Source organism: Stegodyphus dumicola, chromosome 7 (genome assembly GCF_044657685.1).
Source record: "Stegodyphus dumicola isolate Sdum_Otavi_A_Nest chromosome 7, ASM4465768v1".
Taxonomy (NCBI): Eukaryota; Metazoa; Arthropoda; class Arachnida; order Araneae; family Eresidae; genus Stegodyphus; species Stegodyphus dumicola.
The window spans coordinates 13,157,833-13,446,190 of record NC_140774.1 but is presented as its reverse complement, the minus strand read 5'-3'; the positions used below and the strand labels follow the sequence as shown (position 1 = coordinate 13,446,190).

General features: G+C 33.3%; 3 protein-coding genes across 4 annotated transcripts in view; 1 reads left to right on the top strand and 2 right to left on the bottom strand.

Moving 5' to 3' along the window:
- The window catches only part of LOC118196353 (SEC14-like protein 2), a 79,379-nt gene extending 56 nt beyond the window's left edge, over positions 1-79,323 (top strand). Inside the window, exons 1-12 of the mRNA XM_035367789.2 lie at positions 1-222; positions 3,289-3,358; positions 21,963-22,006; positions 28,157-28,219; positions 36,201-36,294; positions 36,418-36,512; positions 42,620-42,698; positions 51,692-51,772; positions 53,929-54,015; positions 61,808-61,902; positions 65,791-66,091; positions 73,124-79,323. The exon at positions 1-222 is cut by the window's left edge and continues 56 nt beyond it. Coding sequence (XP_035223680.1) covers positions 166-222; positions 3,289-3,358; positions 21,963-22,006; positions 28,157-28,219; positions 36,201-36,294; positions 36,418-36,512; positions 42,620-42,698; positions 51,692-51,772; positions 53,929-54,015; positions 61,808-61,902; positions 65,791-66,091; positions 73,124-73,230 — 1,173 coding nt within the window. The 5' untranslated portion in view covers positions 1-165 and the 3' untranslated portion in view covers positions 73,231-79,323. The remainder of the gene's footprint in view (positions 223-3,288; positions 3,359-21,962; positions 22,007-28,156; positions 28,220-36,200; positions 36,295-36,417; positions 36,513-42,619; positions 42,699-51,691; positions 51,773-53,928; positions 54,016-61,807; positions 61,903-65,790; positions 66,092-73,123) is intronic.
- Positions 79,324-87,943: 8,620 nt separating this feature from the next.
- LOC118196355 (14 kDa phosphohistidine phosphatase-like) lies at positions 87,944-105,106 on the bottom strand. The gene is made up of 3 exons (XM_035367790.1): positions 104,792-105,106; positions 104,188-104,312; positions 87,944-88,374 (listed from the first exon to the last, which is right to left on the bottom strand). The coding sequence occupies exons 1-3, from the start codon at positions 104,934-104,936 to the stop codon at positions 88,279-88,281; spliced, it is 366 nt and encodes a 121-aa protein (XP_035223681.1). The 5' UTR covers positions 104,937-105,106; the 3' UTR covers positions 87,944-88,278.
- Positions 105,107-125,513: 20,407 nt separating this feature from the next.
- LOC118196356 (pancreatic lipase-related protein 2-like) lies at positions 125,514-236,327 on the bottom strand. 2 transcript variants are annotated; one of them, XM_085819889.1, is made up of 8 exons: positions 236,174-236,327; positions 198,523-198,959; positions 165,122-165,368; positions 158,442-158,666; positions 151,184-151,411; positions 141,781-141,895; positions 135,184-135,363; positions 125,514-125,764 (listed from the first exon to the last, which is right to left on the bottom strand). In XM_085819889.1, exons 1-8 carry the CDS (start codon positions 236,202-236,204, stop codon positions 125,686-125,688), a joined length of 1,542 nt encoding a protein of 513 aa, XP_085676015.1. In that variant the 5' UTR covers positions 236,205-236,327; the 3' UTR covers positions 125,514-125,685. The 2 variants fall into 2 exon arrangements, with proteins under 2 accessions (XP_085676015.1, XP_085676016.1); XM_085819890.1 differs by lacking the exon at positions 236,174-236,327 and adding an exon at positions 235,911-236,044.
- Positions 236,328-288,358: the final 52,031 nt, after the last annotated feature.

Genomic DNA, 288,358 nt, shown 5'->3' with positions numbered 1-288,358 from the left:
TTTAAGGTCATTCCTCGAACGGTGTTGGTAAAAAGATAAGGTTATGTTTGTGATTTTGCAGATTAGTCGTAAAAATACATAGGTTTAAATTCGTGTTTTATAAATCCACTATTACACTGTTAATATTAGCTGAATTACTATTTTCGAAACAAATAATTTTCCAAAATGGCCAGTGGAAGAGTGGGCGATTTGAGTGAAGAACAATTAAATGCGCTTGATAGTGTGAGTATAACCATATAATTCATAACATACTCTTTAATTTGTAAAATACTCTTTAATTTTGTAAAATACTCTTTAATTTTGTAAAATACTATTTAATTTCTGTATGTGTGATATACGGTATCTGCAAATTTGTTCAAATCTCATTTTTATAGAATCCATTACGTAAATTATAAACTGCGTTTTCGTAGCAGTTACTTTCCAAAAATTTGTTTTCATACTTCTCTATAGTATCCCCAAAACTTTTAAATTATTTATATTAAGGATTTTTCTAATAAAAGTGTTCTGTTATTAAATTGGTCAGTTACAATATAAGTTGCTCAATGCTTATGCATGCATTCATTTTTAATAAAAATTAGAACTGTAATTTTTATGCGATTTCACAACTTTTAATAAATATACCAATATCTTTCGTTTAATGATCAGGACCTGAGGTTGGCTAAAGTGCAGAATCGCCCACTTATTTGTTTGGCACTTTTTCCAAGAGTAAGAATTGGATTTTTTGTCAATTTCTTTGACTTTTTAAGTGAAATTGGTCAGTGTGTACATGGATAAAGTCAAGGGAGTGCAAAATGCCATTTTTGTGCAATTCTCGGATATTTTTTTAAGTGAAAATAGGTCGATGTGTACATGGATACCGAGTATGTGCAATTCTTAAAAACGTGCCAAGCAGTGGGCGATTCTGCACTTTTCCCCTGAGGTTTTAGGGGCTCCAGCATCGTTTCTGTAGTACCCCATAATCCTGTTTTTCTCCTTATAAAGGAAAGGAAGGGAGCACTGGGATTCCCTAAAAGAAGGCTGGGTAAAATGGGTGCAGTCTCCAGATAAAATTAATTGGCTCAGCAGATGAACTGAATGTTTTGAAGCATTTAGTTGATTTTAAATTCAAGGAAAATGCTGTGAAGTGCTACATTCATTTCCGGTTAGTCTTTGGATTATGGTAACTTGGCTATTTTTTGGTGACCAACCCTGCTACAGTAACCTGCTAGTTTTTGTTTGGACGCCATTGTGTTTTCACGAAGTAAAGGCACGTTTTTTTTTTTTTTTTTAACTCGACATTTTTTTCAACAATCTGTTAGCCGAATTACGCTTATGCTAGAACTTTTATGGAAAAGTGCTTAACCCGGCGAAAGTCGCACCAAGAAAAGTTACTAGAGTGGGCGCGTGGGGTATTACATACCTCAATATTTAAAATACAATAAAAATATTATTACTTAGTTTTAAAACTTTTTTTTTATGTTGTGTATTATAAATAAGTGAATAATAATTGGGTTTCAAAAAATTAATTTCCGAAATAATTTTAGAGTTAAAATTAAGATAAATGAAAATAATAAACATTATGCCTCTAAGTTTCATTGCATCTCTAATACACCATGCTTATTTTATTTCTTCACACTTTGAACGAAATACATTCGTGTGTGCTTGGCACAGAATGTTTTCACATTTTAAACATTGCATTCACGTTCTTCTGTCCTTGGCACGAAGGCAAAAAAATTAACACATCTTTCATACTTAGTTGTTTCGAATTTCATGAATTCGTTTTAATTCTTCATCGAAACTTCTGCTTTTGTTTTGCATGCAGTATGTCAATTTCTTGGAAAAGTATTAATCTCTAATCTTTGTTCAATACTTTTTTCATTAATTGTAATGCTAAGTCCTTCAAAAACAGACTTCTGTTTCTTGTTGGTGGATTAGCAGTTGAATGTAATATAATTCAAGCATTTATTACAGCAACATTCAGTGCGGGAAAGAAAATTACCATTGGCCACCTTCTTGTTATTCTGGCAATTGAATAATTGGCTGACATTTCATCTCCCATATCCACTGTTCCTTTAGTCATATTATTAAAACATATAATTCCTGATGTTTTATTTTCTCCAATAGTATCATCTATAAATTGGGGGTATGATCGTTATATAATGTTGAAAGCATAAGAACAGTTTTTCCTTTTTTAGGAACATCAGGAATTGATGTTTTATCTTTTTCGAAACCAAAACATTGTAGAAAATATTCTTAGTTTCATCGTCAGTTTCCGAAATGCAATCTTCATTACTTTCAAATATTTCTAATAAATCTCGCATGTGTTGCATCTCCAGTTCATAGGGACTCATTCCTTTTACCATAATGCAGTTAGAAATTTTTAAGAATTTAATTTCAAGTACTTTAAAATCACTTGCGAGTAGAAATATTTACTGTTACACTCTAGAAATAAATTTCTGAACTAAATATTCAGTCAGAAAAACACTTACACGGACAGGCACGTGGATGTGTCATACCCCAGTTCCAACAAAATACCGATAAATCTTTTTCTGAAACACACAGGCAAAGAAAAAGCGGTTCTGAAAGTCAACCACAACTAGAAACTCAGCTACTGAAAGCAGCACAGAATTTCAGTTTCACAAGTTAGGAATATTCCACTTTTATGTAGGGTTGGGGTATGATACACCCCACGCGCCTTCCCGCGGGTTAATCATGACGAAGATTAGGTGCAAAATTGGGAGAAAGTGCAGAATCGCAAACTGCTTGCTGTGCTTTTAAGAATTGCACATATACGGTATCCATGTACACGTCGACCTATTTTCACTTAAAAAAACACCCCAGAATTGCACAAAAATGGCATTGCGCACACTCTTGACTTTATCCATGTGCACTGCTAAAGTCCTAGCTAGTAACCTTTATTGCCTTACAAAATGTCGCCAAACTACCATATTCCAAAGATTAGCCTCATTTCCTTCCATGTTCTTGTATCCTATTTTCTGACATATTGTAATTACCTTTGAATCAAGATTTTTAATTTTACTTTTTAAAATACTGCTTTTTTCTTTTTAAGATCATAGCATTTTCATAATTATGCTTAATACTTTTGCTCATTTGTAATGAATGAAATTATAGTTCAACATAATACAGAGACTAATTTACTCTCTTGTTTCTTTAGAAAAAATTCATAGGCTATAAGTAGTTAATTATATTAATTTAAAATTAAACATTTTTATTAATTAGAATATTCAGAAAAATGTATCTTTCTGAATACATTGCAAAAGTGTTTTGCTGAATGTCTTTTTGTTATAGTTTCGTTCTTCAATGGAAGATATTTTAAGACCAGAGCATGATGATTACTTCTGTCTAAGGTGGCTTAGAGGTAAGTAAATATAATATTGTTGCATTTTTTTCTAACACCAGTTGTTATGTTATTTTCTTCTGTCACATTCATATGGGGTTTCTAGATTTGGAGTGAATAACGACTACAGCTCTTGATGAAATCCCGAAACACACTTTATTTACCAATATTAATCAGGACAGCTCCAAAACACTTTTACAATAGTCGAAGATCTACTATAAACATGCTGGAACAGCGCAATAAACTGAAAGTTGATCTGTCAGCACTATCCTTATCTTCAGGGCAGATGTTTTTATTTTATTCGTCTTATAATTCCTTACTAAATGTAGTATTTGATCTCTATGTACTCCGTCTTTGATATGATTTAAATTAAATTCCTCGTCATTATAAATATCACGAATACACATCAAATAGTTTTCTGGTTGCAATTTTCTAAATTCGACTATGCGTAATGTATGCTTTACGCATGCGCGCGTTGAAAGAAATGTTTAATAAAGTAAACAAAAAAAATATAAGTTTTTTTTTTTTTTTTTTTGTAAATTTTGATACCCTTAGATCAGAATTGCTCTTTATTTCATAAATTACGTTTTCATATTTTTAATTTAATAATTTCTGCATGCCATTATACCAGATTTAAACATGATCTATAACTGATTCTAAATTTGAGTATGCGTAATGTATGTTTTACGCATGCGCGCGTTGAAAGAAATGTTTAATAAAGTAAACAAATAAATATTAAGCTCTTTTTTTTTTTTTTTTTTTTTTTATTTTGATACACTTTAGATCAGAATTGCTCTTTATTTCATAAATTACGTTTTCATATTTTTAATTTAATAATTTCTGCATGCCATTATACCAGATTTAAACTGATGATCTATAATCCGGGAAAACCGATAATCCGGAATCGCCGAAGTCCCGACGAGTCCGGATTAAAGACCTTTGTCTGTATATATATACTATATGCTTTCCAGCAATTCTGAGGAATGGAAGGTACTGGAAATTTCTTGGCGTAAGCGAAAACTATATAAGACCAGAGAGAGCATTAGTTCTCAGTTTAGTTCAAAGTTTAGCTCAGAGTACTGAGCGATAACTATGTTAGCTTTGCTTTGAGTCTTCTGTTTAATGTTCTTACTAGTTTATAGTGATAACTGATGCTAAAGCAAAGTTTAAAGTTTATAAAATTAAACATTTTTAGCAATAGTAGCAATAGAAGCTCCCTGAGATAATATGTTGTGCATACATTGAAGACAATAAAGAGGTTTCAAACTTAACCAATTTATTAACAATATAAAAAAGAATAAAAGCACAAAAAAAAATAAATTTAAACAATATCAGAGTCTTAGAAAAAGTATATTATAACCATCAATCATTAAATAACATGTTTACCTGGTCTCCAAAAATACTGGCATTCAATACAAACAAAATGTCCTAAACAGTAATTATGCGGTCTCAAATGAAATTGGCTACACATTTAATAAGTCCATGATCAATGGTCAAGAAAGCACCTGAAATTTAAATTAAGTTCTTGAAAGCACTTAAATCCGGCCTAACTCCACTTACATTAGTTGAACACGAGGAATCGCCGCTAACTTATTTTAAATGCCACCTTCATGAAGAACATGGATGCCGCCCATGGCAGTCACTCACATTGTAGCTTCTGGAACCAAGGAACTTATTCTGGAAAGGTCATCTTGTATACAGGAACCAAGGAACTTACTCAGGAACAGTCATCTTGTGGACAGGAACCAAGGAACTTAGTCAGTGGACTGCACAAATCCTTCTAAAGGGGCTGGAAACTGCACACCCAAGTGCCAGGAAAGCAGGAACTAGAAGGGCTGAGCCAGAGTGACGCGGAATACTTATACCAGAAGTAGGCATGACGTCATCTCATGGCAACCAATCAGCTATCGGTACGATTCGCCTTTCCAGATGACGTTACATCACATTTCATTTTTGCATCTTAATTAGGTTGAAACAGTCCGTTCTCAACACAAACAGTGGCAGTAAGAAAAAGAAGTAGAAGTAACTACTATATTACATTAAAATAAGAACTAAACCTAATAAACATTTCAAGGAGGAGAGATGATGCAGTAAAAGGTTTACAATAAGTCATATTTTTCAACAAATGCCCCCTACATCATCATGTCCGACCTGAAATAAAAATGAACGCCAGTATTTTTACAAAAATTCAAAACAAGAATAAATAAATATCACAATTTCATTCAATTCAGAAATTTTTAAGAAAATTTTCGTTTGATAACATCTTATCCCATTATTCAAAATTTTACCATAACAAGAAAGTCCAACATGTTACAAAACAATACAAAGACATATGTATGATCATACACTCAATACTTTTACCCAGGGCCCTGGTCGATCATACAACATTCTACACTATACACTTTTACATTTACCTAATATCCATCATAATATGACTTATAACATATTATTTTCAAATAAACAAAACTCTTAATTTAAATACACACAAAAACAAATTTCATAAGAAAATTGTTCCACAAAATCTTATCGTATTATGCTTAGTCAGCCTTTTTGTCATGGGATCAGCCAGATTATCTTTACTTGGAACATATTTTAACTCAAAAATTTCCCTGTTCAATAGATCACAAATGAAAAATAGTTTCACATCTATATGTTTTGTCCTTGAGTTCTCAATAGGTGATTTTGTAAAACATAAATCAGCCATGTTATCAGCAAACAATATTGGTTTTGAAACATAGTTACTTGCAATCTTAAACTGAATGCATTCATCCAAGATGTTTTTAAACCAAACTAATTCTTTTGCTGATTCAGTCATGGAGATAAATTCAGCCTCCATAGTAGACAAACTCACTCCCCTTTCTTTAAATGTACGCCAAGATACAGGTGATTCTTCCAACAAAGCTATTTGTCCACCAATAGACACCATATCATCCCTGCTTGAAGCAAAATCCAAATCTGAATATATATTGAGCTTCAGTTCCTTGCATACCAGTTTAAGTTTATGCTGTCTGGTATTGGAAATGTATCCTAAAAGTTTAAGTAATTCTTCCCTGTGAAACTTACCAGGATTGCTTTGGAACTGAGAAAATATATTAACAGCATAAGCTATATCCGGATGAGTACGATTGCAAAGAAACGAGAGGCATCCCAAAACATTTCTATAAGGATAATTCATCATTTCAGTCGTTTCTTCTTGTGTACTGGGACTTTGAGTATTTCACTCCTTTAACTATTGGAAGGAAGGTAATTTGTATTTTAAAAGACTTGAATCGATCAACTATGTCTTCTATATATAATTGCTGATGAATTAAAACACTATTGTTCTCATATTCAAATTTCACACCCAAAAGCTTTCTTGTTTTACCTAAAATTTTCAAATCAAAATGTGAATTCAGGACTTTTAATATTCTTTTGGCCTGAACTTCACTTTTTCCAAACACAACTATATCATCAACATAAACCAACAGAATGACAAAATCTTTAAAACGATAGACACAATTACACCACTCAAACTTGATAAACCCTAGGTTACATGGTGTTCTATCCAACTCGTAGTACCATAATTGCCCACTCTGATGCAAACCATACAAGGCTCTATCTAAACGACACACAAAAGTTTCTTTATCTCGCTCTACAAAACCCTGAGGTTGGGACATGTAAATTTCCTCTGATAAAGGAGCGTAGAGATAGGCACTTTTTACGTCACATTGTATATTTGCCCATTCAAGGTGTGCAACTAAAAGGGAGAAAAAGAGCCTTATTACCGAAAAATTAACTACAGGAGAGTAGGTTTCATCATAGTTATCATATTTAATTTGCCGATAACCCTGAGCCACTAAACGAGCCTGGCCTTGGAACAGGTTTACGAAGCCAAGTTACTTGTCTCAATGTAGATTGAGTGTCAGTGCCAATTGTAGAAGAAGGTACATTGGTATCGGTTCTTTCCTCTATTTCAGGAAAATAGGTAACTGGAGTATCAGTAGATTGGAACTCTATCCTCTCTTCAGATTCCAAATCAGGAAGGGTGCCCAGTGCAGCTCCACTGCCACTTTTCTGCATTCCAATTGACTCTTTAAAAGTAGCATTTAAGGTTTCTACTACCTTTTGCTCATTTTCCAACCAAATCTTGTACCCTTTTGTTCGTACACTGTACTCAATCAATCGGCCCTTCTTTGCTTTTGGATCAAGCTTAGAATTTCTTTTAGCCTTTGGAATTCCCACATAGGCAATCATTCCAAATGCCTTAAGGTGACGTACTGATGGTTTCCGCTTAGTGTACAATTCGAATGGGGTTCTATCTTGGCCCTTATGACAAATTCTATTGAATGAATATGCAAAATACATTACTGCATCTGACCAAAATTCAGAACTCATTCCACTATCATGTAAGAATGCACGTACATTGTTGAGAGCTGTTTGATTTAATCTCTCACAAGCTCCATTCTGTTTCGGAGTATATACGTCTGTAAATTCATGCTTTACACCATTTTTATTACAATATGACCTAAATTGTTCATTATCATATTCTTGCCCATTATCAGTCCTAAAGTATCTCAACTTAAGGTTCAAAGATCTTTCAGCACGTGCTATATGCCTTTCAAATACTTCAAACACCTGACTTTTCTCCACAGTGGGGTACACTACTACATAACGAGAATATTCGTTAATAAAGGAAACAAAATAACGTTCACTATTCCTACCTGGAATGTTAATAGGTCCCTATACATCAGAAAAAACCCTTTCAAGCGGCCTCTTTACTTGAATACCTTCTAAGGGTCTATAGGAGATTCATCTTTGCTTATTGATTTGGCAATGTTCACAAAACAAATTAGGTGAGTGCTTTAACACAGGAAGACCTCGAACTGAATGTCTCTTACTAGTCCTGACAATAGCACCATAATTTATATGACCAAACCGACCATGCCATAATTCACTATTGTTATGCTGAACTGTGGATGCCTCAAATTTTACAGATTTGCCCCCTTTTTCACTATTTTCGGGAATACATGATATTTACTTCCTATCAACTTAGCTTTGTACAAGGTTTCATTTTCATCATCAGTAACTTTAATTTGCCCATTTTTACCATAAAATCTTGCTCCATTGATATCCAGCCTAGGTCCAGATATTAAATTTCGTCTCAATTCAGGTGAGTATAAAGCATCTTTAAGCAAAATAACTGTATCCCCAAATTTCATTTTAACAGTACCCTTCCCATGAATTGGAAAAGTTACCCCATCAATAGCTACTAGCATATTCTCATTTTTCACAGGAGAAAAAGTATCGAACAATTCACGATTTTTACAAAAATGATGAGATGCAGCAGTATCAAAAATCCAACTACAGTCAAAAGTCGTTAATCCGGACTCGTCGGGACTTTGGCGATTCCGGATTATCGATTTTTCCGGATTATAGATCATCAGTTTAAATCTCGTAAGATGGCATGCAGAAATTCTAAAATTAAAAGTATGAAACTGTAATTTATGAAATAAAGAACAATTGTGATCTAAAGGGTATCAAAATTTGCAAAAAGAAAAAGCTTAATATTTATTTGTTTACTTTATTAAACATTTCTTTCAATGTAAGTTGTTTAAGTTTTGCTTCGTTTCATGTGATAATACTTTCTCTTTAATTCTATTAAACAGACATAATTTCTTGTTCAGTTACAAAGTTCCGCTGTTCAAGTCCTATAATTGCTGTGTCGAGAATACTGACTAATTTGTCAATCGAAATTTTTTCGTTTTCAATAACCTCTGTCACTTTCTTCGCTATCGGAAGCGAATTATAATGACGAGGAACTTGTTTTAAATCATATCAAAGACGGAGCACATCGAGATGAAATACTACATTTGATAAGGAATTATAAGCCAAATAAAATAAAAACATCTGCTCTGAAGATAAGGATAGTGTTGACAGATCAACTTCCAATTCATTAGGCGCACGCCGCTCGAAAATTAAGGAACAACGCAATCAACAACATTAACTGAAATAGATAATTATTTAGTTTATACGTCCATTATACATAAAACGCGCATGCGAAAACGTATTCTGCACTTGCCCACACTCATATGCGCGGTCGTAAAAGGTCTTACGCGCATGTGTCAACGCGGCGCATGCGCAGAAAGTTTTCAGTTTTGAGGTCCGGATTATAGATCATTCCGAATTATGGGTGTCCGAATTAACGACTTTTGACTGTATCATCATTTTCCTCCAAATTGTTAACATTAGCTTCAGCTATAAAATGGGACTGAGCATGGGAATTATTTTTACCTTTACTCAACTTGGATTTATTCTTACACTTAGGAGATGTTTTATTACTACTAGATACAGCTGAGGAAACAGAAGAAGCAGGCGAGGGTGATCTGGAAAAATTTTCATTCTACAGTATTTTTGAATATGACCTGGACGGCCACATTTATAACACATGAGCCCTTTAATCTGCTTAAATTTGTGTTTACAGTGAGTACTTTGGACTTCTATAGTCTTATTGGAATTTTCCCTATCTATCTCTCTTAAACCAAGATGCGTTTCCTCTGCTAATATTTCAAGTTCAACATTTTTAAATATGAACTTTTCATCTGGCCACCTTAAAACATTCTGAACTACTTGATCATATTTATCTGGAAGGAACCTAAGAAACTGAAAACCTATGTATACATCTCTTACAGCCTGATTAATATCAGCTAATTGTTCAGTTAACCGTTTTAATCTAGAAGAAAAAAAACTAATACTTTCATTTGGCTTAATTTTACAATTTAAGAACTCTGAAAACAAGGACATATGTCTAGATCGATAATCTGGCTGGAAGTATTTGGCAAGCGTATTCCATGCCACTACCGGGTCATCAATTTCACTTATCAAGTTTCTATATTCAGGGCTTACATTCATATAAATTAAAGATTATGCCAAACGACTTCTTATTTTGATGGTCGGCAACAATTTCTTTTGTAATACCCTTAACATCATTTAAATCAGGACATTTTTCAATACCTTTGACCAAAAGCCATGCATGTTTTTCATTTAAAACAAACTTCATATCTTTAGACCATGTAAAGTAATTACATGCCTCAAGTTTAGCAATATTATGCATAACATTAACAGTAGCCATATTTGAATTTCAACAAAAACCGCCCACCAATCTCTTAAGTCCTAAATTAACTTTAAACTTCAAAAGTCTGCACTAAAAATAACTCAAGGGTTGGGCCCATAACCAAAATGATGCTAAAGCAAAGTTTAAAGTTTATAAAATTAAACATTTTTAGCAATAGTAGCAATAAAAGCTCCCTGAGATATGTTGTGCAGACATTGAAGACAATAAAGAGGTTTCAAACTTAACCAATTTATTAACAATATAAAAAAGAATAAAAACACACACAAAAAAAATTTAAACAATATCACAGTCTTAGAAAAAATATATTATAACCATCATTCATCAAATAATATTTTTACCTGGTCTCCAAAAATACTGGCATTCAATACAAACAAAATGTCCTAAACAGTAATTATGCAGTCTCAAATGAAATTGGCTACACATTCAGTAAGTCCATGATCAATGGTCAAGAAAGCACCTGAAATTTAAATTAAGTTCTTGAAAGCACTTAAATCCGGCCTAACTCCACTTACATTAGTTGAACACGAGGAATCGCCGCTAACTTATTTTAAATGCCACCTTCTTCAAGAACATGGATGCCGCCCATGGCAGTCACTCACATTGTAGCTTACAATAGTCGAAGATCTACTATAAACATGCTGGAACAGCGCAATAAACTGAAAGTTGATCTGTCAGCACTATCCTTATCTTCAGGGCAGATGTTTTTATTTTATTCGTCTTATAATTCCTTACTAAATGTAGTATTTGATCTCTATGTACTCCGTCTTTGATATGATTTAAATTAAATTCCTCGTCATTATAAATATCACGAATACACATCAAATAGTTTTCTGGTTGCAATTTTCTAAATTCGACTATGCGTAATGTATGCTTTACGCATGCGCGCGTTGAAAGAAATGTTTAATAAAGTAAACAAAAAAAATATAGTTTTTTTTTTTTTTTTTTTTTTTTTTTTTTTTTTTTTTTGTAAATTTTGATACTTTTAGATCAGAATTGCTCTTTATTTCATAAATTACGTTTTCATATTTTTAATTTAATAATTTCTGCATGCCATTATACCAGATTTAAACTGATGATCTATAATCCGGAAAAACCGATAATCCGGAATCGCCGAAGTCCCGACGAGTCCGGATTAAAGACCTTTGTCTGTATATATATACTATATGCTTTCTAGCAATTCTGAGGAATGGAAGGTACTGGAAATTTCTTGGCGTAAGCGAAAACTATATAAGACCAGAGAGAGCATTAGTTCTCAGTTTAGTTCAAAGTTTAGCTCAGAGTACTGAGCGATAACTATGTTAGCTTTGCTTTGAGGCTTTTTATATTGTCTTCTGTTTAATGTTCTTACTAGTTTATAGTGATAACTGATGCTAAAGCAAAGTTTAAAGTTTATAAAATTAAACATTTTTAGCAATAGTAGCAATAGAAGCTCCCTGAGATAATATGTTGTGTAGACATTGAAGACAATAAAGAGGTTTCAAACTTAACCAATTTATTAACAATATAAAAAAGAATAAAAGCACAAAAAAAAATAAATTTAAACAATATCAGAGTCTTAGAAAAAGTATATTATAACCATCATTCATCAAATAATATGTTTACCTGGTCTCCAAAAATACTGGCATTCAATACAAACAAAATGTCCTAAACAGTAATTATGTGGTCTCAAATGAAATTGGCTACACATTCAATAAGTCCATGGTCAATGGTCAAGAAAGCACCTGAAATTTAAATTAAGTTCTTGAAAGCACTTAAATCCGGCCTAACTCCACTTATATTAGTTGAACACGAGGAATCGCCGCTAACTTATTTTAAATGCCACCTTCATGAAGAACATGGATGCCGCCCATGGCAGTCAGTCACATTGTAGCTTCTGGAACCAAGGAACTTATTCTGGAAAGGTCATCTTGTATACAGGAACCAAGGAACTTATTCAGGAACAGTCATCTTGTGGACAGGAACCAAGGAACTTAGTCAGCGGACTGCATAAATCCTTCTAAAGGGGCTGGAAACTGCCAGGAAAGCAGGAACTAGAAGGGCTGAGCCAGAGTGACGCGAGATACTTATACCAGAAGTAGGCATGACGTCATCTCACGGCAACCAATCAGCTATCAGCACGATTCGCCTTTCCAGATGACGTTACATCACATTTCATTTTTGCATCTTAATTAGGTTGAAACAGTCCGTTCTCAACACAAACAGTGGCAGTAAGAAAAAGAAGTAGAAGTAACTACTATATTACATTAAAATAAGAACTAAACCTAATAAACATTTCAAGGAGGAGAGATGATGCAGTAAAAGCTTTACAATAAGTCATATTTTCCAACAATAACTACTGATTGTACTATCTTCAGTACTAAGAAGTGCTGTAAGAGTACTTTTGTGAAGTTTCAGAACTGTGCTTCTTTTGGGAAAATAAATTTTATCAAGCCATCATCAGTTATGTGTGCATTTAATCCATTATGAAGCCATGTGCATGCACATTATTTTTTGCTTTGATCATCACTTGACTGTTGGCATATATGGGCGCTTGAGATATGAATAACGTAGCAACGTCTAAACTTTTTTTTTTTTTTAAAACATTAGTAATTGAATATCTAAGCACACTTAACCTTATGTTGGCAACCTGCCAATTATTATAGACTTCAACTAACTGTACTGCAAAATGTCGGGTGTTGATGAGGAGAAATTTAATAGAAATTTCTTTCCACATGCACGGAATCAATTTTGTTAATCAGTCTCGTATTTCATAAGATTAGATTTCATGCTTTTTTGAATTGAGAATAATTGATTTATTATTCAGTCTAGGAACAGTACCAGAGCTGGCACATCAAAATTTAAAAAAGGCAGTATTTTTAGAATTTAGAGAAGTATTAAGCAACTAAATTAAGAGATTCTAAAAAAATCTTAAGAATTCAGAGAAGGCATTGGGAGGCAAAATTTTTAAATTTTAAGGAGGCACATGGGAGCAGAATTTTGGACCCGCAGAAATTGCACCAAGCCGCCCGAGATAAACCTTAAGTATATGGTGAAATTTATTCATTGAGGACTCGGCTAAGCCTTAAAAGTATGTGCTGGAAATAGGCATAAATATAATAAAGAACTAATGTAATTCAGGCTTAACTTCATGAGCATGCAATAGAAACAAGACAAAATTTAATGGAACATATCTTTAGTCGCCAATCTCAGTACTTTTCCATTACGCTGGCACAAATCTCGCTAAGCAGATTGGCGACAACATACAGCATACACATAAAAAATGTTAAGAAATGATAGTTCTTAGAATTTTGAAGGCATAAACATTTTAATATTGTTTAAAGTTTTGTGAAAAGCCAATAAATTTGTAAAGTAACATTAGTTTAAGACTTTAATATGCTTTCATAGTTCAACATCCTAATTCACCATTTTGTATCACGCGACCCCAAGTGTTCTCATCTCGCATAAACTATGTTACAAAAAATCTAATTCTCTCAGTAATTATGTACTTTAATTTGGAATACAAGTTTAAATGCTAGAATTACTTTAATTCGTAGGAATAGCTTATGTAAAACCACAGTGCTTTATTTCACTAGTACATTCTCATTAGAATTGATGAATTTAATTCTTGACTATGGCTTTTCTGTATTTTCGCCTTTGGGTGAGTAGTGTGATGACATCTTAATTAACTTAATTACTGCAAGTGGCCTTAGGGCATAAAATTGAACTATCTGGTAAAAATTCTATGTAATTGTATGCCAGTATTGAAAGAAACAATCAATCTGATAAGAAATGGCTGCAACTTGTTTTGAAAATGAGGTGTAAAAGGTTACCAGCAATGATATTCCGTTTGGCATCAATTGTACCATTATTGGCGACTTTATCACCTGCGCTGGCAAAACGGAAAAGTACCCCAAATTTTTTAATTTTAAGGAGGCACATGGGAGCAGAATTTTTGACCCGCAAAGATTGCACCAAGCCGCCCTAGTCAAACCTTAAGTATATGGTGAAATTTATTTATTGAGGACTCAGCTAAGCCTTAAAAGTGTGTGCTGGAAATAGGTATAAATATAATAAAGAACTAATGTAATTCAGGCTTAACTTCATCAGCATGCAATAGAAGCAAGACAAAATTTAGTGAAACGTATCTTTAGTCGCCAATCTCATGATATATTGCCAGTAATGTCTAGGGAACTCTAGATGAGGTTTATGATGATTTCTGCAAATTTTAATGTGTTGAGGTATTGCAAAAAAAAGTCAAATTTTTTAATTAAAAAATTTTTTTAAGAAATGTGGAGGATAAATGAAGATGCTATAATAGATTTTTTTTACTGTGATAACTGTGGCACTTTCATCAATTATCTAATGGATGGCAAAATCTGTGTTGTGGTTTTAAATGCAGAAAATATCACTAGCTGTAGTGAAGATAGTTATAGAGATGTTATTAAAACTAAAAAATTCTGGTAAAAGAATAGTTTAGGGTATCCCTTGGCGAAACGGCGATTTTTGCGCGAAAAATTGCCACTACACAAAGCCAAAATAACAAGACAAACAATTGCACAAACTCGGTATCCATGTACACATCCACTTATTTTCACTTAACCCCCCCCCAAATTGCAAAAAAATGGCATTGCGCACTCCTTTGACTTTATCCATGTACACGTCGACCTATTTTCACTTAAAAAAATCCCCGAATTGCACAAAAATGGCATTGCGCACTCTTTTAACTTTATCCGTGTACACGTCGACCTATTTTCACTTTGAAAAAAATCCCAGAATTGCACAAACTTGCATTGCGCACTCCCTTTACTTTGTCCATGTACACATCGATATATTTTCACTTAAAAAGTCGAAGGAACACCAAATTCTACAATATAGGCAAACAAAAAGTACATAATCTCAATAAAATACATTTTAAACCAAACAATAAAATAACATAAAAAAGGAAAAACATGTTATACATTTAAGCACTACCAAAAGCAAATATTCACTTACAATGATTTTCGAGTACGCTTCATACACCCAGAACCACGTAAAAATCAAAATATCAATCATACTCAAATGACTTTTTTCAAACCAAACTCAATGACTTCTTTCTGATCGAACGCTTCACATAGTGACCATCTGAACCTTTCTTCCTACAAACCCATTCAAATCCATCTAAACGGTTTTAACAGAAACTACAAAAATGCTTACAAAACATCCCATGATTCAAAATTTCCCAGAATCATGCACCCGATTACGTCGCAATAGGGTTTCCATAACATTCAACTACTCAGGCTACCATAAATGAAACAACAACTTCGCCGTAATACAAGGGTACCTTAAAGTCTACTCTACCCAAAATTCTGATCGACAGTTTAGTGGAAATTCTTGACATACTAATTACAGAACTTAAAAAGTGGAACTTGTAACTAGATATGAAATTATGTCTATCTATAGAATTAAAGAAAAAGAATAAAAACAAAGTGAATTAAACAATTTACATTGACGTAAATGTTTAAGTAGCAAATGTGTAAAGCAAATAAATAGAGCTTTTTTTGTACATTTTCGATTTCTTAAAGTCATAAATGCTTCATTATTTGATAAACCATTAATTCATATTTTTAGTTTTATAATTTCTACATGTTATGTTACTGCGTTTAAACTGATGATCTAATATACAGAAAAATCCCAAATCCAGAATCGCTAATGTCCTGACCACTCTGGATTTTGCACTTTGTACTGTATAAGTAAGAAAACTGTGAAATTTAATTATTTTACATTTTTTGAATTCATTAGTAATTGATTTAATTTTCAAATTAATATGCCAGGTAATATGGAAGTTATTGTTTAAACTAGTGAAAACTTCATTACTTTTTGATGGTCAGCATCCCTGTAAAAAAGCCATAAAGAGGTACTGAGACAATACACCTTGTCACCAAAAAGTATATGTCAACCCAGATATACAGGTAGCTTAGGTGTGTTTGAGTACATGTGGGTTTGTGTTTTGGAAATTGAAAGTATTTTTCTGATTAGTCTTTCATTTTGTATTGAGTAACATTTTTGTTTGTTATTATGAATTGTAATGGAACTGGGGAGTTTGCCTTCTTTTATTTTGATTATATTTGATCAAAATACCGTAAGTAATTTATGGAGTGTGTTTTCAAATTTCTACTGTTCTTGTGTGATCATGATTGTAGCTAATGTGCATTGTGAAGTTTATGCATGAATCGCAACACTCTGTTTATGCAACACTCTGGTGTTTATTTTAGCAAAAACAAATCTCTGTGTACATGGAAAGAATTGCAGTACCCCCCGCCCCCCAAAAAGTGTGTCTTCTGTGGAAAAAGACATTGTATCATTGAAATAGGTATAAACAGGGCTTAATTTCTAGAATTAGAAGGCCATGGAGAAAGAAGAAAAAATAAGTAAAATAATTAATAATTAAATTATTTCAATATTTAAATTAAAGTTAAAATTCAATAAAATGTAAATAAAAATTTAATAAATTATTAAATTAATGATAAATAGTTAAATAATATAATATATCAGTCGTTATCTTATTTAAAGCTATGGCGGGATTTACATTTTCACTCAAAAACTAATAAGTAGCTTGTGGCACAATGTAACAATTGCAACAGTAGTAAAGACATCGACGCCATGCATGAAGATCTTATGCAAACACTGCTCTCAGTGTGCGAAAAAGTCTAGAAAAGGAAACATTACACAGCCCCGAAACGCACTCCTTGGTGGAGCACCACGCTGACTGCTGAATGCAGCAAAGTCCGTGCCCTAAGCCGCAAAATGCAAGCATGCAAGGATCCCTTAGAAAGAGAGACACACTCGCTAATTTTTCGAAAGCACAGAGCTGCTTACAAAAGACAGATTGCCAAAGCGAAGTTTTCATCCTGGAAAGAGTACTGTACCGACACTGCGAATAAGTTCGGAACTGTCTTCCGTATTGCACATGACAAGATGTTTACACCTACTAATCTTACTGCCACAATAAGCCACGGAGCAGCAACTAGCACAGAAGTAGTTGCGCACATTCTGGACAATATCTTTAGACCTGATAACGCAGACACAGATAATCCCGCACAAAGAAATATCAGAGCCAGCGTTGAGCAATATTACAATACCAAGAAAACAGATTTTGAACCACTGCCTAACGCCAAAGAAATAAGCGACATTGTTAAAGCGTTAAACACCAATAAAGCACCAGGTCCTGATGGGATAGATAATGGCATTCTGCAAGCCATTAACAGTATGCATCCGGAGTTACTGCATGCCTACATCACTGCGTGTTGGCGCAACAGATATTTCCCAGCCGGCACGAAACTTGGTGAGGTGGTGCTCTTCCTCAAAGCGAAAAAAGACCCTAATGTACCAACGTCTTACCGGCCTATTTGCCTTCTTCCTGCCTTGGGTAAAGTATTAGAAAGAGTCGTCCTTCAAAGACTTAAACACTATATCCTGTCTGGACAAAGCATAAATGACAAACGATACGGCTTCATTCCTGGCAGATCGGTGGATCACGCGCTGCAGCACCTACGAAAATTAATAGCAAATAACAGAATAAATAACCAACATAGTCTCATTATCTCTGTGGATATACAGGGCGCTATCGACTCGTTGTGGTGGCCCGATGTACTGAAGAGATCACAGGACATGGGTAGCCCTAAGATTCTCTTTGACCTTATTTACAGCTACCTAAGTGATCGCCGCTTACAAGCCACTACGGACGCAGGAGTGCACTCATGTTCCATCAATAGAGGCTGTCCTCAAGGATCCTGTCTGGGTCCACTGCTCTGGAATCTTGTAGCGGACACAGCGCTGACTCTCTTTAACACAGATCCTCACACGGAAATACTGGCTTATGCCGATGACTTTTTGCTGGTAACCAAAGGGCACAGCCGCAACGCATATGAGACTAGGGCACAACAAGCAATGGACAAGATGGCCAAATGGGCCAATGACCATAAGTTAACTATTGCCAACTCAAAAACCCAAGGTATGCTTATCTGTCCAGGTAAGTGCCATCGAAGAACCCCGTGCATCAACCTTCATGGGAAAAATATTAAAATAGTCAGAAACTTGAGGTACCTTGGAGTTATAATTGACGACACATTGACTTGGATGCCACATTTAAAGGAGGTCAAGGCACGACTTCACAGGATATTTCATTCCATGCTCAGAACAGCAGCACCAACATGGGGAGTTTCTTCGAGGATGCTTAAGACGTGGTACTCTATAATTGCTGAACGTATTGCACTATATGGAGCCTCCATGTGGAGCATAACGATCACTACTAAAATGGAGAATCTGCTACGCTCAGCACAAAGACCATTCCTCCTGAGCATTACCCGAGGATATAAAACCTCGCCCACTAATGCTCTAAACGTGATTTCAGGACTACTGCCTCTGCATCTCTTAGCTCAGCGCGAGAGTGCAATAGTGCAAGTGCTCCAACTCAAAGAGACAATAAGTTTATGGGATAGAACTTATGTTTATACTGACTATGAGCAAAGCATTCCCGAGCCACCTTGCCACCCGGCCGAATTCAATATCTCGATTAACTGCAGGTCACCAACGTGGTTCAACGCCACTGCAATCTACACCGATGGTTCCAAAGGAGAATGTGGCACTGGTAGCGGATACTGTGTTCTACTTGGGAACCAGATCTTAAAGACCTGGGAAAGAAAGCTTAAGCACCACAACTCAGTTTTTCAGGCTGAACTGATTGCATTAAAAGCTGCACTTGTCTACGCACTGGAAAATAACTATTCCAGTATATATTCAGACTCAGCCTCTAGCCTCCAGGCAATCCAAGGCAAATGTAGTAAAAATCCACTCATCAGGGCCATACAAAAACTCTTACTAAGAACACCTAAATACTATAGGCCTGAACTCCAGTGGGTACCTGCCCACACTGGAATACTGGGTAATGAAATTGCAGATGCAATAGCCAAAAGAGCAGCAACTGACCCCCACGTTCGCACACTTGACGTGCCTCTCCCGGATTCGTTCTTAAAAGCTGAGCTCGAGAGAGAATTACTCAAACTTTGGCAACATCTGTGGGAGACAGAAACCACTGGCAGAAGAGTTTACAGATTTTTTCCAAAAGTCTGCCGGCTTCTAAAATCTGGCTCGTCTCACTTCACTCAGTATCTAACAGGACATGGTCCCTTCATGACTTACCTGCATCGCTTCAGATGACGCGAAAACGAGCATTGCTCATGCGGGATGGTAGGAGATCCGGACCACTATCTGTTCGCTTGCAGAGAGACCGCTAAATATCATCTTAGGCAACCAGTAGCAAACCACATCCATGCATGGGCCGAAGCTACTTCAAAAAATCGCAATGCATTGAAACGCATATGCGATTGCATAAACATTGCACGCACAATCTCAGACAGGCTGGAGTAATTCTCAGCCACCATCCTCGTCACCAGCACAGCCCCTGTATGCTCTGTACCTGTAGCGAACTAATTTTACCTTAAGTTAGCTTATTCGGCTTTTCTTATTCCCTGTATATATTTATCTTCTTGAACTGTAAACCTTGAATTATGAACCTTGAACTATGTATTTTGCCTTATTTTATGTATTGTTTCCACTGTTTTGCCTTTTTTTTTATTTTATGCATTGTTTTACTTTCTAGTATTTTACTTCTTATTACTTTTAGTATTTGTAACCACCTATCCTTTACTCTGTAAATATGTAACTGGAATTGTTCTTCACGCCCGCAATGCACCCTTCTTCCATCATGCACTATCGTCTTCGTCCAGCATTTGTTTGCACTGCCCCCAGCAGTCGTCTTGAGCACAATATGTATTTATAAGTGTGTCTTTTGTTCAAGTTATTTCCGTCAGCCGGGCTACCTGGCCGATATACTAACTACCCAGTGGACCGGACTCTGTGGAAAGAAAGAAAGTATCAAGTGATGATAGAAACAGACAATATGACATATAGACAGCAAAGAATGATAGAAAAAGGACTCTTCTTTTTCCAACATGCCAATGAAAAAAGGTAAAACTGTTGAAGCATCGTAATGAAAATAGAATACTAGAAACACTATGAGAGTATGGACGGAAATTTTAACAGAGAAGTGTGTCGAAAACAAAAGAGAAGAGTTCAACGCTGTCTGACCACAATCCCCAGTCGATATAATTCTTGTCAAGCAGAGTGACAAGGAAAAGAACTTGCCCTGAATCCAACTCCATAACAACATAAAAAATATTAAGCTCTATACAAGTGTGCACGTACAAGTGTTGTACGTGCATGACCAGGTTTTACTTTTGAGGACAAAAACTTTACCCAATCTCATAAATTTAATGCATTTCCTGCAGAATAAGCCTTAGACATGTAGGTAGAAGACGTTTCTTTCCTTAAACGTCTTAACCTAAGTCGTCAAAGTGTTTATTTCTCAGAAAAAGATAGGCATGCATTCAGAAGTTAGAATCGATTTTTAAAGCTTATTTGTTGATAAATTTAAAATTTTCTGCTAAAATTATGGTTAATTTGCATAAAAAAAAGTACCAGAGCCCTTTTATTTAAGGTTTCGGGGCCCTCTGGCTAGAATTACGGCTTACTTCAAAAACTGAGAAGTACTGAAGCCCAGCTTTGGTGGACTCCAACAAAATTTAAGCTCTGGGTATAAAGATGCCCAAACAGCAAGTTCGCTATATTAATAGTGCGGGTGCAGATAATCAGAAACTGCAATTTAAACATGAATATCTGAGTGCAGAATTTTAATGAATTTAAAAAAGTGCTATATGTTTTGTTTACTTTGTGTGATTCACACAGCCTACTATTATTTATCTTTATTGAGAACATTTCAAAATGATGTACAATAGAATAGACTTCAATGTGTAATACATAGCTGCTAACATTTTTAATTTTACCAAAAGACTTGAAGTGTTTCAACATGCTTTCCTGGTAGATCACTGGTTCTCCATTTTCTATTTTTAGCCTTTACCAAGAAAAATATTTCACAGTTGTAACTAAAATTTATCAAAGTAATGAAACTTAAAATGGGCAAATTTCATTCCCCCTACCCTTAGTGATTTTTAATTTAATCTTTTTTTATTAAAAAAAGATTAAATTAAAATTGTCTGTATCTATTGTAAACATTTATAGAATTATTTATGAGAAATCAACCAATATTTAGTCAATTAAAATTTTTATTTTGTATTAATATATATTAGACTAATAGTTTTATCTGTGCAATAGTATGTACATTAGTTATTAATTTTATTTTCAGCATAAAAGTGTAAGAAAATTACAAAATGAAATTAGCCCATGAACATAAAATTAAATATGAATATATTTTTCATCAGAAACATCTTATAAATAGTTGAATAACCCAAATCGTGTACTATTATAAAGCAAGCTTAAATCAATCTGGAGTTCTTTGCAAATGGCATCGCTGCATAGTTCAAACTTCCAGATTTCAGGTTTTGGTACATGAACTTTCAGGTTTTCAAGGTTAGTTTATGGTAATGTAAATTTTTATGATTTTAATACAAGTTCTTGAACAACTGTTTGTTCTTTTTCTAGCCAGAAAATTCAATTCAACTGATGCAGTTCAGATGCTTCGTACTGTAAGTCTAATATTATCTGACCTTTTTATATAATTTTAGATGGCAAAAGTTTACAATTGGGTGCCCCTTGTTTATTGGCGATTCTTTCTTGACACCAAGATTGGCCCAGGAAGTCACAATTTCAAGATGGCCGCTACACAAAACCAAAATAAGAAGTCGAAGAATTGCATAAGATCTGTGTCCATGTACACATCGATCTGTTTTTACTTAAAAAAAATCCTAGAATTGCACAAACTAGGCATTGCGCACTGCCTTAAATATGTCCATGTACACATCAATCTCTTTTCATTTAAATAAAATCGGGAAGCTAAAACAAATTTAAAATTGTCGTGGTAACCAGAAGTGAAGTTTCATCGCCAAAATTTTAAAAAAATGTCGCCAATCGAAGGGGCACCCAATTCTACACTAAGGCTTTTTAAACCAAATATAAAAGATATGCAAAAATTAGTTATGGCATTTTAAAGGAAAATTTAAGTTATATATACAGTCTGACAATTAAAAAATATGCTAATTCTTTCACTACAATTTTTTTAAACTTTTGTTATCATTGTTGTTATAGTTAGTTATTTAGGAACCTATATATTATCCCATTGATCATGAAACTGTCATCAAGCAGTATGATTTAATTCCAGTTATGGACAAGGGTGATGTAACAATGCACTTTTGACATTTGTACTTTCGTTTCATGTGACCCAGATTGATTCTTGATAAGTTTAATTTTGTTTTTATGAAAAAAGATGTAAATTAATTACTGTTGCTGTATTTTTCCTTCCATTTTGAAAGAAAAATTATAACAATTTGAGACTTGCTTTCTACAGAACAACTAACAGTGGAGTTTTTCCTAACGGTGGAGAACTACAACCAAATTATGGAATCTTACCATAGAAGAAAGTATGCTAATGGACACAATATGTGTAGCTAAATATAGCTGACATAACAGTAATAGATTGCAATAAATATCTGCAGGAAGTTTGTGCTCATAAAAGTTCTAAACAGACCTTCCAATAAAATTGGAGGGCTCAACAAAATAGCAGAAGCTGACAGAAACGTTTTTAGGAAGGAAAAAAAAAAAAAAAAAAAGGATAAAATATTTCATGCTCATTTTTATTAAATAAATATGCATGCAGGAACTATTGCCACAACTTTGGGGGGGGGGGTCTCTGCCAAATTTCATGGAAAGCAGGATGATACACAAGTACCATTATTTATTTCTTAGATGGCACAACTAAAACATTATTTTTAAATATGAAACTAAATGCAAATAATTAAGAATACATAATTGAAAATGATTCCATTAATTTTTAAAATGTATTAAGTTTTTAATTCTATTAAATTTTAATTTCAAAAGCTTCATAAAATAAGAAATTCAGTAGTTTTCATATTCAAATGGGTGATAAACTAGAATGATGAAGAAATCATTAGAACTAAACCAATTTAATGATGCTATCTAAAAAATGATTAACTAAAAGCAGTAGTCGCATACTTACCATGCTAATTTTATGTAGTGCAGATTTAATGAAATCTGATGGTTTTAATTAAGGATAGTTTCTCGGAGTATAATGGGATAGAGGTGTCTCAATTTTTATATATATCTCAGCAGGCCATGAATTTGCTGAGATGCATATAACCCACTTGTAGTGAAAGCGTTAAATATTGTGTGAGCCAAAAAGTATAAAACTGCCTGGTAACCAGACCCTGCAGGAATTAATCAAAAGCCATAGCTATTCCAGAAAGGTTAATATGTTAAATATAAATGAGTTAGAAGAAATCAAATTAGTATAGCTTTAGGTAGGTGAAGGTGAAAAAAAATTTGTGAAAAAATATATTTGAAGCGAAAAAGGCACGAAGATAGTTCTGAACCATAAACTTCAGTTTGTTTCAAAACTATGATTAACTGTTTATTTTCATGGTGAAATCTGCTGCATAGTATCATATATTTTTTCTTAAAACTGACAACATAAAATTGATTCATGGAAAGAAAAAAAAAAAATTCTTGACGAAACATGACCATTTGAAATGAAATTGGATAAAAAGGGAGTCTAGTTTGACATCGGTGTTTTGTATTTAGACAGTTGAATTATCTTATAGAAAATCTTTAATGTAGCAAGCTCACAATCAAAAACTGCTGCCCCCCTTTTTTTGTTGTTGTTTGTTTGTTTTGGTTTCTTTTCTATGTATAGCACTTGAAAAAATCTAGCATTCTTTTATACATGAAAACATTTCATTAAGAGAGGATGAATTGTTATTCTGACTAAATTAACATTAAAAGGGATAAACTGTATTTGGGGGGCAAAGGTATGTTTATGAAAAGCTCTGTTGTCATTGTCTTTTGCTTGAACAAAGCTTGTATGCTCCTTAAAAGTCCTTGGATATTTTTTAATGATTTTTTGGTCCTTAATTTATGCCCAAATTTATAAATGATCCTTAATTTTGCTCATCTGTCATTTCTATACCTTTTCTGTGACTACCATTTTGAGTGTGAAGCTATACTAATGTAATTATACTTTTATGACATTCAGTAGTATCACCATCATTACCCTCAAATGTATCCCTTCCATATGAGGGCTGCAGTACAGTAGTCTTTCTGCATATTGCAATTATACTACTGATTTGCATAGTGAGAGTTAGCATTTATGTTAAGTTTCTAAATAACAAATTGTTCAGTCCTAAAAACAAAAATGTTACAAAAGAAGACGATCAGAAAATAAGGTTTTCTTGATTATAATTTTAAAAATCCTGTGCCATTTTGTGCCTGGATATTTTTCTACCAATGTACTGCCTTAATGATTTGGATGTATTTCACAAGAATATGTATGTAAAACTTACGTATCCTGATATATTTTCTCTCTTTTTTGTTACTAACTTTTTCACACCAAAATTGAGAATGCGAGTAATTAAATTTATGAAATGAATGAAAAGTATTCATGGATAAACTAATGGTAACTGTCATAAAGAATGTTTAGTATTAATGTTGCACTGTCTGATAAGATATCTTCATTTCTACTCCCCTATACCTTGAATTTTGTCTGCACTGATTGTTGGCGCTGGAAGTGCTGTCTGTCATCTACTACTACAGATTGCAAGTCACCATAAATGACTTCATCAACATTCAGTCTGTTGTCCCAAGTGCGGTGATCTTTAGAACCATCAACAATATTAGATATCTTTGATTACTTGAATATCTTCACTGTTATTGCTTCAGACCTAAATTCCACTAGCAAATCAGATATAAACAGTCACTTAATTGGTGAATCTATTTTAAAGTTTTGGGGAGCTTGCTATCTGAACATCATGAGGAAGAGGAAAATGATATGATTACTTAAAAAATTTTCAAAACCTTGTGCAGAGCTAAGGGGGAAAATATGCAAGCGAATATGGTATGGCTCATCCACTTTATGAGTTAAATAAACTGTTGCCCCCCCCATAAGATCAGAACCTTCTTTATGAAAGTAAATTTTAATCTACTTTCTTTTCTGTAGTTGACCATTTCATGGATGTATAATCTGTAATCTTCCAGGCTTATTTTAAAATATTTGCAATTTTTTCAGCTTGTTTTGTTATTGCTGTATAATGTAATATTTTTCAGCATTTTTAAATATTTTTTTTCCTTCAAGTCTTTTTATCTTTTGGCTGTTATCTCCATTTTGTGTAGAACCATTTGAATAATGCTTGAAAAAGTTTTTAAATGTATTTATAATATATCTGGGAAGATTTTTCTTAGCATACTATTTACATGAGGTGATTTTGTTATCTCTATTTGGATGGAATATGTGTCAATATAGTGGTTTTCTTAATGGAATTCTTTGCTCAAAATTCTCACTGAAATGAAATTCCTTGTATTGACTTAACTGTATTCATTTATTAATTTATCATTAGTAATATATCTGGTTGATTTTTTAAAGATTACAGTGGTGGCCAAAATTGTGGACACTTTTGGAAATTTTTATGTTTTTGAACTTTGTATGCTTATAGAAAATGTTATGTTTCGCAAAATGCAAACTTGTATATATCATTTTAAAGAGAATTTACTACTGACTTCAATACAACACATAAAATTCAATTATTTGCAATAAAAAAAGTTATATGTACTTTAATATAAATAAAAAATACAGTTATGAAGTGGTTTGTAATGTCTAGCTTTCCTGGCCGATCACTGTTCTTGTTCTGAGAACCAATCAAATGTTAGTAACTGCCAGTAGAAGCTGACATCATGTTTACACTTGAAACAATTCATTATTTTGCTTTGTTCTGTAGAATTAGGACCTGTTTCTTAAACACTGCAATTACAAGTAGGAATTTTTGTAAAAATTTTTAATATTTAGTCAAGAAGCAATGATATCAAATAAAAGAGTAGATTGGACACCTAGAAAGAGATGTAATATTATTGTGTTACGAGAAAGTGGTCTTTCCTATGCTGAAATTGCAAGACAGGTTTGTGGTTCAGTGACTACATCTGGAGTCCGAAAGTTTTGTTTACGATATCAGGAGACAAATTCAATAAAAAACAAAGAAGGAAAAGGCCGAAAAAGGTGCACCACATCTATTGATGACAGGGACTTGGGACTATGTCTCCAAGATAGAAAAATGTCACCAGCGGCCATCAGAAGTGATCTGAATGATGCTGGTGTTTCTGTCAGTTCAAGAACAATCAGGACAAGATTAACAGATGCTGGACTGAGAGGTAGAATTCCACGAAAAAAGCCTTATCTTAATTTTCAGCAATGAAAAAAAAAAAGACTACAATGGGCAAAGGAACACATTAATTGGACAGATGATCAGTGGTCACAAGTTATATGGAGTGATGAAACTAAGATATCGTTATTCGGTAATGATGGGTGAAAATATGTAAGACGTAGAATAGGAGAAGAGCTACATCCTGACTGCATTCAAAAAACTGTGAAGAACCCAGTTAGTTCAGAAGCCAAACAACAAAAATCAGCGTTAATGTACAAAATTTTCACAGGACTAGTTTCGATGGTTTTACCGAACCATCATCTTCAGCTGCAAAACCGCAAATTTGGATGGAATATGCGGTTTTGCAGCTGAAGATGATGGTTCGGTAAAACCATCGAAACTAGTCCTGTGAAAATTTTGTAAATTAACGCTGATTTTTGTTGTTTGACTTCTGAATTAGTATTTATTCGGCGTGTTATTGTGTCTTAACCCAGTTCGTGTTATGATTTGGTCATGCATGTCAGCAGATGGTATTGGTCACCTTCATGTCATCGATGGGACACTGAATGCCAGAAAATACATTGACACTATTCTAGAACCAAAACTTCTACCTTCCATCAAAGATCTCTTTCCCAACAATGCTTCGTTTATTTTTCAGCAGGATTCTGCTCCTTGCCACATGGCCAAAATATCGAAAGAGTGGTTTCGTACAAAGAGCATTAAATTGTTGTCATGGCCAGGAAACAGTCCTGACCTCAATCCTATCGAAAATTTGTGGCACCATTTGAAAACTCTTGAATGAGGCGCTCATCAAATAGAAGAGAACTGATTGATGCTATAATTGTTTCCTGGCATTATGTAATAACGAAAGAGCTTAAAACTCTTGTCAGCTCAATGAAACGTCGATGTGAAGCTGTAATCAAAAATAAAGGGTACCCTACTAAGTACTGATAACTCGCTGCAATCATCACTATCTAATGTATATCGATAACTATTATCGTTTAACTTTTTTGTATTGCAAATAATTGAATTTTGTATTTTATATTGAATTCAGTAATAAATTATCTTTAAAATGATATATACAAGTTTGCATTTTGCGAAGCAATGTTTTCTATAAGCATACAAAGTTCAAAAACATAAAAATTTCCAAAAGTGTCCACAATTTTGGCCACCACTGTATATAATATGCCATTTGCTAACTCATTCTTAAGTTAAAAAACAGTATCTGATGAACTTCACATGAATGAAAAAACGTCTGTGTATTTTGTAAGAAGAAATGTTATGTATTATGTGAAGGAGGAAAGTATTAATATTCATACTACTTAAATACCAGAAAGTTTATCATGATTAGTTTGTTTCACAGTCATTTTTTTATTTATTTTGAATATATTCTATATATTACAAAACTGTTTACAATTATTAATAAATCTGTAATCTTTATAATGAAATATTTGTGAAAATCTGTGTATGTTTCAGAGTTTGCAGTGGCGAAAACAGATTGGAGCTGAATCATTAATTGATGACTACGAACCACATGAGGTAAGCACTTACTCATTCATATTATGCTTTTGTGTTCAGAAAATTTGCAAAAAATGTTTATGGGACAGTTCTATTCTGGAGATGGGGGAAAAACTTACCTGGTCACCTTCAAAGTGACACGCATACTTGCATTATATTATAGCTTCTAGCATTCTTAAAAGCGTTTGTTGAAAGACTTTTTGGGGGGGAGGTATGTCATAAACTGGACATTGCATCACTGGATAGCTTGAATTGTCAGAAAGCTACAGAACCAGTTCAATAGAGAGGTTAAAGATTGAGAAATCTGACAAATAAGGGTTTGAGGCATAACAGGTATCTATTTTTGATGAACGACACCCAAGCTTCTTTCCTCAAATCTGCTTTGCTGATTTTGGATTAAGTGAAAGATACTTTAATTCTGTTTATGTACCCTAGAAACGTTGCTTTGTACATTTCTTTTGTAGACAGTATTTTAACCGTTTGACATGCAAAGCTATCTCAAATGCATCATTTATTAGTAATATAAAACAATTTTTAATTTTTTTCAGACATCATAAGCAAAATTGTTATTAGTTTCAAATAAAATTTTCTTTATTTTTTTCCTTCATGTTTTTAAATGTATAAACTTGGAATTTTATGCTTAGGGTTAATTGCCTCTAATAGTTTAAACTTGCATACATATGTGCTATATTAATGGTATTCGTCAGTAACTAAGACCTTTCACTTTTGGTGTTCAACGGGCTAGGTGCCACCATCACTTCATTATAGGACTCTGATATACCTGAATAGCCAAAGTGAGGTTATAAGGCTATTCAGGTATATCAGAGTCCCACCTTCTTGGCATGCCTTTGTGGTGTGGTGGTCTGCACGCTGGGCACGTATTGAAGAGAATTCTCGTTGAAGGCGTTGCATATTTTTCATCTTTCCTGCTTCCAAAATACCTAATGTCTCTACAAGTGGCGCCTGAACTAAAAGGGTAGTGGATGATGACTCTCCACACCCAAGATTTGGCAGTTGGGTCCCCTAGAAACCCTAGTCACCCTTTAAAAGTGAAAGTATATAAGGTATTTCTCCTACCTTCTTGGCATGCCTTCGTGGTGGTGGTCTGCATGCTGGGCGCATATTTTAGAGGTCCATGATTCGATTCCTGATGAAAGCATTGCATATTTTTTATCTTTCCTGCTTCCAAAATACCTAATGTCTCTACAAAGTTAAACAAAATATGCATATTTCTGGTAAGGAGATTGCATGACATTAATTCTATCCTTGTGTTGCTAAGAGTTTTTGAAGGAAAAGTTGGATGTTTCTAAGTGAGAGGCAGTATGATGATAATGTAGTTTTTTTGGTAAAGATGAAACCAATTCATTTTTTAGTTATGGCCAAGAACTCCTGCTTAAATCTGACTGGAGTGAAAATCACAGCTGGCTGGATGGTCAAAACATCATTTTTATTTGGAACAAGAACAATGATCTAGAAATACCTTTTAGCTGAAACTGATACAATATTAGGGCTGCTAAATGCACCCTACAATTTCTACAAGGAGAGACCGAAAAGTAAGGTGACTGAGGTCATATTAATAACTGTATTATATATTTACATATAAATACATCACTGTCCTTCAAAGTAGTTCCTGCCATCTACAGTACACTTCTGACAACATTCATACAAGTTTTGGAAACTTTTCAAAAAATCTTTGTTTGAGACTGGGTTAAGCTCCTTGGTAACAGAAGCTTGAATTTCTGAGATGCTTGAAAATCAGTGTCCCTTTAGTGCCAATTTCAGTCATGGAAAGAGGAAAAAGTCTGCTGGCGCAAGGTCAGGGGAATAAGGAGGGTGAAATAACTCCGTAACTTTTGCTGCGCGAGGAACCATCTAACACACATTGCAGTGTGAGGGCGTGCATTATCATGCAACAGAAACCACTTGCCTGATGCATCGAGATGGGGCCGAACATGGCGAATGCAAGCCAAGAGGCACTTCATAACATGGCAATAAAATTCACCATTAACTGTTTGACCTTTCGGGACGTATTCTTTATGGATAATAGGTAATCACCATTGACTTAGCCTTTGATTTTGCAGAACGAAACGTCTCAAAGGATCGATTTCGACGATGAGGGATCGCGCCACTCCATGCTTTGGCGTTTCGTTTGTGGATCATACGCAAACACCATAGTTCACCTCCTGTGATGATTAACTGTAAAAATGTGTCATTTTTGTCTGCTGCATTGATGAAGTTGCCACAAGAGTCCATTTGCTGCTTTTTTTGTTCATCGCATAAGTAATGAGGGGCAAACATTGCACAAAGATTCCATTTACCCAAATCCTGCTTCAATTTTGTTCGGACGATTTCACGAGAAAGATTAAATTCGTTGGCCATTATTCGGAATATAAACAATAAGCAATAACTTCCTAACTCTTTCAATAATTGACGTTTTCTGCTCATCAGTGGTCTTCCACTGCGGTGCTCATGCTCCACGCTTTCTTGACCTTCACGGAAAAGTTGAACCACTGAAATACTGCCTTGTGAGATAAAGTTTCTTCTCCATACACACTTCGAAGCATTTCCAAGGTTTCCGTAGCAGTTTTACTCACTTTAAAACAGAATTTCAGATTCGTTTTCTGCTCCATTACGCAATGCACTAACACCTTTCACATTTAAGCGATTGCACAAACAAACACGAAATAAGAAACTTTGCAAATAATCCTGAACTTCAATGTTGCATACTGAAGATCGTAATGCACATGTGTCAGGTGGTCGGGCTGTTCTCATTTTCGAAACGAAGGGTGAGTCACCTTACGTTTCAGTCTCGCCTTGTATATACACAGTTTACCTTTTAGGTAATAGAAAAAAAAAAAGTTTAGCGAAGAGTTGTGATATTCCTTGGCAGAGCAAGCAGTAAAAGAGTGATGTGTAATAACTGCAGTAGTATTTATTCGCTCAGAAGATCTTTGTTTTAATCCTGAATAAGGACTGAGCAAAAGACTGCAGGGAAAACATGACATAACATGGTGCAGTATGGAGCCTTGAAGAGGGTATGAATGCAATTAAAATTAAGAATTTAAAAGGACCGTTTCTATTAAGTTTAATATTGTAATGAATTTTTCTTCATATTTTGATATCTTACATATATGTATATAAATATGGAATAGTTGCCTATTCAATAACAGTGCAGTTACTTGTCAAAAACAAGCTTATATAAAATATGTATTTGAGCCACGCATTTTGCAAGTTATCAGAAATTATATAACAATGTAGGAATGGAAATGCAATCCTTGTGTGTTAGTGTGCAGAGAAGAAAACAAGAAATAAAAGAGCAATTTGAATATTAATATTTTAATCAGGTATAGATAGAAGTGGATGGGACGCTGGAAATTCATCATTGGTCATTCAGGTATAGTCCTGCTGCACTAACTGTGCAATTCCATCTGAGGTAGAACATCCCTGGAGGGCAGTCCAACAGTCTCCCACTATTTTTCCCCTACCACCAACCTCTCAAGAGGCTAGTCATGTATTTTTAATGCCCCCTTGCCACACAGATACTATACTATTACAAACATCCATGCCTTCTCTGAAATTTGAACCTATGCCATTTGGTATGGCAGTCAGCATCAGTAATTGCTATACTGATTGGGTGGCAATTTTTTAGCACATTCTAACAGTTGCAATATTCAGAGGTCAGACTAAGTATTTAAAGTTATAGCTGCCAGCTATGATACAAGCATAAACCAGCATGGTCTCATGGATTTTTTGGAATATATGAGAATCTCATGAAAGACATGCATACTAGCTACGCTAATGCGCATGACAAAATCCTTCTCATTGGCCATAAGGGTTTTGTACAGCAGTCTTTTCAAGTAACCCCAGAGAAAGAAATCAAGTCCGGTAGTCAGGTAAGGTAGATCCAGCAAAGATGCAAGACAGTGACCACAACAAATCCATCTTCGACGAAATGTTCAATTCATGTGTTGTCAAATGGGGGTAGTAAAATAAGGTAGAGCGCAATCATGCTAGTATCAAATGTTGTTGCACCACAGCTGCAGAATGCATTGCTCATCTAACAATCCAGGCAAGATTCTTCTAAGAAAATCTTACAAGACCATCCATTCTGATGAATGATATGTGGACATAAATTGAACACCAATAGTGCCCCCACCACAAACATTTATAGAAATCCAATGCTGTGCTGCATGTGTTTGGGTACTCTTGGGATTGTCCCGTGTCCATACATATGCGGTATGTGCGCTGTAGTAGCCTTCTCTGCTAAAGTATGCCTTGTTTATGAACAGGATTGCAGCTGGAAATGGGGCTCCATTGCACACTTATGCTTGTACCATTACGTACAGCAGTTGTTGTACGTGTAATTGTAAGTGGTTCAAGTACAGGATTCTTCAGATGATGGTTTCTGACAGTCACTCGTGTGCTCACATGGGGATTTCTATCTGCATAACAGAGCACCATCTCTTCTACATCAGGTGTTCATGTCATTCTTTTTTCTTTCCTTTGACTTATCCTGAAAGATCCCATGTCTATGTGCATATATGTGTGCATGTATAAAACATACGCACATGCTTATTAACATGCATACTTGAACACATAAGTCCTGTTCACATGCAATGCTCTTTCTTACATTTGTATTAGTGAGAAAAAGAGGTATGAAGTAATTTCGCCCTCAAGACCATTTCAATTGCACATCGTCTTCCTAATTCGTAAGCCACTCCGAGCAAAGATGTCACAAAAGTAAATCTGATTGACAGATTTCTAATGTTTGTTTACTAATGCTATAGAATGCTATCGGAATATAACACTTTAATTAATTGAAATACAGATAAATTAATTTAAAATGCAATTTATATACTAGACCAAATGGTTAAAAGAAAAGAAGAAATCACATATGTTGCTGAACGGTTTTAAATGAAATACTTTGTCTGTTGAAATTTCAAACTTTACTTTTTGAAAAAATGAATAAAAAGACAGTATTATTCATATTAATTATAAATGTTTTAATATTGAATTTAAAATGCTTTACAAAATATATTATGATTAATTCATGTATTAAAATTGTTTTGAAGGTGTGTTTTACAAAGATTTTAAATAAAAGCTTGTAGTTTATGTTAACCAATTGAATAGCACTATGTTTTTGTTAAATATACAATATGTATTGAAATTCAGTAGTAAAATTTTTATGGAATTTGAAATGATTTAATGACCATTTAGATAGTTTACTTCTTTAAACTGCATTTTCTCAATTAGGATTTTTTCGATAAGTCCTTTCACTTGAAGTCCTAAAACTTATACAGATATGAACTAAATTATTTAATATTTTTACTGCTTATTTGAAATTATGTTCATTATAGAAACAAGGATGGGCTTTGCAAAATACGAATAAGAAAAAAATCATTTGAAGTGAAAATGTGATCGAGATCATATTTGTTTCAAAGTTTTTACATAAAATGTGTTTTATTTTTTCCTCAGAAACTAATTCATTAATTGCAAATTCGATCCTTAAAGTTATTAAGAACACTCTAATAAATACAATAAAAAATTTGAGTATGAAACATTGAAAATTGTGGGAGAAGAAAGACATTTTAATTGTTAAATTTATCTTCAAAAAATTTAAGTTAGAGAAAAAATTACCGACTTTTTTTTTTTTTTTTTTTTTTTAGGTTAAAATCATTTTGTCTTACAAAACCATTTAATAATATTCATAAAGAGTAGATGAAAGCTCATAAATAAAAAAAAAAATATTCAAAATGTATCGAGTCCCCTTGTCACATTGAAGCCAATATGCATGACTAATTGCCTTTATTTAGGTTTAATCTGAACAGTATTTCTGGAATACCCAGCATCAGATAACCTTGTCTATACTTATTTATAAATTTCCATATCTCGTATGGTTGAATCTAATTTTTTTGGATGATTGTTTTGCTGACAGTGCAGCAATCAGCCATGTTGTTTTACTAAAATTAAGTGAATCACACAGTGCAGTATGGGAAATCTCCCCATTTGCGATGCTCCAGAGAGGTAGGAGTATTCTAGCTCCAATTCTGAGAGGCAGTTAATGCTTGTTTGCTGTGTGAATGAGATATGTTGGAAGAACCGGTTTTCGCCACCGGTCGAATTTGCTCTTTTGAGCAGTACATCCATATATACACTGCTCGACATTGAAAATGCAACACGAAGAAGGAGTGGTCAGAAATTTATGCAAATTTTAGAGTAGACGCACATCACTGAGTTATGCGAATGATGGGAAATGCTCAGCATCCGACACACGTGAAGTAAGATATAAGGTAAGGAACGTGCAGAATGGGCAATATTCGTGTCATTATTTCTACCAGATGAATTATCGAAGAAAGTTGGTTTTTGTCACGGAGGATACGTGTAATAGGAGAGAATGCCAGGCCGCGGTCAACGAAGGCACTTCCAGCAGATAGACGATTTTACGAGGGGTATGGTGATCGGACTGAGAAGGGCGGGTTGGTCCTTACGTCAAATTGCAGCTGATACCCACATGGATGCGAGCGCGGTTCATCGGATATGGCGAACATGGTTGAAAGAAGGACGGGGTGCATACAAAATATAAATATTTTGTATGTATGACAGGTTGCAGCCTGAGTGACGTCAGCACGCATGGATTGACGCATCCGCCGACAAGCTGTGGTGGTCCCGCAAGTCACTTGTACCGCAATTCTGCAGCATGTGAAAAATACCCTGGATGTTCCCGTATTGACCAGGACCATTTCCCGTCGATTGTTTGAACGTGGCCTGCACTCACAGCGTTCGTTAAGAAGACTGCCATTGACCTCACAGCATAGACGCCTACATTTAGAATGGTGCCGGAATGGGGCGATGTGGATGACAAAATGGCGAAACGTTGTGTTCTCAGATGAGTCACGCTTCTGTTTATTTAGTGACAGTCGGCGCATACGTATGTGGCGTCGACGTGGAGACCTAATCCAGCAGTAAGTGTGGAATGCCCCACTGCGCGACAACTTGGCATAATGGTTTGGGGCGCTATTGCCTATGATTCCAGGTCACCTCTAGTTCGTATTCAGGGCACTATGACGGCCCAACGATACTTGGATAATGTACTGCGGCCGGTGGCAATCCCCTACCTTCAGGGGGTGCCTAATGCAATTTTTCAGCAGGATAACATCCGACCACACAGTGCTCGCATCTGCCAAGATGCTCTGCAAGGTATATACAGATGCTTCCCTGGCCACCGTACTTTCCTGACCTGTCACCAGTCGACCATCTGTGGGATTTGATTGGACCCCGTTTGCAGACTCTGCCTCTGCCTCGTTCAGAAGACGAACTGCGGCAAATGGTTGAAAGGGAATGGAGATCCATGCCTCAGGACACCATCCGCACTCTTATTAACTATATGCCCAGGCGTGTTTCTTCGTGCATCGCTGTCCGCGGTGGTGATGCTGTGCCGACTCCGTTCTCGCTATGTATTCTGACTATCATTTTGAAATAAAGATCACTTATTGCTGCTTGCTGTCTCTTTTTTCCAAATTTCGTCACTTTCTGACCAATCTTTCTTGGAGTTGCATTTGTCGAGCAGTGTATACGCATACATACATTTCTGAAGCCGGTTCCGATAATATAAGAGAACCAGAAATAAATTGTGCTCAATATTCAAGCTGTTGGAAACCTTACGGTAGAAAATATAAATATTTTGTATGTATGAGCAACTGTATTCTGAATGATGGATTTGGAGTAAAATTATTTCTTTGTTGCTGATGTAATAAGTTATTTAGCCATAAATATTTTTCAATCTTGTAATGCTTCTTTTCACAAACTCAATTAATACAATATTACACAATCTATTTGTTAGATAAGCATCTTCGATAATTTGGAAGTTTTGTTTGCCTAATTGAATTCATCTTATCTAGAATTCATCATATGCATAACTCTCATGTGTCATCCATCTGATTACTGAATGCAAAAACGTGTCCATTTAATCAGACACCACATTTATATGGTATTTTTGTTTTAGGTATTGAAAAAGTACTTTCCTGGTGGATTAGTTGGACATGATAAAGAAGGCTGTCCTGTATGGATTATACCTTTTGGTCATATGGATATCAAAGGTATTCTAATTCATTATAAAAATATGCATTATGTTATTCATCTTTTATTTATATATTGTTTTCAGCATTATACTTTCATGCTTAATAATTTTTTTTTATCTTTATTCTAATTGTTATTTTCAGGAATGTTTTATTCTGTTAAGAAATCTGAATTTATAAAATATGTTGTTAAGCTCATGGAGATAAGTGAACAAGATATGAAAGATCAAACTGAAGAAGTAAGCATTTTTCGTTAATTTTAACTAGGTTCCAAAAATAATATCTTCTTCCCTTCCCAAAAAAATCAATACAAACATTTTAACAATATTCTGGGGAGGGGGGAAACATGCTCACTGAGAAAAGTTTTTGATGCATGTCAAATAGTATAATTATTTATGTAGTAATTACAGTTTTGTATTCAATTGGATATAATTATGTAATTACTTCAATAGAATATAGTTAAATTTAATTTTAAATAATTATCTCTAGAAAAGTAATAGGAAACACATTTTATAGAATAATCAGAATAAAAAATATATGTACTGAAATAGAAGATTTAAAGGAAGAAATAATAAAGCTAATTAATGTTCAAGTTAATCACCATATCCCAACCCAATTTATTAATTTATATATTAAAAAGACAGGCCATAACTTTTCTTTATAATTTTTTGACTCTTTATGGTATGATAACATTACCTTAAACCTTAACTGGAGGGTAATGGAGGATTTTGAAGAATTAAGGGATTATCTTATAAATATTGTAAAAATTAATTTGTGAATATGTATATATAATCAATACTGGATACTTTCCTTTTACTAATGAAGGGCCAACTCTTTTCAAAAGTCTCAATTATAGCCTGAATTGAGTGAAGATTTTTATCTTTTTCTAATTTTCCTTACTTTTGGCCAGTATTTAGTGAAGTTTTAATTAAACCACTTGAAATCTGATTTTAATAATTTAGAATATTACAATAAATTCTTTCTTTAATTAACATTAAAAAAAATTTTATCAAAAATTTTTCAAAATCTAAATTAAAATTAAATTTTACTTCAAAATTTTATTAGTACACTTTTTCAATTTTCACATCCTTTAAATTTTACATTCCTTAATATTTTGCAACATTTTTTCACACACGTTTCAGTTTGCATTTTACAATTTTTTTACACAATTTTACAACAGAACACACATTTTACAAAAAATTTTACAGAATAGGGTTTTTTAAAATTGATCACAGATAGCAACTGTACACTCAACTTAAACTTACATTGGCACTAATGTAAGGTTAAATTAATAAAACACTAGTGACATCACTTAGTTTGGCAATGATTCTGCCCTGAAATTAAAACTGACTATTTATTTGTCTTTTTAGTACTTTTTAAGTATAATTTATGTATTGTTTTTTATAGATAATGTCTAATGTATATGCATAATTCGTGTAGAGGAAGTTTCTGTGGGCAAGAGTTCCAAAATTTGGTTTTCTACTCTTATTTTTTTAATTTTTTATAATTTTTAAATTTTAATACTTGTCTTTTAATTGCTAATTTCTCAAAATTCCACTTGTTTAAATTTCTTTTTGGTAATTTACCACATTTGGTATTACTTTTGGTTTTGACTTTTACCCTTGTCTAAATGAATGACGAAACACGAATAGAATGATTGAAGAGTTAGGTTTGGATGCAACTTTCTCTTGATAAGTCTGTCTCCTGCCTGCTCAACAATCATTTATTTATGAATTATTCTAAAAAAATTTTGTAGGATTAAATAAATTTTGGAATTTTAATTTTATATTTATACATGGATTTTGATACTTGCACTTGATTTACATATGCTCTCAGAATTTAAATGGTATTGTAGATTAGTTCGCAACAATAATTAATTATTCATTTGTTTGTATTAAATTTCATTTAAATTAACTTGATTAAAGATTGTTTGTGGAGCTGTGGTTTTAAGAACTCCAGTTTATATTCAGTTTCCATCTTCTTTAGGTAGCAGGCATAAGTTAAACTAATAGTGTGATGTCTAAGAGAATGTTTTTAATTCAAATTGTGACCATGAGTGACTATTTTGACACAAAAAACTGTAGATTTAAATGAGAATAGCGATTTTCATATAAAATTTTCTCAGGGACGAAAGTTTGTTTTCTTTCACCTCACATTCCAGCAGATTAGTGACTACTCTGTCACAAACTCTGTTAAGTAATTGAAGCCTCAGGAATTTAGGGCAATTGCAGAAGTAAACTTATTTCAAAGTTATGAAAATGAAATTGATTTTTTCACCATTTTTTCGATAATCTAATGAATATAATAGTTGAAATTAGTAATTTCTGTGAACAAAAGAAGAGTGAAAATTCATTGTCATCCAAAATCAACATATTCCTCTAGATGTGTCTAAAATGAGGGGATTCCTAGAATTGGTTATTTTGCTGGGATGGAATAATTAAAAAGTTCAACCTGAAAATGTATTTCATAACTAATGAAATGATAGCGTTTAAATTATCACACACTGTTTCCTTTCAGAATCATTTATGCTATAATATTTTATCATACATTTTGTTATTTTTCACGTATGTTTAGATAAGAGATTTAAGTAAGTTTTTTACATTTTATGAAGAGTCAAATATTTTATTTTGAATTTCTCTCGATATTCTGTATTTATGATTATATTAGTGTTAGATACCATCACAGAAAAAATCAAAACAATTGGTAAAAAAAGTATTTTTAATGAATGGAATGCCATCTCGTAAGAAGATTAACTGCTGATGCATATATGATATACACGTCCTGAGGGAGTTTACGTTTTTTAACTGTTAATAATTACACTAAAGTTGTTGAATGTTGCTTGAAGATTAACTAAAGGCATAAAAACCATAACTGAAATATAAGAACATAATTCATCACTTGAAAAAAATTCACAATTTACCAATATATGCAAATAAAAAAATCTGATGTAGATACCACATGACTTCCTTGTATAATCTATTAAATTTTACTTATTTTTTTGGCTGCATTTCATTTAAATTTATTTCCTCAAATTTTATTAAATGCTTTTTTCTCATTCAATTAATTCAGTTCTCACTTCATGGCAAAGCAAAAATACATAAAACATCAAAACATCTTCACTAAAAATTGTAAAATAGAGAAAATGGTAAAGCATGAAATACAATTTTAAAGAAAAATTGCAATTAAAGTTAGTTTCTATGCAAAAAAAAGCAGTTCGGCAAGAAGGCAGATTCTTTTGGTCCTGCTTGGCAAAACGACATTGAAGGTGCAGAAACTGACTTAATTCACTATTCTAGTGAGTTTCAGATGTAAACAAATGGTGTTCATTAGGCTTAACTAGACACTTGAGTTTTAAAATTGTTGATATTTCTACAACTATTGCATGGAGATTAACTAAAGGCATAAAAATCTTAACTGGAACATAAAAATTGCGTAATTCAGTCACTTTTAAAGCAAGAAATGCACAATTTACTAACATATAAGAATAAAAACTAAGCTCACTGAGCCAGGTAACAGAGTGGGAATATATATATACATGTACATAATTGGTACAGTCAATTGCAGCAGAAAAGGGTGATGCACGATTACGTGTTAAAGTCCTTTATTTTGTTCATACATACAGATGTCATGCAAAAACATCATTCAGTTGGTTTCAAGAGTCGTTGAAATGAATATTTTCATTGAAATATACCTGAATTTGTTTGCAATTACAATACCTCCTTCCCTTCGTACAAATAGTAAAATAAAAATAAAAAATAAAAAAACAGCTTGCCAAGACGAGTAATGAAGTGAGTATATTCTTATTCTGTTACCGGGCTTGATAAGCTCAGTTTTATATATGTATATATATATATATGTCATATTAAAAGCACAAGGAAAGGAAAAAGCTTGGCAGTCGAGGCAGTTTTAATTCCATTTTTATTTCCAATTGATATTTGTGACCACAATCACTTGGCACTCTAGTCGTGCCTTTCCACAGAGGATTTACATTTTTGATATTGCTGAGATAGAAAGCAAGCCAGCGAAATTACATCTTAGCAAAGTAGAGAGCAAAAGCTGAAGTGCGTAGTTATGCAAGATGGAAGCACGTGAAGAGAAAAGTTTTGGTTTACAATTCGGTGATTGGTTGTCAAGAGGCATCTGGTATTAACGGTTACGTAAGATCGCATGATTAATTTGAATGACGCAATGCAGATAAGTTATTACGATTTTAGAATAGCGAGGAAGAATTAATGTTTATAGTTATATTATAATTCTGATTCATACATTGTTATCTTACATATTCCCCCCTTCAAAAAGAAAAAGGCGTAGCGACAGAGAAGCTTTTTAAAGAGAAAGAGTTACAACACTAGCAAATTAAAAAAAAAAACATAAATCATGAAGTGCGTAGTTATGCAAGATGGAAGCACGCGAAGAGAAAAGTTTTGGTTTACAATTCGGTGATTGGTTGTCAAGAGGCATCTGGTATTAACGGTTACGTAAGATCGCATGATTAATTTGAATGACGCAATGCAGATAAGTTATTACGATTTTAGAATAGCGAGGAAGAATTAATGTTTATAGTTATATTATAATTCTGATTCATACATTGTTATCTTACATATTCCCCCCTTCAAAAAGAAAAAGGCGTAGCGACAGAGAAGCTTTTTAAAGAGAAAGAGTTACAACACTAGCAAATTAAAAAAAAAACATAAATCATGAAGTGCGTAGTTATGCAAGATGGAAGCACGCGAAGAGAAAAGTTTTGGTTTACAATTCGGTGATTGGTTGTCAAGAGGCATCTGGTATTAACGGTTACGTAAGATCGCATGATTAATTTGAATGACGCAATGCAGATAAGTTATTACGATTTTAGAATAGCGAGGAAGAATTAATGTTTATAGTTATATTATAATTCTGATTCATACATTGTTATCTTACATATTCCCCCCTTCAAAAAGAAAAAGGCGTAGCGACAGAGAAGCTTTTTAAAGAGAAAGAGTTACAACACTAGCAAATTAAAAAAAAAAACATAAATCATGAAGTGCGTAGTTATGCAAGATGGAAGCACGCGAAGAGAAAAGTTTTGGTTTACAATTCGGTGATTGGTTGTCAAGAGGCATCTGGTATTAACGGTTACGTAAGATCGCATGATTAATTTGAATGACGCAATGCAGATAAGTTATTACGATTTTAGAATAGCGAGGAAGAATTAATGTTTATAGTTATATTATAATTCTGATTCATACATTGTTATCTTACATATATATATATATATATATATATGGACAGCAATGAAAGAGAGAGGTATACAACTACAAGTTATAGTAGTGTCAGATACAAAATTTCAACATTCTATGGCTTCTCATTATTGAGTTATGCATATGTACAAATGTTACAAGAAAATCTCTTGTCTGAATCCATTTTACAATCTTTTTTTTGGGGGGGAAAGGAGTCCTTTATTCTGTTTATATCTATAGATATCGCACAAAAATATCGCAGTGAAATATGATGCCCAAAATTTTTCATAATTACAATACTTCCTTTACCTTGTATATGGAAGTAAAAATATAAAGGATAATTTAAAAATATAGAGAAAAATAAGTAGATTTTCCAATGGAATGTGTGTACGCAAATGGCATTTTAAGGTGGAGCAGGGCAATTGAGGAGTAGGTACAAGCATTTTTCTGGTGTCACTCGTTGTTCCCTGTGCAGATCTCAAGTAATATATGTTGCTGTATAAACACAGACTTTGCCAGCATGCATTTGATCTATGTGGCTTTGTTTAAAACTGAGAAGTTACTCAAAGAACAGAGAATGGTTTTACTACCTCTTTTGAATTGCTGCTATGTTTCCATCCATAGTTCTATACGAAAAATGCATGTCTGTGAACTCTGCATTCATTTAATGATGCACACCACTTGAAATCCATACGAAATTTATGCAAATCCATATGCAATTAACACCAACAGAATGCTGTCAGTTCAACTTACTATTTCCACATACTCGCAAAATGTTCGTATTTTGGTCTTGTATATCTAGCTCTGCTTTTGTCAAACATTATTTAATCATCTGTAAGTGTGCAGTGTGTGAACTGTTTGAAATGTCAGATATACAAATATTTTTGTATGTACTATTCATTAATTTTTTTAGGCTGCTGATAGTGTCGGAAGGTATTGATTGAATAAAAAGTTTTAATTTCTGTAAATTGTTTTATTTTAAGTATTATTATTACTGTAAAGTGATAAGATGTACTCATTGCAAGACTGTAGGAATGAATACATCATTACATTCTACTTATAATGTAATAGTTAAACTGTATGCTTCTTTTATAATATATTAATGTGTTCATTTTCAATACTTCCAGCTTGGGAAGAAAATTGAGACACATAGTGTTATATTTGATATGGATAATTTCACGATGAAACAGATTGCATGGAAACCAGGTATTTTATTTTTATTTATATAGGGGGGATATTTATTTGATGCTGCTAAACATATTAACATATTGTTGTTAAAGTTCATAACCATTCGTCATATGTAATATAATTAATTATTTTATATCATCATGACACAATTGTTTAATAACTTTGCTCCTATATTTTGCAATATCAAGGATTATAAACACGTGAGTGTGTACACTAGGCTCCTGATTAACCAGGTTCATACTGGTGTGACATCCACAATTAACGCAAAATCGGCGTTAATTTGCCACAATTATGCCACATATTAAAGAAAGTACAGGAAAGAAAAATAACCTGTATTATAATTAACAGAAAATACTATTTACAATTTACTGCATTTTTAAGGTGTTTTGGGAATAAATTCATTTGGTTATGTAACACATCGTTCAGTAAGTCCCGGGACTAACTGACAGATGGTGTATTAATATCAACTTGACTTCGTTGTTCGAGAGAACTAACCTTCGAATGACACATGTATGATTTTCATGGCATTCGGACCGGAAGAAATAGTGAAGCTATTGTGGTGAAAGGGGCACTACTTGTGCATTTGTGGACAAAATGGAGAAAACGAATTTCGAATGTTGATCAAACATTGCTATTTAATGGGCAAAAATACCGTCCAAGCTCAACAATGGCTTGAAAAATGTTATCCAGGCTCTGCTCCATCAAAAACAACCATTGCCGTTGGTATGCTGATTTCAAGCACGGTCGCACAGATACAAATGATGCCGCACGCTCGAGTAGGCCAAATGAAGCAGTCACTCCAGAAAATGTGAAACAAGTGTTTAAAATCATATTGAATGACCCCAAAGTGAAAGTTCGTGAGGTTGCTGAGATGGTAAACTTATCAACTGGAAGTGTGTGTACGATTTTACATGAAAAGTTGGGCATGTTCCAAATGGGTTCTGCGTGTTCTCGCAATTGAACAAAAGCAACAGCAAGTCGACGATTCACAGAGCTGTTTGTTACTGTTTACTCGAAATAAACAGGATTTCTTGCATCTGTATGTGACAATGTACGAAACATGGATGCTTTATTTCACTCCGAAGTCGAAGCGGCAGTCAGCTGAGTGGTGTGCATCCGGTGAAAGCCGTCCGAAGCGTCCAAAAACACAACAGTCAGCTGGCAAAGTCATGGCATCAGTGTTTTGGGATGCGCGAAGTATAATTTAGTCAACTACCTTGAAAAGAGAAAATCTATCAATAGCACCTATTACAATGAGTTATTGGTGCGTCTGAAGGATGAAATCGGGGAGAAAAAAAAAAAAAAAAGACCACACATGAAGAAGGAAAAAAATCATCTTCCATGAAGACTATGCCCAGCGCCACAAGTTAATGCAAACACTTGTTACATTGAACCAGTTGGGCTTCACTCTGCTTCCCCACCCACCATACTCCCCAGATCTAGCCCCAACGACTACTGGCTGTTTGCTGATCTCAAAAATATGCTCCAGGGAAAAAGATTATGCTTGAATGAGGAAGTCATCGCTGCCACTGAAGCTTATTTTGTGGACAAGGACAGATCGTTTTACAAGCATAGTATCGAAAAGTTAGAAAAGCATTGAAATGATTGCATAGCTCTTGATGGTGATTATATTGATGAATAAACATGAATTTTGTGAAATGGGTGTTGTTTTTTAGCTAGTCTTGGGACTTATTGAATGATGTGTTAAATTAAATCTGCATTCAAAATAAGAGCAAAACACTTTAAAACAAAAAAAGAAATTCTGTTTATGTTAATCTTGTATTTTGATAATATTTAATAAGAAATAAAAGATGAATAGTTGTACATTTAATTTATTTTTGTGTTTTAACAATTTACGTTTAACCCTTTCAAGACGGGCGTCCCATATACGCATTCCCTAAGAACATCTAAGGCCCGTCTACACGAAGCGATTTTCTCGGCCAACTTTCACATAGAGCAACAATTTTAAGGATCTGCGCATGCGCCAAAAATCGGTCATGTTCTCTGCCGCAATTTCAGAACTGGTGTTCACTGCTCACTAGCGTACGATAAAATCGGAGTCTCTAGCCAATTAGATTGCTTTGAGTGATCACGTGCTTTTCTCCTCATTTGGAATAATAAACACGGCTGCATTTCAATGGAGCGAAATTCAACTAATAGCTTTCTATAGAGAAAATGTTATGTTGTGGGACACGAGTAATGTAAATTTTAAAAATAAAAAAATAAGGAATTCTCTTATTTTGATAAGATTTGTCTTCCCCATTGCTTTATATATTCCACGATTTTAACTCCCCCAAGAAAAGTTCCAAAAACTATTAATGATGCCATGTCATGGGTACTAGATAAAAATATTCAGAAACTCCTTGAAACTGTGGTCGCACTCATTGAAAAAATTCAAAAAGCAAAATCTCCAGTCGAGAATAAAGCAGCGCAGAGACTCAATTGCCAAAAATGGGAGTTAATCAGGTGACGAAGTACATAGCTTTTCCAACACCTCCTACACGAGCGATCGTAGCCTAGTGGTAAAGAGTAGACTAGGTTTTCTCCATACGTTGAGATCGTGTGTTCGATCCCCCACCTTAATTTTGGACTTTCTGCGCCTGGAAGAACTTTTTAATTTAGTTTCTCCCTCACTAAATTAGAACTGGTTGACTTAAAAGTCGGGTTTTTTTTTCGCCTACGGGTGGGGTGTTTATTGAATTTTAACATCCATCTTTTTATTTTTCGAATGGTCATTGGCACGTGTTTTAGATCTACTGGTCAAAAGAAAATCAAAAGTCACAAACTCAATTTTGTGTTAATTGAATTTTGCAAAAAAATTTGCAAATTGCAGCCCAATTTAATTCAATATTGCTAAATTTTATTCGCTGATTAACTGATAGAGTCATTTTCAGACTGTATTAGTTATTTAATTATACTGGTATTAGTTTTTTAACGTTCAATAAATATACTACTTAAGACTTTGCACCTTTATGATATTTCTTATTTAAAATTTTTGCACTGAAATTACACTGTTGCTTTGTAATGTAGTAATCTTTATTCTTTATTAGAACTTTTTACTCATATTGGTTTGATATTCATGATATTATTGTCTATTTATTCATTAAGAAAGGTTTTGATTTAAAGCACAGTAGTTACTTATTTTTTCTGAAACATGGTTATTTTATCATTTCAAGATTTAAATGAACAAATAGGAGTGCCAGAAAGTGAAATTTAAAAATAAATAAACTTAAAAAGGAGTAATCTGCGTACTCAGTACACAAAAGAAAAGATTTTTTTTAAAAAAATAAATTTCCTGCAAACTAAATTTAGCAAAAAATCAAAATCACGCTTCATCATCCGTAAATACTTTCAGAATTGTACTGTGTCTTCAATACGCAGCTCCTGGAGCAGGGAATTACGAAGGCACTAGGAATTTCTCGTCGTTTGACACAATTTCTGGTCCAAATGCTTTTTTTCTCCTTCTGTAGCAGTAGCTAAGTTCAAAATTGTAGCTGTATCTATAGTAGCAATTTAAAATAGTCATCCATTATTTTGACTATTTGACAATACTGTAAGCTTTGTTTACAAATCGTAGACAGTGTGACACTGTAGAGGGCGAGAACACTTCCTTTCATAGTGATTGGCTGAGTGAATTCCTGTACTAACGAGAAAATCGTTCCGTGTGGGCAGGCAAGCTATCTCAGATATTGTCGGCCGAGAAAATCGCTACGTGTAGACGGGTCTTTACAGGTGTCTGGGTGTCCCATCCACACATCACTAGAGATTGCATTCAGAGGATGAGGATGCGTATACACATTTTAAGCTGGAACAATATTCTGAAGGCCACTAGATGGCATCCTATGTCCATTACTTTTGAAATGAACACAGTTTTAAGTTCCTGACCTTGAGTTTGATATATATTGCCTGACTTTGGTATTTTACTCATCAGCTGTTGCGAGGGTGGGGAGGAAGGGAAAGCATAAACAGAGGTGGGCTCTTTAAATCTCTGCTTCCTAATGAAAACGTTCTCTGATTTATATCCAATTCCTTTTTTTATTCTATTTTTTTTCCCCTCTACAATGTACGGTCTTTTAGGGCTACTGTGTGGAGTTCTTTTACGTTTTGCATTGCCTTCAGATATATTACCGTTTCTTCTCTTTTTATTTAGGAAAGCTTCACCTCCAGTCTATTATGGTGGGAAGGCGCTATTTATCAGAGGAAGAATACCCTCGTATGGTTAGTGAACCATTTACTAACGCAAATAAGAGTGATGATTCATTTTCTAAAGAGTTAGAAAGTGATACTTTTTCTAAGAGTTAGAAAGTGATACTTCTCCATGCTTTGAGATTTACCACACTCAGTCTTCATTTTAAATTTTATTACTTCTTACTGTAAATAGTCTTTATTGTGTTGTTTTATTTAATTTAAACTTTATTGATGGATTTTTATTAATTAAAACTTTGGAATAATTTGAATAGTGCTTCCAAGAATTATTTTACAAGATAAGCAGTTTTTAAAGTATATTTTCATGTAAAATAAAGAAAAAACATTATTAAGTAATTTTAACATATATAAGAGCTCAAGTAATAATCTAAAATGATACTAAAAATTACGATGCTAGAAGTGAAACTTTTTTTTTTTTTTTTTTTCTGATTTTTTTATAAAATTAGATTTAGCGATGCAAAACCTCCGTCCTGTATGGCAACTGCTTTCGATTTTCTTCCGTCCCGCAGGAGGAGCGTCTTAAACAAAGGTGCGCCGTCGCAAAAAGGTTAATGGATGGTTTAACAATGTTTATATATTCCAGGTACACTGTAATCAGTTTTAAAAAAAATCTTAATATCATCATCTGCTATTGCTGCTATTATCTTGTGAATTTTTTTCTTTTTACATATAAGGTAGAAATTTTGCTGCATATCCTTATTATTATAGTCTCCATATTTTGTAAATACCAAATTGGTGCTAGGATTATTGTTGTTTATTTCTCACATGCATTTTGTGGCTGCCATCTTTCCGTGATTCTTTTCATAATTTTCTCATTCCAAGGGTTTGCATCACATGAACGTGGTGAGACTCATGATAATGGCAAACCATACCTTGTTGATTTTTATTGCACCATTTAGCATACACACCACTCAGTCTTTCAATGTTTTTTGTACGAGCAGCTGTTGTTGGGTCAGCAGAATAAAATTTACGGTTCATAGTAAAATGTCTCTAATTTACTCTTTCCACTTCTGTTTTATATGTTCTCTAGCTGTCAATAAATCATTAATCGCTTTTGAACACAGTCTATAATTTTTGCTATGAGTCTGGATGCCTCTCTATTTGGAATCTGAGGAAGATGAAATCACTAGTTTCTCGATATAACCTGCTAAATATCCAATATTGTGGAAGAACCCTATCAGTTTTGTTTTTCATAGCCACCTTTTCCCTTTTTGGTTGTTAGATTAGATGTAGAGAATACACCACTCTCATGAAACTGTTACTAGTTATAATTTTGTAAAGGCTGATTTGCTTTTGCCACATCTGCAGTGTTAGTTCTCTGCCCAACAGTAAATAAATTGATTCGCTGTTATAAAGAATATTCTAAAACTAGTGAACCAGCGGTCAAAACATATGTTTTTCCTTTCTCACGTATCGCCTACGAATGCTTTGCACATTTGAATTTTCCCCCTAAGTAAATACATTAGCACATGAAATATTCTTTGTTATTCTTATGATGAGAGGATTATTAGCGATTGTGAATTGTTAATATTTGTATATTTAAAAAAAGGGAGGCAAAGGCAATTGTATAAATGTAGCTCTTCTTGTCAAGAGAAAACCCTAAATTATCGTCTTTAGGACGGCCAGCCAATTGAAAATGGGTTGTGTTGGTGATTAATCAGTAATCTTTACACTGTTTACAAAATGGAGGCCATAGTAATTAGGAAGTACCATTTTGCTTTATTTTGATGGTTTATAATAGTAATTTTCCCATTCTGCAATAAACAAACTTAACCTTTTTTTTTTTTGGCCGAGATCTGGTTAATCAGGAGCTGGCTTGTATATATTAATTGTAATTGAAAATTCACTACCATTGAAGAATAATATAATTTTCCTGCAATTCATGGTCATGAATATTTTGATAACAAATATAACTCGATAAATTTGTTGGAGGGAAAATAAATGTATTACCTGAAAAAAATATGTCTGTCACTGTATTAGTGGAAAGTGGCTAGACAACATTTTACTACTCACTGGGACACTGATGCATATATAATGTCCCTAGATCAGGGATTCCCAACATTTTCTTGCATCGACCTCTTTTAAAGAAATGGTTTTCTTCATCAACCCATTATGTTTTTCTCTGTGATGTACAGTATACAACATAATCATGACAATAATTGTAACTTAAAGATGAAAATTAGTTAAAGAATATGTACAAAAATTTTGAAAAAATGGTTTATAAAATTTATGTTTAATTGTTTTTTTGTATTATTGTAATTTTACAAATATAAACAAATTTTCAGGAAAAAAAAAATTACAGATTCTAATTAGCCTAATCAATGGTTATTCTGGCTTTATTGATGAATTTTTGTTTTTAGTATTTGGCATAAAATTGCTTCATTGAATTTTTTTTAATCACTTCATTCAAAAATATTCAGTTGGTTTCTTGTTTTCTGGTCTAATTTTGTGTTCTTTAAATTGTGTTTTCTTGTTTTACTTTTTTAAATTGCACTTATACTAAATTTATATATTTATAAAAGCATTGATTTTAAAAATATGTTAAATATTAGAAGCAATTTCAAGTGTCAATCTTGTTATGTAGTGGTGCCTTTTTGGTAACAGAATAGAACCATATTGTCCTATTCTGAAACTAACAAAAACAAAAATGACAAAAGACAAATCATTAAGTGATTAATACATCTATATAGCATTGTGTTTTGACGAGGTTTACGCCTGTTGAATGGCTAGACATGCATTTGGAATAGACGTTCAAATGCGATAGCTAAGCACTGTGTCAAGCTTAGTGAATAAATTCTTCATAAAAATTAATAATAATAAGCTAAAAAATCTTACAGAGTCAGATTTAAGATTCATTTTCTCGGTTTATTCAAAACATTTTTTCTCTCGGTTAAGCAAGATACAACAATCATTCCTGGGATATGAAACAATTCATAGTTAAAGCCAATAACGTGTTTTAGACTGCCAGATAAACACAAATTCAGATATATATATATATGTTTCTAATGGCAGATTGTGAACAATTACAAATGTAACCCAGTCCATTAATCTATACAAGGCCGGATGTGTTGGTCTCTTTATTATGGAGGCACCTAATAGGTGGGCCACCATCGCCTTTCCTTTGAAGGGACGGACAGTTACAACCATGCTTTCTCCGGGATTCGAATCCAGGCCCTTCGGCATCGCAGTCAGCTTCCCTGACCACCATACTGACTGGGCGGCAAACAATTCAGACATACAATTCTCATTTCCTACACATTTCATACAATCTTAAACCTACACATGAAAATTTCAATTTCCGGTACGGGCATACCCCTTTCTCCAGAAATAACCAAAATTATAGAGTTACAAATTAAGTGAATATTGAATTAACCTAATGTAAATATATCTTTTTAATCATTTCAGTTAAATGCTAACAATCGCTAAGTCTCATGGAAAAAAAAATGGAAAAACCGTCAGAGCCTCAGCTTGAAGCAGGCGAAGGAGGATACTCAGTTAACATTGCTCCTTACATTTAATACATTAATAGAATGACAAGAATTTAACCAGTATGCAACTGGCACACATTAATAGAATGACAAGAATATAATTATGCTTAAGAAATTAAACAGGGATGCTTAACCATTTCATGCTAATTTAGAGACCCATTATTTCTAAATTTTTTGTTTAAGCACGAGGGCAAAAATATGATCTTTCATCTAATTAGAAACTAATAAAAAAAAAAGAGTCCATTACTGTCAATCCTACTAATGAAAGAAGGAAAGAAAAGAAAATAAACTTATCTTTAGTTCTAGCACAGTAGAAATTTCTGGCTGAAGCAGGGACTCGGGCATCTTCCAGTGGAAACTATTCCTGTCAGACGAATTTTCCTTTGAAGACTTTACACATAGAAGAAACACAAGAATTATATATCGGCCGCCAGGCCAGGAACTCTATTTTCCATGTTCACGTACTTTTCCCTGTTCAGAATCTACAACTATCTTAATTTCGATGCATAGTCCCAAAAAACGTGTGTCCCGAAGGAACTCTCATGCAAGGGGACTCTGTGGAAAACTCATTTTTCTTCTGTAGTACCACTGCCTAGAAGCATTTCACTCCTAGCACCTCCACATCTAAAACTGAAGTCAGTCTCTTCCTCAAAATTTTTAGCGGAACAAAAAAAAAAAAAAAAAAAAATGTCCTGGTTGCCAAAATCCCAAAATTTTACTCTCATTCATACAGCAATTTATGTGTACTGCCAAAGCCTGTCCAAAACAATCTGCACGCAAGTCAAATGAAAGCAAAGCAGAATTCAGCCACGGCAAAAAACCTGCAACCTCTGAAAGTATCCCATCCATTCTTTAATCAACAAACCCTCAAATTACATTGCCACCCTGCAGGGAACCAGTGCTCTAGATATTATGCACTAAATTTTTGCTAAATTCCACTGAAACTGAATGATCAGTGATTTTGTGTATCAGCTATCAATAATTTAATAGCTTTGCTTTAAGTATTTCTTTACTGAACTGTATGAATTTAATTGAACATGAGAGGATTTTTGCTGAATATCTGAAGGTATGGATAGCCTTTTTGTTTGTATCAAAATGATGTGGTTCTTTTTATTTGTTCTTTCAAATATATATAGAGAGAGAGCTAGAGAGATGTGTGTACCATTTCTTGCTATTAGCTTGTAAATAGGAAATCATATGGAAAAGTAAAGAACTACTTATGATTGTTTATTTGCCTTTATTGTAATTATTTTAGACAGAATCATTATTATTCTGCTCCTCCCCATTTATGTGAAATTTTTTTTCAACTTTTTTCAGCTGTTGATATGATAACTCAGCTCGTAAAAGTCTTTGAAGATAATTATCCAGAACGTTTAAAGAAAGCTTATGTTATCAATGGTAAATAAAACATCATATTATTGTCATATCATTAATATGTTACTTTTATTAATACATACTTTCATTGCAATATTATTTTTATTGATACATACTTTTTCTGATAATTTTGTTCTTATTAATTAAATTTTATTTGTGTAATGACTTTGGGTACTATTAGTAAGAAGCAAAAGAATCATTTTAAAATTAAAAAGCTTCTGACAATTTTCTTAATTTGTGAAAATTTATATATAGATACGTAGTACGATATCTTGAATTGTGGAAAGAAATTTCTCAGTATTACTGTATGATTTTAAAATTAAGGATAAACTATTTGGATTAAGTTTCATGGAGTTTTTCTAAATAGCTATATATTCTGTGGTGAATTATTATATACAAAAACAAAAATGTTGTAATATTGTCTTTCAGTTATATTAACACACATAAGTGGCTTAAAATAAAAATATTAAGCAGAGATTCTAATAAACTGCTAACTATATCACATATTAGAAGCTAATGCAGTAGTTCTTTTTTTAAATTTTGGCCGAGTGCTATTTTTTCATTTCTGGCCTGTTGGGGTTGGGAAATTAATGTACAGTTTTATTTATTTTTCCTGATTAAACTTTTTCAAATATTAATTCATTTTCTGAAACATACATTAGCTAAGAAATCTCAGAAGCAGGCTATTTTTGTTTTATATTTCTTAGAACACCAAGCCCTAATGGGAATAAATATCACAGAAAATACAAACTAATTTAATTTTTCTTTTTAAATATATATATATATATATATATTAAACTTTTCTCGTATTTATGGAATAATTGCTTGCACTGATTTGATCGAGTTTCGTTTTTGTTCTGCTTTGTTGTATCTGAATACTTTTTTTTTAAATTGTCAGTTTTAACTTTGAAATTATTTTTTAAAAATTTGTTCACTTATGTAATTTTGTAGTGACACTATTTTTAATGACTTTTGTTTTTGTTCTTTTTTGCTGTTTATGAATGTGATTTTTGAATTTGCTTTTAATTTTAATTTTAAATGCACATATGTATACTTAGTAGTCAGAATTACTAATAGATTTGCTTATGAAATATAAATGCATGAAGTAATTCTATGGAAAGAAATATGTTTTAACTGTATTAAAGTTGTGTTGTGCCATCACATTGAACATACAAAGAATCCATTCATATGTGACATAACTGGAGTCATGTTCATCATTCTGTAAAGAAAATTCACAAATGTATTGCTCCAATCTAGTGTAACTGACATTATCATAAAGCAGTAAAGTCGGGCTAAACACACACACAAAAAAAAAAGGCAGATCAAGATTAGTGAAAGCTGGAAGCATATTGTCAAACAAAATGGTCTTAGTTACTATTTCAAGTGGTTTCTCCATCCTAGTTCAGTATCATAGAAGTTACTATTCGATTCAAGCTCATTGATAGAAAGTTACATATTGGATTCAAGATCAGTACCAAAGAAATATTTTTCATATTACTGATCTTATCTACCAGTATGTAGTATGAATTATTTGAAATGTGGTGCAAGTAACACTGTGAATCAGTGGAAGAGAGATACTCCTATGGAATAATAAGACACAGTGTATTATTAGCATTCAGATATAACTGGATCTTGTGATCACCTGATGAATACCATATGCAGGAATACATTATGTCAAGAGTAAAATGTTATAGAGAGGTACCATAATAGGGTTGTTTTTCTTTGTTTGGACTTTTACCCTTTAATTTCAGTCTGTATGTTCTTGAAATTTAATTACTGCTAAGATATTTTTGGATTAGAATGGCCTTTTCACATTGTAGCAATAACTGATATCTGTGCTGCAAAAGGAACAGCAGAAAACAAATTCACACAGCAATGTACCAGAATTTAAAGTATATCTTGAAAAATAACAGCAGTGTTCTGGTCTTACTAATAACACATTTTAGTATCAAGAAACTTCAGTAGTATGTATTTGATGGCTGTGTTAAATATAGTATGTGTAGTTGTTATTGTTCTTTTAATATTTTTAAGTTAATAATTTGATGAAAATTAAAGAAGAATGGTTTAACTCATCACTATTATAAATGAAAGATAGTTTAACTCTAAGTTTACTCTTTTTTTTTTTTTTTTTTTTTTTCCCCATGTGAAATGATATCAGATGCATTTTTTCCTCCTTCTAGCACCTGCTTTTTTCCATATGGCTTATGCAATGATAAAACCATTCCTGAGTGAAGAAACGGCTAAAAAAATACATGTATATGTTAAAGGTAATTTTAGTATTCACGTACCTTCTCAAATTTCATACATATTATTAATTACTTTTCTTTATTTTATCAAAGCATCACAGGACATTTAATACATATGAAATAAAAGAATAAGTATTAAATATTCTGGCAAACTCTCCGTTAATTAATGTAATTATTTGTGTGATATTATGAAAACATAAAATGTAAAATATATTGTACACTAGAGTAAAATGTATATGAAGAATACATTTTACTCTAATTCTGAAGATTACATGAGAAATAAGAATTCTCACGTAATCTTCAGAATGCAAGTAAAAGTGCAGTTCTTATACTATACAGCACAACATACCATTTCAAAGGATAGTAGAAATAAAAATCATTCATTTTTGTAAGACTACTAGAATAGTAGTAATTTTCAACACTTTGAGCATTCTTGTGCATTGGGATCTGTGCTGTGATATAAAATAAGGAACTGTAAGAGCAAACAGTTGCCATAACATGTTGCAAATAAGTATAGATTGGAAGCAAATTTGTATGGATATGGAAATATATGTGTATAATTTGACCAGGCTAGTCAAGATTCAGTACCAGTATATTTATAACCTGTGAATCAGAATGCAAACTCAAGAGTTTGAGTGGTTTCCTGCAACTTGAAAATACACAAGGTTTTGTAATCAATGTTCCTTCTCTGCATATCTAGTTGCATTGTCCTAGAGCAAACATTTGGGTACCTGGGTAGGAGGGTACTAGTCATGTCTAAAGTACTGTATTTTAGGAGACTTTGTCATTTCACTTGCATTCAAAAATTTTCAATTTATAAAGCTCTTTTTTTGTATGGGGGGGTAGGATTATTTGTTTTTAACAACGTATTCTTCTATGGAAAACTTTTGAAAGAACAATGAAAACAAAATTATTTGAATTTTCTGCTTTTCATTCTAGAAGTCTTGCTTTTAACATGTTTTAACTTCCCTTTATTTTCTCATCTTTTCACTAGATACAAGCATGGAAAATTCCAAAAATGGTTCTAATATTAATCACATGGACAGACATTTGTAGGAAGGAATTTTTCTATTAGTAAAGAAATTGAAAAATTTAAAAGATTAATTTTATATGTCTATCTGCACCGTACACAGGACATTTTCCACCTGGTGCAATCTCTATGGGTCTTGCATTATGCTGCCCAGTGTCTATCCAAAATTCTAAAAATTTTGCCATCTATAAATTTTGCTGCTTATTGCTTCACTAACTTCTAAAAATTCTGCCACACTGGCTTTGGTGTCGCAGCTGACCTTATATCATTTCATATTTATTCCCAATACTCGTATTATTAAAAAAGTAAAATATTATTAAAGAAATATCTGTTTTGCTCAGTGTTGTCTTTCTCTCAGCAAACAGCAACAGAGGCAACAGCCATGCTAGTGTTAAGAATTATGCTGTTTATGATTTTACTTTTGACTTTTAACGTATGCTGCTTTGTATAAACCTGTGGACTGAGAAAGTACATGATGAAACGAGACATAAAAGAAAGAATTAACTAAACTTAAATGTCTATAATCTTCTTTAACATATTTAGGACTTATTATAAGTGTAAAATATAAATAATGCAAGTGTAAATTTTGCAGGAACTGTGTAATTTAATGCTAATTATCTGATAAATTTTACAAAGTTGATTTTATTCTCGAATTTTTTTTATAGTTAAGTATTAGATTCTGTTTAATAATAATGTATCACATATAGATTTATTTTATTCCTTGAAAGGTATTACAAAAATGAAGTTCGGAATTTGCTTTCCTGGTAGGCGCTTAATTTTTTTCATTAATGGTCATTAAAAGTACTTAATTTGTGCAGAAAGGGTATGTGCCCTCAAGGTAAAAGTTAATTATTGGGTGCTTCGTGACCTTTTTAAAAAAGATTTCCAAACTTAATATTTATCATAAATTGACAGACATTATCAACATGAGAAAACCAAACATAATTTAGCAAATTTGTAATTATTAAATAAGCATTAAGTGATACATTGATTCTTCTCCAAATCTTTCTGTAATTTTTCTGCACTATTGCTCTCACCAAGTACACAGAAATTTGTGTTCTCTTTAAAAAAATCGGAAAATTGCAGAGACTTTGTCTATATATCAAATGCATCTCCTTATTGTTTCATTTGGAGATTTTGTAGCAAAATTCTGTATTCCTGCTGAAATTTTACCCCAGTTTCTTCCATTGCTGGCAAATTCAACAAGTTCATTTTTAAAATTCATTTTAGGGCTAAACAATATCACAGTTTGTTGATGAAACCTGTGGAATGCAACAAAAAAACACATACGAATATGGCGACATTCCTTTAACTGAAGAAGAGTATGGTTGCTTAAAGAATGGATATGCGCATGATATGCCTTGTGATTGATTTTCTTATGTGTATGGATGGTTACCAGAGTTATGCACATTCTGAAAATTTGGCAACTTCTACTAAGGTGGTTGTGATAACACTTGTACCTTCTCCCCTCTTTAAACTGTGGGTATGGGACATAACTACTATATTTACTCAAAAACAAGGTTCCCCCCCTTTTTAGACCGAAGGGTATCAACCCAGAAGGGCTATTAATTTCTTTTTGGCATTTTGCATTGAAAACTTAAGTGTAGGTTCACTTTTCAAACTGTTGCTTACCAAATATTACAGCCTATTTAAAGACATTAAATAATGAAGAAGCTGCATAAATGTATGTAAGTTTCTCGACAGAAACGACAGAACCTAGGGCCAACAAATTTTGAATAAGGTAAGTTTCCATCCTAATATGGGCATCTGGAAGCAACCATTAATGAATTTTTTATTAACAAAGTGAAAGATTTCAAAGCGAGCAATGACAACAATGTATGGGGAAAAAAATTTTTATCTCAAGTGCGTGAGACTGTGTATCGGAAATTCTAAAGATATGCCCATTTTAAAATTATATTGCAATATTGCTGTTGAAGTGAATTGTATGGTTTAAGTATAAAGAACATGATATTTAATAAATAAAGATAACACACAAAACATAAAAAAGCCACTTTGGTCATAATGTAAAATCTGAAAGCTTTCAGATTTTATTTTGCTACATATTTGTTCCAAATTTGGCACGGTCTTGTAATTGTGTATTTTGTTATATAAAATTGCAGAATGGGAAGAATGTTTTATGCAAAATAACTACACTTCTTAAATATTAAATAAATGACTTGTACTAGATATATATAAACTGCATTAACTACCACTAATTTGAAAGTTGATTAGTTTAGCTAGTTTAGATATGCATCAACTACACTGCCCACTAGTCTGCTTGAAAACAAATAAATAACAACATATCCTCCTATATTTATAGTAAAATATTGTTTTTAATTAAGTAGCTTAACTTTCATCCCAATCAGAAACACTGCTGCTCTTATCAAATATTCACTTATAGTTTTGTTTCTTAAAATGTATCTAAAAATGTAAGGTATTCTTATTTTCGAGTAAGTATGAAATGTGTTTTTTTTACATTGCTCCTTTAAGTAATATGTTCTAATTTGAGAAATGAATAAAAGATCTTATGTCACATAGAATGGCAACATCTCCCAGAAGTGACTTCCTTGTAAGCTGCGTAGATGATAAAGCAATTGTGGTAATATGTCATACTTCTGTAATGTAATGTAACAGTTACAGAAAGTGAAACACTAAAGAATGTTTCTAATGTCAAAAGCATTAAAACTTATTTAATTTTATTGTTGGCATACGTTGCTGCTTTTGTTTGTTTATTTATAATCCTTTTCTTGAATTTATTTTGTAATGTAAATGACTTAAAATATTAAAAATTATTATTTAAATTGTTTTTGTTAAAAATTATCTTTATTTTCCCTTTATAATCATTTTAAAAATCAGGTTTTTGATAATTTGTTATTAATTTCTCTTCATTTTTGTTATAGCTTTTTATGATTTTGTTTGCTTTCATTTGTGGGAATATTTTTCACAGAAAATTCCTAAGACATCTTCCACTTTAAAATGATAAAGAAATTCTTTAAAGGTAAGATATTTCTGTGCATACAATCTTATGTGTGCAAACATTAAAAAATGATCAATTTGTAAGAAATTTCAAATTTCTGAAGTGAGTAATTGAAGTTGTTTTGTAATAAAAAATTAGTATAATTTGATTTTTTTCAATTAACTTTTTGTCCAAAAAATGCTGTTGAATAGGTATGAATCAAACATTTTAATAAGAATTTATTTTAACCAAAGGTGTCTGTAACAGTCATTTTATCACAAGTGAGCAATATTAAATTAGCAGTCAAGAAGCATTTTCAAGATTTTTAACATCTGATTGCCTTATTTGTGTGGAGATTTTAAACATTGTTTGGAGACATAAGTCAATTTATATTCACCCATTTCCAAAATTATGTTTTATAATTTATATTTATTTCATTAGTTGGCTCCTACAAAAGGCCAGACATATTATATGCATGCCTTCTCCAGGAGTGAACCCTGGCCCTTCAGTATGGCAGCCTGAGTCTCTAACCACTTTCCCATCTAGGCGTTTCCCACCAGCGGCCGAGCGTTAAAGTCGCTGAACATTGGTAGTTCGGCCCGAGGTTCGAATCCCACGAATGGGCTGGCTGCATGGGTGTTCTCGTGATTTTCCAGATGTGTGATGTGTATATGAGCCGGTTCCCGTAGAAAGTCCTCCACGAAGGCATCACTCCCCTTAAGCAAATAGCCCTAGTATGCTTTGTCATAATTAAATACACCACACCACACCCATCTAGGTGGCACAGTGTTTTATTTTATTTAAGGGTTTTGTTTATTATGGCAAAGCATACTAGGGCTATCTGCCCAAGGGGAGGGATGCCTTTGTGGAGAACTTTCGAAGCGAAACTAGCTCCTATGCACATTACATATGCGGGAAAACCCATGAAAACGTCCATGCAGCTATCTTGTGTGCCTGTAGTCGAACCCAGATCAAAACTGTAAGTGATGAATCATTTTACTGTCAATTGCTGGTGGGTGTGTTTTATTTCAACGTCAAATCAGACACATAATTAAGTTGAATTTAGTTAAATTAACTTTTATTATTCTGCAGTAGTTGCTTTGCATATATATATATATATATATATATATATATATACTATATTTACTTCTCTAGAAATTGGAAAAATTAAATGTTTAGTATTATGTTAAAAAATATATGATGTTTTGTGGCTAAAAATAGTCATTTTGTAGTTTGAAAATTTCAAAAGACTAAAATATATTATTAAAAATGTACTGTATTTATAGTTTGAAAGGAAGTGTATTCAAAAATAGAGAAAGCTTAAAAAGTTATTGTTTTTTAGCCTCACTTGTGATTATATGAGAACAGATCAAGAAATATTATTCATAATGTAACTGACATAGAACTTCATCTAAAAAAAAAGTTTCAATAAATGACTGTGCAGAATAATTTACAAGGAAGATACATCAAATTTATGAAATCATGAGAATAAATTAGTCATAATTTATTCATCATTGCCAAATCATATAGTTTGTCATTCTATATAAGTTAATATATAAGTCTAAGTTAAATATCAAGACAGAAACATACTAAAGTAAAACATAAAATTAGCAGAGCAACAGTACTGTATTTGCCATAGATTTAAGTAAAGATTCTATCAATTTCAAGTGCAAACAGTTAAGGTCACCCCACATCAGGAGCAAAAAAATCTGTAAGAAAAGGAAAACCACAGCTGCATTTATACCAAACAGGAGTAAGGCAAACAAGAAAGTAGTGCCTGCAATCTGTTGGCATAAATGGTAGCAAAAATTAAAAAATTAATAGAATTTTTAAAAAGCATTAGAAAGGACTGGATTTGAATTAAAGTTAACTCTGTCATTTAGTCTGTGAAAAGCTCCAAGAAAACCCAGTTCACTAATGGAAGAAACTTTTTGAATAATTTCTGCAGATCCAAAGTCAAAATTAAGATTAAATTTCCAATTATGATTAGCAATCCAAGATTTTGTGAATTTTATCTTTTCAGACATAAGATTCGCATTTCTCGATGTAAATCTTTAACATTCTTTTTAATTTAGCAGTGGTATCTCAAACCACACTGACAAGATATGCTATAAATTCTCCAAGATTTAAAGCCAGAAGTGGAATTTTTAAGAATCATTTTATGGATAGACGAGAAAATGACTTAAAAATTGAACTTTGGAGAATCCGTGCAGTTTTGTAATTGACAGAAGGATTGGAAACACGAAAAGGTTATTAGTGTTATTTCTAACAGTAGAATGTCTTCTCTGATGGCAAGATGAAACATTTTTAAAAGCTTAACCACAGGAGGAAATCCTCAGTCAATGGCAATTTGCTATGTAGACAGCGCTGACTTTTTGATGTTAATAAAAGAAAGTTTATTCCAGATTTTATCTATTATAAATTCGATTATTCCAGCCATCTGGTTCATTAATGAAACTGAATCTGACAGTACCCTTATATTTCTTGATATTATAATCTGCAATGAATCTGACTTCAGCACTAATGTTTACCACAACCCCCCCCCTTTTTTTTTAACCTTACCATGCTACTTGTCCTACACATCACCTGGCCTAGCAGAAAGTGACTTCTTTTTGCTATTATGCATATTGTGCTCTTCAAGTATTATAAAGAATTATTTTCCATGGTTATAAAGCCTTTAAACAATTTTCATCTTGTCGTTAGCGAAGACATTCCACTGTTAGAAATAGCATTAATGACCTTGTCGTGTTTCCATTTCATCCTTTTGTCAGTTGCAAAATTGCGCTGATTCTTCAGAAGCTATATTGTCATTTTCTTACCTATCACTCTTATCTCTCAGTTCTTAAAGATTTTAGTTCTTGAAGATTTTATAGTATAACATGTCAGTGTGGTTAGAGATATATCGGCGAGACTAAAATAGTCAACAGCTAATTGTAGTTGGTAATTTAATCATAATTTTGAACTTGTGTCTGCAGAAATTATCTAGAAAGTTTCTTCCATTGGCAAACTGAATTTCCTTTCACATTCACAAAGATTATCTTATTTAGTTATAGACTGTAATTCCAATTCACCTCTTCTTAATAATTTAAAAATTCTATTAACTTAATTATTTTCAATTTTCATTTCTATTTCTGTTTTGAATCTGTTCTTTCTAAACAGATTGCACTTCCTTCTTTTTTGCTTTACTCCTTTTGAGTATGAATCCAACCGTGGCTTTCCCTTCCTTGCAGATTTCTTTGTACCTGATGGAAAGGAGCATGTACCCTTTTGCCTTCGAAATTGTTAGAGTCTTGACTAAAGTCTGTGCCATACACTTTGTTATTGCTAAATATATTAAAATATAAAAGTTAAATATTTCAACGTAAAATTAAGATGTAATTAAGTGAAGAACTTCATGCTTATTAAATATATTTAAGAAAAAATTTTCAAGTTTCTATTGAAAATCTCGGATTATTTTGTTTGTTTGGGAAGGGAGACACAGAGCATTTTAAACTGCACATATATTTTAGAAATGCTTCATCAAAAGTATTGCTGATAAATTCTCACATCAAGTCTAAAATTATAGTTTAGAAATACATACTGTTTTAATGATAAATTACCTTATAACATACAAGGAAATTAAAAATACTGACAGTTTGAAATTCTCATTTTTATTGGACTGATATGATTATAATGTCATTAGACTAATCTGAATTTTACTGACATTGGATTCATTTGTTCTCATTATTGTCATTGCTTGTTTGTGCTCATTACATACTGAGATTATATGCAGTTCCTTTTATAAATAGTTCTGTACTTGCAAAGCATAATTTACTGATACTTTTTAGAAACATGGAAAAGTGCTGTTTTTGAAGATATTGATCCAAGTGAGCTGCCTTCTCAATGGGGAGGAACTAAACCTGACCCTGAAGATCGACCATTGGTATGTTGTTCATCTTGGCATTCATTTATTGTATACATAGTTGCCAACTCTCCCGATTTAGGCAGGAGACTCGCGATTTTCGACCGCTCTCCCGCCAACCCCACAATTTTTATGGAACTTGGCTTATATGAATAAAAAGAAAGTGATTTTGGACATCTGAAAGCAATTGAATTTTCTCTAGATTATATCTAAAACAAAACCTTGCGAATCAGATGAGAATTTCTGCTTTGCGAGTGAGAGCATACGTATCCAGAAACTTCGTTCTCCAGTTCTCCAATGGGCATCGAGCTCCACTGCGTGTCATCTGGTATATATTAGCCAATGAACACAAAGCAAGCTCTAGGCTGTTGTTTGAATTTTCTTTAGTTATTTCGTTCATCTTGTCCTGAGTTGTGTAAATGCATTTTCTGATTACTGTAAGTTTATCTTGTGAAGAACGAATATTTATGTTTTTTCTTCAAACCTTAACAAAGCTTTTTGCTTTTTTTTACTATTCATTTTGCCATCATTTGATGTTCTTAACATGGTTCTACAAAGCAGAATTCCATTAATTCATGTTTTGCAATCAATGATTTATGGTCTTTTTAAAGACATTTTATCAAAGTTTGTAAAACCAGTCTGTGTTTTGTCTTTTAATTCTATGTATGATGTGATTTATGGTGAAATAGAAAATCAGAAGAAAGATGAAGATTTGGTAATAGGAGCTGCAACTACAAAAGTAGTGGAAGAACTTTCAGAAGAAGACAAAAGTAAGTTTTATCTTCATGTTCGAAGTTACTTCTGTCGAGTATGTGATTACATACTACATAAAATTTCCAGTCAACGATGAAGTGATTTTACATGCTAAAGTTGCGAATGTGTCTTCTCTAGCAAAAGCATCTTTTTCTGATATAAGGTACTTTTTGAACAGATTTCCTGTGTTACTTCATTTAGTCATAAAAGATGATGATATTGATGTAGCCACTGTTATATTGCAGTCGCAATTTTGCAGTTTACAATTAGAAAACTTGGAAAGTTTTAAAATCAGCTAGGATTGACACTTAGTGGAGTTTAATTGGAAAACTGAGAGGTGCTGATGGAATTTTAAAATATAGTGAACTGTCTAGAATTATGTTGGCCATCTTGACAGTTGCCCATAGTAATGCAGAGTGTGAGAGGATTTTTAGTGTTGTTGCAAAAACGAGGACTAAATTTAGATCTAGTATTAGTGATGACACATTAGAAAAACTTTTATTAGCGAAAGCAGGCCTACATTGCAATTGCTATGAATAAAATTATGAAGTTTCTTTTTTAACGAAAGCAAAATCTGCCACTGTTCATATCATTTGTACAAAAACTGATTAAAGTGTCTCTCTTTTTTTCCCCCCCAACCTTAACCGATGCAAGTAATAAAAATATTTTTTATGCGTAAAGTATTTTTGTGTTGCTTGCATTTAAGAATTAGTAACTATTTAAAGTTCATTCATTATTAAAAATTATATTTTTATCATTTAAACAGTCTTTTTAACATTGTGAAAATTCTCCTGATTTTTGAGTGTCATAGGTTGGCAGGTATGCATATAGTGTCATATATTGAAAAGTTTTTGTTTTCTATTAGTAATCTACATTTTTCCCTTCAAAATAAGACATATTTGAGACTAAGCCCTAGAAATTTTTGGGGGATTCGGGGGAAATGTTTATAGGTAGCCCTCGCTATACCAAACAACCAATCAGAATGTTTATAATATAAGCCCTATCCTTAAGACACAATAACACGCCGAATAAATACTAATTCAGAAGTCAAACAACAAAAATCAGCATTAATTTACAAAATTTTCACAGGACTAGTTTCGATGGTTTTACCGAACCATCATCTTCAGCTGCAAAACCGCATTTGTGGTTTTGCAGCTGAAGATGATGGTTCGGTAAAACCATCGAAACTAGTCCTGTGAAAATTTTGTAAATTAATGCTGATTTTTGTTGTTTGACTTCTGAATTAGTATAAGCCCTATCCCCAAAATTGACCAGTCCAAAAACTAATGAGGGTGTCTAGTCAATCTGTATTCCTAATTCTGTTCTAATATCAAGTCTCTGATGGGTTTTCTGTTGATGAAACTATGATTTTTATGGGTCAAGTTCTCAAAGGAGAATTGATCAGAGGCATGCTTAGTCAATCTATATTCCTTCCCACCTGTAATCATCACTAGAGGCAAGAAAGATTAGAATAAGCTTGTTTCAGCATTCATGTTCTTAAAACAGGAGGGAAAAAATGTTGCACAAATGCAGCTATAAGGATACTAGTATATTTAGTGCTACCACTTTTTTACGAAATAGCCAAAAATGCATTTAAGTCTGGAATTCAGCCAGCATTCGGTGCATTAAAGAAGTGTTGAATTTCTTTGTAGAAAGAACAATAGATTAAATAATGATTTCCAGAGGACTGATAGTCTATCTCCAGACTCTTTAGATTGCAGTTAACACGTCATTCAAGAACCATTTGCGCATGGAAATAAATAACTGTATTGAACATAAAATGGAAAGAATTCTTCATGGACAGTTTAGGTTGTGACTTAGATGAAAAAGTAATGGGATAAAATCACTAACAGCTATGTTTTCAATGCAATATGAAGATGCACCAGCAGCCAGGCAGTAAAATTGATAAACATTGGTAGTTCATTGATAAACATTGGTGGATTTCTTACATGGACATTAACACAACCTACTACTGCGGTCTCTTGGATCAAGTTACGCTTCAGTATTGACACAAAAGACGAAATTGTCCCCTCCATGACAACAAAAGGTCCAACACAGGAGGCGTAATGCAACAGAAACTGATGGAAATGCACTGGAAAATGCTTGCTCATCCACCTTACAGCCTAGATTTATCTCCATGCAATTTTCACATGTTTGGAACATCAAAAAGGCACTTGGAGACAAGCAATTTGAGTCCAAACATCAAATGGAAACATTTGTGCACAACTGATTAGATACCCATCCAACTTCATTCTATGAGAATGGAATGAAAAAAATTACCAAAACGCTGTGGAAAATATATCATAAAAGGAGGAGATTATGTAGAAAAATAATTTGGAGAAATGTAGATGTGAACAGGCTGGCTGCATGGCCGTCTTCTTGGTTTCTTGTGTTTATATCCTCCACAAAGGCATCCTCTCTCTTAGGCAGATAGCCCTTGCATTCATTATCATAATCAATGAACCCAAAACACAGTATGGTACAAGCTGTTTACAGGAACAAGCAGTGTTCATTTAAGGAGAGATATATTGCCAGACTAAAAGATAACGACCAATGCAAGAAATGGGATTAAAAAAATAATTGAGGCTGAGATATGATTTTGGATTATATTTAAAAAGAAGACATAACTGTATTTGAGTAAATGTAATTTTTATATGGATAAATGAATAAAAATAAATTATTGAGTATACAAAGAAATGTGGATTTTCACATATGTTTAATTATGCATGAAAAAATAAGATGCCCTCTGAAAATAAAGCCCTAATAAAAGACCCAATCCTTATTTTTGGAGTGATATGTTTATGATGTTAAAATGTGTCTGAGCTCATAATCGGTCTTATTCATTAGGTATGGTTGTGTAAAAATTTATATAATTTTGTTGTGGAAACTAAAAATTTATTTTCTTCCTTAAAAAAAATGCTAATTTTGAAATATATAATTTTTGGATAAAAAAATTTAATTATTCTTGTTGGCAGTCTTGTCTATCTGGAAATTCTAGCCTTTTAATTTGTAGTTATATATTTGAGTACAAAAAAATAAAATTCTAATAATATGCATATTTAAATTTTTGAAAAAATTTGATGAAGAAAATCCTGTTTTTGAATATATGTCTTGAATTGTTAATTCAATATTTAATTTTTGAAATCATCATTTTAGGTCAATATGGGTGGTCAAGTCCCATGTTCATATTATACTGCTCCTAGTCGACGTTTATCCACAGATACAGATTTGACTAAGATTACAGTTGACAAGAAGTCTGTTTATCCTGTTGAATTGACAGTAACTGAAGTTGGCTCCACATTACAATGGGAATTTCAAACTGAAAATTATGATATAGGATTCAGTGTTTGGTTCAGACCTGAAGGTGGGATTGCAGAAGAGTTAGTACCTTTGCAACGAGTAAACTGCCATTTGGTACCTGAAGATGGCATGCTTGTTTGTGACAAACCAGGAAAATGTAAGTAAACAATGAAAATAAGTTATAAACTGTATCTGAAATTTGTTTACTTATTCAAAAAAAAAAAAAAAAAATGTGTCCAGCAATTTATGTAGGGTGATCAAATATGAATGAGCCTTAATTGACTGAGTGTTATTTGTATGTATTCTGGCAGATGGGGTTGCCTAGAGTAAGGGAACCACACCAGCTGGCCTGTCCCGTGCTTTATTTAGTAGTCCTTATGATGAGTGTGAGGAGTGTGCCTGTCCCTATTGAGCAACGCATAATCATGAAGTTCTGTCTTCCGTGAAAATGTGTAACCAGCCGAAGTTTACCATAGACTGCACGTCCACTTTGGGGTAGTTACCCTTTCTTAATCAAGAGTGAAGGTTTAGTACAACGAATGCAAACCCGGCCACGAACTTGTTGCGAATCAAGGTCATCCCCTCCCTCCCCGCACTAGTACGATTATTGAAAACATTGCATGTGTTTATGAGGATATCAAACGAGATCTACGCTACACAGTGCTTCAAATTTCAGAATAACTTGGTGTCAGCTATGAAAGTGTTCAGTCAGAAAGCAGTTGGTCTTCAGAAAAATCTCAGCTCGTTGGTTTCCAAAGTTGCTGAATGATGATCAAAAAGCTGCATGAGTTCGCATTTCTCAATTGCTTCAAACTCGTTTTGAAAAAGAAGGGGAAGCTCTTTGCATAAAATTATCATCTCTGACGAGACATGGGTGCATCATTATGCCCCTCAATCAAAGCATGCAAACATTGATTGGAGAAGGAAAAGTGAAAACCAAAACTCGATTGTCTGCTGGGAAAGTGTTGGCCACGGTTTTTTGGGACTGAAGGAGGTGGATTTCTTACATGGACATTAATGCAACCTACTACTGCGGTCTCTTGGATCAAGTTACGTTTCAGTATTGACGCAAAAGACGAGATTGTCCCCTCCATGACAACAAAAGGTCCAACACAGGAGGCATAATGCAACAGAAACTAATGGAAATGCACTGGAAAATGCTTGCTCATCCACCTTACAGCCTAGACTTATCCCCATGTGATTTTCACATGTTTGGAACCTCAAAAAGGCACTTGGAGACAAGCAATTTGAGTCCAAAGATCAAATGGAAACATTCGTGCGCAACTGATTAGATACCCATCCAACTTCATTTTATGAGAATGGAACGAAAAAATTACCAAAACGCTGTGGAAAATATATCATAAAAGGAGGAGATAATGTAGAAAAATAATTTGGAGAAATGTAGATGTTTCTGATAAAATAAATTTTGTTTAAACAAAAGGCCCATTTATTTTTGATTCACCCTCATATTATGTGTGGTTTCCAAGTTTCTGTTTATTTTTACTGTAAGCCAATTATTAAATATGCTGTTTTGATTTATCTGAAAAATTTTGGAAACTCAGGGAAACGAAAAATGCTCTGGAAAAATTGGAGTTAAAAAAGAAGACTTTTTCTTTCAAATAATGAAAGGTTTGTGTTTTAAGAAGTTTTTTGCATAAGCAAAAATTACCTCTATTAAAAAAAAAGGAAATAAAGAATTATTGTAATCTTTGTTTTTTGCAAAAAATGTTTAATTCACCATATATCTAATATAGTTTTATCAAGCCATAACTTTTCTTTTCAAATTCTTACTGAGCTGTTAGAAATAAATATTGTTGTGAAGAAGTCATTACAGTCTATGATTGAATGTTATAATAAATAATTATATTAACACATAATAAAATAAATAAATATATTAACTTTATTTTTGTGTGGTGTAATTTCAAGTTTCTAATTCTCATTGTGAAATATCAGACAAATAGCATTTATTATGAATGATATTCTAGTTTAATTTTCATAGCATGATCAGTAATTCCCCCCCCCTCCCCAGAATTTCGCATCTTTTAAACTAGTTTTGAATGGTTTAGATGCATATTTCCTGTATTTCTTTGATTTGCTTTGCAGTAATAAATAAAATAGGTCTGTATTATCCCATTGATTGTGAAAATTACCAAAGATTCCACAAAATTACACCATTCATTTCAGCAGAACTCTGAAGAATTGATGCCTGTTTAATTAATAATAAACAATCAGTATTGGACCTACTTTGTTTTTGAACTTCATGAAGCATCTTCGATTTTTACTATTTTATTTGGCCCACTGATTTCATCAGAAGCTATGCTTAGAACAGTACAAGTATAAAGTTCCTGCATATAATTGTTCCAATCTGTTGTTGTCTTTCTGGGCAATATTAAGTTCACAATACCATATCCATTAATGCACAACTTTGATGAGAGGTTTCCATAAATCTAAAAATAAACTACTGCTTGTTGTTTTGTATAATGCAGGTTCCAATTTTTAATTACTTTTAAAAAAATGCAAGAAAAATGTATAACAGTAACTGTTAATTTACATATCTATTCATAAAAACAAAATGTGGCTTATCAAGAATCATTCTATGTTACATCAAACAAAACTGTAGATGTTATGAGTGTGTTGTTCTGTCATGTGTATTCATAACTGGTGCTAAATCGCACTGCTTGATAATAGTTTAAGTGTCAGTGGAATAATACACATTTCCATAAAATAAATTAAATCTTATATAATAATAATGAGAATATAATATTCTCATTGTACTTTGCAGTAAATGTATAAAATTATTAAATGCTCGTACTTAGTTTCAAACCTAATTCATTAGGTTTTGCGAGGAAGCTTGTTCTATTTGATCATACGAAAATCTGAAAGATAAAAGTTGGATTTTTGTGAAAACAATGTATAATTGGCTAATAATTCTCATTTATTTCATTTCATTTTACAGTAAACACATGCAGTTTTCAAACAAATTATGGGCAATATAATAACTACAATGTACTTTCGACTATCAGGTTCTTGGATTATCTGTGCATGGCAGTGCCTATACACACACACATTCAATGCTATGCATGAATATGTATAAAAACAAACATATGCAAGTTTGAACATGTTTAATCACTGAATTTCATCTTTAGATTTAGTTATTCATGCATTTGTCATTCATGTCCAAGACATGTTACCAGTTTAATTCAGCTGATGGACCAAGTAATAATATCATCAGTGAAACATTTTACTTTTTCGTTCTTTTCAGAACTGTTATTGGAGAAAATGAAGTTTTCCAAAAAGTTGATTGTATTGGATGCCATACGTGGAGTAGCAAAAACTTGGGCTAAATTAAAACCAATAACACTGATTCGATAATGGACAAATATTCTTCCTAATAAAGAAATCGCAGATTTATCTAACTGTGAAGAAATCAAGGCAATAATTGAAGTTGTATAATGAAAATTTTTTAATTCTTTGAAACTATTGATCAGAAGAACATCAAGGAGTAGTTCAATGGATGATTCGACTAAGCTGGGCTTTCAGTATGTGATTCATGCGGGTATCATTTTAAATGTCACAAGAAAAGAAGAGGCAGAGAGTGTTACTAAAAATAAAAACAAAAAAGACACTGACAATTACCTTAGTCTCAAAACAGCAATGACTTCTGTTGAAACCTTGCTGAATTTTGTCATGCAAAGCAAATTGGAATACAGTGATTAAAAAGCACTTCAAGAAATACATAGCAAAATTCAATTAATTTAAACTTTTTTTTTAGAAATCAACACATACCATATATGCATGAAATTTGATAATTTGGATTATCAGTATTTTTCAATTATCTGTGACCTGCTTCTCCAGCATTAGTCTGAATAATTGAGAGTATGCTGTCGTTCATTATGTTTGGTCAGGAAGATTGTTCTCTATGGTCATAGAAAATCCAGAAATTAAAAGTTTAGTAAGAATCCTGTATTGTTGACTGTTGTGATGAAGTATTGGATTTATCTGGTTGTAACGAAAGCTTTCCATCAAAAGATGTTCTAAATAAAGTTAGAAAAAAACATGAAAGCAGACCTTAGTGTGAGTAGTAATCACCACACAAATCTATGATTTTCTGCCAACATTTTGGTAGTTTTTCGAAGCTTTCGACCAAGAAACTTGGTGGCCACTAGTCAAAAACAGATCAACCTCAATTTCAGACGTCCTGTGCGAAATGGAAAATAGCACCAGCAGGTGTGAAAATAAGGTAGAAGTCCAAGGTAGCGATGTCGGGCTAGATGATGGGTGTGGCAAAAGATTGTATTCAAGTCTGTACAGAGTTTAGCTGGTGAATGTAGACACATGTAGTCTTGCATTATCTTGATGGAGCATTACTTTTTGTGCTGGAACTCAGTTCGACATTTTTCCTTGATTGCAGCATCATGGATTAGCATCTTGCTATAACCTTACTGTTGAGGGTTTATCTTTTTCCAGACACTGTTTGTGGATAATACCGCAGCAGTCCCACCAGGTACAAAGCATGATCTTTTTGTTAGTCAAATTTTTCATTGCGATTCTGCCAACGGACCCAGCGGGCGCAGACCAACCTCTTTTCAGCCTGTGTTGTTGAAGTAAATCCACTTATCATGACAAGTGACAATACCCAGCGATTAAACTTGTACATCAAGTTTGCGTAATGCATAGCACGATAAAGGGATATGGCACTAATGTCTAACTCCTTAGCAAGCTCTTGAGTGGTTGCATACTGATTTTCTTCCACGAGTTCTCGCAGTCAACATTAGTAGGCCTACCAAAGCACTGTGCTTCTTGAATGTCATAGTCCTTGTTTTTTAATTTTGGTACAAAACCTTCACAGTGTCTCATAAAACGACATTAGCACCTAAAGCTATACACATCATTTGGTGACATTCTGTATCTGCCTTTTAGCAAGTAAATGATGGTTCTAATCTGGTAGCATGATAGTTCCATTTCAGATACCTTGTATTTAATGATAGTGATATTTTTTTACAAATTTCACAATAGAGTGTTCTAAAGCAAGTCTCTTTCTTTCAAATGCCAAAAATCGTTTGACAAAATATGATTAAACACGGCAATGCGAACTATTTGCGGTGGCAGGAAACTTTCATTGAATCCCGATATAATTAATATTCCTTAAAAATTTGGATTCAATCCTTTGTACAGTTTTAGTGTATCATTATTTAGTTACAAATTATTGAAAAGAAAATCGGAGACTGTACAATAATTGAGAGCTTGTGCTTTTCTGAAGATAGCACATAACGGTTGAGGCTTTTGTGTGAGTTAATGAAAAAATATACTAAGGAAAATATTTTAACCCTCTGATCAGCACAGCCCAAAACTAGAAGTATTTCTTTTCCTGGAAGCTTATACATGGATTCATATACTTTTAATATATTATATTGGTTTATTTTCTTGAGTATATTTCAAGATGCATGTATATATATACTTAAAGATACACACACACACATATATATATGTAAGAAAAATAAAGAATATGTTAAAGATTAAATTAGATGGCGAAATCCAGAAGATACTGCTATCTATAGAAGAAAATTACAGGAAATTTCAGTTGGCATTTTAAGTGAAAATTCTTGATGTGACAGAAGACTTGAGCAATAGAACTTTGTAATTGAACAAGAAAAAATGTATAGAATTAAAATATTAGCACCAAAAAAAATGGAGCAAATTAAACATCTTACAAAAGAATACTGAGCTTTGTTCTCGCTCTTTTTATTTATTTTATTTTATTAATTTTGACTCTGTTAAGGTCAGAAATCATTATTATTTCATATTTTTAATTGTATAATTTCTACATGTCATCTTACCAAATTTAAACTGTTTATCTAATATCCGAAAAAATCTGGAGTCGCTTAAGTCCGGATCTCAGATTTTGTACTGTAATAAACAGTAGAATTCTGATAAATCATACACATTGAGACCAAGGATCATGCAAATTATAGATTTTGAAAATTATGGATCATATTTTCCAGGGTTTTGTTTATGTGTTTTGCTTTTTAAAAATTGGAAAATTTGTTTAAATTTGGATTAACCAAATCATACCACATAAATTGTTTATTCAGAGTTTATTGGATGTGAAACTATTATATTTTTAATGCATATATATACAAAGAAAGTAATGTCAGTACAAAAGGAAAGGAGTGTAATAGTGGAAAAAATGGGATAAATGATAAATATTTTTTAATAAATAATTAACTGTTTTTGTAAAAAAACAGGAGTATTTGATGTATAAAAATAATTTATGCATTCAGCGGTGAAATTATTTTCAAAATGCTTTTACACTTTAACAAAAGAGGAAAAGATATATAAATACACTTTAAAAAACTCCCAGTTGTATGATTTTTTGTAAACTGAAACTCTACACTAATTACATTCTGTGCATGGACAATTGAATTAACACTACTAGCAGCTAAAAAGCACTAGAATCGAAATTTTGAATTTATCAAGAAGGAATTTTTATTAATTTTATAGGCAAAAAATATTTTGCAAGTGCTATTTTTGAGAATCTGCCCATTTCTTGCCATTATTTGAATATAATATATATATATGAATTTATATATAATATATATTATATATATAATATATATGAATTTATATATAATCTGCCATTATTTCTTGCCAGTGTAAGCAAGCTTGCTCATTACAAGTAATGTAAATAAACCACCAAGTGTGATATCTATTTAATTTGGAACTAAATATTTGAAAAGCTGGAGATAGATGCATTCTCTACTCATGTTAACTTCATAAACACAAATTTAATTGTTGATTAATGTACAAAGAATTTTAAATGGCTTCATTAATGAAATAAAATTCACTTCTTCAATCAAAATTGATGTATTTTTCTTTAAAAGTGTGTTTGTGTTTTTATATCAGTAAGGAAATCCCTGTTAGTTTACGTTAAAAAATGTGCACAACATTTATAGATTCGGTGGTCACAGATTGTTAGAATTTCTGTTGCAATTTTTTTTTTTTTTTTTTTTTAAATTTTTAATTCTTGATGCCATTAAAAGATAACCATGTAAGCTAACAATTGAGTTTTAACTGCATATCTTGCAGTATCTTGATATTTTCTATTCTAGATTGATTTAATTTTACTCATTGATATTTAGGTATTTTTAGTTATTAACTACTTTCTGTAAATAATATATATGTTTTTCAGATATACTGAAGTTTGATAATTCATTTAGTTGGTGTCGCAGCAAGCATATTCTATACCAAGTCCAAGTTATCCCTCCAAATAACAGCAAGAATATGAGCTATCAGTAAACAGAATACTTTATCATTGTATTTGAATTTTTGTTGCCTCTAATTATTGTATATTAATATATGTTATTGTTATTGGGCATGTTCCAACGTTGTAGTTCCTGCACTTATATGATGAGATTTAGGTGCCTTGTGTATTTATCAGTGAGAGTAACAGTTGTATTTTAACAGTTTTTCTGTTACAAATTTAATTTAATTCAAATCTGAAATTATGTCAGTATTTAAATTTTATATTCTTTTTCAAATTTGTTATGTATTAACTATAGTATCTTGGGAGAAAATTAACTTTGTTGAATATTATATCATTTTTAGAGGCAACTTCAGTGAAAATAAAATTTCAATTTTATTTTGAAGTAAGCTTTACAGTGATATATTTATTAACTGGAAAAAACTTCTATATTATTTTTAGGAAATAGCTGGAGTTTTGTATAGATGCTTACAAAATGTTTAAAGGAAGATTTAGAACTGAATTCTAAATCAGAGGTAGAAGTAAAATGAGACAAAATATATATTATGCCAAATTTAGATTGGTAGTCATTTCAAAACTCATTTATACCTGTTTTTATTCTTCTCCTTGTGATGCCTATTATAAATAAATCTTACAAATATGTGTTTTGAGCTGCTGTTTTAACTCAAGAAAAAATTTTAAAAATTGTTAATTTAAATGTATGGTGGTTGTAAGTGTATAGTAGGCAGTAAAAGCTAATGTTGCTGTTTGGCACGAATTTGAGATTGATCAAAATGTAAAAGAAGGCATATCTTTGAGTGCACTTAATACTGTTCTGTTTATAATGTTGTATGGATTATTACTGGTTTTAATATATGTAAATTAGGAAACATTTTAAAATTTTTTTCCAACAGTAAGTATTTTAATCACTTAGCCATTGTTAGTATATACTTAATGAATAGTGACTATAATTAAAAATTATTAATAGTAATTTTAAATTTATTTACCTATTGTTGGTCATTCTCCTTTGTAAATATTTAGATTAAATATATTAAAATAATGTTGTATTTAATTTTCTTTGAGAGCATGTCTTTAGATTAAACCTTTTTCCCTTATATACTTCAAAATTTTTCTGGTTTGTAATATGCACATTTTTCTTTTAATGTAAAAATGTGCTTATATTGGCAAAGCATATATGAAAATGAGAACTTAAGTTTAGAAATCATTTCTTCAGTAATAAAAAATAAAGTGGATTTTTCTGAATTGTCCTAAGTGTAATAAAGACTTAAAAAATGTCTGAGTGTTAGATAAAAGATCTTAATGTGGTCATTTTGTCGGTGTAATTAGAACAGTTTTGCAGTATATTATGTGCTTTGCTGAATGTGTCTTCGTTGTGTGTGTAAATCATCTCAAACTGTGCCAAAGTTATCAAAATAAGTGTATAAACTTTAACTGCATCATTTAAATTTAAAATTCTACACTATTTTTCACTAGTATTAGATTATTCATATCAAAATGATTTTTGTAATGGGTTTTTAATGAATGCTGGAAACCTTTTTCATCCTTTTATATGTTCTGTCTGAATACAGATTGCCTTTTCAAAACTGTTTTTTTTTTTTTGGGGGGGGGGCAATAATCTTACTTGCAGTAATTACAAAAAGGAAGGTAGATGAATGCTAGGGCTATTTCAGAAAGTTTTTATCATGTTCACTAGTTCTTAATTAAATTTCTTAAATCGATAATGTAAATAATAAGACATTAAAAAACTTTGAATAGATATTCTTATGCAAAAACTTGATTGCTTTTTAAACATGCATTACTCAATAAATAAATAAACTGGGGATATATTTGAAAAATGTTTTAAAAATTAAATATACATGAAACATTAGTCTTTAGTTATTTTCCTTCATTTCTGTCAACTATTTTGGGAAATGTAACAATTTTTTAAAAAAGTTGAATATTGAATATTTTATATAAAATAATAATCAGGAGAAATTGATTTTGATTGCTTTAAAACCTATTATTAAAATGTGTAAAAATCGTTTTATCAGTTTATTTTTCTCATTGGATAAACGGATATATGATTTAATTTTATTAAAGATGTATAAAATTCTGAACTATTATCTTAAGTCAGGGATACTGTATATGAAATGTTAATTTTAGAGGATAATATTTTTTTTTTTTTTTTTTTTTTACTATAGTTATTTGCCCGAGTGCAGATTTTCATTTAGAATCAAACTTTTGATATTAATATTAGAACAGTTTTGCAGTATATTATGTTTCGCATTAATTGAAACTCAATATCAATTAACCAAAAATATTTTTTTAAAGAGAAAACTATGGCATTTTAAATTGTTTTAACTATGTACACATATTAAATTCCAGTAATTCAGTGATCACCCTAACAGTAAATAGTGTAGAACATTGATAACTTATTAGAGAAAAAAAAGGAATGAAAATGGCAGTCTCATTTTTGTTAAGTAATATATTCTAAATTTATGAAGTATTACAAAATATTATTTAGTTAAATGCATATTCTTGAGTTTAGACTTTTCATAATTTGCACTATATAAAGATTATTTATTAGCTGGAAGAGAATTATAACCTCTTAATTAATTCAACTATGTTAACTTAGGTACATGGAATTAAATTATTTCCACGCACTTGAGTAAATAACTTTTTCAAGATCCCCCCCTCCAACTACAGTTCTGAGTTAAGGACTAAAAAAAATTGCTGAAAAATACTACTCTGAATTTTTATTGGTGCATGAAGGGGTTAAGTAGATATCCACTGCACATTAAAATTGTTGTGTTGTGTCCATATTGTATGGGAGAATGGTTCCCAGAGTCTACTTCCAAAGAGAGGTTGGACTTATATATATTAAAAATGTCATAAGTAGTTTAAAAGAATGTCTGCAATTTGTATTAATCCACTTTCGGGTGAGGAAAATTTAAAATGAGAAAACATATTTTGATTTTGCATTTATGTATATAAATATAATAATTCACTTATACTAAGTATGAAACTCTGTATTCTCAAATCATTTCCAGCACTTTTAAGTTTCAAAGAGTATTTTTTTTTTTTTTTTTTTTAGTCTTTATCTGGTAATACTAGACACCTAATCATATGCATCCATATGGTTAACAGGAAATATTTATATATGAAGTTATGTACTAATATGCAAATAATGTATTGGAAGAAGGGGGAAGGGGCCTTAGAATGTAATTTATTGTTATTTTCCAAGGTGATTTCTGATTGTTTATGAATGTACTTCCATATACTAAGATATTATTCTTGGTGTAACTTACAAAAATTTGCATAATATAGATATATATTGTATATGTGGCACTTTCATTAATTCTTCGGTGTCTCAAATCTTGAACTGAGCAATATTAAATGAAAATATATACATACTGTGCTAGTGTAAGAATGTTGTTGTGCACATTTACACATGTAAAGTACATTCAGTGCTATGTTTATACATCTACAACTAGGTATTCTTTGACTTAGTGTTTTTAAAATTTTTATTATCAACTTGTAATTGTGTCTGTGCAGTGAAAATGGAATTTTGTTAATTACTCTTATAAATAACGTCATTTTTCTTAAGCAGAAATATATTAGTTTTACTTCCTAATTTTTATGTTTCATGATTATATTAAAATTATATGAATGTGTTTTCATTATAGAATTTTCTAATAAAATGTGTCACATTATTGCAGTATACAGTTTACTGCAGTTAAAACATCTTAATTAGAAAATAACAGCCATTATTATTGAAAGTAGACTTATTTAGTTTACTGTAAAATTAATGGTATTTAATTTGCATAAAAATTAAAATTCTATGACTGATATAAAAAAGGATATTACAAAATAATAGGGACATTATTTTAAAAAATTTAAATATCTATCAAACATTAGTCCTCATTCCCCGCCCTCCCCCCCAATTTCTATTAGATATATTTCTGTGGGGATGTTTAAAAAGCTCTTCTTTTTAATTATATTCCTGTGCTTTATTATTATACCATTCTAAATTTGGGTTTTTGTTTTAAAAAACCTATTTTCAAAACATGTGAAATTGTTTGATCAGTTTATTTTTCTCATTGGATAAATAAATATATAATTTAATTGTATTAAACATGTAAAATTCCAGACTATTTACCTTAATGTAAATGGGGGAAGAGCACTTTTCCTATGAAATATTAAATTCATTTGTTTGAGTCAAGATTTTAGTTTTAGAGTGCCTTACTTTTCTTTTAATTACTCATTACTTTCAATGATAATAACTGATGAACATTCTAATGCATGAATTATCTTGACACTGATGTTTTGATTCCATATTGGAATAACATCTCATTTGTATGCTTCTGGATTATAACAAACAACTTAATAATTAACAAAGAATAAAAATGTAAAAGCTTTTTTTTTTAACTTTGAATTACATACAGTCAACTCTCAATCAACTAAGCTACAAGTATAGTACGGGAAGGAGTAATGTATGGTTAACAGCAATGATTGATACCGTTATAGCATTTTGGGAGTGCGTTTTAGTTACAACAATACGTAATTTGCACATAATCCAGAATAAAAAACTTAAGTATTAAAAGTAAGATGCTCAGTTTTTAAAATAAATTGAATGTGTCTTATGTCTCGTATTAAACCCTATCCAAGTAAAGAATACAGTAAAAATGAATAGCAAGTGCACTATGAAATTAATGGTTATTCTTGAGAGAGTTAGAAATTTTGATTAGTGATTTAGTTCGTCATCTTTTATGTGTAGTTAAAGTAACTACCTCCAGATTGTGATTTAAGTTAACCGACATTGTTTCCAGTATTATTACCACAGTTAATCGGGAGTTGACTGTAATTCATTTAAAAAGCTTTATATAACTTTTTTTTTTTTTTTAATTTTAAAAAGATCTAGTTTTTGGAATCATACTTTCATCACGAATGTGTTTAATATTTTATCTCAGAAGAAACACCCTCTCTGTAACCCTTTTGAACTACTGTCATGCAGACAGACAAATTAATATTGAACTTCTCATGTACTCACTACATATGCAAAAGTAGTCTTTCCATTTTAGAAAAGCACACAAGTTGAAGCTCCTACAAACAGTGCTGGTGCCATTTACTTCTTTTACAAAAATATGTATTTATATTTTTAAAGGTTTTGATTTTTGTATTTACAAAATTGTAAAAAGTTTGTTATTATATGTGTAATAAAATTTTTAATTTCAATAGCCAATGTAACATTTGCAGTCATGTTTAAAACATACTACATTTGCACTCAGTATTGACAGATTTCCTTTCATTATTTGTTATAAATGTGATTCAAGAAGTACCAACAATGTTTTAATAGAATTATGTAATTAAAAAGCTATTTTGCTACATAAATTCTCAATTTACTTTAGAAATTAGGATGAAAAAATGCAAACTTTTGAAATTTTCATCACTTCTTAATTACAAAAATAATGCTGATGTTATTTACATGCAAATTAATGCACAAATTAAGTTATGAAAAAATAATCAAAATACAATTGATAATTTCAATATGCAAAACTGTTAATTTAAATTTGCAAGAAAGCAAAAGTAATATTGGGTTTTTCGTATTGAAATTATATAATTTTCTGTCGTGTGTGTCATACTTTAAATAACAATGTTAAAATATTTGAAATATTCATATGGTAAAGCATTTTTTAGAAATTAATATTTGCTCATTAGAGTGAATAAACAGATATACAAATAATGGCATATACCATTTAACACATTTCAAAATCAGAAAAATACTTGGCACCAGTTCTGCTAATAGTGTGCCACAAATATCCTGGAGAATATATCTACAGGAGCTTGCATCACCTCCAGTGATAAATAACAACGAATATTATTCTACATTTCTAAGACTTTAAATATTGCAGTATTTCATTATATATAACTGTGATGATATACATATATATTATATACATACATCTCTATGTAAAAATATGTGTTTAAACTATTAATCTATAGTAACTAAGCCTTGTATAAATATTTCAGATAGAACTTTATAAAATTGTTTCTTGTTGCATTGTTTGGAAGATTTCTGTAATTGCTGTCATTCTTGTTATGCCATGGGTGATGTGTGGTTATAAGCAATAAATTCTTCCAAAAAATAAGTTACTTTTTATTTTAAAGTTAAAAAACTTGCATCTTTGTTCTAAACATATAATTATCAAAAATTTTGAGCAATACCTGAAATATGAACCCTTGCTTTACTGCTATTTAGAATGCACTTTTTAAAACTCTATATACTAATCATATATACAATGATTCAACTGAACATATACAATTAAGTCATTAATATTTTTACTATTGAATATGCATGAATTAATCAACTATATATGTTGCAATGAGATCTTTATTAACTAACATACCATATGCTGTACCAGATAGTATAATCATGATTAGCACAGCTGGCTGTCATACCAGTGATCTCAGATTTGAATCCTAGAGAAACCTTATTTGTATAATGTTTGTTACATGGGACATGAAAAGTTAATTGAGCAAAATGATCTTTCAGAGTGGCTACAATAGTAGTACAGTATCCTTGAATTCCTCTTTCATCAAAATTCATATACAGCTGGGCAAAATCATTCTCTTGACTTGCAGGACTTGTTCATCTGTTCTATAAACTACCCAATGCTGTTGTTGCTAATAGCAGGTTTGTTCTCATCTCTACCCATGGTTGTCATGAGACTATTCTAGTGATTATATGTGTATAACATATAATCTCATTGCAGATTTTTTTCTCTTCGTTTATACGGCTCTTAGAAGAAAGTACCTATTATGTTGTTTGAGAAATGGTGAGATTTCTTAATTAAAATTATGCATTTTGAGTTTTAAACAGAGGTAGTTCTACACTTTTTAAAGAACTGTACATGCTTTTAGATCGAATAGAATAATTTTAAAATTTTGGGGGAAAAATGTATGTTTATACATTTTGTTCACAGGAATATATTTAAGCAGCTGAAATACAATGCCTCATGCATTTAACCAGAATAAATAAAATATGGAAATATTTGCCACTGTGCCTTTATCATATGAAAAACAGTTTAATGGGAATATTTACTTCAATAACAAAAAAGAATGAAACAATATATAACAGATCTTGGAATATCTCTGTAAGAAAGTATTTTCGAAACCTGTTTTTTTAAGTAATAGAATTCGTAACATCTTGCTACAGATAAGCATCAAGATTTGTAATAGGTTTTATGATAGGAAAATAGACCATTCAGCTCAGCTCAGCTCCAATTATTTGAAGAAAGGTTTTAATCTGTATAGCAAATAATTATATTCATTTTGCTTCTGTGAATTTCATCAGCTAAGGATTTGTGAAAAGACTTTTTGTATTAGCACTTATCTACATAATAACTTCAATTATGCAAAAGAGTAAAATTGAATTTTTTAAAGGCCAGATCTTATCCAAAATATATCTGTTCTTTATCCAAAAATTTACTAATTACAGTTAGGCACTAAAGAGTCCCACTTCTGCATGAAAGTAATAAATGCAGTCCATTTTCTGAATTAAGATATATCTACTAAATCTTTTATTTGAAAATATTTGACTCACTCTGCATAATCTCCCCAAAATAACTCTTTGAGACAATGTTAATAAATCCGCAATTTATTTTTACACAAATTAAATGCTTAAATATCGGACTTTCATTTTGACATTAGAAATAACCTTAGCCATATTTTTTTAAAAATTTCTGGACTTTGAGTTCATTACATTATGTTGAGTAATTAACTGGCATGCACGGTTAAAATGAAATTAGAAACAAGATAAAATATTCTAGGTTGACAAGCTGAAACTATACTTACACATAAAACGCAGCTTTCATAAATGACATGTTTGCTTTTTGTCATCTGGACCTGGAATGAGTGATTTGATTAAGTGTCTTGTTTTATTGCTTTCTGCAGGATTGACATCCAGATGTATAGAAGTTGGACGTCTCTGTTGGAATACAGTTTGATGGAGATTTCAAGTGTTTTACTTTTGAGGCTGTTTTAATGGCAATGATTTTTTTTAAATTTGATTTAATGGGGGGGGGGGATCATCGTCAAAGCCTAGCATAAAAACAGCCTCAAAATTAGAAAAGTCCTTGAAATTACCACCAAACAATATTGAACAGAAATTTTCAATCTTCTGTAACATCTGGACATTGATTCTGAGTACAGAAAGTGATAAACTTTGTCAGACCATCTATTATCGCCTCAGCTGACAAAGCAGTGAGTGATATGTGAAATGCTCCTATTTATGTTTAAACAGTTTTTCATCAAATCAACCTAGATTATTTTAACTCACTTTTACTTAATATGATCATTTAATATTATGTCACACTATTATGCATTTATCATGCATATGACTTGGGAGATGATTTCCCAATTAATCAAAATCTGAAACTTAACAAAATGTTAGAAAAAATTATGATTTTTAACCATTGCTCAACGAAATTAATTATGTAACAAATAACTCTTCACACATTTGAAAATTTTTAACAACAGAATGATGTTTCTAATATTTTACATTAACACTAGCACGTACATTAGAACAATTAATGTATTACATTTTATAAGCCTTTTAATAGTTCTTGAGCTTTTCCTTGCATTTATCCCAGCATGCACTCTAATAATTCTCTCGGGATTTCTTATTTTATGCCTGATTGGGACAGATGAAAAAAAAAAGATCAGATAAACAGAAAACAGCTGTTGCCACTATTGTTTTTGAAAAACTTTTCGTATGAAAATAAATATATGTATATACTACTACTTAATGGGCTTGATTTAGGCCTTGTTTTAGATCTCAATGGTTCTTTAATTAAATAGCTCCCCTAAGCCCTGTTAAGCCTCTAATGACGGTGCAGGAAGTTCGACCAGTCATACATTCTAGATATATAACACGAAATACGTTAAAAAATGCTTCACTTAAAGGTATATAGTTATGATACTACGTTTAAAATTAAGTACCAAATAACTAATCAGTATTGAACGACTTTTCATCTCACTGACTTCTTAATTAGAATTATCATAACCAAATAAAATATTTATTAACACATCAACCTGATGGGTGTGCAAACTGAAATTTGCTAACTTGCAGGAAAAATAGTAAGCTTCTCAATCAAATTAAAAATAAACTTGAGTATTCACAATATAATGCAAAGCTTATTTTACAGTTTGGTTTTCCCTGTCTAATTTTCAATGAAGAATTAAACTAAACGATCTTTATTGGCAGGCTAATGGAAACAGCAGAATCACAAAGTAGAATATAGGTCAACCTAGTTACTAACAATTCTCTACTAAACTCTCTGCTAAATTTAATTACATTTTAAAATAATACGAATTCTGTTGGTGGCTAATGAAAGTAAAAAATAATAAGAGAACTGGTTAACTAAAATAAAATCCTATAGATATAAAAAAATATAATATTTTTAATGTAATAAGTATTAATGTTTACAGTTCAAACTTGCAAAATCCAATATTAGAAATTATGATACTAATTTATATTCCATAATATATAAGTAATATATGAGGATAGGTTATCCATTTTATACAAGCCATGCATTTTCTTTCCTGTTAGTGACACAGAAATTTTTCACCAAAATACCGCATGTGAATACATTTTTTCATGTTACAGGACAGTAATTAATGCAGTATTGTTGTGTTTTTTATGATGGCATACACAATATATTGTACTTATGTAGCTATACACTGCAAATAGTTAATACATAGAAACAACTATTCCAGAAATAAAACTTGAGTCTTCAGTTAGTACAAATTTTTTTAAATACAAACTCTTGATTTTTTGGTCCCTTGAGATTCGTGTTAACAAGGGTTTACTATAATATAAACCCTTTTCATAAATACAGAATGTTAATATGATTCTGATGTTACAAATTATATTTTAGATGAAATATTTCTTTGATGAATCTAAAATAAACAGTCTTAATTAAATTGCAGAATAACTGCAACAACACTATAGCAAAAAAGAAAGATGATAGAACTATAACCAAAAATTTTGTTCAATAGAAATTAAGAAGGAATGATCAAGAGTTACGTGGTTAAAATACTCATCTGTAAACAAGAGTTAGAAAAACTGAGCTACAGTTAAAATAAAAATTTGCAAGTTACCTTTTAAAGTGTAAAAAATAATGTATATTTCAATGTATGTGTTCAAATATATGTAGATACTCAAATTATATGCAGTAGCTAAAACAGAAAATAATAAACTGAGTTACAGTTAAAATAAAAAGCTGCAAGTTATGATTTAAAGTGTAAAAAAGAATGTATATGTAGATTTCAATGTATGTGTTCAAGTATAAGAAGATATTCAAGAAAGTTATGTAATAGCTAAAACAGAAAATAATAAGCCAGTCACTTGCTTCAATAGTGATCATAGCAATTCAACAATCACAAATTTAGCACTTTGAAGGTAAATCATTACTATCATCGAAACTACTTTGTGTAATTTAATCTACAGTTTTAAAAACTATAAAAATTTATATTGTAACTTCAAAGTACTAATTAAATTTAATTAAGATGAAACAACTTAAAATTAAAACATTAATGTAAGTACAAATAAATTACTTACAACTACTGTATCATCCGGCTAAATTTTCAGATCCAAAATAACAGATTTCTTGTCAAGGCCTAAACCTTTTACACTGCAGAAGAGGACTGCTGACCCTACAGCTATAAGATTTGCTTCACAGCATTATTGTCCTCCTTGCAGAAGTAATCTAATGCTGCTGCTCCCCCTCCGTAGGAGGGTCGGCAGAACAGACTGCTACAAACACATGAAGAATAAGAAAATCACAATGCTATTTACAGCAATGTCCTTGCAGGCTACACAATCTTGTCCTAATCACCGACTAAGTGAGATCATTGATGGTCCTGTGTTCAGATACAGATTAAATTTAGGACTTAACAAGCACAGTTACAATATTACAATCTAAGTTACATGAGGCTGCATTACAGATACATGTCTTAACATTTAGAATACTTATACCACTTTCAGGCTAACTTTACAAAATGCTATTGAACAATGCATGGAAGGTGCTATTAAAATTACTTGCTCTGTTGAATGAAGCAATTATGATATTAGAATTGAACAAGGTAACAATCATAATACAGTTGAAACAAAGATTATACATAGATGCAGAGTGTATATAAATGCAGTTACAATTGAACACACGCAAAAAAACAGCATGCATGCAGGTACTATTGAAGGAGGAGGTGTTTATACTACTAATGAAACTATGTAATGAGGCCTATTGTCATGCTTCTGCTTTGCAGAGGGTCATTACATAGTATTACAATCATAGAGACTTATGATGTTCTGAAAAAAAGGTGTACATAGCTATTTAGTTAATTTCTGATCGAGGTTGTCCTGTTGTGCCCAATTACAGCTGATTTCTTTGTTGTACAGTACACAATAAGTTTTCTCAGCTTTACTCTGGCTATGTTATTCTTAATCAAATTTTCTGCCCATTGAGGCTGAAATTGCTGGCTTGGTTTATTTTGATGAAGATGAGCAGTATCGAGGCAAGAGAAGAGATAGTGATCTAGGTCACCCACTTCTCCACAGCCACAGGTATCTGTTTCACTTAGGTGGAAGAGATGTAGATAAGATTCAAAAAGACCATGGCCTGTGAAGTAGTGGGTTAATTCACCAATATTATTGACTCGGAGTGCTTCCCTCAATTTCAGAAAAAATTCATAGGTTCGTCGGCCGTTGTTTGCTGTTTCCCACCTCTGTTGCCACTGTGCAATGACCTGTTGATGTGCGACTCTTAATTTGGGAGATTGGAAGTTTCACTGGACGTTCAAGTAGACCCACATCATTTGCTGCTGACTTCACTGCCGTCTGCTTCTTCATTGCCTTGGATCCCTACATGGGCCGGGACTCAATGAAGACTGGAACGGGCTGCTTGTGATTGCTGAAGGAGCAGACTGCGAATTTCCTGTACTTGTGAACTCCGACTTTTATGGCCTCCAGGCTGGAGGCAGAGTCACTAAAAATGGCTACTTTTCTGTCTGAATTATTTCTCACATATACTAAGGCTGCCTTTCCTACGGCTAATTCAGCCTGATATACTGAGTTGAATTCGTTCAGTTGTCTTCTCCACTCATACAAGATCACTCTATCCTTTATAGCACAAAAGGCACTTCCCATAACTTTTGCGGTCTTGGATCTATCTGTGTATAGCGAGAGTGCTGCCGTACGTGGAGTCAAGTAATTAAAAAAGATGTTAGGATTCAGATCAATGTCCGCAAGGTGACCCAATAACTCCGGCCTGTGTTTTTCATAATTCCTAGCTAAGTAGGTTTTTTTTGCCAAAGTGTACCATCTTCTTCAAGGTAGTGCACTCTTGAAATTAATGACTCTCTTTCTGCAATTAGGTCTAGCAGCGGGAGTCCTGCTAGAATCTGGAGTGCCGTGGTTCTATATCCCTTACAGATCAATAGCAGTTGCATTCTCTGCATGTTAGAAGTGCCTTTCTCATACTTGTTGTGACCTTTTTGCCCCATACTGCAACTCCATACAGAATAATCCTTTCAGTAATAGTTTTGTACCATGCTTTCAGAATTCAGGGTGGTGTGCCCCAGTGTACCCTCATTGTACAGAGCATGGAGTTAGTTAATTGTGCACAATGTTGCTTCAGCTCCTGGATGTGAGGCATCCATGAAAAATTGTTAGTGAGTATGAAACCTAAATACTTTAAAGATGAAACACAGTTTAATGGGACTCCACTTAGCTTGAATGTGGGGTTTCTTTGTGAGATACTCTTACACCCAATGAAAAGTAGTTTGATCTTTGTCTGAGAGATTTCCAATTTATGTTCTTTGGCTCATTCCATGAAGTAATCAATTGCATTTTGGGCTTTGCTCTCTATGTCCGTTCTCCCTGTCACCACTATCAGCAAGTCATCTGCAAATGCCTGGAGCTTGACTCAACATTGTCTTTGTTAACATTCAAAGGCTGTATTTGCTACAAGGTTCCACAGAGTGGGCCCCAGACATGAGCCTTGAGGACACCCTCTTCCAAAATCTAGCTTAATAACTCCCCCATCTGTTGCAATCTGCACTTGTCTTCCCTCAAGATAACTTCTCATAAGTATTACAATTTCTTAACATGTCGAACACCCCTTTGATGTCTATAGAGATAATTAAAGTGTGGAAGCCTTCTCTATTTGCCTAACCTGTAAAACTTACTCATACCTATATATGAAAAACGAATGGGAAACCTTAAAAAATGGAATCGAATAGGTCGTAAAATAAAAGGCAAATTTGCATGCTAATGTTATTCTATCCAACTTAAAAAAAAAAAAAAAAAAAAAAAAAAAAAAAAAAAAAAAAAAAAAAAATTCTAAAATTTAAAAAAAAAAAAAAAAAAAAAAAAACATAAGTGAAAATAAGTAAATGAAGATTCATGCTAATTGCTGAAGTTTCTGTAAGCTATAGTTTATAAACAATAAAGAAATGACATCTTTTTAATAATATTTTTTCGACATTCGAGTCTCGTATAACAACCCAAAGAATTGAAGACTATTGGTGAACATTACTGAAACCTATAGTAGTATGTAATGCTATATAAAGTTGTCAACTTACTATGCACATAATGTACTACAGCTAGATAAAAAATATAATTTTGTTACAATTAAAACCATACAGGAAAGTTTTTACAGTAGTATGATCTTCATAAATTTGCACTTCAACAAAAGTATATATCTGTGAGTGTATTTCGATGCTATATTTCTTGTTAATAATCTGTGTTTTATTTCTATCAAATAAGGATAATGAAATTTTATTCTTCGTAGATATCTCTGCTATCCAACTACCTCAATAACATTACGAATGCCATCAGTAAAAGTGTCATACTCTTCACAAACAAGAAAACATAACTTCCTACCGTGCATATGCAAAGCCCCATACTTATCACTAAATTCCCTGAACTCACTTCACTAGCCGTGCAATGGCTACACGTTTTTAATTAGAGACACACAAGTTTACATGCCATCTAGTCCACTATGACATTTCAGCATTTTGACAATTATTCATTAGTACACACATTACAAATATCATATTAAATATTGAATTTCACAGTAATTTCTCATTATTCACACCTTCACGAAAAGCAGACACACTGGCAACTTTGTAAATTGACAAAAAGTGTTTGTTTAGCTATTTTTAACGCTCTTAAGCAGTGTTTTGTTCATAAATATTATTAAAAAGAAACAAGAAATAAAAAAAAACAGAAGGTTATGTGGCTGTTATTCACATTTTTAGAACCAGTGTTTACAGTTCAGCAAAATGACGTGTATAAATCCATGTGCACTCAAACTTGTATGTGTACACACCCTGCATGAGTTGGCTGTTATGGGATGTATACTCATAAATATGTCAAAAACACAGCATTTCGGCCAAATGTTGAAACCAGGAGTGTGCAGATAATCAAAAATACATTACTTGAAATTACATAATTACACTCTTTGAGAACTTTCATGAATGGCCTCCCCACTAGGTCAGTTAAAATTTAAATCGCTATTAGAAAATTTAATCTCCGTATTTCAGGTGTGACTAAGCCCCACACCAAAATTACACATGTCCCACCTAAAGTAATTTAAGTGCATTTCATTATTTTTAAACATTTCCAGAGATAAAATAGGATACATTGTAATCTTGAAGTATGTTACTGTTCAACTAATTCATGGATATTTAAAAATATTCACACTGAAATGATAATGAAATAATTTAATAAGTAATAGTCTTTTTGTTGTTTTTTTAGCTTCACTTGCACTGTACAGTTTATTTATACACATATAAGCAAATAGTATGCAAAAGACAAACTTTCAAATTTAAACAATTCTGTAATTTTCATAAATAACATCCCACAACATGAAGAATGTACATTTACATTTTGTTAAACAAAATGTTTCGCATCACAGTCACATATCACTCTCCAAGAAAGTACTGAGATAAATACACACATGCATTTTGGCAATAGAGCTATGCGGCTTCATGCAACAAATTGAATATTAGATTGGAAGGAAGGAAGATTGCTCCATGTGCATTCAGTAGCCATCATTGGAAAAGTCTATTTTGGCATAATCGGGATAACGTTCCTTCAGAAGGCGACAGGTCATTAAATGATCTGCTCTCCCATAGCCCTGCAAGTATAAGGTAAATTATCGATATTTGGCTTGAATAAATTACAATATAATTTATAACTGTTGTAAAAATGTTCCAGTTTTTAAACAGGAGTGTGCAAAATAATGATTTTTAACATACAGGCAGCTTGAGATTTTATAGGATATCAAAATATAAGCCAATATTTTTTCAGAGTATAAGGAGTATAAGCCCTTAAGTGCACAAGCCCTAAGTGTGACTTTAAAATTTCTGCTTCTGAAATAAATATAAATGTATACTGTTAGAACTTCTGTTAAACAGTTTTATACACTTTTCAAGACTTCTAACATTCAAGAAATATTTATATTTTAATACCCTCAACTGAAAAAATTATTCTTTTTGATTGTTTTTCTTACAAGCATTAATGGGTTAAAATTCACTTTTGGAAACCATACCTATCACAGTTCGGCATAATTCAATTAACGATGTTAACTGATAATCATTTGAATTACAAGCAGTTGCAAATACATGTAATTCAACTACAATGCAATTTATTACATTGTAATTACTTATACTTGTTATTACAATGTAATTATAATTTATTGCAATAACAAATATCTTAATATTAAAGAATAATTGTAATTACATTGTAACTGTAATTTGAAATCCTTTAATTATAATGTAATTGAAATTATAAATTGAGCAATTACAAAGTAACTGTATTACAAATCCCATAGTGGAATTCTGGGAAAAGAAAAAGCTGATACTTTGGCTAAGAAAGGAACTTTCATAATGCAACGCATTAATCGACCGCTTTCATTTTATACAACTAAATTGTTTGTTAACCTGACTCAAGAAAATTCTTAAGCAGGATATGATTCAACGTGCTATGGATAAAAGGTGGAGGATTCTGGGGGAAGAGACAACTTTCATTCCCGATTTTCCAAGAAAAATAATGGTAGCTCTATTGAGACGTTTGATCGGACACGAGTGTTTGCAAGACCACCTCTGCAGAATTGGATTCCCCAAACTGTATTTTGTGTGACTCCAATCAGCCTACAATTTTTGAGCATTTAAATAATTGTATTGCACTTTCTCAGTATGAGGATATTGTTAAAAAGTACTTGAGAGCCCGCGAATTAATGGCTTGAGCACTAATGTTTGGCATTTGTAAAATAAACAAATCATACAATTGTTTTATATATAATTTGTAGTATTTTATAACATGATACAATTTGTAGCTGATTCAATTACAATGTAATTCTGTTATAAACTGTACAACTACACAACATAACTGTAATTGCAAAATTTATAATTACAGTTAGAACTAGAATAAAATTATACCCACATTTATAATTATACTGTATATGTACATTAATTAGAATTACCATGTAATTATGATTAAATTTATTAGTACTGCCACTGTATTACACCTAGAAGGAGGCATATTATTCATACTTATAATGAAAAATATAGTCCTTAGAAAAGAAATTTTGCAGATATGACCATGCCTCTGAAATTGATGGACAAAATAAGCTTAAATACTCTAGATGGAGCTTACAAGTGCTGTCAGTGTGCAAAATATAAGATTTTCATTAAACATTAATATGCTCTATTGTACAGCAGTTTCTCAACATACTGTCATTCGACAAAGTATAACATCTTTAATTTATCTTTCAATTTTAAGCTATCTTTTGTTAACTGAACAAAACTAGTGATTTAACTTTATCATTGAAACTATTGCTATTCCAGCTATTATAACATAATGACATTTAGAATTACAGTATACGCGCAAACATAATTTAATTTTTAGCTTAGCAGCAACCAAGTATGTAAATTTTTTTTTTTTTTTTTTTTTTTTTTTTTTTTTTAAATAGTGGTAGATCAATTGGGGTTGAAATTCCGGAGCACAATCTAGATGTTTGGGTATTTTCGTGGTTTTCCCACCATGAATGCAGATGAGTTTTCCTTAGAAAGTTCTTCATGAAGGCATCCTTACTCTTATATGCTTTGCTGTGCTCAGTTGAATAAACAATTGGTTATTTAAAGTAAGGGAACCCTTACTTTAAATAACCAATTATTCTAATTTTTATTATCTTTTCTGAAGTCCTTCCCCTCGTAGGATGCAAATTAAAGTGAAGTGAAGAGAGTATAAAGACAGACGAAATTAGAAATTTATTCAGAGCATGATTTTGCTAGCCTAGCGCACGTTGTTACTTTGTCCTTGCTGCTGCTAGGCTGAGTTGTTGATAGGCCTTTTGGCCATTTAATAAGTTCATCGCCCGGTAGGTTGTTGAGTCAGCCTGGTTAGCCTTAAATTAATTCTAAGTCCAACACTACTAATTATCTTTGAATTTATTGTTAAATTATTCTAGCTAGGACTTTAGCACTGTACATGGATAAAGTCAAGAGTGTGCGCAATGCCATTTTTGTGCAATTCTGGGATTTTTTTTAAGTGAAAATAGGTCGACGTGTACATAGATGTGCAAATCTTAAAAACGCGGCAAGCAGTGGGCGATTCTGCACTTTCTCCCAATTTCGCACCTAATCTTAGTCATGATTAAGCACTTTTGTTCCATAAAAGTTCTAGCATAAGCGTAATTCGGCTAGCAGATTGTTGGAAAAAAAATGTTGAGTGTAAAAAAAAAAAAAAAAAAAAAAACATGCCTTTACTTTGTGAAAACAAAATGGCGTCTAAAACAAAACTAGCAGGTTGCTGTAGCAGGGTTGGTCGCCAAACTTTAGCCAAAAAATCACCAAGTTACCATAATCCAAAGATTAACCGTAGTTTCTTTAAATACAGTCAAAAGTCGTTAATTCGGACACCCATAATCCGGAATGATCTATAATCCGGACCTCAAAGCTAAAAACTTTCTGAGCATGCGCCGCGTTGGCACATGTGCACAGGCGTTTTACGCGTGCGCGTAAGACCTTGACTACTGCGCATATGCGTGTGCGCAAGTGCAGAAATAACGGACGGCGTAAGCTAAAATGATCTAATTATCTATTTCAGTTAATGTTAATGATTGCGTTGTTCCTTAAACTTCGAATTGGATCCCGCTTATTATTTTTTGCAGACTGTAAGAGCAATTTTATAAAAGTAAACTTGAACTTTCGATTATGTCAAATAGAATTTCCGATGCTGGAACTTCCAAAGGATCTACAAAATAAAAGTATGTTTCGATGTCCAACAAACAAAAAGTGGAATTACTGCAAAAAATGGATAAAGACATGAAGAATGTGACAGAGAGGTTAGTGAAAACGAAAAAATTTCGATTGACAAGTTAGTCGGTATTCTCGGCACAGCAATTAACGAGACTTGAACAGCGGAACTTTGTAACTGAACAAGAAATTATGTCTTTTTATAGAATTAAAGAGAAAGTATTATCACATAAAATGAAGCAACTTAAACAACTTACACTGAGAGAAATGTTTAATAAAGTAAACAAATAAATATTAAGCTTTTTTTTTTTTTTTTTTTTTTGTAAATTTTGATACCCTTTAGATCATAATTGTTCTTTATTTCATAAATTACGGTTTCATATTTTTAATTTTAGAATTTCTGCATGCCATCTTACGAGATTTAAACTGATGATCTATAATCCGGAAAAATCGATAATCCGGAATCGCCGAAGTCCCGACGAGTCCGGATTAACGACTTTTGACTGTATAACAGAGGGTGATAATATTTGGTGACAACAATCTGAAAAGTGATTCAGATATTTAAGTGATTCAACGAAAAATTCAGTTTCAAAACTAAACAGCAAACTTAAAAGAAACAACAACAACAACAACAACAAAAAAAAAAAAGATTTTGAATATTAACTCACAGGCCAAGAGCTCACTTAATGCCTCAGACTTATAAGTCACTTAGTCGTAGGACACGTGCTGTTTGAACTGAGAATAAATGATTTATTTAACCCTTTGAGGTTTCGTGCATAAAAATATTTTTGGAAAAAATAACTTTACACATAGATAATTAGCTCCTAATACAATGTTATTTCATGCAAAAAAAATAGGTAAACCTTTAAGGTAATTCATGACGTGGTGGGATACCGCTTGTTCCACCGCTCATAGAGCGGTGGCATCTTTGCTAAAATGGCATCTAGCGTAAATTTTCTTAACATGCTTATCTAAAGTTTTAGCAACTAAATGGAAATGCAAGATAAAGAAAAAAAGGTTTTTGAATAATTATCTAGGAAATATTGATCATATTCGCACAATAAATATTTTTTTTCAAAAAAATTTACGTAATTTTTTTTTTAAATTGCTTTTTGTAAGACTTTTTAGATATTTTTTGATGACTTCATAATAGATTTGAAACAGAAAAGATTTTCGCTCCAGTACTTAACTTGCTACAGGTTTGAAAGGGAAGATATTTAGAAGACCATCATGTTTATTTACATTTCACCTCTCTTTCCTCTGCTTAGGATATTTTTCTATGGTGAATCACACATCCATTCAGGGTACTATTCGGTTTTATGGGCTGAAAAAAATCGCCAAACTATTTTTGATGCCAGTGCTGCAAAAAATAATTATGACAACCCTAACGCAAGAAAGGAAGTATAATAGTAAATAACTATCTAAGATTAATGTTTTAATTTAGATGAAAGTTTATTTCATATAGTACTTTTGGTACTTTTCCATTTCGCCGGCGCAATCTCACCAAGCAGACTTTATTGGCGACTACATACAGTATACGCATAAAAAATGCTAACAAATGTTAGTTCTAAGAATTTTGTATTTTGAAGACAAACATTTTAATATCGTTTAAAATTTTAAATGAAATAAATGAAATAAGCCAATAAATGAAGACAATAAATTTGTAAAAAGACATTAATTTAAGAATTTACTATGCTTTAACGGTTCAACCTACTGATTCGCTGGTTCATATTACGTAATTCCAAGTGATCTCATCTCACGTAAACTGCGCTACAAAAATCTAATTTTCTCAGTAATTATCTACATTAAGTTAAATCTTAATTTGGAATACAAGTTTAAATGCAAGAATTATTTCAATTCGTACGAATAGCTTACTCAGATATTATGCAGAACCGCGGTGCTTTACTTCGCTAGTGCATTCTCATTAGAACTGATGACCCTTGATTTTGCCTTTTCCATATTTTTGCCTTCGGGTGAGCGGTGTGATTGCATCCTAGTTGATTTAATTACCGCGAATGGCCTTAGGGCATAAAATTGAACTATCTGGTAAAAATTTATGTAATTTTATGCCAATATTGAAAGAAACAATCAATGTGATAAGAAATGGCTGCGACTTGTTTTAAAAATGAGGCTTAAAAGGTTACCAGCGAGGTTATTCCGTTTGGCATCAGTTGTAGCAATGTTGGCGACTTTATCGCCTGCGCCGGCAAAACGGAAAAGTACCGTACTTTTTTATTATTATAATTTATATAAATAAAAAAATATGATGTGTACACCATGACTTCCTTGTACGGAATATTAAATTATACGCATTTTTTCTTGCATTTCGTTTAAACTTATTGGATTGAATTAAATCTACTTCGCCAACAGCGCATAAACCACAATAGAATAAATGCCTTCTTTAAAATTCACTCTATTTGTTTACCATAGCGACACTCTGGCGCTAGGTTCACTTAAAAGTATTATATTTCGTTCATATTATAACTCAGAATGCACAAAATTTATATCATTTAAAGAATTATCTAATCGTTGCCACATGTTCTATTCAAATACTAATAATATAAAATAAAGCTAGAACGATGTATAAAAGAAATTAAGCAAACAAAACAAAAAAGAAACAGTTTTTCACAGATGATTGAGTATTTCTCATTCAATTAATTCAGATCTCACTTCGTGAGAAGGCAAAAATACATAAAAACTCAAAATATCTATAGTAAAAATTACGAAGTAAATCTTAAACATTTATTTCCTCGAAAAAATTCCAGAAATGATTAAGCATGATTTAATTGGCAATAATAAATGAAGGCGTTATCTTTGTTGTTGGGAAGCAAAGTTTCTCTAGATTGGAAACAAATCCACTAGTCTGCTGTTTCAAATGTAAACAAGCAATGGCCGCCATCAAAAAAATTATTAGGTTTAGCGGCACTTAAACAACTTTAAAATTGTTGATAATTCTAAAAATATTGCATACACATTTACTAAAGGCATAAAAAAACTTAATCAGAAAATAAAAACAACATAATTCAATCATTTTTATAGCAAAAAATGTACAATTTACAAACATATAAGAGTAAAGAAAATGAGATCACTGAGCCGGGTAACAGAGTGTATATATATATAAATACATACGTTTGGTACAGTCGATTTCAACCAAAATACGACGTGCACATCTACATGTTATAGCAGTCCTATGTACAAAATTTCAACGTTCTGAGGTTTTTTGAGTTATGCGAGATACGTACGTACATACGTTCGTGCAGACGACATGAAAAATTCTCTTCAGAATTCATTTTAAACCAGTTTTATAATTTTTTTTGGAGGAAACGAGTCTTTTATTCTGTTCTTACGCACAGATATCACGCAAAAACATCATTAAATTGCATTCGATAGCAGTCAAAATGGATATTTTCGTTGAAATATGCTGCCTGAAACTTTTCGCGATTACAATACTTCCTTTTTACTTCGTACAAGGAAGTAAAAAGGCTAAACATGACTGAATGGAAGCATAAGAGTAAATAACTATTTCAGATCATTATTATAATTTATGTAAAAACTGCTGAACATAACTGAATGGGTGCCTGCATCACTATTTCACTACTGAGTTATTGCTAAAGCATAACTTCATATCGTTGGTTTTACAAACATGATTTTCTACAATGAATGATGCCTTTTCTTTGAAAAAATTCTCTTTAACGTGCAGAATCGCCCACTTATTTTTTTGCCGCTTTTTACAAGGGTAAAAACAATTGGATGTGTACATAGATAAAGGGTGTGTGCAGTGCCATTTTTGTGCACATCTGGGATTTTTTTTAAAGTGAAAATAGGTCGATGTGTACATGGATACCGAGTATGTGCAATTCTTAAAAACGCGTCAAGCTGTGGGTGATTCAGCACTTTACCCAAAATTCTTTTGCTGACTTTTCATCATGAGCAATTCCCAAATTGTTAAATCCATAGGATATCAAAAAAGGATTTAAAAATTAAACTAGTATTTCAATGACATCTTAAGAAATATATATAAACTTGCGCAATCTGAAATCTGCGCATACACGAGATTTGGTGCGATGTTAAATGGGCGCGTTTGCTAGATTTGGCGCTTTTGCGCATACATTTTCGCTGCAATTTTTTTTACGGTCCTCAAAATGGAATATTACCCCATTCAGTATTCAATGACATTTCATGTTACAGGGTTATATTTTTATTTCTTTCGAAAAAATACTAAATATTTTTCATGTTTTAACATTACAGCAATTTATTAAAAAATATAAATTTGCATTATCAATATATAAAATGAACATACTTGAATTTAAAAAAAAAACTGAACGGTGCTGCCATCTAATAGCAATTCCTACATGCGTGGTGGAATGTATTTGTCCCACCCTTTAATTTCAACCATTTTTAATTAATATATATGAATTCAAATAACTTTTATTAGAAAAAAAAAACCCTTTTGATACAAATATTCATTCTATCTAACACCAAAAGTTGTTGTTCAAACGATTTAAATTGCATAAGAAAATAAGAAAAACTGCTTCAAAATTAGACCTGCAAAGAATTTTTATTTTACGTTATTTCCATGAATGAATACTAATGCTGCTATCTGTTAGACATTTAGAAAACTAAAAGGCATAATTGTATGTATTTTAAATGGAATTTTGCAGCTTTCATCTAGAAGATAAAAAAGGTGCCACCTGCCAAAGGGTTTAATTACGATTTGATTATTCAGCTACACTTAGGACTGGTGCAGCGACTATTGGCAGCAAAATTTACGAGGCACAAAATTTTTAGCATTTTGTGAAGCATCAAGCAGTAAAATTAAGGGATGGCACTGGGACATAAAATTTTTAGAATTTAGAGATGCACTTGGCAGGAGAATTTCAGACCCATGAAAGACTGCATCGAGAGTTTCCCATCATAAGCCCACTAAATCAAATGTGATAATGTGCGAAAAGTCACTTACAGCCCACTATATAATTAATATTTAATATGCTGAAATGGAGCATTTTATTTTAAATTACTTACAAAGACTTAATAGTCTTTAAAGTATTAGAACTGCTGTGATGAATGTTCATTATTACTTTATCCTCTGATGAAGGCACATCCATAATTTTGAAATGTATCACACAGTGCAAGAGGATTAAAATTTTGTTGGTAAATATGGCAATATGATATAAACACATATATTTAAATTCTTTAGATTTTTTTACTTCATTTTAGAGAAGTAGTTTAAAATTTGGGATAAAATCATTAATACTAATATTGTACTTTAACCCCTCCGTGCCGGGTAGCGCAAACGCGTGCTTATCGCGGAGGCTGGCAGTGTCTTACGCGAGTGTCTGTCCAGGGCCGGGGGCTATTTTGCTATTAAGTCTAAATCCATGAAATTTACGAAGTATCAACGTATTGTTTAATAATGCTCTATAGAGTATTTAAACGGCTTATGCTTTATAGATATTTTTATATATACTTTAATTACATTAAATTATTTCTTGTTTAAGTGCACATTTTATTTTCATTACTCATCATTTTATGATTTTTAACATTATACATCTGAAAACTAAATATATTACTTAAAATTCTCTTTTCGTATGAAAAATTTGAAAACAGGAATCTACACACAGTCCTACGTTACATTCCTTGCACTCGTAATAACTCATTTGCCGTTTTGGAGGATTTTTCCGGGAATGTGAACAAACAAAGCATCGTCATCTCATTTTCTTATCAGTCTCTTCTGAACAAAGTTTTGGAAAATGTCTTTCAGTTAATCTTTCAGAATCAATATCAGAATATCAGAATTTCAGAATCAATATCTGAGATATTTTGCATCATTTCTGCTATTTCATGTTCTGTTAAACATTTTTGACGCTTCGACATTGCAACGGTAAAAACAGAAAGAATTCACGTCTAACAAGATCTAATTATTTTCTAAAAACTGAACTGCAAACCGAAATACCCAACGCTTTAGCGAAAATAAAACTTCTCTGCTTACAATAAACAACTACCATGTGTGAATTTAAAGAGACGTCATAAATCACGCCATTCGGAAACATTTATTTCCCCTTTTGTTTATATAATCAAAAACACGTGTATGTGAGTCATGCTTCTCTCATTTCCAGTAGAAGGTCTAATATACATGTATCTGAAACCATATGGACATACAGTGCCATCTTGTGGCAGAAATTATAGTTTTTAAAACGTTCCAGGACACTGGCACAAATACATGACAGTTGGGGCTGAACGGGAAAATGCTCTGGCACGCCTGCGTGTCGGCCGGGAAGTGAGTGCGTTCGTTGCTGGCACGTAGACATGACAGTCGGCGCGAAGGGGTTAACTTAATCTCAAGATTTTGTTTATACAGTCAAAAGTCGTTAATTCGGACACCCATAATCTGGACCTCAAAGATACAAACTTTCTGCACATGCGTCTCTTTGACGCATGCGCGTAAGACCTTTACGACTGCGAATATGCTTGTGCGCGTGCGAAAAATACGTTTACGAGTGCGCGTTTAATGTATAACGGACGGTATACGCTAAGCTAAAATGATCTAATTATCTATTTCAGTTAATGTTACAGATTGCGTTGCTCCTTAATCTTCGAATTGGATCCGGCTTATTATTTTTTGCAGACTGTTAGAGCAATTTTATAAAAGTAAGCTTGAACTTTCGATTATGTCAAATAGAATTTCTGATATATATTTATTAATATGTAAAGGATCTACAAAGCGAAAGTATGTTTCAAAGTTCATTAAACAAAAAGTGAAATTGCTGCAAAAAATGGATGAAGGCATATCCTTTGTTTATCTAAACTTTAACGTTTGTTTATCTAAACTTTGTTTATCTTTAACGCTGTGGCGCACAATAAATTGGAACTTGATCTGTCAGCACTATCCTTATCTTCAGGGCAGATATTTTTATTTTATTTGGCTTATAATTCCTTACTAAATGTAGTATTTCATCTCGATGTACTCCGTCTTTGATATAATTTAAATCAAATTCCTCGTCATTATAATTTGCTTCCGATAACGAAGAAAGTAACAGAGGTTATTGAAAACGAAAAAATTTTGATTGACAAATTAGTCGGTAGACACAGTAATTATAGGACTTGAACAGCGGAACTTTGTAACTGAACAAGAAATTATGTCTGTTCATAGAATAAAAGAGAATGTATTATCACATAAAAAACGAAGTAACTTAAACAACTTGCATTGAAAGAAATGTTTAATAAAGTAAACAAATAAATATTAAGCTTTTTTTTTTTTTTTTTTTGTAAATTTTGATACCCTTTCGATCATAATTGTTCTTTATTTCATAAATTATGGTTTCATATTTTTAATTTTATAATTTCTGCATGCCATCTTACCAGATTTAAACTGATGATCTATAATCCGGAATCGACGAAGTCCCGCCGAGTCCGGATTAACGACTTTTGACTGTAATAAATAACTTTTAACATATGCTATAAGGTTCTTTTCCCCTCCTTTCTGCATACCTTCGTGGTGTAAGGGTTAGCACACTCTGTGCGTATTCGAGAGTGCCAGGTTTGAGTCCCGGTGAGGGCACTGCTCATTTTTCACATCTCCTGCTTCAAAACAACCTAAGGATTCTACAGTGGGGCCCAAATTAAAAAAAGTGGTGGATGATAATTCTTCACCACCAGACTTTGCGGTTTGGGTCCCTTAATCCTCAGTCGCCCTTCAAAAAGTATATAGGGTACTTTCTCTTTCCTTTCTGCATGCCTTCGAGGTGTAAGGATTAGCACACTCGGTGCGTATTCTAGAGGTCCAGGTTCGACTCATGTAAATTTTTCACATCTCTTGCTTAAAATAACCTAATGGCTCTACAATGCAAGTGTCCAAATATTTAGATAAAAAGCAGGTTTTACAGGAATTATTTTTACATGTTAGGCTTAATTACAAAATGCACTCAGGCACACATTATGTTCAGTGCTCCAAGGTCATGGGCACATGGAAAGATTTTGTTCACTTGATATTGGAAGTGAAGAGGTTAATCCAAAATTGACTGCATTTCATTTTAAATTAAAGGATTTAAAAATTTTTCACTAAGGACCCTGTACTAAAGAATAAACTGAAGATGGATTTTACTACACATAAATTTAATATTTTTTTCCATCTGTGATACAAAATAGTCATCATAATATATTTACTTTAAAAGCTTGCTCATAAATATAATACAGTACAAAGTCTGAGGTCAGAAATCATCGGGACTTTGGTGATTACAAATTTTAAAAATTTCCGGAATTTTAGATCATCAGTTTAAATCTAGTAATATGACATGTAGGCAAGGCAACATGGGGGTTTTGCTTATTGTTTAGATAAGACAGAAAAAATTCTATTCCCTCACAAACAAAGGCTAAAATTGTGATTGCAGTCAACATGACTCAACATACTGTCATTGGCAATGGTACAATTCCCTAAGCAGCAAGTGTCTGAAAGTGGCATGCTCAGTTTCCCGCCAGAAAAATCACATTTACAGATAGCACAGCAGCTTACTTTTCTTGAGAATTATATTCTCCATTCCTAAATTTTGTAACAGGAAAGGTTTTTTTCAGCACCACAGGTGCTATTGGTCTCAAACCTCACTTTTTGTCTTTATCACTTTTCAAATGTTGCCATCAAATGTTATCGCCATGCATTATTTTTAAAGAAATATATACAAATATTAAAAACAAAATATGATAACACAAATAAAATGATGTTGCTACCAAATGTTATTGCAATACATTATTTTTAAAGAAATGAAATAGCAAATAAATGGGTACATTTAGCATTTTATTGGATATTCTAAAAAAATGTACATAAAATATTTTTAATTTCCATACGCCAGCTTATTGCCATTTGAAGAAGCATTAGATATTTAATTTCTCTTTTAATCTGCCTGTTAGTGATTAACACACTAACACTTAAAAGCAATAAACCACAGTCCTTGTTTACTTTATTATTACTAAAAGCTTTATGTATACGTTTCTTTTTTATAGTAATTACTTTAAGCTGCTGCTTGCACCTGTGGCTAGTTATTTGAAAAGTGAAATGGAAAATAAAAGTGTTTTCACGTCAAATTCGTAAGCTCTTTTAGGTTAAAAATTTATGGCAACACTTAATACTGCCTCGAGAATTCTAAAGAAATGCTTTTTTAAAAACTCTGAGATTTTGCTGTTGAATTTTACGTGGTGCAAATGTGAAGAAAGTGATGTTTAATACTAAAGTGAAAAAACAAAAAAAGTTGGGTTTAATCCTAATACGTGGAACATGGGATTTGGCGACATTATGATGAGTAAATGGGCGATTTTGGCGTTGGCAACAATTTAAAAAATCACAACGAGGCTGTACCATATAAAGTACAAAGTCCATAATCTGGATGTCCATTATCCGGAATGATCTATAATCCGGACCTCAAAGCCACAAACTTTTTTCTCGTATGCTTTACACATACACATCTAATGTAAAAAAGATGATATAAGCTAGGCTAAAATTATCTTTATTGATTCTAAGGCATTTCAGTTAATGTTGCAGATTGCGCTGCTCCTTAATCTTCTAATTGGATCCGGCTTATTATTTTTTGCAGACTGTTAGAGCAATTTTATAAAAATTAAGCTTGAATTTTCGATTATGTCAAAAAGAGTTTCCAATTCTGGAGCTGCCAAAGGATCTACAAAGCAAAAGCATGTTTCGATATCCATCAAACAAAAAGTGGAATTGCTGCAAAAAATGGATAAAGGCATATCTGTCTCAAAATTATGTGAGGAGTACGACATAAGCAAAAAGAAAAAGGAACTTTTTTAATTTTTTGTGGATTTTAATTTTAACCAGAGCTTAAATAACAGAACAAGGGTTCGTTATGCTAAAAGTGATGATCATGACAAAGTGATGATTGAATGAGTCAGACAGCGTCGCAGCGAGGACGTGCCATTGACGGGTCCAATGCTAATGACTCAAGCCAAAAAATATTTCATGAAGAAATGAACTTAAACGCTGAGTGCACATATTTGACAGGTTGGCTAACCAAATTTAAAAATCGCCATGGTATAAGACAATTAAAAATTTCAGGTGAGAAAGCTTAAGCTGATACTGAAGCTGCTGAACAATTTGCAGATGAATTCATTGAATCCAGAATTATCCTCAATTACCTCCAGAACAAATTTAGAACGCTGATGAAACTGGTCTTCTCTGGCAATATGTACCGCGTAATACCTTGGCAACCTCTACAGAAAAGGCTCCAACTGGTGTCAAAGATTCCAAAGCGAGACTAACAATTTTAGCATACGCAAATGCTGCAAGAACACACAAGTGCAAACTTTTCGTAATAGGAAAACATGCACGACCTCCAGCATTTAAAGGAGTAATGATTTTTCCCGTTGCATGGATGACACAAGCGTTGATGAATGATTGGTTTGAAAGTCATTTTATACCCGAGGCTCGGCGACATTTGAATTTGGTTGGTTTACCTGATGACTCAAAAATAGTCCTGATTGTTGACAACCAGAGCTTAAATTGCGGCGGAGCCCGGCTCCGGACTTCTTAGTTTTGGGGATAAATCATAATTCTAGGAGCGCCACGGAGCCCTAAATCGGAAGGCTTCAGCGCTTCATTTATGTAACTGAACAACAATTTCAGTAGAAATTTGATCTCAAAAATGTTATTTTTTTGCAATAAAATTATATTACAAATTGCTTATTAAATTTTAATATATCTCTTTACCTTTTATTTAATTTTAATTATTTAATTACATTAATATTTAATTATTTAACTATTTTTATAATTAATTTTATTTAATTAAATAATAATTGATAATTAATTATTAATATTAATTAAATAATAATTAATTTTGTAATCATTAACTATTTAATTTTTAAATTATTAATGATTTTAATAGTCATTTTATTTATTTCTTTACTTTTGTTCCTCTTTGCTGACGGTCTTCCATAGGGCTCCGGCACTTAATTAAGCCCTGTTGACAACTGTTCGGTGCATACTTCACTTAACCCCTTAAGCAGTTTGCCCGTACGGTGTACGTGCTACCCGAAATTGGCCTCAACCGGTTTGCCCGTACGGTGTACGGGTATAGATATTTTCTCCTTTCCTTTTCCGGTTTGCCCGTATTTTTCAATATTGCAAAGATACTATTTAGTATTAATATTTTTCAACAGATGGCATGTCCATGTAACTGAAATGCTCTGGGATGTTTTTTTAAGTAAAAATAAGTCGGCGTGTACATGGTTTAGTGATATTTTAATTAAATGATAGTTATTTTGTGAATTTTATGTTTCTAGGAATTTGGTATACGTTTCAGTTGAAGTAAACGTGCATGGAAATAATTTAAATATTTGATACTAAGTATTTGTAATGCTTGCGGTATGAATTCGTTGGTGATGTGTATAATGTAATAGATGATTTAGAGGTAAAAGTTTTTGGATATTTTATTTATTTTATATGTGGAAATGTTCATATTTGGAAAGGGTAAATACTTTTTCGCGATCAGGTAATTTCATATATGTTCTTTTTACCGGGTTTAAAGATTGAGAAAATTGTCATGTATTTTCGTGAAATTTTTCTAATTTATGAGAAAAAAGCAGTGTACATGGATATAGTGAAGAGTGTGCGCAATGCCATTTTTTTGCAATTCTGGGGTGTTTTTTTAAGTAAAAATAAGTCGATGTGTACATGGTTTAGTGATATTTTAATTAAATGATAGTTATTTTGTGAATTTTATGTTAGTAGGAATTTGGTATACGTTTCAGTTGAAGTAAACGTGTATGGAAATAATTTAAATATTTGACACTAAGTATTTGTAACTATTTTTAATGTTTGCGTATAAATTCGTTAGTGACGTTTATAACATAATAGATAATTTAGAGGTAAAAGCTTTTGGATATTTTATATGTGGAAATGTTCATCCTTGGAAAGGGTATGTACTTTTTCGCGATCAGGTAATTTCATATATGTGCTTTTTATTGAGTTTAAAGATTAAGAAAATTTTCCAGCATTTCTCTGCAAATTTTTGTAATTTATGAGAAAATAGCAGTGTAGATGGATTAATTTAAGAGTGTGCGCAATGCCATTTTTGTGCAATTCTGGGATGTTTTTTTAAGTAAAAATAAGTCAACGTGTAAATGGTTTATGTGCATGTGCTATTTTGAAAAATGCGCAAGGAGTTTGCGATTCTGCACTTTTTCCCAATTTTGCAGTTAATATTTGTCATGATTAAGCAGTTTTGTTACATAAAATTTCTAGCATCAATGTAATTCGGCTAGTAGATTGTTGGAAAAAGTGTTGAGTAAATAAAAAGAAAAGAAACATGTCTTTACTTCGTGAAGACATAATGGCGGCGAAAAAAAAAATAGAGGGTTGCTGTAGCAGAGTTGGTTGCCAAATTTTCGCCAAGTTACCATAATCCAAAGATCAACCAAATCCAATTCTTTTTACTCTTGTAAAAAGTGCCAAACAAATAAGTGCATTTGTTAAGTAGTATTTGTTTTTATACTGTATGCAAAGAAAATATAAAATGAGCATTTAGCAAACTAATCTTACTCGAACTGCATGATGACACTGTACTGCTCATGCTAAATTTTGACTTTTAAAGAATTGCAAATTTTTCATACCAGTGAATATTGCTAAATTTTTTAATAAATGCTCTGGCCATATTTTAAAATAAAAAAATAGCATATCATCTATCTACCTGTGAGTATCCATACACATGGATGGTTTTATCAACTGGATTATGCTTTATACGGCCTCCTCCCACGCATTCACATTCTAGACCAAGTTTCTCAATATCTGGTGTTGTAACTTCATATATGTCACCTAGTATGAAGAAAATAATTATTAAACCTACATTAATCAGACGTAAGGGATGGGGAAAGTTTATACACAAAACAAAGGTGAATAAAAGCATTTTAGGGGAGCAGATAATTAATGAAATCCCACAATTAAGTTAAAAGGCACATTACTACTAATTATTATTTTGATGTTTAATTACTAAGTTCATGATTAGCTACGTCAGAATTAAAACAAAACCATAATATTTACAAAGTAAAAGATTGTGATAATATAAATATTTTAAATTAGTTCTACATCGAATATTCCAGACTAAAATAGCAACATAATTCCAAAATTATAAGGTACGCAAACACAGCAGCCAATTATAAGTTCTAGATTAGAATAGTAACATAATTCCAAAATTATAATATACACAACCACAGTAGCCAATCAACGAGATCTAAGAATGTATCAGCTGTACGTAAAAAAAAAAAAAAAAAAGTGCTCCAGACAAATGTATTTACCATGATATTCAGCAGTACTCATACCCCTTACAATGTATTTAAACGTTTTTTCTTCATTATCCGGGTCATAAACTTTAACAAGAATATATTTGAATGTCCCATCGTCAATCTTGACCGACTCAACCGAATTTAATTTTTCTTCCATTGTAATTAAACTTTTCGATTTAAGAAAATGAAATATAAGCTTTATTCAAAAGTATTTTGAAATTTAAATGCGAAAATTCCTTAAACAAAAATATTTCGAGTTAAATGCCGACAAATATGCATTGAAAAGACACGCTTCGAATTTCGACTGTACGTTGCCATACGAGCTTTAAAAACAAAAGAAGGCAAATAATTATCTGGGGGGGGAAATGCCTAGTTTATCGATTTCACCACCAGATGACGCTAGTAAACCAAGCTTTGCTAGCAAAATGTAATGAAGAAATTACTTGTTCTCATTTGCTTATTTTTACTTAGACAAGCTTTTACAAATCGAATTTAGTGACAGAAAAGTTCCCTGTAGTGATAACTTATTTTGAAAGCTTGCTAACAATTTGTTTTTCCAGCTTGAAGCACACGAAAAATATAAAAATTTCACTCAAAAAGCTTAAAAAAACTTCTCTCGGTCAAGTTAACACAGATCGTATTTTATTCTCGAGTGTCAAGATGTAGAAACATCTTTTTACTCGACTTCTGATAAGGATCGGAAAGGAGGAGAAAGAGTAAGGTGGAAGGAAGTGTGGGAGGCGGAAAAAAGAGAGTGAGGTCCGCACTAGCGGCGGCGAAAAAAAGGCGGGTGGCAAGTCCAGTGTCGTTATAAGATGTAGCCGGGGGCCGGTAAACTACAGAGTCAGTTTAGCGTGAATGAGTCAATTAAGGTTGTAATTCTTATGTGAGTAGGATGTCACACGGGTACCGATGTTTTTCTCTGCGATGCGAGGAGTTTCTGAGAGTGCTAATGAGGCTATTACTGTGGGTTTGTACTGAATAAAAGAAGTTGACCACTAATCGTTTAATATACTCTTGAATAAGTTCGATTCGAAGGTCTCTGGGAATATAGATGTTTGGAATATACCAAGGAGCATTAATAATTTCTCGTAGAATTTTATTTTGTAGAATTTGTAATTGTTTAATATTGGTTTTAGCTGCATGTCCCCAGATCGGTACTGCATGAAGGAGGGCTGGGCGAAGTATGGAGCGATATAGAATTAATTTGTTTGTAAAAGATAAGTTGCTTTTTCTACCAAGAAGAGGTCGTATAGTAGCTGTGGTGATTTTAAATTTTTGTACTACGGACCGGAAGTGGGTTCTGAAGGTAAGTTTTTGGTCAAGGGTGACTCCAAGGTATTTGGTTTCATTAATCCAGTCTATTTCTTCGTCAAATATTTCAGGGGATGGAGGATAGCATTTCATGTTTCCTTTACGCAAAATTATTGCTTTAGTTTTATCAGTGTTAATTTAAATCCTCCAAAGGATGAGCCATTTTTCCAGTTTTATGAGATAGTTTTGGACTTGGTTTCTTACGGCGATAACTGTGCATGCTCTAGTAAGTATGGCGGTGTCATCGGCAAAGAGTGCAAGATGAACAGAAGGGTCTTTAGGGATGTCTTGTGTATAAATATTAAAAAGGTACGGTGAAAGTGCCGACCCCTGTAGGACACCAGCATTTATTACTCTGGTGGTAGAGTAAGCAGTACCGATTTTGATTCTGAATGTTCTGTTGCTGAGAAAAGAGGCTATTAAGCGAATAAAATGATCTGGAAAATTGAGAGTGATTAGTTTGTAAACAAGGCCTCGATGCCATACCCTGTCAAAAGCTTTCGCGATATCGAGGAATATAGCACCGGTCGGAAGCTTGCAGTTGTAGCCTTCAGTGATAATGTTGATAACTCTAAGAAGTTGGTGGCAAGTGCTATGATGATTGCGAATTGTTCTTCTGGGAAAAAATTCATGGAAGGGTGAATTTTTTGGATGTGGAAAAATAGGATTTTCTCGGTAACTTTAGACAGATGGCTAAGTAAAGTGACAGGGAGTGTTGGAAGTTGGACTGTGGGAAGGTTGGATTTTGTTGCAGTTTAGCAAAAACAATTATTATAGCTTGCTTCCATGAGTTAGGAAAATGAGCGAATTTGATAATGTTGTTGATTATCTTAGTTAGGCAGGTAAGAGCGTTGATAGGAAGATGCTTCAATGCTTTGGTCGAGATGCCATCGTGCCCTGAGGCTTTCTTCGTTTGTAAGGCGCTGATGGTGTTGGCAACGATTGTTGGGGTAGTCAGGAAAGTGAAGTTATTGGCCACCTGGTTGACCCGTTCAATATGGTTATTGTCGTACGGAGTGGGATTAAGAGTGAATGTATCTTCCATATAGTCCGCAAAAGATTTAGCTTTATCTTCTTCTGTATATGAAATTCCACTAGGTCCATGGATAGCTGGAATAGGTTTATAAGGTTTTTTGAATTTGCGGGAAATGTCAAATAGGAAATTGTCCTCTATAGCTAGGTTATTTAGGAAATTGGTCCATTTTTGGTTTTTGAAGTTCTTGATTCTTCTGTTGATTTCTTTTTGCATAGATATTAGTTCGTGTTTGAGTTGTGGATCCCTGGTGGTTTTCCACCTTTTATGGATCCAGTTTTTCTCTTTAATACTATTTCTTATGTCGGAAAGAAGGGAAAGGAAAGGCTTATTCACATAAAAAGTATTGGTGGCTTCCTTTAAAGCAGGATTGATGCAGTTGGTAAATTTTGAGACTTCGTGTTCTAAATCTTCTTTGTTGTTGATGCATGGGTTACTTTGTATGGAGTTATTCAGAATTTCAGAGTATTTGATCCAATTTGTAACTCCTATACTTCTGTCAAGTGAGGGGAGGTATTTATTAATGGGGATTTCAAATACAATGGGGTTGTGGTCGGAAGACAGGGCAGAAATTACAGAGATATTGCAACTGTTAGTAATGTTGTTTGAGATGAAGAAGTCAATTGTGGTGGCGCTATTGTACCCGTAATGGGTGGGCTCGTCTGGAGCATGAATGTTATAATTATTTGATTGAATGAGTTTAAATATGTCATTTCCTTTTTTGTTAGCAGGTCCTCGGTTCCAGCAGGGGTGTTTGGAGTTGAAGTCCCCTCCGATAATGGTAGAAGTATTAGAATTGAGAAGGTGAATCAATTCTTGTACGCTGGGATTATTATTTGGTGGGATTTATATATTAGAAATTTTGAATTTTTTATGTTCTATTACAATTTCTATTGTGTTACTTTCGAAAGTGGTGCTGGGATTAGGAATTTGAGAGTGTTTCATGCTGATTTTAACAAATGTGATGATACCACCACTTCTTCCTGTCTCACGATCTGTACGGTAGGCTATCAAGTTAACAAAACTGGTCTCTTACTCAAAATTCAGACTAAATAGTCACGTTGGAAGTATTATGTTTTTAAGCTTTGAAATAAATCTTTTTGGATTCAGGAGATCTCATACACAATAATAAATTGACATTGCGGTAGCGAATAAATATGGCCACTTTGAGTATTTGTGGGACAGTGCAATCATATCTTTACTGGCCTATGTGATTCAGAAGTTCAAAAATTTGACACTTCTAGATAAGACATGCGAAAACTCAAGATTAGTGCTATTTATATATAGGTCCTTTTCCTCTGAAGTGAGCAGATAGCTGTAACTGCATTTAAGAGATATGTAGTTAAAATAATCCATTTTAAAAGATTCCTTCATCAGCAGAAGGACGCGCAAAAGGCAAATTAAAATTATTCATTCCAAAAAGTATCCAGTTCTTTGAAACAGCTATATTCTTTCTGTATTTAGCTCTCATGACTATGTCTAACTGGAGGCAGTTATTATAGCAATAGACCTTGTACATTTCAAGAATAATGAGGCAGGGGAAAGTTTTATTGCTATTTTGTGCTTAGTGCAGGAATGGGCCAAATCCGGCTCACCGGAAAGTTCTATCCGGTCCGCGGATAAATTTTAACCTTTTCCCGTGGGCTCGAAAAACAGTTGTGTACATTCACTGGGGGGTCTTGGCTCAGCGCTTATGGAAAAGGAGGAAAATTATCGAATCGAGTACTTAACGACTGGGTGATTAGTGCTCTTTTGTCGGCAGGCAGGCAAACGCTCGGGATTTCCTTTCAATCTAGTTCCAACGCTCAAGGCGTTAGAATGCGGTATGTACTCTAATCGCTTTCACACTGCAGGTAGATAGGTGAATACAGTTTTCCCAAGGGAAAAAAAAAGTATTATTTTACCTTCAAATGAAATGCATGCTATAACTAGAAATTTTGTTCTAAAGAGTGTTCCATTTTACGATTAAAATAGTTTTTTAAACTTGCACCTATATTATGTACTAAAAAGCTAGCGAAGTAATCAGTGTTAAATATATTCACTTGTTATCGTATCGAAAATTCAGTGATTTAATATAGTCAAATATTTCCTTCAAAGAATATATGCATTTTCATTTTTAATAATATTATTATTCTGATGTTGAAGAGCAAATTAAATAGAGTTTATTTATTACAAGTGCCATTTAAGAAGCATTTTCGGATTCCAAAATGAGTGTTATACTTTTACACCTCTGGTAATATTCATTCCTGGAGAAATAGAATTTGCTCACTGCATTTATACTGTACTAAATTATTATTGAACAACGCCAGCACTAAGAAAAATTTACAATGCACGAGCCAAGAATTTTTTTTATTATTTTTTTCCCATGTGGCATTGAAAATAGCGGTCCCAGAGTTGATCTGCCTTTACATCAGGGATATAAGATGTTTAATTTATTTAATCGCTTCATAGTTTTTGGTTCAAGAAAGAAATGCAGATGCAAACCCTGGAGCTTTAGAAAATAAAATCTTTATTGAGTTTTAATGTATTCAAAAATTTAGTTTTATCACTTAGAGATATAAAATACTACTTTTACCTTAGAATAGAAAGGGAACAGTTGTTCGATTATTTATATTGCTACTCCATTTTTTCTTTAAATGCAAAATTGCATATACAGGAACGCATTGAAATTTCAAAATGTAAACATCTTTGTCGAATGGCGAAATATTTCTTCAGTTTTTTATGATCTACATTTTCAGAATGCTAAAATCGCCTTTGAGGTATTAAACTGTTATGCGAAATTTTCAGATCTCAAGCTATTTACTGTTGCTTTCTATGGAAGTAATGAAGCTGGGAATGAAGATTCGTACTGAGTAAATGAATATTAATGAAAATTTGCACTGAGGATTAAATTCAGGGAGCTAAAAGTAGTACACATCTGAATTCCTGTATACATGCTTAGTATTCCAATATCTTGTTTGATTCCCTCCAAAACACGATTCTCACGTAAAATTAATTACTTTCTGAACACTACAAGTTACTGAGAGGTTAAGGCCATTGAATGCTGGTAGTTAGACATAGGTTCGACGTCAGGCGATCGAGCTGGCCGCATGGTTGATTTTCGTTGTGTTCCCGATGTGAAACGTGAATACGAGCCAATTCCTCCACGAAGGCATACTTTCCTTTAGGTAGGCAGTCTTCGTGTGCTTTCCCCTATTCAATTAACCTAAATTAACGTATCTAATTTCTGAACAAATTGATACAGATATGACATTATAGACGCAAATCATATAACAAACGATAAATTAATAAGTTTTGAAACTTTTAAATTTTGAATTAGAAAATATTCCATAATAACTGCTTTAATAAAAATGTGTATTTCATTTGTCGCACAATTAAAATTAATTTTGTCATTAAAATGATTCATAAAAGGAAGGGTTTCTAAACATAGTTATGAAAACGCTCATAAGTTTAGCTTTCTTATTTCGAATATAATTTTATTTTTATATGCTGAATTAGATAAAGTGTTATCTACCTAAGCAAAAGGGGCTTTCGTGGAGGGCGTTCAAAGGAAATTGGCTGATATACCCTTTACATATGTAAGAGAACAAGAAACGTTCATGCAGTCAATCCGTTCTTCGGAATTTGAATCGAGGTCAAATTATCAGAGTTAAAGAAATATTATTCGCTCGGCCACTAGTTATCATTTAGAACACATAACAAACCAAAATTTCATTCAAGTAAGCGGTAGTGGTGGAATGCATGTCATTTAGAAATAACATTAAAATTAATTTTTGTTACCTGAAACATTTATATTACTACACTGCCATATACTAAAAATTGAAATAAAGTGATAAAAACACTTATGAGAAGAATGAAACGAAGACAGTTTCAAATTCGAATTGAAACCAAATTAAAAAGAATTTAATTAGAAATAACTAAAAAATTATGCAATTTTAAATGCATTCAAAGTTTTAAAATAATTTCCGAAGAATTTTAGCAGCCGAGCTTCCGGAAATAAAATTTCTTTGATATTTGACCTCCAAGCCGTATTTGTACTTGAAGAAATCTGAAAACGAAAACACGTCAGAATCGAAGTAATCAACTGTTCTTTTTATTTTCCCCTCTCAACAAAATATTTCCTGGGAGATACCGAATTTGCAAACAAGCCATGTGGGTTTAAAACACGGACAATTTTCCCCAATCCATTAGCGAAATCCCACAAAAGAACACACTCTCCCGGGTGTCATAAAATAATTATCAAGCCTCAAGCACTAGAATTCCTACCCCTGCCACGAACCATGGAGGTAGGAAGTAAGAAGGAGTCGCCCTAAACAAGTTTCTCCGTACCCTGCTCTGAAGCACCGGCGATCCCTACGTGGTGGCCAAAACATTGGGTCATTTACCATTGAGTTCTATGGGATTTGACGCGTTCGGGTGTAAATATTTTGTAATTACGTCGCAAATATGCATATAAATGTATATATTTTCTTTTTCTACAACACTTCAGAGTCCTAAGTATGTGAAAACAACATATTTTTAAACAACATTTGATTCTGAACGGAATTAAATGCTATACTTTTCTCAGAATGGTTTAATTTGAATGAAATATTTTCACAAGTTTTCGTTAATTACATTAGAAAAAAAAAATTAAGGTAATTCGATTTTATTCGGTTAAGGTACAAAAATTAAGATCAAAGTTTATTGTATTATTAATATTAAAATTATGCATTATTTCTTTTCTATTTATAGAGCTTCTTCCTAAAATACTTTCTTAAATATGACATGATTTTTTGGCTTCTTTTAAATCGAAAAATGTAAGTCAATTTATAATTAATGCTCTATTCGGTTCATTTTAAATTAGAGAATTATTAGGAAAATAGTATTTGACTTTCTCTGAACATTTCTAAAAGGGAATAAAATATGTTTTTTTTTTTTTTTTTTTTTTTTTAAGTATTATTTAAAACTTGTAACTGAGTTATTATAAAATGTAAAGGGAATAATTCTTTTAATTATGCTTATCAGTTTTTTTTTTTACCCTTCATTTCAACAATACATATTCCAAAACTCTTTATTACGTTCTTAAGTGCGCATCTCATAGCATTTGTTTTACAATACCTTTTAACAGATTGCTTTCCAATACGAACAATTCTTGCTTAAATAGTTTTATAACGTATTAGTCAACAGGATTTCAACTTATGTTTACAATTCAATATTAAGGTTATTATATATTTAGATAACATTTATAATCATTATAAATTAGATACATTTAATCATTAGATTTCTTCACAGTACTATCACAGTTGTTTATAAGTGAATAAATTCTTCATTTCAAATACATTTATAAATAATTTAATGAATATTTAAGTATTTTGTCAAAGGCAGATACATGCTTTTTGCAAGCACATGCATAAATACCCATACATATTTCCTATTTATCATTTCCGGCATGTGCATATCTTTAATTTCTGTGCATTCACTATATTTTTCGTGTAAAGTAATTTACACTAATTTAGCATACACCCGAAAGTTTTACATAAAAAATATATATGAATATAATTTGAATGAAAATTATAAGTATTATTTTTAATACCCACTCAAAGGTCAGTTTTTCTTCAAAATTCCCCCACGATGGCATCTCTCTCTTTAGGCAGATAGCCCTTGCGTGCGTTACTCTATTTAATAAAAACTTAATCTGACCTATGTGCCTAATTACAAATATTTTAACATACATAATTTTATATTTACATTTAGCTATCAAGTTTCAAACTTTTCAAATCTTCTAGAAAATAAATTTTGGCAGATCTCTTTTAGCAATTTTCTTAAAATCTATATTTTTGTAGTGCAACAGCTTAGAATTTTATAAAACAAATTCATAATCAAAATCGCTGTTGTTAGTTATCGAAAAATAACCAAGATGTGATTTTTGCGTAAATGTCAGTAAACTATACAAATTGCTATTATCCATCACACTATGAATGTTTCTTTCATGCGAGAGTGTCCCTTTTTCGATTTCTATGGAACTGTCGTGTGTCGAAATACTATCAGAATTTTGTCAAGCGAGCTTCTGAATGTAAACAAAAAACACCCCGTCTGGTGACCCAAGCTTCAAAGCAGTGCTTCACTTCTAGCGCGGAATGGCCCCTCCTCACTTTCCTACCTCCATGCCACGAACGGCAAACTGTCTCGCGCCCTCAGTTGCTGTATCCTTAGTACAAGACTTAGAAGACTTTATCCCTGTCCTTAGTACGGGACACATATGTCCCAGCCCCCGGAAAAAGGTTAATTTGCCGGACGCGGCAAATTAAAAGAAATATATATTATATATTTATCTAATTTTCTACTTTGTTTAAATATTATTAGTCCAAAGGGATTTGAATCCCGAAGGACTATTAGTTTCGTTTTGGCATTTTGCGTCGGACTCATAAATGTCGGTTCACTTTTCAAACTGTTGCCACAAAATGTTAGAGTCCTGCATTATATTTGAAGAAATTAAATAATGAAAAATCTGCATAAATGTATGTATATTTCTCGTATTGTGATAAAACAACGGTACATAGAGTCATCGAATTTTGAATAATGTAATCCTCCAACGAATATGAGCATGTGGAAGACCAAATTGGAAATTTGAAATTTGTTTTATGATCGATTTCCTATTTTTTAAAACTTTGACGAATTTTTAATTAACAAACTCAAGGATTTCAAAGCGAGCAATGGCAACGTTGTGCAGAAAAAACATTTTTATCTCCAGCGCGTGAGTCTCTGTATCGGAAATTCTAAAGATATGCTCGTTTTAAAACTATTTTGCGATATTGCTGTTGCACTGGATCTTATGGTTTAAGTGCGAGGAACATGATATTTAATAAAGAAAGGTAACACACAAAATGTTAAAAAACGCCCCTTTGGACGTAATTCAAAATCTGAAACATTTCAGATTTTTTTTTTTTTTCGAAAGCACTGATGATCTTTTTATTCTATTTTCGTTCTACAAAACATAAATTGACGGCAATAGCAAGCAGAGAGGACAGCTTTCAATCGGTAAAGCGTTAAGAGCGGAAGTTATAGCTGTAGATTGGCGTCAACAAGCGTTATCTCTTTCTCGGAAAGCAGATATATGGGAATCCAGTATAGATGAATTAGACCTCACATGTGGCAGACTGCGCATTTGTTTATACTCCAGCCAGCGGCTTTTTCTTTTGGCGCGAGTTCTAATATTATTGACTGCGTATGGAATGATTGCGGACATATAGCAACATTCGGAATAGTGGCGAAATTATTAGAAGTATAGCGTAGCTACTGCTTATTTGGATTATTCGTAAAATATTTCAACCCCAAAATGACTACTAAAAAACGTAAAGTTGATTCAGATTGCTGTGCTTTTAATGATGAATGGGCCTGGAAATATTTTTTTTACAGTTGTAAGGGATAAACCAGTGTGGCTCATCTGCAATGAAACTGTAGCAGTTTTCAAAGAATATAACATTTCTCGTCATTTCACGTCTAAGCATAAGCATTCCAATTACGAATCAATATCCGAATATGAAAGAAAACAAAAGGCAGAAAGTCTTTGTAAAAAATTATCATGCCGACAAAATGTTTCGAAGAAGGTAAAACAATATCCAAGAAGCAGCTACACATGCAAGTTACGTTGTAGCATATAATATTGCTAAAAATAATAAAGCTCTCAGTGATGGGGAGTTCGTTAAACAATGCGTGCTCCAATTTGTGATGTTTTATGCCCAGACAAAAAAAAAAAAAAAAAAAAAAAAAAAAGAGACTGTAAGCTTATCTAAAAAAACCGTGACTTTTAGAATCGAAGGCATCGATAAAAATTTGACATCACAATTAGAGTCTAAGACTGACCAGTTTAAATTTTGCTCCATAGCTATGGATGAAAGCACTGATGTTAATGATACTGCTCAATTAGTATTATTTATAACAGGTGTTGATGAGAATTTTGAAATTACCAAGGAACTGCATGCGTTCTTTAAAGGGATGTGATATTTTTTGTGAATTTCAGGAAAGCCTTTTAACTTTGAAAGTGCCTATAACAAATATATATAGCATTACGATCGATGGAGCACCAAATATGACAAGAGAAAAATCTGGATTTCTTCGATTTAATCAAAATTATCCCATTAACAATGTTGTTTTTCTACATTGTGTTATACATCATGATGCTCTGTGTAAATCCGCATTGAATATGAAACCGTGCTTGATACAATCGTGAAGCTTGTAAATATTATTCGATCTCGAGGGCTTACTCACAGGCAATTTCGAGATTTTCTTCAGTCCGTGCAATCTGAATACTCTGATGTATTGTATTACACGAAAGTAAGGTGGCTTAGTGCAGGATGTGTTTTCGAGCGAGTTTGGCAGCTGAAAGACGACATTGTGTCATTCTTCTATAAGAAACAATGTTCTGTGGAATGCGAAATGTTAGAAGATACAGAATGGCTTTCGGGCTTTGCACTTCTCACAGATCTTCTTTATCATATGAGCAACTTAAATTTTAAGATGCAAGGGAAAAGTCAATTTATCGACGATATCTGGAGCCATCTCAAGGCTTTTAAACTAAAATTTAATCTGTTTACTGGGCAGCTAGCTAAGAACGATTTGTCTCATTTCCCGAGGTTAAATTCAATACCCTCGGTAAATGAAGAGCAGTTTAAGAATTATGAAGATGGCTTGAAAAAACTGCATTTTTAGTTCGAACATAGATTTTAAGATTTCAGTGCTATTCAAAGAGAATTGGATATTTTTACCTAGCGTTTAACGTAAACAGAAGCAGTGAGGTCAGATTTACAGCTTGAATTAACTAAATTGCAATCTAACAATCATCTCAAGCAGTTGTTTCTAAATATGCCAAAGTGAGAGTTTTACAAATCATTATCGAAAGTTAAGTTTATAAGGTATTTCTCCCACTACCCTAGCGTGCCTTCGTAGTGTAGCACGCCGGGCCGGTATTCCAGAGGTCCGTGGTTCGATTTCCGGCGAAGGCGGTTGGTAACTTTTCATCTTTTCTGCTGCCAATTAAACTAATGACTCTTCAAGTGGCGCCCGAACTAAAAGGGTTGTGGATGATGATTCTCCGCACCCAGGATTTGGCGACTAGGTCCCCTAAAAAACTCTAGTGGCCCTTTAAAAAGGGGAGTATATAAGGTATTTCTCCCACTTCCCTAGCATGCCTTGGTGGTGTAACGGTAGCACGTTGGGCCGGTATTCCAGAGGTCCGTGGTTCGATTCCCGGCGAAGGCGGTTGCTAATTTTTCATCTCTCTGGCTTCCAAAAAATCCTAATGTTTTTACAAGTGGCGCCCGAACTAAAAGGGTTGTGGATAATGATTCTCCGCACCCAGGATTTAGCGACTAGGTCCCCTAAAACTCTAGTCGCTCTTTAAAAAGGGAGTATATAAGGTATTTCTCCTACTTTCCTAGCATCCTTCGTGGTGTAGTGGTTCTGCACGCTGGGCCGGTATTCCAGAGGTCAGTGGTTCGATTTCCGAAAAAGGCGTTTGTTATTTTTCATCTTGCCTGCATCCAAAAATTAACCTAATGTCTCTACAAGTTTCCTAAATTTAATATCTCACGCCCAGAAAATCAGTGCTATGTTTGATTCATCTTATACATGAGAACAAGTACTTTCAACCGTGAACCTTAGAAAGAATGATTTCAGAAGTAGACTGACAGATGAGCATTTAGATTTGTTCCTTAGAATCAGTACATCTCACTTCGAACCTCAATATAAGGTACTTTTAAAAACGAAATTACAATTTCATTCATCGCATTAACATATTTAAATTGTAATATATATATATTGTTTTTAAAATTTTAGAAAAAATTATCTTGACCTGCGACGGAAAATATAATAGATCTTGTGCAAAATGTTTGCCCATCCTTGGCTTGGTAAATGCTGACAGCTGAATTGCACATATTGTCAATTTGTCATTAAGTACATGAAACGAGCAGACTTAAATGCATTTTCCTAAGGCATTCCTAGGAAGAATTGGTTAAAACTCGTTTTAACTGCAACAGATTATCATAGGCATTCTCTTGAGAGCTGTTCTTAAGATAGATAGCCAATTTGCAATATTAATAGATTACACAATGAAATCAAGGCCGTTTTAACAATACTGAGCTCTTTGGACTAAAAAAAAAAAAAAAAAAAAAAAAAAAGAAGGTATGACGCCTAACTCATACTGGATGAAGCAATATATATGTAATACGTCACACTCATTAAATTCTTTCTTTTGGTACTTTTCCGTTTTGCTGGAGCAGCCAGTAGTGTCGTCAATAATCATGCAACTGATGCCAAAAAGAATATCCTCGCTGGTAACCTTTTACGTCTCATTTTCGAAACAAGTCGCAGCCATTTATTATCAGCTTGATTGGTTCTTTTAATACTGGCATACAATTGCATAGAATTTTTATCAGATAGTTCAATTTTATGCCCTAAGGCCAGTCGCGGTAATTAAAATGCAATCACACCGCTCATCCGAAGGCGAAAATATAAGATTGATTATTAATTGATTATTGATGAGACCTGATGAGACACCTACACCATCTTCAACGTCATGTTTCCACATTATTCTTTCGATATTACATGCCATTTTGTTAGTAATTTTGCATGTAAAAGTTTATTTTAAATATTTCGTCTTGGACAGCTAATCCGACGCCTTGCCGCGTCACACGTGACTATTGATCACGCCCCTTTCACCTCCTAGTTTGTACTCCGGACCCACCCTGAGCATTCAACTCACTGCGTCGCTCGTAGTAGCAACTTATGTGACGACAACCTGAACAAAGGCAGCAAATTTGCAAGCTACTCGCTGCTTAATATTGGAACTGGAACATAACAATCGGGGTATCTGCACGAACAATTCGATGTCGTTTACAATACAATAGACTGTCCGCTAGGCGTCCACTGCTTCGCTTAACTTTAGAACACAGTCTTACACAAAAATACACAATGGTCGAATTAAAGTTTGGGACACCGTGGAGAGAGGCTCCTTGACTGATGCGTTATGCATCGTCATACCTATCCTGCACCCGATGTTATGGTGGAGGATGTTACTGGATTGCACTCCCGCACTCCCCTACTACGCATTATCGGTTAACTCACCAGCTAACTCTATGTCTTTATAGTCTTTATGTCTCTATATGTTTTTATAAAAATTATATTATATATGAGATTTTGCAGCTTATTCTTCTTCCTTACCTTCAAGCTTACTGTGGTAATTACTACCGAATTTGTAATAAAATTTTGTTACAAATTAGGAAAATTTGCTATCGATTCGACCTGTATATGGTGATGCATCGCTATCAAGAACGAAAGGGCCAGAAGCCACAAGTATATGAGTGGTACAACTGCTTTAGATGTGGGTGCGAAAGCGTTGAAGATGAACCAAAGACGGGCGCCCTTCAATTGCAAATGTTAAGCCAATTAACGGTTACTTCCAGCGCCTATATACAGTGTTACCATTACCTAAAGAAACGTCGAAAAAATTGCATAGAAAGAAACCTTTGACATTATTTTGAAGGATGTTTTAGCCCAAAAGGGACGCATGGGATATTAATTTCGAAACAGCATTTTGCGTCGGAACGCTTAAAGGCCTTATACCACTTTTAAAATTGTTGCTACCAAATATTATCGCCATGTGTTATACTTAAAAGAATTAAATAATGAAAAATCTGCATGAATGTATGCATGCTGTTTGCATAGTGAAAAAGAAACGGTACCTAAAAGCCATCAACTTTTGAATAAGTCCTCCCAAGAAGCCCGAATGTTGAATTTCAAATTTGTTCTGTTATCTCTTTCATATTTTATAAAACTTTAACAAATTTTTTATTAACAAACGCAAAGATTTTTATAGTAAGCAGTGGCAATACTGTACGAAATAAAGCATTTTTATCTCCAGGCCGCGAGAGTATCTATGAGAATATTGAAGACATATCTTAAGCATTTGGAAACCTGCAAATTGCGTGAAAATTCTTTCGGCATCTCATATGTAAGAAAAATTATAAGAATACACGCATTAGTAAATCACAAAGGAACATAACTGATTGATAATAGAGGGGGAGAAATTAACTTAAATTTCATTTATTTGTTTATTCAACCTCTTCAAAGGAAAGCGAAAATTACGTTAGAAATGTCAAATTTTGAAATTAAAAATATCTCGGTCAATTATTGGCATTTTGGAGGAAAGCGTTTTGCTTTTTGATTTATGTAATGAGTTTAAGCTTTTATACAATATAAATACAGTGATCGGGGAATCGTACAAAAAGTTACATTTCGCAACCTTTAGAAGATTGGTTTCTTTAAATTAAAAAATGACGAAACATGAAGCTTTATATCATTTAAAATATTTTATTTTTTTAACTGGAAGTATCTCGACTACCAGCAGTTCAGAGCATAAGGATTGCTTAAGGAATTTTGTGGATATGATATAATCTTATATTAGAAAAGGTGAATGCGTGGGCCATGGACGCAGTCAGCTGATCAGTGTTTACGTTTACAAAGCGTTAAATGTTCCAATACTTAGTATTCGCCTTAGTACTGTATACGTCAATGTTTTTTAGTATTCGTTATACTACGATAGTGTGTCAAACTTAAGGAACTTTTCTAATTTGGGGCATAATTCCGCAAAAAATAATTGGAAGACATGAAATTCATTCCCTAGAAGCAAAATGTAGTACTTAAAACGTTGGGCGGGACTTCGGTCTCTGGGACCGACAGAGAATTTTTCGTTTGGCTGTCTAAAGGCCAACAGTATCAAAATTAAAAAATGAAATGTGAAAATTTCAATGAAATTTATTAAAACTTATTTATTTGAATTTATTAAAAATTACTTATTTTATTTGGCTTGGCACTTTAGGCAATCGTAAAAGGCACACTATTTGACTGGTTGTTTTTTGGATCAAACCATTGACTTTGGTCACTGCTTTCTTCAGCACATATACCCCATCTGTCATTGTCAAGATCCACTGCTTTGTCTAATGAATTGTCATCTTCCAACGATGACAAGCATAATACTCGGTAATAATTAAAGTTTGGATGATAAAAAATAATTCACTCGACGTATCGCTGTCTCCTTCTCTTCCGAACATTTTCAGTCTTATGGGCTATGACTACTTTCAAAAACAAACCAAAATTTTCTATTATCAAATTGTCTCTACACTTCCGTGGCTTTTTCTAAGTAATCGTCTCTAGGAGGTCGCATTTTTTCCGTTCGTATACGTATGCATTGGCTGCACCATTGTCCCAGTCCGAACGAAAAAATAAGAAGGGGAAGCAAAACAATCTTCTGTTCATCCCCCCTCAGTGCTCCCTGTTTGCCGGGGAAAATGACGGCAATATCACCACCGCGCTCAACACGTTAAAGAAGGAGGAAAGTATAGTAACATAAAAATGAACAGGAAGCATACAGTATGGAACAAATAGATACAGGCTTTATTGACAGAATGGCGTTGATACAAAAAAACTTTCTATGCTAGAGGCACAGCAACAAACCAAAGAGCCTTAATGAGGGATATGACCACCTCTAACTGCAATGATTGCATTGCACCGTCTGTCGATACTGAACACCAGGTTATCTAACAATTCTTGATGTTGTAGAGACATTAGGATATTCTTTGGAAGCAGGCAAGATGAAAAATGAGCAAACGCCTTCGCCGGGAATCGAACCACGGACCTTTTGGAATACCGGCCTAGAATGCAGAACCACTACACCACGAAGGCACGCTAGGAAAGCGGGAGAAATACCTTATAATGTAAAAGTTCTCTTCCTTGAAACAGCATGTTTTAATGATCAGATGTTCCCCGAAAGGTAAGATCGTGCCGCTAGGCGCATCTTTAAAGTATCTCATACATGTTCAGTGCTGTTTAAATCAGGCAGCACGCTGGCCAGTCCATTTTGTGAATATCCTCATTTTTTAGGAGCTCTTCAACAGCATAAGTACTGAGTGACTGCGCATTGTCATCCATAAATGGACCAATGCCATCCCGGAAAAGATGCATGAGGGAAAGTATAACTTCATCACAGTAAAGATTACCGGTAAGTGTTACTTTGTCGAAAGTGTAGTGGTCCATCTGCCAGTTCATCATAATGCCTCCCCACACAAGGACACCAGGATTACCCCAGCGGTCTTTCCCCTTGATGTTAGTGCGATGAATGCGTGTCTCTACCACTTTCCATATGAACTGGAACAGAGTATCGTTTTTCAGACTGAAACGAGTCTCATTGTTAAAAACAATGTTACTCCAGTGATGAGGTGTTCAGTCTTTTATGCTCTCTACACCGTTGTAAACCAAGGGGCCCATTGGCTGCTGTCAATAGTATGCAGCGTTCAAGACGGCGGGTGAATACGATATATTAATGAAGTCGCCTGGTACAGTAAGCCGGGACATCTACCATCCAGTTGCAACTGCTGAGCAGTGTTGCCCGCTGTACGGTTTCGATATCGGCTATCAGTCACCGTTGTTCTCCTTGGACGAACACCACCAAATTTTCTTACAGCAAAGACTGTCAACTGGAAAGGGTCTGAAACATTTTTTAATAGCCGGGCGCTTTATTTAATAGCCTTAAGCCTTGCGCCGCTACAAGGGCCTGAAGTGGTGGCCATTTTATTACGGAAGCACCTAATGGGTGGCCACTGTTGCCTCTTATGAAGAGACGACAGTTACAACCATGCCTTCTCAGGGATTCGGACCGGGCCCGTCGCAGTCAGGGTCTGTAATCACTACACCGGATGGGCGGAAAGCGTCTAAAAGAACACTTATCAATTCTAAACTCTTATACGGCAGATGTCAAACTATGCCCCTCCTCAAACTTGCCAGTCATTCTACCACATGTAAAAGTGACGTCCACATGACTACGCTAGCGATGTAAATCGAACAACGAAACACACACGTCGCCGGCGGAAAGTCGTACAAACGAACACGCGAATGAAGTCTGCATGTAGCCAATAGAATTACTGAAGAGAAAAAAAAGGGCTTAAAGTTATTTTGGCTTGTGTAGCGGCCGCTACACAAAGCCAAAATAACAAGACATAAAATTGCTCAAACTGGGTATCCATGTACACATCAACCTATTTTCACTTAAAAAAAAAATCAGAGAATTGCACAAACTAGGCATTGTGCACTCCCTTGACTTTGTCCACATACATATTGAACTATATTCACTTAAAAAGTCAAAGGAGCAGCCAACAAAAAATATATAATCTCAATAAACTATATTTTAAACCAAACAATGAAATAACATAAAAAAGGAAATTCATCTTTGCATTACACAAAGGAAATATCCACTTAAGTTATTTACGAATTAACATGTCTTCAGTCAAACAAAATTCCTTAACAGCATCCAAAAACTTCCTAAAATTACCTGAGCTAGAATCTGTATACTGGCGTCGCAACATAAATTCACGGAATAATAATAAAAAATATCCTCTGTAGCGCCGTTATCGTCCGACGTTTGACTATACGCATTTCCTTCCTACAAACAGGACACTTAATAATGGCTACTAAGTAAACCTTCATTTACACACCAGTCAAGTAATGCTCTTTTTCCCCTTTCTTTCCAAATCGTACAGAACAGAAACTTGAAATTAATCTTACCACATTCAGCCATTTTACCGTCACAAAACAAGCACTATACTTCCTAATCTACACACACCACAAGCCCTTACGAATTTACCGCAATCATGCAACCGATTACGCCATAATAGGGTTTCCATAACATTCAACTACTCAGGCTACCATAAATGAAACTACAACTTGGCGATAAATGAAACAGACAATAATGAACAATGATAAATGAAACAATGTTTTGTTAATGCTGTGATATATTATTTTAATATTAATTTCGCTAAAATATTTAAACACTCAATCATTATGTATTACCCTGTAAAAGAACATTGTTTTTTTATTCTCTTAGACAAAAATGTCGCAAGTTGCTTCCTGTGTCCAACATTAAGGTGTGTGTGTGTATTGAGAATACGGCAAAGCACACTAGGGCTATCTGCCTAAGGGGAGGGATGTCTTTCGTGGAGGACTTTCTAAGGGAAACTGGCTCGTATACACGTTACACATGGGGAAAACCACGAAAACGCCCATGCAGCCAGCCCGTTCGCGGGATTCGAACCTCGGACCGAACTACCAGTGTTCAGCGATTTTAACGCTCGGCCGCTTGTGGGCCCCTGTCCCCAACAGATCAGTTATCATGCACAACTTGATAATACAAGGGGTACCCTTTTTCTACTCTAACCGAAGATAGGTTCCGCACAAAACCTCGTAAATCGAAATCTTGAATGTTGCTATGGAAAACCGTGTAAAAGGGAAAACACACTAAATGTGCATAATTTAGCTATTTATTTACATAAAACAAAAGTAAGACATCATAAAATAAATAAAGTTATACTTCGTTCATAAAATAACAAATATATATAGGTAAATAGAAGTTAATTTATTTTACATTAGGAAAATATAAGACTCAAAAATTATTATAAGTTTAATCACTGTCATCACTTTCATGAACTATTAGTTTTTCTTATTAATTGGTATGATGTCACTTTCATCACTTGAGCGTTCTCGAAGAGATTCTGCTTCAGTGATTGACGAATTAGGAAAGATCTCAGATCGACAAGACTTTGTAATGAAATCCGTAAGTAACAATTGCATAGGGTTTTTTTCCCCCTAAACCTTTGTAAACCCCTTCATATTGATTTAAGTACTTATTAAGCTCCCGTTGGAATTGGGAAGCTCGTTCAACATTCGCGTCATATTGTACAAAATGATTACCCAGTCTTCTTCCCAATTTAAGTACTACGCTCATGATTCCTGCTGTGAACGCAAACGGTTCAGATTGCTCTTCATCGTGTTTATTTCTTTCACGAATCATGTTAACTAACTCATCCTCATTTAGTTCTTCATCAACCATTATTTCTTCAATATCTTGCTTGAGCTTAATCCTCAAAATCTTCTCTTCCTATAGTTTAGACCAATTTAGTGATCGGAGAATATTCATGCTGTAATGGTTATCTATCATTCTCATCTTTAGCAGCATTCAGCCATATTGCTTTCCAGCATACGTTGAGCATTGATTGTTAAATCTGCGTATATGACAGTTCAACATGCTTAACCCAACCTAAGATTGTAAATTTCTTCCAAGCATCCATAAGAGTAAGAGATTAATCATTCTCCATTTGTTCTAAAACATATGCCAAAAAATAAAATAAAAATGGCACAAAAATATAAATGTTGAAAACTTACCAGTAAGCATTCAAATATGTAGATAAAAATGATGTAAGCTTTGCTGCTAAAATACTGATACTTCCATTAGTTAACATGAAACATATAGCTTTTATGCTGTGAAATACATATACATACTACGGTGATTGCTGTTTTACAGCACGGGGAACCATCCTTGTTGTTACCACCAGTGTTACCAAAGGAATGAGATTCAAAAATGACTTCAAGTATATGCATTTGCGTATATGCAGCCGAATATACATTTTTACCAAGTTTTTGAAATCCGTTAATTTTTAAACAGTGTAAAACTGAAATCGTGTAAAACGAGTACCGTGTAAATCGAGGGATAGGTATACTCTGTCACAGTCAACTGCTTTATTTAAAAGTTGTTATTTTGTTGAAGTTAGTCGATACTGAGATATTTACATAGCTTTTTGTTACTAATGAAATAGTGAACATTTGTAAGAACGAAATGATACAGTTCAGAGCGATTTATAAAAAGAGGTTACTATTCTTTAGTCAGGAAGAAAAAACCAAATTAAAACACAGATTGCCAGCAAGTTAAAATTAAAATTTTGATTTACATATTTTTAGCTTATATTTATATTTGTCATTTTTTGTGCTTGTTCTTTCAGTTCTAACAAGGTGAGCTAAAAGGCAAATTTGTTCGATACAAAGGTATTCGTTGCTTATTTCTTTAAATGCGTTATGAACTTTTTAACTCATAAAAACTCCTAGTTTCCATTGCAGTTCATTGAATAGATTTAATCAAGTATCACGCATATGATGGAACTGATAACGAAGAAATGAAGATTAAATCCATAAATTCCATTGAAGAACAAGCTGAATAATTTCTTTTGTTTTGTTAATGCTGTGATATATTATTTTAATATTAATTTCACTAAGATATTTAAACACTCAATCATTATGTATTACCCTGTAAAAGAACATTGTTTTTTTATTCTCTTAGACAAAATGTCGCAAGTTGCTTCCTGTCCCCAACAGATCAGTTATCACGCGCACCTGCCCTCGCCCCCCAAAAAAAGTGAAATAAACGATTCTCAAGAATTAAGATATATATGCATCACATGTTTATATATCAGCTACATTAAAAGTTAAGCTTAAATTTCTTTATTGCAGTGAGATAAAGAATTTTATTAAGCAGTCAGTTAAAATATTTTATTTCATTCCTGATTATGAAGTACATCCACTCTACTATTAAGAAGTATAAATACGAGTAGTTTAAAAAAATAAGTTTTATTTACATAAAATTATCATGAACTTTGGCTGGAATTTTTATTTTAATGATAAAAATAATGCTTTCTGTCATTGTTCCTCAGCAGGTTACGTCAGTTTCCTTTAAAGTTTGATATTCACTGTCCTTCAAAATCAAACCATTATTGCAGCTTTTGTAGCTGAAAAAAAAAGGGCAGAATAACATATTAAAGTGGATCAGGCATATATTCAATGTATTTCAGAAATTTCCAGTGCTACTAATTATTTAGAAAAATTATTCATCACCTTGTTTTTTTTCAAAGAATTCTAAAATTAAAAAAATCTGATGAGGACACCAAATGACCTTCTTGATCGGCCTACTAAATTATTTACAGTTCTTGCTACACTTCATTTAAATTTATTTCCTCCAAATATTCTAACTTAATTAATCGATCTCTTAAAAAAGTTGAAAACAACACCAAAAATTGCAAACATTGAAATTAAATATCCCGGGTAGTTTTGTAGTACCGGAGTCAAACTTCTTATAACTTTACTTTTTCATATTTTTTCATAAAATTCTTAGATATACTATCTGGATGTATCTCAGATATACTATATTCACAAAAATGATCGGCCACTATAATTTTTTTTTTTTCATTTTAATAAGTAATAGGAGAAAAGCATAGAACGTTTTTTCTTTCAATACATATTTTCTTAGCTCTCTCTTTGTACTAAATGAATTTGAAAAAATTAAAGAGTAAATATAAGAAATAACGCTTTAGGCAGAAATGAAGGGAAAAAAATTGATGTGTACACCACATGACTTCTTTGCACGGAATATTAAATTATATGCATTTTTTCTTGCATTTCATTTAAACTTACTGGATTGAATTAAATCTACGTATTTCGTCGATAGCGCATAAACCACGATAGAATAAATGTAGTTTTTTAAAATTCACTATATTTGTTTACCATAGCGACACTCTGGTGCTAGGTTCACTTAACAGCGTTACATTTCGTTCATATTATAACTCAGAATGCATATAAATTTATATCATTTGAAGAATTATCTAATCGTTGCCACATGCTCTATTCAAATACTAAAATAAATCTAAAACGATATATAAAAGAAATTAAGCAAACAAAACAAAAAAGAAACAGTTTTTCGCAGACGATTCAGTATTTCTCATTCAATTAATTCAGTTCTCACTTCGCGAGAAGGCAAAAATAGATAAAAACTCAAAATATCTATATTAAAAATTACGAAGTAAATCTTAAACACTTATTTCTTCGAATCAATTCCAGAATAGATTAAGCATGATTTAATTCGCAATAATAAAAGAAGGCGTTATCTTTGTCGTTGGGAAGCTTAGTTTCTCTAGATTGGCAACAAATTCGAAATTCTGCCAAGTTTCAAATGTAAACAAACATGTCCGCCATCACAAAATTAATTAGGCTTAGCTGCACAAACAACCTTTAAATTGTTAATAACTCCACAAATATTGCATGTACTAAAGGCACAAAAACCTTAACCGGAAGATAAGAATAACATAATTCAATCATTTCTAGAGCAAAAAATGCACAACTTACAAACATATAAGAGTAAAGAAACTGAGATCACTGAGCCGGCTAACAAAGTGGATATATATATATATATACATATATTTATATACGTTTACTTCGTACTTCGTTCGTTTACCTTTTTACTTCGTACAAGGAAGTAAAAAAGATACCACAAAATTAATCGGACATTTTTATAATATCTAATTAAAATTGTCTATAATAAATAAATAATGAAATTTTATGGAATAAGATTGGTTAAAGGAGCTAGGCAAGAATATAAAAGTCGTTTGCTTTCATAATTCGAATTCTCTTTTTAGAAAGTATTCGTTAATGTTTTCTTGCAATGGCTCGGTCATGAAAGGAAACATCCTTAGAAACCCTCAGATCAGTTATTGATATGCATACAAAAAGGAAACCTTTTAGAAAAAGTGCTTATTTACATAATTTAAGTAATTCTACAGTGTTTGATATTATTAGGCGTTATAAGATGTGGGCTTCCACCCCTTTTATTTAACAACTAAATGTGAAGGAACCTAGTGAACAGCTAAGCGAATAATCGCTTTACTTCAGTATCAGAAACGTAAACTCGAGAAGGGTTAATTACCGTCCCCCTTTCTCATGGCGTACAGCAAAGCCTCCACATGAGCTTGAACACAAGAAATAAGAATTTCACTAAAGAGACGTAGCCAAAACTACCACAAATCTAACTAGTTGGCCTCTAAATATTAAATAAACTAGCGAAGCTATCAAGAGCCTGTGTACAAATTCTTTGGTAATACGGCCGAACGTCGTAACAGCTTAGAGAGACTTAGCCAAAAGGCAAACGCGCGCTAGTCAGAAACTCTGAGGCTCTTTCTCAAAGTCAGTGAAACTTCGACTACTCTCATTCATTAAAATAACTGTTAAGAACTAAGGACAAACCTTACAAAGAAACAGAATCGTATTCAAACCAAATGAAAACCTGGAATACCATCAATCAGTTACCTGATAAATAATACGCTTCAGTTACCTGATAGAATAATACGCTTTATTCTAAGAAATAATAAAAGAATCCACGAAAGAGTGCTCCTAAACTTGTTGCGGAACTTCGTGAATGGCATGGAATATTATAAGATGTGCAATGAGATCTGTAGGATATCATGGGCAAGCAACAAGGAGAAATTTTATGTTAATTAAAAAATCCGAAAACTTCGAATCGCTTTCGCAAAATCCATGAAACAAAATCGATGACAACTGCAAAAAACCTGATGTGTACACTACATGACTTCCTTGTGCGGAATATTAAATTATGCGAATTTTTTCTTGCATTTCATTTAAACTTATTGGGTTGAATTAAATCTACTTCGTTAATAGCGCATAAACCACAACAGAATAAATACTTTTTTTTTAAATTCGCTACATTTACTATTTACCATAGCGATACTCTGGCGCTAGTTTCACTTAGCAGCGTTACATCTCATTCATCTTATAACTGAGAATGCCCAAAAATTATATCACCTGAAGAATTATCTAATCGTTGTCACATGTTATATTCAAATACTATAATACATCTAAAACAACGTGTAAAAGAAAAACGATTCAGCGCCACTTACCTAATGCGCATGCGCTACTCGTAAACATTCTCCTCTGTCCGAGACAGACTGGCGACAATATTTGCTCTAATAGAAAACACTTTTTGCCTCCAATTTCATTAGAGATATATTTCTCATTCAATTAATTCAGTTCTCCCTTCACGGCAAGGCAAAAATATATAAAAACTCAAAATATCTTTATTAAAAACTGAAAGATCTAGAAAAACACCTGCTAGTTTTAGAGTTATGCGAGATACATACATACGTACTGACGCCACGAAAAACATCTCTTCTGAATCCATTTTAAATCAGTTTTATAATTCGTTGGGGGAAAGAGTCTTCTATTCTATCCTTACGTACGGATGTCACATACAAATATCGTTAAATTGCATTCGATAGCGGTCAAAATGGATATTTTCGATGACATAGGGTACTCGGAATTTTTCGTGATTACAATACTTCCTTTACTTTGAACAAGGAAATAAAAAGTGTTATATGCTGATGAAAGCAAATTTAGCATCTTCTGGACGAATGATGGTGTGGAGAAAACACAAAGAAAAAATTCGGAAGCAAAACTTTGTATCAAGTGTTAAACTCGGAGAAGGAGGAGTTATCATATGGGAATCTATGGCACATTTCGATGCTGGTAATATAGAGCTCATATAGATAGTATGGATTAGTATAAGTACTTTGACATCTTGAAGAGAAATTTGGCATCGTCAGCACAACAACGTAATATAGTTACAATAGTTTTAAATTCTACCAGGGCAAAGATCCAAAGCATACTGCGCACAATGTTAGACTTTTGCTGTTATTTAAATGTCCAGAAGTAACTAAGGTACCACCCCAATCGACAAATCTTCATCCCATTGAACATATTCTGCAGGAAATAGAACCGAGAATTTGAAAACAGAAGCATATCTTCGAGGCAGCAATTGAAACCAGCGATTCAAGAGGAGTGGCATAAAATATGACCAAAAATAGTAACAAACAAAGAAACAAAAAAAAAAAAAAAACCACCATATTGTGAAGTCAATGCCCGAAAGTGTAAAGGTAATCTCACAACATGTTAAGAAGAAAAAACAATGTAGGTTTTTGTCCTTTTTGGCTGTTACTAAAAGCGTTCGATTATTTTTGCGAGAATATTCTTCCTCATTAAACAAAAAATAGTGATTTTTAAATTTAATTTTCATCTTTGCAAAAATGTATTTACTACAAAAAGATGTTGAATTTATATTTAATCAAAATAAAAGCCTTTCTTTTTGCTTTAATTTATTTCAGTTTTTATGTTCGTTAAAGAATACAAAAATTTAAAGTGTCCGATTACTTTTGTGAGCCACTATAAGTATAGGAACTGAGAAACCGCATTAAAATTTGGATTTCGTTACTTATGGAAAATTTTTTTTTAAAATTTTACTTGGCCAATAAATAAATATTTTTGTCATTTAAAACATACATAACTTCCAAAACTATTTCCTACAATACTCAATATCAGCTCGGAAAACAATTTCGATTTCTGAAAATATTTATGCGAATCAGGGACTTTTTAAAAAACCATAACTTAAAATAATAATGATGATAAAAATCTGATACTGACACCACATGATTTCCTTGTACGGCCTATTAAATTATACACATTTTTGCGCTGCACTTCATTTAAACATATTTCCTCGAAATTCATTAGAGATAGATTCATAGATGTATTTCTAATTCAATTAATTCAGATCTCACTTCGCGGCAAGGAAAAAATACTTGACAATTCGAAACATTTTCATTAAAAATTGTAAAATACAGAAAAATCTAAAACACATACAGTTAAAAAATAATTTTTACAATTAAAATTTCAGTTTTACGCCAAAACAAGCAATTCATCCAACGGGCAGGATGACAAAATTCAGTTCACAAGACTGAAAAATAACTTTTGCTCCTACTGGGCAGAAAGAAAAAGGTACTGCATACACCAACGTACTTAATTCCCCATATTCCGTATTCCAATAAGAGTTTCAAATGTAAAAAATGGCGGCTTCGTTAGGCCTAGTGCGACTTTTAAATTGTTGGTAATTTTACAACTCTTGCATGGGGATTAATTATGGGTGTAAGTAACCTTAACCGGAACACAAAAACAACATAATTTAATCAATCAAAGCTTAAAGCGAAAAATGTACAGTCTACCAACATGTAAGAATAAAAATCCAGAGCCTACCAAACCGGCTAAGATGGTAGGTATATAGATAGATATATGTTTGGTGCGAATCCTGAACTTGAGCTAATTGTCCCCATACCGTAAGCAGTGTATGCAAAGCAGTGTATGCAGGTACTCAAGTACTGCAGCCTCATAATTACCACCAGAGAGCTGCCTCTGCTCAACGGTATTTTACCAACTTCAATCTAATTCACAGACGATGCAGACTTCACCACGGGACACTGTTACAGTGTTAATAATTCGCATGCATGGGCGATGGGAAGACCTGTGCATTATGGCCATGCATAGCATAACACCGATTTGCTCTTCGGCCTTGTGGGAAAATACATAATAGGCCCATGTCTCTTGCCTGTTTATTTAGATAAACGATGTTGCAAGCTTTTTTTTTTTTTTTTTTTTTTTAGGAAGCGTTAGTGATTTAAGCAAGAAGTATCTTCCCCTTCATTTAAGCCGTTACATTCGGGAGCATTTTACACTGGTCATCAAACTTAAAGGATAATGGTAGAAATAAAACGTAACTGATGCTTAATGGAAAATTATTAATAGAAATTTGTACACAACCATTTAACATAAGTAACTACTGAATACTGATCACTCTCAGAAACCACATTCATTTTAAGCAACACTACAGACCGGAATTCGAATATGCGTCCATTGCGTACCATATTGTAAACAACCGAATTTTCATACTTCCGTTGCTAAATTATGCGCGGAAGTGCAATTTTGTGTTCAATTGTATTTAATTAACATGAATAATTACAACATTGGGCATTGGTTTTTAACATAAACTTAGTAAGCCTATTTTTTCCAGTATTATTTTTTAATTTTGATGACCAATGTAAATGGCAACTATGCGCGGTGGTTCCCATTCATTTGTCTGAACGATCATCGAAACTATCCTCCTTGGAATTTTTTTTTTTGGGGGGGGAAGAGGGGACGGCATAGAAAGTATGGAGTAGAATACATCCTTGGAAAGTGAGGAAGATCTTGTCGCATTGATCTTCGCATCTGCCATCCGAGAGACGCCCGAAATATTTCTAAACGAATTCACGTTGTGTCGCTGGCAAGGCATGTGTTTTAGGGCATGGCCGAGTTCCTTTGATGACCTCTCTTAATATCGCAGTTGCTATATTGATAAATAAATTGATGTTCCCTTGTGGAACGGTGTTTAAGGTACCCGGGTAACTGGGCGAACCCTACTCCGAATCGAAAAATACAAATCTCCGAAATAGCCACTCAACTAACTAAAGATGGATTATAATAAAATTATATATAAGATTTATACTAATATTTTTAGATTTCTAATAATATAAAAAGTATTAAAATTTGTACTAACTAATGGATAAATGGGGAGAAACTTCAGAAAACTGTCGAGCTGGTACAATGAGAAATGGTGAGCAAGTGCGAAAAGTCATAGCAACAGTAGGAAGAATAAAAATTACCCATAAGAATACACATAGGACAGAAGTAGGAAAAGAAAGCAAAGTAATAATTCATTAATCTTCCATAATATTTCTAGGATTGAAAATATCCATAGGCCGTCTTATGTTTTGTACATCATTATAAACGTATTTGTAAATTCGCAGTTCAGTGTTGTTACTGTTTCTAATACGACAATGAAAACTTTTAGCCAAACGGTAGCAAAATGTTCTGAGATTGACAATTCCAAGCTCTTCACGAATAGTGTACCATGATGCGACCGTAATCTTCCTTGGAACACTGTCCTGGGCAGTTTGCAACTTTTCCCTATACCATTTATATGACTATGCCCAGAGCGGATAAGAATAACAGATTATGGGCTGCAAGATGGACTTATAAGTGAGTAATTTGTCATCAAAAGATAGAACTCTGATTCAGGCAATTAGGGGGGGGGCAGAGTCTAGCCTTACGCACCGGTATAATATATAGTTGTGTACCATATGAGAGAATTTGTGAGGACCCGTATAGTATATAGTTGTGTATCATATGAGAGAATTTGTGATTAATGAGGATCACCCAAGATAAACGACTTGCTTAGTCCAGGAGAGAGTTTCTATATAGAACTGCTATTGCTGATTAATGATCTTCCTGGTAAATAATATTGCAAAAGTTTTGTCAACATTTACCTTGATTTTCCAATTTAGTAGCCAGGCCTCTAATGCACGTATGTGATTTTGGAGATGTTGTATGACTGGACTAAGAACTGAGCAAGGATCGCTGTATCATCAGTGTACATTGCAAGCGTAGTGTTAGGTGTGCGAGGAATGTCGTAAATGTTGAAGAGAATGGGGCTGTCAGGATCTCTGTGGAACACCAGCTGAAATAGCACGGCTAGTAAAGTGTATCTTAGAGACGTGAACAACAAAATGTCTACTTTCTAAGTAGGATTTCATTATGTGTGTAATATAATCTTGGAAGCCCAATTTATGAATCTTGTATATGAGTGCATCCATCCAAACTCGGTCGAACGCTTTGGACATATCTACGAAGAGTCCACCGGTTAATTTTTTATGACGCATTCCTCCTGAGATGTGTTCAACCACTCGGTATAGTTGGAAGGAGGTCGACAGGTTTTTTTTTTTTTCTAAAACCAAACTGATGTGGAATCAGTATATTATCTCTGTCTAGGTGATCTTGCATTCTTCTAAGGATGACTGCTTTTATAATTTTTCTCAGACCGGGGGTAGACAAATCGGCTGGTAGGATCCTGGCTGGCTAGCTGACTTCTTAGGTTTCAGTATAGAAGTGTTGTGGACTGTTTTCCATTCAGAAGGAAAATACTGTCAACGTAGAATAATGCTGAAGATATTAGTGAGTTTAAAAATCCTTTTAAGTGGCAACATCTTGATCATTTTGTTGGTTGTCAGATTAATCTCAGGGCTCTTCTTAGGTTTCAAATTCTTGATATAGCCAATAATCTCTGACGGCCGGATTCGAATAATGTTGTTAGCGAGCGGGATTGCTGTGTGATTGGAGTGAAATTCAGAGACTAAGTGTTCTGCTGTTGGGTCATGAATGTTGTTAGTGCAAAAAGCAGAGTCCAGGTGTTCTGCTAAAAGTTCTGCCTTCTATGCTTCGGTGTAATTGATCTTGTAGTCGCTTTTAAGGGGGAAATCTTATTGTAGCACTATCCGTATCTAGAAATAGCTCTTCAGATGGAATTATCATCAGTAGACAGTGATTTCAGAAAGTTGGTCCAGTCTTCTTGTGGTTGTGAGTTAGTAAGAGACCTGACTTTTTCATTCAGTCTACTAAGTTGCTGTTTATCATACGGATGTCTAGATTTGGAATAGTCTTTTTGCAGCATTGCGTTTTTAATGAGATGTTTTAGGCCCAAGCTTCTTCGAAGTTTGGAATGGTTTAAGGTTCTGCTGGAACATTTCTGAGCATTGAAAAGGGATTCAGTAAAATTTAGTAAACTAATGTTCTTCACTCATTTGGCGCTCTTTCATTTTTCACTAACATTTACACATGTTAATGTGTTCACTAATGTTCTTCACTCATTTGGCGTTGTTCTTCACTCATTTACAAACTAATGTTCTTCACTCATTTGACGCTCTTTCATTTTTCACTAACATTTACACATGTTAATGGCATTCCGACCCTGCACTACCATCTGATCCCGATTCGTCTACTCCTCCCAGAAGTTATGTGTGCGATAGGGAGCCACCCTGTGCACTGAAACAGCTTATGGCTTTTTAATAATTGCAAGACCAACAAATGCAGTGCATAAGAAAGCTTTCTGAAGGGCTGGCTTATTTTGTACAAAAACTAGATTTTTAGTTCTAGATTAGAATTCCAGCATAGTATGATTTTTATAGGCGACATTATATAAAGAGTTTATAAATTTTAAAAATAAATTTAATTTTAGTAGTAGATGAAGTAGTTTCTTAGTGTTTCTATGGTAACGATCCATATGCGTACACGTAAATAAATTTTTAATATATCAAAATTACACAAAAATTATCAATAATTTAATAATTTAAATTTCATTGGCAATTCGTTTTAATTGGCAGTTTTATCAAATTACCAGAAACTGAAAAAGACAATAAACATACTATTCCTAAATGTAATTCATGTGAACTTGTAGAGTCATTAGATTTATTTTGGAAGCAGGAAAGATGAAAAATATGCAACGCCTTCACCGAGAATCGAAACCGCGGACCTCTGGAATACGCGCCCAGCGTGCAGACCAATACACCACGAAGGCATGCCAAGAAGGCGGGAGAAATACCTTATAAACTTACGTACTTTTTGTTCAGTTAATAGGGCTAAATAATCTAAATATATTATAAATACTTACACGTATTCATCTTCGCTATCTTTAATTGTTACCGAATCGATACCGAATGTTTCTTCACCTTTCGTAAACCATCCGTTATATCTCAAATAAAGAGCTTGTATTTCTTTGAGTGGTTTAAAAGGTTCTCCCAGTGTAATAGCCAGCACTTTTACTCCTCCAGGAACAAGTTTCTCGTCTTTTCTGTAAAGAAAAATTTTAACATTTAAACAGCAAATAAAAATAAGTTATAAGTTTGATAATATTTAAAAAGCTAAAAATGACATTTTGACATCTTAATTTAAAAAATAATACATAACATATTTCATAAAGACTACCCGATTACAGCTCTTGGACGGTTGCTTGTAGATCCACGGTTCCAATTTGAGTATTGAAACAAGTGATGCAGACTTTCAACTTAGATTAGGTATTTGAATATGATAAAGTTGGCTGATCGAAAGATGGGACGCCTTGACGGAGGGCTTTCCGAAACAGACACTTATATGCAAAATTAAGAGTATTTCACAATTGTATTCATTTATACAAAAAGTATTGAACCAATGGTACTAATTATGTCGCCGTGAGTTGTATGCTCCTCTGGAACCTGAGTGTCACGATCTACAGTTGCCCGAAGGCTTCATGACGCAAACAGCGGGTCTTCTGGCATGGGCAGAAGACCCGCTGTTTGCTTTCCGCTCCAGAATGCTTATACGCTTCCTGCTCGCTGCAGTACACAAAAAAGCGCGTTTCGCATGGTGCAGACAATAGGTGCCTTCGACCAGACTTCAGCGGAGCACCACGCTTTTTACAGACAGTCGAGATTCAGCTCGGACACTGATTCTCGGCGTACCTGTATCTGGAGACAGCCTGGAACCCAATATCATCCCTCCCTCATCAGGGAAAAGGATTTTGCAATGGTTGAGGTGCAATGGTTTTCGCAGGCATTATGCTGGACGGCCGCATACTCTTAAATGTATTTGAAAAGGGCTCCCTAACTGCTATGAAGTACAAAGAGGAGATCTTAGAGCCTTATGTTCGACTTTTTAGGAGCGCAGTTGCTCCTGGGTTTCTGTTAATGGACAGCGCTCCTCTACAAAGAGCTCAGCTGGTCTTTGATTAACCGGAAAAGTGAGGATATTCACAACATGGCTTGGCCAGACTTTAACCCCAACAGAATGGGACTCTCTTGGAATGACAGTTTCATCTCAAGATCCCCTTCCGATAACCATCCCAGAATTAAAACTGCCTTGCTGTAGGAGTGGGATTGACTGCTACAGGGAATTCTCAACTTCTTCCTGTTCAGTATATCGTCATGCTGCGCGACCTATGTGGCTGTGAGATGGGACCATACCCCATATCAGGCTCATTTTCAGTTCGATATCACAATGTGGATTTTAGACATCCCTTCACTATGACCTTTATTGATAATCCTACGTACATAAAATGATGAACGATACGATATATCTCTTTCTCTTTTATAAATGTATATTCATACCAAATTTCATTAAAGTTTGTCCTTTGCGCTTTTGCAGCTCATTTTGCGCTTTTGCAACTGAAGATGATGGTTAGGTAAAACAGTCGAAACTAGTACTGTGAGAATTTGAAAATATAACGCTGATGTTTGTTGTTTGCCTACCTGGGCTTTATTTTATGTTCTTTATTTTATGTTCAGTGATAGATTACGACTCTTTAAAAGTAGAAAAAGATTGAACGTCATCCTGTAGGCTTTTCCGCAGGCCTGGATCACGAAAAGGCGCAATCACGTAAAAGCTATCTTAATAAATAAAGCAACGAAGGGAAAGTCATGGTTATATTTATACCCTATAGGAGTAAAGCGAACGAACGCTATCTGTCGGCAGAAACAGTAACGAAAATTGAAATTTTAAGTTTTTGGAATTTTAAAAGCGTTAGGAATTAAAATTATTAACTAAAAGAGATAGAGCGTTGTGAATGTGAAAATAGAATAGAATGAACAGTAATTTTTTTTAGAGACATGTCTGCTGAAAATTTTCAAAAAGAAATTGACTAAAAATGAATTTAGTTAAAATCCACCGTAGAAAATGAAAGTACCCATGTTTAAATAATTTATAATAATTAAAACATGCACTACATTATTTGCTTAAACGAGAATTACGGTTAAACAGGATAAACTTTAAAAACGTATTACGATATTCCGTATACAACTGTACTTTCATATATAACAAAAGCATAAAAATGACATCAGTCATTATTAATGCTTCCTACAGTTTGTTATTGGCACTTTGCGCTACCATTATTGAAGCATTTGTCATTACTCATTTTCTCCTTTGATGTCATCAGGCTGTGACTCATCAGCAAGGTCCGTGCTAGACATTTTGACAGCCGGCACTAAACAGCCCGTTGCAATATTCGTGGCTTCTTAATTATGCTGCTCACGGCTTACCTAAATTATAAAAGTTTTGCCGCCCTAAATCACGTCGCATAGGTTGCATTGGCTCTAGGTTATTTAATATGAAAGTTATTTAATATGAAACGTTTATTTCTTCTTCGTCAAGAAAGTCATAACTATCCATACAATTTTTAATCCTTAAAGGCCCATGAGCTAAAAATAAATTAACATGTAGCTGAAAAGTATAAGCAACCTGCAATACAGCTTTCGAACGGGGGAGATACAAAACCCCATATAACACGGCACTAAGATAGCTGGATTTCCCTTTATCACTGTACAACAGCTCTATCAGATAACAGTTTTGAAATATTGAAACAGTACTAGTAAAAAGACAAAAATTTAAATTTCTTAATACATTATTATTAAAGCAAACTCAAATACAGAGAGTTTTATATTGAATGGGATAAAAAGAAAGCATACCTATGAATATTGTAATTATTTTGTTTTAATAAATCAAATTTACAGTGAAACTATAGTTATCTAAGTTTCTATAGATGTTCTGTATGTGCCTATCCGGTGACACGGCAAATATCTATGCGATGTTTCATTTCTTCCCATAGTCGTGATAGAATGTGTTTTATTCGAGCATTTCTGTTATCCACTGCGTTGCTGTAGAGGCATGTCGTTAACACTTTGTCTTTAAAATGCATAGGAAAAAATCACGAGGGTTAGATCTGGAGATCTCGAGGGCCAAAAAAAGCAATGGCATATCGTTTGACCTATTACGGCCACTCCAGTGATGAGGTGGAATATCGTTCAAGTACTGTACTACGTTTTTATGCAAATATGGTGGAGCACCGCCTTGCTGCAGAATGAAGCTTGGAACCGCTTCCTACAACTAAGGGAACAAACCACTCTGATAGCATATTTTGGTAAATGCACCCGGTAATCTATTTTCCACAAAGAAGAAAGTACCAAAAACATTGTTGAAAATGATGCAGAAAATGTTTATGCTTGGAGACTCACGCTCATGTTCCATTACTTAATGAGGATTTTCCATGTCCCAAAATCATAAATTATAACGATTAACTTCGCCAGAAACGTGAAAAGTGGGTTTGTACGTAAGCACAAGTCTGATCGCGAAATCATCTACCTCCAGTTTATCTTGCAAATTCTCACAGAAAGTTTTATGTATCGGTTTTTATCCGTTTGAAAGGTGTATGGCCGGAATTGCGGACTTTTCGTACCACACCGTTACATGAAACACATTGAGTTCAGAACTCGCATGACGCATTGGTTTTGTGGGACTCCATAAAAACGTTTCACGAATTTTTTAAACCACTTTGGTCTTCACTACTGTTCGTCCTGGGTCGGTTTTCTTGCAGCCCGTATCCTGAAACTGTTTCACCCACCGTTCGAAGTTGTGATGATATCAAATTGAAAGCGGAAATATCTTTGAACGACGATAAACGATGATGATTTGGAAAAATATTCCAAAACAGAGTACTCTTTCTCATGCATGGATGGCTCCATTTTGATTAGCAATACCTCTAGCTGAGGTTTCGAAACCGGAAGATTTTTCGTTGTTGCTAAATAAATCTTGTGTAATTGTAGTTTCAAAATTAATTTGTTTCAGTTTGATAAATCAGTTATAGAATTTGTATTATGATATTATTTTTGTCCCATTTAATAAAAATCACTCTGTATTTCGCCCCGTAATTGACAGAAAATAATTTATTGAGGAAAGCCTACAAATAGCAGAGATTCTGACTAAAAAGTAGCTACGCAATAAACGTTGCCAAACAACTTCTTTCTACATTTCCAAAGGCAAAATCGTTTAAACATAAAATAAACTGAATCGAATCGTTTCTCCACATTGCATTGCCATTGACAAACAGTGTGTGTTCAAAATTAGCACTCGATGGGAAGTCAGGTTAGGAAATAGATTAAAAATCGATGAAAAATTCCAACTACAACGAAACACCGTGAGGGAACTCAAAACAGCTTATAATAGTGTCCTAACGGTACAACTTAAACTTTTTATATTTCATTTTTCATGACGAGCGCAAAGTGTTCCCAAAGGAACGTGTAAAAAGTTATATTTTCTTATACATATTTTTTTATTTAAAAGTATGAAAATATGAATCTGAATCATTTAAAATATTTTTGTAAGTGGACTTAATGTCTACGAACGGCGGTTGCGAAAATAAAGGCCATGCAAGGACTTTTATGAACACGGTGCATATTTGTATAAAATCGCATACTTAAGCACTTTCTGTGTAGTTCAGGAAATGTTATATGAGGAATCTATTGAAATGCAAATGCAAACAGCCTAAAAAAAAAAGGTTACTTTTACGATAACTGGTTCTAGAGCGAATATTTACAGGAGTTTTGTTTTAAATATCTTGTAAGGAATCAAATTTGGGAAACAAAATCAAGTTCTTTGTTACTGCTGAATAATCATCGCAATACGTCTGTGTAACGTATATACTCCCCACTTTCCCTTAGAAAATACTCCACGAAGGCATTCCTTTCGTTAAACAGACATTCCTCGTATTCTTTGCGATAAACAAACCGGTTCTTTTCCATTAACAACAATACACACAAAAAGCTTTAGTTAAGTATAAAAAAGACGCTAAATGTAATGTAAAAGCGTTTCTTGCCAACGGCGCGGGTACAAAAATTGAAGCTGCCATTTCTTGAGAAAGACAGTCTTTAATTTTATTCGCACATCAGTGTGATGTCATACATACATATACATCGTAATTAATTTTATGTTTTGGTGATATTTATTTTTAATAAAATATCTGTATGACATAATTTACATTGCATCTAATACATAACTTTTATAAACATTTGAAGTTGCTGAATGAATATTAATAAAAGAATTTACCTTGTATTTTTAAGCTGAGCAACCACTCTCCCCCCAAAAAATCTGCTGTCACTAATAAGAAATTAATTGTTTTTTGTTCGAATAATGTTTATATTTCTACTTGTAACAAATTAAATAATTTTAATCATTAATGTGTTATACTACTCTTTCCCAAATTTAAACTGAAATATTGCTTTATGAAAATATACAAGGCATCTGAATACTTTACTGCCCCCTCTTGGCATTATTGTTTGCCCAAAATGGACTCTAGTCTCGAGTGGGATATTAGTTTCGAAACGGTATTTTACACCGAATCACTAAAAGCGGCGTATTACTTTTTAAATTGTTGCCATTAAATATTATTACCTTGTATTATATTTAAAGAAATTAAAAAATGAAGAATCTGCATGTACGTGTTCTTGTTTCTCGTACAGTGAAAAAAAAAAAAAAAAAAAAAAAAGATACCTGGAACCATCCAATTTTGAATAACGTAGTCCTCCACCCGAACATCGGCACCTAGAAGCCTGAATTTTGAATTTGTTTTATTATCTATTTGATATTTTGTAAAACTTTAACAAATTTTTGATTAACAAAGTCAAAAATTTCAAAGAGAGCAATGGCAACACTGTACAAAAAAAACATTCTTATCTCTAGCACGCGAGAGTGTAAATTGAAAATTCTAAAGATGTATTATCTTTAAATATTTTGTGATTTTGCCGTTGAATCGAATTTTATGTGACGTAAGCGCCAAGAAAGTAATATTTAATAAATAAAGTAAGCACATAAGACGTTAAAGATAAAAAAAGTTTTGTAAAGCCCTCTTAGTAAGAAAACTGAACATTGGCATGATAAACCGAGAAAGGACTGAAAAAATAGAAAAATGCATGCCAACACTTAACGCTGCAATTCTAAACGTATGCTGCTATGCTGCTTTTAAAATTTTTGTAATTTTCGTGTTGAATTGTATATGCGATATATAAGTGCGAAGGAAATGGTGCTTAATACGAATAAAGCTAAAAAGATAGTAAAAGAAGAGGGTCAGTAGAAGTGATTGTAACAGCAGATTTGTAGATTGTGAACTCAGTGAGAGTGTAAAAAATCTTTACAAACCCTTTTGGGAAACCCTTAAAAGCAGAAACATTTGTTTGTTTGTAGGTTATTTTGTTTGTATTTATTTGCTTGTAGGGTTATCTCGCTTTGATTCGCGCCAAGTGGTGAAGCCATTCGGCGACTTTCCGTGTTAGCCAACAAAACATTTCTTAATGTTGTATCTAATGGGAAAATTAAAACAAATGAAATCAATTTGTTTCATTTTTGTGAATCAGATGCTTTTGATAGACCACTGGAATAAGTACAGAACTTCAGTTAATCAGTTACTTACTCTGTCAAAGTAATATTTTCCTTTTGTCCATTTTGTCCAACAAGCGTAAGAATGACAGCGCCGTAAGATTTCTTGAGGCCCTTGGCGAAAGTAGTAGTGAGTTTGACGACATCAGCTGGGAGGAAATGGATGATTTTAGTACTTAATTTGATTCCATCAAAGCGTAACATTACTATACAGAATATACGAACTCCACAAATATCAGACATGATTTTATTCCTATTTGACTTAACTTATTACCTTTGCCTGTGTCGCACACTGAAACTGAGTATAAAATCAAATCAGAATATGAAGCAATGATTTCAGAATAGGTAACTACTTTTGTCTTTTCATATAGCTATCAATAGATTTCCTTCTAGTACAGTTTTTCTTAACTTGTGGTTCATGAACCCCTTGAGGGTCCATGGGTCATATTTTGGGGGTCCGCCGAATGCTCGTAATTTTAAAAATGTTTGCATCCATATTTAAAAAAAAAACTTTTTTTTGTCACGGGCAACCTCTGTAAGCCGTCTGTCTGCCATTTCCCAATAATAGAGACCTCCACTATACGAGGAAAAGAACATTCGCAAACCATATAAAATTTGAAATTTTTAGGAACACAAAGTAGCCTATGAATTTTGCTTCACTTGGAAATAAAGTGACGTTAAAATCAGTTCCGCAAAGTTCTTGCAATTTTTTAAAACAAAATATTTGTTTTACTTTTTCATAAGTTGTAATTAAAGTATTTCTTTTTTCAAGTTTTTTTTGTGTCTTAATAATTGTTCTTAATTTGATTATTTGATATTTTTTTGTATCCAAAATGTGCAAAGAAAAGAAGTGTGATGAAAAGTATGTAAAATATGGATTCTGCTGCGTGAAGGAATCGGACGATGTTGAAAAGCCACAATGCTTTCTGTGTGGAAAAGTTTTGGCAAACGCCAGTATGAAACCGGCAAAATTGATAGAGCATCTCAAATCTCTTCATCCTGAAATTGCATCTAAAGATCTAGAATTTTTTACAAAGAAGAAAGCCCAGTTTTCGAAATCTGGAACATTAACCAAACTTGGATTTGGTATTTCACAAAAACCTTTGGTTGAGGCATCTTTCAGAGTTGCATATTGTATTGCCAAAAGTAAGAAACCGCATACTACTGGAGAGACATTAATTAAGCCATGTGCGCTGGAAATGGTTGAACTAGTTTGTGGACTGGAACAGAGAAAAAAACTTCAGGCTATTCCATTGTCCAAGGATGTGATACATTCAAAAATAGTTGAAATTTCTTGCAATATCTTGAAACAGATCATCGATGAATTGAAAGCATCGCCATTTCCCTTTAGTATGCAACTGGATGAAACTACAGACATCTCGAATTGTAGTCAACTTCTTGTTTTTGTTCGTTACGTGTCTGCTGATACTATCAAAGAAGAATTCTTATTTTGTGAGCCTCTTTTGCAAACTACAAAGACAGTTGATGTTTTAGCGATTTTAAATGTTTTCTTTTTCAAACACGACTTCGACTGGAAACAAAAACTTCATTCACTTTGTACGGATGGAGAACCTGCGATGCTTGGCAATAAATCTGGTTTTGCCCATTTGGTAAAAAAAGAGGCTCCTAATGTTATTGTTACACATTGTTTTTTTACATAGACATGCACTGGCTACAAAAACTCTTCCAACCAGCTTCAAAGAAGTATTGTCAATAGTTATTAAAACTGTGAATTTTATTAGAAGTAGAGCTCTTAATCATCGTCTTTTTAAAACACTGTGTCAAGAAATGAACGCAGAACATGAGGAACTTCTGTACCACACGGAAGTGCGCTGGCTGTCACGAGGGCAGGTTTTGAAACGAATTTTCATGTTGAAGACAGAAGTATCACTTTTTTTAGAAGAAAAAGATTTCGAATATTTCAAGAAAAAAGATTTTATATGTAAATTGGCTTACTTGGCAGACATTTTTAACCACATGAACGATATATGTCTTTCAATTCAAGGGCCTGATACAACAATTATGTTTGTTAGTGAATAACTTGAAAAACGAAATCTGTGAACACCTGGAAGTACTTCAAGTTTCATTTGAAAAATATTTCAATTCGGATGGAATAAATATAAAAGATGAGTTGTGGATTCGTAATCCTTTTCTTTGTGATATTGACTGTATCGATGACATGAACCTTGCAAAGATGAGCTAATTGATTTGAAAACAAAGTCCTTGTTAAAAATGGATTTCGATTCAAAGACTCTTGGAGAGTTTTGGTCTTCTTTAAGAGCAGCCTACCCATTGCTTGTAAAACGAGCTATGGCAGACATTATTCCGTTTGCTACAGTATATCTTTGCGAAGCGGGATTTTCCACACTTGTCACAATAAAAACAAAACATCGAAACAGGCTGAATGTCGAACATGATATGCGCGTTGCTTTGTCGAAAGCCATCCCTCAATTCAATCTGTTAATCAAGGAAAAGCAGCAACAGACTTCTCATTAAAAATTTTAATTTTTTCAAAATTTTTATACTAATGAAATAAAAATATTAAAATAATTAAATAATAAAAGAGATATATTTTGTAATAAATTATGTTTAAGCAATTTTTTTTTTCACAGAAGGGTCCGTGACATATTTAAAATTTTTAAAGTGGTTCATCGTGCCAAAAAAGTTAAGAAACACCGTTCTAGTAGATTAATGTGTATTTCCTGCTTTATATTCGGGCAACATTTAAATAAGATTTAAAATTTCGAGCTTTGCTAAAAATGAACAACATACACTAAAACGCTTGCGTTTTTCATTTTATTTAATATGCGATTCATTATACAAGATCACTTTGACGTTCTTTACGAAGTTTTTTATACAGGCTGATAGAGCTTTACAAAAATTCTTATGGAACTTTATAGATTACTCTTCGTGGAAACGTTTCTCCATAAAATTCTATCCAAATTTTACGAGGCTCTTACAGAAAAGAATTTTATAGAAATGTGACTTTGCAAAATCATACGGGAACTTTAAAACCTTTATAGAATGGTATTTTGTAGGAAAAGACAAAGTTTTCAAGCTTTAATCAAAGAAGTTCGTAGTTTCTAATGTACTATACACGATATATAAAAGCAAAATTAAACACTTTTTCTTTTAAGTATTGAATCTTTTTGAATGGAAATTTTTGCTTGTTTACTTCCTTGTACGAAGCAGAGTTTGTACGGATTAAGTCGTGAAAAATTTATTTAGTCGCGAAAAATTTCGGTTGTCATATTTCAAATGAAATATCCATTTTGACCGTTCTCGAATCAATTTTAACTATTTTGTTGCATGACGTATGTACGTACGTCTGGAATAAAGGACTCATTTTTTCCAAAACAGATTGTAAAATAGATTCAGAAGGAATTTTTACTTGACCTCCGTATACGTACGTATCTGCATAGCAAGCGAATAGACGCTAATTCCAGGAAATAAGTTTAAATGAGGTGTCGTAAAAAATGTGCATAATTTAATACACTGTACAAGGAAGAGATGTCCACATCAGACTTTTAGTTCTAGCCAAACATTTCTTAGCCTTTAAACTTGTGATTTATTTTGTGCCATTTTTTCTACAATATATCTTATATTACATAAAAATTAAGTATTGTAAAAGTATAAAATCACTTTGAATCATATAATTAGCTAAAAGATTGAAGTTTTTTGCTGTTAATTGCAAAATTTTGACACTTGAAATGTATACTTTTAATTATCGTATATGTAATTATAGTATATGTATCGTGTATGTATATCGTATTTGGAAATGAAGATCTAACCCTTGCTACTGTATTCAGATGGTTTACAGAATTTCACAGAGGCTGCAACTCTCTTCAAAATGAAGCCGTTCTCAGCAGTAATCCTGGATAATGTTTCTGCAAACGGAAAATCTTAATCGATGATAATCGCTGTACCTACCAAATGATACAGAAGGAACATAATGTTGGATCAGCCGCCATAAATAAAATCATTCATGAAGAACTACATATGAAAAATGTAGTTTGCCGTTGTGTTTCCCATAATTCAACTGAGCACCAAAAAGAGGAGTGTGTCAGAATCAGTAAAGAAACCCGTAAGTTACTTAAAGATGGTGGTCACCACCAATTGTTTCTAAAATCGTAACTGGTGATGAAATTTACATACCATTTCTTGACGTTCCAACACGTCAAGAAAGTAAAGTATGTTCCAACACGTCAAGAAAGTAAAGTATTGAAGATGATCCCACGCCCACAATGGTGAAAAGATAACGTGCCGTGAAAAAAGTAATGTATGCCGTTTTCTTCAGAAAGTACAGAATTGCGTACCAGTCACAGATAACTGGTACACCACTAAGTGTCTTCCAGAAATTCTTCAAGAAGTGAATGTTAGGAGACTGGTGTTCCACCGTGACAACGAATTGCCTCATTCAGCAAGACTCACAGTTGAGTTTCTTGAATAAAAACACATCAAAGTAAAAGAACATCCACCCTATTTACTCTGTCTAGCTATGTGTGAGTAAACTATCTAAAAACGAACTGACATGGGCGTCGTTTTTAAACTGAAGGTATCAATGATGAGGTTAATAAATGCATTTTTTTTTCATTGATTCCAAGAAATGAAGGGCTTGAGGCATTTAATCTTTGGAAAATCCGCTTACAGACGTGTACTAATGCTTAAGGGAGACTGCTTTGTGAACACTTCTAAAATTTCGTAACCAATGTATATCTCAAAAATTTCAAAGTGAACCTCGCATATGTGATGAAGTAATTTAGTTCGTTGCAGTTAATATGATATTAGATGTGCGCTTCAGTGAAGACTCCAATTAATCTGCACTCGCGAGTGGGCTGAAATTATTAGATCCCTGAAATTTCGATTACGTAATAGAAGATGCCTGGAAGTTTTGAAGAATTACAAAATCACTAGATAATCCAAACATACCTTTATTTCTCATTGATTACCTCTCATGTCACATCACAATGAGGACAATCTGCACTCCACAGTTTTGGTGATAACGCATTACATTTTTAATAGAAGCAGTCGAACAAGAGACATCTTTAGGTAGCAAGCTTAGGCAGAGAAAGAGTAGTTGGATTGCTACGGTATTTAGAGTAAAACCTTTCGTTTGGCTAAGCAATATGCAAAAGGTTAAAATGACATGACACAAAATTAGTTTTCAGATATGAAGCAGTTTCGAAAAAGTTTACTACTCCTTTAAAACAGAGGGGGGGGGGGAGTTCCCAAACCAAAAAGAGGAATTAAGGGGCTATTGCTAATTTAAAGTATACTTCAGAGCTACATATTTTATAAGATAAAAAATATGAAAATGTAAATCAAAATTATAATTTAAACTAGCAATAGCCTCTTGATTCCACCTCTTTATTCTAAAAATAGTGACGCCTTTTTCTGGACTGCGTCATTTCTAGATCAATCAATCTCGTATGATTTGCGTAATTCGGAACTTGAACTCGAAATCTCGAGAATTGAGACCTTTCTCTTAATAAGCAACCTAAACCAAAACCTTCTCTTGGTGAGCTTCAATACTAGATAATTGCGCACTTTAGCTTCTACCTCTCTTCACATTTAAACGCTATTTCGCTCTGCTCTCTTCCTATAGCAACAGTATGAAAAATGTAAATGTTTTCAAAAAGGCACGATTAGAGTGCCAAATAAATTGTGACTCCAAGTGACAGTTGAAGTAAAGATGAATACTTTCCGCCTTGATTGCCAAGTTTGCCGTTCATTATACAGATTCAACAATCTACGTTCTACGCCATCAACATTGCTATGTCTTTTTCGTCATATCCTTTTGATTTTGCAATAAAAAAGAGAGTTTCAAAATTATATGCTACAGTAGTCCCATATACAGCGGAACCTCGAGATATGAGTTTAATTCGTTCCAGCATTGAACTCGTATAGTGAATTTCTCGTATCTAGAAACAAACTTCCCCACTGATTTTAACGGCCATGGCTTCCTCATTTTCCTTTGAAGCACTATCTGAGGCAACAATCTTCTTCGAAGGCATTATAAAATAATTATTTTCACATTAAATGTAATAAACAATTGACTCACATGCGCACAAACACGTAGATCAAGGAACACTGAGCGATCTGTCAACGGAATCCCCGAGTCGAGTCGGATCGGGAAATGGCGCCACCCATACCAACAGCCTGGCTCGTTACTCGAGTCAATGCTCATATTTAGAGACAGATGTTTTTGCTTATATTTTCCTCATATCTTGAATTTCTCATATATAGAGGTGCTCGTATATCGAAGTTCCACTGTACAACGTTCTATGGCTAATCAATTTTTCAGTCATGCGAGATACATACGTACGCACAGCATTACGAAAAAATTATTTTGAATCCATTTTACAACCCCTTTTGAATTAAAGAATCCTTTACTCTGTCCGTACGTACAGACGTCATGCAAAAAATATTCCAAATGGGTTCGAGAACAGTCAGAATTAATATTTCATTTGAAATATGATATCCGAAATTCTTTAAGATTACAATACTTCTTTTACTTCGTGCCAAAAAGTAAAAAGAATCATTTCATTTTTTGTCATGTATGACTAGGAATAACATGAATTTCTTTACGATAGTCAAAAATTCAGCTTGAGGAAATTTATTGACTGCTGCCAAAACGAAAAAGTGTCAGATCAATAAAAGAACGAACTATTTTCTCGTAACATAACATAAATCTATAAATGGAATTCTTATGGGAAGATGTCATTTGCTAGTTTTAAAATTAATAAAACTGTTTTAATAATTAAGATTTCAACTTTGCAAAAAATAATTTAATGCTACTCAGAAATCTTAAAAATATATTTCCTTTCAATTTATTAAGGTTTGTTTTGGCCTATGAAATTATTTTAGAAAAATATAAATAATGAAACTCATTTTCCTTTCTCTATTAAATAAGAAATAATTCAAAAACATTACTGACGAAGTATTTGAAGAATTCATTTGCTTCAGAATTCATGCAACATTATTTTTTTTCAGATTTCAAATTTATATTGCGCTATATCAGCTGCAGCAGAAGGACGAATGGCAGTCTGGGAATTTTCTGATCATTAGGCGATTGCTCGCAGCATATTTTCGGCAGACATCATCAGTGAAATTGCCCTCCAAATTCACCTTCCGAATAAATGGCATCTGTCCGGCAATCAGGTATATTCTTCGATCAGTCTGGCTGCAAGGACGTTTGTAAAGGGCGATCGATAAGAAAACAAAACCATCTCCGAAGAAAAGAAAGGCAGACGTAGAATGAATTTTTCTTTTTGTATGAGATAATTAAATTTGCGCCTGTGAAGATGGATTACTCGGCGTTTATTGTGTTTTACCGATGCCAACAATCAAGATACAGTTTTCAGAATAATTAAAAAAGGAAATTTTACTTGATTAATTATCTGCATTTTGCTTTAGTAGAAAATATCATTAGATAATTATTCGGTAATAAAATTTTTTGTCTTTTGTTTCCTCTAGCCAAAAATTTGTTTTGGCTTTTAAATTTATGTAACCATTTTGTAAAATATTTTGAACAGTATTGCTGACGCGATACCAGTATTAAATCTAATAAAAGCGTAAAATCTATTTTTAAATCACAAAATTAGTTAAAGATTAAAATTATGCTGTTGATTTAAAAATTTTAGTTCATGAAGTGCATGCTTTTAATGATTCTATATGTACGCCTAATAACAGAAAGTATATCTTAATTTTAATTAAACATATTTTATTTCAAATATTTTTACTTTTGTTTAGATGTGATTCGAAATCAAAACGATACAGAAATTTGTTATTGGAAGAAAATTATGTCTATTAAAAAAAAGTTTTTGTTCCTTCCTCCAAGAGATCAGCTGATTTGTATTTAAAAATGAAAATTTTATTCATGCCTTTTCATCCCAAACAATTTTTTTTTTTATTTTTTTTTTATTTTATACTGCTTTTTGATGTTCAAAATCTCGTGCAAAATCGTTTTTAGAAAATTAAGGTAAGGAAACTTGTTTAGAATTCTTTAGAATTGTGACCCAGTTTTCTATAGATTTGATTTGATATTTTCAGTGAAAATCTATGCCTTTCGTATGAGATCTTATACAAAGCTACAAAACCTTTTTTAGAATCTCTGCATAAATCTCTATAGAATCTTTGCACATAACACTACAGAAGCTTTGTCTAGAATTTTATAGAATTCTTTAGACCTCTGACCTAATTTATGGAAAACTAGGTTATTCTAGTAATTTCAAAAGATTTTTAAAACGCCTGTATTGGATTTTTTTATAGAATTCTTCAGAGCATTTTCGTAATGCGTGTGTATTTTGTGTGATCAGAATAGGTGAACAAGATAAGGAGGAAAACATAATACTCAATATATTGTTTTCAAATTTATTTAAATGAAGTAAAAGACGAAATACAGATATAGCTTTAAGAATATAAAGATACTGCCCAGAACCTTTAAAAGAAAAACAAATATCATAAATTCAGATGAAATAAATTCTTGAATCAAACATTAATGATGAAAGAAATGTAGAAGACAAATTGACAGTTGCTGTAGAAGCACCATGACCATTTTGTGAAACAAAAATTTGATATTTTAACTTGTCATAAAAGACGGGGAGAAAAGGAGTTATTATTTTTGTTTAAGCAATTTGCGAATATTTTTTGCATTTTTAAGTTTTTATTGTATTTCGTCTTCTTTTTTATTATTTTATTGTATAAAAATTCAGAGGTAAATATTATGCAAATACCGAGTTGGTAAGACGGTAATTACGAGTTTTTAGTGTGAAGAACCGAGCGCCAGAGTGTCGTTATGGTAAACAAATAGAGTGAACTTTAAAGAATGCATTTATTTTATTGTGGTTTATGCGTTGTCGGCGCAGTAGATTTAATTCAAGTCAATAAGTTTAAATGAAATGCAAGAAAAAATGCGTATAATTTAATATTTCGTACAAGGAAGACATGTGATGTACACAGCAGATTTTTTATATATTTGTAGATGATTTTAATGAATCTAGCTGGTATAATTTCACGCATATACGAGTAGTTAGAGATTAACAATAACTGAAACGAAGCCGCATTTATTGCTTTTAAATCGTTTAGTTTCTTAAAAATACCAGAAAAAATTTGAAAGAAACATTTTACGCTTTAAACAGATAATTACTGTCGTCTGGATGATAAAAATATTTTTATTTGAGTAGTGGCAATATATCTTTTTTTTATGTCACTGAGTTTCTTCGTAAAATTCGAAAGGCAAATCTATTGCGAATGGCAACTAACTTCAGCTATATCGCCGAGTTTTGTGATTAAATCTGAAACATAAATATGTTAAGCTTTCCAGAATGGCAACACAAAGTTTTAACCGATCACCAATGACACACTGCACCTACTATGTTATATTCCGGATATATTATTCTTAACTAATAATCTTAAATTTTAACTAACGTACTCACCACAGAAAGGGACTTTTGCTTTGGTCTTCAAATAGTAAATTCCTGTTCCTTCGGCATGATAACCCATGCGGCCGCACGTCTCTTCACAACTCATGCACTTCGCCAATTCGAAATCCGAATAACTGCTGCATTTATAACCGACGTAATGGCAAGACGTCGGTTTAAGAATGGAATCTGTAAAGAGGTGCACAGCTCGCTCGTGATTGCAGGTTCGTTCCCGTTCGCCCTCTGAAAAGAAATCGCAAATTAACATCAGGAATTAAAAATAAAAATAATAATAATAATAATCTGAAAGAATTCAGATTTTAACGACCACCCGAAAGGTTTTTGTTAAGCTTTTTTATGGTCTTGTTGAGCTCGTATAGTCTACCATTCTGCTATTCGACTCCCTCCTGCTAACCCATTTCTTTTTGTCTTTTCAGTTTTGATGGCTTTACAAAACCTTTTTTTGTCTTTTTAATATTAAAGTTTTGTGTGTTTACTTAATTTATTAAATATCACGTTATTGGCACTTGCGTCACGTAAAACTCGATTCAACAGCAAAATCACAAAATATTTTAAAACAGCATATCTTTTTTGGATAAACAGTCTCGCGCTCTGCAGATTAAAAATATTTTTTCCCGTACAGTATTGCCACTGCTCGCTTTGAAATCGTCGAGTTTGTTAATCGAAAATTCGTTAAGGTTTTACAAAATATGAAATAGATAATAAAACAAATTCGAAATTCAAAATTCGGTCTTCCAGATGCCCATGTTCAGCTGAAGGACTACGTTATTCAAAATATTATTGCTCTAGGTACTATTGTTTTTTTCACAATGTGAGAAACATGCATAAATGAATGCAGATTCTTCCTTATTTAATTTCTTTTAATATAAGATAGGGCGACAATATTTGGTGGCTACAATTTGAAAAGTGATACAACGCATTTAAGTGTTTCGACGCAAAATGTTGTTTCGAGACTAATATTCTTTTCGGGCTAATAATTGTATTTATTGTTCCATATATTGCCATTTACATTTGCCAAGTCTTTCATTTGACACGCATAAAGAATAATTTCTCTATGTCATGTATAATGTAATTTAACAGATGAAAATTTGGCTAATGGAATTAGGATAAAATTATGCATGTAAATATATACAGTGTCTCAAAAAAGTGATGGGACACTTGTGCTTTACAAAAGGAAACTGCAATAAAATAAATTTAAAAAACATGTAAAATTTTTTGTGGGTGTGTTTCATACTTAAATTTAGTAACAATTATTACATAACATACATTTTCTCAAAATATTAAAATATTAATTTATTAAAAATACAATTGTTTAGAACGGAGCAGAAAATGGCTCACTTAAGTGATGGGACACTTACTTTTCCATCAAATATTTATCCAAAAATTTTACTTTTTAAAAGGTTTTAATATTTTGTTGGATTTCCTTTTACTTTTAAAACATGATTTAATCTTCTTGCGATGGATTCGACTAATTTTTTTGTGATTTCAGGAGTGATTTTACCCCATTCTTCTTGAAGCACGGATTTTAATTGTTGTTTTGAAGAAATGGTGTGTTTGCGAATTCTTGATTCCAATTCTTGCCAAATATTCTCTATGGGATTTAATTGGGGAGATTGTGGGGGTGTTTTTATTATTTCAGGACAGTTATACAGCAGCCAGAGTCTAACGTTCAAAGCACTGTGCTTGGGGTCATTGTCCTCGTAGAATTTAAAATCGTTATGAAAGTTCAATTTTTGTGCTGAAGATTTCAAATTTTGATTTAAAATGTCAATATACTTGCACTGATCCATTATACTGTCAATAAAAACAAGATTACCAAACTCCAGCGGACGGCATACACCTCCATACCATAAACTCCTCCTCCACCATGTTTTACTGTTGGCACCAAGTTCTGTTTGCGAAATTCTTCCCTGGGTTTTCTCCACACCAAGATTCTACCGTCAGAACCAAATATATTAAATTTACTCTCATCAGCAAATATAACTTCAATCCAGTAATCAGAATTCTTATTTATGTTGGATTTTGCGAAAGCCAGTCTGAGTTTTCTATTCTTTTCACTTACGAAGAATTTTTTCCTGGCTGCTCTACCGTGATATCCAGTAGATCGAATTACTCTTCTAATAGTCTCAGAATTAACAATTACTCCATATAATGCTTGTAAATCAGCAGCAACTTTAGGAGCACTCATTCTTGGATTTTTTTTTTAATATTTCGAACGATAATTCGCTTTATTCCATTGGATACCTTTGATGGTCGGCCAGGTCTTCTTTTATCCTGAATCATATGATTCTTTTTATATCGTTTAATGATATTGGAAACTGTTGAATGACTGAAGTTAACTGTTTCAGTAGTTTCTCTAATAGATTTTCCACGTTCAATATACAAATTATTAACTAATTTTCGAATTCCAGGCAAAGTTTCTTTTCGTTTAGCATTCATGGCTGCACAGAGCTAAAAAACACAAAATTTCCAAAACAAACTGGAGAGAAATACTGCAGACGATTTTATAAATTAATTAAGAGTAAAAATAAATACCCCAAAAGATATTTTTATTGCTTACTTCAGACGATTTTTGTTGCATAGTACGTAGTGTCTCATCACTTAAGTGAGCCATTTTCTGCTCCGTTCTAAACAATTGTATTTTTATTAAATTAATATTTTAATATTTTGAGAAAATGTGTGTTATGTAATAATTGTTACTAAATTTAAGTATGAAACACACCCACAAAAAATTTTACATGTTTTTTTAAATTTATGTTATTGCAATTTCCTTTTGTAAAGCACAAGTGTCCCATCACTTTTTTGAGACACTGTAAATACAAGAATTAACGCATTATGAAGCTGCCTTTGTGAAATTTATTCATTTATCTTTCGACATTTCAAAAGATAGTATTAAAAACTACTCCTTGGTCAAAGTTTCCAAGTTTATTTGATAACTGAAAGAATCAAAAATGTATTCCTTATAAACGTTTATATACCACTTTGAATGTGTATATTGCAAAACTCTGTATATATGAGATTTAGAGTACAATTTTTAAAGGATCATGTTCTTCCTCTTCTTCTTTTTTACAAAGTTTTATCTATTTCCTTTAAAATTAAAAAAAGAAAAAATACTTTCATTATTTTTTTATAAACTGTAGACATATCTCATGTTTCGCAAAGTCAAAAGCCACAACATTTCATTTGTGATATCATAGTATGTATTTCTATATACGCTTATGCCTGGTCACGCTGATAGGAATCGATATAATACAAGACTGCGAAATAACTGCAATTGTATCTTTTGCAAAGCCGTATTGATATGCATATTTTTGCTTTAGGTTTTTGTTAAATATAGCATGATTAAATTGCTTTAAACTTCATAGTCTGTTTTTTTGACAAAAAATCAACACTAATTAATTAATTAAATGTCACAGTAAGATCTCTTGTTCCTTTTCATTTCCTACCGAGATGAAATTTATCTTTCTCCACGCTGTTGAAAGAAAGTAAAAGCTAGTAAATTTAACAGTTCATCTTTGATTACATTAGTGAATTTTACTTAGACTTTTGAAAGCACACAAAAATAACTAACTCTTCCATCTTAACAAAAACTACTCCTGCAATTGTTTAGATCAAGTCCGTAGAACATTCTTCTGTTGTTGTCATTCTCACAAAACATAATTCTGTTTTCTTTATTTATGGCTCAAGATCTTTATTTTTCTTTTATCGTCTGCGAATGTCCTTTTTATTTTAAATTCGGAGAACTCTACAGTTATGTATGTAAATGTTATACACGTTACTTAGAACAGCGTTTTTACAAGATGCATAATGTTATGTGTGTAATAATGTGTAAAAGGATAAATTTATGGAAAAAATGAAATTTCAAAAATCTTTCAGAGTTGCAGAAAATTTTATGCTTTGCTTTTGTGATTCTAGGAAGTTCATAATAACTCATGAATTCCCTACTGTTGTCTTACATTTATTTCTCAAATTGGCTTTACATCATTCTTCCAATACTTACAGATTTACCATTTTCTGCCTTTCAGCCGAAAACCTGAGCTTGTATTTCTCGAGAATTAAGAAGATAAACAAGTGTCTTGAAAATATAATATATAAGACCATGGCTAGCAACATTTTTTGTTAAATCAGCCATGACCCAGAATTACAGGCATGGTTTTCATTTTTAGTGCTTCATTTTTCAACTAAATTAGGATTGAGTACTTCACCCGTAAATGATTACAATTCCAGTTGAAATATGTTTTTATTTTCAGTAAAAAATGCAATCCATTCAATTATTTACAGTTTATCTAGCTATAAATGAATGCAAAAACAAATAACAAGTGAAATTCAGTCACAAAAAAATCTTTTTCTGGTGATTATTTCTTCCAAAAAGCGGCAGTAGTGAATATTCACAGATCCTCTTAAGTTTTTGCTTAATTCATTGAATGAAAGGCAATAAAGCAATGCAAAAATGCAGTACATTCTCTATTCACAATTACAGTTTACATTTTACTTAACTGCAGTTGGAAACAGAAAATAACAATATGCTGTAATCACAAAAGTAAGTGTAAAAAGAGTAAAGATTATGTTATTGATATTGGCTTCAAGAATAGTGACATTAGTCAGTTTCTCAAGAAAAGGACATAGCATTGCTTTATCGCTAATGGTTTAACTATAGTTTTGACTTAATTTTAATTGGGTAAAAGATTTCAGTTTCCCTTTCGCTGTTGTGTAAGTACGTCATTAGCATTACTTAAGATTCATATGATAGGGATTAATTTTAAACTAAGGCGCTTCAGAAAAATAACATAAACATGTTTCTGTTTTACGGTAAAAAAGGGAAACACCCAAATTAAAAAGTAGATTTAAGGGTTTATTACATATTAAGTTTTACCTTAGAAGTAGATACAGATTTAAGAGAAAAAAGGAGAAAATTAACAATCCAATTCATGAGTGTTAATGACATGAAATACCATAAAATAACATGAGAAGGATGAAAAATAAAATGACTTAATGTAATAATCACGGAGAAGTCAAGATTTCCTCTCAAATCCTGAACAAACGAGTAAAAACATGAAGAGAACAAAACCTATGGTACCAGTTTAGCAACATCGATGAATCCTTGAAACGTGACAGTATGATAAGGCATGATGTTTTCTCTTCGAGATTCCGCAGCAGGTGTTCATATAGAAAGGTAAAGCTGCATCGGAAATGAAATCTGTATGAAGTCTTGATCCTTCGTAAGAAGCTGCAACAGTAGATCCAAGATTGTTTTTGATGAAAGAAAATGTTGTCTGCGGAGAGTATGGCTTACCGATGAGTACTTGGAGAACAAAGATACTGTCCGTATTTAGTAGTTAATTGAACCTCAAGCTTATTAAGTACGCAACAAGTTCAGTACTATTGTTGAACACTAAGCCTTTAGTTGTGAACCTACGATATGGTATTCGCTTTATGATATCGCACCAAACTGTAGTGCTCAAAGGAGGTATTGCTGTGGTGGGACTGTAACCTGCGTCAAGTCTTGAATCCTGTATAAAGACGTTGCAGGATTGAACTCAGAATTTTGTTTGATAGATGACAGGTCTAGTCCACGCAGAGTATGGCCTGAGAACGAATACCTTGAGGATAAAGACATTGCTTCCACAGAAGAAGCCAGCTGACATCAAGCCTGTCAAAAATTTCTGGGACGCCTTTGAAGAATTGTTTCTGTCCATAATACCCTCTAACTGTACTCAGTTGGAATACAAACTACCCTTCTACTGGGGAGAATGTCATTACTATATTGCCTGTGGTAAATCACCTACGAGAAAGAATGAAATATCACGTTGTTGAAGTTAACTTGTGATTGTGGCACAAGATAGCTTGTTTTGGTACATCTCCTGGTACTCTCTTTGGTACGAGCTAACTTGTAATAAAATCAGAAGATATCACATTGAGGCTTGTTTTGCTAGTATAGATTACAAATCTTTTAGTAAACGTATTAGTTATGGAGAATAAAAGAGTTAATATGGAACTTAAATATATTTTTGAGATTTCATTACTGTACCGCAAATACATAACTAACTACCTTTCTGTAAAAATAACATTCTGTGTTACATCGAAGCCTCGCTTTCCAGATCTATGTGTAAAAGACAGTGATATGTGTTACTTGCTTTAGTAAATAAGCCTATTACAGAATGATCTGCCTAATAATAAAAAGCAGTAATCTGCGTGCAATTCTGGGGGCTCCTCGGCTGTTCCAGAACATAAATGAATAAAAACTGAAGGCAATTTAAGAATAAAAAATAAAACATAGAATAAAAAAAAGAAATTTACAAATTACATCCTAAATTTGAAATTTGCCAAGTTGAATTTCTCATCTCCTCTAGTAAACGATGCTTGGCCATCCCTTGGAACACTCCAGAAGCTTCTCAGTAATTCACGATCCTTCGAGATTTCCTGGAATCCACTCGAAGCTTCTAAAAATTTAGCCCCATACGAATACATATGGATAGTTAATTTGGAGTCACTCACTATGAATGTTTATAGCGATAACACTATAATGGCTTCACGATTTTTCAAGAATATTCTGGGCGTTTTATTTCTTTGTGAGGTTTAGTTGTTATTAAGTTAGAATACAGCGGCACCTACTGTAGAGAGAAAGAAATTCTCACTTGGCCACTGGTTTCCGCTAAGACAACATGTGGTAGTACTGACCGCTAACATGTGGTAGTACTGACCGCTAATTAACCGCTAATAATGTTATTAGTCTTCTCTTTTATACAGTCCATTCATTTTGCCTAGAATTATATAAACATAGTACAGCTGCGTAGCTAATAAGTATTCCTCTCATTAATAAATGTGATAATAAAAGTAAAATACTGCATAAAACCGCTATCTCCTTAAAGCAGATTCTATAAACTAATAAGCGAAGAATACAGTGAGTCACCATGAATCTCTCCTGCTGCGCAATAAAATAGGGTGTTTGTTTGAAGAAATCCTCGAAGTTTCCTGATGGTAAACTTCAAAGTTTCTCAAAATGGTGAATTTAAAGTTTTTGAAATATAATTTCATATTATGAGCACTGGAAAATACTTAGATATTTACTCACTGCTTATTATCCCTTACTATCTATACCTTTTTTATACGCTTTCAATGTTATTCTTGAACCTCATTAAAATTGTAAGATACAGCACTTGTAGACGATAAAGCTCAGTTACAGGATTGATCCTAAAAAGGGTTCTGCGAGTTAAAAGGCTTCGGAACCGCTAATATAATTTCTGAAACTTACTAAACATATCTAGGAAAGCTCCTTTAAGAGTGCTACCACAGCCAGGCTGCCGTTTCCCTCCATTTGGGTAGTAATCCACATCCCCAATCGGAATGCCGATTCCGACACCCCCATAAAGAAGCAGATCAGCATTGGTATGAATAACATCCACGAAATCAGCATCGTCTTTAAAGAGATGAACTTCTTCTCCATAATCTTCGAATAGAGGACTTGCTGGATCCAGACCTAAAGAGACAAACAAACATACATTTGGTGAGAATGATTTCAGGTCTGCAAAAATACAAGGTGAAGAAACATCTGAAGATAACTATTCTGTGTTTTATAATGCATTGTATCAGCGTTGAGGCTTACTTGTGTTAATATATACTTTTGAATTAAAAAAATGAACAAATACAAAGTAAAACGCTATTCAATGCCTAATCCAATTGCGCAATGAAAGCAGCCACAATAATGCAAAACAAATTTTAAAATAATGCGTTTAAAACTCATCAAATCTTCGATTCGGAATAAACATATATATAAAAAAAAAGCAATCAACTATTAAAATAAAAAGATCTGAAAGGTTTCAGATTTTAAATTATGACCAAAGCGGCGTTTTTGTGACATTTTGTTTATCTTTATTTGTTAAATATCTTGTTCTTCGCACTTAAACCATAAAATTAAATTCAACAGCAATGTCGCAAAATAATTTTAAAATGAGCATATCTTTAGAATTTCCGATACACAGTTCCGCGCGGTGGAGATAAAAAGATTCCCCCCCCCCGTAGAGTGTTGCCATTGCTCGCCGCTTTTAAACAGTTGAGTTTGTTAATCAAAAATTCGTTAAGGTTTTACAGAATATGAAATCGACAATAAAACAAATTCCAAATTTCAAATTTGGGCTTTCAGATGCCCAGATATGATTACGCACTTAGATTACGTCATTCAAAATTGGATGGCTCTAGGTACCGTTGTTTTATCACAATCGAGAAACTTACATACATTTATGCAAATTCTTCATTATTTAATTTCTTCAAATATAATACAGGGCGATAGTATTTGGTGGCAACGATTTGAAAAGTGATACGCCGTTTATAGGGTTCCGACGGAAAATCGCAAAACGAAAATACTAGTCCTTCAGGAACAAAGCCCCTTTTGAGTTAAAAAAAAAAAAAAAAAAAAAAAAAAAATGGAGCATGCTGTAGGCAGTAAAACAAAAACAAAGTCATTTTTGGAAGGAAAAATTAGGGTTAGTTGACTTCATTTTTTGCATTAGTGGGTGCATCGCCAGCGACTCTAAAAATTTATTACTGACATAATTGGCTATAAAAGTGTCAACAGTAAATCATCCATATTAGATTGTGGCTAAAATAACATGCATTTCTATTCTTAAAACTGCAGCTCGTATTAGGTTCCTAATAAATGACTAAAAAGCATAGAAAAGCGTATGAATGCATAATTTTCTGTGCTTCCATATCACGTTAAATTCCGAAATATACTTAAGTAGGTAAGTATAGGTAAACATGTGTTATTGTTATGACTTATTTCACTTGGCTGACAGTTACAACAGAACAAGCCCGCGAAATTCATCGCGACAAAAAGTGCAAGACTTGCGCCTGTCGTTTGCAACAGCCTACGGTTGACAATGCGACTTTACTCAGTTCCGGTTCGAATTTTCATGGAGAGCAAGCTGGGGGGGGGAGAGTTCGCAAGTCACTTAGCCTCATCATATACGTGCGAGAAAAGATGTTTCCGATTTCTCTATCCAAAATCCAAATACCGAAAAACATTAGCAGTATATCCACCTTTAAGATAAATTGATCAAAACAGAGCCAGAAACTTTATTACTTACAAGCAAGAAACAGGCTCATAGATCTCATTATATTGTTGCGTGCGTACGGGTTCGTAATGGACTCAATGTACAAGTCGATAAAAAGTTAATAAATTTTTTCTTATCCCATGAAATAAAACAAAATACTGAAATATCCTCAGAGATATTCTTACAATATCGCAATATCTCACAGTAGTTCTATTTTGACCTACTAAAATATAAATAGAACTCAGTTCAAAAACACAGAGAAAGCTAATCCGATCTCATCGCGAATTCGCTACAATCAGAAACAACATTAAGTAAACAACTGAATTGAGATGTTTTCTTTCCGCTTTTATAAACTTTTTAATCATGCACGAGAACATTATCGTATTTTCCCGATTTTTCTGGATAGCAAAAAAGTACAATTACAATTATTTATTAAAATGTTAAATGCGCGTGCTCTTGTATTTAATTTTTTCGGTTTAGCTTTCTCTTCAAATAAGTTTTGTGCTGCATTGCACGAGAATATAAAACAATTTTAATTACAAATTCTACTAAAAATAGCTAAATAAATACAAAATCCGTAAGAATATGTTCACCTTTCGTAGTTCCTTAAACTGAATTTTTATTTTAAGTTCTTGCGTGTTATACACGAAGTTTTAATTTAAATTTATAAATGATTAATGCTAGTAGATTTTTCAGCTAAGTATTTGGTAATAACAAAATTTGTTTTCAGTTTTTTGTACTTGCTTGGACACTAATGTTGTTTTGCATGAAATTTTAATATTACCTAGCGCTCATTTTTGAGCCATTATTTCATTGATTGTTTTTACTTTTGGGTAGTATGTTAACCTCGATGTCCCAAGTAAGGTCGCACAGCCAAAAAGTCTGAATTCCACTGCTATAGCTTATAAGATATTTCTCCCGTCTTCTTAGCATACCTTCATAGTGTAATGGTCAGCCCGCTCGACGCGTATCCGAGAAGTCCGTGGTTCGAGTCCCAGCCAGGGCATTGCTCATTTTTCATCTCCCATGCTTTCAAAAAATAACCTAATATCTCTACAAGCTTAACTCTTTTTAGTTTCTGAGCTTATGCAACATTTCGTGCATTTTCCGTTTTTAATTGCTTATTTAACAAAAACCGGCATCTTGTAAAAGAGTAATATCAATTTACAACACAAAATTGCTTAAAATATTTAATTAATACTGTTAATTATAAAATTTTAATTTCTGAAATAAATGCTTTTATTAATTATACATGTACCCGTGGTAACAAAAATGGTTTCTTAATTTTAATTAAACTGAACAATTATTTAAAATGTATTTTTCACATATCCGACAGTTTAAAAATTCTAATCAAAAAGCAAATTTTTATTCATTTTTTTAATTTCAAAAGAAAATTTTGTTCATTTTATGCTATTTTAAATATTGAAAAAGCTTTAGCTGGATCTTTTGCAGGAAATTAAAGTAAGGAAAATTTGCTTAGAGCTCTTTGCTTCTCTTTTCTGTAAACTGAATCTGTTATTTTCGGTAGAATCGTGTCATTTGATTCTGTATGCATTATGTAAAATTCTATAAGTGGGATTTTTAGAAACTGTAAAAATTTTTAAAGAACCTGTGCACAAATATCTACGGAATATCTGTAGAGATGTGTGCTGTACTCTGTGCATACTTTGTAGAAGCTATATCTGAAGTTTTATAGAGTTCTGCAGACGATCTCTGACCTGTTTTAGAGAAAATTGGTGATCATTTTAAAGATTTCTAAAGAAGTTTAACGTTTAATTTTTTTAATAGAAATCTCTAAGATATTTTCCTAAAAGAAAATAGGTCTAAGCAATAAATGAATGACTATGAACTTTGACCCTTTAGTCCACATAGTGTGAAACACAAAATTATCTTAAAGCTGTTAATAATTTTCAATAAATGCACACGTCTTTTGTAGATCTCGATATAGCCTGCCAATTTTCAGACCTGCACAAAACAAAAACTGGGTTTTGAAGATGCCTTTGTGGATAACAACAGTTTTAAAACACATAATACTCAGCAGCAAACGACGGTTTAAAATATTCTCAAATTTTCCAAGTCAGCAGAATTATAATAGCGCGAAGATAGCCATTTCCGTAACAACGACTTGCGATTTCGCAATGCGCTAAAAATAAGGTGTAAAGTGTTCTGGAGGGTTTCCAAATTCTCCTCTTTGTAGATAAATATTCTTTGGAACTTTCTCGATGTTCAGAGCTCACTGCCAATGCTAAACAGGGGATTGTTAAAAGAATAAGATGAATTGCTAAGTAACATTGTGTTACGTAGCTACGCTCGTATCTTACTACTTAAGAAATATAATGGATGACACTTAATTAAATGATACTTGAAGAAACGTAAAACATAAAAAAATCTGAAAGGTTTCAGATTTTAAATTACGTCTAAAGGGGCGTTTTTAGTCCACAGGAGTAATTTGCCCTGAAAGACTATTAATTTCGTTTTGGCATTTTGCGGTTAAAACTTTAATAGGCTGTATCACTTTTCAAATCATTGCCACTATATATTATCGCCCTGTCTTATATTTAAAGAAATTAAATAATAAAGAATCTGCATAAATGTATGTATGTTTCTCGCATTGTGATAAAACAACGGTACCTAGGGCCATCAAAATTTGAATAACGTAATCTTCCATAGAATATGGGCATGTGGAAGCCCTAATTCGAATTTGAAACTTTTTTATTATTGATTTCGGATTTTGTAACACTTCAACGAATTTTTGATTAAAAAAAATAAACGATTTCAAAGCAATGACAACACTGTACGAAAAAAAAAAAAAAAAGCATTTTTATCTCCAGACTCTGTATCGGAAATTCTAAAGATATGCTGATTTTAAAATTAATTTGCGATATTGCTGTTGATTGAATTTTTATGGTTTGAGTGCGAAAAACATGATATGTAATAAATAAAGTAACACACAAAATGTTTAAAAAAAATTTAAAAAAAAAAAAAAAAAAAAAAAAAAAACGCCCTTTTGGACGTAATTTAAAATCTGAAACCTTTCAGAATTTTTGTCTTTTTTTTAGTGTTTTGGGTGTTACCTTTATTTATTAAATATCCTGTTCTTCGCACTTAAACCATAAAATTCAGTTCAACAGCAATATCGCAGAATAATTTTAAAATGAGCATATCTTTAGATTTTCCGATACACAGCTCCGCGCCGCTGGAGATAAAAAGTTTTTTTTTTTTTTTTCCCCTCGTAGAGTATTGCCACTGGTCGCTTTCAAACCGTTGTGTTTCGTTCAAAAATTCGTTAAAGTTTTTTTTAGAAAATATGAAATAGAAAATAAAGCAATTTTCAAATTTGGGCTTCCAGATGCCATATTCGGGTAGAAACGTACGTTATTCAAAACTGAATGGCTCTAGATGGATGGATGCCAAAACGAAAATAATAGTCCTTCAGGGCAAATTGCCCTTTGGACTAATAATGAAATACGCACTTTTGAAAGGGAGATTATGTCTTAAATATCTTATGTCTTTTAATGTTTTAACACAATGGTCTCAAACTGGCCTTCCCCAAAAGAATTTTATGCCGCCCGCGAATAAGTTTCCTGTAAATAAATTACCATTACATGATGAAAGGTGGAAGAAGAAGATTTTAACGATTTAGAGCAAAATTTAACGATTTTCATTACTAGAAACGAACGAGAATAACGCTTCACAAAATCTACAAACAGAGCTAATTAATTCACGCTAAGATATAAATCTTATCCAAAAATTTGAAGATACAGATTTAACTAACTTTTCTTCATAGTTGTCAAAAGATAAATACCCTTGGAGTACATTTAAATGAGAACTTTTTTACCGTAGTTAAAAATTAGTAAGTCTAAAGAAACGAACCAGATTTCTGATGAGCATCTATAAGCCGCGATGAAGATGTTTTCTAGGGATTTTTCGCCAAATTTACAAACTTTATAAAAATGGAAACGCCACGAGGAGTTGTAACCCTGAGCTGCAGTAAAAAATAAAGAAGTTTATAATTACTTACACACAGATATGTGTTTTTTCTGTATGCCCAGTAGAAAACTGCAATAAATAAAAGAAAGAAAGAATGGGTCGTAATTATTTATTCTCAAGTTTTGTCCCTTTTGGGAAGTTTTAGTAATTTTCTTAATTTTATTTCAAGTTAAAATGTAAGCTATTTAGTGGTTACTTCAATACTGTTACAAATTTGTACACATGTCAGTAATTTTATATAAATTATGTGTGAAACTGCAGTATTTTTTGTATCATGAAACATGAAATGCTTAAAAGATACGAAGCTCTTCCGAAAAAATTAGATACAGGGGCAAGTCTATTTAACATTGAGCAAATGGCTATCTCGCTAATTTGGCGAGATATGCCAAGCTGGCAAAGGTTTTAAAAATTACTTTTTGTCGACAAACTTGGACAAAAATTTCCCAAAGTCGCCAAACTTGTTTTGGTTCGGTCCCTGTATAATGTATTTTTTATTGCCAAATCAGGAAACAGAAACTTTTGACACTTCAGGTTAATACGTATGACGTCATAATTTAAATTTAATGTAATATAACAACATTTTCTCAATATCAATAAAAGAATTAAGTGGTTTTAGAACTAAGCAATTTTCTAACGGATTGCTACGGCTCTCTCTCAACAACAAATTGGTTTGCTATTTAAACTCAAGCTAATTTGCATTCTGATGATGGAGGACGAAGAGATAGAAGCTAGGGAAAAGAATTAACATAAAAATACCATGTTGGCTAAAATATATGTTTTGCTGTTTTCAAGTCTGAATAATTTATAAATCCATCAATAGGGAAAGAGACAATTTATTTGACTCCTAACATTTGCAACTCTGTCTAGTTAAATATGAAAGGCTGTATATTACCTGTTATTCTGCCTGGTCTAGTGCCCCTCATCTCCATCATACGCTTCCCGAAGAATCCTGCCACATGTGCTCCTAAGCTGAATCCGACGACATGCAAATCCTTTTCCATGATACCCAAATTATCCTTTATGAAATAGTAAAGGAAAGCACCTTGGGCCCCAACCAGTTCAGAATTAACGGCTGCGGCGATGTAGTACGGTACCCTGGCTCCTAGACTCCAGTCGATTATGATAACGTTCACATCCATCTGCAAAATTATGAAATATACTTTGAATTACTTCCAGTAGTTAAGTTTGTGGGATTCCCCATTGTGTACTTCTAAGTTACAGTTGAATGTGAAGAATCTTAAGAACTAGTAAGCGAATAATCGCTTGAGTTCGTGTACAGGAAACAACAAGTGAAATAACGCTTTATTATTCCAACTAAAGTTTAACAGAACTCCGTCTTTGGAATTTACAATAAAGTCGACACTCGGGCTTGAACTTAGGAAACTAAGAACTAAACTAAACTAAACTAAAAAGATATGGCCGAAGCTATCAAAATTCTAACAGAGTTGGCCCTTTAACGCTAATTGACTGCGAAGCTATCAAAGTACGGCGGAGCGTAATAATAGCTTACGAGAGAGTAGTCTAAAAAGGCGGACGCGTGCTAGCCAGAATATCTGGTATCTCTCTGACTAAGACACTAGAATTTCGCGGTTAAATACCGCTCTTCCTTAATTTACATTCAGACGTGATTTTAAAACTACATTCTGGCCGGAAGTGGTAAATTGAAATTAAGAAGCAACAGGAAAGGAAGTTTAAATCAAAATTTATCTGTTAATAAAATTAACATAATCCTTATAAGTTTATATTTCTCTTTCTATGTTCTCACATCATATATATTCATTCATAGGCTCATACATATTCTTCAATCCCAAAAATATTTTTCCCAAAATATATGCATATATATTCTAATACGAATACTGATTTTAGATTTTGTATACCGTGTGTTAAATATCTTCTAATGATTAATTCTAGCAGTGAATATCCCCAAAATATGTTAACAAAATTCTTAGCGTATGTTTTTTATAATGATCGTTCACCTCGTCTTACACATACTACTACGCAAGGTCAGTAGACAAAGGTGGTTATGCTCTATCCAACGCTAGACTTTAATAGAGTCACTTTTAGAAGCGGGAGAAATGAACTCCCTATTGCATTTAAAGGAGAAGTTCCATTGGAGGAGAGTATGAATCAGTGACGTCACACGCACAATAATTTTTAGTCAGGAAGAGCAAAACCTTATACTACAGTAACCTTATAAGACATTTCTCCCGCCTTCTTAGCATGCCTTCGTGATGCAGTGGTCAGCACGCTTTACGCGTATTTACGCTTTACGAGTTCCGTGGTTCGAGTCCCGGAGAGGGCATTGCTCATTTTTCATCTTTCCTGCTTCCAAAAAATCCTAATGTCTCTACAACCTTGCTAGTGATAATAAAGTATCGGAAATGAATCCTCAAAACACAAAAATTAAAATTATTGATGAATATTCCCTTCAAATTAATTCTTTTGAACTGCAATGTCTTTCTTCCAACTTTTCTTCGAATATTAATTTAGAAGTCAAGTAGCAAAAAATATTTGCAACTTTGAGGTTTGTGAGAAATTAAAATTATATTTTAGAATTCTCTCTTATGCTTCTGATAAACTATCACTAGAAATATTAACTATTGGCTTAATATTTACAATGGGAAGACTTTTTTGAACTACTTAAATTGAAAGACTGTAAAAGAAGTTTTTCGAATTTGAATGCAAGGGTGTTTTTTATGACGGTTAACTACATTCTCAATTCTAGACCAAGACTTTTGTTCAATAGCAGTGAATTTTGGATACGAATTAGCGAGTTTCAGATTCTTCGAATCTTCGAAACATGTTTTAAAGACTTTTTGGGGAAACCTTTTCACAAGTTGCAGCGAATATGTTTTATTGCATCAACAAACTCAATACGAGCGATGACAGTAATCAATCAAATTAACTGAATGTTTGGCCAAAAATTCATAACAAGAGAATTATGGGCAGAGACAATACCGTGGTAGAAAATCGTTAAAAATTGTAGAGTTTAGTGTGGTTTGCAATCATCCAAAGTGCCCAAACTCTTGGTAACTATTAAGCGACTTATCGCTAAGTGACTGAGATAATTATCGCTGAAACACGAGAAAGGTGCAAAAGACTGTTTAAAACTAAATAAAAACAGAATGCGCACTTTGTGCTCACAACTCAACCATTCACTTGTAGGGAGATAATTCAAAGTAATAGTAAGTGTCAAATTTACTTTCAAATAAGCTAGTAGTCGAAAGCTATACAAATCGATTAACGTGAAGTTGGCTCAAAACGTAACTGGTGTGGATATCAACTAACGGGCCATTATAATGCAAGGCCCCAGACTGCAAATCGTGCCTCGAAAGGCAGAACACGCTCTGTCTAACAATCTAAAAAACTTCATCTTAAGTACACGTGAACGACATTTGCATTCTGGTGAGAAAACGGTAAGGAGAAGTGACAATAAAAAATCCCTAACATAAAATAACTGGTTAATTTACATAAAGGAACCTTATAAGGTATTTCGTCCTACTCGCTTACTCGAATAGGACGAAATACCTTAAATTCATCTTCGACATATACTTTGCTTTCTTTAAACATTTACATCATTAAAAAAATATTGTTTTTGATAAAGTATTGCTTTGTAAAGATTCCTGCAGTTTTATTCGTGACAGAAATTTTGTTGCGAAAACAAAATTTATTATATGTTCTTTGTTCAGATACGTTCGCTATTGTGGGAAATCTATAAAGCGAAAATTCTTTGTTCATTGAAAACAAATTTATGTTTATGAATGTGGTACGAGTTAATTTGAAAAAACTGTGTTAGCAATTTGTTATCCGAGCTTTAGTTTAGAATACTCTCTGCATATGCTTTGTGTAAATACTGCTCGAAAATAAACTGCGCCGCTCTTTTCCAAGCTTCCACCTTGCTAATAACTCTTCGCTTTTGCTTGACCGTCTAAACTGCTTACGTCTTAATTTTAAGAATCAATGTACATGGACATTTATCATATTTAATTATGATTGAATAAATTTCTGCCAGATTAATTGGATATGTGTAAAAACAAAGACTGAAAATTCTTGAAGTTCATGTTTTATTGTCTTCATCCGTATGCCTTAACCACAGCCATGACGGACACCGAAAGTTACTGTGCTTAGAAATACAACATATATATGTAAGAAATATAAAGAATACGTAAAAGATTAAATTAGCAGCGTAAATTAATTTCCGTTCTCTATTCTAAAAATAGCAACACCTATTTGCACTGCGTCATTTCGAGAAAAATATATGTCATATGACTCTTACGTAATTATGATAATGTGAATTGAATTACAACTCAAGCAGCCAATAATAATTTTACAGCAATATTAATTATCCAATCAAAATGCTTTGAGAACCAAAACTAAGTCTGACTTGCGATTTCATCGTGAATATTACGCACTTTCTTTACAGGCTTTGCCGTAGCTGAACTTCAGTCTGTCTGCTTCTTCTTTTTTGCTGCAAATATATCAAAAATGTAAGGAACAGTCACAGCAGTCTTTGGTGTCCCGACTTATGTGTAGCAGCTACAGGTTGCTGAAAATAAAACTGAAGATTTAACCTGCATTCGCCTCCAATTTCCTAGTCATTATGGGTATGGGATTCCTAGTCAAAACTTATACGCGATCTAAATTTCTGCTCCTGAAAATATTACATATATAATCTGAACACCAAAAGCGGCGTTTTTTCACAGGACGATTCAAAACGGGATTTGAAAAGTGATACAGACAATAATACCGTTAGACATTGTAACTTTTTTGCACTGCTACGCCACCAACATAATACCAGTAAGAAATATATATATATATATATATATATATAAAAAAACCTTACACATAAAATATCCGTGCTTGAAGATGCACGCGACATTAATGGAACGCTTTGAAATCGTTGAGTTTGTTGATTAAAAATTCTTTCAAGTTTTAATAAATATGAAATAGATAATAAAACAAATTCCTAATTAGGGCTTCCATATTTCCATATTCGAGTGAAGGACTACGTTATTCAAAATTTGATGTCTCTAGGTTTTTTTCACAGTTTCATACATACATTCATACAGTTTCTTCATTATTTAATTTCTTTAAATATAATGCAGGGCTCTAATATTTAGTGGCAACAATTTGAGAAGTGATTCAAACTTTTATAGTGAACCAAAGCAAAATGCCAAAACGAAATTAATAGCCCTTTCTGGGCTAATAATTTGTTTAATTTGTGATCATAGTTGTGTACGTAGTATTTAAAAAAAATGCTGCATTAATTGCCTGCCGAATGATTGGTTGTAGATTCGTGATTCTAATTTAAGAAACTATGAGATATTTTTCAAATCTGCAGAAAAAAATAATTTCGATCACTTTTAATAAAAATATGCAAATTTCATACGACTCCGTGCAAGAAGAAGATTCCCAGAAATAGCTTTTCGATATTAAATTAGTAATGTTGTATAGTCACTGGGAATCTTTGCATTAATATTCTTATTATTTATTTTACCAAACGAGTTAAGCAAAAGTAGGAAATAAATAAGTCATTTAAGATAACATATTGCCTTCTAAATCATGTCTTCACTGTTAAGGACTTTGACAGTAAAAACAATGTTATAAAAGCGTAAACTTTTTAAAATACTATCTTGCGACAAATTACTAATAGCTCATGGTACAATTATAACCAAAGAATCTGTGGAAAGCATAAGACATGAGTCTATTGAAAAGTTCTCACTTAAATTAGTAATAAACTTGACGAACTGCATAACATTTAAAAGAATGTCCTAGATTAAGAATTTCTAGAGAACTATAATTGATCTAGCCAGTGTTACAGATATCACATAATTTCGTAAAGTATTCTCACCTACCTTTCTGCATGCCTTCGTGGTGTAACTGAAAGCATGCTCGATGTGTATTCGGGAAGTTCGGAATTCGAATTCCATGCGAATTTCTTCAGTTTTCTGACATCGAAAAAATTTTAAATGATTCTACAATTTTTTTGCCCACCAGCGGCTGCTAACCACTGATATTTCCCATCTGGATTCGATTCCAGGGGAATGGGCTGACTGTATGGGCGTTTTCGTGGTTTTCCTCCTGTGTAACGTGTATACGAGCCATTTTCGCTTAGAAAGTCCTCCACGAAGGCATCCCTCCACTTAGGCAGATAGTGTGTTTTGTCATAATCAACTAAATCAGTTTACAATTTTTACGTTTATATATTATTTTCTCATCGATACCAATTTTGTTACTCCACATAGGGACATTTTTAAATATAGTTTATTATTACTGTAGGGAAATTTGCATTCTTCCTTGCGACTGCGCAGTGCTGAAGACGCTTAAAGTTCGGCGTTATACAGTCTCGCGGTAGAAGCCAAAAAGTTGCGTATGTGAGAAAAAAGGCTGTATGTCCACCCGACGCCCTGTTTATCGACATGGCTAGTAGCCGTGATTCTTAGCGTGGTGTGACGACGTGATATGGAATCCTGGCATGGAAAGGAGCTATCGAAGTTTAAAATGTAAACAGGAATCTAGCCGAAGGTCCCAGACAGCATTTAAATGAAGTATCGTATGGAATTGTTGCAACCAAGTACCTGCCGACATACCAGTCAGATAAAGCACTCGTTGTCTAACTCCCATGTTCATCATATTAGTATGTTAATTCCTCACATGTCATAGGTTGACTCCTGTTCATCGGTCTTGTTAAGCTCAAGGAAAGCACCGATTAAATTTATGTTTAACGTTATGTTCTTTTGGTAAGGAACCAAGTTTCACATTACGCTAAAATTCTCAACGTAGCCCCAAATTAAAATCCAACAGTTATCGTTTTTGTTTGATACACCAGCAGAAAAGTCTGGGCTGTAAAAGAAAATTATTCAGCACCATTTTCTACAGAACTATATTATATCTAATACAAAGTAGTCTTTTAGCAGATTTTATTTCCAATCAAGAAAAAAATATCTTCGACTTTACTGGGTTTAGCTACAATGATATACGAACGAATATCCGAGAATTATATTTTGACGATGATTTTCGAATACAAATTCGGTTTTTATAAGTACCGAAGCCAAAGTGATGGTCGCCGTGCTGATAGTCCACGCTGTTGCAAACATTGACGCACCGTACGAGCATATACTGGACGTGCTGTAAACATGGTCATTTCCTGACTAATGGTTCGTGATGTGGTTGTACGATTTTGCAAGCCTAACCTCACAATATGTCTGTCCTTTCGGGCGTTAGTCAAGGTAGGGCGTTGAAATCCTGTACGCCGTTCAGTACGTCTGTACGTTCCTGTACGCCCTCAGCAACTTATTGATTCCATATTCTCATGACAGCGGTTGGATGCGACAAGTACAATGGGAGATATCAGGGAATGATAATCCACACTCTCGGTAGACAACTATTCTGCCTCTATCGAATCCCGACACTTGCTGGTAAGCATTTCTTATTATACGATATCTATCACGATATTCTGTGCAAACTCCTAGCTTACAAAGCGCTTTCCGAATGTCAAATCCACTACACAATTTGTCTTTTATGCAATGCTTCAGATGTTGTTTCTCCCTCCTGCGTCGTCTAAATGCCTTGAAATACTAATATCCCAACCTCTTGTTCCTTCCATGCGATTTCGACGTTCGTCAGATAATTCCTTCCTGGTGTTGCAATTTTAATGGCCAGCAGTGCAATATAATTTCTCACTATTAGTGACATATGGAGTAGTACTTGTCGTCGAACTTTATCTTTTTATGAATAAATTAGTCTAAATGTAGATATAAATTCGAAATTTATTCGACTCTGCCCATTTCTTCATGTAATCTCATCCTGATTAGGAATGAAATGTATGTTAGTGATCTCTAAAATAGCATTTAGGTACATATAGAACACTGCAAATACCGTCTCTAACAAAATATGTTGTCATACCTTTGTTGTCCTATTCCAACACCTTCGTGTCATACATAAAGGTAGCACAACAAACGTTAAAAAAAAACGCCCTTTTGAGAGTAACATAAAATCTGAAGGCTTTCAGATTTTTTTAAATATATTGTTGCGTTTTTCTTTTCTTTTCTGACACGAGTTGTTAGGTTATTTTCTTCCTTCACGTTCGTACGGGGTTCGTGTGGATTTGGAGTGAATAACGACGACACTTGATGAAGTATCGAAACACACTTTATTGGTCAGTATTGTCAGGATAGCTTTAAAACACGTTTTTCAGTCGTCAATAAACTACTATAAACATGCTGACACGATCAGCGACACAGTCTTCAGGTTATCAGGCTATCACGGTGGAGACAGCTTCACTGCAAAGCACTAGAGTACAGCTCCCGACTCTGCTTGGTCGTTCTCGGAGCTCCATGTACTCTCGATACTCTCCACGCTACAACTTGCGATGCACTCGACGACACACAGAGCACGGCTCCCGACTCTTCGGTTCAGTCGTTCCCGGAGCTCAACACGCTCTCTCGTCCATGCACTAACCGCGATACACTACGAGACTCTTTCGGTGCACTCGAAGACCCACTCGGCACTCGCTGCCCGGCTGTCAACCCGATCAACTCCGCAGGGATTGACTCGCTAGACGAGACACTCGATACTAACTCTCGCCCTTTCGACGAGGCGCACTCAAAGACACTGACTGCGGACCAGTAGGGTTTATATAGCTTTCGGCTTGTATTCGAGAACATTTTGGGCTAAACCGGTAAGAATTCGTTCCAGAAGGTTCTCCATCCGTCCATGGTATATCGCTTATTTTGTCGCCAAATGGGCGATTTCTCGCCAAATGTGGCAATCCTTCCTTCCCTTGCCATTTTTGGCAACCTTAAAACTGCTTTGCGGGAAAGCTATCTCACCGCGCCTGGACATTTCGTAACAATGTTAATACAGCTGAAACCGTGTTGATAGATATCGTATAAGGTATTTTCTCCCTTCTTTTTGTAAGTGGAAGCCCACTCGATGCGTACGCGGAGTTCGAATCCCAGCGATGGTACTGCACAGTTTTCAGGTTTCAGCATCGATTAATTTAATAATCCTACAATCTAATTTAACGATATTCGCGATTTAGAGCTTATTTTTAATGATCCAGTCTCAAATATGTCAAATATTCTTCGAATTAGCGACAGCTCAGTTAAGTAACAATAAAGTTTATAAAAAAATAATATTTTATAAAGCCACACGCAGCTTACGAAACGTATAAAATTTTCCTCTAACTCTGCTATTTTTAGCATTTGCTAGAAAATGCTTTCATTTTAGCCTCTGCTATTTTTGACCATTTGCTAGAAAATGCTTTCATTTTAGCCCCGCCACCCCATTCCAAGGAGCTTTCAATAGAAACCAGCAAAACAGACAAGTGACAAGGACAAACGTGAAAGCGCATTCTACTGGTTACCTAAATTGCTGGTCAAGTTGCAGTTTTACATAATTGCGGTTTATTAGCTGAAACATGCGAGTCTGTAATGGCTGAAGAAATTTATTATGAAATAGATTACCCGAATTCTGAGAAGTAATTGAAATAAACGTGAAAGCCATCTCTGAAGTTAATGATCCAGAGTATAAACGAAATTTTTGATGAAGTTTGATATACCCAAACCTTTTTAATTCATTATCTTCTATTGATAAAAACATGACGAATATTACTTTAAAATAAGACACCCAAAATGTCTCTTAAAAAAAATCTGAAAGGTTCAGATTTTAAATTACGACCAAAGGGGCGTTTTTTTATCATTTTGTGTGTTACTTTTATTTATTAAATATCATGTTCTTCGCACTTAAACCGTAAAATTCAGTTCAAGAGCAATATCGCAAAATAATTTTAAAATGAGCATATCTTTAGAATTTCCAATACACAGTTTCAAGCGCTGGAGATAAAAATATTTTTTCGCTACAACGTTGCCATTGCTCGCTTTGAAATCTTGAGTTTGTTAATCAAAATTTCGTTAAAGTTTTACAAAATATGAAATCGATAATAAACTAAACACCAGATTTCAAATCTGGGCTTCCAGATGCTCAAATTCGCAGTACGATTACGTCATTCAAAATTGGATGGTTCTAGATTCTTTCATCACAATGCGAGAAACATACATACATTTATGCACATTCTTCATTATTTAATTTCTTCAAATATAATACAGGGCGATAATATTTGACGGCAACAGTTTAAAAAGTGAAACGGACATTCAGAGTGATTCGACGCAAAATCGAAAAACGAAAACAGTAGTCCCTCAGGCACAAAGCCCCTTTGGACTAAAACGTCTGAAAGCTTCCAAAGTTTACATTACGCACAAAGAGGAGGTTCTAACGTTTTGTGTGTTACCTTCGTTTATTAAATGTCATGTTCTTCGCACTTAAACCATAAAATTCAATCAACAGTAATATCGCAAAATAATTTTACAATGAACACAGCTTTAGAATTTCCGATACACAGTCCCGCGCGCTGGAGGTTATTATTTTTTTAATTTTATTTATTTATTTTTATTTTATTTTATTTATTTTTTTTCCCGTACAGTGTTGCCAATGCTCGCTTGAAAATCGTTGATTTTTTTTAGTCAAAAATTCGTTAAAATTTTACAAACTATGAAACAGATACTAAAACAAATTCCAAATTTGGGCTTCCAGATGCCCATATTCGGGTGGAAACGTATGTTATTCAAAATTGGATGGCTCTAGGTATAGTTGTTTTATCACAATTCGAGAAACAAATATACATTTATGCAGATTCTTTATTATTTCATTTCTTTAAATATAATACAGGACTCTAATATTTGGTGGCAACAATCTGAGAAGTGAACTGGCATTTATAGAGAGTCAACGAAAAATACCAAAACGGAATTAATAATCCTTCTGCACTGTAAAAAAAAAGTTCGCTCTTTACAGGCAAAAATTTTGTAAAGTTACAGAAATCAAAAAGTTACAGAAGAATTTCCTGTAATGGTAACAGGTTGAAAGCAAACTGTAGCGGTAACAGCAGATTTGCTTGTAACATTACAGATAATGTTTCAGTAGCCGCGCGGAAGAATCACGTGACTGACTGGAAATTAGCCAATCAGGAGAAAAGTGTTTGAAAGCTAGTTGCAGAAAAAAACATGGCTGAATGCATGTTGGTTGTATAGCGCAGGTAAGTAAGAAAATGTTTACAATTACTACTTGAAATATTTTTTGTTCATTTTATGCAGATTATTCTCATGCACTTTGCACTGTTATATGTAGTGAGTAAGTATTTAAACGTTTAAGCTTTGCGATTAATTAATATCAGTGTTCGTAATGTCTAATGAGTTGAAAGAGTGCAAAATATTTATTCCAAATGCAGATCTAATAGTAGTATTTTGTCATTGTGCATCCGATAAATTACGCCTTCAACTGCCCTTATTATTATTTAAAACTAATTATTCCAAAATTTAATCACTGTTTGTGGTATATAATTGAAATGGTAATGTGGTTGTTAAAAACAAAACTAATCATTTTAGCGTTCTTTTCCAATCGTCTGACCAAAGAACGTTTGACATCTTTTTCCCGGCAGGCTTTGCGAGAAACGTTTATATAAACATTTAGAATTCTGAATGTAATGTATATATTATTTTGCTTACTAGGTTTAGTTTATTCTTTTTCTAGCATAATCTAATTAGTTATACCTGGTTTATAATTCAGTCTAATATGTTTATGTACGAGTGTGTTATGAAGTAAAATTACAAAAACTTGAACAACGCGGTCGAGAATCTCGTTTATTCCTTTAGTGTAATAATATTTTTTTCAGTGGTATTAATTTCTTACGAAAATATTATAATTCCAAAATGAAGTAATTATATTGATTAAAAATATGCCGTATCATACTTTTCGTAATGTTTTGTTTTACTAACTAGATGCAACTTAATTATTCCATATATTTTAATATACCAATATCAACAGGGCAAAAATGGAAATGACCTAAAATATTATTCTAACAATTCGTTAAACTAATTATAAAACAAAACTAAAATTTTGTGCATTATTTCCAAAAATATCATTTCATTAATATTTTATAAATGACAACATATATTATATTGTATATATAACTACCATTGCATACTTATAAGTTTTTAAACATTTAATGTAGAATTTATGTTGATTTTATTTTGCCCAGTTTTAATACAGTTTTGAAGTATGATAGTCTTGTTACTAGGATAGCATGAATCTGCTAATACAAGTTTAATACATTTCTTGACAAATGTTTCTCTTATTCATGTAATATAATATATAAATCATAAAATAAGTTTTCTTAAAACTAAATTATTATTGTTTATTGGAATTTAAAACAATTCTGTATCTGTATGTTGTATTAAAAATAAAATAATAATGAATTTTTAATGAAGCATTGATTTTAGCATTAACAATATAAATATATATATATATATATAAACACATGAATAAATGGAAATGCAAGCTACTTTTCCTTACAAAACCGCCTATGAATATATACTTTCCTTTAGGCTGATAGCCTTTGCATGCTTTGCCATATTCTATCAATCCAAATGATGCAAATATGCAGAAAATTTTACTTTCTTTGAAAGTTAATACCGGAAATAAAATTCAGTGCATTTGTAAACTACATTAGTTCTCTTATAGCTTGGCATTTAATTGCCCAATGATTTACTAGTCCAAACTAAGGCAGAATTCCGATATCGTTCAAATAAAAGAAAATTAATAAGGTCTGATTTTTAGACCTATATATGAAGATTTATTTTTTTTAATATTATTTTAAGTCAACCAAATTAATTTCAAATTTAAGTAAGTATTCATGCCTTTCAGTAGCATTATTTTTGATATCTTAAATTAAATAACTGAATGCAATATTTCTTGTTAATAAAAGAAAAGCAATGTTATGAAAGACTAGCGAAGCAGATTTGCAAGTTCTAATTACGAAAGGTCCCATGCTTTAAGGGGTCATTTTTAAAAATACTTAATTAAAAAAAAATATTTAACGTAAAACTTCCAAACTTCACACATGTGGAATATTAATTCTATATATTTTATCTCATTCTTATTTTATTAATTAATTTCATAGCATTTTGTGTGACACTAGTAGTAATTATTAATTAAATTTTATGCTGTTTCTGATCTATGTTTTGATTTTGTTATTAATTACGTTAGTTTACATAAGATTTAAAATTATGTAAGGTACAAAAACCTTCTGCATCTATTAATATATGCTGAAGTGAATGAAATTATGCCAGTGAAATTTTTTAAAATCAAAAACAAATTTCTGTGGAAAATTAAAGTTATAAATTCTAAATGCAAACAAAGGAGTGAATTTGAAAGTTATCAAATAAGCCAAAGTGTTGGTCATTTTTTCAGTTTTGCAGAAGAATTTTTATACTTTGCAGAATGGGAATATGATGTTTGGTTTTGTTAGTATTAATTATTACAACTGAATTATTGCAACTTACATTGCAACACGTAATTTAGCTTAAAATTTATTTGAACTTAATTTTCTAATTTATTTTGATCATGTATATTTCATGTGTCATAAGTCTTTGAAATGAACTTAATTCTCATCCTATTTATTTACACAATTTTTTTAAAGAAGAAAAAGTCACATTTGTTTTGCTTAGTTGCACACGAAGATACATGTCTATATACAGAGAGAGAAAGAGGAGTTATGTTTACTTGCAGACTTTTTTTCCCTCCTTTTATATTATAGTATGAAAATCAAGGGGGAAATTAAGCAATCAATTTAATTTTGAAGGATGTGATTACAATAAGATCATAACCAATCAAAAATATTCATGAAAGAACTACTGGTAACTATCATAGTATTATTATTTAAAAGAAACCTACATTCCAATAAGAACGCTTAGTAACATAACCATTTAAGTTATCTAATAAAAGTAATTTTTATTCCTACTTCCCTATACATTGAATTTCACTCTTAGTATTGCCCACTGCTACTCCCTAGACCTCAAAGCATTTAATGCATCTGGAACTGCAATTTGTGTCTTTTTCTACAGCATGCAACTTATCAACGTTTAGTTTGTACTGCCATGAGCAATGATTTTCAGAATTATCGTATTGCGTTGCATATTCCACCCCACCCAGCTTTAGAACCAGATTCTGAAAATTAAAAAAATATTTACATAATTTTCCCCCTTTTAATGCATTCAGAAAATGAATATTCCAAGATTTTAAAATGGATTTATCAACATAATGATTGTTTTCGTCATATTAACAAAGGCAAACTTTTGCACACTTAAGGCCCCATTGAATCTTTCTCTTCTAACTGTTGAATATTATGTCAGCCTAATACAAACAATGATCTATGATAGTGAAAGCAAATATCAACTGCCATTCACTGTGCAATTTTGCCATATCAGCTGAATGTTCACCCTAGCAAGCATCGGACCACAACCTTCTCTAATTATTTATGTATGATCTGAGGCCTAAGGATTTGCAAGAACAACAATGAGAATGACAGAAGTTCAAATTATAAAGAAGAAATGAGATAACTTATTAGATGTTGCGATTATGTGTATTCTTATTGAAATAGAGGTTTCTTTTAAATAAATAATATTGTGATAGTAGTAGTTTATCCATGATTACTTTTCATTTGTTATATTCCTACTGTGACTGTGTCCTTTGGAAATTAAATTATTCGTTTAATTTTTCCTCTTAATTTTCGGAAGATAAAATTAGTAAAAATAAGTGGGAATATGGCATCAAGAGCATTAGATATCCCCATTTTCTTGAAGCTGTTCACTATTATTGTTTCATCAATGATAGGCCATGCATCCAAAATCCACTAGCAAATCAGTTAGTAAGATGAAAATGACCACTATGTGGACAAAACATTTAGGGTAACTTGTTTTGTGAGCGCCTTAAGGAAGACAAACATTACCTAAATCTTTAAAACATATTCAGAATCCTGTGCTAAAAGAAAGCTAGGGGGAAAATGTTGTCCGAGTCCCAGTGATTCCTTTGGACGAATATGTAATATTGTTTTAGAAATTTAAGGTAATAAATATAATATTTTTCGAATGCTAAAACAGTTCGAGAAATTTATTCAAGTTCTGCATTCTGAATATAAGTATACTGTATATTATATTTAATAACTATTTTGGCTTCATTTATGAAAATATTTGAATATTGGCTGTTTTTGTACAATGAACCTTCTCTAAGCTACGTGATTCCTGAAAATTTTGATCTTTAAATGATAGTGGGCATCCTAGCGAAGTTATGTTTACTAATTAGTTATTTTATGAGGGATGCTGATTAAATTTAAAAAGTGATTGACTGAGGTAGCTTGTCGTAATGAGACGGTTCACTGTAATCAAATTTTTTAAAGAATTTAAGCTGTTCTTAATTAATTAAGATATTATAAAGAAATATGATTAAAAGTGTTATATAAGCACATGTTTAAAACATCTATTAAAATAATTTTTATAAGCTTTTTAAGAGCATGATTATGATTTTAAAAGAAATGTTTTTTTCTTTATTTAGGAGACAGGGTTTACAAAGAGGAGAAAAACCATTCATTTTTTCCAAGCAGTCGAAACGAATTTTTATGAAATGTTTATTAAATTATGTTATTTTTTAATTAATTCTTTTTTCAGGTTTTATGTAAAGTTTATGAATTAAGTAATAAATTATTTTTACTTCTGTATTTTAATTAGCATATTATTTGCTTCATAGTGTTTCATAATAAAATTATAAATTCAATAAACTTCTTAATTAACATGCTGTAATATAGAGAGAGCATAAAGTTTGTTTTCTGTTGTCACATGTTTATTTCACAATTTTGTATGCGAATCTCGAAATTTATAATATCTAGGAATACTTTTTAGTATCACTTTCGAAATGGTAAATATTAAGCTTAGATTTATTACATATTATGTTTGTAAAAAATTATAGGTAAAATTAAAATGCATTAAATTTTAAGCTAAACTGAAGTATTAATTTTAGAAACAAATTTCTTAAAGGCATAATTGTATTAAGAATTTTAAGGGAAACAAGGCTTTAAAAATTAAGGTCAGTTGGCAAAGTTTTATGCTTATTCAAAAAGCATGACATTAGGTTTTTAATGAAAGACTTCTATTTGTTAATGCAAAGGAAATTATTTGAAGGTAAGTAAAAAATTATGCATTATTTCAAACAATAGCAGACTGTTGACAAACACTGAGTGCAGATAAGAATAAAAAAATTAGTTAGACGTTGTAATTCAAGCGTATGAACAAAATTTGAATTCCTTGTAGTAACAAAATGAAGTTCATTGCTATGTTGAATTCTTTAATTTACTGAAAATGTCATTTTTTAGAAGGAGAGAATATATTTTTGAAATATGAAGAACATTCTGAGTTCTTCATAGAAATATTTCACAAAATGTCTTTTACTGTAATAATATGATCATATCAACATGCAACACGTTTACTCATATAAGTTAAATCTAAAGCAACATGTGTCTATTTTAGCTAAAATTACTAAAAAGAAAGTTCTAGAACATATCTTATTAACTGATACTAACATGCAAATAAAACATACTATTTTTTTCAGCTATTTTACAGGACAAATATAAGGAGTAGCATATCAATTTGAACTTTTAAATTAATCAAAATGATAATATGAAAGGCCTTTCAATAATATCAGACATAAGTTTCTCTTCATAAAACAAAAATACTCTGCAACAGACTAATGTTACTTTTTGAAAAAAGAACATTGCTGTTGAAAGCACATCTTTTAAATTAATGCTATTCTGAGGTCAAATTGACTAATTTAAAAAGCCAAACTATTATGCTTCACTTGCATATATCTGTATAATGATATATACATGAAGATATTGTTTTACTCAAAACATCTTGATTTTAATATATTTTATTATGATAAGCATCATTTTAGACAAAAAAATCTACTACTTTTATAAACATATCCTTTAGTATTATCTATGAAAAATATATTCTACACACATAATTACTTAATGGGATATTAGAAGGAAATAATCTGAAACCTTTACAGATACAACCATTGGAATTTTACGTAAGAAAAGTATCTTCTTCTCACATAATAACTTGCTATAATAATACAAGTAAATAACCTGTAACGGTTACAGATATATCTGTTGAGATTTTACATGAGAAAAACATGTTGTTTCTACATAATTATTTGCTGTAATATTACACGCAAATAATCTGTAACCATTACAGATATCGTTTGGATTTTACATGAGAAAAACATGTTCTTTTTACATAATTATTTGCTGTAATATTACACGCAAATAATCTGTAACCATTACAGATATATCGTTTGGGAATTTACATGAGAAAAAAATATGTTCTACTTACATAACTATATGCTGTGATATTACAAGAAAAAGATCTGTAACCATTACAGGCAAAACTCTTGTAATGTTACAAAGAAAACACCTGTTTCTGTTACTCAAATAACCCATGGCATCCCAGTTTCCATGAGTTTTCTTAGTAACTTTACAGATTTTTTTTTACAGTGTGGGCAAATTGCTCTTTTGGACTAAAAAGAATAGAAAAATGCATCTATAAGCTTTCAAATTTTATATTACGCCCAAAAGGGCGTTTTTTTTTAACGTTTTCTGTGTTACTTTTATTTATTAAATATCATGTTATTCGAACTTAAACCATAAAATTGAATTCAACAGCAATACCGCAAGATAACTTAAAATGAGCGTATCTTTAGAATTTCCGATACACAATCTCCCGCGCTAGTGATATATTTTTTTTTTTTTTTTCCTTCCTCGTACAGTGTTGCCTTTGCTCGCTTTGAAATCGTTGAGTTTGTTAATCAAAAATTATTTAAGGTGTTACAAAATATGAAATCGATAATAAAACAAATTCCAAATTAGGGCTTCCAAACCCCCATATTCGATGAAGGATCACGCTATTTAAAACTCGACGGCTCTAGTTAACGTTGTTTTATTACAATGCGAGAAACATGCACACATTTATGCAGATTCTTCATTATTTAATTTCTTTATACGTATCACAGGGAGGTAATATTTGGCGGCAACAATCTGGATAGTGAAACGGGCATTTAAATTTTTCGACGCAAAATGCCAAAATGAAATAAATAGCCCTTCTGGGCTAACGCTCTTTGGGCTAAAAGAAATCTATATAATTCACAATATATTATAAAGTTTCCATTTTAATTAAACTTCATGGTTAAAATTGAACTAAAGACACTTTGTAATCATATTCGCAGTTTAAGAATAATTTCCTTTAATCCTTTGAGATTCGCAAAGATGCCCAAATACGTTCGTAGCCTTTTTTTCTTTTTCTTTAACTAGCTGCTAGCTCGGCCACATATAAGCATTCTGCACCACACTGCGCGAAAAAAATCCGTCCTCACAACTGGCTATGGATTCCCATGACGTTATTTTGTCTATGTTTAAGAATGCCTTAGCGTTGCTTGGGTTCAAGAGTATGCCTTCAGATCGTGGGGTTTTTTTTTTTTTTTTTCCCCCTTCCACATTTTGATAGCAGCACCGAAAAGACTATTATTAATGAATTGAGTTATACCCACATAGCACAAAAACATCCTTGGGATATCCTGAGGTTATTACTCGTGGGATAATCGCACATTCTCAGGACATTCCGGAATATTCCTTGAACCTCCTAAAACGCACCCTCCAGAGTGCTTAATGTGACATCCCAGTATATCCTCAGGACATCCTAATTAAGTCTCATCGACAGCGTACGAGATGTTGTCATCGTATGTCAAAATTACGAATGTAATGATTCCAGAAATAGCCCGCGTTTTGAGCCAGTTTAACTGCATGTATTTGCTTTAAGTATGTCTGGTTAAATATAAAAACTTTTAACCTGCTATGGCTGCAGCTACATTTTTACACACTAGCTCCATCATCATATTCTATATAAATGCAAAACTTTTCATCACATGTATGCGATGGATTTGTCGATTTCAAACACTGATATTCTCATCTCACTATTTCCCTTTCCACCATATTATTTACAGTGCCTTCCAGGAAGCAGTGACTGTAAACAAAAAATGGTTTATCACTGCGTAATTTAGGGTAATTTACATGGACCTTATAAGAGATAGACTAACCCAGTGGGCGGGGCGCGTGTCACCGACATGTCGGCAAGAAAGAATAGGGACGATCTGGTTTACTTTAACACTGAAACCTATGGCGTTTGTATCACATAACTCTTTTTAATTATTAAATGTGATACGTTGTATAGTGCTGAGATTATGAAAGCCACAGTTGTTTCCAAATAGGATTAAATATATCTCATTAATTTTTACTGCATTTCGCGCATTTTTTCACGCGTAATTCTTGTACAAACATCTTTACTTTGGTAAAACGGTAAAAACGGTAAGCACAAAATTTATGAACTTAATTTTGCGTAAAAACAAAGTAAAATTCAATCAGATTGATAGTACGTGATGCTCTGAAATAAATAAGGTAAAATTGAACAAGATCTGATAATTTTTTTTTTTTTTTTTTTTTTTTTTTTTTAATTTAATGAACATTTTCAGGCAGTGATTTTCCAAACTATAATAACATTACAAAACGATCATATTTATTTGATTATATGCTCATTAAATTACTAACATTAAAGTGGATTAGTTATTTTAATAATTCATAAAATTCGGAGCATAAAATTTTCTGAGCGTAATGAAGGAAAAAAAAGATAAAATAAAATCTAGAAACACTCTTTTTTTAAAGTTTTGTGTGTTACCTATATTTATTGAATATCATGTTCTTCGCCCGTAAACCACATACATTTGAAAACAGCATATCTTTAGAATTTCCGCACTGGAGATAAAACTGTTATTTTCCGTACAGTGCTCGCTCTGAACTCGTTGAGTTTGTTAATCGAAAATTCTTTAGTTTTACAAAATATGAAATAGATTAAAACAAATTCGAAATTCGGCCGTCCAGATGTACATGTTCGGGTGGAGGATTACATTATTCAAAATTTGGTGGCTCTAGATACTGTCGTTTTTGTCACAGTGCCAGAAACATACATGTATTCATGCAGATTCTTCATTACTTAATTTCTTTACATATAATACAGGGCGATAATATTTGGTAAAAACAATTTGCAAGGAGACACGGACATTTATAGTGAAACAGCACAAAATGTCGCTTCGAAACTAACAGCCTTTCTAGGCTACCGCACCTTTGGGCTAATAAATTAAATTAACAGTAAATAAAAAAAAATCTTATGCAGAACTAAAAATAAATTAAAAAAAAATAATCACTATAAAATACAAGCAAAATTAATTATTACGGTTAAACACAATTTTAATAATTAGAATTAAATGTATAACAATTTTTAAGGAGTCAAAAGTGTTTATCACTATTATGTATTATGAAATATAATTGAAATAAAATTCCTTTATAGAAATTGTGCTATAATACTCATCTATAATTTTAAAAAAGCAGCACAATTTATAATTTTAAACAAAACTTTCAAAAATTCGTTTTTAAATATTTTAGTATTTTTTACTTATTTACGCCAATAAAAAGCATAAAAATTGCAAGAGAAAATTGCTTGTTTGAAATTTTCTATTAGTTCAGATTTAAAATATTATTTTCTAAAAGAAGTAGTTACAAATTTCCTTATAACATAGGAAAAGCTAAAAAAATATCCAGTCCTGAAAGCATGCAATAGCTTTATTATTATTTGGAACGTTAATTATGCCTGATAAACATGCTAATTTTTTGAAAATCAATCTCAATTTCAAAAATAAAAATATGTAGAAATTCTAATTTGTGAAATGAGGCGCTACAACCAGCTTTTCCTTGACAATTATACACGCTGCTATAGGCAGCCAATGTTAAATTTCTGCGAGTCGTCCCTACTCCTCCGGATGTGGTCAAGGTGACAGCCGGCAACGCCTCAGACAAGGGAGAAAACCAGTTTGGGTTAGTCTATTTCTTATAAGGTCTATGGTAATTTAGCGATGATGTAACGATCGATTATGATGTCGACAATGAACAGTACTTCCGTATAGCGTACGGAAGTAGAATTAATTTAGAACACTCCACTGCTCTGCTGCCAGATAAAAGATGTAAAGAACTACTATTTTTATATTTATATTTTCAGAAAAATATTTGTTTATGATTTATTACATACACATTCGTGGGCTTTTAAGGTGAATCAATGCAAAATCCCGAAACGAAATTAATAGTTCTTCTGAGCAAATGGCTCTTTTGGATTAAAAAGTATTTATTATTTCTAATCAGACATCTCATGATTTAAATAAATCAATCAGATTAAAAAATATTCTTAAAAACTGTGTTTGTTGCTTTTAAATCCCTTAGTTTGTTAGGCTGCAGCAGACAGATTAAATTTGAAAGCTATTAAATATCTGACTGAATGACAACACGTTTTCACGTGGAAAATAGAAGTATTTTATTTCTGTCAGTTGCCACGCATTGCTTTAAAATAGCCGACTTTGTTGGTTAAAATTGAAACATAAGTATCTTACATTTTACTGAATATGAATAGTCTGGCACATTGGAGATAAAAAATGTGTTATTTCGAGCAGTTTTTGTCGTTGCTTGCTTTTAAAGCGTCAAGTTTGTTAATCAAAACGTAATTAAATTCGTACAAAATAGGAAACAACAAAGATTCGAAATTAAAAATTCTGGCTTCGAAGACTTCATGTTCTGGTGCAGGACTACATGAGTTCAAAATTTGGTAGCTGTAGGCGATGTTGTTTTTCTGAAATGCGAAACGTGCAATTCCTTCATTATTTAATGGTTAGATGCAGAAAAGCAGCTCGAAATGATTCATTGTATCGTGCGTGTTTCATTCGACGCTGACGTCATGCGCAAAACGTCATCATTTTTGGCTAGCTGAGCTGACATACCTTTATTCTTAGCCATACACCTGCGTTTATGCTATTATATTTTCGACATAGGTGAAATTTCATTCTCTGCGAACTGCACATACTCAGCTTGCTGTAAAGAATTTACGCTCGAATATGAAAAATATTTATTTAATCACGATACTAATACTGTAGAAGAGAAAGGATGTTACCCGATGCATATAAACTTGCCTTTCCGTGGCTTGTTTTGTCCGAAACTTGTCTTTATTTTCTAATAGTAGGTTACAATAGCGCTGGATTAATTTCAAATCATTTGGACTGTAAATGTCCAGTTCTGAAAGCTATTGCCCTCTGGTTACATAAGAATCTTTCATTTCTGTTTCAAATTATTATGTTCTAGACGCTGTGCTCAATCAATACATAGGCTAATTTAATAACTCAAATGATAATTCCAGAGCGGATTAAGCATATTTTAATTCACAATAATAAGTGAACTACTTTTTATTTACGTTTTTTCCTGTTGCCAATCTAGACAAACTAAACTTCGCAACAACAAAGATAATATTATACATAGAGGGAGCTGCTACAGTTACAATAGTTCATTGTTTACCAGGCATAAAATAACAAACTGTTATTAATAAATGCAATGTTTCCAAATTGGTCGCATTTCATACTGAAGTAGGAGCCACTTAATTGTGATCACATTTGTCCACAGCTGTTTTGACAGCATTTCTTAATGATAACATTAAACGATGAGAAAAAGCATCCTTCAAAACAGCAATGTAGTTTCACTAATTTCTATAAATGGAAAAAAAAAATCATGTAACTAGACATTTTCGCAGAATTTTATCAGAAGTTTATTTATGAACTCTTCCTAATACCTTTAATGCAAATTTTCATATATGAACTGTTCATAACACTTCTGGAAATTATTTGACCGATGTTGCACCGCCCACCAGCGGCCGAGCGGTAAAGACGCTGAACACTGGTAGTTCGGTCTGAGGTTCAAATCCCGTGAACGGGCTGGCTGCATGGGCGTTTTCGTAGTTTTCCCCATGTGTAACGTGTATACGAGCCAGTTTCCCTTAGAAAGTCCTCCACGAAGGCATCCCTCCCTTTAGGCAGATAGGGCTGGCTGCATGGGCGTTTTCGTGGTTTTCCCCATGTGTAACGTGTATACGAGCCAGTTTCCCTTAGAAAGTCCTCCACGAAGGCATCCCTCCCTTTAGGCAGATAGCCCTCGTGTGCTTTGCTATAACTGAATAATCCACCAATCCGATGTTGCACCCCTAATCTTAACACTAGGCGGGCATCCCTCATTGGAAGAGAACTTACCTAAAGAGAAATATAACATTTTAAATCAGGCAAAAAAAAGTAGCCTTAGTTCGACGCAGATGTTTTCAGAGAATGCTCTTTTTTTTCAGGGGGGGGGGAATTCTGCAGAAATTCTTTTGCTCCTGAAGAAGTGTGTGTCTGATCAGCTTCAAAACAGATTTTGAAAATCTATGTCAAACAAAGATTTTTTTTTCTTTCTTTTTGTTTAATTTTAAATGATTGATTAAAATCGAACTAAGCTGTTAAGCGACATTTCTCTGTATCTTGGAAATTTTAAAATCAGTTTTGAACTTATTTGGCAACTTAACTTCAACTAAAAAAAAACTTTATTCTATAATATTTTGATCATATTAATCGAACTGCTGATCTCAATAATCAATGTATTTTCCACGTTTTCATATATAAACGGGCAAGACTTCGGCAAATCGATAACAATATCTGAGTTATAATATTAACCGCGATCACATTAAGCGGCGTCTGAAAGACAATATCTAAGTAATAATATTAACCGCGATCACATTAAGCGGCGTCTGAAAGAAGAGATACCCCACGGACTATCGACAGCTTCACTTTTCATTCGTAATAGGAACTGAGCGCCGCCTAAGATAACCACTGACCTGACTTTGTTGTAAAAGCCTTACAGTGTTAATAGTCATCCTCGCAGAAAGGATTATTTCTTCCGTATAAAAACATAAATATTACATGGGCATATAAGGCTGTGTATAAGCATAGATATGTTAGTTACAAACATTGTCTTGTACAAGTTACATGTGCTAGATACATAAAATCATAAAAGTTATGTGCACATTTAAACATTATCTGAATCCATATTTTAAATACTTTTACTAAGATAATCAAAGTAAACTTGTAATTCCTTTACACATTGACTGGATTTTCTATACCATTTTTAACTGCTTTACAACATTATTTTTAACAAGTACATACAAAATGGATAGTAATAATAAACAGCAAAATGGGAATGACAATGCTTTAAAAAGTATTTCAGGTGTTACCAAGTAAATATTACGTTTATTCTAGCTTACAGTTTACTTATTTTTGTTTATATGAGGAAGCAATCAAATACGTCTGTCATTCCATTTAAAAAAAAATTCGCATTATGATTTGCTTAATTTGTATTTAATACAGTCAAAAGTCGTTAATCCGGACTCGTCGGGACTTCGGCGATTCCAGATTATCGATTTTTCCGGATTATAGATCATCAGTTTAAATTTCGTAAGATGGCATGCAGAAATTCTAAAATTAAAAATATGAAACCGTAATTTATGAAATAAAGAAAAATTATGATCTAAAGGGTATCAAAATTTACACACACACACACACAAAAAAAAAAAAAAAAAAAAAAAAAAAGCTTAATATTTATTTACTTTATTAAACATTTCTTTCAATGTAAGTTGTTTAAGTTGCTTCGTTTTATGTGATAATACTTTCTCTTTAATTCTATAAACAGACATAATTTCTTGTTCAGTTACAAAGTTCCGCTGTTCAAGTCCCGTTAATTGCTGTTCCGAGAATACCGACTAACTTGCCAAACGAAATTTTTTCGTTTTCACTAACTCTCTGTCACATTCTTCATGTCTTTATCCATTTTTTGCAGCAATTCCACTTTTTGTTTGTTGGACATCGAAACATACTTTCGTTTTGTAGATCCTTTGGAAGTTCCAGCATCGGAAATTCTATTTGACATAATCGAAAGTTCAAGTTTACTTTTATAAAATTGCTCTTACAGTCTGCAAAAAATAATAAGCGCGATCCAATTCGAAAATTAAGGAACAACGCAATCATTAACATTAACTGAAATAGATAATTAGATAATTTTAGCTTACACCGTTCGTTATACATTAAACGCGCAGGCGAAAACGTATTCTGCACTTGCGCACACGCATATGCACAGTAGTCAAGGTCTTACGCGCACGCGCAAAACGCCTGTGCGCACGTGCCAACGCGGCGCATGCGCAGAAAGATTTTAGCTTTGAGGTCCGGATTATAGATCATTCCGGATTATGGGTGTCCGAATTAACGACTTTTGACTGTAATTTGTACTTAGCCTATTAACTTGTATCGTTTAGAATTTAGCGAGTAGTTTGTAGTATGGAAATTTGCTTATATTGATGTTCTTTTCCTTGCCTTTGTTGTTAGAAAACTTCTTTTAAAAAGTTTGGCTGGGGAGTGTGTGGAGATTCTTCTTCCTATAAGAGGACTCTGTCACTACCATCGAGACAGACAACGATGGTGGCTCTGCGACGCTTACAATTCTTTTTGTATTTTGATTCCTAATTTGGCAACAACAGTGAAGCTTGGAACTTCCGATTTGAAATGTGTGCGTTATGCCGCGGAAGATAATGTCCGTTGTTTGCTTATGTTTGATAATTATAATAATTATATTGATATTTGATAATTTTCTTTATATTTGTATATCAATTGATCTTCAGTGATTTTCACGGATTTATATAACTATATGTGTGTCTGCATCATTAAATATAGGTATATATATATCTAGCATGCCTTCCGATTCCCTTTTGAATTAGAACTTTGAAAGAATTTGAAAAATAGACCGATACATAAGATGATGTTTTCGAGCAAGTGTACAAAGACATTTGCAAAATTAACATCAGTTATCCAGTTATAACATCAGTTAAAATTAGGAATCCGATGAGAAATGTGAAGTTATAAAAAAGATGTTACTATAAATATAAGAAACAATTTACATTTTGTTAAACAATTGGAACCAAACCTGAAGCGACCGACTATTGTTTCGTAATTACTCATTGTATAGCTGCCATATGCAAATCTTTCACAGATGGCGAATATATAAAGGACACATTTTTAAACAGTGTTGAAATATTGTTCAGCGATTTTCTAAATCTACGAACAATATTATATAGAATTGAAGAAATATTGAAAAAAATATCTGCGCGAATTATTGAAAGTGAGTAATTTAAATGGCAAAAAATGTAACAACAAATCAGAATTCTGGAGCTGTCGGCATTTAGAGTTGCTCTTGATGAATTTCCTGACGTGAATGATGTTTCGCGCCTTGCAGTAATTACACGATATTGTGAAAAACATCGAGTTTATGAAGAATAGTGCAGCTTTGATTCCTCTGTTTGAGACGGGATAGTCCTTCTTCATATATAAATTATTTCGAAAGTAAAAATATTAATATTGTAAGGTATATCCTAATTTTAAAACAGTTATTTTAAGTTTATACCACTTTCCTATCTCTTCTAGCTTCAGTTTACAATTCTTTACTAGGCTGAGATTTTAGAATTGCGTTAAATGCGAATGGGAAGGAGAAAAGTATCTAAGTCAAAGTTTATGACTTCGAGAGAGAGAGGATTCCTGGATAGAGGCGTTTGCCTTTTGACTACGTCTGTCTAACTGTTACTACGCTCGGCTGTATTACGTGCCTTTTGATAGCTTCGCTGGCTAATTTAATATTACAGGCCAACTAGGTCAGAATTTGTATTAGCTTCGGCTAAATCTCTTTAGTTAGTCATTAGATAGTTCTTATTTCTTACATTTTTAACTTAAGCCCAAGTGAATGTTTTGTTGTACGCCCTGAGAAAAGAGGCCATCTGTGAATCTTAAATAATTCGAGGAAATAAATTTAAATGAAGTGCAGGAAAAAAATGTGTATAATTTAACAGGCCGTGTGTTGTCCAAGTCAGAATTCCTTTATTTATTTACTGCTATTTTATTTATTTAAATGATGTATTTCTGTCAAAAATGGAGCAGAATGCTTTGTTGTTTGAAGAAGAAGGATGGTTGTAGATCGCCCACGAAATACATGGAATTTTTACATTAAATTAATCCTTAACTAAAACTGAATTTCGCTTAAATTTCATAGTCATGTACTTGTTTCGTATATAAATATTAATAATTCTATTTCATCAAAACATAAAACATATTACTAGAATTAAATGTATAAGGTATTTTCTGGTAGCACAATTGCCGTGTATTCGAGAGGTTCAGGGTTCAAGTCCCGATGAGGCACTACACATTTTTCACGTATTGTGCTTAAAAAAAACTTTCAAATATGGACTCTACAAATTTTTTACTGTAGTATTAAACTCGGATGCGCAATTTTTCTTCTTAAACAATCAGAGTAGAAAACCACATGACAAATGTCATTCATATGTTTCTGTTTTTGTCACGGAAGCGAAAATAGCATTTGCTTTAATAATTGCGTTGACCCTGACCGCATTTTATACGTCTGCGCTTAGTAAAATCGATAGCACAGAGAAGGCAAGAACGAAAAGCGCTAATCAGAAAAAGACTTAATTTGCATCCCATATATCATGAGAAACTGACCTTGTACTGCGTTAGTTTAAATTAATCTGTTCTAAAACATAAATATGATATATTGCCCTGATATTTGTTGCACAATCAACTAAATATTAGTTGACATATAGCCTCGAAATTTTACATGTGGGTAGACAATGAATGTGATTAAAATAAAGGCTGTCAAGTATCTTAATGTGCATCCTTAGTCGCGAGAGAAACCCGGATAGACAAAGCTATTTCAAATATGGAGGGGATTTTAATAATCTATAACTTTAAACGAGACATGATCGCCAAAGTGTTTAGAAAGTGAAGACTGAGCAAAAAACACTTTTGGTAACAAGGCCATTTCTGATCGAGAAATGTTAAACTGAAGAGACGAATGGCAGATGGTATGGGCCGTTCGCAGCAATAGAAGAGCAAGAACACTACTAATTACAATTCAAATGCATTAAAAAACATCTCCGAAAGCGTAACATGACGCTCAACGGAAGGATTTCTAGCAGCAAGCGATTGTGAAGGATGCTTATATAATCATTATTCACGGCAGATGTTTTGGCCAGAAGCACCAAAACTAGACTCTTTACGAATGGAAAAAAAATTGCTCAATACGATGAATCTCGTTTCCTGCTCGTTTTCCTTCTCGTTCATGCAAATAACAGGGTCAGAATATGGAAAAAAATAAAACAAATTTATGTAGCTCTCTAGCCTAATGACAACTCTTCGAACAGGTGATTAAAAAGTTTGGAGAATATTTTTCTGAGAAAATATAATTGAAAAGCACTGAGAAACTATCTCAGCATTGCTTACCTAAGTATCACTAGCGATTATGGCTGCAATGTTACTTGAGGCAGATGGTCACTTTCAGTAGGACAATGTACCATGTTACTGAGTACGATTCTTCTCAACTTGGCTTCAAGGAAGTTTAAATTGCTTTTACTACCGATCACTTACACTCATTTGTGGCTGCTATGTTACCGAGTACGATTGGTCTCAAACTTGATTTGAAGGGATTTTAAATTGCTTTGACTGCCGATCACTTACACTTACTTATGGCTGCGATGTTACATGAGGCAGATACTCACTTTCAGCAAGACAGTGTTTCTTGTTTCCGAGTATGATTGGTTTGAACTTGTTTGAAGGGATTTGAAATTGCTTTCACTGCCGATCACTTACACTAGTTTATGGCTGCGATGTTACTTGAGGTAGATGGTCACTTTCAGCAAGACAGTGCAGCTTATTACACAGTACGAATGGTCTGAACTTAGTCTGAGGGGAGTTTAAATTGCTTTCACTGTAGATTACTTTACACTCATTTATGGCTGCGATGTTACTTGAGGCGGATGGTCAGTTTCATTAGAACAATACACCTTGTTACGAGCGCGATTGGTCTCAACTTGGTCTGAAGGGAGTTCAAATGCTTCCATGGTCAGCTCAGGCTCCGATCAGTCAGTTCAATGCTTGGAAACCCCATCATCTAATTCGAATAAAATTAGAGCCGACATAATGCCAACATGGAGTAATATTCTTCGAAAATGATGTCAGCACTTTATTAAAACCACACGCTGATGGCTGGGATCAAAGCGAAAGATGGACCAAGAGTTATTAAGGGTTTTCTCTAATAGTCTGGCTCTTCAATGTATAGTAAGTAATATTCGAAAGTTATGTGATAGGTGGAAAAGGCGAAAACAAATACTTATTTAGAAGAAAAATATGTAATAAAGAGTGTAGTTTTCATATAGTATATCGATACAAAATAGTATTGATATGACTGTGATACACAAAAAGGACTTATTTCGATGCTGATGGCTTCATAAAGCATAAACAAATTCGTTTGGCGACTCAATGAGTTTCTATCATGTAAAATTTCTTCATAGCAAGCTAATAATTTTCACATTTCTTGCCTTGTAGCTAGAACATTTTCCTCCGTAGAGTCTATATTCTCCAAAAAGTTAGAACCCCTTTGTAAAGATCGTGACTTGTAAAGATCATGACTTGTAAAGATCGTGACTTAAAGAGAACGTGAAATATAAATAATAGGACAAGAAATTGCATTTTACGGTGTGGCAACAAGAAGAAGATTCGGAAGATTTTTATATATTTTGTTTAGAGAGTTTAAGATTTTAATATAATAACAGTTGTAAGAGTTTTAACTGTAGTAGTTAAGAGTTTAAAATTTTGATAGTTAAGAGTTGCAGCATTTATTTTTTTTGGTTCTATTTTAAAATTCAAATAAAAGTATTTTGTTCATACTGAAAATTTAGCTTTGTTCTTCCTACAAGGTTCAATATCCATTATATTGAAATAAGGAAAGGATTTTTACTCCCTTTTTCAGTTGAGCTGAGACCTTCTGTCAAGCTTGCAATTGTCGTATACTTTTCTGGTCGACCGGAATCTGAGATCTAGACTTAGAAAATGGGCTCTTGGAAAATGGGTTAAAGCACCAACGAGATTGTGTACAGTGCAATACAAAGTAATTAGAAATTTCGACAAAGACTGAGTTTATCAAAAAGAATTGTACAGACTATAAGGTATTTTATCCCTCCTTTCCGCGTGACTTCGTGGTGTACTTAGAAGCATGCTCGAAGCATATTCGAAAGGTCCAATCCCGAGTTCGAGTCCCTGTGAGGGCATTGTACAGTTTTCACTTTTCTGTCTCAACGTTCTAGTTTCTGCGTTTTGCCTATGAAGCGGCGCTTATAAACGTTTTAGAACACAATTACTATTATTATTACAATTAAAATCGTATAATAATTGTTTCTCTGCTTCCGAAAACGTGATATACTCGTAGTAGTGCCGTTTTATATCCTTTCGAAAAGATGACACAAAACACACGTTATCTCTATAGCATAATGAAAATGTCAACAGAACTTTCTTCTGACCTGTTTTTCGATGGTATAGTTCTCAAGGGCACAATATCAGTTTACCCCTGTGGTAAATTCTTCTGTATAGCAACGTTTCCAATAAGGAGATATCTAAAGGCCTGATCAATTTGGCCACTCCCGACAGATTGGTCAAAAGCAAATATCAAACCTTTAAGGGAGTTTTCGAACTTAACGTCATTTTGCGTCATTTCACTTTCTGCGTTGATTCACTTTTCAAATTGTTGCCATTAAACATTATCGCCATGTATAATATTTAAAGAAACTAAATAATGAAGAATTTGCATGAATGCATGAATGTTTCTCGCATTGTGAAAAAACAACGGTACCTAGATCAATCCAATTTTGAATACCGTAGTCCTCCAACCGAACATAGGCATTCGGAAGCCCGAACTTTGAATACCAAATTTGTTTTATTATTTATTTCAAATTTTGTAAAACTGTAACGAATTTTTGATTAACAAACTCAGCGATTTTAAAGCAAGCAATGGCAACACTGTACGGAAAAGAACTTTATATCTCCAGCGTGCGAGACTGACTGCCTGTCGGAAATTCTAAAGATCTGCTGTTTTTAAATATTTTGTGATGTTGCTGTTGAATTGAATTTTATGTCGTTTAAGTTCAAAGAACATGATATTTAATAAATAAAGGTAACACACACAACGTTAAAAAAAAAGCCCTTTCGGGGCGTAACATAAAATATAATAATAATAGCATAAATAAGTAATAATAATAATAATAATAATAATAATAATAGCATAAATAAGTAATAATAATAATAATAATAATAATAATAATATTTTCTTCACCCCTTTTTTTAAACCAGCCCGATTCAGATAATACAAATTATTCAGATATTGAGAAGATAGCTTGAAGTAGTCTGAAAATCATTTGGACTGAATGCACGATCTAAAAACAGCTGACGAGCCAGAATACATATATATATATTTCCAAAGCGAAAGCTTTTATCAACAAAATAAAAAAATACTTTAACTAAATTTTAAATTTTGCTTATGTAATATTCATCAAAATATTATCTAAAAATCTGATGTGTACACCACATGACTTCCTTGTACGGAATATTAAACTATACGCATTTTTTCTTGAATTTCATTTAAATTGATTGGATTGAATTAAATCTACTTCGTCGACAGCGCATAAACCACAAAAGAATAAATGCACTCTTTAAAATTCACTATATTTGTTTACTATAACGACACTCTGAATGCACAAAATTTATATCATTTGAAGAATTATCGTTGCCACATGTTCTATTCAAATACCATAATAAAGCTAAAACGATGTATGAAAGAAATTAAGCAAACAAAACAGAAAAGAAACAGTTTTTCACAGACGATTTAGTATTTCTCATTTAATTAATTCAGCTCTCACTTCGCGACAAAACAAAAATACATAAAAACTCAAAATATCTGCATTAAAAATTACGAAGTAAATCTTAAACACTTATTTCCTCGAAAAAATTCCAGAAAGGATTAAGCATGACTTAATTCGCAACAATAAATGAAGGCGTTATTTTTGTGTTGCGAAGCTTAGTCTCTCTAGATTGGCAAAAAAAACTACAATTCTGCTGTTTCAAATGTAAACAAATATGTCCGCCATGTTATTTAAAACGTAACCGCACTTAAACAGCTTTTAAATTGTTGATAATTCTACAAATATTGCTTCCAGAATTACGAAAGGCATAAAAACCTTAACCGGAAGATAAAAACAACATAATTCAATCATTTTTAAAGCAAAAAATATACAATTTACAAACATATAAGAGTAAAGAAACTGAGATCACTGAGCCGGGTAACAGAATGGATATATATATAAATATATTTATATACGTTTGGTGTGGCCGATTGCAACCAAAATACGAGGTGCACATCTACATGTTATGCAGTCCTATATACAAAATTTCAACGTTCTGAGACTACTCGTTTTTGAATTATGCGAGATACGTACGTACGTACGCACGTACGTACATACGTTCGTACAGACGCCACGAAAAATTCTCTTCAGAATTAATTTTAAAGCAGTTTTATAATTTTTTTGGAGGAAAGGTGTCTTTTATTCTGTCCTTACGCACAGATATCAAGCAAAAACATCGTTAAATTGCATTCGATAGCGGTCAAAATGGATATTTTCGTTGAAATATGTTGCGTGAAACTTTTCGCGATTACAATACTTCCTTTTTACTTCGTACAAGGAAGTAATAAACGGTAATAATAATGTAAAAGAAAACAATTCAAATTTATATTTATTTTCTATCTGAAATCTAAGGTTTGGTACCAGCAAAACATTTTTGTTGGTTACACTTTGTAATTCAAGTATAGTGACAGCTAAATATGAAATTTTGAGACTGACGTTATTTCAAATAATTCTAATTAATTCGTTAATTTACTTAACTAAAATAGGTAAATTATGAAAATCTTCTAAACTTTCACAGAAAACTTTCCAGGAGGGAATAAATAATGGCGATCTAGTTTCTTTCTCTTATTTATTAAATTTTTCTTTGACACGTTAACTAAAAATACATTTTATGTATGTTTGTATGTAAATAATGATAAACTTCTTTATTTCTTATTACGGCTTGATACTTGATGGCGTTTCGATTCTGACAAAGTTTGTAGCTTTGGAGAAAAATTTCTATAAATTATCTTCATCACGAATTGTAGATACTCATCTTTTAATTCGGTTATTAATTTTCAACTATTGAAGAAAGATTGTCCACATTTAAATGTATTCCAAACAAAGCAATTATTCTTAGTGTAAACGATTCGTAACTGACCTTATTTAATTTTTAACAAGTGCGAATAAAAGTTAATAAAATATCTACCTTCAAAGCTTTGAATAATATTTATGTAACATTTTTAATTAATTAGCACTATTTATAGATTTTCTGTAGCGTTAATTCACGTTTGTTTTTAGTAATAACGAAAATAATGTAAATTTGAAATTCAAATCTGTAAAATCTTGGATTCTTTGCAGCATTGTATTTGCAACAAATACTTTATAAGGCATTTTTTCCCTTCTTTCAGCATGCCTTCGTTATCTAAAGGTAGCACACTCGGTGCGTATTCAAGACGTCCAGGTTCGAGTCTCGGCGATTGCATTGCTCATTTTTCACGTCTCCTACTTCAAAATAACTTAATGTCTCTACAGTGGCGCCCGAACTACAAAAAAAGGTGGTGGATGAAGATTCTCCATCGCCAAGACTTGGCGATTGGGTCTCATAATTCTCAGTCGCCCTTTAAAAGGGGGAGCATATAAGGTATTTTCTCCCTCCTTTCGGCATGGCTTCGTGATGTAACGCTAGCACACTCGGTGCGTATTTCAGAGGTCCAGGTTCGAATCTTGGCGCGGGCATTGCTCATTTTTCACAACTCCTGCTTCAAAATAACATCATAACTCTACAACTTAATTGAAATGTATTCGAGGGCAGCATAAAATTGTTTAAGGGACCGGCAGTTTGAAACCACTGAAGCATTAAATTAAAAATACATTTTAGAATGGTTTTAGTTAAATCGAGATACGACCCCCCCCCCCCAATCCGAGCTTGTTTTTACTTTGCTATAACTTTCTGCAAAAAAACTGTAACTTTGTCAACGTCTCCTAATTGGTAGGTCCGCTTAAATTACCTTTGTAAAAAAAAATTGCTCTAGTGCAAGACTAATTTGAATGTTGTTTTCTATCCTGCATTAATTAAATATATAAGGTTATTTGAATGGATTGATAGATTTTTTTCATCAATTCAGTAAAGGATAAGCAATATTTTACTCACTATAGTTTTTACTCTACAGAAAAACCTATAAAACCTTCGAATATATTTTGCCAGAACCCTTCCATTCACAGTAAACCTGTTTTGATAAGATTATTTCATTTTACTAGCCATACTTTGCTTTAAAATTCCTAACTGAAATTATATATCAGGAACTAATATTTCATTAAACAAATCCTGTAAATTTCCAAGTACACGGTATATTTATAAATAACTTACCTTCTTCAGAAAGGCATTTTTCATTGCCCAGACCCATGTCAAGTTGTTCTTCCCTCCAAACCCATGAGTGATGAATTTTAATGGCAAAGCAGGATTAATATTGCTGTTGAGAATGGTTTCTGGTTTTTTGTAATCGAGCATCTGAGGCTTGAGCTGGTTTTTTCTTGTATAGAGCAAAAACTGAGTATTTACTGACTCGGGAGGTTCAGGAAGTTGCTTGAGGTGCTTGAAAGTGCCATTCTTGTCGAAGCATCCTAGTTCATCGTAGCAAACGCTGGATGCACGTTGTATATTATTTTGTGCATAATGAACACCTGCTTTTTCAGCCAGTTTTCGAACTTTCAGCTCTTGCAAGGAATTAACTACAGCTGCATAAATGTTACCATCGCCATGTAAGTCTTCTTGAAAAGCGAAACAGGAAGTGGTTAACAAAAGAACTGAAAGAAGAAAAGAAAAGTGAAAATTACCATCTGTGTTAGTCTATGTTAAAAAGCTGTGGTCTTCAAACTTTGTCGACTCTTGAAACCCTTAAAATAATAAGGTTTTTTTGGGGGGAACCTCATTCTACCCTTAGAAAAACATATGTTGAAATAGTATTTAGAATAGATCAGTATGTTTTAATAATTATTTTATGCGAAAACAATTAAAGAAAAGAATTAAATTTTTTATTAAAAATTTTTAACACAAAAGTAAAGTAATTTGCTCATTACTAGCATTAACTCGTGCTCTAGGTGTCACCTACCCTTGCATTATATTTAGTGACAGGTCTGTGCTTGCATTTTTTTAGCACAAACTATGGAAGTGTATCTCTGTTGGTAATGTTGCGTTTCTACGGGCTCATGGAGTTGGAGCAATAGACGACAACACTTGACGAAGAATGAAAATACAATTTATTAGCCAGTGTTACTCAGGACAGCTCCAAAAATACGTTTACAGTCGTCGAAAAACTATGACAAACACGCTGAAGCAATCAGCAACACAGCCTTCAGGCTATAAACGCTGAAGACAGCTTCACGGCAAAGCACTAAAGTACAGCTCCCGACTCGGTTCGATCGTTCTCGGAACTCAACGTACTCTCGAGACTTTCCACACTACAACTCGACGATGCACTCGATACACTCGATGGCCTCATGCGATGCACACTCTCGATGCACTAACTCGCGATACACTCGACACTAGACTGGACTGCTACTCCGCGTACAGGCAGAGATTATATAGCTTTCTGCTTACCTTCGAGAACAGTCTGGGCAAAACTGGTAAGAATTCATTCTAGAATATTCTCCATCCGTCTATGGCATATCGCCAATTTTGTCGTCAAAAGTCGAAAAATGAGCGATTTCGGGCCAAATCTGGCAACCCTAATCCCGCCTTGCGGGAAAGCTATCTTATCGCAGCTGGACATTTCGTAACAATATTATCTGCAATCGCATTCATATTCGGCATTTAATTTTTTCTATATTTTATTTTTGTGGCCATGTACTTTCGAAATAATTTTTTGCATGTATACGTTGTTCCGAATGGCATTAAAATATTCATAGCTGAATGAGAAACTTCTAGGTATTCTGTATGGATCTACAGCCAAAACGTTTGGGGACTACTCTTTCTTAAATTTGCATTTTAACTTCGAGTCCGTTGGTGTGTGGATAAATTGTTTGCTTCTGATTTAGCGTAGTACTGAAACGGACTTTTTATCCAGTCATACTTAATTTTTCTTCTGGGAAATATTCTCTTATAGTTTTTATTCAAATGAAAAAGATGTTTCATTGCATAATTTTTAGCACTGTCGTCTAAGTTAAAGCCATTTTCGATTTATATTCATAAAGCATTCCATGTCATTCTTTTGACACAAGATAACCACATGTTAAGTTTTATAACTAATCTATAACGAAATTTATCTTTACATTTTTAGTTAATAAACTCTAGTCAACTAGTATGAGGACTTTATAATTTTCTTTCCAGCCTTTTATTTTGAGTAGCGGAGTCCCAGGGTTCCGCGGGACATTGAAGACCATTGCTTTAAACCTATACCCTAACTTTAAAACTTCAGATAACATAAGGTTTCTTTGAGGAAGGGATGTGCAAACCAGAAAATCTAAGAGTAGAATAATGTAATAGTGTAATAATAATATTTTACCCTTTCGACCCAACTTTTGCATAATTAAAATTTAACAATGAAAAGTAGTTTAATTTAAAGGTTGGCATATTAAAAGAAGTGTAATATTAGTTAAGTTTCTGACTTTTTCCTTTTCCTGGAACAATATGCCCAAATCGTGTTGTCAAATGGGACTATCTGTCCCAATCGTCTAGGATATTGTGATAATAACGTTACACTGCATGTGAATAAATAATAGGATTGGATTATTAAATTACGACAAAGCACACGAGGGCTATCTGCCTAAAGGGAGGAATGCCTTCGTGGAGGACTTTCTAAGGGAAACTGGCTCGTATACACGTTACACATGGGGAAAACCACGAAAACGCCCATGCAGCCAGCCCTTTCTCGTGATTCGAACCTCGGACCGAACTACCAGTGTTCAGCGTCTTTACCGCTCGGCCGCTGGTGAGCTCGAATAAATAATAATTTAAGTGAAATGTACCGAATAAGTTAAATATAACATGATGGAAAGTAGTCTTTACAAAATGCAACCTGACACATTTGGCAAAAAATAGGACAGGTTTCTTTAGTCATATATTTGTTCCCTAAATCCTTAAAAACACTGCAAACGTAAAATCCCATTTAAAAGTGGGTTTTATTTACCTAATAGGGAATTAAACCTAATCTCTGGGATGTATGTGCCCATTAGGACCGAAAGGGTTAAATCTAATTATAAGCAAATAGGTAATATTTATTAAGTTACTTAATAAATATAAATAGCTATTTAGAATTATATAAAAAAATATGTGAGTTAGAAACTTCAAATATAAATATGATTCATCAATAATTGCCTTGCAACCTGTTTATGGGTTGAGGACCCGATGTTGAGACCTGCTGCTTTAAAGTTTCAGTAATGCAAAAATGTTCTGCTAGTTATTTTTTTAAATAAAAATCCATATTTAAACACTATTACTCGCTATTTTTTCCTTCTCCAGGGGAGGGGGATCTACATTTGTAGAGATTCCTCGAGGAATTGATCGATAATATAATACGAAATTATACTGGATTTTATTGTAGACAGATATTAAAATATTAGGGTATTAATCTCTTAATACTTTAATGCAATTTTTTATATTCTTTTTTTGTTTATTTAGATAAAAATCATTTTTACATGACACATATTTATTAAATTAAAAAGTATGATGCGGACAGCACATGACTTCTTTGTACGGCCTATTAAACTATGCACATTTTTGCTGAATTTCATTTAAACTTATTTCCTCCAGTTTCACTAAAGATATATTTCTCATTCAATTAATTAAATTCTCACTCCGCGGGAAAGTAAAAATGCATAAAAACACAAAACATCTTCATTAAAAAATGTAAAATTAAAAAAAAAAAATAAATAAATGAAACACCGAATACAGTTAAAAAATCAGTTTTATGCAATTAAAATTAGAGTTCCTACACCAAAACACGGTTTCGGCCAAGGGGCAAGAACGCAAAATTGTCAGAGCATAAAAATTTAGTTAGCTTTTGGCTCGACTGGGTAGAAAGGTATTAAAGACCGTTAATCATCTGTCTTAATTCACTACTATCTGTCTTTATTCACACAGTGTCATATGTAAACAAAATACACCTCGCTAGGCTTAGTTACGCTTGCATTTTTTAACTGTTAATAATTCTATAACTATTGCATGCAGAAGAATTCGCGCATCCTTCCCTTGAAACATTCGTACATTTAAATATCCGCACATCCATAATCGGTAGCGACGAAAATACATAAATGTCGATGACTTACATCTTTAGAATTCAACACTCGTTGCTAACACTTAATCAGATTTGTCCATAATAAGTTTATTTGCGCTTGTGGCAATGATCTCTCAGACTACATTGTGTTAAACCTGCGACATCATTCCGACCTTCCTGGATTCGACTATAATGGTTAAGGGTTAAGCTTCCTGTTTACACGCAAAATTAATAATAATTAAGGATTAAATTATTTACTTTTTTACTAAGCCGAGAGAGAAAAACTATTTAAAAATTCATTAGTGGAATAAAATAATATCAATATATTTTTATGCAATATACTAACTTTATTTCTGACATTTGTCTGAAGAAGATTACTCTAAATTTATAAATAGCATTTTATATTTATATTCAGCCACCAATAACCTATGCAAACTTACACTTTGGAAGTGTAATAATGTCCTCCTGGCAATAGATTGAAAAACACTGAAAACTCTTTTGAAAAGGTTTAATAACTGGTTGTAAAAACACCCGTATTAAATTGTGTGAAGGTTAATAAGAATTAATGTGAAATAAAAGTGAATCTTTAGAACTATATAGGATACGATTTAAGTGAAGAAGTGTTAAAATTTCTCTTTTAATTGGAAGTTCTTGTTATGTGCGGATTCTACGGAAACAAGTGAGTATTGAATGAAACTAATAAAAGATAATGTTTTAAACATAGTAAAAAGGAACTAAACAAACATAATAAGAATATTACTATAGAGGTAAATATTAAGAAATAAGCCACAAAGGTTTGCTCTAAATGCGGAAATATTTCATGAGTATCGAAAGTGCCATACGTATAAAAAAATTCTGTCTTAAGTGCAAAAACAGAAATAATTTTGTGAATCAATCCTAAAACCATGGAGGTTAGAATAGATGGGAGTACATGGACTTTATAAGAGACAGACTAGCCCAGTGGGCGGGGCGCGCGTCACCGACATGTCCGCAAGAAAAAGTAGGGACGATCTGGTTTACTTTAACACTAAAACCTATAGCGTTTGTATCACATAACTCTTTTTAATTATTAAATGTGATACGTTGTATAGTGATGAGATTATGAAAGTCACAGTTTTTTTAATAAGATTTAATATATCTCATTAAAGCATTTTTTATTGCATTTCGCGCATTTTTTTCAAGCGTAATTTAAGTACGAACGTCTTTACTTTGGTAAAACGGTAAAAACTCTAAGCACAAAATTTATGAACTTAATTTTGCGTAAAAACAAAGTAAAATTCAATAAGATTGATAGTACGTGATGCTCTGAAATAAATAAGGTAAAATTAAACAAGATCTGATAGTTTTTTTTAATTTAATGAACATTTTCAGGCAGTGATTTTCCAAACTATAATAACATTACAAAACGATCATATTTATTTGATTATATGCTCATTAAATTATTAACATTAAAGTGGATTAGTTATTTTAATAATTCATAAAATTCGGAGCATAAAATTTTCCTAGTGTAATGAAGGGAAAAAAAAAAAGATAAAATGAAATCTAGAAGCACTCAGATTTTATATTACGCCCTAAAGGGACCTTTTTTAACATTTTGTGTGTTACCTACTTATATTGAATAACATGTTCTTCGCCCATAAACCACATAAAATTCAATTCAACAGCAATATCACAAAATTATTTGAAAACAGCATATCTTTAGAATTTCCGCGCTGGAGATAAAAATGTTATTTTCCGTACAGCGTTACCATTCATTGCTCGCTTTGAACTCGTTGAGTTTTTTAATCAAAAATTCGTTATTGTTTTACAAAATATGAAATAGATTAAAACAAATTCGAAATTTGGCTGTGCAGATGCCCATGTTCGGGAGGATTACGTTATTCAAAGTTTGATGACTCTAGATGCCATCTTTTTTGTCACAGTGCGAGAAACATACATGTATTCATGCAGATTCTTCATTCTTCATTTCATTATTTAATTTCTTTAAATATAATACAGGGCGATAATATTTAGTAACAAAAAGTTTCAAAGAGACACGAACATTTATAGTGAAACAGCGCAAAATACTGCTTCGAAACTAACAGCCTTTCTAGGCTACCGCCCCTTTGGGCTAATAAATTAAATTAACAGAAAATAAAAAAAATCTTACGCAGAACTAAAAATAAATTTTAAAAAATCTGGTGTGTACACCACATGACTTCCTTGTACGGAATATTAAATTATACGCATTTTTTCTTGCATTTTATTTAAACTTATTAGATTGAATTAAACCTACTTCGCCGACAGCACATAAACCACAATAGAATAAATGCATTCTTTAAAATTCACTTTGTTTACCATAGCGACACTCTGGCGCTAGGTTTACTTAACAGTATTATATTTCATTCATATTATAACTCAGAATGCACAAAATGTATATCATTTAAAGAATTATCTAATCGTTGCCACATGTTCTATTCAAATACTATAATAAAGCTAGAACTATGTATAAAAGAAATTAAGCAAACAAAACAAAACAGAAATAGTGTTTCCCAGACGATTGAGTATTTCTCATTTAATTAATTCAGTTCTCACTTCGCGAGAAGGCAAAAATACATAAAAACTCAAAATATATATATTAAAAATTACGAAGTAAATTTCAAACGCTTATTTCCTCGAAAAAATTCCAGAAAGAATTAAGCATGATTTAATTGGCAATAATAAATGAATGCGTTATCTTTGTTGTTGCGAAGCTAAGTTTCTCTAGATTGGCAACATATCCACTAGTCTCCTGTTTTAAATGTAAACATCAATTGCCATTAAAAACAGACTTAGCGGCAATTAAACAACTTTAAAATTGCTGATAATTCTAAAAATATTGCACACAGATTTACTAAAGGCATAAAATCCTTAACCGGAAGATAAAAACAACATAATTCAATCATTTTTAAAGCAAAAAATTTACAATTTACAAACATATAAGAGTAAAGAAACTGAGATCACTGAGCCGGGTAATAGAGTGGATATATATATAAATATATTTATATACGTTTGGTGCGGCCGATTGCAACCAAAATACGAGGTGCACATCTACATGTTATAGCAGTCCTATCTACAAAATTTCAACGTTCTGAGGCTACTCGTTTTTGAGTTATGCGAGATACGTACGTACATTCGTACAGAGGCCACTAAAAATTCTCTTCAGAATTAATTTTAGAGCAGTTTTATAATTTTTTTGAAGGAAAAGAGAATTTTATTCTGTCCTTACGTACAGATATAACGCAAAAACATCGTTAAATTGCATTCGATAGCGGTCAAAATGGATATTTTCGTTGAAATATGCTGCCTGAAACTTTTCGCGATTACAATACTTCCTTTTTACTTCGTACAAGGAAATAAAAACAATCACTATAAAATACAAGCAAAATTAATTATTACGGTTAAATATAATTTTAATATTAGAATTAAGTGTATAAAACTTTTAAGGAATCAAAAGTGTTTATCACTATGTATTATGAAATATAATTGAAATAAAATTCCTTCACAGAAATTGTGCTACAATACTCATCTATAATTTTAAAAAAGCAACACAACTTAGAATTTTAAGCAAAACTTTCAAAAATTCGTTTTTAAATATTTTAGTATTTTTTACTTATTTATACCAATAAAAAGCATAAAAATTGCAAGAGAAAATTGTTTGAAATTTTCTATTAGTTCAGATTTAAAATATTATATTCTAAAAGAAGTAGTTACAAATTTTCGTATAGCATAGAAAAAGCTAAACAGATATCCAGCCCTAAAAGCATGCAACAGCTTTATAATTATTTGGAACATTAATTATGCTTGATAAATATGCTAAATTTTTTAAGCCAATTTCAGTCTCAAAATTAAAAATAATGTAGAAATTCTAATTTTTGAAATGAGGTGCTACAACCAACTTTTTCTTGACAATTATACACACTGCAATAGCCAACCATTGTAAGTTTCTAGAAGTCGTCCCTACTCCTCCAGATGTGATCAAGGTGACAACCGGGAATGCGTCAGAAGAGGGAGAAAAGCCATTTGGGTTGGTCTACTTCTTATAAGGTCCATGTGGGAGTTAGCATGACGTCACAAAACTGAAGCCAAGGAAATGTTAGCAACGTGACGTAAGTCTTATCATGGCCGCCATACAGCGTAAGACTATAAAATGTATTGTTACGTAAAATTACACTGAATTTGAAAGCAATTAACGTCTGTAGGCTCAGAAAAGTGTTTTTAGGCATAATTTGTATAAAATACCATTGAAACTTCCAATGATCTTCCAGGTTTTACTATGTAGACACTTGTATTATAGTTATCATTTACACATATTCATGTTTCTAGATTTTAATAAATTTGAAAAAAAGTTATTTACAGTCCTTGTGATTTTTCTATATCCTAAATAGATAATCTTTTATGGTAAGTATTAAAACTAGAACGGGAGACTTAATAAATGTTTCATGTTGAATGCTAACATGCAAGCAACGCCGATTAGAATGTAAAAAATTCCCGCTTATGGCAGCAGCCATGACGTTTCATGGCTTCATTTTCAATGGACGGGACAGACGGAGAATGCTTACTCCATCTGTTCTAACTATGTAGATGCTTAGAACAGATTCATGGCAAAAATTGTAAAATAAAATTTCAAAACTTCTTATATGCAATGAATATCAGAACTAAAAATGTTACATGTAACATTTAGGCCATGATAAGAATTTTGTAACTTTGAATAGCAACAACCGATTTAAGATATGTGAAAACAGAATAAATTAGGTTAGCAGTTCTATGCTATGCTTTAGAATTCTGTGCATGTAAATAAATTAATTTACATTGTGAAAACTGAACACTTGCACTGAATTCTAAAGCATGATACAGAACTGGTAAGTTGATTCGGTTCTGTTTTTACGTATTTTAAATAGTTGCCACTCACAAGTTACCAAATTCTAAATTCTTATTGTTATATTAGGAATGAAAGATGGGTTGACAAATTTAATGGCTCATTGTCTGCCCTTGCATTGAAGCAATAAATTATCTACTAAAAAAATACAGGCACGCCGAATTATTTTCAAGGTTACGGCAAGTGGAAAAAAAATTATGTAATTCTTTTCACAACGAAAATTTCACAACATCGCACAAAAAGTGAAAACTGAAATGCTTCAGCAGAATAGATAAGCAGGTTGTATTGTCACGTCTTTAAATATTTTTGTTTTCTTCATGTCTGAGTTGTGAAACATGCTGGATACTTAAAAACAAGTGAGTGTTGTAACAGCTGACAGAAATTTCGGTATTGACTAGCTCTCAGTTGACTTCTTTGGAAAGAAGTGGGAAATCAATTTAACAGCTTTGTAAAACAAATTAAAAGAAAATAATTAGAAGCTTTTATGTATCTTCGGAAATCGGAGCAAAAGCTAACATGAGAAAATCATATTTTTTATACTAATTTAACACATCTAGTTATAGACAGAAATTTTAATTTTAAATTTATGTTCATTTTATTAATTAAAAGTCAATGAATAACTTTAATTTATTGATTATAATTTCAAATTAGCTCATAACTTTTAATTAAGACTATAAATCAAATTAATCGCCAAATCATAACAGCTCAAGTATATCTTTTAATTTCCCTCAAATAGTGACATCATTGCTTCCTTTATAATATTTTACGGAGACGAAATCTGTAGCCATTCCAGCTTATTAATTTTGACTTCCTTGTACGAAGTAAAGGAAGAATTGTAATCTCGAAAAATTTCGGGTATCATAGTTCAGCGAAAATATCCACTTTGACCTCTCTCGATACCATCTGAACGATGTTTTTACTTAACGTCTGCACGTGCAGAGAAAATAAAGGAGTCCTTTTTCCAAAAACGATTGTAAAATGGATTCAGAAAAGATTTTTTTTATATCTGCACCGTACTTACGTACATATGTTTGTATGTGTCTCGCATAACTCGAAAAAGAGTAGCTTCAGAACGTTGAAATTTTGTACTATATAGGAGTGTAGTTGTGGACCTCCCTGTTTGGTTATAATCGGCCGCACCAAAAGTATATATATACATATATATATAAAATGCGGCTAAGCCTAATGGAGCAGCCATATTTGTTTACATTTGAAACTTAGCAGAATAGTGAATTCAGTTTCTGCACCTTCAGTATCTTTTTGCCGAGCGGGAACAAAATTAAACTTTCATTTTTTCTGCACCTAAAATTTTGTTTTCCTACCGGTTGACCAAATTTCTTGTTTTTGCATGCAAACTCTAGATTTAATTGTAATTTTTTTTAAACTGTTTTTAACTATATTTGGTATTTTAGATTTTTCCATAGTTTTCAATTTTTAATGACGATACTTATTTATATATTTTTATTTTGTAATCTTTTATTTTATATATTTTTGCCTTGCCTCGAAGTGAGAACTGAATTAATTTAATGAGAAATATATCGGTCCAATGAAATTTAAGGAAATAAGTTTAAATGAAATGCATCAAAAAATGTGCATAATTTAATAGGGCGTAATTCATGTGCCGTCCACATCGGATTTTTAATTCATTGATTGATGAATTACAACAAACGGGTTTAGAGCCAAATAAATAATATTATTGTATTACCAACAATAGCCAAATAAATAATATTATTGTATTTTTCGAAATTTTGCAGTTCATTTTCATGTGACTGAAAATGAAACTTGAATTATCCGATAGTCTCAGGACCGTCATCGGGATGGATAATAGTATAGATATATGGATACTCAGTAATGCTTCTTCATATAATTAGGTAAGGAGACTTAAAGAAGATCCGTTTTTAATACAGCATATTTTAGTGAAGGAATAGGAATAAAAATCAACACTTGGATTGAAAGTGGTTCACTTAGGTTTTTTTACTATTAGATACAGTAGAAATATGATATAATATTTAAAGTCCAAAGCTCAATGCGAATCATATTCTACGCATACTTAGTTTTATTTCTCAACCATTTTACGGCTTGCGCCATTTATATCCTGCATTCCAAACTGCTTCAAATTGGATAGGGCCGGTTATATCCGGATTCTACGAAGCGCGTAGCGACACCACGCATTTAGCGGATGAAGAAACGTTCTTGTTACGAAAAAAAAATTCGTTTTCTACGTTTTTGTGGACTATCATAGTTTAAAATAAAATAATTAATCAACAAAACCAATATATACAAAAAAATACGGGGACCAAAAAGGTAAATTCCTACTGCTAGAAGATCTGTAATTCCACTTATTCTGTAGATGTTTTTTGCTGTCTTTAAGACGTAGAGCACATCCGAAGCGTCGTAGGATGGATACATGAAAAGAATTTTCTTTTGAATTTTCATGGACTATTACATGAATTTTTATAAATTGCCTGATGATATATTCATAAGTAACATGATATCCTGAACATGCACATTTTTAATGGAAAATGTTTCATGTGAAGTTTTATTTGATGTTCAGCCTTTTATTCCAAAGCGGTTGGTAAAACAATCAGATTTTAGTGTACAGTATGGTCTATTTTTAATTAGGATAATTACTTATTTTGACAATTCACTTTCTGCTAGATTCATTCTGGTAAATTCGCCCACCAGCGGCTGAGCGGTAAAGTCGCTGAACACTGGTAGTTCGGTCCGAGGTTCGAATCCCGCGAACGGGCTGGCTGCATGGGTGTTTTCGTGGTTTTCCTCATGTGTAACGTGTATACGAGCCAGTTTCCCTTAGAAAGTCTTCCACGAAGGCATCCCTCCCCTTAGGCAGATAGCCCTAGTGTGCTTTGCCATAATTAAATACACTACACACCACTACACTACATTCTGGTAGATTCACTTCATCGAAACTATATTAGTAGCTAACAGATAATAAAAATACAAGGTACAAGTAGGACAAACTTTCGAATTCGCAATGTGATACTACAGAGTTTTCTAGCAAGCAAACCTACTTTTAAAGCTAATAAGTGTATAGTGTTTTCTAGCATGCGAACCTACTTTTAAAGCTAATATGTGTATGATCTGGAAAAATAATTTGTCATTAAAAGAAACCACTATTATGATTGTTATTATTATAGCTCAAGTTTCTAGTTTTGTGAAATTTCCACAAGTTGAGTTTATCTAGTTTTACAAACACCGCAGTATCAATTATTCCAAATATTGAAGCAACTACAAATTTGAATTTTAAGCTAATTCGTGAATAAAATAGAGTTCAAATTAATTCGGATTTAAAAGCTGCATTAAGAATATATGTCATTCCCAGAGCTCAACACGCTCTCTCGACGATGACCTAACCGCGATACACTACGAGACTCTTGCGGTGCACTCGACGACACAGTTGTCACTCGCTGCCCAGCTGTCAACTCAATCCACTCCGTAGGGATTGACTCGCTACACGAGACACACACTAACTGAGTGCGGACCAGCATGGTTTATATAGTTTTCGGCTTGTGTTCGAGAACATTCTGGGCTAAACCGGTAAGAATTCGTTCCAGAAGGTTCTCCATCCGTCCATGGTATATCGCCAGTTGTCGCCAAATGGGTGATTTTTCGCTAAATGTGGCAACCCTGAAACTGCTCTGCGGAGAAGCCATCTTACCGCACCTGGACATTTCGTAACACTATATATATATATTACCACCTGTTACCTGGCTCGATGAGCTTAGTTTTAAATTCACTGAGCCAGGTACGTTATTACGGTTTTTTATGCTTTTGTTGAGCTCGCACTCTACCAGTCTGCTGTTACACTCTTTCTCACTAACGCATTTTTTTGGGTCTTTTCATTTAGCTTTATTATTAAGCATAATTTTTCTTGCCACTTACGCCAAACACGGTTCAACAGCAAAATCAAAATTTTAAAAGCAGCATAGCAGAAAACGTTTAGAATTCCCGGTCTTTTCTCAGTTTATTTTATCAGTGTTCGGTTCTTCTTACTGAGATGGGTTTAAGAAACTTTTTTTTGTCTTTACATTATTAACGTTTTGTGTGTTTACTTTAATCATTAAATATCACGTTCTTGTCGCTTACGCTACATAAAATTCAATTAAACGGCAAAATCACAAAACATTAAAAAACAGCATATCTTTATAATTTTTGGCAGACAGTCTCATGCCCTGGAGATGTAAATGTTTAATTCCGTACAGTGTTGCTACTGCTCGCTTTGAAATCGTTGAGTTTGTTAATCAAAAATTCGTTTAAACGAATTGTTTTTTGAAGGTATATTAATTAATGGATTTCATCTAGCTTAGAAAGTTTATACAGCATTAGAATCTGTACATATCTGAACGAAAGTGATTAATTAATTATTTGCCTTAATTAGTTAACAATTCTTTGAATATATCAAGAAATATCTTATACCGTTTATTTTTAACGGTATAAGGTATTTCTCCCGCCTTCTTGGAAGGGCCTTCGTGGTGTGGTGGTCTGCACGCTGGGCGCGTATTCCAAAGGTCCGAGGTTCGATTCCCAAGCAAGGCGTTTGCTCTTTTTTCATCTCTCCTAATTCTAAAAATACCTAATGTCTCTACAACGGAATACTTAAAATCGGGTCTTAACGAAAGTTTCCCTCTACCGCAAATATCGTCTGCGCAAACAGTTCGCGTTGGCGTGTTTAATCATATTTTGTCAAACGATTTTTGGCGTTTGAAAGAAACAGACTTCCTAAGAATACTGTGTTGTGCAATTTGTAAGAAAAAATATCATTATCATTAAGCACAAGGTGTCTGAAAGAACTATCACGCTACCAGGTTAGAATCACTTTTTACTTGAAGTTCTGTTGCAAAAAGTCAGCTACAGAATGTCACCAAATCATGCGTATAGCTTTAGGTGCTAATATTGTATCATACGACACTGTGAAGGTTTGCTACCGAAAATTCAAAAACAAGGACTATGACATTCAAGAAGCAGAGCGTTCTGGTCGGCCTACTGATGTCGATGAGGTCCGCCTGCGAGAATTTGTATAAGAAGATCAGTATGCAACCACTCGAGAGCTTGCTGAGGAGATAGACGTCAGTGCCATATTCATTAGTTGCGCTATGCATGGCATAAACTTGACGTACAAGTTCAATCACTAGGTGCCGCATGAGCTGACTCAAGCAGATAATTTTCGTTACAACCGGATATTACTTAATGAACGTGCACTTGATGAACCTTCCCATCTACGTTTAGGTTAGCTTTTTCCACTATTGTAAAGTCATTAGCATTAAAACATAATATTAACAATTATTATTTAATTACGATAAAAATTTGTTATAATTTTCATTTGTTTTTGTTTTTAATGTAGCAAAATCGTCGATAGTTTTTCATCATCTATACGTGATTATTTAATTTGCTTTCAACAAATATAATAATAATCGTGCTCGACACTTTTTCTCCTTAATTAAATAAAGTTCCAAAATCATATTTCGTTTTTATATTTCCTGAAGCATATTTAAGGTATAATTGCAGTAACGGATAAACGCTTCATTTCTTGATATATTCAAAGAATTGTTAACTAATTAAGGCAAATAATTAATTAATCACTTTCGTTCAGGTATGTACAGATTCTAATGCTGTATAAACTTTCTAAGCTAGATGAAATCCATTAATTAATATACCTTCAAAAAACAATTCGTTTAAACGAATTTTTGATTAACAAACTCAACGATTTCAAAGCGAGCAGTAGCAACACTGTACGGAATTAAACATTTACATCTCCAGGCCATGAGACTGTCTGCCAAAAATTATAAAGATATGCTGTTTTTTAATGTTTTGTGATTTTGCCGTTTAATTGAATTTTATGTAGCGTAAGCGACAAGAACGTGATATTTAATGATTAAAGTAAACACACAAAACGTTAATAATGTAAAGACAAATAAAAGTTTCTTAAACCCATCTCAGTAAGAAGAATCGAACACTGATAAAATAAACTGAGAAAAGACCGGGAATTCTAAACATTTTCTGCTATGCTGCTTTTAAAATTTTGATTTTGCTGTTGAATTGCGTATGGCGTAAGTGGCAAGAAAAATTATGCTTAATAATAAAGCTAAATGAAAAGACCTCAAAAAATGGGTTAGTGAGAGCAAATGTAACAGCAGACTGGTAGAGTGTGAGCTCAACAAGAACATAAAAAACCTTAATAATGTAACCTGTCTCAGTGAGCTTAACACTAAGCTCATCGAGCCAGGTAACAGGTGGTAATATATATATATAATATTTGTATATGATTGATGCAGCCGATTGCAACGAAAACGAGAGGTGCACAACTACATGTTGTAGCAGTCACATATACCAAATTTCAACGTTCTACGGCTACTCGTTCTTGAGTTATGCGAGATACTTACGGACGTACGTACAGAAATCAAGGAAAAAAAATCTCTTCTGAATTCATTTTAAATCAATTTTGTATTCTATTTTAGCAAAAACAGTCTTTTATTCTGTTCGTACGTACAGATGTCACTCAAAAACATCCATCGTTTAAATGGTTTCGATGGCGGTTGAAATGGATATTTTCGTTGAAACATGAGACCCGAAATTTTTCGCAATTACAATACTTCTTTTACTTCGTCCAAGGAAGTAAAAAAACTTCTTTTAAAAAGATTGGTTATTTTGGTCGGTAGCAGCATAACTGTACGTTGGCTTAATGCCAACGCCTATAGGAAGCATTAGTGTACGCCAATATAACAGTGCCCCAATGCAAAGACAAGGGCACCTTTATTGAAGGTAAGTTACCATGAACGGGAAATTTTCATAACGGTGGCGGCTCTCCACGCCAGGATATTGTCGTGTAAGTAGAGTTTTAGTTTTCCTTTACAATTAATTCATTAAGTAGGAAATGAAATAAAATCAAAGTAGCTTTCTGAAAAATTCCTTTATTTTGACATAGCTGTTGGCACCGAAATTAAATAGGAAACTAAATTAATCTCTGCTATTAAGCAACAAAGAGACTGTATGCATGTAATATGTTTGTACATTCTTCACATTGTGGGAAAATGGCGACTCCTAGAGCTATCAAATAAATTAGGAACAGACGTAGTCGTCCACTCAAACATGTGGAACCTCCAAGCTAGAAATCTGCATTTCGAATTGTTTTTGATTTGTTTCATATTTTGAACGAATTTAATGAAATTTTATGCATAAACTCAGCGATTTGTGGCAACACTGTTCGAAATAAAACATTTTGATCTCCAACGCCCAAGACTGTTGCCATTCGGCAAAATGTAAGCTATTAGACTTTCAATGAGATACTTTCAGATGAGCTCAGAGATCACCTGACTTATGTATAGCTAAAATAAACAAGAAATAGCATTCTTCCTCTTCATCTCTTGCGGAATGCATCTATCTCATTTCAATCAACAAACTCTGATGTTTAAAAATAATGTGTTGACACACACAGCCTGAAATAAAATATTTTCCGAGCATGTTACCATTCAGTAACGCGTAAGATACCAAGAATAAACACAGTTCTTAAGAATATTTTTTTCTTTTTAATTTGATTGATTTAAATAATGCATTTGAATCATGAGATATCTAACTTAGAGAAAAAATATTTTTATGAAATTGCACTAGCAGGATTCATTAAAGTCATTACATATTTTTATGAAAACTAGATTAGGCGGGTGACAGCTAGTGTATTAAAAATGCAAATATAAGTGGAGTTATAATTCAGTTTCGTTACATATTTTTTCAATGATTCTTGTTTAAATATTGAAACCAAATAATACGTAGAATAATACCTAAGCTATTCTATTTACATGAAAGTAGGTCAAATTCTATAAATAATAACAAATTATGTTAAAAATGACAATATACATAAATTTGAACTCCAGCGTCATGGCACACCATCTAGGTATATGACTTAAAAAATTTTAGAAAAGCTTTTTTTGCAGCATTGATAAGAAGAAGAAAGATGGCGATATCTAAAACATCCTTTCATACCATGACCATTTGACCCCGTTTCCAAACTGACCATGACCTTGTACAAATTTTCTACACAACTAGTCCAAATATTCCGTACATTATTAAGGGGAAAATATTTCAGTTTTTCTTTATCAAAGACTTCACTGCCATATAATTATTTTATATTAAAAATAAGTAGTACAAGATATATAAGAGGAGATGCATAGAATAATTTATGTTATTATTTTGCTTTCATGGGTACCATTCTCGAGCCGTTTTCAATAATACTTCGGCCAATTTTATAACTATCATTAACTAGCTGCTCCGCAGCCAATTGTCGTCTGGCTTTTAAATGTACCGCAAAAATGCCTAAAGGGAACACCAAACATTAAATTTAAAAACTGCACAGAATTTTACTCTGCAGAACAACTTAAAAATTCAATACAGATGTATTACAAATAAAAAAAATTTCAATGAAATAAGCAATATCCCCTAATACAAATATTCATTAATAAATAAATTAACCAGCAACAATGGCTGCGTGCCATTGTTTGCTGGTATAATGAGAGAGAATTATCGATTTGATGCGATTTCATCAAACAATATAAAATTTTAAAAAGTCTGGTTCAAATTTTGAAAAAGTCGTTTCGAGGTCTTCTCTAGATGCACCTGTACTAAATTCTATTAGCTTACGCGCAGCACGAACGAAAGACGCACACACAGACACACAGAATCTTCCTTTTATACACTCTTTTGCAAAAAAATCAAAGCATCATGAAGGAAGCTGTTGCTTTTGATGAAATTGAATGTGTGTATAGCTCATACACAGATAATAAAATGATTAAATCATAGTACCTGTTCACGGCTCACAATCACCCATTGAGCGTTCAAATTAGTGAGTGGTCGAACCGACCCTGGCGGCAATGCATGCTTAAATTCGTCGACGCAAGGAGTGGTAGAGGTTCCTAATGTTATCCTGCCACGCATTCTGCCAGGTATTCATCATTTGTCGTTCAGATCTGCGATATTTTGTCGTGCCCGAATCTGGCGACCTACCATATTCCACACATGCTCGATTGGTGAAAGGTCTGGTGAACTTGCTGGCCAAGGAAGAGTATCAACTGCACGGAGACAGCCCAGAGATATGCGAGCGATATGTGGCCTGGCATTATCTTGTTGGAAAATGGCCCCAGGATGACGTGCCATGAAGGGTAACGCATCCAGCTGCAGGATGGTATCAACATATCGTTGAGCTATTAAAGATGTAGGAAGAATGACTAAGGATGACCTGCTGTAATAAAAAATAGCGCCCCGCACCATCACACCAGGGGTTACGGCTGTATGCCTTTGTAAAACAAAGCCTGAATGGGACCGCTGGCCGTCTTCTCCAGACACGAGTACGGTGGTCATGTGCTTCCAAAGTGAAGCGAGATTCATCGCTGAACACTATACGATGCCAGTCTGATGGCAGCCATGATGATCGGCTGCGACGCCACTCCAGACGACGCTGCCGATGATGTGGGTTCAAAGGCAAATGTCTTAAAGGCCTCTGTGAGCGTAGCCCCGCCTCAGACAAGCGCCGTGAGATGGTGGACGGTACCACGGGAGGTATAGACGTGGCTGTAGTGCGTTGAATAGTCGACAATGATACCGTTGGGAAGCCTTCATTTCGTCGGCAATTTCCTTGTAGCAACAACCATTGCTGCCAACATCTTTGCACCAGCGGTGTCTATACGCTGCAGGTGGGGGCCTATTGCTCGGTATGACCACCCTACAATGCGACCACGTTCGAAGTCGTTTAGTTGCCTCTAAGGTCTTCGATATCGTCGTAATGGTATCTTTAGTTGCTTCTTTACGGAATTACAATGGAAGCAACAAAGAAAGATAAATTTTCCGCCTCTGTTACTGGTTTTATATTTTGGGAATTGCGCACTATGATCGCAATTTCTGTTCATTTGCCTTGAAACTTTGATCAATTGCATGTTCGATCAAAATGTTTTTGCATACCAAATTTCGTCACGACCGCAAAAGTCCTTCTTGGTGCTTCGATTTTTTTGCAAAAGAGTGTATATACCGGGTGATCAAAAAGTCAGTATAAATTTGAAAACTTAATAAATCACGGAATAATGTAGATAGAGAGGTAAAAATTGACACACATACTTAGAATGACATGGGGTTTTATTAGAACCAAAAAAAAAAAAAAAAAAAGTTCAAAAATGCGTGATTCTGGTTTTGTAACTGCTAAAGTGACGGGTGAGGTGGTACGCCGATATGTTACAGAATCGCATCGTCCCCAGCCTGGCTGATAAACACCTGCTGGAACGTACGATTTTTATGCAGGATGGCGCTCCACCCCATATTGCTAGACTCGTGAAAGATCTCTTGCGCGCATCATTTGGTGATGATCGTGTGCTCAGCCGCCACTTTCGTCATGCTTGGCCTCCCAGGTCCCCAGATCTCAGTCCGTGCGATTATTGGCTTTGGGGTTACCTGAAGTCGCAAGCGTATCGTGATCGACCGACATCTCTAGGGATGCTGAAAGACAACATCCGACCCCAATGCCTCACCATAACTCCGGACATGCTTTACAGTGCTGTTCACAGCATTATTCCTCGACTACAGCTATTGTTGAGGAATGATGGTGAACATATTGAGCATTTCCTGTAAAGAACATCATCTTTGCTTTGTCTTAATTTGATATGCTAATTATTGCTTTTCTGATCAGATTATTGCTTTTCTAATAAAACCCCATGTCATTCTAAGTATGTGTGTCAATTTTTACCTCTCTATCTACATTATTCAGTGATTTATTAAGTTTTCAAATTTATACTGACTTTTTGATCACCCGGTATAAATAGATAATAAGAATGCAGTTTTTGATGATCTGCTATGAGTTTTAAAGTGTAACATGAAGTACTAATTCACCAAAATGCCAAATAATTATCGTATTTCGCGTATCCCCGCTTTTTTTTGACTAATTTTACCGGGGATCGGGAAAATTGGGAAAACTATTCGAATTATTTAATTTCCAGTTAGCGTGACTACAGTAAAACCATAACAAATGAAAAATAGTCACGGATAAACTACTGGTAATTATCAGAATACTATTCTTAGAAAAAGCCTACATTCCGGTAAGAATACATGCTAATATTACAATAGCCGATGGATATTGAGTTCATATCTGACAGTTATTAAAAGCGAGGCGTGATGTGTCCCCCTAAATTACCTCGTAAAGCCCCAGAGGCAATACACATGAATGAGCCTAAATAATAGAAGTAAGGTGAAATTATAAGTTTCCGAAGTTTCTTAAATATGAGAACATTTGCCACGACAGTTTAAATTAACGAAAAACCTGCATAAAATATTTTTCAAACAATAAATGTAAGGAAAAATGAAATGGATGAAATGCTAATACAAAATTGAAAATATAAGCTGATCACACTAAATAAAAATAAAAATAATCAAGGGAAGGGGAAAAATTATATACATATTTTTAAAATTTTTAAAACCTAGCGCTAAAAAGCTAGAGGGGGGGATACGCGAGGTATATAATACACAAATATATGCTATTTAATTTTTAAAAAACCTCGCAAATTTATAATTTTTAATCGAATCTGCAGAGAAAATTAGTAGTTAAAGAGCGTTTTGAAATCAAACATTCCAACTGTTGTTTCCTTTCTGACGGCAACAGTTTATTTCGAAGAATCAACACCTTTCATTGAACCGCTAGAAAAGAGATAAAGGGAATTCGCTAAGATAAAAACCTGGGAATTCACAAAGGGTTGTCCAAGGTTACTTTTTTTTATCATAGTCAATAGACAACAGCTATTACGTGATCTGCTGAAGTGCCAAGGATATAAACTTTGTTTTCAGCAGGCATCTGTTGTTATTCGTTTTGAAAAATATACAGCTGTGGGTAATATTTCATTTCCAAAACTCACTTTCCGAAAGTACAATATGAAGTTACGTAATCCCATTTTCTGAGTTTTCTGCAAGTTTTCAGTGGATTCGATCGCTGGAAATTTAAAACATTTTCCAAACCTTTCTTTAATATCCCCCACTTGTTTTAAATTTACGTTCTAAATGAATGAAATGCAATAATTTCAGGAGAAGGAGATAACGAGTTACCTTAATTTTTATTTGGGCGAAATGGAATCAGTAATGAATGTTTTCTATCGGTCATCGAACAATCAACGTATTAGTAATAAATTTTTAAATACAAGCGGTTAAACTGAATGAGAATGATTTCAAATATACAAAATTTTTTTCCTCACTTAAATACGGGATATGTTTAACGATGTGTAGGTTTTAAATGCTGTTTATTTCAGTTATCTTATTATTTAGCATTTATTTAGCATATCTCTTCTACTTCGACTACCTTTTATTTTTAATTTTATTAGCCCAAAGGCGAATTCTCATAGAAGGACTATTATTTTAGTTTTGCCATTTTGTGTCATGCACTATGAAACGGCATTTCACTTTTCAAATTGCTACCACCAAATTGTAAAGACCGGCATTATATTTACAGAAATGAAATAATGAGAAGGTGCGTATGTTTATCGCATTGTGAAAAAGAAAAACGGTACCTAGAGACATCTAATTCTGAATAACGGAGTTCTCCACTCGAATATCGGCATCTGGAAGCAAAAATATGGAATTTGGGCTTTATTTTACTATTTCATATTTTGTAAAACTTTAAAGAATTTTCTGTTAACAAACTCGTCGATTTCAAAGCGAGCGGTGGCAACACTATACCAAAAAAAAAGTTTTATGTCCAGCGCACGAGACCGTGCATTGGGAATTCTAAAGACATGCTCTTTTTTAATATTTTGTGATATTGCTGTCGAAATGAATTTTGTGGTTTAAGTGCGAAGAACATGATATTTAATAAATAAAGATAGTACACAAAACGTTAACAAAATGCCCAATTAGGCGTATCTGAAAGCTTTCAGATTTTTTATTTTTAGAATTAGTTATTGCTTATTTAATGTTAATTAATTTATTTTTAGATCCTCGCTAATTGTAAACTGTATGCTCATGATTTCATTTTCTTGGCAACAATAATTTTATTTCCCCCCAAAATTTAATTCTTTATGTTTGATTCAAAATCTTTCGCTGATAATATCTGATAAAAATAACCCGCGGGAAAGCGCGTGGGGTGTATCATACCCCAACCCTACACAAAAGTGGAATATTCCTAACTTGTGAAACTGAAATTCTGTGCTGCTTTCAGTAGCTGAGTTTCTAGTTGTGGTTGACTTTCAGAACCGCTTTTTCTTTGCCTGTGTGTTTCAGAAAAAGATTTATCGACATTTTGTTGGAACTGGGGTATGACACACCCCACGCGCCTGTCCGCGTAAGTGTTTTTCTGACTGAATATTTAGTTCAGAAATTTATTTCTGCAGTGTAACAGTAAATATTTCTACTCGCAAGTGATTTTAAAGTACTTGACATTAAATTCTTAAAAATTTCTAACCGCATTATGGGTAAAAAGAATGACTCCCTATGAACTGGAGATGCAACGCCTGTAAGATTTATTAGAAATATTTGAAAGCAATGAAGATTGGATTTCGGAAACTGAAGATGAAACTAGGAATATTTTCTACACTGTTTTGGTTTCGAAAAAGATACAACATTAATTCCTGATGTTCCTAAAAAAGGAAAAACTATTGTTATGCTTTCAACATTATATAACGATCATACTATAGATGATACTATTGGAGAAAATAAAACGTCAGGAATTATGTTTTTATAATATGACTAAAGAATCAGTGGATATGGGAGATGAAATGTCAGCCAATTATTCAATTTCCAGAATAACAAGGAGGTGGCCAATGGTAATTTTCTTTCCTGCACTGAATGTTGCTGTAATAAATGCTTGAATTATATTACATTCAACTGCTAATCCACAACCAGAAACAGAAGTCTGTTTTTGAAGGACTTAGCATTACAATTAATGCTAAAAAGTATTGAACAAAGATCAGAGATTAATACTTTACCAAGAAACTGACGTACTGCATGCAAAACAAAAGCAAAAGATTCGACGAAGAATGATACATGAAATTCGAAACAACTAAGTATGAAAGATGGAATAAATTTTTTGCCCTCGCGCCAAGGACAGAAGAACATGAATGCAATATTTAAAATGTGAAAACATTCTGTGCCAAGAACACACGAATGTATTTCAACATAGGTATTTTAACAAAAAACCAGACTTTTTTTCCTGAAATAACATAACAATTTTTTTTTTCCATATTTCGATTCAACGACTCGAATTATGTCTAGATATTAAATTTTGTAAAATTTAGCGCGAAAATTATGGAGAAATTCAAAAATTTACCTTGACGCAATTTTTTTCAGTTTGCGCCAAGAATAATTCTCTTGGCAAACTTCTTAATATATAGCAACCAATTTTCCTTTCCCTTCCATCTGGGCCCACCAGCGGCCGAGCGGTAAAGTCGCTGAACACTAGTAGTTCGATCCGAGGTTCGAATCCCGCGAAAGGGATGGTTGCATGGGAGTTTTCGTGGTTTTCCCCATGTGTAACGTGTATACGAGCCAGTTTCCCTCAGAAAGCCCTCCACGAAGGCATCCCTCCCGTTAGGCAGATAGCCCTCGAGGCTTTGCCATAATCACACACACACACATTTCCCTTCCATTATGCCGGAGCACCACGTTCCTGCCTTTTTAGCGGAAAAAAAGTCACATCGTTTCTACTTCCAAATAATTTTAACAAAGCGCCTAAGCCACATTTGGTGTTATCATCGCTTTCAACAAGTACGCCAAATTTCAAAACGCGCCAATATATAAATTCAAGTATATCGTCGGAAATTTTGAATAAAAAAAACAATGTTTTGCAGGTATGCTTAGAAACACGTCTACTTTAAGATAATGGTAAAAATGTTATAGTTTATAATTCAAAATTTTTTTGAAAAATTTATACAAATTATTTTAAAATACAAATTTTAAAAATAAATCATAAAAGATGGGTGAATTTTCTTTGGGATAACCCTAAATTTCGAAATGTGAAAGGAAGAATCAAATAAGTTTAATCAAAAAAGAGAGATTAATAAACATGTACCAAACTCAATTAACATTGAGGAGGTAAAATTTTTTGCAGCTAATTTTTTAAAAACTACTGGTGCGATTTTTACAAAACTTGGTAGTTTGGCGTAATTTGAGGCGTAGAATCGAAATATGGAAAAAAATTGGTATGTTATGTCAGAAAAAGTCAGATTTTGTGCCAAAATACCTATATTAGAACAAACCTATGTATAAATCTAATACATATCCAAAGTCGCGCTTTCGAGACATGAAAAACGCAAGTTGAGTTTCGTCAATCGGCTCAGTAAAACGGGAGGTATAGAACTGAGCTCTTTTTTTTTTTTCCCGTACTGTACATGGTATCTGTTTATTTCTTGAAAAAGGTCAATAATTTTATATTGCTTATGAAATCGTTTAAATATTGTGTATTTTTCCAAGTGCTGTTTTATCACTGTATTCGAATCCCCTATGATCAACGAAATCGAATACAGTTTCAACGAAATCATAGTTGCTTGGAGCTTAATTGTAATTGTTAGTTTCCTTTTCCCCTATATTTTCAGTTTCGCTCTCTGCCTCTTCTGTTCTTGTGACATTTGAAATGATATCCTCATCACTCAAGCACTGAAAGCCTGGCTCAGTCCATCTGTCATTCGATCTGGAGGGTTTTGGACACTACCGTGGGAGTGACTGTCAGGTTACCCTGACTTGGTGTTATTGAGTAGCTGCAGGTAGCGTATCTGACTCCTTATAATTATTGGGTAAGGTTGCGTACTCCTACTGCATTTTAAACTCAAAATATATTTATTAGAATTACGAAAAACTCTTTACACACACACACACATATATATATATATGTAAGATAAAATTATATGAATTATAATATAACTAAAAACATTAATTAGAATTATAATATAACTAAAAACATTAATTAGAATTATAATATAACTAAAAACATTAATTCTTCCTCTCTATTCTAAAATCGTAATAACTTCTCTGCATTGGGTTATTTCTAAATCACTCTATGGCCCGCGCAGCTCTGATGACGTAATAATGGGGAACTGAAACTGCCTTTGTAAACCAAAACTTTTCTCTTCGCCGTGCTTCCATCTTTCAAACTACGCACTTCAGCTTTTGCTCTCTACTGTGCTAAGATGTAATTTCGCTGGCTTGCTTTCTATCACAACAATATCAAAAATGTAAATCTTCTGTGGAAAGGCACGACTAGAGTGCCAAGTGATTGTGGCTACAAATATCAATTGGAAATAAAAATGGAATTAAAACTGCCTCGACTGCCAAGTTCTTTAAATACTACGCAATCAAAATTCTTCTTCAATATGGATTTAAGCAAGCATCGACAGTGTTCTGTCTTTTCCTTGTGCTTTTATTATGACAATTAAGCCGGTAGGATAGTTTCCTGCAGTCTGAAACCTCAATGGAAAATTTAGTTCAGCTCTTCAAATCATCGTTTTGTGATAAATCCAAGAGAATGTGAAAGAAGTGAATCATCAAATTTGTTTTTTCAGTGTTTAAAAAATAACAGATCATTCTTCTGTTGTGGTGTTTTGCAAGTGCTTCAAAAAAATAATCACGCGTAGTGTTTACAGATTGAAAGTAATCTCTCGATAAAATGAGAGGTTCGAATGCGTAGTTAAAAGGAAATCATTAGTGAGTTACCGTTTAGGAATTAAGCATTACAGCGGGTTCAAGGTCGATCTGAGTTAGCGTTTGCAATTATGTGCGACAGAAAATTATTTGCACTTTCGCTTTTTCAACAGCTCAAAATTTATTACATTCCTGTGAACCTAGCTCAGGAACTAAATTATTTAATGTGCTGTGGATTCTATAGTTTTCATTTCAACTTTGGTTAAAATTTCTGCAATTTGTTTTGAGAAAATCTGAAATTCTTGTTCATTAATTTTTCTAATTTTTCATAATTATGTGTGAGCAAATTAAGTAACGAATTTTAAGCTGTTTAAATTATTCATAGGAAAGGATATTAAGATAAGTTTTTATGTTTTTGAAATTTTGTTGAGAATTTTGAATACGAATTTTATAATTATTCTAAAAATGAAGTAGGTGTAAAAAAATAAGTGAAATTATTACAGATACATAATATGAAATTAGGGTAAATGCATGTTAAATTTATGGGTGATTGTATGTTAAGTATAGTGTATGTCGAGGGAGTTCTGGGTTCCTAAGCAGAGGCCTGTAATTACCTCTGTACAGTTGTTCCCTTCACCCTCTTCAAGTAAGATAATGTTAGAGGCTCTCATTTTATGAGTGTGTGTAATTTTTTTATATTATTATTATTATATTTTTTATTATGGATTGTATTAGTGCAATTCTCAAAGGCCAGTTACCTTAATGCAAGGAACGGAGGCCTTTTCAAGTAACTGCCTAGGCACCCTGAGCCACCAGTGCAGAGAACACACTGGTTAGCTCAAGAGGACAGCCCTATTGATGGATATGCTTGTTTAGAAGTATTACGAGGCTTCCAGTTTTGTAAAATCAGGAAATGTAAATGAAAGATGATAACGATGAAACCATAAATTCTGAAAATTTTAATCCTATTATTTATGATGTTAAATTATAATTGATCAGTATAGAAATAAGTATCATCAATATTTATGTGGATTACATTTAATAATAAGTAATGATTATGTAAAAGTTTATTTTGTGATATTCTGTAATAACAAGAACCTTCCCTGAAGAATTATAATTATGTGAACTCTCAAACAAAAAGACGTTTGGACTGAAATGCTGAAAAATTTAATAGGACAATTAAAAAAATTTATTTAAAAAAATTGATATTTATAAATTATACTTTAGAGGACAAAAATGTTATTTTATTTTATTTATTTATTTATTTATTTTTTATTTATTTATTTATTTTTTTTGCTAGTGCTTTAACTCTTTCTCTTTAAAAAGGCTTCTCTGTCGCTACGCCTTTTTCTTTTTGAAGGAGGGGAATATGTAAGATAAAATTATATGAATCAGAATTATAATGTAACTAAAAACATTAATTCTTTCTCTCTATCTAAAATCGTAATAACTTCTCTGCATTGCGTTATTTCTAGATCACTCTATGGCCCGCGCAGCTCTGATGACGTAATAATGGGGAATTGAAACTGCCTTTGTAAACCAAAACTTTTCTCTTCGCCGTGCTTCCATCTTTCAAACTACGCACTTCAGCTTTTGCTCTCTACTGTGCTAAGATGTAATTTCGCTGGCTTGCTTTCTATCTCAACAATATCAAAAATGTAAATCTTCTGTGTAAAGGCACGACTAGAGTGCCAAGTGATTGTGGCCACAAATATCAATTGGAAATTATAGTCTCGTAGTGTGAGAAGTCTGCTAACGAAAGTCTCTCTAGTCGAGAGCTCAAGAGCATTGTAGGTCCATCTAGTCGAGAGTTCAGGAGCGTTCTTCTGATGTTATTCTAAGTTCCTCGATGGCGAAAATCTTCAGACTCAATTAGCCACGCCTCCTTAATTTTACAGTAGCATTTAACATCCTCTGATTCGTTATACCTGGAACGATATCAGAGGAAAAAATCAGACCATTGGTTCGTCACCCCTCCTGAAATCGAGAGGATTTGACGAAAGTCAAAACAGCTAAAACTATCTCGTCTACGTCACGCTTTCTCCACACAAGTTCTTGATCTGCTTCTTAGTCACTTCATATTTTCACAAGCATCGAGCATCAATAGAGTACCGAACGGATAGAGCATAGACCTACATATCCGCAGATCGTCAGTTCGATATTCAGTGGATAACGACTTTCCGAAGTACTTGTCTTCTCCAAGATCTCCAGCACAGTCTTCACTTCCCCAAGCCATGTTTTTGGGCCATTTTCTTTCTTTTGAATGCTGATATCCCATCTTGGGATCTACTCATGTAAACCTCATCACCATGTACATCGTGGAAACATCTCAGGTTGCAGGAAAGTACTGCTGCCGCAGTAGAAACCTCGCATAATCACGTTCGTATCAAAGTATCAGATACGGTGCAGAACGTTAAAATCTCCTGGCAATAGACATGAAGTTATGTCTCTGCGATGTCAAAAACAGTGAATTGCAGGGACCGCACACACGATTTTCTTGTGTGATTCCTCGACGTTTTCCAGATCGACATTTTCGAAAAATTTTATGTTTTCAATTTATTTGGCTTACAGCTTCAGTCATTGACTTGACCTCTTCCCAGTTATATAAATCCCGACTTTAGGAAGAATTTTCTTCATGATCGAAATGCCGCGTGTTTGTTTTTCATACACTCGCTCACGTAACTTTCAGCATGCGTGCGTATGCACTGCCGATCACGAATAATACGCAATGCGGATTATCAGCAACCGGATAATTCAGAATACACTGTATATTTTGGTTGCAAATTTAATCAGAGCATTCCGCAATCTGAAAGAAATGTTTTGTCCCTCAACAACACGCAAGATATTTGTCCTTCAAATTTAATTTACAAAATCAACATTTTGGTTTCCTTTATGTGATAAACGGCAAAGCCTCGAGGGCTATCTGCTAATAGGAGGAATGCCTTCGTGGAGGACTTTCTAAGAAAAATTGACCGGTATAGACGTTAAACATGGGGAAAACCATGAAAACGCCCATGCAGCCAGCCCGTTCGCGGGATTCGAACCTCGGACCGAACTATCAGTGTTCAGCGACTATTATTTCATAATAATAGATATGAAGAAATGTGTTTATTGTCTTTAATTCGTAGGTACCTACGATATTATACTAGCAGAGCTCATTAAATCTTTATTATGCATTTTCTTTTTTATAATAACCATTTTAGGCAGCTGGCCTAGTAAGTGGCTAGTTAAATAAAAAAATTTTAAAATCCGAAAGATTTCAGATTTTAAATTACGTCCAAAGCTGCTTTTTTTAACGTTTTGTGTGTTACTTTTATTTATTAAATAGCATGCTCTACTGTTGATGTTGGACTGAATTTTATGGTTCGTACTCAAACCATAAAATTCAGTTCATCAAAATCGCAAAATTATAAATTAGCATATCTTTAGAATTTCCGATACACAGCCTCGCGGGCTGGAATTTTTTTTTTTTTTTTCCTTACAGTGTTGCCATTGCTCGCTTTGAAATCCTTGAGTTTGTTAATCAAAAATTCGCTGAAGTGTTACAAAATATAAAATCGATAATAAAACAAATTTCAAATTCAACATGCTCAAATTCTATGGAAGATTACGTTATGGAAATTTTGATTGCTCTAGGTACCGTTGTTTTATCACAATGCGAGAAACATATATACATGCAGATTCTTCATTATTTAATTTCTTTAAATACAATACGGGGCGGGAATATTTGTTGGCAACAATTTGAAAAGGGATTCGCCGTTTATAGTTTTCAACGCAAAACGCCAAAACGAAATTAATAGTCCTTCAGGGCGAATTGACCCTTTGGACTAAAAATTGCAAATAATAATTAACAAGGTTGATTTTACTTGTATTACTCTACAAGACGCTAATCCATCTTGTCCTGACTTACGTTTCGGAGACCTGGACTATGGCCATGAAAGAGATAGGGATGTTGGATACTTTTGAACGCAAGTTCTTCACAAATGAATTCGGAGGAATTCAGGAAAACGGCATCTGGCATAGAAGACGCAACACCAAATTATACCGAATATTGATAAAGCCAAATGTTGTGCTAATAATAACTAAAATAAGCCAACTCATTTGGGCTGAACATGTTATCCGTATGAACATACTAAAGTGGTAACATACTAAAAGAAATATTTTCGACTTGGCCAAGTAACCAAGAACAGGAAGATCTAGACATCAACGGCTAGATTTGTAGAGAAGGATTTTAAAACTAAGAATTGAATGAGTTTCAATGCTAGTAGCGATGGTTGGAAAAGTCTAGTCAGAAGACCATGGCCCACCTTGAATTGTTGCGCCGTGGATGATAATGATAATTTTACCTGGACTAGAAATATCTTCAAAAGTTTTGGATGCCTGGATTTCCGGATATCTGAAGACTGGATAACTAGACTTCAACTTTACTTGCATAATCAATTATTACAATAAAATATTTATCTAATAACTTAGATAAATCCGCATCTTCGAATTTTTGTAAAATTTTAATTTATTTAACATTACACCAATGTAGGAATCTGTATAATTGTAAGGGATTCAGCAAAATTAAAAACAATGGCAGAAAGAAAAAGCATTTTTTAAAAGAAAGATACATTCTGCGCAAGTTCTGTTTACTGAACTTCTCATGCTTGTATTTTTAACCCAAAGGGACAATTTGTGCCCAGAAAGGCTATTAATTTCGTTTTGGTATTTTGCGTCGGTTCACTATAAACGGCGTTTCACTTTTGAAATTGTTGACATCAAACATTAGAGCACTGCATTATATTTTAAAAAAATAAATAATGAAGAATCTGCATGAACGTGTGTTTGTTTCTCACACTGTGAAAAAAAATAACGGTATGTAGAGACATCAAATTCCGAATAACGTAGTCCTGCACTCAATTATGGGCATTTGGAAGCTCAATTTGGAATTTACTTTATTATCTATTTCATATTTTTTATCACTTCAATGAATTTTCGATTAACTAACTCAACGATTTCAAAGCGAGCAATGGCAACACTGTCCAAAAAAAAAAAAAAAAAAAAAAATTAATCTCCAACGCGCGAGACTGTGTATCAGAAATTATAAAGGTATGCTGTTTTTGAATTATTTTACGCTATTGCTGTTGGATTGAATTTTAAGGTTTAAGTGCGAAGAACATGATATTTAATAAATAAAGAGAACACACAAAACGTTAAAAAAAACGGTCCTTTGGGCGTAATAATAAAATCTGAAAGCTTTCAGATTTTTTTTTAAATATTTGTAATCTAAAACGGATTTTTTATTTCCGAAACTGATGAAAAATACGCGAAAAGAAATATTTCCTTAAAAATCAAACAACAAACACACCAAAAAGCACACTTGATTACTCATGGAGACAAGAGGCGTTTGAGAGCAAGAAATCCTTGAACAGAAAATGAATTTCTGTCCGAACTTGGACGTGGGCCCTTCTAATAACTAGGTCTATGAACTGACACAATTATACCACAAGAATACGTGGGAAGCGTAGGAAGAATATTTTGATACTTTGCAGCTGGTTATTTTTTTAATACATTTTCACTGCTGAATTATTAAATATTGCAAAATGAATGAAAATCTACTCTTAGGTGGAAGCACAGGCGATTCCCACCCCCCTCCAAATCAAACGGTACATTATAAACGAATCAGTTATGGTCTGGAATACTAGTATACCTCGAAAAAGATGAATTTTGAGTTAGCCGTTCCCAACACTGTAAAATCCTTTTTTCTTGCCGCAGCGGCATGGCACATATTTTAGTTCAGTGTCGTACTAACAGATGAGAGTAGTATCTCTGTTGCATTCTTTAGTTTCTCGCCTGAGTTGGCTCCAATGCTGACACTTCTCATTTTACGCCAAAGAACTTTGCTGATGTAAAAAGTCTCATAGATTAGACTGTAAGGTATTTCTCCCGCCTTCTTAGCATGCCTTCGTGGTGTAGTGGTCAGCATGCTCGGCGCGTATTCGAGAGATCCGTGGTTCCAGTCTCGGCAAAGGCATTGCTCATTTTTCATCTCTCCTGCTTCGATATAACCTAATGTCTCTACAGTGGCACCCGAACTAAAAATGGTTGTGGATGATGAGTCTCCACCAACAGGATCTGGCAATTAGGTCCCCTAATCCCCAGTCGCCCTTTAAAAGAGGGAGTATATAAGGTATTTCTCTCACCTTTTTAGCATGCCTTCGTAGTGTAGTGGTTAAATAAGCTGAACGTGTATTCTAGAGGTCTGTGGCTCGAGTCCCGGCGAAGGCATTGCTCATTTTTCTTCTCTCCTGCTTCGAAATAACCTAACATCTCTACAAGACATGTCAAAATTTTATTGTAAATACCAAAAATACAAATACACATTTCTTTATATTTATTTTCTAATGCGTTTTATAAATTAAACAAAAAAGAATATATAAAATATTGGTAAATACCAAACCTTGAAGCCCACCAGCGACCGAGTGGCAAAGTCGCGGAATACTGGTAGTTCGGTCAGGGGTTCGAATCTCGGCGAACGGGCTGGCTGCATGGACATTTTCGTGGTTTTTCCAATATAACGTGTATACGAGGCAGTTTTTCGTAGCGAATCCTCCACGAAGGCATCTCTGCCCTAAGAAAAGGCCTACTCTAGACGCAAAAAATGTTTTTTGTCCTTTCAGAAAACAAAACTGAAAAAAGCTTACGATAAACCTCTTGCATTATTTAAAAAGAAAACTGACGATCTACAAAGTTTAATCGCCAGCAATGCAATACCAAGCTAGTGTTCAGCATTTTTCAGTAATGTAAAATCTGAAACATAAAAAGCGGTTCTACTTTAAAACTTAGGTAAATACAAGCTGTTCTTGGGAAACTGCTCACTTTCCTTTGTGTTTTGATTAATGATCTAGCATTGGAAGATAAATAATGACATTTTATAATTTTGTAGTACATGTCATAGTACAGTAACATTTTTAATAAAACTTAACTTATCTCTAAATTACTTTCATTATCGTGAACTTCCAGTAAAATTCAATAATAATGTCATTAAAAAAACACGATTTGAAAACATTTGTTATTAAGTAATGCTAATTTTATAACACGTTATAAATATTATTATTAACAGAACACCTATGAAGCCTTTTAATAATACTTTTTTTTCTAATAAATCAATTAAGCGTGTGATTCTTTTAAACACGTTATAAGGTTATTTTCTCCCTCCTTTCTGCATGCCTTCGTGGTGCAACGGTAGCACACTCGGCGCGTATTCGAGAGGTCCAGGTTCGAGTCACGGAGAGGGCATTGTTCATTGTGCATGTCCCCTGCTTTCAAACAAACCTAATGCCTCTACAGTGGCGCCCGAACTAAAAAAAAAAAAAAAAAAAAGGTAGTGGATGACGATTCTTCTCCATCGGATTGTCGATTGGGTCCCCTAATCCCCAGTCGCTCTTTAAAAGAAGGGGGAGTATATAAGGTATTTTCTTCCTCCTTTCTGCATGCCTTTGTGGTGTAACGGCAGCACACTCCGCGCGTATTCGAAAGGTCCAGGTTCGAGTCCTGGCGACAACATTGCTGATTTTTCACGTTTACTGCTTCCAAATAAATCTAATGACTCTTCAACGTTTAACTCAAAACTTCATTTTTCGAGCTGTGCCAAAATTGCAGTCCACTGTATGTAGTTGGTGGTTCGAAACTAAAGGAATAAACTTCTAAGAGGGAAGAGTACACCTAGATGACTATCCAGTAGCAATGCAGTTTCGTAAATTAAATTCTATTGACAGCAATCCTGGAGGGGTGTTAGGGGAGCTGTCGCAGGAAAACCGTTGACAATCGTCCGCAAAGGTATTAAGAGGGGAAATATGAATACACCGTGATCATAAATCGACATTTAAAGATGGTAAGCTTAAAATAAGTCATGACCTTCCTGACAGTGAAGTAGCTCGAAGTTTCGTAATGTAGGAACTGTATGGAATCTCGGACTTTTTGAAATGCACCGAGCGGCCGTCGGAGTGCCAAGTTCATTTCAAACGTCCGAGATAACAAACGTGAACAACTTTAGTAATTTTTTCCCCAAGGCTACATACTTTATATGAATTGAAACGCCTTCAAGTGTCAAGCTGTAGTAAGAAATTTACAATTATTTACATAAAAACATACACATTTTTATTAACGTATAGAAGAATGAATGACAGAAAGAGCTAAGGTTGACATTATTTATTCTCAAGTTTTTTTCCACTTGGGAATTTTCTCTGAAAATTTAAAACGTTTTTCTTAATTTATTTATTTTTAGTTTAATTTAAAGTAAGTTATTTAATGATTAATTAACATATTATTTGAAATAAATACCAGTCTGGAAATATAATATGTAGCTATAAATCTACGAGTATTTGAATAACAAAATGTAATAAAGAAATATGTCTTGTAGATAACAAATTCCAGATTTCAGATAGAAAATAAATATATATTTTTTCTTTTACATTATTACGATTATTGTTTCGTATGTTTTGATAAATATTTAGGAAGCGAAATTTTAAATTAGTTAAAATATTTTTATATCGTTGATAAATTTTCATTTTATAGTAAAAAAAAGGAGGAGAAAAGAAAAAAAAAAGGGGGGAAGGAAAGAAATTCTAGCCGTCAGCTGTTTTCACAATGAGCATTCCGCCCGCGTACAATTTGAGTTTGAGGCCACTGTCTTATGTCACGAATGTAGAGGACATCATCAAGAAATTCAGAACTTACTTTTATGGTATTTAAATGTCAATTTGCAATCACGATGTATTCATATTTTTCATCCTAATACCACTGCTGGTGGCTGTCGACATTAAGTGGTATAAGTCGGATTAATTTTCTGTGCTTAAGTTTCTATTTTACATTTTCAACAAATATTTATTAGTTAATAAAAAATATGAAAGTAAACATTATCCTTCTTTCCACCTTGCGCTCATAAATCATTATACGAGTATCTATTTTCAATTATTAAAGCCTGAAAAATGCACGTCTGCAATGTTATCGGCCATGCGATGATTTGTAGGTACTTTATTTTTTTACCACGATATTTTCGACAACGATATTTTTAAACTGCAAAGTTTTTAACCCGCTTTATTTTCGACGACGATATTTTGTACCACGATGCTTTAGAATTGCGGTGTTTTCTCTTTGCTTTATTTACTCAGACAATGTTTTGTTCCACGACATTTTCGCCTTGCATTGTTTTCTCCGCGACGTTTTCGTCCGCGATGTTTTCGCTTCGATGTTTTCGGACGACACCCATTAGAATTGTATTTCCGACCCTCTATTGGTATAATATTCCGAATCATCTAGGTGTACCCTACGTTGAATTGAAGTTTGTTCCTCTAGTTTTGAATCCCCTTGTAGAATAGAATAAAGGAAATTATAAAAATGCCCTTTATAAAACTACAATAACAATAATAGTTAATCAATTATAATAGATGTATTTTTCTAAAAAAAGTTATAATGAAACATTCATAAAGTCAAAAATGTAAAACTTTCGAACACAAGTAGCATTTATTTCACGTAGGATTAATAAACGAATGACTAATTAATAATTTATAACTTGTCGGTTACCGATATTATCGCAGCCGGAAGTCCAAAATTTGATCTTGGTGGTTAAAAATATCCGCTTCTTTCATTTTCGAAGCAGAACATGTTCGATGTTTTTAATTTCTATTTTTATTATCATATGAACATTTAAATATCAAGATTTTAATAAGTGATTAAGATAATCAATCATAGAGAAGGCTATGGCCATATGTAAGTACATACAACAATATGGAACTTGAATTCGAACAGAAAGGTAAAGCGGGAAATAATAGAGCAAGGACGTTCAGAAATAAAAGAAATCGGTACTGTCTGCATCATTTGAACTGGTCCACTTTAGCGTTATTTGCCATGACCTTTATTTACTTTAAAAAATTTTCTTTGCGTCTATGAATCAAAATTAGCTTGTCAAACCTGTTATAGATATGTATTTCACTCAACCATTTTAGGTTATCTGCTAACAGCAAAGTGTAGAATGTGAAAACAACTTTATCGACAATCGTGAAAATAAAATTCCATATTCCGAATAAAAAAAGACGAATCCAAACGATTTGTTATTTAATATTAAAATGATAGCACTAAAATTCTTCTCCTTTTTTTTTTTTTTTTCTTTTTTCTATTCTTTTCCCAGAAAACAATCATCACATGGAAGCACACACGTACTTCCAAACACACGTAATTACACTTTCACACAGACACTTTTTCCATGATTTTAGTTCACATTAGGAGATAATGTCTAATTCTCTTTTTACATGGACTCACATTTGTTTGGGGGCATTTACGCTTTTCAATTTTATTTGCATTATAAGTTACTAAATATAAGAGAAATGACTTTCCTTTACGTGTTCTATTGGTCATGTTGTCTGAGATCTACTTGTTTTGAAAAATGTAATTCAAAATGATTTTGACTAAAAGAATAATCACAAAATTCTGAAAATGAACTCACATAAGGATCCGGACACTTTAAACAAACAGCTTATGTTTAATAAAACCATGAACATAAATCACATTCACTATTTCATTGGATAAAATTCAGCTAAAATTACACTTATCACTTTGGCATCCATTCAACTAGTTTTTTCATGAAAGAATGTTCCATTTTGTTTCATTCTTCAGCAAGAATTGCTTTTAGCAGAGCTCTGGAAGATGTATTATATTTCCCTATTGTTTTCTCCAACTCATTCTGCACATGCTTGATAGGATTTAAGCACGGGGAATGTGGAGGAGTTCTGATAACTTTGAGGACAATTATGTAGTAAACAAAAGCGAACATTTTGAGCTATATGGTTAGGATCGTCATCCTGATGGAACTTGAATGTATTTTGCATCTCAAGTTTTCTAGCAAATACTTTCAGGTTTTCATTAAGAATATTTTTATATTTATACTGATTCATATTATTTTCTTTAAATTCTAAATTTCTCTCCCATATTTTTCTTGTCCACCAGGAATTATTGCTGAATCATCAATTGAATTTTTAAAGAGAATTATTTAGTCTCTTGTTCCCATTAAGGTATATTATAAATTATTTTTCTGCTTTTAAATAATTAATCACGAGTTTTAAATAAATGTTAAGATTTTATTTTTATTCGCATATTTTATTTTATTGATTAAAAAAAATTTCTTAACTTTAGCACTAAGAGAAGAAAGTGAAATAGACACGTACGTGGCAAGGATAAATGTGATAATGCCTCTTCCAGCTATATAAATTGCTGCTCATGTTACAACATTACATAACTTGCGGTTGTTTAGTTGAAATTCATTAGTTTAAACTTTATTTATTTACTAAAACGCATTTAGAAAAACATATTTATGGTGATGACGAATAAGAAACTGCAACAAAAGTCATTCTACTTCATGCAGAATGAAACGACTGAATGATTACTCCAGATTTATTTTAGTTATTATTAATTCATGTGAAATTACGTACATGTGAAATTAAGTTCATTAAAATATGTCGTTTTTATAATAACTATTATTTTAGTCTGCTGGCTGCATAAGCGACTAGTATTTGAAAACAGTAAAAAAGTTTATTTATCTTTTTCTAATATCAGACATATACTTATTTTCTTCTATGATACTTTTTTCATGGTTATTTGTTTTCTGCAAAATCTCTTATAGTTTGATTCGTAAAGCATATCATAGATTTACTGCAATTTATCTATCGGCTGCATTTAGAATATTAGAATGTTCAAAATAATTGACTACTAAGCCTATTTCTAGCATGAAAGTGTATAATCTTTCCTGTACTAATCTTTAACCAAACCAGAAAAGAGGCTGTGAGTTGTAATAAATACTACTTGCAAATATGTAACAGTTTTAAGTTCGTTACTAGCTAAGCAACATCCTCCTAAATTTATAAGCATTTCCTGAGAACCTTTTTTTTTTTTTTTTTTTTTTTTTTGGTAGTTTTTTCGCCTTCCTACAGGTTTACTTTTTATTAAATTTTGAAATAAAGAATACAAGATGTTAAATTCTATGTAATAACTTTAGAACTGTTGACTCACCTAATGCCAAACGACACTTCATTATTCGAACATGTAAATTCTGCTGCCTTCGAATGATCGGGAAAATATTTGCCAACTAAATTACAATTCGTTTACAACTTACTGAATTATATCTTTTGTTACAGTAATGATTATCAGCTGCAATTATCAGTAAATGATTAATGATATTTTTTCGTATGACATTAAACAACATTAATACCATTGTTATATTTGCTGATATCAGAAATTTGTTACATTAAGAATACTCTGAATTCATGACTCACCAACTGTTGTTGTACAGAACACATCAACCATTTTCTAGGCTTGTTCAATTTTGGGCAACCGTCTGAACACACAATAACGTAAAAAGAAATATCAACAGCTGGTTTTCGTAAGATCCCACTATTTTATCTCCTTTCGAAATAAAAATGTAACAGGTGCGTTAGAATGAATGTAAATAAACATCTTTTCCGATTACAGATAAATTTGGAATGCAGTTAACTCCGAAAGATGACTATCTAAGATGTTCTTGTAAAAAATGTAGGGCAAGGGGAAGCAAAGTAAATCATTCATTGTGTCTGAGATCCTTCCCGGGTTTTCGAATTCTAGTCATGATCTGATGTCATTGCATTGCGAAAGGTATATAATTATTGATCTGATACGTGAAGTTTAGTAATTCAGTCACTTCGTCGGGGTTGCTTTGCAACTTTTGATTTATTAGAGCAGTTAAAATGTCATTAACATGAATAATTAGATTTCCGTGTTTTCATAAATGGTCCTTATCAGTTCAAGCCCTATTACGAAAAATATATTTCAATATAAAAACGATTACGAACATTTAATACATAAAAAAAAATATTATAGCATTAATACTAACAAATACCCTAATTCGAATGTATTCCGTCCTACTAAAGTGAATTTATTAATGTTTAAATAAATAACCATATTGAAAAAAAGGTAAATTATTATTAATTAAATTAAGGCTTAAACTTTTGCTAAAAAAATTTGAACAAATGTTTAAAATATAATATTTATTTTAAATATACGTTCAAGCAAAAAAAAAATAATATTCATTGGGGTATGCAGTATTTATTAAAACGATTTTTAAAAATATTCATTAATTTTACATTAAAAAATTAATTATTCATTAATAATATTATTACATTAATAAATTAATTATTTTACATTAATAAATTAAATTAATTAAATAAATGTATTTAATTTAATTTATTTATATAAATTAAACACAAAAATTAAAATTATTCTTGCATTTTATTTAGTTTATGTTATATTTAACTAATAAAATATTTATTAGGATTAATTAAATGAATTATAGATAAATATTAGGACTGAGTTAATAAATTTTCAGTAAAGTATGTATTCAAATTTAAAGATTATTTTTTTAAATATTCAGTCTGAAAGCCTTTTCTCTGGAATATACTTCTGCACCGTGATTTTCCAAATAGAAAGGCTTTTCGTAAAATTTTCAGTGATTATTGACTTCCATTCCTCTTCCCCTACTTTCTAGAATCCATCCATTGTGGTGGGATTGCGCTTAGAAAGAACTCTTTCCAAGAGACTAGAGATTCAATAGTCCGTACGTGAAACGTCAGGGGACTTTGCAAGAATACGCTGAAAAGATAAATATGCAATATTTGTATCAGTCTTCATTTTTCAAAGAATGATGTGGTACTTTTCGAAGTATGACTTGTTGCTTTGTCTCGATGAAGTTTCACTCTTTCAAGGCCATTGGGATAAAAAATTGGAATTTCTTCTGTAAGACGAGAAACTTTTTCTTGACAGTACGCTGTGTTGATTTTAATATTCCCCTCCACATACACTCTTCTAATTTTAAAATTTCCCACTGTAAGAGAATCCTGCTACAGTCAAAAGCCCCTAACTAAAATTTTCTTTGCATTGACAGAACCACGTCCATATACTTTTTATCTCTTCGTTTTCGACCTTTTTTCGACCTTCCTTTCGTTGCAGTCATTTAGGTAAACGGTTTAGGTTCATTTAAGTTTAGGTTCATTGAGGGTTACAATGTATTTCCATTTATCTCCTACTAAACAGATTTTATACAGGGTTCTAAAAATTGTTCAGCGTTGAGCTCATGCCTAGATAAAAGCTGGTGAACGTTATATTTTGTAGCTTTTTTTAAGTTGTGAATCTTGGTTTATTTATCAGGACTTGTATTTCTCTTGATTTGCGTTGGAAACATAAATGGTCCTGAATCGGGACAAGGAGCTTAATCAAGCTATGTTCAAGAAAGTGTGAAGTAGACAACACAAGCAGGAAGGGTATCCGAAACCCTTTATTTTCTATCTTTTACTGAATCTTCCGAGCTTCGGAATACAAAGACCAACCACTTGTGGTCTGAACGTAAGAATATAAAAACTACTAACTAAAAACTAACTTTGAATTAGTATACAAATGCCTAGCAATAAGATTGGCCTTTATTTAAAGAAAGGTACGTATGTAGTACGCCGAGCTGCTTAAACTACAATACGTTTGCAAATAACAAGAGAGCTAAACCTCTGGCCTTCAAGGCAACCAACAACAGAGTGAAAACTCAGGAAACTACAGTGGCAAGCGGCTTGCTTCCTAAAAACTCCTTCTCTCTCTCGCTTGACAAAAAGCCACAACTTAAGTACTTGGGCGTTAGCAAGACAATTTGCATAAACAAGTTAAAGCGTTTAATTCTGGCCGGAAGTAGAAAATAAGAAGTGATAGTACAGTTTTAAAATAAAATAAACACTTATTGTTGATACAAATTTATTTAAACACTTTGCAATTGATTTCTTAATCAGCGGATTTTTCTTTTGTTATCAAAGATTTAACTTTATAGTACCTATCTTTTTCGGGCATTCGTTTAGAATCTTCTTTCCATGTAGACGTAATGATTGACGACTTTTCCCTTTCCGATTCATAATATTGCTTATTTTGCATTTCAAAATTTTAATACCATGCATTTGGCAATTTTTTTGTAATTATGGAACGTTTTTTGATAGCAATATCCCCCTTAGGAAAGCGCGAAAATATATCCTTCAGTCCACAACTTGTTTATATCTGACAGTTTGAAAGAAAAACCAATGAAAAAGCACCAGACGATATTCAAATAATAAGCTGTTACCAGTAATTTTTATTCCAAAACGTTTGCTTTTTTGAAATTCTTTATCGAAATGGTTTTTAAAAATGTACAAAGACTTTCTGTACTTTTATCCCCTTTTCAAGACAAATATTTCAAACGTCTTGTATATTAAAGAAACGCAGCTTGTATATTAAAATTGCGCTCAAGTACCTTAACTCAGAATATAGAAAATTCCGTATTTGATTTGCATTTGAAGCAAAACCAAATGTGGACCGCGGAATGCAAAACGTAAACTGTATTCTAGGAAATCATGCGCGTATATTTTGTAAACAAAAAAAAAAAAAAAAAAAAAAAAAAAAAAAAAAAAAAATCACATTCACATTTCTTTTTCTTCAGTGAAACAAAGTGTTCGTGTACCCAAACAAACACACAGTATATGAATACCAGAATATTTATGAAGCTATGTTGGCTTAATACAACTCCAGATGTTTTTGAAAACACTCTTGAGGCTACTAAGTATTGTTTGAAAACAAGCAGTTGCAAAATTCCCAGTTAAAGAAGTTGCAAATAAAGCTGATGTCTTTAATCTCATGTAATCGTCAATAAACAAAAATTTAGAAGACCCTGAAGACGATCCAGAAGCCCATTCTGAAGCATTCTTACTCAATAATTTCTTATTTACATATAAATTTTAATTTCTTTACAGTTGTATTAAGGAAAGATGCTTAACCCATAACCCTATTTGCAAAATGTAGACAATAATGTTAAATGCATTTAATAGTACATAGAATATAATTCCTCAAATTGCTCACAGAAAAGAAATGAGCATTACTACGCCGAACTGAAATTCTGTTAAGCCATTCAGTTTTAAGTTGTTTTGAATGGCAACGCGCCACTGTAGACTTAGAGTTAAATAATTTCATTTTATGCAATAAGATAATTTATTTTCATACTTACACAATTAATAAGCTATGGCATGGTCATTTGGTGAAAACAGAGTATCTAATAGCTTGGTACTTAGCAAAAAAACTGTACTTGTCAACAGTAAAATTAAGTTCTTGGGTAGTGATAAAACAGTCAAACTCAATGCAAATAGAAAACTGTTTTTAAAAGAAACTGATCTAAAATTACTGAATGAAATAAGCTAATAATAATTTAGCTGTAATGATGACTTATTGATTCTAAAAGGCTATTCTTGGTGCTTTTGATTTCCGAGCTCTTGAATTCAATAAAGTTATTTCCCAACAAATCATAATATTTCTTTCCTTAAAGGTTTTGCGATATAACAATTTTATAAGTAGATATAACAACTGGATGGGATGGCAGAAGATTGAAGAACGCGTTCTAGGATAATAAATCGCATTCTGTGCTACATTCTGTCAAAAGTTATCATTGTGTTTATTATGCAAGCTGCTATTTTGGACAGTACAAAACCATTATCTAAAGTCAATTATATTCAAAGATTATAAATCGAAACTATTGATTCGTCGCAATGCTGTTAGCTCTGTCTACTTGTTTACCACATGTAGTTAAACCCCAATTCATGAATTTAATTCGTTCCTAAAGACTGTTCGTAAACTGAAACAATTTTTTATTTACACTTAACAGCCAAAACATTATGAACACCTACTCAATAAGGCGTTTCGCGACCTTTGGCCTGCAAAACAGCTGCAATTCGCCTTGACATAGGTGCCACAAGTTCTTGGTAGATCACTGGAGACAGGTTGTACAAAATGTCTAGGCAGCGGTCACGCAAAGTCGAAATATTCCAACATGGTGGTATCTGAGCTCTAAGCTGCCGCTCCATAACATCCTAAATGTGCTCTATAGCTTTAAGATCCGACAAACTAGACCAGAACGTTAATTGAAATACATCCTGCTGTAAGATTCTATTTCCAGCTGGGAAGACAGACGCAGCAGACAAACATAGATCCCTGACCCAGGTCCGACTTGCGGACTCATGCGGAGCTTGGATATTTATGGTCCAGGGGACCTTGTCCTCGCGGGCGCAACCCCCGCAGTCCCCGCCGGGCTTTATACAAAGCATTGGGCAGAACAAATCGTAGATATGAATAGAACTTAGTCATTTTGCCTCCGGGCACCTCTCCATCGGTTAAACGTACGTCGTAAAGTGCGCTCTGACCACTCTGTCAGTCCCCGTCACGAGAAATGAATGGGGTCAAACTCCCGGGGACTTTGTCTATGATCTCCAATCTAGCTCCACCACAACCGAAGGAACAGACACGACAGTACCAGTACGGTCCCTGCCAAGCCTGAACCAACCTGAGTACAATACTCGGGTTGTAGTCCTGTGAAGTCAAATTATATACCCCCGTGGTTGAGACTGCCTAGGTACAGATCTTAACCATTACTTCCCAGGAATTATCCTGAGTCAACCCTTGGGGCGGGCAGCTGGGAAGACAGACGCCATATGTAAGGGTGTAATTGATCCGTAATTATGTTCAGATAGTTCGCAACTTTCATGGTTTGCTCTACTAAAATTATTAAGCGTCCAAGAGCCGCCCATGAGAACTTCTCCGACAGAATAACACCGCTAGTACCAGCCTGTGCATCACTTGCTGTACAGGGGGAAGCGACTGTTGGCCTGGAAGACGGCATACTACCATCGATGAGACGAATGAGAAAGGTCATGCAATTGTCTTCCACTTTACCCATGGTTCAGTCTCGATACTCCTGGCCTACTGTGGGCGTAGTTGACAATGATGCTTGGTTAACAGAGGCACACAAGTGGGACGTCTGCTGCACAGTCCCATACAGTGTTCGCTGAACTTGTGTGTTCCGAAACGTTTGCACTTGGACCTGCACTGTATTGTGTTGGCTCAGCTCAGCCACTGTCTGGCGCTGATTTTGCTGCACCAAGCGGGACAGTCTTCTACGTCCTTTTTCTTTAATGACTCGTGGACGTGTAACACCTTGGTGTCTATCTGGTATCCACATAGATAACCAACTTAATTTTATGTACCATCTCACGGAGACTCAGAAAATCAAATCGCTTATAATTTCAGAAAAATGCAAGGTAGTAACTGGGGACTTCGTCCTCATATTCAAAAGTTTTTATTTTTAACAGTAATTTCAAGTATAGTGAATTATGGGGCTGCAATCTGGGCGAAGACTATGACAGAAAAGAAGAAAAGGAAACCTTTCGCCATTCAGAGACCTTTTCTCCTGAGCATTTGCAAAGCCTATAGAACGACAACTAATTCCTCTGTATGCGTTCTTACTGGGATTCCTCCCTTTCATTTAATTGCGACAAAGGATTCAATAAAAGCCAGAGTACTCCAGTTGAAAGAAGATGCTTACCTGAACGGCACCACCTTTTCTGCCTCAAAGTATGAGTCTCCAGCCATACCATTGACCTACCATCCTGCAAAGTATTGTAATTTAATTATCAATACAGACGCTTCAGCAATCAGTAGTAAAGAATGTCCAAGAGCATTTACAGACGGCTCTAAAATTCATGGAGAAGTGGGCGCAGCATCAATAATCTATTCTTCTTCCTCTATTCTAACAATATGGCAAGGAAAATTATCTCCAGAAAATTCCGTTTATCAAGCTGAGCTGTCAGCAATTCAATCTGCAGTAAATAAAGCTATATCAAATAATTTCAGGACAATAGCTATCTATTCAGACAGTCAATCTGCATTATATGCCCTGAAGGACAGAAACAATAAGAACCAACTGGTTCAGGATATTCAAAATACTATAAGTGCCCACCCAGAAATCCAGTTTATCTTCAATTGGGTGAAAGCCCACAACGGAAACGACGGCAACGAGGCAGGTGACCTCCTTGCAAAGGATGCAACGACTAACATCAACAGTGAGGTAATTCATGTCCCGTGGCAAAAGTCCCATTTAAAATTTACACTGAATGCAATTGTCGACTCAAAGTGGCAAGAAGAGTGGGATTCTGCATTTCAAGGCAGAAGACTCCACAATTTTTTCTCAAAAACTGACAAAGAGGCCCTACACTATGACCATGTTCTGAATCAGTATATCACAGGGCACGGACCTTTCCCCACCTACTTCCATGACAGAGGCATGTGCCCCACGGATCTCTGCATATGTGGTGAAAGGGGTGACCCTGATCATTACATTTTTGACTGTAATCTAACAGACGGCAAACATCTGATCAAGCCTAACAACAATCTAATACCATTTAAGAAATATGCCATAAAGAACAGACACCTTAGGGCCAAAATCAGAGACGTTCTTATACATATCCAAAGACTCGGAATGGATATTTGCCATATCTAATGCTTATTCATCTTCATATGTTACTTTACCATATTTGTCTTTTTTTATTTTATTTTATTTATAAATTTTTATTTTTTTTATTTTTCATTATTTATTTTATTTTTTTTTATTTATTATTTTTTATATTTTTATTTCATTTTAATGTTTCAACAGTTTCATTTATCTACGCAATGCTGATGGACGGGAGCTCCAAAGACTTGCTTATTGCACCTTCCGCCTTAGAAAAGACATTTATTCTTACATTTCTGCTTTTGGAAGCATCAGTTGTTGAACTTGTCAAGGACAGTCTTTTCTTAATATGATTTGTGTACACTATTAATACTAGAACTCATTTATCTCAGAAGTCCTCTCAAGTGGTTGATGGTAAAAAAAAGAGGGGCAGGAGAACATCGGACCACCCCCCGGGGTGTTCTCCCTCAAAATTGGGGTGGAAAGTTTAACAGTTAGCTAGGTTCAGCAATACCTCAATTACCTGTGGTACTACGGAGGTGTTGGCCTAGCTTCTACCTGTACCTGTACCTGTCACCTTCGTGTATCTGATTTCACTGTCATTTACCCAATTTGCATAAACACTGACAACGGCAGATTGTAAAAAACTTACCAGTCGTACAGTTTCGGAAAAATTTGTTTCGAGTCTTCGGACCATTTCGCTTAGATCAGTAGCCTTTCCCATCACTCGGCAACAGTAAATGCAAGAATTATTCCTTAACGTCTCTACGAGCAGTTAAATACCATTTCCATTTTATCACGTGCTTTCCTCGTCATACAAACGAGTTCATTGAAAATGTGGGGATAGTCACAATGTTTTGGCTCATGAGTGTAGAAATTAATGAAGTATGGTTTAATTTGTCTCCGGACTACAAATGATTCTTTATTTAAATTTTAAAGCAGAACTTTATACACTAACTCATAATCAAAATTAGAAAACGTAAAACAAGCATAATCATAAAAGGTAAAGCTGAAGAAAATTTAATTTAATCTTATTGTACATACATGAAGAAGAGGGACGGTACAGGTGGAAAATGATTCAGATTATATTGCTTGTATGCGAAATAACCTTCCATAAAAATATCTTTAAGCATTTGCTTTAGAAGATATCTTCATTTACCTTTGCTTTGGCTCTAAACGTCACTCGACTCTGCTTTATATTCTCTAGGCCTCTGTTTCATTTAAAATTTGTCCGATATGTCTTAAAATGTCTTTAGAAGGAGACATGGCATTGCTACTGAAAATGTTAATATAGTAGCTTGTCACAGCTTTGTCAGGATGGCATCCTTTCGTGAAAACTTTGCAGAAATGTCGCAGATCAAAGAATAAGGATTTTTTTTAATTTCTTCCCTGAAGGCATATTTTCCATTATCGCCTTTGTTATGATTTCTCGGGTTGTTGCAGTTCTTACTTGTTGAGTTATTTTTAGGATAATCTGGTAACTTCTCTACGTCATCATTGTTAATTTCCTACTCCACCATTTTGTTTAGAGACAATATCATAGAATAATAGTATAAAAAGTACACATATCAAAGCTCTCAAAGTCTGTGTCTGCAACCCAGTTTGGCTGTAATATTCTTCGCGCCAAATTCATCCTCCGGTAATTCAGTTGCTTCCAGTCTTTGTTCCACGCAGTTAAGCATTAAATGAATATTAAAATGATGTTTCCAGAAATTCCAAAGTATTAATTCTTTATTTTGTAATTATCTCAAAACACCTTTGAAAAATCATGCATTGAGGACTTGAGTGCTCATATCTCGAGACACCGTTCGTCATTCGAAGCATTTTTCTGCTCAGACAATTTGTTCGTGAACCGAAATGGTTTCGAAGTAAGGGGTTCGTGATCTAGGGTTCCACTGTAAATTTCTTTGCTTATAATAAGGTGGGTTCGGGCATAGCCCGGCTCACTCTCCGCCATTTTTGACCTCGGCCCAAAATGGACACTATGATGCACTGGCTTTTTAAGCTAGTTTAATTCACTTTCCTTATGTTTTTTCACTCCAATATAGAGGAATCCAATATAGAGTGGTAAAGACCTCCGGGTCGTACACCACTTACAAAGCGACGACCTAAGACGTAAACTTCGAGAGAGAAAGCTTAGGAGTCCTTAGAGGGGCGTGTTTGTCGTCTGGCTACTTCGTTCTTAAATCTGCTACGCTCGGCCGCATTGTATGTGTCTGTTAATAATCGCCGGCTAGTTTAAATTAAGGGCCAACTACGTTATGTATTCGTGCCTAGCTTCGGCTAAGTCTATTTAATTTAGTATTAGAGTAGTTTCTTATTTTCTTATCCTGATTCAAAAGGCCGAGAAGGGGCCAACTGTTATCATTCCTTTGAGTGAATAAAAGGGTATTTTGACCCTTCTCCAGAATCTGTCGTAAATATTCGAACTCAAAGATAAGCCGCTACTTAGTTCACTAGGTTCCTCTATATTTTAACATAGACAAAGTACTGAGGAACGTTATATCTTTATTGATCGCTGCTCTTTCTATAGAATGAGCAGCGATCAATAAAGATGATCAATAAAGGTAATCTGTGCGAGTTCCACTGTTTCTTTACAGTCTAAGGGTAGAGTTGAATCTCGCAATTAAATTAAACCTGAATTTTTCTTGAAGAGAAAGATTGAAAGTTTTGCTGCAGATATCAGGTATGGCTGCTGCATTGATATCTACACCGATGGAGCAAAACCCGTGAGTGGCATAATAAATAGGGCCATCATGCTTATAAAAATATCGCCCAAAACTGTTCTAATAGCCACTTCATAATTCATCGATAACATTTGCTGAGAAAAAAATTATTGCCTTTATTAGATTTCTCTTGGAAGTCGTCAAAGTCATTCATTTCATAAAGTCTCAGCAGTCACTAAATAATCACATATTTAAAATACTGTGAGGACATAGTGAATGCGCATACATCTCTTGCTTTACATTCTGAAGTCAAATATTATTTTAGAAAGGATACTAACCCGTATTTTTAAGCTAAGAGACCAGATGCATGCTTTTTTATCCCTTAGAATACGATTTCGAATTGAAAAATCGATTATTCGATAGAAATTCGTTGCTTAAATTTGCCTATTTAAGCGATAATTTTACGAAGATCAATGAAGTTAATTTGTCAAATCAAATAAGAAAATGTATCTGCTACTCACAAAAAACTTTTGCTTTCATGAAAAAGATAAAATTCTCGATGATTTGTGTACATTCCAACGACTTTGACAGCTTCCCAACAATAAAAGGCTTTTGAAAAGGGGAAGAGTTTGAAATAAGAGAGACATTATTGAAGAAATTATTAGCATCTGAAAGGTTTTAGAGAAGCTTTTAATCAGCATTTTCCAAACAAACAGCAGAGTAACTATCAAATGAACTGTAGATTTAAAACCTATTTGTTGTTTCGATCTTGCCAGCATGTGAATGAGAAAATTTTATTGAAATGATAGCTGATTCTTCTTTGCAAAACAATTTATATTAATGATGTAATTTTGGTGCAGTTTAAAAGATTAATATCTTCATTTCTCACAAAGAGCCGTGTTAGTACGTTTACCATTTACAACTTCATGTATATACGAAAGTAGATTCTCAATTTATGTGTCAACAAAAAATAAGTACCGCAGCAGACTTGATGCCGAATCTGATATGAGAATTCCACTTTCATCAGTAAAGCCTAATATTGAGTACCTATATCTGCGATAATAAAAATCAATACCACTCATCTCATTAAAATTTTAATTTAAAAGTCCTGTCTGAATACGTTATTGTAATAACTTCGTGGTTAATTTTGAAGTTACGTTTTAAAGCAAATAAATATTATTTGAAGTAATTGTTATTTTGTTGCAAAATCAATTTATTCAATATTGCATGAAAACCATACTACTAAGAAAACAAGGGGTTCCACGATAAATGTGGACATTATACATTTTTCCACTTATCCAAAAAGATTAAGAAATGCTTCTTTACACCATTGTACTTACTTGCTTCAAAAGTGATTTTCATTAACAGGCAACGAAATGTGAAGCAAACTAAATTATCTTCAGACGGTGCTTGATCTACTCGAATTAATCTTCTGCAAATCTGAATTGACTTGCTGCAAATAAGCTATCTTGAATATTATTTAAATGATACTGTGGGATATTATGTAATACAGCTTAAAATGTTTTAGACTCTTATATGATCTATGAGCCTTAACTGAAACTTCTTAACAGGTAACAAATGTAGTTTATGCTTTTTTATATAAAAAAATGGTTCGACACAAAATGATGGGAAACAAAATATCGAATAATGGGATCAAGTCTGATGGTCATAAAAGCTTCTTATATCCAGTGCAGTACATATTATTGTAATAATTATTTTATTTCTCGTTTCGTGAGTTTTCTTGTATAATTTATTAATTAGTTTAACTTGAAAATGTATAAAGGAATTTCTATATATATATATACGAGTATAAATACTATATTTAATTACAAACAAAAATACTTACTTCATTCAGATGAATAAATAATTATTTGAATTTATTTATTGAAAAACAGTTTACTCTGATGTGCTTGCTAAAATCTTCAATGTCATTGTTTAACTTGTGGAGCTTGTGTTCTTTATGGGAGCATTAACAGTAGATCCTATCTGAAAGAGTGCATATCGAATTCTCACTGTCTTGAAAATCAGATACTACAGAAGAAGGTTTAAATAACCTTTTTATTAAAACTAACGTAACAAGATGCTCCACTCGGTGCTCACAATTCACCAACACTTGCGGCTGAAATAAATTAAACAGAAAATAAAAATGTAAAATCGCAATGAATTTAGGATGGCTAAACGACAGGCTCCTTAGTTACCTAAACCGCTAAATCGGTTGTACGTAGCAAAGTTAAGCCTAGACAATGGCGTAGCTAGGGAAGGGGGGGCAAGGGGAATATCTGTCTCTGGGCGCAGCATCCAGGGGCGTCAGATTGATGCTACGAAATTTTAGAATGAATTTTTTTTTTCATTTTTGGTACAAAAAAAGGGGCGCAAGATCTTCAGTTGTCCGCGGGCGCTGAAAATCCTAACTACGTCTCTGAGCCTAGAATATCAATATAATCTGCAAAGGGTGTCTCACGAACTATTTCAAACACTCAGCATAAAATCTAACTCTGCTACTACTCCTCACGAACTCTTGAAACCGAAGCTTAAATACTGCTTCTGATCACACTCTTGCATAATACGTCATTAAAATTTACATTCAGGCAGAAAATTGAAATCAGGAGGGAAAAGAAAGCCAAAGTAAAAATATTTGGTTAGAATTTTTAAAATAAGATATTTAGAAACTTTTGCACAAAATTATTAAAAAGAAAATAAATATTTATGCTAAAGGGATTCTCTTGCGGAAGAGCTTTAGCATAAATATTTATTTATATACATGCATACATATTTTTTAAATAAGTTTATCATTTGCTTTAATAACAGCATTTTTAATGCGAGGTCTTTTTAACTTCATATCAGAATTATGTGTTTGATTTCAAATTTCAAAACCTCATCCCATGAATATGCAAAAGGAAATCTCAGTTTATATTCGCCACTTTGTGCAAATGACAGAATGGCCATACACTGCAGATGTTAGATGAAATCGCAGATGGTTTCCGGTGACTCAACCTAGAGTACCTGTGCTATTAATACATACAATATCTGGTTTCTTTCAGTAACCTTTAAATGAATCGTATTATAAGGTCGTTCAACCCAGAGAATCTTTCGATTTATAGCATGCGGCTTCCTGTGGTGGGTATTGATTGATATGCGTTATTATGATGGTTAAATAAAAATATTTGCCTATAATTTCAATAAGGTTTGAGGAGCGAATGTGTGAATACATTAAACAGGTTCTACTTTCCAATCAGATCTTACATGAACAGTTATGAAGTGTTAGGCAGAAAATTTTCCTTTTAGAGATTTACGTAAATCATGAAACACACTTCTTTGCTTTGCTTTACAAGAAATATTTTAATAGAAACTTCTTAATAAAAAAAATCAATATACCTGGCAAGAAATTATCAGATCAAAATAAAAGTATTATGCATTAAAAGAAACAATCTTAATGCTAAAGTAACAAGCTTATTCATTCAAGATAAATTGGAGCCCAAAATCATAAATCAGTAAGCAACAGCTCCTTTTCTCGCTCACATCCAAACTTGTTGCTTGACATGGTAATGGAATTTCTGAATTCGTTCAAAACTTCATTTCAGATACCGTCTAGTTGACGGGCTGATTCGTTTACAACCACAATAAATATATTTATAGGACGAAGAAAATTATTGGAAAAGTGTACCATGCATAGTGACTCATTATTTTGCTGGAAGATAATTCTAAAATACTACGACAGGAATAGAAATCATCAGGGTTTTAAGAATGGTTTGATATGAACCTGTACTCCAAACTTGTCATGAATGGCTGGCACAGAAATCCAGTTATTATCTCAAATTATAACACTTTTTGTGGAAGCCAACCCAGCCCAACAAAAGTAGTAGGAGAGGTGCACTGGCCGACCGCTCTCTAGATAAGCATACATTAGGCATTAAAACTGAGACTTAACGACTTAAGTAAGTTTTACACCATTATCATTATTATTATAAGGGCATAGCCCCGATCCTCCTAGCTGGCACAATCCGGTCGTATGATCGTGTGCTATTTGAGAATATATTCCGCTATATTTTTTATAGCAAAACAAAGTCGTTTAAAAAGTATGCAAACGTCCTCTGTATACAGTCTAAATAAAACAGAGACAAAATTTTAGAAGCTGAGAAGTGAATATCTGTTCACAATTGAAATTACTGTCTCATTGTATTTACAAAATTCGAAGATAATCATTCTTTATACTTATTAAAATTCCATACAAATATTCAGTATAAAGTTCTAAGGATCATTTTACTTATTTGTTCAGTACATATGTCAGTAAATTTCTCTTTCCCACGCTAATAATTTCAGCTGAACTAAATACTACTACTTCAAAAGAAAGGGGGTAATATATATATATTTAAAAAATATTCATATTGTTCATTTGTTGCGTTCAGCGGGTTCTTGGATTTGGAATTATTGATGACAACACTTAAAGAAGAATCAAAACACAATTTATTTAGCCAGTATTAATCTGGACAGCTCCAAAATCACGTTTACAGTCATCTAAAAACTACGACAAATACGCTGAAACAATCAGCAACACAGTCTTCAAACTATCAGGCTATAACGGTTAAGACAGCTTCACGGCAAAGCACTAGAGTACAGTTCACGACTCGGTTCGGTTGTTCTGGGAACTCAACGTACTCTCGAGACTCTCCATGCTACAACTCGCGATGCACTCGACGATACACTAGATCAGTGGTGTCCAACCTTTGGCCCATCGCGAGGACATTTCCAAAACATCAACATTTTTGTTAAACATATTTCCAATCTTATGTGATACATTTGAAATATTAATTTTGACAAATGGGTTTGAGATAATTAATAATATTATTTGAACTTTATAGAAATCAGAGAAGCGGAGTTCAAAATTATTTTTCAGTTCATTTAGGTTTTCCGAGTATTTCTCTGTTTCAATTGTTTTGTGGTTATTAATATGGCTTGATAAATTCTGAAAATGGGAGAATGGGTGAATCTGATTTATTCACAAATTTAACTTTATTTGAAAAAGAGTTACAGTCCCAGTCAATTGAAAAAGAGTTTTTTCTTTTCCTGGAGATCTCCGTTCAGTTTACCTGTTATATAAGTGAGAAAATACAGATCGGATAACCAATTATTATCGTCCAATTCTTTATAACTTTCGTTTCTGGATTCCAAAAACTGCAATATTGGCGAAAGAAGTTCTACAAATCGTTGAAGTACTTTTTCCCTGTTGAGCCATCTAACGTCGGAATGAAGCAATAAGATTCCACGTTCGCTATCAAGTTCATCAGTGAGCAATCAATTACTTTATAACATCTTCCAAGATATCTCTTATGACTATAAATGCTTACCATATTTTAACAATTAAGAAATATAAATGAATGGTTATTTTTAAAATATTTTCTTTGTTCATAGTACGTAATCGGGCTGGCGAGCACATACAAAACGATCGGCGAGCACAAGGTAGGGCACCGCTGCACTATATAGCCTCAGCGATGCATACTCTCGATACACTCGACGACCAACTCGACACTAGACTACTACTTCGCATATAGGCAGCGTTTATATAGCTTTTGGCCTGCCTTCGAGAACATTCTGGGCCAAACCGGTAAGAGTTCGTTCCAGAATGTTTTCCATCCGTCTATGGTATATCGCCAAATGGGCGATTTTACGCCAAATATGGAAATCCTGAGTTCCTTTATCATTTTCTGGAATTCTAAACCCGCCTTGCGGGGAAGCTATCTTACCGCAGTTGGGCATTACGTAACAATATCATTTTAAAAGTGAACTCAGAAATGACTGTAAAATTTGTATTCGAAGTGCCTCACTTTTGTGTAAGCCGCTATTCAGGCATATTTCTTTGAATTCATGGACCCTCGATTATGCTGTATGATTCATAGATAAGCCAATTCCGTAAAAAAGTAGTAATAAAAGGAAACATTTTCAAACGAGAGTATAACAAAAGTTATGCATGGTAATACTAATATTGGAATTCATCCTTAAGGAAATTTCACAGTTTTGGGTGGGAATGCGATCAGCCTTTTATTTACCCGTTAAGTATTTAGTTTATGAAAATGAAAAGCTACATTCATTCAAGTTTTAGTAAATATTTATCAGCATTTTCTATACTTTTTTCTTGTTTAATTTATAAAACACAATGCAAAGTAATCTACCTAGTTACAGATAGTCGTTTAAGTGTATATGACTAATTGCTACCATTAACAGTGGTATAATAACAATGCTTACAGCATATTGGTCAGCATCATACTATATAATTTTTTATTTTACTTTAATTTACTTTTTATTTTTTAATGCTTGTAAGTAGGTAATCTCGCAAAAATACTAACGAAAAACCTTGCAAACGATATCTTGCCCATATGTACTTAATCATTCCCAATACGCATTTAGATCATAGTAGTACATTGAAAGAAACATTTAATTTTACATTTCAAAACATTTATTTTCACATAATTGTTGCAAGAAGCACGATTCAAAAAGTTAACCTGTTGATCCCATTATGCGAATTATCTTATCGCTTCAATAAACATATCATATTCTAGAAAATCCTTCTTTTTCTCCTAACAGTCTGATCATATGATCATTCGACATATTGCTTTCATAAACATATTGTCTTCTTGACATTGAACGCATTGTCTTCCTTTAACCGGGAATGACATAAGAGCCGAAATTCTAAGCCCTGTCAGTTTTCGTACTTAATTTGTGTAAAGACACGCTAAAATCTCCAAGTGAAGGTATTCTAATTTTCAATAAATGAGTTTGCATTTAAATCATCGTCGGAATCATTGGAAAATCCCATTAGGAAGAAAGAATTCGATTACTATGATATTTATTCTTACGGCAAAAATTTGAAGAAAGGTTTGAGATTTTAATGATTCTGAGTCTAATTTTATATTATTCTCCTTACCATTAAAAACGAACGCGAATTACGTCCAGAAAATATACAAGTGGAATTAATTAATTTACATCGTGACGTAAAATCTTATTCAAACATTTAAAATGATTTATTTCCCCACTCTTCAAAAGATAATCGCTTTATTTGCGAATGCATTTATATGTAAACAGATTTTTTCTACAGCTGAAAATTAATTCTAAAAAAATTTGATGTGAACACCATATGTCTTCCATGTACTCCTATTAAATTACACATATTTTTTGCTCCATTTCATTTAAACTGATTTGCTCAAATTATCCTAGTTTAATTAGCATTGAAAATGACATCAAAAAATGCAAGTTTTGAAATTAAATACCCTGCTCAATTTTTGTCCTACGGAAGTCAAACTTCTTTTAACTTTATTTTGTCATAACGAGTATAAAACTTTCCCGAATATTCTAAGTAAAGGAAATAGGAGACCCATTAAAAGTTTATATAAGAACAGTACATTCACGACACTCATTTTGTGTGCACATCACCCACCTTAGGTTCACGTCGCCGCTGTTAGTTAAAGTCATACATGCTACGTAAGGAATTTGTAATATTTTGGTACAAAAAATAAATGTTAATATTTTTACACAGTTTTAATTTTGAAATAATTTTACCTATCTTTGATTCACGTCGCCGTTGTTGCGTTTCCGCTATCAGTTCTTAATAAAATCTTTAGAAGTCACAATATTCGTTTACTCTTTAGAACAGTGGAGAACCTTTAGCCGAAAACATCGCGGACGAAAACGTCGCGGAGAAAACAACGCAAAGCGAAAACGTCGTACTACAAAACATCGTGGGAGAAAACATCGCAGTTCTAAAACATCGTGGTACAAAATATCGTCGTCGAAAATAAAGCGGTTCAAAAACTTCGCAGTTTAAAAATATCGTGGTAAAAAATACAGTATCTACAAATCATCGCATGACGATAACATGGCAGACATCCTTTTTTTCAGGTTTTAATAATTGTAAATGGATATTCCCATAATGATTTGTGAGCGCAAGATGAAAAAGAAGGATCATTTTTACTTTCACATTTTTTTATTAACTAATAAATTTTTGCTGAAAAAGTAAGAAGAAAAATTAAGCATAGAAAATTAAATGCAACTTATAGATTATACTTTTCGTGAAAAATTACCAGTAAAAACTTTATAAAAAATGATTTATTAAGGGCCTTTGTTAGGTAATTATGTCCGTTTAAAATTCTATTAAGTGCTATAAGTTGCATTAATTTTTCTATGCTTAAGTTTCCTTTTTATTTTCTCCGCAAAAATTTATTAGTTAATAAAATATATGAAAGTTATCCTTTTTTCCATCTTGCTCTCACAAATCTTTACGGGAATATCCATTTACAGTTATTAAATCCTTTCCCTTGCGTAGTTATTATTACTGTTCAAAAAAACTTGATAAACAAAATCTTTAGCTTACAAATTTGTTTTATTAACTAAGAATTAAAAAAAAGTCTGAAAACTTTCATATATTATAACATGCCCAAAGGGACTTTTTTAACGTTTTGTGTGTTACCTTTATTTATTAAATATGACATTCTTGGCACTTAAACCATAAAATTCAATTCAATAGCAATATCACAAAACAATTTAAAAATAGCATATTTTTAGAATTTCCGATACACAGTCTAGCGCGTTGGAGATATATTTTTTTTTTTCGTACAGTGTTACCACTGCTCTCTTTGAAATCGTTGAATTTGTTAATCAAAAATTCGTTAAAGTCTACAAAATATGAAATAGATAATAAAACAAATTCCAAAATTGGACTTCCAGATGCTCATATTCCAGGGTAGGAATACGTTATTAAAAAAAAATTGGATGTGCCTAGGTACCGTTGTCTTTTCATAGAGCGAGAAAAATACATACATTCATGCAGATTCTTCATTATTTAATTTTCTTTAATACAGGATTCTAATATTTGCTGAAAATTTGAAATTTGAAAAGTGAAACGCCATTTATAGTGAACCAACGCAAAATGCTAGAACGAAATTAATAGCCCTTCTGAAAAAATTGTACTTTTGGGCTAAAAATTCATTTTAATTTTAAAAAAATACCGCTGCCACCTGCTTTTGTATCGTGCATTAGGTACGCATGCAGCTTGAGTTTGAGATGACTAATCCCAACAATGAAACATTTTTAGATAATTTTTAAAGTTCATAAGCCCTTTTTCTTCTTTCAAAGAAAAATCTTTATAACGCAGTTACTTATTTAATTTATCCATTTTTGAAAAAAATATAATAGGAGAATTTAATAGCACAAATTTAATAGGAACTCGTTGCAGACGCCATTTTAAAATTCCTTTCAATTTAGTCTCAAATCAGATTTAAAAAGCAAACAGAATGAAAGGTCCGAAATTAAAGTTTAACCCTTTCGCCATCCTCTCCTGTCCGCGAAAATTTCTTCCCAGCGGCCCTTTGTTTTTTGCAGCGTGTAATGTTGTTTTCTCTGTACATACATAAGTTTCGTAGTGGGTGAATGTAAATGAATATTAAATAAAATTATAAGGAAATAAAGAGTAATGGAAAAGTAATAATATCTCTGCTTATTTCTAACAGCAGGATTAATTTGATAACATCTGATCCAGGCTGTCCACTCCTCCCATTTTGCTGTTGTAATCTTTTACAATTATTGGTTTTTTACAGTTCTTTTCCGTGTTTCAACATCAATTATAGAGTTATTATGGACTGTACTCATCAAACGTATATCCTTCTTGTCTTTCCAATTCACAACCTCAATTTTCTCTTTTTCTGCTGAGTAGACGTTGAAGATCTCTCACTGCCTTGTATCTTATGCAAAATGGCGTGAATATTCATAAAACCCGTGGAGGGAATTCAATTAGAAATAGAATGCCTGATTAGTACTGCCCTCTAGGAGGTATTAGAACAAACAAAAATATAAACTCAAACAAGTAAACATTTAGAAAGTGTTTTAAACGTTTAAAAGTTTTAAAATGTAGAAGAACGCTTGAAGCGCGTTATGGCCGCTCTGCAGAAGTTTTCCTTGAACGTGCTAGACGCGTTACGGACGACGAGGTTAAAATTTTAGCAAATCAAATTTGCTTCATACATCTAATTCTTAAACATTTTATAAGAAAATACGTTCAATAAGTACAGAAAAAGCTGCTTAGAATTATTTCCAACGCAAATTATGCTTCTTGTCAACAGTTCTGCTCACCCCTACCATTGTGATAAAATTATCAGGAAATGATCATAAATTTCTTACATCCCCTTCAAAGTAATTCCCTCCCCTACACACAGCAATACGCTATTATCAACGCGTATTTCTGTGTGTACAGCCCCTAATCCTCCAAAGGCGAAACTTTTCCATGACTCGCAACGGCTTCAAAACAACGATCACGAAACGCCAGTTTTAGCCATGAAAATAAGAAAAAGTCACATGGTGCTACAATAAGTTTATACGGAGCTCAAGAAGTTATATTTCTTGAATTTTTGGCCAAGAAGTTACAAACAAGTGTTTAGAGAGAGGATAAATTATTGTCGTGCTAAATTCGTGAACCGTCTAGCTATAATTCAAGTCAGGGCTTAATTTATAAAATTAGAAGTGCCGAAGCCTTACTGTAAATTAATTTTACTATCTGTTAAAATTTTTGACATCCAAAGAATTTTTTGCTAAAATTGTAGTTCATTTACATAAAACAAGCCCTCTTATTTAGGGCTCCAGCTAGAATTACGATCTACCACAAAAACTTTGAAGTACCGAGATCAGGCTTCGGCTCAATTTGAACTCTGATTCAAGTCGTTTTGAATGTATTGCTTCACTCTACCGCCACATAACATGTGAATGATATTCTTTTGTTTATAGTTTGGCAAGCTGATAGTTATTCATGATGAGCAAAACCGCAACAATCACAGAAAATAGTCAAACCCTGCTGGCTAATTCGGCTTATATAGTTCGACCGCCTCATCCCCGACCATGAGCGCAAACATGCATGCGCCATTCGGACCGAATTATTCTCAAAATAGAGTGGAAGGATGTGGACTTTCTTTCCCTCCAACATAGCTCTTTCCAAAGAAGAGAAGACCTTTCACATCGCAGCGAGTAATACCGCCTTTTTGGACGAGTCTATGTGTTTTGGCAGAATGCGAACTAGGGTTGCTCTTGAGACGGTCGAACTATACCAGCAGTTTTCCCGCAGTAAGTCTGATGGCAAGCACAAATGCGCTTAGGACCGATGTGTTACATTTTATACATGGTATTGCATTCCTCTTTCCGCCCACTAAATAGCACTAAGAATTCCCTCTCCCGCAGAACCAGGAACAAAGGTTCGCCCTCTGCCCTCGCACCTCGAGAGGGACACATCGCTTTTGCAACACCTGTCGTTGGCTATACTTCGCTACCTGCCAGTCGCTCGGGCTGCCCGTCGCAGAGGGTACATTACCCAGTGTACCCGGAACCCCCAGGAATGCCCAGGACGAGTCCTCAGCTCTAGGACTTGCCAGACCTACAAGCCGGCCAATTCGTGACCTTTCCGAGGCCTCTAGAACCACTAAGGTCGTAATTTGTATACCCCCGTGGCCGAGACATCCTGAGTACAGATCCTAGTCAGTAGCTTCGCAGAGTTCTCTACGTGAAACCACCCGGAACCTTATATTTTATGATACATAGAATGAAACTGATGAAAAAGTATGATTATTTTTAGCCCAAAAGAACGGCTAATAATTTCGTTTTGGCATTTTATGGCGTTTAACTATAAACGGGGTTTCACTTTTCAAATTGTGTCCACCAAATATTATCACCCTGTATTATATTTAAAGAAATTAAGTAATGAAGAATTTAGGTAAATGTATGCATGTTTCTCGCATTGTGATAAAACAACGGTACCTAGAGCCATCCAATTTTGAATAACGTACTTCTCCACACGAATATGGGCATCTGGAAGCCCAAATTTAGAATTTCTTGTATTATCTGTTTCATATTTTGTAAAGTATTTATGAGTTTTTGATTAAGAAACTCGATGATTTCAAAGCAAGTAATGGCAACACAGTACGGGGGGGGGAAATATTATCTCCAGCGCGCAAGACTGTGTATTGGAAATTCTAAAGGTATGCTCTTTTAAAATTATTTTGTGATACTGCTGGTGAAATGAATTTTATGGTTTAAGTGCGATGAACATGATATTTAATAAATAAAGGTAACACACAAAACGTTAAAAAAAAGGCCCCTTTGGGTGTAATATAAAATGTGAAAACTTTCACATTTTTTTTATTGTTTTATCGTTGAATTGAAATTACGTAATATTACACAGAATATGCGTAGCAGATTTTTTCATTCCTACCTTATGCATTGAGGATTAAGGCAAAATATCAAAATACATTCCAACTGACATTCAACCGAAACAAAACAAATATTGCAGCGGAGAACGTATTTTATTAATACCTTGATATGTGTAATGTCTTACTGTAACTAAAGTTTCGAATTAATATTGACCACATTTACGTTATTTTTCATAAATACTTCGTTAATAAACATAACTTTGGGAACTACCCACAATTTCACAGGACAGGACTTGGAATGTATTATCCGAGGATACAATTGAACTCCTGAACTAAGTTCTTAATCCTCTTTAGTTTAAAATCGATTTAAACGAAGAGCTCGTTTTAAAATTAATTAAATTAACGGGAATTGCTCACAACTGCATGGACACAGGTGCTTCAAGTCGCTCCGGGAATTCCTAATGTTTAATGTCTAAAATTAGTAATCTGCGTTTTTATAAATAATATATCTCTGCAAGAACATGGATATTTATTTATTTATTTATTTTATCTTAACTGCAGGAATAACGTTCGTTATGCTCCGAATTTAATTTAAACCGAGGCTTTCACTATAATGCTGATAGTTAGAAGTTAGATGCAGAAATACATAGTCTAGGTCTAGAATGGTAAGGTCAATCGTTAAGTTTCCATAGAAAACACGGAGTCCATTTCGGAACTGGGGAAGAAGTAAAATTCTGAACACGTGTCATCTCAAATGCACAGTTTGGGCTATAAATAATCCTACATTATGCGTTCATTAGATACCGTGTATTTGCCTACTTAAATTGTAAGCTCTTTTGATCGCAAAAAAGGCGGACGAACAGAACGTGGTTAAAAGACACGAATTTATCCACCCTTTTTAGGAAATCTCAGTTATTCTAAATGACAAGGGGAAGCTGAAAAACACAAAACTAGTTAAATTAGAAAGCAGAAATGTATTACAACTAACATAAATTTATGCTCTTCCGAATCAGCTGGGGGGGATTCAGTATACATGAAGCAAATACAAATTTTTTTAAAAATTCTGACTGGTTTCAGAATTTTAACGGTCGCCCGAAAGGATTTGTTCGCTCTCGCTGACCTCGCAGTTTATTATTCAACTGTTACAGTTGTAAGGATCTTAAGTTTTACTAACGTTTATTTTATTTTAAATCTTTACTATCACTTCTTATTTTCTACTTCCGGCCAGAATTATAAGCGTGAAGGAGTTTATGCAAAGTTGTCTGGCGAACGCCAAGTATTTAAGTGTGGCCTTTTTGCCAAGCAGAGGAGAGGAAGCCGTGAGTTCGAAGCAGGCCGCTTACCTTAGAAGTTACGCAGTTGCTACTTTGCCTTCCAGGCCAGAGGTTTTAATCCTCTTGATAAATTAAACGTATTGTAGTGTTCACAGTCTCTGTGCTACATACGCTTTCTGTTATTATAAGGCCAATCTTATTCTAAAGTTAAATTAGAGTTTAGTTTTATTTTGATATCTTTTAAGTTAGACCCCGAGTGGAGGGTCATTGTATTCCGAAGTACGGAAGTCATTGTATATAAAGAAAAAAATAAAGGGTTTTGTATACCCTTCGTCTGTATCCTGTCTACTTACTACAATTAGTGAACATAGCTTTAGTAAGCTCTCTGTTCTAGTCAGGTCATTGTATGTTTCCGAAGAAGGTTAGAAGAAACATTGAACCTGATAGTGGCGCCCGACGAAGAATAACCATGGCCGAGTTTCAAGAAGAACCTGTGCTGCCTGCAGAAACAGCTCAGAATCCAGAAATGCCAGCTGCCGCCCTGGAAGGATTTGGGTATATTGTCCAGACCATGCGCGCTTCGATGAAACCAGAAGCAACGTTTAATGGAAACTCACAGGTAACCAGTTTTTTGGAAAAATTGGATGACCACTTCATGCTCTACCCCGTGCACGAGTTTCAAAAAGTTACCTTAGCTACCAGCGCTTTGAGGGGCCAAGCGCTTAACTGGTTCAAATGTATCGGCAGAAGTCTCTTGGGTCAAGCAGGAAGTCCCACCTATACCTACGAAAATTTCAAGACTGCCCTACTAAAAGCCTTCCCTGTTGTAAGGGATCGAGCGAAATTAGAAACAGAACTTTTCAGTATATATCAACAAAGAATGGAAAACATGTCGAGTTTTATTTTAAGAAAAATTCACGTTTTCAAGCTCTTGTATGGAAACCGTCCGGATCCTGAAATAATTCAAGTGATTTTGCCGAGGTTACTACCCCAAGTGCAAGACTTTATTGAATTGAGAAATCCGACTACACTGGAAATATTATTTGAGCTAGCAATCCAGTTTGAAAGTAGAAGAACGGCGGACGTCGAAAGAAGACGCCAATATCAACAGCGAAACCAATTTGGTACGCCAAGACTACAGCAAACTCAAGCACATGGCTACGGAGAAAAAGCGAATCAGTGGGCAAGGAAACCCGAGCATTCAAAAACAGCCGGCGAACGTCGACAGTTCAATAGCAACCCAGGAAAAAAGTCTCAAGGCCAGTGGAGAAAGAAGGAAAGCACCGAAAGGAAAAATAATTTAAACTAAAACGGATTTCTGCTGACGAGAGGGTGCGGAAATCCGAAGGCCACGAAAACCCCTCTTCCTACAAGTTAAATACAGTAATGGTGAAAAATTTAACTCTTCCGAAGATTGAAGTCTTGGTAAATAATATCCCGGCCACCGCACTCCTGGATACCGGCGCGCAGTGTTCCTGTGTGGCAGAAGTCTTTTTTAGAAAGTATTTTCGCAAATACCGCATATATAATGCGGATAATACAACAGTATTAGCGGCGCAAGGAGAACAATGTAAGTGCGTAGGTAAAGTACCTTTGTACATCCGTATCAAGGACGAACAAGTAAAGGTGATGTTTTTTATAGTAAAGAATTTGCAAGCACACTTAATACTAGGAATAGACTTTCTTTCAGACGCACAAGCTACACTGGATTTTAATGAAGCGTCTCTTAAGCTGACGATGAAACCAGTGCGTGTAGAAAAGGTTGAACCGCCAAGGTTAAATCTCGACCACCTGCCTAATGACGAGCAAGATAGAATCCGACAAGTGGTAAGTGAATTTGCTTCCTTATTTAGTGATATTCCAGGATTTACCCAGGTTACTAACCATAGTATTGACACCGGAGATGCATTGCCGGTTCGTCAAAAACCATACCGGTATGATAAGAATAAGGAAAAAATTATAGAATGGCATATTACCGATATGCTACGTAAAAAGATCGTAACGCCTATCTCAAGTAGTTATGCTAGTCCGGTGGTTTTATGTAAGAAAAATAATGATTATCCTTTGGAGCATCCAAAAAGGTGGAGATTCGCTATTGATTACCGTAAATTAAATTCCATAACGAAATATCCGGTATATCCGTTACCGATTATAGAAGAAATTTTAAGGAACATAAAATCAACCAAATTTATGACAACTTTAGACTTAACGAATGGTTATTTTCAAATAGGGATCAGGCCTGAGGACGTGCCTAAGACTGCTTTTATAACCAAGTCTGGCACTTATGCATTTTTGCGAATGCCGTTTGGCCTTTCAGGCGCCCCAGCAACATTTCAGCGATGCATGGACATTGTGTTAAGACCTGTTCTCGGAAAGTCCACATTTATCTATTTAGACGATATCATTATTACTAGTGATAATCTAGACCAACATGTACAGGATTTAAGACAGGTGTTTTCTTTATTAAATGAGGCCGGTCTAAAAGTTAATGTCGAAAAATGCAAATTTGCAGCCCCTGAATTAAAATATTTAGGTTACAAAATATCGCAAAAAGGGATCGAGACAGATGAATCAAAAATAATCGCTGTACAAAAGTATCCGACTCCAAACACGGCAAAGAAGCTCTCTTCTTTTCTAGGACTTTGTTCATATTATAGGTCCTTTATAAAAGATTTTGCGGCTATCGCTGAGCCATTGTTAAAATTAAAAAGGAAAAAGGCAAGATTCTCGTGGACGGCCGAAGCCAATAGTGCTTTCGAAAAATTAAAACAAGCATTAACGCAAGCCCCTGTGTTGAAATTTCCTGAAAAGGATGAAAATTTAGAAATTTCAGCGGATGCTTCGGATTATGCGGTAGGAGCGGTACTTTCGCAAAATCAGCAGCCAGTGGCATTTTTTAGCCGAACTTTAAATCAAACACAAAGAAACTATTCCGCGACCGAGAGAGAGGCACTTGCAGTTCTGTTAGCAGTGCAAAAGTTCCGAGTCTATTTTGGAAAGGCGCCGATAACAGTATATTCTGATCATGCGGCGGTAACTAGATTGTACTCTGGGAAAAATTTATCCCCAAGGTTAATAAGATGGGCACTCAAGCTGCAAGAATATAATCTGGTAATCAAGCATACCCCCGGAAAGGAAAATATCGTAGCAGATGCCCTGTCACGAATTAAATTAGACGAACAGGGTAATACCGTAAAAGTTGCAATGCTGACAGCGTGTACAATAAATTCCCGAGAAACTGTAATAACCGAACTGGGTAAGGATCCTGAGTTTGGAAGTATTTATGAGTATTTGAAGGATCCTGAAAATTTTAGCCACCAAGATATTGTGGCGATAAGAAATAGGGCGGCCCATTACGAACTAATAGATGGTCTATTATTTTATACAAAAACTACGAATTCCAACAACGAATTTCGACCTGTTATCCCAGCTAGTCTTAGATTAAATATCCTGCAAGAGCTCCATGACAGCCCTTTAGCTTCTCATGCTGGTATTCGAAAAATTACTCAACGCGTACGCGAGGCAGTCTACTTTCCTGAACTGCAAAAGTTAACAAGGGCGTATGTCCAGTCCTGCCCAACATGTCAAACCGTTAATTATATTAATTTCCGCCCGGCCGGGTTTCTAAATAGTATTAAATCCGAATTTCCAAATGAAATAATCGGCATCGATTTATTGGGCCCTTTCCCAAAAAGTCAGTTAAACAAAAGTCGCTATCTCCTTGTTATAGTTGATCATTTTAGTAAATGGACCGAAATTGTTCCCTTAAAACGAGCCTCCGCGAAATTAGTTACCGATTCTATTTTAAATAAATATATTTTAAAATACGGGGCGCCCCTAAAAGTTATATCGGATAATGGTCCTCAATTTGTAAGTAATATATTTGAAGACATGTGCCAAAAACTGGGCATACGTCATTTAAAAATGGTCCCGTATCGGCCGCAATCAAATATAGCGGAACGGGTCAACAGAAATATAGTGAAAATTATCCGTAGTTATGTTAAAAATTTTCATAAAAGCTGGGATAACTATGTCAATGAATTTGCTTTCGCCCTTAGGACCGCAAAACATGATACAACGGGCAAAACTCCTGCTGAGTTATTTCTAGGCAGAAAGGTTATAACACCGTTAGATAAACTATTTTATGTGCAACAAAGAGCCCCAGAATTTAAAATGGGTGATATAGAAAAACTAATAAAAGAAGCAAAAAAGAATACGGAAGTAGCACAAAGAAAACAAAAATTGTATTATGACTTGAAACGACGGGGAGTAACTTATAAAGTAGGGGATGAAGTACTAAAAATTAAGCATTCACTTTCTTCAGCACCAGAAGATAAAACTGCCAAATTTTTTCCACGCTTTGAAGGACCATATGTTATAGAAAAAATAACTCACGCTGTTGTAGTGTTAAAGGCAAGAAATGGTGAAACCTGTTCCGCAAACATTGACCAGATAAAACCATTCTATGACCGTAATAAAATGCAAATCTTTTCAGATCTTTTGCAGGATCCGGTACGGCAGACACCGCAGGTACAAGTTCCAGAGGTGGGAAAACGACAAGTACAAGGGCAAGCCAATGAGAGACAGAAGCAAGTGAAAAGAAAATTGCCCCGCGGAAAAATTGAAGGTACAAAGAAAAAGAAGCCGTTCCACCGTCCAAAAAACAGAGTTCACGAACACCCCCAGAATGAAGAAGGGAGAAGGACGACGTATGTGGAAAAGACCAGGAGAAAGGACGGCAACTATAACCCGGCTGTGAAACGGAAGATTGACTCATCCGACAGAACTCTCCGCAGCAAAAGTCGCCGAACTGCGGAAGGGCCATCAGCGGCGGAGGAAAAAGTACAAGAAAAATTTGAACGGCCAACAACGAGGTCCAAGCAGGATCACGACAGAAGTTTCCCGGTTCCACCAAGACCAGCTGCCTTCAAACGGCCAAGACCACAAGCAGAGGACAGAAGGAAGATGTTCAAGGGTGGCCGTAGTGGTGAAAAACGGAAGCTTCCAGAGGAAAGCACTGAAGGGCGAGCCCGTACAAGAAGGAGGATCAACCAAGCTACGGTCTGCAGCACCTTTAAAGACTGGGCCCAGAAAAGGATGTCTGAATATTACAAAGATAAGTAAAATTTTATGTTACTTTACAAACTTAAGTTAATCTTTCATTCTTACTGCAAGTGGCAGATTTCAAGAAGTTTTACCTCATGCGAGGTCTACCTTTATCGCCAAAAGGGCGAGAAATGAGTTGTGACCGATTTTCTTATTATGTTTTTCAATTACTCGCGCGTAAAACTAAAGTTGATGTATAATAGCGTTGTGTAAAGACTTAAATATTGTAAAAAGTTATTGTATAAATTTTATTTAAAACATTCTAACAAGAAAGAAGTTTTAGTCTGAAAGACTTTTTGAAATGTAGTATTATTTCAATGTAGAAAGAATTGGCACTTGCTTTGAAAAGAATAGAAGTTAACAATGTACTACTAATGTATGTTTTCAAATGTGTAAAATTAACGGCATCTTGATATGTTCTTGTATACATGTGAACTGTTATTTTGAATGTTTAGAAATAACGTGATATGGTAAAAGTGAAAGTAATGTTAAAAAATTTGTTATTCGTGTGACTGTAAAGATTAAATCATGGTGAATATGTGTTAAAGGTTGAATGATGTAGTTAGGCTCTCTGACGCTACACTTTAGAGTTAGCCACTTTCAGAATAGTACCTCAGGGTCTAGAGTTGAAATTAGGGTGTGTTAAGAGGTCTCGTATGTTGAATTTTAACACATTAGTGTTTTGATTGTAGGAGGAAGTGTTGAACACATAGACAGAAACACATTCGTGTTTGGTGTTTTTACAACACATGTCAGAGAGCACGGGGAGAGATAATTAAAATAGTCATGAATGAAATAAGAATGTTAAGAAAAGTATATTCTATATGTTATTTGCAATGTCATTCTGTAACATTTCATTAAACTAGTTTTCCTTCCAGATCTCTGGAAGGAACCAGAATTGAATAAAGCTCCTGTTTTGATGCAGTACAGATGAAAAAGAAAAAAGATTGTTGTATATTCCGGGAGCTGCTATTGTAACAAATTTCTTTCTTTTAAAATTTTCTAGTTTCTAGCTAAGTTATGATTGTAAAAGTTTGGCCTCGCGTTAGTTTCTAGAGCTAAAAGTTTTCAACAAGGTCGTTTTAGACCTCAGTTTCAAACTAATTAACTCTGGCGGGAAGTATGTAAGGATCTTAAGTTTTACTAACGTTTATTTTATTTTAAATCTTTACTATCACTTCTTATTTTCTACTTCCGGCCAGAATTATAAGCGTGAAGGAGTTTATGCAAAGTTGTCTGGCGAACGCCAAGTATTTAAGTGTGGCCTTTTTGCCAAGCAGAGGAGAGGAAGCCGTGAGTTCGAAGCAGGCCGCTTACCTTAGAAGTTACGCAGTTGCTACTTTGCCTTCCAGGCCAGAGGTTTTAATCCTCTTGATAAATTAAACGTATTGTAGTGTTCACAGTCTCTGTGCTACATACGCTTTCTGTTATTATAAGGCCAATCTTATTCTAAAGTTAAATTAGAGTTTAGTTTTATTTTGATATCTTTTAAGTTAGACCCCGAGTGGAGGGTCATTGTATTCCGAAGTACGGAAGTCATTGTATATAAAGAAAAAAATAAAGGGTTTTGTATACCCTTCGTCTGTATCCTGTCTACTTACTACAATTAGTGAACATAGCTTTAGTAAGCTCTCTGTTCTAGTCAGGTCATTGTATGTTTCCGAAGAAGGTTAGAAGAAACATTGAACCTGATACAGTCACTCCTACTAACCCTTACTTATTTGATTATTTTTGTCTTTTTAGCTTTATTTTTAAGCATCATTTTCTTCGCACTTACGTCACATACAATTGAACAACAAAATTACAAAAATTTTAAAAGTAGCATTCTATACGTTTAGAATTCCAGATGCAACGTTAAATGTTAACATATATTTTTCTTTTTTTTCTTTTTTTTTTTTTCTTCCTTCCTTTCTTTTTTTTATAATTTTTCTTAGTTTATCATATCAATGTTTAATTTTCTTATTAAGATGGATTTTTTTATTATTAACGTTTTGTGTGTTTACTTTATTTATTAAATATCACATTCTTGGAACTACCAACAAAAAATATTTTAAAACAGCATATCTTCAGAATTTCGGATTTCGCTGGAGATAATTTTTTTTTTCCACGAATAGTGTTGCCACTGCTCGCTTTCAAATCATTAAGTCTGTTAATAAAAAATTCTTTAAAGTTTTACAAAACGTAAAAGAGATAATAAAACAAATTCAAAATTCAAAATTGAGGCTTCCAGGTGCTTATTTTCGGGTAAAGGACTACGTTACTCAAAATTTAACGGCTCTAGGTACCGTTGATTTTTCACAGTGCGAGAAACATAAATACATTCAGGGCTGGATTTAGACTTGATAAAGCCCTAAGCTATTTGAGACATGGGGCCCTCTACAAATCCACATAAATCAGGGCCAAATATGATATTTGGATATCTAGAGAGTGTTTTGGGGGCAAGAAAGCCGGGGGCTCTAAGCTATAGCTTGTGTAGCTTATGCGTTAATCCTGCACTGCATACATTCACGCAGATTCTTCATTATTTAATTTCTTCAACTATAATACAGGGCGATAATATTTGGCGGAAACAATTTGAAATGTCATGCAACGCATTCAAGTGTTTCGACGAAAAATGCTGTTTTGAGACTATTTGGGGCCAATATAAAATCAAGATTTACATAAAAAAAATAAAAAAAAAATAATAATAATAATAATAAAAAAAAATAAAGAAAAAGAAAGAAAAGAAAAAAGAAAAAAGAAACTAAAACATAATATTCAAGAGTTTTTACCGAGGCATGTGGCTTAACGCAGAGTAATTGGTAGAACCCTGTATGAAAACTATTTAGAAGGAGATAAATAGAAATACATTGTGACCCTTGATGAAATGTTGAGCCCAATCTCTTCGAATGATGATAACATTGGCTCCTTCATTGATGGTCGCATGCAAGGAATTCCATTGATATATCCCATGATGAGAAGTCCATTACCACTCATTGCAAAAACTGAAGCGCTTTAAACTGGGGCTTTTCATTATCTGGCAACCTCCTCCCCGCGAGATTGCCACTAACTAGTTTCCTTCCATCTTGCTGGGAGCGGTATTAGCTTCCGTGCCTTGGGGTATTCTGCTATTTCTTCGTATGTGGCCTTCAGCACCACATACTTCGTTATTTTAGGTTCGCGGATGCCATTGATGAACTACTGCAGGGGCAAGATTTCCCTTGTTTACATCGGACACTCCGAAGAGATCAGACAGCCTTTCAAAATCCGTGGCAAGTTCCTAGAGTGCTTTTGTGGGCTTCTATTGACGGGATTTTAACCGAAGCCTGCTGTAATCTTTTAAAGACTTCTCCCCCAAGCGCAGCTCCAACGCGCAGGACAGAACTTCGAAGTCTGGCCTCTGGTTTACGGGATGAGTCTGAAGGATATCTGCTGAGTCTGCTCTCAGAGAATCGGGGAGATGACAGGCCGCATCCCATCCGTTCGCCTCCGCCACTATAGAAAATTGTATTTTATACATTTGCCAGGAGGTCTTCCCATCATGTGTGAATAGCTTCAGAGAAGGACGAGCAGGCACTAGTAAAAATTTAAAACCATCAGATTTGCTCCCTACCGTCGCTACGAATTTCTTCAAGGTATCAACTTCTTTAGCGACCGCAAAATTTTTGTCATCAATTTGTTATTCGATTTGTTGCTGCACAGCAGAAACTCTCTCTTCTATTTGTTCTGTGACAGAAGATACCCTTTCTTCAGTGTGTACAACTTTATTTTCAACAGCGCCTATTCTGACTCAAATTTGTTTTCTATTGCGCAGGTAACTTCTGTTTTCATTTTCTTTTCACCTGATTCAGTCTTTCTTGAACACCTTTAATCTCTTTTTCAACGGACTCTTGGACAGCTTCCATCGTTCTTTAACGGATTTTTGGCCAGCTTTCCCTCTTGTTTGAACGCAGCAAAAGCTGGCACCAACTTCCTTAATTGTTCTTTTCTTAATTCCTCTTGCCACTGACATTCAACCCCACTCCTGACACCAAAAATTATTAAGTGCGTACGGGTTCGAAATAGATTGAATAAACACAGGTCAGTTTATAGATTAATAATTTTTTTGTTTCTTCAAAAGAACTATTTCAGAGCTCTGGAATTTTTCACAGAAATATTCGTACAAATATTCGTTCAAATGTTCACAGTATCACACAGTGCAATCAGTAGTTACACTTCAAACTGCTATTAACGTTAAACACAACGCAATGCAAGGATCATCTAAAAGGAAAGCTAACTCTGATATCTCAGTTCACTCGGAACTAACAACTCGCAACCACAATAACTAAGCAACTGAGAGCAGATCCTCTCCCTTCGGCCTTAAATAGTTTTCAACCGGCCTCCGAGATATTTCTAGTACTTTCTACTTCTCGAAATTCCTGGAAAGTAACACGAGGGTGGAATTACGGTTACAGCTAACATAGCGGCCAATTACAATTATTCAATTTCAATACACATTACGGTAATAAAGGTACCAGACCAAAATGTCGTCAATTGGTCGCAAATTTGGCGACAAACTAAGTCGCCAAAACCATATTCCGCTTGGCGATATCTCTCCAAATTACCGAGATACCCATTTACTCTGTTAAATTCACTTGCCCCTGTATTCTTACTTTTCCGACATAGCTTTTTCTTAGATTTGTGTTACAAAAGAAATACTACAATTTTACTCATAATTCTACTAAAATTACCAAACTATGTAAAAAATTCCTAACAATATATACTATAACTCTCTGGTTAATTCGCAAACCGGTTAACCCGCCCCCGGTTAGTGGAGAATCTGCTGTACTTTATTCTGACTTGTATGCGTTTCAAGATTGCAGGAATTGTTCAGCATTAACATGTTGGTTTCTTTTGAAAACTTTTTATGCCTCTGACTATGGTAAATAAACCATTTAATAATACCATTGGAACAGAAGGATAGAACAGAAAAATAGAAAATTATTTTATCAAAATTACACTGCACAAAATTCATCTGAAATAAAAACTAGGTAAAAGCGAAACTTTACCGATTTAATTTGAAGACTTCACTTCGCGCTAATACCATAATACGCCACTAGTAAAATGTAAATTATTTCTCAAAATTTCCAGTTTTCTTATAAAATTCTGAACTGATATTATTCTGTTGATATTGCTATAAAAAACTAAAAACATTAAACTGAAAGAAAGCGTATACCATAACACATTATTGTCACACACACAAAAAAAATTTCCCATATATGAACCCCTAGCGGCGTACCCGCTCAATCAACAGGAATGAAATTTCGGATATTTTCATTTGAAACTATGTCTTCGAGATTGTGATGATTTAAAAGAATATAGCTCTAACGGTTACAGGTACAGTGAAAAACTTTCGAAATTTTCGAAAGGCCCCTGCGAATTTTTCAAAATTTTTTTCCTCTGCGTAAATTGATCAGAGAATTGAAAATCCATAAATGGCGTTGGAAAGTGCACGTACGACGAAAATTGCTGCCGTAAAATATTTGCAATGAAAAGCATTTTGAAGGACCAGTGACAACACTCTGGGATGGACAGTGACTCTGGGATGTCCCTGTCTAAGGAATAAGAATGTTTACATACAGTAGGCGCTGACTTAATGTGATCACATTTGTTCATGGCCATTTTGATATTGACCGAATGATAACATTGGTAGATGAGGAAAAATATCTTTAGAAATAGGAGTGGAATTTGAACTAATTTGATATAAATATAACTAGAGCTACATAAATAGGACTTTCACAGCTACTGAAGAGTAAAATTTAAAATTAAACAAAAAAAGTAACGTTTGCTTGGCGTAGATATTTTCAGAGCATTTTTTTATCCCTACGGAAACAAAGAAGTCTGCATACTTTTCTTTCCCCCTTCTTTTTCCTGTATCTGATGCCCTTAAAATAGGTAGCATTAATAGAAATCTGTATCAAACTGAAAGATTTCCCACCTCCCCCCCCCCATAATTTTAAACGTTTGATTAAAATCGAAACCAAGATGTTTGGTGACCTTGTAGAGACACACCACGAAGGCACTGTAGGAAAGCGGGAGAAATACCTTACATACTCCCCTTTTTAAAGGGCGACTGGGGATTTTAGGGGATCCAATCGCCAAATCCTGGGTGTGGAGAATCCTTATCCAACAGCCTTTTAGTTCGGGCGCCACTGTAGAGACACTAGGATTTTTTGGAAGCAAGAGAGATGAAAAATAGCAACCGCCTTCGCCGGGTATCGAACCACGGACCTCTGGAATACCGGCTCAGTGTGCTGACCACTAACCACGAAGGCACTATAGGAAAGCGGGAGAAATACCTTATAACTCAATGACTTGGTGACATTTCTGAGTAACTTGGCTATTTTTATAATGCATTACAAACTTATTTGGCAACTTTGTTTCAGTTTACTTTATTACAATTTTGCACGAGAGCGAGTCAACTTGGTGACGGAGAAGAAGAAGATCTGATATGACACGAGAGCTACAGAGCATCGATTCAGCGAATGTGACACGTTGTGCTTGTGGAATCCGATTCGACGGAAAGAACTCTCTCCTAAACTACAATCACCTTCGAATAGCCCTTACACAGTTATACGAGGGCAATCCCAAAAAAAAAAGGTCTGCTATATTTTTAGATATACAAAGAACCGTTTATTTTCTATAATTGCTACATCACTTTAAAGATTGAAGAATGATTTATTTTTCAACATAATCGCCATTTCGGTCGATGCATTTTGGTAGACGCTGTGGCAGTTTTACAATGCCCATGTCATACCAGCTTGCCGCCATGCCCTTCAGGAAGCGTTGAGGAGCTTCAGGAGCATCCAGATGATCCTCCGATCTTTACAAATTTTACGAACTCAACAATCGCGAAACTCAACGAATACGAACTCAACAATCGCGATTGTCTCGTCGGCAATTGACGGCCTCCCGCTCCTTTCTTCGTCATGAATTTCAGTACGACCGGCTGTAAACTCTCTACACCACTTGCGAACGTTTTTGACATCCATACACTTCTGTCAATAGGCGGTGAATTTTAACCGGTTTAACGCCTTTTGCGTTCAAAAATCGAATAACTGCGCGCACTTCGCACTTGGCGGTAACGTTTATCGGGAGCTCCATTTCGAATGGCTGCCAAGCCGAAACTGAGCATCCGAGCGAAGCGCCTGCGTGCTTATGTGGTAGCGGAGAAGGCACCACTCACAACAGTGTTGCCAACAACCGTATTAAAACTTTCTCTACGTCCCCAAAAAATAGGAGACCTTTTTTTTGGGATTGCCCTCGTAACAGGCTGAACGACGTCGTACTTCGGACCCATACGTCATTGAATTATAAGCCTAAAGTCGTTCATTACGACAAGTTCGACCATAGAACGCAGTCTCCATAGTGTATATAATGTAAATAGTATATTAAGACCATGGTCCTGTATATGAATTTGTTAATTTACGTATTTGTTTATTTTTATGTATATGAATTTGTTAATTTACGTATTTGCTTATTTTTATTGTATATGAATTTGTTAATTTACGTATTTGTTTATTCGTTTAGCATTTGATTTGTCTCATGTCATTTATTGAATTATTGTTTATGTATTGCATTGATTTTCTTTAGTTGTAAGGATGGCTTCCTGTCCAAGGATTGTACTGCCCGGAATGTGCAGTCTTTTGGAGGAGGGCAATGTATGAAATTTAGGTAATTTTAGTGAAATTATATGCAAAATTGTTGTATTTCTTTTGTATAATATAACATGAAAATCTAAAATCATCGCAGTAAGCAATGTTATTTTGCATGTTTTCGTATACAAACGGGCCGAACCTCGGATTTCCATAACAATATCCGAATGATGACACTAACCGCAATCACGTTAAGCGACATCTACTGTAACTTTTTCAACTAATATTTCCGTGCTCGTAAAAGTTTTCTTCAATAGCGCTTGTTTTAATTGGTCAGAAATGATGTGTTCAAAAATCAGTCATTTCTATTTTCTTGTGAAAAAGAAACCTATCATAAGTCATCTGAAAAAGTGGTTACCCAAAATGCTTGCTTTAGGAAAAACAGAATTATCAGTGCATTTGTCTGGATGCAACAGTGTTTATGGTCATGGTCACAGCTACAACAAGAAGATAATAACTGGAAACGTTTAAAAAACATTAAAATGTTTCATCGTTTAAGATAGTCTCATCAATAAAAATTAATTTTTCGTTATGGAAAAAACGGTTATTTCCTTTCTGTCCGGATAACTGCTTCCATTAATAAGACATTCAGTTTCATATAATATTACGAAATCTTGAAGTTCCCAAACAACAAGGCAGCATTTTCTTTTAATAAAATGATAAACGCTTTTAAACGGATTTTTTTAATATCAGACAATCATGTAATAATTATTTTCAGTCTGTAATTTCACTAATATCTGTTACCTCCAGATGCGCAGAGCAACAGAAATTAAGTTTCTTTTAAATACATGATGGCTACTTTCTATTCGACTGGACATACTCCTTTCAGAACTTTTATTATCAGAACTTTCCGAGTAATAAAATTTTTATGACAAAATTTAAGAACTACTACGTGCTTTACTCGTACTTTAAAATTTTCATAAGAACTCCTGGCAATCTGCCAGACTTAGTTGCAACTCGAGACCGGTCTGAAACAAGTGACGACACGGGATAATCTACTACTACTAAATTCGGAAACACAAATGATTGGGAAGATTTGATGGTAAAATAAGTAAACGCAACTCGCCAGTTGCAACACTGTACCAGTAGCGGCCAAATAATGGCCTGCCATTAACGGCCGACGAATTCATTTGCCTTCACGCATCAGGAAAGTTTATTATTATTATTATTATTATTAGCCGTCTAAAATATTTATTATGAAAAAGAAGAAACAATATAACGGTACTAACGAATCCAGTTAATATAATTTCACGCGTAAACTTAACATATACTATATGTAAATAAAGAAGAGTGTCCGTGTGTTTATCCTTCATGCACATCTGCAGCTTTATTCCGATGTTGATGAAATTTGGCGCACACGACATTCAAAGCAAGAAGATCGCTATCTATATAAGATTTCTCGAAAACCACTCCACGGCGTCCGCACTCTTTATATACGCATATTTTACATTAATTTAACGAACTTTTGATTAAAATCTCAATGATTTAAAAAGCTTTCACTTGGTTAGTTGGTTTATTTAATTACGATAAAAGCTCTCGACCGCTATCAGACCTAAGAGGAGGGAGTCTTCGTGGAGGACTTCCTAAATGAAGGAATTCCTGGTTCGTATACACATTACAATGGTGAAAACCACCAAAACGCCATGCAACCAGCCCGTGCCCCGAACTGAACTACCAGTATTCAGCAAATTTACCGCTCGGCCGCTGGTGATCCAAGCTGCTGTCCGTCTGCATATCGTGAGATATTTGCCAGACGTACGGACGTGATACACAAAGATAAAGGTCAATGAATGTGTCAATAATGGCTTTATTAATACAAGATTTGATTAACATGCAAAATCTTGAAATTATTTTTTTACTTCCTTGTACGAAGTAAAAAGGAAGTATTGTAATCGCAAAAAGTTTCAGGCAGCTTATTTCAACGAAAATATCCATTTTGACCGCTATCGAATGCAATTTAACGATGTTTTTGCGTGATATCTGTACGTAAGGACAGAATAAAATACTCTTTTCCTTCAAAAAAATTATAAAACTGCTTTAAAATTAATTCTGAAAAGAATTTTTCGTGGCGTCTGTACGAACGTATGTACGTAAGTGCGGGCGTACGTATCTCGCATAACTCAAAAACGAGTAGCCTCAGGACGTTGAATTTTGTATATAGGACTGCTATAAGATGTTAGATGTGCACCTCGTATTTTGGTTGCAATCGGCCACACCAAACGTATATAAATATATTTATATATATATCCACTCTGTTACCCGGCTCAGTGATCCCAGTTTCTTTGCTCTTCTATGTTTGTAAATTGTACATTAATGAAAATGATTGTATTATGTTGTTTTTATCTTCCGGTTAAGGTTTTTATGCCTTTAGTAAATCTGTATGCAATATTTTTAGAATTATCAACAATTTTAAAGTTGTCTAAGTGCCGCTAAGCCTTTTTTTTTTATGGCGGCCATTGATGTTTACATTTGAAACAGGAGACTAGTGGATTTGTTGCCAATCTAGAGAAACTTAGCTTCGCAACAACAAAGATAACGCATTCATTTATTATTGCCAATTAAATCATGCTTAATTCTTTCTGGAATTTTTTCGAGGAAATAAGCGTTTGAAATTTACTTCGTAATTTTTAATATAGATATTTTGAGTTTTTATGTATTTTTGCCTTCTCGCGAAGTGAGAACTGAATTAATTAAATGAGAAATACTCAATCGTCTGTGAAAAACTGTTTCTCTTTTGTTTTGTTTGCTTAATTTCTTTTATACATCATTCTAGCTTTATTATAGTATTTGAATAGAACATGTGGCAGCGATTAGATAATTCTATTCTTTAAATGATATAAATGTGCATTATGAATTATAATATGAACAAAATATATAAGTTAACTGTTATATAATTATTGGATTATATTACAGTTAATTTAGTTTCCGTTACGTAATTATTATATAAGTTAACTGTTATATAATTATTAATACTGTTAAGTGAATCTAGGGCCAGAGTGTCGCTATGGTAAACAAATACCAGAGTGAATTTTTAAGAATGCATTTATTCTATTGTGGTTTATGCGCTGTCGGCGAAGTAGATTTAATTCAATCCAATAAGTTTAAATGAAATGCAAGAAAAAATGCGTATAATTTAATATTCCGTACAAGGAAGTCGTGTGTTGTACACATCAGAATTTTTTTCTTTAGAGAGAACTGCTACAGACTTGGCTGATAAAATTTGTACTGCTTTTGTACACATCAAATCTGAAGATTCTGACGTTGAATACGAGAAACTTAAAAACATCGAGAAAATTTAATTGCAACTCATATTACTAAAGCATGTCTCGATATACTTTTAAATTTTTATGAAACGTTGAATCGAAATACAGATGGAAAAAATAATTAAAGCTCTTCAAATTAAAACCTGTTAAATTTAATGGGGACATGAAAGACTGGATCGCGTTTTGGGGTCAGTTCTGTACAATTCATGATAATGAGCCAATTGGCTATGTAGATAAATTTCAGTATCTCATATAATGCTTGACAATAATTGGCAGTAGAGCCTGAGAAGTTATAGATAGCTATCCTCCAACTGCTTATTACTATGCAAAGCTATTAATAACCTAAAAAACGGAGTCTGGCTGCGAAAAGCTTCTTGTTAAGCATTATTTTCGCCAGCTGCTTTTATTGGTGGTAGAAATGCTATGAACGCGAAAGCGATGATGAATGTCGTGCAGCTGTAGGATAGACCAGTGGTTTTCAACCTTTTGACTAACGCGTACCATCTTAACAAAAATTGAAAAACTTTAGTACCAACCACTACGTTTTACAATGATTATTTTGCAGTTTCTCAATAGAAATATTTTTTAAAAATATTTTGCCATTTGCGCAACTTATTGGCTGTTAGATGTGCGCACATAAAAAATATTAAGTCAAAAATTAGTTATGATTTTAATTATCAAAATCTGAGTTATAATACTTTAATTCTAAAATTTAATGCGAAATTTGGGCCTGTTTAAGTCAGATCAATTTCTTTATGTCTGGTCTTATTTCATTTAAATTAAAATCCAATTTTAAATTAGGATCCAATTTTAATTTTATTCCATATTTCTTTTTCAAATAAAACGTAAAAGAAAATACTTATTCGCAAAAATAGGCTGTACAAAAAGACAGTAAAAATTTAACAGCTTTATTTGAAACGCCTTTAAATTCTTTATTTCAGCCGAAAGTTAGCAAGTGTGTTATTTTTGAAATCTTCAGTTAGAGCTCGATCACAAGAAATTTCTATCAATTTTTCTTTTTCTTCACGAGATTTTTGAATTTAATAGTTAAAAATACATTGTTTCTTTGCGTACCACCTATTTTTCTCTTGCGTATCACCAGTGGTATGCGTACCACCGGTTGAGAATCTCTGAGATAGACTGTACACACAGCTGAGGTCTGAGACACATCGTCTGGCGTGACTACTAACAAATATACCGCCATGTTACTGCCGTTGGGGAAATCCTGTATTTCAGAAAATATGTTAAGGGTTTCCTTACGTAATCCCCTAAAGAAGAAGAAACCTCTTATTAGAATAGACTATTCCAGTTACTGTTGTTTATTCGAGAGGAAGTTGAAAACTATGAACTAGTTCCTTTATCCAAAAGTTGGTTTCAAATCAAATGAAATTTTAAATAAAAGTCAAAAGTACACAGGACATATTTTATGTCCCGAATGGTTCTTCCCCGGGGTCGACTTGGGGGCAACTCCCGCATTTCTGGCTAAGACCTGTACCTAGACAGACTCCATTTCCGGGGTAAACAATCCTTCTTCACAGTGACTAGAACCATCTTTTATTCGGTCATAAGGTCAGGCTCGGCAGGAACCGTACTGATACTGTCTTGTCTGCCCTTTGGTTGTGCGGACGTTACATGGCTTGATTTCCAAGGTTGTCTTTGGGGGTTTATCTTCTTATTCATTTCTTTCACAGTAAACCCTTAACGGTTTGTTCATTTTTCCTTTAGCCAATGCTTTTTCTTAATCAATTCAGTTTCCTTATCGAAGTTGTGGAGGTAATTGCATTAAGTTGCAAAGGTATTCCGGAAGACAAACGCCTTGGGCCTTGGGGGTTTGGCTTCCCTAGGTCAACAAATGGAGACAGACTACGGATGTGCTACTCTTTACTTTGTCGGTGGATGCTTCCCGTCCATCTTTGACTTGCGAAACATAATCCCAGACTGTGTGTATCACATAAGTCTCCCTGGGTTCACCGGGGAGGGTTATGTCTCCTTGGATCGCTTCTAGGGGTTGGGGCGTTTAACCGTATTAAGGCTACCTTAATACGTGCCGTATTAAGCCGTGTCTCGGAGACTCTTCTCAATGGTGCACTGTCCCTATAGCTAATGATCTAGTTTCGGGTACTAATGCTATGAAATCTGCTTCTGTATTCTGTGGGAAACGCACTACTCTCAAGACTGTTTTAAAGGCCAAAAATTACCTTTAAGGGCAAAAAGGATATTTTAAAGAAAAATAAAGCCTGTTTTGTATGTTTAAAAATCGGACATTATTCGAAATATTGCAATGCGTAATTCGAATGCATCATTCGAAATGTTCGCTGCGTAATTCGTGAAAAGGAACATTGGACTATATTATTTCCTGAACTGTTTAAGTTAATTCAGAAGCTCACGTTGATGAAATGTAACGTTGCCTAACCAAAGCCAAATAGAAGTTCTTCAACGAACTCTGCTTGTGTCCATTGAAATGGGAAGGGGTATGACAGATGGGAAGAGAAGAACTGTTAAAAGCTTTATTTGACACGGGATGACAGAAATCTTCTATTCTTTAATCTACCACCAAATGAGGGCAGTTGCTCAGCGAAAGGAAAATTTAACATGCATTTTGTTTTGTGGTATTAGTTCCAGAAAGCAACATAAATGAAGTAATTTAAAGAAGAATTACGCTGTCAACGTTTTCCACTTATCATCTGGTATTATTTCGGTACAGACACTACTCCGCTGAATTGTTAAGGATAAGATAAAGAACTGCATTTTCATGTCAAAGTATTTTATCTGCGATAATCAATATGCTAATCCACAGCAATAATTTAGAGAATTTATAGCTATTAGATGCTTTAAGCATAACTGATCCCGGTGAAAACAAGTCTAGTATAGAACTGACTTCGCAACCACCATCATCTGTAGATGTACTGGAACTTAAATCATTATGATTATAGATATGAAATCAGTCTGCCATGGGTTCATGACTGAGACAATTTACCAGTTAATGGAAACGCTGTTGAAACAGATTGCTCTCAACCTAAAAAAACTTAGATTAGAAGAAAGGTTTGAAGACTATAACTTGGTAATACCAAGACTGTTTATCATCGAGAGTGACAAAATAATAAAACGGATAAAAAAAGCGCACTACCTCCTACACTACACTGATACAGTTTTCAAATTAGTACAATAGAACTCATTCATACAAAATAATGATGTAGTGAAGTTTCGATATTAGCCATGAAAATTACTCAAGAGGGTGAAAAGTCGAAATAATCATGCAAGACATTATTAAGCAAAAATGTATATTCTAATATATTTTATATCTAGTATATCATTAAAAGTAATGGGCATTCTTTTACTTTTGAACAATGCTTACGAACGACTACACTGTGCTACCATTTAATGAGCTATTATACAACAAACTCCTCTCTTATTTGAACACAGAATTCAAGGCTCATTATACTTGCATACAATATATGCTCACTCAAATGGAAAGGAAGAAAAAAAAAGTTACTGTAAAATAATAATAATAATTAACATTTAAATTCAATAATTCAATGTCATTTTATCTTTACTGTTTTAATTAAATTGAGTTAGAGTTATATAGGGTTTTTCTGTATGTTTGAGTCAATTCTATTATTTGTGTTGCTGCTGTGACTAAATCTCACTTTTCTGACAGTAACATCAGAACAAGCCCACGAAATTCATCCGAGCAAGGCGTGCAAGACAGCGCCTGTAATATCAAAACATTAATAAATAAAAGAGAAAACAAAACTAAATTTTTCAAGAATTCTGCGTATGATTTTTTTATGAATTTCCATACATTTTCTAAAATATAAATTTACCAATATTTCTGCAAATATTTTGAAATTATAATTTTTTTAATCTATGCTATATGCTTTATTTTTTAGCTATGCTATATAAAATTTTGTTCTTATCTATACTATATGTGTTACTTACAGCAAAATAAAAGATGTCATACAATTAAAATTAAATAATTAATAGGTCTCAAGACTAGATCTACGTAAACAGGTTTACACTTTCATATTACAAAATTTAAAAAAAAATACAAAGCTGCAAACATGTTACTTACCATCTTCCTATATATGACAAGTTTTCCAGTGTTTCACTTTACTATTAGCCCACCAGCGGCCGAGCGGTAAAGTCGCTGAACACTGGTAGTTCGGTCCGAGGTTCGAATCCCGCGAACGGGCTGGCTGCATGGGCGTTTTCGTGGTTTTCCCCATGTGTAACGTGTATACGAGCCAGTTTCCCTTAGAAAGTCCTCCACGAAAGGCATCCCTCCCCTTAGGCACATAGCCCTAGTGTGCTTTGCCATAATTAAATACACACACACACTTTACTATTATTTAAATTTCTATTATGTAATGACTAGTAAAAAATATAATGGATATTATGTATATAAATAGACATTTCAATACCAAATAAATGGTACTATTATTCCATATATGTCACAAAAAACTCATATTTGACTGACAATCTGCAATTTTAAATATTTGAATTAAAAATTGCTGATGAATGGTAAAGTTAGCTGAAATTGCTGATGAATGGTAAAACTTAGTTTTTTCTCATTATTATTATTATTTTTTCGGGGGGGATTGATTTTCAGCATTAAGATATTGTTACGTTTTTCTTCTCTTCACCTTCGTACGGGGTTCGTGGATTTGGAGTGAATAACGATGACAGCACTCCATGAAGTATCAAAACACATTTCATTGGCCAGTATTATTCAAGACATCTCCAAAATCACGTCTTACAGTCGTCGAAAAATCTACTATAAACACTCTGGAACAATCAGCGACACAGCTCTCCGACTATCAGGCTATAACGGTACAGACAGCTTCACGGCAAAGCACCCAGCTTCCTACTCTGCTCAGTCGTCTCTTTTATTTATTCACGTACTCTCGAGACTCTTCACGCTATAACTGGCGATGCACTCGACGATTCACTAGAGTACAGCTCCCGACTTGGTTCAGTCGTTCCCGAGCTCAACAAACTTTAAGATTAAACTCGACGATGCACTAACTCGCGATACAATAAGAGACTCTCTCGATGCACTCGACGACCAACTCGGCACTAGACTTCGAGACACTCGCTCACTGACTCGACTAGGCACTCATTTACTGACTATCAACTCGCTATTAACTCCGCACTCCGCGAACCAGCAGGGTTTATATAGCTTTTGGCTTGCGTTCGAGAACATTCTGGGCTAAACCAGCAAGAATTCGCTCCAGAAGGTTCTTCATCCGTCTAGGGCATATCGCCTCTTTTGTCGCCAAGTGGACGATTTCTCGCCAAATGTGGCAATCCTGCCTTCCCTTGTCATTTTCTGGCAATCCTAAACCTGCTTTGCGGGGAAGCTATCCTGCCGCGCCTGGACATTTCGTAACAACATGCTCATAAAATAATGTAATTTTGCTAAGAGAAATTCATAGTTATTATTAAAAAAAAATCTTCATTCTAAAATATTAATTTTTATTATTGCATAAAGCGATATTTCACTGGAACTCGTAAATGTACAAACACTTTTGTGAGCCACTGTATATTCCTCTGGTCTCTGCTTAAATTAAAGAAAATTTGGTGCTCGTTATGAATAATAAAACACGGAAAATGTGACTTCCATACGACAAAAATTCTCTGATATAATTGATATTAAAATTGGAAATCATATTCCGTACACAAATTGAAAAGCGAAATTTTTGCATTTTTACTTAACTGGAAATAAAATATCAGTTTAGAAAAGATTCCTGATCTTAAGAGATTATATAACGAGTATTTCTATGCGGGATTATTGCGAAAAGCATTGATCAGTATAATCTTTTTTCAAAATGCAGATCTTATTCACAGAATCTTATAGAATTCATGTAGAAACACTGGCAGACAGTATTGGCAAACAGCCAACTCGGAATATTATTTAAATTAATTAAAAATGAAAAATATCTGTAGTTTAATTAAATTTAATGAATTTTTTATACTATTGGCAAATATGATTCTAAAATAATAAAACTTCTTTATGAGAATATTAATAACATGTTTTTAGGCGCTGAAAACTTATAAATTACTTGTGTGGAAATTCTTTCGCCATTTCAAATGTAACAAAGGTATAAATTAAAGGAACTAGTAGGTTTCGTTATTGTAGGTATTGGTTAAAAAAAATATTATAATTATGATGCCGCACGAAATGAATAATTAGAATGTAAGTGAAAATGCCAGTTTAATCCAAAAATTTAAAAGTTAGAACTTCTAAGTGTTTTGTCCGGGTCTCTCTCAGTTTAGTTGAATTATTACTCAGAGATAATTTAAAACTGACTAAAAGAGTATGCTAATCCAAACTTAATAATAAATCTTGCCATATCGAAAATTACTCTTTTTTAATAGAGGAAAAAATTAATTTTCAGTGCGTTGCCGTTTGTAATACATAGTTTCAAAGAAATGTAATCGTAAACAGTAGCAATCCTGGACGTAAAGGAAAGGGTGTGGTATTAGAAATATCCTGTTTCCAAATCGACCATTTTTCCCAAGAATAAGTTATGCTCATTTTGGCATCCGCTTAGTGACATATAAATTGAGGGGAAGGGAAATAATTCTTTTTCTTCATCCGGGTTTCGTTATCAATGAAATTTATCACCTTTTGTTTAACAGATGCTTCGTTTCCCTGTAAAAGTATTGTATCAATTACTTTTGCCGTCACCAGACAAATTTTTTATGTTTTCGGCAAATGCATTTTAAGAATTTAATCATAATACTCCATTCAAGATAAAATTTTAGTAATATATAAGCAAACTTGACAGGTAGTTTATTATTATTTTTATCTATTTGGTTGTTTATAAAATAATTTTATTAATAAAAAAATCTGATGTGGCTGCGGAATAGCAACGAGCATTAAAAAAAACTATCATTTCCTGATCGTTTGTAAATAAAATATAATTTCGTTATAAACTTTATGCCTCGATGTTAATTATAAACACTACTTATTAGCTCAAAAAGAGCTATGAGTCTCGAAATGGGATTTTGCTTTGGTTCACTAAAATGGTGTGTCGCTTTTCAAATTGTTGCCAGAGGCAGTTCTAAAAACAAGACATGAAATACCATTATTTGAAGAAGAGAAAATGAATGATATGTATAATTGAATTATAAATGAAGTAGCAGATTTAAGAGTTCAGAATGCCAAGCTTGCAAGAGAGGGTGTCCAACTTGGAAACTTATAAGAAAGTTATGATATGGCCTATTTAATTATGGCTGTTGTGACTTCTATTAAGTTTAGCATTTCCCGTTTATTATTATTTAAGAGTTTGTTTTGTAATTTTGTTTGATGTATGAATCTGGCAACCAGTTTCGAATTTTGTGATCGGGGGAATTCCCGTTTTAAGTAAGCCAGCATTGAAGTTAATTACGTTACTGAAAATACTGGATGTTTTTTCATCATTAAGATGTACGGCTCACTTGATCTTTATACTAAACTCTACATGTAAATAATCGCATTTATCTCTATGTATTCGTAAAGTGAAATAAACTGGATATAAAACAAAGTCTGATTTCGAATCAAAACAACGGCAGAGCACTCGAGGACTTATTAGCGTAAACGAAGGAATGCCTTTGTGGAGGGCTTTCTAACAGAAATTGTCTCCTATACACGCTACGCATGGGGAAAATAATGAAAACGCCCATGCAGCCAGCCAATTCACCTGCATTCGAACCTCGGACCAAATTACCAGTGTTCAGCGACTTTACTGCACGCCTGCTTATAAGAAAGAATATACGTCATTTAAAGAAAAGAATTTTCAGTACAGTGTATGATAATTCAGCACCAACAAACAATAAGCAGTTTAAGACGTGATCTAATGGCAGCTCAAAAGTTGCAACATCTGAAGTAATTTTTTCGAACTTAAAAGCTGAATGTGAATGACTGAGAAATGCAGAACAGCGTCTATTGCAGGAGAAAGAATTTGCTGTGAGAGAATAGGAGCATCTATCAAGAATGATGTCTAATTTGCAAGCTGTTCAAAATAATTTCGAGAAAACTGAGCAGGAAACTCAATGCAATCTTTAATATCCCACTGAGAAATGTGAGAAAGAAAATTCCATTTTGAAGACTAAATTAGACAATGCTAATGAAGACTACCGCAACACTAAAGATTTGTGAGAAGTTGAATAAAGATTTAAGCAAAGCTTGATGCTTATAAAGAAAGTAACCAAAAATTACACGAAGACTTAAGCCCTACTCAAATCTGTCTGGTGGGAGTGTCCTGAGATTTTGAAAAATACTCTCAAAACAAACTAAAGCAAACTCTAGTCCGAAATGCAAATCGTGAGCTCGAAGAAGAAGAAATAATCATTTCCGCTCTGAACGCAGAAAACAAGGAAAAGTTTTATGAAAGATATTCTTCTTACTTGATATTGAGAATTAAAGAGTGGATATGCAGATTCATCTCCAACATTCGAAACTCCCACCGTGCTTCAAGGGAACTTAAAAACAAAACAAAACAAAACAAAAAAAAAAAAAAAAAAAAAAAAAAACGTTGCTGTAGCAGATACTGTTCTGGTAGGTTAAGATAATCAAAGAAAAATCAATTGGCCTCTGGCTAGGATAGTAGAAGTATATCTTGGTGAAGATGGATTTATAAGGGTGGATAAAATTAAGACGGTGAACGGATTTTTGATACGTCCAGTATAAAGCCAATATTCGCTGGAAACTTCTACAGAAAAAAGGGGCAACATCCAAATAAAATGTGCTTCACTTGGAACTAAGATACCTCCTCGAACAACTTCGAAGAGATGTGCTGATGATTTGAAGGTCTCCAGGGGTACTGATCTCCTTGCTGTCAAGAAGACCGATACCGTAACGAGATCTAGTTATTAACTACGAGTTACTAGAAAAGGCAGAATCGTTAAGACTGAACTAATGAACTCATTTATTGTTTTGTTTACTTCCCAGTTTTATTTTATTTATTGTAACAAGTTTTAATTCAGAAGTCAAACACCAAAAATCAGCGTTAATTTTCAAAATTTTCACAGGACTAGTTTCGATGGTTTTACCGAACCACCATCCTCAGCTGCAAAACCGCAAATGAACAAGATAGGAAATAATGATTAGATAAGATAAGAAAGCCTGGACAAGAATAAGCAAGTGGCGCCATCTGTTGGTGAAACCAGAACTAAAACATAATTTCTTTAAAGGCCGAAGACAAAGATGGATTGGAATTAGGATCGTTAACAAGAACAGAAAGATTTTTTTTTTGAATGTGAAATGCCTCTAGAAAATCCAGTTCTCCAATGGAAGATGCTTTTTGAATAATTTTGGCAGCAGAAAAATTGAAAGTGTGATTTTCGGACTAACAACAACAACAGAAGACTTCTGTGTTTCCTTTTTTCTAACATATGCCTCATGTTCCTTGACTCGAAATTTTAAGGCTCTCTTAGTTTGGCCAATGTAAATTAAACCATACTGGCAAGGAATAAATACCCCAAGAATTCATATCCGGAATGGGGTCCTTGAGCATGAAACTCGGAATTTTATTGATGGGAGAATAAACAACCCGAAAGTTAAATTTCTGCAAAATATGTCCAACTTTATAGCTAATTGATGGAAAGAAGGGAATGACAACATAATTTTTATAATCTCCTGAAACAAGAGTGTGCCTTTTAGTGTGTTGAGATGAGAATTTTTTAACTGCTTGATTAATAATAATCAAGCAGTAATGTTGGGTGAAAAGCCCCTGTCAATAGCTATTGCTTTTAAATAATTTAGTTCTTCATCAAGGGCTAGTTTGGAGGAGCAAACTTGAAGAGCACGGAAAACATAGGAATAAAATGAAGCTAACTTTTGTTTAGTCGGATGACATGATTTAAAGTGTGGAGGAAGGCAAACCGATGAAGGTTTATGGTAAACCGTAGAACTGAAGTTGGATGTGTTACGTGTGACCAGAATGTTGAGAAACGGAAGAGAATTGCAAGTCTCAAGTTCAGAAGTGAACTGAATAGCAGGATCAATAGAATTCATTGTTGAAAGAACTTTATTTAAATCATCTTTATTACCTTCAAACAGGATAAAAGTATCGTCTACATAGCGGAACCATGCCGGGAAGTTTAAAGTTTCAAACAATTTTCATTCATAATAATGCATGTAGATATCGGCCAGGATGGGACTGAGGGGGCTTCCCATGGCTAATGCCTCAGTTTGCTTGTAATATTTATTTTGGAAAACAAAATGTCTTTGTTTCAAACAGAGTTGAGTGAGAGAAATTAGCTCATCAATTTCGATGCAAGAGAAATGAAATTCGCGAAGTCTGGTTTCTAGACATCTTAATGCACCCTCAACTGGAACATTGGTGAATAATGATTTTACATCAAAAGAAACCATGAAAAATTTCTAGGAGAAATGTTTTTAACCTTCTTTACAAACTCTATTGAATTTTTTATGGTGTAAATGTTATTGTCTAATACAGTTGAAAATCTAGAAACTAAATATTTAGCTAAGGGATACGAGGCAGTACCTAAATTTAATACAATAGGGCGGAAAGGAATAGCACTTTTATGAATTTTGGGAAGAGGATATAATCTGGCACAATTCGCAACAGATGGGATAAGCGAATGTTTTAAGTTGCTTGAAATGATTTGTGAAGATTTGGTCGCAGTTTTTATTTTTGACAAGTCCGAAGGTGAAGGATCTTTAGGGATCGGATTATATGGTCCTTCGTTTAAGAGTTTAGTGACACTATCGGTGTAAGTGTTCTTATCCATGACGACTATCTGGCCACTTTTGTCGGCCTTTGAAATGATAATATCCGGGTTAGAATGAATTTCGCGCATTGTAGCTCTTTCTCTCAGTTAGATTTGGTTTCAAAGGTTTATTATTGAATTTCACATTGTGAGCGATAAGATGCCTAATCATTTCTTTTTGTGAATCTGAAACTTTACTGAACTTGAAAGCTTTTTCGATAGGAGCCAAAATCTTTGAAATCGAGGGTTTACAGGTTTGTGAGAAGTTAAAATTATATTTTAGAATTCTCTCTTGTTCTTCTGAAAGATTAACATTAGAAATATTAACTATTGGCTTGATGTTTACAGTAGGAAGGTTTTTTGAACTACTTGAACTGGAAGACTGTATTTTTCGAATTTAACTGCAAGGGTGTTTTTATGACGGTTAACTGCATTCTCCGTTTTAGACCAAGACATTTGTTTAAGGGCAGTGAATTTTGGATATGAATTAGCAAGTTCCAGATGAAGCTTATAGAGTTTCATGTTCAATTTTGGACAATTGTTGGCGTGTATCCCTTATGATGGACCGAAGTAAGACAAGCTTGCAATTTAACAGAATTCTTGAAACGCGACTGGAAGGTTTTTGATTAGATTTGATTTGAATAAAATTGGGGATCAATTTTTTACATTTACATTTAAGTTAAAAGTCAAGATGATTCAGGAATTTTTGCCGTTTCAGGCGTAATTTAGTGAAACGATTAACGGATAAATGCATGATAAACAATGCAGAAAATCTAACTAAATTAACTAAGCAATAATAAAGCACACGCAAAACAGAAGAAAAATCCCTCACTGTAACGAATAAAAAGCAAAACGTTTGTAACTAAAAAACATGAAATAAGACAAGCAAAGCATAATATCCAAATATACGAAACATAAACAGAACTTCAAAATTGCAAAAAAGTACTTAACCGAAACCCATGCAATTACAAAATGGCGGTCACACCCCGTGCAAAAAAGAAAGCAAAAAAATAAGCCTGTTTGGGGTTTCTATAATTAAGACACAATAACACGCCGAATAATTAACGCTGATTTTTGTTGTTTGACTTCTGAATTAGTATTTATTCGGCGTGTTATTGTGTCTTAATTGTAACAAGTTTATTAATGTTTTCCTTTTCCCTTGTGTTTGACCACATGACTAAAATCAGAGGTGGGAGGATGAGCCATTCTCGTCTTCAGGTGGCAGGCCATTCTACCTCCATGATTTATTTACTGGTTTTAACTTCTGAGCTTTGACATTCAGTTTGATTCTGTATTTTTCTTTAAGTTATCCCTTTGAAAGCATGACTGCGATGAGAGCTTTTATCGTTGAACAGCTAGTTTCTTGTCTTTTACTGTAACCTTTAGCTGTGATTACTTTTATGGTGATGTAGTTCATCTCTGAAATGTTCAAGTTTCTTTTTGTGAATAAAATGTAACCAATTTGTGTGTTATAAGTATGGACCGTTGACTCATGATTGACTTTAGAACAGTGCCGGTGTCGAAAGAAAGACCTTTACCTGACCTAACTACGAGTTTGAGAATTTTCTGAGGGGCAATCGCTGAAGAAATGACTTCTTTGGTGCCGTTAACTAAGTCAAGAGATTTATGTGAAGCAATGAAAAATATTTTGAAACGATTTTCTTCGTCCGTTCTGAATATATCTGGCATAATTTTTTATATCGCCCCAGGCGATTATAAGTAAAAGAGAGTGCAAAATTAATAGAAGAGAACGTGCTTGCTTTCTAAAATATACGTATGATAAAATATCACGCGAAAAAAATTAAAGCGAAAAAGCTTTAAAGATAGTAACGCCATGCAAATTGCCATCAAGACTGTAAATTTCATAAGGCACAAAGGTTTGATCATAGCTAGTTCCAGAAGTTCCTCAAATTTATTGACAGATCATAGAAACATAATATTTTTCTTCGAACATACGGTAGTTAAATCGAGGTTATATGTTTAAAGTATTTTATGATTTGTGAAATGAAATTAAGTCACATAGAATCAAAAGCAAAAATTGTACCAGAACTTCACTCTAAGAACTGGCTCACAGATTTGGTAACTTTAGTAGACTTGACCGCTTATTTAAATTAGTTAAGCAAGTGTCTTCAAGGTGGAAACCAACTGACCAATACAATGTTCAAAACAAGCGTTCGAAAAAAACCGAAACTGTGATAATCTAAAATTAAGGCAGACACTTTTATGCATTTAGGCACTTTGGCTAAACACGGTCCTGCGTGTAACATTTAGTATTTG

What these genes read in the sequence shown, in the direction of transcription:
- LOC118196356 (XM_085819889.1), bottom strand. Translation starts at nt 236,204, where the DNA reads ATGGTTGATGTGTTCTGTACAACAACAGTTG. An exon ending in AAAATGCCTTTCTGAAGAAG is followed by an intron (nt 165,369 to 198,522) that starts GTAAGTTATTTA and finishes ATAATTTTGCAG; the next exon opens with ATGGATGTGAACGTTATCAT. An exon ending in AGCAAAAGTCCCTTTCTGTG is followed by an intron (nt 141,896 to 151,183) that starts GTGAGTACGTTA and finishes ATTTCCTCCCAG; the next exon opens with CTGATGTCGTCAAACTCACT.
- LOC118196355 (XM_035367790.1), bottom strand. Translation starts at nt 104,936, where the DNA reads ATGGAAGAAAAATTAAATTCGGTTGAGTCGGTCAAGATTGACGATGGG. An exon ending in GAGTACTGCTGAATATCATG is followed by an intron (nt 104,313 to 104,791) that starts GTAAATACATTT and finishes TCTTCATACTAG; the next exon opens with GTGACATATATGAAGTTACA. An exon ending in ATGTGTATGGATACTCACAG is followed by an intron (nt 88,375 to 104,187) that starts GTAGATAGATGA and finishes TTATACTTGCAG; the next exon opens with GGCTATGGGAGAGCAGATCA.